The sequence below is a fragment of the Pan troglodytes genome, chromosome 13 (assembly GCF_028858775.2).
Source record: "Pan troglodytes isolate AG18354 chromosome 13, NHGRI_mPanTro3-v2.0_pri, whole genome shotgun sequence".
Taxonomy (NCBI): Eukaryota; Metazoa; Chordata; class Mammalia; order Primates; family Hominidae; genus Pan; species Pan troglodytes.
The window spans coordinates 108,625,405-108,862,005 of NC_072411.2; the positions used below are offsets into that span (position 1 = coordinate 108,625,405).

The following is a 236,601-nucleotide window of genomic DNA, read 5'->3' on the forward strand; positions in this document are numbered from 1 at the left end:
ATTTTGGTACTTGCTGGACAGAGAGTGTCTATGTGACCAGTCACAATAAAACCCCCTTGAGCACTGAATTTCTAATAAGCTTCCTGGTAGGTAACATTTCACATGTGTTATCAGAGCTCATTGCTGGGGAAATTAACACATCCTGTATGATTCTACTGGGGAGAACTCTTGGGAGCTTGCCTGGTTTTCTCTGGATTTTGCCCATTGTGCCTTTTCCCTTTGCTAATTTTCCTTTTTATTCTTTGGCTTTAATAAATCATAGCGACGACTGTGGCCATCTGCTGAGTCCTTGAGTCCTCCTAGCAAATCATCAAACCTGGAGTGATCCTGAGGAACCCAACACACCCACATTGAAAAATATTCTACTAAGTGATTGTCCTATAATCTTTAAAGAATATTGAGGTTATGAAAAATAGTCATAACAGCTGTGAACAATGTTGAGATCTTGAACTGCATTCTTTTCTGCAAAGGATGTTTCTGGGACAGTTGGCCAAACTTGAATGGCATCTCTAGATGATGGGTCCATGAAAGTTCTTTATGCCAACCTTGCAAGTTTTTGGTAAGTTTAGAACTGTTTCAAAATAAAATATATATATTTTTTCTTTTCTGTTGTCAAGACAGGGTCTCATTCTTTCACCCAGGCTGGAGTGTAGTGGCAAGATCTCAGCTCACTGCAGCCTCAACCTCCCTGGTTCAAGCAATCCTTCCACCTCAGCCTCCTGAATAAGTAGCTAGGACTACAGGTGTACACCACCATGCCAGGCTTTTTTTTTTTTTTTTTTTTGTAGAGACAAGGTGCTGTGTGGCCCAGACCAGTCTTGTACTCCTGAACTCAAGCGATCCACCCACCTCGGCCTCCCAAAGTGCTGGGATTACAGGCATGAGCCATCACGCCCGGCCCTAAAGTATGTATTTTTTCAAAACTCTGGAAGCATTTTTTATTGGCTGCATAATATTCTACTGCACAATTATCTATCATAGTTTCTTCAGCCTAGTGGTTTTCAACCCTGGCTACACATGAAAGCCACTCAGAGACTTTTTATACATATATGCCTATGTCTCAGTCCTAGAGATTTTGATTCAGTTGTTCTGATATGAAGATTAGGAATCATTATTGTAAAAATATAGCAAACCAAGTGATTTTAATGTGGAACCAGAAATGAAAATCAGTAGGCTAAGAAAAACTGTAATAGTAACCAATCCCTTAATGTTGATTATTTAGGTTGTTTCTAGCCATAGTATGTCAATAAAAATATTTGTGCATAAAGCTTTTCCCTTATTTTGTATTATGTTCTTAGTATTAACCCCAGAGATCAAAGGGTATGAATATTTTTAAGGCCGCTCTTGGTATTTTTCCAAATCAATTTTAAAAGCAAATTATCTGGTGTCTGTTCTACTGTATGTAGATAGAACATTCTCCATTTTAAATGTCTTTGTTAGTATAATAGAAAAAAGGTGCTATATTATTCTAATTTGTATTTTTAAACTTTCTCTAGAGGGTTAAGCATTTCCAAATTTTGTTGTGCATCAGCGTTTCCTCTCTGGGAAATAATTGTTATATTCTTTTATGTATTAGGAAGGTAGTCTTTCTCAGATAGTTTTATGTAAGTGCTTTATCATATATAAGTGCAATATTTCCCCAGTTTGTGGTTTGACTTTTAATTTTTGTCATTTTACTCTTTAAGAGAAAGAATATTTTCTTGGGAATGAGAAAATATGCTGCAGTAGCAAGAAGAGCTGGCAAATTCAAGGCTTATTCTATATCTGGAAGGAGTTCCTAAGACAGAGGAGGAAAAAATACTGCAAGCTGTGGCCAAGAAGTTCTGTGTTTTGTATTCCTAAGGTGTTTTGAGGGTTGAGGAATATGTATCAAACCCAATAGGGTTTATTTTATTCTTATTCATAGGACTATGTGCCCTATTTTAAGTACCACCTTAGAGAGAACAACACATGCTAGAGTTATTTTTCTCCTTGGTCATAGAATGTTTGGAAAATCAGATACTAAATTAGTTGTAACACGGCCCTGAAAATAAAAACTTGCTAAAAAAAATGAGTTCGCACAAAAAGTGTAGTGTGGGTTGGCAAAAACAGATAGAAATAAACAGATCATTCTGTCTATTATGGAGAAGATATTCTGGGCTAATCCCACTCACAATCACTGCAGTATTCAGTGTAATAGGGCAAGAAGTCTTATCACAAGATGTTATTTCAGAAAATGCTATAAAAAACTTATATCCCAAGAAGATAAGTGAATTGCACATAGACCTGAGAAATCTAGGCTAGTCTGAAAAAATCCATTCACCCCCTTCAGGGTTAATGGAAGGCTTCTGCCACGTGGGGGAGCTCAAATCTCACTTCCCTCAGCTATTACTCCACCCACAAAGTAGTTGATTACTAATATTGGATTGGTCAAGTCCAGGAACACGGTTTAGGTCACTATGCTTGGGTCTGGAACTTTCTCTTTGCTAAAGGAAAGGTTAAATATGGTTCCTGGTTGCAAAATTTCTTTTGTAGCTCATTTTGTAGTTTTTTTTCCCCCCTTGATTGGCGTTTTAGGAAAACTGATTTCCTATTCAACTGGGTGATGAAAGAGCTTGAGGGCTTTACTGAGACCTTTGTGCCCTGCTGCCCCCTGGAAGGTCTTGGGGGCAATGGATGGTTTCTAAGAAGAAGAAAAACTTTTCCTTATTTCCTTGCTTTAATTGCAATTTGATTGGAATTGCCTTTTCTTTCCATTATAGACAAACAATAAGGATGACTGCGGGCCAGGTAACATCCTCTGGGTAACGAGACAGAACTGATTGTAGTAGGTTAGGAATTAATTTCAAGGGCAAAGGAAGGCTTGTCTCAAAACAGACAAAACTTCACTGTAGACAATTTTGGACTGGTGGTGCTGGCATTGATGGACAGGAGGAACAACCCCAGGGATTTGTTTACCTTCTTATCTCCCTTTGTTCCACCTGGGCTGAGATGAATCCTGATAATGGCAGGGATTTTTGAGCACTAAAATTATTCAATAAATCAGAGTTATGAAATTCATCACTAGACAAATGAAGATCCGTAAAAGCCATTTTCTTTCTTTCTTCTCTTTCTTCCTTTCTTTTTGTTCATTCATGCCTCTTTTCCTTTTGGAGGTGGTTGCATTTAAGATTTATCAATAATTGCTTTTCCTATTTAAAATTGATTTTTAACTATATAAATGATTTCCAAATACCTTCTCCTTCCAAAAAACTGGGAGCCTACAGCTAAAGCTGCCATTAAATCATCTTTGAGCACTATCCAACGACCCTGATGCCATATCCCAGGCATTACAATAGAGTAGTAAGGAAGGGCTGGAGCCAGATTGCTTAGGCTCAAATTAAACTAATTAACTGGCTGTGCAATTTTAGGCAAGTTACCTAACCTGACTATGCCTGACTTTTCTTATCTGGAGGATGGATATTAATGCCTACCTCATAGGGTGATTTTAAGGATTAAATGTAATAATATTTGTAAAGCACTTAAACACCATATGGCACGTAGAAGCACTTAATAAATGTTAGCTATTTTTCTTCTACTTACTACTTGTGATATGTATTTCTTCCCATAGATCATGCAATGAGCTATGATCGCACCACTGCAGTCCAGCCTGGGCAACAGAATGAGCTGCTGTCCCCCCACCAAAAAAAAAAAAAAAAGAGAGAGAGTGATATGGTTTGGCTGTGTCCCCACCCAAATCTCATCTTGAATTCCCACGTATTGTGGGAGGGACTGGGTGGGAGGTAAGTGAATCATGGGGGCAGGTCTTTCCCATGCTGTTCTCGTGATAGTGAATAAGTCTCATGAGATCTGATGGTTTTATAAGGGAGAGTTTCCCTGCACAAGCTCTGTCTCCCTTTGCCTGCTGCCATCTATGTAAGATGTAACTTGCTCTTCCTTGCCTTCTGTCATGATTGTAAGGCCTCCCTAGCCATGTGGAAATGTAAGTTCATTAAACCTCCCTTTTCTGTATAAATTACCCAGTCTTGTGTATGTCTTTATCAGCAACATGAGAAGAGACTAATACAGTAAATTGGTACCAGGAGTGGGGCTGTACCCTGCAAAGCCACAGGGGCGGAGCTGCCTAAGACCATGAGAACCCACCTCTTGCATCAGTCTGACCTGGATGTGAGACATGGAGTCAAAGGAGATCATCTTGCAGGTTTAAGATTTGAGGCCAAGCACGGTGGGTCACGCCTGTAATCCCAGCACTTTGGGAGGTCTAGGTGGGTGGATAATCGGAGGTCAGGAGTTCGAAACCAGCCTGGCCAACATGGTGAAACCCCGTCTCAACTAAAAATACAGAATTATCCAGGTGTGGTGGCACACACCTGTAATCCCAGCTTTTGGAAGGCGGAGACAGGAGAATTGCTTGGACCCAGGGGGCAGAGGCTGCAGTGAGCTGAAACCATGCCACTGCACTCCAGCCTGGGCAAGACAGAGTGACACTCTGTCTCAAAACAAAACAAAACAAAAAAAAGATTTGACTGCCCTGCTGGGTTTTGGACTTGCATGGGGCCTGTAGCCCCTTTGTTTTGGCCAATTTCTCCCATTTGGAATGGCTTCATTTACCCAATGCCTATACCCCATTGTATGTAGGAAGTAACTAACTTGCTTTTGATTTTACAGGCTCTTAGATGGAAGATACTTGCTTTGTCTCAGATGAGACTTTGGACTATGGACTTCTGAGTTAATGCTGAAATGAGTTAAGAGTTTGGAAGGCATGATTGGTTTTGAAATGATTTTATAAGGGAGAGTTTCCCTGCACAAGCTCTCTCTCTCTTTGCCTGCTGCCATCCATGTAAGATGTGACTCACTCCTCCTCAACTTCCATCATGATTGTGAGGCCTCCCCAGCCACGTGGAACTGTGAGTCCATTAAGCCTCTTTTTCTGTATAAATTACCCAGTCTCGGGTATGTTTTTATCAGCAGTGTGAGAGCAGACTAATACAGAGAGAGTGAGAGAGATAGGGAATCCTTAGGGGGAAATGGATATGGAACAACAGGAGTAAAGCATTAGATTGTGTTGCTGTAGAAAAAGAGGTCAAGAGGTAACTGGTATTTTTAGTTTTCAGAATATCATTTTAGTATCATCAGTATGTGTGTGTTTGACATAATGGTGTCATATGCATTTTATTCTACAGCTTGCCTTTTTCAATTAGCAGTGATGTTTGAGATTTATCCATGTTGATACAAATAGATCTAGTATATTCCTTTTAACTGTTATTGCTACTAATACTTGTCTGTTACAAACAGTGCTGCCTGGAACCTTTGAATAAGTGTCTGCAAAGTGAATATGTGCCAGAGTTTCTCTCAAATAGAAATCTATATGTGGAACTGCTGGGTTGTAGGCTATGTGCAAATTACTTCAACCAATTTATATTCCCACAGCAGTATCTGAGAGTACCCAGTTCCTGAAAACCTTGTAAAAATTCTTAAATAAAATTAAACCTTTGTGCCAATCTAAGGGAGAGAAACAGTATGTCATTGTTTTACTTTGCATTTCCCTGGTTTCTAGTGAGATTGAGCATCTTTTCATGTTTATTGGCCATTTGCATTTTCTCTTTCGTGAATCATCTGTTTATAATCTCTATTCAGATTTCTATTACATTGTCTGATTTTTTCTTATTAATCTATGAGATGATCTTTTGTTAAGTATGCTGCATATACTTTCTCCTAATCAGCTTTGCTTAGCTTTCAGCTTTTTTCGTGGAGTCTTTGGTCATACAGGCCTAAATGTTAGTGCAATCAAGTTGATCGGCTTAGTTTCTCATTTTGGGGGGCTTGTTTTTCATTTTGCTTTTTGATTCTTGTTTAAGAAATCCTCTTTACCACATATTTGTAAGAATATTCATTTATATTGATCTAAATATATCGCTTTCTATACACACACACATACATATTTTAAGTAGACCCTTTCTATACACGAATTTGTCATCTTGGAAAATATAAAGGCCTCTGGTGCCAGAACACTCTGGCTATAGATATTATGTTTGCTCAGAGGCAGAAGAAAAACTATAGATGAAGAAGAAAGATTCAAAATTTGATAGAGGATCAGAAAAGTATTGCTTGGGCTTTGGAAGTGGTGAATCTGAAACATGAAGGGAAACAGGACTAGCTTTAAGAATAGTCTTTTTGTCTTGAGGTTAAGTGGAAAGAGAATATACTGGGAAGGATGACATCGATTAGACAAATGGTATAAGCTTACATGTTGTAGAGAAGGAATGAGATTACATTAGGAATAGATGAAGTTTGGGAAAATATGTGAATCTACCTGAAAGAGATAGGGAATCTTAAATCAACTGGGAGTGGTGGTGTGTGCCTGTAGTCCTAGCTACTCAGGTGGCTAAGCAGGGAGGATTGCTTGACCCCAGGAGTTAGAGGCTGCAATGAGCCGTGACTGCTCCAGTCTGGGTGACAGAGCGAGAACGTGTGAGAGAGAAAGAGAGATAGGGCATCCTTGGGGGAGGGGGGGGAAAGATATGGAACAACAGGAGTAAAGAGGTTGTGCTGCTGCAGAAAAAGAGGTCAAGATACCTAATGCTAAATGACGAGTTAATGGGTGCAGCACACCAACATGGCACATGTATACATATGTAACAAACCTGCACGTTGTGCACATGTACCCTAAAACTTAAAGTATAATAATAATAAAATAACAAATAAATAAATAAATAAATAAATAAATAAATAAATGAGGTCAGGAAAGCAGTATTTCTGTTGGTCTGAACAGAAGCTAGAAAACACATAGAAGAAGACATGTTGTTTTTTCCTGCACCACTAAAGACTTGAGAAACATCACCAACAATAACTCCACTTCAGAAATGTGTTGATGGGAGGATTCTCCAGCTGACATAAGCGTGGAGGCAGAGGGAAAATCTAACCTAGGGAGGAGGACTATTAGGATGAAACATTTCCAAAGTATAAAACAGTAGCATCTTCAGCATAAACGACATCATCAGACTTAAAACAAACCAACAAACCATCCACCCAGCCAACCATGGTATCTGGTGGGAGTTAGAGAAATAGAGAGAAGCAGGAAATTGGGTCTAGGGGAAATATAAGGCCAAGAACATAGGGTGTTTGGAGATGCCTCTTGTAAATAGGCAGAGCACTGTTGCAAGAAGGCACAACCTGCTCTCTTGGGGCTCCAGCTCAGTTTATATGTTGTGCTGCATTTGGGCACCAAGAATATGAGGATAAATATAAAAGCAAATGAAGAAGTTTTTAAAATGCAGAATGAACACAAATAGGAAGAAAAGAACCTAAGAAATTCCTGGGGATTGGTGAGAGCCTCAGTGCAAATTTCTGAATTGTGCAAGAAGAAGCACCAGTGTATATGGGAGTGATAGACTTTTCAATGAAACTTGGAATTTAGTATCACAATTAATCTCCTGATCACGTTCCTTCTAACTGGGTTTAAGGTCATGAGAGTTGACAAGCAGGGACCCTGGACAACTGCATGGATTGATTGACATCCTGGCAATTCCGTTTTGTCTCCTTCCTCCTCTTGTTTGAAAGTCTGTGTATTAGAATCTTACAGTGAATATGCGTTTGGGCATCATTCATTCCTCAGCTGACATACCTGCTACCTTTGATTAGATTATTTTTATGTCTTTGAAAGCGGGGCCATCCTTAAGCAAAACTGTGATGTTCTTCAATTTCTGATCTCTGATCTACAGATTTGTCTATAGCTGCACCCTTCTTTGTCTTCTTTCCATACTTCCCCATCAAGTGGTGTTGTGTGTATATCTTTAAAATTTTCTTCTCTGCTCCAAACTTAATAGACATAGCTGTGGAAAAAACCCCAAAGCTCAACATTTTCATGGGCCAGAAATGGAAACACTCAGTGGTAAGCTGGACTGCAGTATAGGCCTGCTGGGCTGTAGGTCCAGAAATAGGCAGAGTGAGGAGGGTGACTCCTGCAGGGCAATGAAAACCAAAGTGGCCCACATGTGGTGGGGCACCAGAGCCAGCATCACTGTGTAAAACCAAAGGCTAGGTGGGCCTGCCTGACCATGAAAGGAGGTTGAAACCACTCTGATCACTTCTTGAAGCTGTGGCTTTATAAAGCTGAATCTCTGTAGGGAACGGGAGGAAATAGAGCAAGTCAAGCAGCAGGATCTATTTGGCTCAGTAACTAGATCTACAATAGTCCCATCACTCTGGGCTAGGAGCACCATACTTCCAAACAAGACCTGGTTCTGAATTTGCATGCTAAAGTTCTCCCTGGGGGCTGAGTGGAGGCAACTGCAAAACTTATACACAGGGAGAGGTGACCAGAGATCAAGTAAACAACCCAAACAAAACTACAACACAAACAGCTCCACCCAAGATGAGTCTACCAACCCAAATATAAATAGTTTCCATTAGGAAAACTACCACTAAAAAAGACAGTAACAAAATCGTCAATCAGGAGAAGAATCCGCTCCTAATGAAATACAAAATAATGTAAAACTATCAAGTGATTTAAAAATTATGTTTTCAGGTCTTTAAGGGGATAAAGAAGAACAAGAAGTGATTATTTGGACCTAGCAACAAAAGTTATATGTCAATGAATAATACTAAAAAAATTTACTGGGGAAATGGAAAAAACTGAAATCTCTCAAGCCCTTTTTGTATACTTAGATTTGACTGGCTAATTCTCATTCATTCAGTCAATCAATTCTACTTGAGATGTGTAATGTGCCGAGTGCTGTTCTAGGTGTTTGGCATACATCAGTGAAAAACACAAAGAATCTCATGGCTCTTGAGCTTATATTCTAGCGAGGGCACATAGTGAACAAAAATAAATAATTAAATCATCTAGTGTTTCTAAAAGTGATGGTGCTGTTGGGGAAAAAAAGAAAAGAAACAGGGTAAGAGAAGTGGGGAGCTCTGGAGTGGGCGGGTTGCAAATAGAAGTCTTATTTTATTCATTTAAACAGGCCATTTAAATGAATAAAAACTCTTATTTTATGCATTTAAACACACACTGGAACCTGTCAGGAGGGTGGGGAGGGAGAGTATCAGGAAAAAGAGCTAATGCATGCTGGGCTTAATATCTAGGTGATAGGTTGATAGGTGCAGCAAATCACCATGACACACGTTTACCCATGTAACAAATCTGCACATCCTACACATGTACCCCTGAACTTAAAATTAAAAAAAAAAACAGATTCTAAAGAACCTATATCTGATAAAATGTTAAGCCTAATTTAAGTTACTATATATAAAAGGAAAACATTTCATTTAAAAATGAATTCCATATTTCATTCATCATGTAGGCTGTATTTAGCCTGAATTAGTGTCGTTTTCATGTTTTTCTGCTTTTCAGTTGAGAGGAAGTTCATTGAAATCGTTTTTGCTTTCAGAAGAATATGTGTGTGGCTCACTAATATACACTTGTGTTTTCCTTAGCTCGGTAGATTCATAGCAAGGCGGGACTTGCCAGGCGAGCCATAGTGCTTGGAGCTGAAGGGAACCAATCACCACAAGACAGTGTCCTAAGAAATGGCCATCAAAGCTGGAAGTCCACCCGAGCCAGCAATCTGAGGAGACAGGGTAGGGAGCGAAGGTCCACATGGAAGCCCCAGGATGGGCAAAAAACATCAAGAAATTTGGAAATAGAGAATGGAAATGTCAACGAAGAGTTCAGCTCTTCGTTGTGACCAGTGGTCTGTGACACAGCCCCCAGGAGATCCTGAGAACATGTGCCCAAGGTGGTCAGGCTACAGCTTGGTTTTTCACATTTTAGGGAGATATAAGACATCGATCAACATATGTAAGACGTACATTGGTTCAGTCCCAAAAGGCAGGATAACTCAAAGCAGGGGCTTCCAGGTCATAGGTAGATTAAAAGATTTTCTGATTGGCAATTGGTTGGAAGAGTTATATTATTGTCTGAAGACTTAGAATCAATGGAAGGCAATGTCTGGGTTAAGATAAAGCGTTGTGGAGACCAGGGTTCCCATTATGCAGATAGCATCAATAGAAGGGAATACATTGTAAATGTTTCTTATCAGACTTAAAGAGTCTGTTCTGTCAGTCTTAAGGTCTCTGTGTTGATGTTAATGCTGGTCAGCTATGCCTGAATTCCAAAAGAGAGGAGAGTATAATGAGGCATGTCTGACCCGCACTTCCCATTATAGCCTGAACTGGTTTTTTAGGTTACCTTTGGAATGACCTTAGCTGAGAGGAGGGGTCCATTTAGATGGTTTGGGGGCTTAGAATTTTATTTTAGATTTACAGAAGCCAGAAAGTGGGAGAGAGCCATCTGTGGCTGCTATTTAGAGGGTCCTGTGGCCTGGGGTTTTGGTAGGGAAAAAAAGAGCTTTGCCCTGGCATGGACATGTATATTTCCTTCTTGTTTTTTTAAAAAAATACATAATAGTCTTTCTGATGCAACTTGAAAGCAAGAATTTTTTAAAAAATCTGCAAAATGATTGTTCTAAGCATGGTCAGAAAAAGATGAATTCTACAAGGATGGTGGATGCTTCAATTCTCTTGAGGCTGCTGCTTCTCCTGCTAGATCTTGATCAATAATGTTACCTGATGGGCAAAGGTAGGGCCAGTGGAATATACACATACTTCTAGATATGATTTGAGGAGCAGGCACTTGAATGGCATCTCTGTCCCCAAATTGCATCTCTGTCACTTTCCATCTTGCCTGAAATTCCAATTCACGTAGATTAAGATGTTTTCTTTAGAATATCCACATTAAAATGCAATTGTGTCACATAAGAATTCATCTACAAATTAATTTGGCAAACAAAGAACAGAATCTGGAGATCAAGACATTGAACAAGAAAAAAATGGGGAAAGAGAGTGGAAAAAAGAGACAAAAGTAAAACCAGAGAGAGCAGCCCAGAAGATGTCCCCTCCTGGGGAATTGTGATGAAGACTTTCAGAACGCCAGGAGGATGTAGAAAATTATCCAAAGGGGGCATATAGGGAAATTTTACTAATAATTTGCTTTATTTCTGGACCAAGCATTTATAGATAGCTTGTTTTAAAATTTGGCATCAATTTATAAACATTATTTTATTTTGTAATTTCTAGGGATTAAAATTATCTACTATGGAAATAAAGATAGAGTAGACCTTAGAGATCCAGCAAGGACTATTGTATATAACTTTACAACCTGCAAGAGAAGGTGCCAAGATCTTTGTTAGCGTAACTTTAATTCCAGCTGGTCATAGAATGTTCCATGGCTTGGAAGTATTTCTGGGACAGATTCGGCATTCAAATAAAAGGAAATTTACAGATCAGATAATCACTAGGGGATATAGATGTTGGGAGGTTGGGAGTGATCAGGGAATGGGGATGATCAGTTTTTTTCTGAGATTTTAGACTGAAGTGCCCAGTAGCCAGTTTGGAAGCCCTCAGCCTCAGGTAGAACCATGAGTCAGCAAAACATATAAATAGTAGACCAGTTAGGAATCAGATGATGGCCATTTCCTAAGGAATGATAGATGCTTTAGTGTACTTTCAGATAACGCATTCTTCGGAGTTCACAAAGTGGTGAAATGTCAACTTAAGAAATTGTTTAAGTAAATATCCATAAGTACTTGAAAATCATTAACTTTTTTTTTTTTTTTTTTTTTTTAGACAAGGTCTCCCTCTGTTGCCCAGGCTAGAGTGCAGTGGTGCAATCATGGCTCACTGCAACCTCTGCTTCCCAGGCTCAAGAGATCCTCCTGCCTCAGCTTCCTGAGTAGCTGGGACTACAGGCGTGTGCCACCACACCTGGCTAATTTTTGTATTTTTTGTAGCAATGGAGTCTCACTATGTTGCTCAGGCTGATATAGAACGCTTGGGCTCAAGCAATCCACCCACCTTGGCCTCCCAAAGTGCTGGGATTACAGATGTGAGCCATCATGCCTGGCCACATTTTTTTAATGTAAAAATTACTACTCTTTTTTTTTTGTTTTTAAATGGCATGTTTCTTTGACTTGGTCTGCTTATTGTCCGTTACCCTGATTAAAGGTGGCTATGCAGGTGGAACTGGGAACTGGGTACCCAGAGTTGGCAGCTCATGGATACCTCAGCATTTATCCTCTTCCTTTTGTCTTTGTCAGGAGGAAAAGACTTTTCCTCTACCCTTTTATGTTCAATAACAGGAGGCCTGTAAATTAAACCGACAAAAGACAGACAAACAAGAGGAAAAGGCTTGTTATTCATAGGCATATAGAACTAACAAAAGAAGTAGCTAGCCTGATAAATAATTTTAATAAGTTTATATACCTACCCCTTTAGGAAAAAGGGAGGTGGTAGAAAAGACTTCTACGGGAAGAACAAATAGATTTCTTTAGGAAAGAAAAATGGGTTTTAGGAGAACAAGTAGGAGATAAGAAAGTTTATGATCACGTTTGTTTATGCAGGAACTCTCAGTCTTTTTGTCTTCTTCATGGCCATGAAACTCCTCCAGAGAGGAGATTTATGGTACATGTACTCTCAGTTTTCTTCTTGGGAGTAGACTTGCTCTAAAGAAGGAGTATATGGAAGCCTCTTTTCCCACAAGTTGCTGCTTTTAGTCATGTGAGGGAATCTCCTAGAAGTCTTCTTTCCATGTCTGTTAAATCTCAAATATCTTCAGCTTAAAATAATTTTCATACCAACTGTAGGGTTCCAAGTGGGTCCCCATATCCCTTTTATATCTTAGACTAATCCATAGCCACATTGACATTCCTCCGTGTCTTAAAATTTTTTAAATGTCTTTATGTCAGAAAACTTTCAGTTTTAATCATAGAAAACCCAACTCAAATATATTTTAAGTATGAAGGAGAATTTCTTGATTCACCTACCTGGAAAGTTCAAGAGTAGATGTTACCAAGCTCTCTTTCTTCAGCTATCAGCTTTGCTTTCTTCTATATTGGCTTTTTTCTCAGGCAAACTCCCTCTTATGGTGGGAAGGTGGGAAGGAAGCCCCTCTCCCAGTTGCTCTAGCAAATGTGTAGAATTAGCTCAGTGAGCTTAAGTGAATAATAGACCCATCAATGGACCAATTACTGTGGCCAGTGTGGTTCCAACTAGCTAAGCCCAGGTTATATGCCCACCCCTGGACCATGCTGTGGGCTCAACTTTTCTGAAGCTCACATATTGAAAGTAGGTGAAAGACGAGTTCTGAAAAAAGTTCACTTACCAGAAGAAGGTAAAATGGATTTTAGTGGCCAACACCAAGAGATGCTCTTTATCTTTTTTTTTTTTTTTTAGTGTTTGGTGTATAGTTAAATAGTGTCCTTAGGATTTATGTAAAGTTAGTATTTATTGGATGTTGGAGATGCAATATGATTCAGGCTGTGCGAGGATATAGACCTGTCTGGGAGTTTCTCCACAGCTAATGGGTAGGTACAAGAGTCTCCCAAAAGAAAACAATGGATAAGACTCCACAAGATGAACAAAACTGAACTGAAGGAAAATAAGTTCCATACGTCTAATACACAGCATGGTGACTAGGTGACTCCAGTTAAAAATACTGTTATTTTATACTTGAAGTTTGTTTAGGAGTAGATCTTAATTAAATGTTCTCACTACAAACAAAAAATATATGTGAAGTGATGAGCATGTTAATTAGCCTGATTGTGGTAGTCATTTCACAATTAGACACATATCAAAACATCGCGTGTACTGTAAATATATGTATACATATAATTTTTATTTGTTATACTTCAGTGTAACTGGAAAAAAAAGATGTGTTCCCTGAACACCTACCCCCCCATCCAAAAAAAAAAAAAAAACCCAAACTGAATTGAAGGAAATTATATTTGCAGTTTCTCCTGACAATAGTCTTCCTAATTATTATTGGGTGTGGTTTGAATGATGACAGTGTTACTGGAAAGGGGTGCGGATAGACCCCAGTAGAGGGTTCTTGGATTTCACGCAAGAAAGAATTCAGGGCAAGTTGATAGAGTAAAGTAAAAGCAAGTTTATTGGGAAAGCAAAGAAAGCAAAGGAATAAAAGAATAGCTACTCCATAGACAGAGCAGCCCCGAGAGCTGCTGGTTGCCCTTTCTTTTTTTTTTTTTTGAGACGGAGTCTCACTCTGTCGCCCAGGCTGGAGTGCAGCGGCTCGATCTCGGCTCACTGCAAACTCTGCCTCTCGGGTTCACCCCATTCTTCTGCCTCAGCTTCCCAAGTAGCTGGGACTACAGGCACGTGCCACCAGGACCGGCTAATTTTTTTTTTTTTTTTTTTTTTTTAGTAGAGACGGGGTTTCACCGTGTTAGTCAGGATGGTCTCAATCTCCTGACCTTGTGATCCACCCACCTCGGCCTCCCAGAATGCTGGGATTATAGGCGTGAGCCGCTGCGCCCGGCCCTGGTTGCCCATTTTTATGGTTATTTCTTGATGATATGCTAAACATGGTCCTAAATTGGGCCTCTAACCCAATCTCATCATTTACCCGGGTACCCCACCACTTACCCCAAATCGGCCAATCAGTGCTGCAGTCTATTTCCTTTGGGTGGGGGTGGGGGGTGGGGGTTGGGGGTTTCCTTCAGTATCATCCCTAACATGGTTCGCCATAAAGACGTTACCAGACCCCACCCCACTTATCCAAAGTGAGCCTTTGGGTCGGGGATTTCCGCACTATAGTCCCTTCAGTGGTTCACCAGAAAGAGGTTACTGGACCCCCCCCACTCACCCAAGTTAGCCTTTCGGTCGGGGGTTTCCTTAATATTGTTGCTTCATGTCCATACCGACCCATGGGGTCCGGCAACATCTTTCTGGCGACCAGGAAGCGACAATACTAAGGAAAACCCCGACCCAAAGGCTAACTTGGGTGAGTGGTGGGGTCTGGTAACAATAGGAGGGAGAAACTGAACTGGGCAGGAATTGTGAAAAGTACTGTGCCACGGAGAGGGACATACTAGGTTGCTGCAAAAGTAATTGCGGTTTTTTTTTCCCCCATTCAAACTAATGGCAAAAACCGCAACTACTTTTGCACCAATCTAATACTTCATATAACCTTTATCAAAGTTGAGTCCTGGAGCTTGGTATCATGAAATCAATAAAGTTTCCTGAGTATCCATTAGTCAGACTAGGCTCCGACTTCCTCATGTTATCCTAGTAACCTCAGGGTGTTTATTAAGGAAGGTATCAGGAGAAGTAACATAATTAACAGGACCTTTCTATACTGTGTAAACTGGTTCTCAGTAAGTGTGTGTGCTTTGTCTTGATCTGTCACTTTCTTAAGGAGATGGTATTATTCCCCTTAGCTTTCTGCACATGGAAGGTGATTGATGAGACAAATGGATTCCTATAATAGTAAAAAGACTCATTATCACACCTCTCTCCCATCACCGATTGACTATATTTCTGGACATCCCCCAGTTTGGTTGAGTTATAGCCAATGTCAATTGGGATGACTCATATTTTACTCTTAGTATTTACCAGTGACTTTTCCACCTGACATACTGCAATCATAGTTTGACTTAAACACAAAGGGCCATTCCAAATAACAGATGAATCCATAATGCATATTTGACTCCAGTTCAGGTCATTATAACTTTTTCATTTCTTTCTTTCTTTTTCTTATTATTATACTTTAAGTTCTAGGGTACATGTGCACAACGTGCAGGTTTGTTACATATGTATACATGTGCCATGTTGGTTTGCTGCACCCATTAACTCGTCATTTAGCATTAGGTATCTTGACCTCTTTTTCTGCAGCAGCACAACCTCTTTACTCCTGTAAATATGTGAGCTTCAGAAAAGTTGAGCCCACAGCATGGTCCAGGGGTGGGCGTATAACCTGGGCTTAGCTAGTTGGAACCACACTGGCCACAGTAATTGGTCCATTGATGGGTCTATTATTCACTTAAGCTCACGAGCTAATTCGACACATTTGCTAGAGCAACTGGGAGAGGGGCTTCCTTCCCACCTTCCCACCATAAGAGGGAGTTTGCCTGAGAAAAAAGCCAATATAGAAGAAAGCAAAGCTGATAGCTGAAGAAAGAGAGCTTGGTAACATCTACTCTTGAACTTTCCAGGTAGGTGAATCAAGAAATTCTCCTTCATACTTAAAATATATTTGAGTTGGGTTTTCTATGATTAAAACTGAAAGTTTTCTGACATAAAGACATTTAAAAAATTTTAAGACACGGAGGAATGTCAATGTGGCTATGGATTAGTCTAAGATATAAAAGGGATATGGGGACCCACTTGGAACCCTACAGTTGGTATGAAAATTATTTTAAGCTGAAGATATTTGAGATTTAACAGACATGGAAAGAAGACTTCTAGGAGCTTCCCTCACATGACTAAAGCTCTTTTTTAGTTCCATATGAACTCTAAAGTAGTTTAAAGTAGTTTTTTCCAATTCTGTGAAGAAAGTCTTTGGTAGCTTGATGGGGTGGCATTGAATCTATAAATTACCTTGGGCAGTATGGCCATTTTCATGATATTGATTCTTCCTATCCGTGAGCATGGAATGTTCTTCCATTTGTTTGTGTCCTCTTTTATTTCATTGAGCAGTAGTTTGTAGTTCTCCTTGAAGAAGTCCTTCACATCCCTTGTAAGTTGGATTCCTAGGTATTTTATTCTCTTTGAAGTAATTGTGAATGGGAGTTCACTCATGATTTGGCTCTCTGTCTGTCTGTTATTGGTGTATAAGAATGCTTGTGATTTTTGCACATTGATTTTGTATCCTGAGACTTTGCTGAAGTTGCTTATCAGCTTAAGGAGATTTTGGGCTGAGACGATGGGGTTTTCTAAATATACAATCATGTCATCTGCAAACAGGAACAATTTGACTTCCTCTTTTCCTAATTCAATACCCTTTATTTATTTCTCTTGCCTGATTGCCCTGGCCAGAACTTCCAACTCTATGTTGAATAGGAGTGGTGAGAGAGGGCATCCTTGTCTTGTGCTGGTTTTCAAAGGGAATGCTTCCAGTTTTTGCCCATTCAGTATGATATTGGCTGTGGGTTTGTCATAAATAGCTCTTATTATTTTGAGATACGTTCCATCAATACCTAGTTTATTGAGAGTTTTTAGCATGAAAGGCTGTTGAATTTTGTTGAAGACTTTTTCTGCATCTATTGAGATAAACATGTGGTTTCTGTCATTGGTTCTGTTTATGTGAAGGATTAACATTTATTGATTTGTGTATGTTGAACCAGACTTGCATCCCAGGGATGAAGCCGACTTGATCATGGTAGATAAGCTTTCTGATGTGCTGCTGAATTCGGTTTGCCAGTATTTTATTGAGGATTTTTGCATTGATCTTCATCAGGGATATTGGTCTAAAATTCTCTTTTTTTGTTGTGTCTCTTCCAGACTTTGGTATCAGGATGATGCTGGCCTCATAAAATGAGTTAGGGAAGATTCCCTCTTTTTCTTTTCATTGGAATAGTTTCAGAAGGAATGGTACCAGCTTCTCTTTGTACCTCTGGTAGAATTAGGCTGTGAATCTGTCTGGTCTTGGACTTTTTTTGGTTGGCGGGCTATTAATTATTGGCTCAATTTCAGAGCCTGTTATTGGTCTATTCAGAAATTCCACTTCTTCCTGCTTTAGTCTTGGGAGAGTGTATGTGTCCAGGAATTCATCCATTTCTTCTAGATTTTCTAGTTTATTTGCATAGAGGTGTTTTTAGTATTCTCTGATGGTAGTTTGTATTTCCGTGGGATTGGTGGTGATATCCCCTTTATAATTTTTTATCATGTCTATTTGATTCTTCCCTCTTTTCTTCTTCATTAGTCTTGCTAGCAGTCTATCAGTTCTGTTGATCTTTGCAAAAAACCAGCTCCTGGATTCATTGATTTTTTGAAGGTTTTTTTGTGTCTCTATCTCCTTCAGTTCTGCTCTGATCTTAGTTATTTCTTGCCTTCTGCTGGCTTTTGAATTTGTTTGCTCTTGCTTCTCTGGTTCTTTTAATTGTGGTGCTAGGGTATTGATTTTAGATCTTTCCTGCTTTCTCTTGTGGGCATTTAGTGCTATAAATTTCCCTCTACACACTGCTTTAAATGTGTCCCAGAGATTCTGGTACGTTGTGTCTTTTTTCTCATTGATTTCAAAGAACATCTTTATTTCTGCCTTCATTTCGGTATTTACCCAGTAGTCATTCAGGAGCAGGTTATTCAGTTTCCATGTAGTTGAGCTGTTTTGAGTGAGTTTCTTAATCCTGAGTTCGAATTTGATTGCACTGTGGTCTGAGAGATAGTTTGTTGTGATTTCTATTCTTTTCCATTTGCTGAGGAGTGCTTTACTTCCAACTATGTGGTCAATTTTGGAATAAGTGCGATGTGGTGCTGAGAAGAATGTATATTCTGTTGATTTGGGGTGAAGAGTTCTGTAGATGTCTATTAGGTCCACTTGGTGCAGAGCTGAGTTCAAGTCCTGGGTATCCTTGTTAACCTTCTGTCTCATTGATCTGTCCAATATTGACAGTGGGGTGTTAAAGTCTCCCATTATTATTGTGTGGGAGTCTAAGTCTCTTTGTAGGTCTCCAGGGACTTGCTTTATGAATCTGGGTGCTCCTGTATTGGGTGCATATGTATTTAGGATAGTTAACTCTTCTTGTTGAATTGATCCCTTTACCATTATGTAACGGCCTTCTTTGTCTCTTTTGATTTTTGTTGGTTTAAAGTCTGTTTCATCAGAGACTAAGATTGCTACCCCTGCTTTTTTTTGTTCTCCATTTGCTTGGTAGATCTTCCTCTATCCCTTTATTTTCAGCCTATGTGTGTCTTTGAGCATGAGATGTGTCTGCTGAATACAGCACACTGATGGGTCTTGACTCTTTATCCAATTTGCCAGTCTGTGTCTTTTAATTGGAACATTTAGCCCATTTATTTTTAAGGTAAATATTGTTATGTGTGAATTTGATCCTGTCATTATGATGTTAGCTTGTTATTTTGCCCATTAATTGATGCGGTTTCTTCCTAGTGTCGATGGTCTTTACAATTTGGCATGTTTTTGCAGTGGCTGGTACAGTTTTTCCTTTCCATGTTTAGTGCTTCCTTCAGGAGCTCTTGTAAGACAGGCCTGGTGGTGACAAAATCTCTCAGCATTTGCTTGTCTTTAAGGGATTTTATTTCTCCTTCACTTATGAAGCTTAGTTTGGCTGGATATGAAATTCTGGGTTAAAAATTCTTTTCTTTAAGAATGTTGAATATTGACCCCACTCTCTTCTGGCTTGTAGAGTTTCTGCCAAGAGATCCACTGTTAGTCTGATGGGCTTCCCTTTGTGGGTAACCTGACCTTTCTCTCTGGCTTCCCTTAACATTTTTTCCTTCATTTCAACCTTGGTGAATCTGACAATTATGTGTCTTGGGGTTGTTCTTCTTGGGGAGCATCTTTTTGGTGTTCTATGTATTTCCTGAATTTGAATGTTGGCCTTCCTTGCTAGGTTGGGAAAGTTCTCCTGGATAATATCCTGAAGAGTGTTTTCCAACTTGGTTTCATTCTCGTCACTTTCAGGTACATCAATCAAACGTAGATTTGGTCTTTTTACATAGTCGTATATTTCTTGGAGGCTTTGTTCATTTCTTTTTACTCTTTTTTCTCTAAACTTCTTGCTTTATTTCATTAATTTCATCTTCAATCACTGATACCCTTTCTTCCACTTGATTGAATCAGGTATTGAAGCTTGGGCATGTGTCATGTAGTTCTTGTGCCATGGTTTTCAGCTCTATCAGCTCATTTAAAGTCTTCTCTACACTGTTTATTCTAGTTAGCCAATTGTCTAATCTTTTTCAAGGTTTTTAGCTTCCTTGCGATGGGTTCAAACATCCTCCTTTAGCTTGGAGAAGTTTGTCATTACCAACCTTCTGAAGCCTACTTCTGTCAACTTGTCAAAGTCATTCTCCATCCAGCTTTGTTCCGTTGCTGGCGAGGAGCTGCGATCCTTTGAAGGAGAAGAGGTGCTCTGGTTTTTAGAATTTTCAGCTTTTCTGTTCTGGTTTCTCCCATCTTTGTGGTTTTATCTACCTTTGGTCTTTGATGTTGGTGACCTACAGATGGGGTTTTGGTGTGGATGTCCTTTTTGTTGATGTTGATGCTATCCCTTTCTGTTTGTTATTTTTCCTTCTAACAGTCAGGTCCCTTGGCTGCAGGTCTGTTGGAATTTGCTGGAGATTCATTTCAGACCCTGTGTGCCTGGGTATCACCAGTGGAGGCTGTAGAACAGCAAATATTGCAGAACAGCAAATATTGCTGCCTGATCCTTCCTCTGGAAGCTTTGTCACAGAGGGGCACACGGCAGTATGAGGTGTCAGTCAGCCCCTACTGGAAGGTGTCTCCCAGTTAGGCTACATGGGGGTCAGGGACCCACTTGAGGGGGCAGTCTGTCTGTTCTCAGAGCTCAAACACCATGCTGGGAGAACCACTGCTCTCTTCAGAGCTGTCAGACAGGGATGTTTAAGTCTGCAGATGTTTCTCTGCCTTTTGTTCAGCTATGCCTTGCCCCCAGAGATGGAGCCTATAGAGGCAGCAAGCCTTGCTGTGCTGCAGTGTGCTCTGCCCAGTTCGAGCTTCCCAGCCACTTTGTTTACCTACTCAAGCCTCAGCAATGGCAGACGCCCCTCCCCCTGCTGGGCTGCTGCCTCGCAGGCCGATCTCAGACTGCTGTACTAGCAGTGAGCAAGGCTTTGTGGGCATGGGACCCACTGAACCAGGGGCAGGATATAATCTCCTGGTGTGCCGTTTTCTAAGATGGTTGGAAAAGTGCAGTATTTGAGTGGGAGTGTCCCATTTTTCCAGGTACAATTTGTCACGACTTCCCTTGGCTAGGAAAGGGAAATCCCCTGATCCTTCATGCTTCCTGGGTGAGGTGACACCCCGCCCTGCTTCGGCTCGCCCTCTGTGGGCTGCGCCCACTGTCCAACCAGAACCAATGAGATGAACCAGGTACCTCAGTTGGAAATGCAGAAATCACCCGTCTTCTGCATTGATCACACTGGGAGCTGCAGACTGAAGCTGTTCCTATTCGGCCATCTTGAAACAGCTCTCTCTTTTTTTTTGAAACAGAGTCTCACTCTGTTGCCCAGGCTGGAGTGCAGTGGCATCATCTTGGCTCACTGCAATCTCTGCTTCCTGGGTTCAAGCAATTCTCCTGCCTCAGCCTACCAAGTAGCTGGGATTACAGGCCTGCACCACAATGCCTGGCTATTTTTTTTTTGTATTTTTTAGTAGAGATGTGGTTTTGCCATGTTTGCCAGGCTGGTCTCAAACTCCTGACCTCAAGTGATCTGCCCACCTCGGCCTCCCAAAGTGCTGGGACTACAGGTGTGAGCCACCACACCAAGCCACTTTTTTATTTATTTCTGATTGCCATAATATTTCTAAGCCAATACTGATTGAGACCTACTCTGTACCAGGCATGGTCCTGGGAACTACAGATAGAAAGATGATTAAGAATAAGGTATTTGCTCTCTGTGATAAGTTCAATAAAGGATTCACATATGTAACCCAAATGTCCCCAACAAGCTTCTGGCTCCTGGATGAGATGACTTCAACTGTTTTTCCCTATATGTGAGTCAATTAATAGCATCGCTCACCTTACCTTCTCACCTTACCTCAATCTTTCTTCTCTCTGTGAATCTACAAAAATGGGAGTTTGTTTCTCATGTAGTTTATGTCAACATCCTATGTCTGCCAGCCTTCTGTTTTGGCAGCTTCCCTCATTGTCCCTCATTAATTATTAATAACGATTTGTCCACATTGTCCACCACATTGATGGTGCCTAACCTCTCTATTGGTGTACTTGGAGTGTGTACCCAGGGGAACTAACCTGTTTCCCACCTTTGGTGTTCACTCCTTTCTCTGGCTTGTTGGTTACATTTTTTTTTGCTCCACTCTTCGGTAGGGATTGGGACAAGGGATGAGAGTGAGGTGGAAGAGAAAAAAGATATCTTTCTGGCAGAATTGCTTAGGTTCATAATGATAAGGTTTTTTTTTATAACTTTTTTTTCTGATAATCTTGCTTTTGCTTTTTAGCCCCATAGTATATAGGGAACCAGGTGGTTGGATGAGGGTGGCTTGAGTTGAGCCTCATTTGAACTCAGAACAAATGTTTCCATCTATTAAACACTTATCCTCAGGCCTGGCTCACTGTGGCAGACTCCTCTCTGGAGTCTGGCTTATGGTGGCCCTCTTCCCAAGCCCACTGGACATGCCTATATATTTCTGAAACTTGGTTGTACATAGGTTCAAACTCATTGCCATGGAGTCCTCGGGAGTCATGCAAATAAGTATGTTTTGATCATCTTTGCTGTTAACAAGTATCTCTAAAACCTAGTGGCTTAAAATAACCATCGTTTTATTATCTCTCATAGTTTCATGGGTTGACTCAGGTGGGCAGTTCTGCTCGTTTCACTTGGAATTTCTCATATGGTTGCCGTCAGTTGGTGACTGTGGTTAGAGTCATCTGGACTTTACTGCGATCAATGTGCCTGTTCATTCTCTAAGTAGACTCAAGACCTCTTCTGTTCTTTTTTTTTCTTTTTTAATTATACTCAAAGTTTTAGGGTACATGTGCACAACATGCAGGTTAGTTACATATATATACATGTGCCATGTTGGTGTGCTGCACCCAGTAACTCGTCATTTAACATTAGGTATATCTCCAAATGCTATCCCTCCCCCCTCCCCCAACCCCACAGCAGGCCCCATTGTGATGTCCCGCTTCCTGTGTCCATGTGTTCTCATTGTTCAATTCCCATCTATGAGTGAGAACATGTGGTGTTTGGTTTTTTGTCCTTGTGATAGCTTGCTGAGAATGATAGTTTCCAGCTTCATCCATGTCCCTACAAAGACATGAACTCATCATTTTTTATGGCTGCATAGTATTCCATAGTGTATATGTGCCACATTTTCTTAATCCAGTCTATCATTGGTGGACATTTGAGTTGGAAGACCTCTTCTGTTCTTATGGCCACTCCATGTGGCCTCTGTCATGGGACTTTTTACCTGGCAGCTTAGGGTTTCCCAAAGCCAGCATTCCAAGATGGAGGAAAAAAAATCAGTCCATCCTTTTAAAGGCTAGGCTTAGAAATAGTGTAGCATCACTTTTGCTGAATTCTACTGGTTAACTCAAGTCACAGGCCAGCCCAGATTCAATGTGGGAGGGTTTTATGCAAGGATATGAATACTGAGTGTCATGGTACAATGGATGGCCATCCTTAGAGACTAGCCACCACAGTCCACCCTCTGTTTCTCAATAATGTATGTCCTTCCTTCATGCAAAATACATTTTTCTCCCTTCCAAGGCCATTGAAGTCTACTCATACCACGGCATCAGGTTTGGGCTTTAAATCCAGGATCATGTCATCTGAATCATATCTAGGCGAGCTTAAGGTTTCTTGGGTTCAGCTATCATCAACCTGAAGACTGATGAAGTAAAAAGACAAATAATCCGCTTCCCACCCAAAACACAAATACAATGGCTAGGCAGTGATGAAAAACTGAAATAGAAATCCCATTCGTGAAAGGGAAAACAGGAAGCATAGAGCAGTTACTGGTTCATAGCAATTCTGAAATCAAGTTGAGAAAATTTTGCCAATTCTTTGACCAAAATTCATTTCTACTCTCTAGAGTGGTCCTCTGTGGCTCTTGGTTCCACCATTTAGGCTTTTGTTTTCACCCTCTGAGTCATCTTTCCTTTTGCATAAGAAATGGCCTATATTTACAGCTGAGTAGCTTCCTCAGCTTTCTTTCTATCAATATAAACTTATGGCCCAGCGACTTCTTTTCATTTTTTTTAAAGACATTTATTCAGCATCACGATCAGACTATTACATTTAGCAATCAATAGCATGGGTGCAAAAAAAAAATCTACATTTCAAAATCCTTTGTTGGAATGCTTTACACTTTCCACAGAACAGAAACTAAAATAACCTGTTATACAGTTAGTCACAAATACAGTCCTCGAGCTTTTTGCCCATACACATGAGTACTTGTCTAAAACATGTCTTCTTTGTAGCAGCTAGGCCATGCCACCACTGTGTTTGGCTGGGTTCACAAATATGTTGTAACTTGTAGCTTCCCTGTCACTTCTCTGGCTCTCCTATCCTGCTAAGCTTCTGCCACTGCCATAGCTACTGCTGCTACTGGAACAGCCATAGCCACCTTGGTTTCATGGTTTGGCTAAGTATTGGTCTCCACCACCATAGGGTCCAGAGGTTCTGCCTCCAATCCTCCCTTCATGGGTCCAAAATTTGAAGACTGTTGTAATTGCCAAAGTCATTGTAGCTTCCACCACTTCCAAAATTGCTTCCATCATTACCAAATCCATTATAGCCATCCCCACTGCCACCATATCCACCACCACCATGGCTGCCACCAAAGCCACCATGACCACTGAAGTTTCCTCCATGACCAAAGTTGTCATTCCCACCAAAACCACCTCCACGACCACGACCAAAGTTTCCAGAACAACTTCGACCTCTTTGGCTGGACGAAGCATTAGCCATCTCTTGCTTTCACAGGGCTTTCCTAACTTCACAGTTGTGGCCATTCACAGTGTGGTATTTCTGAATGACAATCTTATCCACAGAGTCATGGTTGTCAAAGATTACAAAGGCAAAGCCCCTTTTCTTGCCACTGACTCTGTCAGTCATGATTTCAGTCACTTCAGTTTTTCTACACTGCTCAAAATAATCTCTTAGGTGATGTTCTTCAGTGTCTTCTTTAATGCCACCAACAAATATCTTTTTCACAGTTAAGTGGGCACCTGGTCTTTGAGAATCTTCTCTTGAGACAGCTCTCTTTGGTTCCACGACTCTTCCATCCACCTTGTGTGGCCTGGCATTCACGGCTGCATCCCCCTCCTCCACAGTGGCATATATGACAAAACCAAAGCCCGTGGAGCACTTGGTGTTTGGATCTCTCATCACCACACAGTCTGTGAGTGTTCCCCCATTGCTCAAAATGGCTCTTCAGGCTCTCATCGGTTGTTTCAAAGCTCAACCCTCCAATGAAGAGTTTCCTCAGCTGTTCGGGCTCTTTAGGAGACTCTGACTTAGACATGACAGCAGGAAGAAGAGAGACTTCAACGATGCTTCTTTGGCGGCGTCCACGGGCAGAAAGGAGCAAGCTGATGAACATATCTCAGACTTCTTTTCATTTTAAACTATGTTTGCATCTTTTAGTCCAAGCTGATGGTACAGTTCTCTTGAACTGTGCCAGTGTCCTATCAACCTTACAGGGTCACTCGATTAGACAGAAGCCACATACACAATTGTTTCTGAGACAGACCCCCTCTACCTTGGCCTGTGAATCAGGGTGCTGTGGGACAATGTCTTAATATTCTTAGAAGCTCTATTGTCTGGGTGAGAGTGTCTATAAGACATACCATTTAAGGTTCTTAGAAGTCTTTCTGTGTAGATAAAAGGGTCTATGAGGAATATCCTCAACACTTCCTAAGGTCTCAACAAATTGGCTACCTCACTGATGCAAAATTACTCCTGGGATCATGTTTTGCCAGAAGAGTCCTGGATTTGATCTTTGCTGTGAGGTCATCTCTTCCAGGATCTTTTGCTGCCTGGAGGAGCTAGAAAAGAGAAAGTTTTATTTTTGAATCCAGAAAGTCCTAAATTCTGTATATTTTCTCCTAATTTTGGTTAAAAACTGAAGAATTACTTTTTTAGTTCATTTTTCTCCTCCTGTATGTTAACACAGGCAGCCAAAAGAAGCCAGTTGGTGCTTTTGATACAGTCATATGTGTGGGGAATTGGTTCCAGGAACACTGCAGATACCAGAATGCGAGGATGCTCAAGTCCCTTATATAAAATGGTAGAGTATTTGCATATAAACTATGCACATCCTTCCGTATACTTTAAAACATCTCTAGATTACTTATAATATCAGATACAATGTAAATGCTATGTAAATAGTGGTACTACATTTTAAAAATGGGTGTTATTTTTATTGCTGTACTATTATTATTTATTTGAGTATTTTCCACCCATGGTTGGTTGAGCCAATGGATGAGGAACCTGTGGAGGCAGAACCCATGGATACAGAGAAGCTGACCGCATTCTGACTGAAAATCTCCTAGCCAGAGCTATCTGTTTACGACATATTCTTCCTGTCTTCCATGCTACAGGGGATAGTTTTGCTAATTGGTCTGCACATAATTCAGGTCACGTTTTCTCCAGTTTCCAATAGCAATTTCTTCGGTGTCCTTCGAGCCTTCACTATTCACCTCCTTAAGGAGCTTTCCAGCTTCTGCCTGCCACTGAATTCCAAAGCCCATGCCATATGTTTTAGGGTTTTGTTATGGCAACACCCTACTTCTATGAATCAAGTTCTGTTTTGGTCGTGTATTGCTTAAACTTAAAACTTATGAGTACTTAAACAATAACCAGTTTATTAGCTCTCATTGTTCTGTGGTTGACTGAGCACAGCCATGAAGTTCTACTGGTTTAACTGGGATCTTTCTTGTGGCTGCAGTAAGATGTTGGCTGTGGTGGGGGTCAACTGGTGGTTGCAACTGGGATCCTGAGACAGCTAGGTCTCTTTCCTTCTCCATATGGCCTCTCTGTGTGGTCTTTCTAGTCATGTAGCTGTACTTCCTTCCTTCTTTTTTGAGACAGAATCTCACTCTGTCACCCAGGCCTAGGCTGGAGTACAATGGCATGATCTCAGCTCACTGCAACTTCCACCTCCCAGGTTCAAGCGATTCTTCTGCCTCAGCCTCCCGAGTAGCTGGGATTGCAGGCATGTGCCACCACGCCTGGCTAAGTTTTGTATTTTTAGTAGAGACATAGTTTCACCATGTTCGCCAGGCTGGTCTCGAACCCCTGACCTCAAGTGATCCACCCGCCTTAGCCTCCCAGAGTGCTGGGATTGCAGGCATGAGCCACTGCGCCCACCCTAATTACATGGCTGTACTTCTTACACTGTGGCTCTGGATTCCACAAATGGAATGTTCCAAGAGGGAGGAAGAAGCAGCAGCCAGTCCTTTTAAAGGCTGAAATTGGTGCCGTGCCACTTTGACCACTTTCGATTGGAAATCTTAAGTCGGTGTAGGAGAGAACCACACGAGGGCATGGATACCACGAGGCGTGAAATTTGGTGTCCATCTTAGGAGACTAGTTACCACATAGTGTATGTGGCTAGATATTTGCAATTTGAAGTCAGCAGGAATGGAGAAGTATTCCTTAATTATGGACACAATTGTATTAGAGGATCTGCTGTGGTTCAGCTAGGAACATACCTACATACATGCAGGTATGTTTATGAACATGTGTGTGTGTAGACAGATATTAAAAATTTTGAAAATGCATGCAGTCATTGCCTAAGAACAGACAATTCACAAAACATACTTTGCTATGTGAGTTAATAAGGAGGAAAATGGGAAAGACAAGAAATATTAGCCTGGAAGTGAAGGAATTCCTCATCTAAACCAAGGATTGCTACAGTATGGTAGTGTGACCTTGGACAAGTTCCAGCCTCTCTGGCTCTTAGTTTTCTTATCTTAAGAACCCTTTCCTGTTTAAAATTCTTGGACACTAATCACATGTTTTGCTCTTTCTCATATTTCAAGACTGAGTTGAAATGCTACCTCTTCTGTGATGTCTTCCTCCAAATCTAAATCTAATCACATCCTATGCAGAGTGATGTGATGTTCTCAGATTGATGGCCACCAAGTTAGCAAAAACTTTTTAAATGTTTCACCACATCTAGAGAACAAGGGATTTGTGAAATCAAACAGTAATTTGAATTATTTATCTGTGGGCTGAAAACACAAATTTGTCATTTTTTAAGTTTCTGCTTTTCATCATGGATATAACATAGGTGAAGTTCTCTATGTGGATGGCTGTTTCAACAGTTGTTTAAATAGATGTAATTATGGTCGTAAGGTAGACTAACTACTAAAACAAACAACCCCAACATTTCAGTGGCTTAACGTAATAAAAGTTTAGTTTTTGCTCATGTAATAGTTCAATATGAGCATTTGTGGACAAGCAGTTCCTGGGCAGCTCTCCTCTGTTATTTCCTCACAGTTTTTCTTTCCTTTTCTTTTTAATGTCATTGAGGACTTCTCCATTCAACTGGCAGGTGAAGCCAGAGAGACTGGATTGCACATGGAGGTTGTTCTGGTCCAGGTCCAGAAGTGATGTCTCTCTCCTGCCTGCATCCATTGGCCAGAACACAGCCGCGTGACTGACTGCTCATAGCTTCAGGGGAGGCTGGGAAATGTAGTTTACCTGTGCGCCCAGGAAAGAGAGCAATTAGATATTGGTGAGCAGCTAGCATCCTCTGCTACAATGTCCTTTCTTCCGTTCTTCATATTTTACTCCACAGCCCTTTGACATTTATTTATCTGTGTACACATTCTATTTTTCACTTTAATATTAGAGAATTTAGAAAATATAGAAAGGTAAAGAGAAGAAACCAATAATTGCCCATAATAACTCAGTGGTTATTTGGTTATTTTTGGAATATTAATATGTATATATATATATATATTTTGTTTATATATATATATTTAGAATGGTTGAAATTATAACTTTGTATCACTTTGTAATCTTTTTTTAATCACTTAATAGTGCAAGAGAAGTACTTTCCTATGTCAACAAAACTCTCCATAATTGATGCCTAAAAAGCTTTATAAAATTCCATCTCATGATAATTTACTGTGTGAGTAGAAAGAATAGAGAGAAATGTTTGGACAGGTTTCAAAAGACCTAGTGTATCAGTGAATTCCTGTGTTAATGGTAAAGCAGCTCAGTGTTATAGCCTCAGGGTGGGATGAGGGGAAGGAGACTTCTTGCTAAATACTTTCTCTGATATATTGCATGCTCCATTAGAATAAATATCTTAGTTTCAAATTGATAATTCATTATCAGCTAAAATGCTTCTTGAGATTAATTTCTTCTTTTCACTGTCAGCACATTAAAACACAAAGTGATTGGCAGATTATATTCCAAAAACTGGAAGAGATTAATTTTGCCATTTGAATTATTTTGCATTTTGATAGCCTTCTTGGTTTTTTTTCTGTTTCTTTTCACCCCTAAGTAGTCAGAATTGTCATAAACATGGAGCTGCTTATTTTCTAGCCCACTAGAAGTAGTGTTGGACAGTAACAGGGCTTCCTGATGCTCACACTATCAGATTTATGAAGCGGAAGAAAGATATTCCAGTAACGGGGCAAATTCACTTCCAGGGAGGAAATGCCAAGCAACCTTATTGCTAGTTAATGTCAACATGGATCAGTAGAAAGAAATTCTCCCTGATTATATGCTAAAGGCTGTGTCCTTTTTTGGTAAACTCTCCACATCTGTCATTTCTTGACAAATGAATCTTAGTAAAAACATGTTGAAGATGAAAAAGATAATAAGGAGACATTGTATTTTTATTGTCTTTATGTCTGTTAAACATTGTTTCTTGTTTCCAGAGATGCTTTAAATGTAAAAATTGACATAGCTGTGAGTTGTTGGAATAGAAAGAAAAGTTAGAGTGCAGAAAATGTCAAAGTTTAACCGTTGTTCTCAAGTCTAACAGTGACTGCAGACTAGATTATGAAAATCGAGTTGAATGGGGTCTTTTTCAAGCTACAATGAGACTGTTTTAATCTCACTGACGTTTTTGCCAGAGCTCTTTCTCAAATAATAATTAGGTCCTCCTCCAACTTAGCTTTCCTTAATCTTCTACTTTGAAAATTCTACCAAAATAAGCCTGAGTTAAATTTTGAACTAAAAATCACGAAATTTTATTGCTGTTATCATCATAAGATCAATATATTTTCATTGTTTGAAATTGAAAAATGCAGAAAAGTAGAAAGGAGAATGAGAATTGCTCAATCTTATTACCCAAAAACAACCACAGTTATTATTTTGGAGTTTTCCTTTCTAAATATATATTTTACAAAGGTTAAATGTTGTAGTCATATTATATATACAATTATGCATCTTAATTTGCTTACTGTTATAAGAATTTACCATCTCATTACAGATCCCATAAATATGATTTTACTAAATATTTTATGATTATAAAACTAAGGCAGTATTACTGTAGAAAATTTAGAAAATATAGAAAGGTAGGCCGGGCATGGTGGCTCACGCCTGTAATCCCAGCACTTTGGGAGGCTGAGGTGGGTGGATTACCTGAGGTCAGGAGTTCGAGACCAGCCTGGCCAACATGGTGAAACCCCGTCTCTACTAAAAATACAAAAAAATTAGCTGGGTGTGGTGGCAGGTGCCTGTAATGCCAGCTACTTGGGAGGCTGAGGAAGGAGAATCGCTTGAACCTCAGAGATGGAGGTTGCAGTGAGCTGAGGTCATGCCATTGCACTCCAGCCTGGGAGACAAGGGCAAAACTCTGTCTCAAAAAAAAAAAAAAAAAAAAAAAAAGGAAAGTAAGAAAATAAAAGAAAGGTAAAGAGAAGAAACCAAGAAACCAATAATTGTCGATAACCCTATCACTCAGTGATTATTTGGTTATTTTTGGAATATCGATATGTATATATATATTTTTAAATGGTTGAAATTAAAATGTATATACCACTTTGTATTCTATTTTCAATCACCTAATAGTACAAGAGAAGTACTTTCCTATGTCACCAAAACTCTTCATAAATGATGCCAAAAAACTTCATAAAATTCCATCACATGATAATTTGCCTAATGCCCTATTGTTGTGCAAAATAATGCTGTAATAAATATCTTTAGGTATAAATTTTTATTTTCATTTTTGAATTTTTCCTCTGGAAAAATTCTTAAAAGTCCCAGAGTATGAAAACATTAAGGTTTATGATTCACATTTCCAGAATAGTGGCACCTGTTTGTGTTCCTACCAGCAATGAATGTGTGCCTGTCTGACACTGTCGCCTGCATTTTATTATTTAAAAAAAAATCCATGCAAATGACAGATGAGTATTAACATCAAGTTTCTCTGATCAAGCTGATTCTGAATAGTCAGGACAGTATTCTGAGGACTTCGGCTATTTGAATCTTGCACCTTCCATTCCCTGGGGTTAGAAGGAGCCTGTGTGTTCATGTCTATCTTTCTTTTTTCTTTTGAGACAGAATCTCGCTCTGTCGCCCAGGCTGGAGTGTAGCAATGCGATCTTGGCTCAATCCAACCTCCGCTTCCCGGATTCAAGCAATCCTCCTGCCTCAGCCTCTCGAGTAGCTGGGATTACAGGCGTCCCCCCCACCATGCCTGGCTTGTTTTTTGTGTTTTTAGTAGAGACGAAGTTTCACCATGTTGGCCAGGCTGGTCTCGAACTCCTTGACCTCAGGTGATCCACCCACCTCAGCCTCCCAAAGTGCTGGGATTACAGGCATGAGCCACCGCGCCAGCCCATGTCTATCTTTCAATAAAGATTTTTGAGTGCTAGAACCCTCTGCTAGATTCTAGGGAAATAAAGACAAATAAGCTATGGTCACTGGACTTAAGGCAGAGTTTTTGAGCTGATGTGCATAGGCACATGGTTGTGTTAAGATACTGAGCTTCTTGGCCTTTAGAGCACCTAGATGAGGCCTGAGGTGACTAGAACCACTGGGCTGGTCACTTCTGTCAGACAGTGAGTGGACTTTGTTGTTGAATCTGATGTGACCAAGGTAGGAAACACTGCCTCCCGATCATCTGGATGTTCTTCTAGGTCTTTGTCTTTCTCAGAACCACAGATTCTTGGGCAAGAACAAACATTTTGTGAGTCAACTAGTCTTTCTTCATTGCCCTCCAACACACACACACACACACACACACACACACACACACACACACACCCCATGCTGCTGATGGTGGGGAGGGCAGAATCACATTCTCTATGACCTACAATATAACCTGGTAAAATACAATATTCCTTACTATGGGCTTAATTAAGCTCTTTGAAAGGCTGCAGGACCACCTGGGGCAAGATTAAAGGCACTACTTTTATTTATTTATTTATTATTATACTTTAAGTTCTAGGGTACATGTGCATAACGTGCAGGTTTGTTACATATGTATACATGTGCCATGTTGGTGTGCTGCACTCATTAACTCGTCATTTACATTAGATATATCTCCTAATGCTATCCCTCCCCCGTCCCCCCACCCCACAACAGGCCCCGGTGTGTGATGTTCCCCATCCTGTGTCCAAGTGTTCTCATTGTTCGATTCCCACCTGTGAGTGAGAACATGTGGTGTTTGGTTTTCTGTCCTTGCAATAGTTTGCTGAGAATGATGGTTTCCAGCTTCATCCATGTCCCTACAAAGGACATGAACTCATCCTTTTTTATGGCTGCATAGTATTCCGTGGTGTATATGTGCCACATTTTCTTAATGCAGTCTATCATTGATGGACATTTGGGTTGGTTCCAAGTCTTTGCTATTGTGAATAGTGCTGCAATAAACATACATGTGCACGTGTCTTTATAGCAGCATGATTTATAATCTTTTGGGTATATACCCAGTAATGGGATGGCTGGGTCAAATGGTATTTCTAGTTCTGGATCCTTGAGGAATCACCACACTGTCGTCCACAATGTTTGAACTAGTTTACAGTCCCACCAACAGTGTAAAAGTGTTCCTATTTCTCCACATCCTCTCCAGCACCTGTTGTTTCCTGACTTTTTAATGATCACCATTCTAACTGGTGTGAGATGGTATCTCATTGTGGTTTTGATTTGCATTTCTCTGACGGCCAGTGATGATGAGCATTGTTTCATGGGTCGGTTGGCTGCATAAGTGTCTTCCTTTGAGAAGTGTCTGTTCATATCTTTCACCCACTCTTTGATGGGGTTGTTTGATTTTTTTCTTGTGAATTTGTTTAAGTTCTTTGCAGATTCTGGGTATTAGCCCTTTGTCAGATGGGTAGATTGCAAAAAATTTTCTCCCATTCTGTAGGTTGCCTGTTCACTCTGATGGTAGTTTCTTTTGCTGTAAAGGCACTACCTTTTAGTTGTAATGATTTATGAGATTTCAGACTCTCCCTAGCTGGGAAGGAACATGGTGAATTGCATTATTCAGAGGGCACAATAAATAACCCCTGAGTTCTCTAACTAGGTTCTGTACAAGTTAAAAGACAGGTGGAGGCCAAAATATCACTCTTACTGATGGAGGACTTCTGTTCTCTGTGGGTATCTCAATCCCAGTAGGAGAAAGGAAATTCCAAGGTAGGAGAAAAGAAAGCTTATGTAAGCATGCCCAGTTTATTATTCTCAAATTTACTCATCAGCTAAATCACTTCTGTATACCAGAGATGGAAACAGTACAGGGACAGAGAAAAGCAGGAGTAGACTGCAGTAGACTTCCAACTCCTTGGAAAGAAACATCAGGAATGGAAGAATCATTTCCTGCCAACAATATGTTAGAGCAGAAGGTACAAACTGGGAGATTTAAATAGGTAACCGTGGGCCAGACCACAGACACACTAAAAATGAAAGGCAGTAGAGACTCACTGTAGATACTTGAGAAGGGGCAAGATGAAGACAATTTAAAGAAAAGCATAAAACAGTAATAGATAAATTCAAAAAGATAGTTTAGAGAGCAAAAAGAGACTGGGTGTATTAGCAAAGGTAAGAGTAAAAGTAAAGGCTTAGACAGTGTTTTTGGAGAACATTTCAAGAACAAAAAGGAAATACATACAAAGAATAGGGTTATTCTGTGTTGATCCATAGGACAGAATTATATAATCTAAAGTGGAAGTTGTGCCAATATGAGCTTTGGTTCACTGCAGGGAGAGCTTAGGATTAGAGCTGCTGAAATTTATATCGGGCTATTAGACAGGTTTTTCATAGAGCAGAAGTCACTACGATGAGCCAGATCTGGTCCATTTTCATGCTTTCTTTGACTTCAGGCAGTGTTTCAAAACAGTAGAATGAGTAAACACTTAAACATTTTAAAGTTACTCAAAATCTAGATTTCAAGGTTCTCTTGAAAAATGGGAAAATCTAGCAGCATTGGGCCCATTTGCCTGAAGATAACAATTGAATAGAGCTGTGTAAGGGTGGCCTGATGTAGAAAGGCACGTGTTTTCTTGTTTGCCACAGTCTTCGCCATTCCTTATTGCCTGGTACCTTTACTTTTTAAATTACCTGCCTAGTCCCTATAGGAATGCGACTTTTCAACCCTTGTTTTACAGGGAGTCCCCTCCACTGGGAGGGAGGATGAATTCAGTGACTCTTGACTCAGAGCTTCTGTAACTCTGTAACTTTTGGCCATTTTATCTAACTTTATCTCATCTTAAATATGACCATGTTTCTTTAGTGATATGCTGTTTTTATTATATACATTTTATTCTAGTAATATTTCTTCTCGCTTGGGAACAACCATGTGAGGTTTTTTATCAGGCGATAAATGCAAAAATGGCCAACAGAAGCTGCAGACAGGCCTGATCCCAGGCCAAATGGAACATGGCCAAATTTGTTGGAGGCATTGTTTTTCTCCGACTCAGCACTCCCCTCACTGGGAAGGAAGGGTCCTTTGAGTACTTAGGAGTCTTGTTATTCCAGCTTGTTCTCATTAGTCACTACTTAACATGACCTCACAGCACCCTCCATGGCTCTTGGTTGGCGTATTGAACTGCTTGGCATGGCTTAATTGATGAGAAGTTATCCCAAAGCCACTGCAGATGAGTATATTCCCCATAGTCAGCCAAGGAAATCCAATCCACAAGAGAGAAGGTAAGTCATATGATTCTAGAGAATCTAGGAAGAGATGTAGAGGATGGTGAGGAGACAGGAGCAATGGAGGGGGGCGCGGAGGGCCACGGGGGATGCTGGTAGGGAAGGGGAGGGACTGGTAGGGGTGGGACAGAACAAAGTGTGAGTGCGTTGCAGAGTGGGTGCAGGATGAACTTTGTCAACTAGGAATTCTGATCACTGTTGTCACCTTTATATAAAGTTTGTACTAGACTGGAGGTGGGTTACTTTTGTGTTTGCCTCATCTTGTTGATTGAGCATGGCTTGTATCTCATTTCTTTATAGTGATTGACAGCCACTAAAGCGTAAGAACATTTGCTATTATGTTATAGTGACAAGGGGCCTTAGATGCTCCTTTATGCCATAAAGAATATGTATGTTAATAATGATAAAACCAGTACAATATAACCTAGATATATGCAGTGCTTTACTTCACGGGGTGAAAATTAGGCTTACAAATGTTGCTGCATCTCTGGGAAATGTTCCAGAATAAGATATGCATCCTTGGGTATCACCAAATTTCAGCCTACGATCTGCCCCAAGGTTTGTATTACAATAAAGCATGGTTTTCTTCTATGACATAAACATCATCAAAGATTACAGACATATGCCACACCTATTTCCATTTAATAATTTATAGCAACTAGCAAACAACATTTAACTAAATGTAAATTCTCAAATATAATAATTGATCATTTTGCAGTATGTTGCATTTTACCAAGTGCTTCCACGTAAACCACTTTTTGAACTCCTCATAAGACTGATCCTGGACCCTTCGGTCCTGGGTTGCCTGGTCCTGCCACTGCACTTCACTGCCTTTCTGCTGCTCTCAGCAGTTCTCAATTTTTGCTAAAATGCATTTCTTGTAAATTCTTTAATAAAACAAATCATCATAAAATGGATTATGAATTCCCACAAGAACAATGTTATAACTGAGGGTTGCTTTCTTGACTTAGAACATGAAATCTCATAACAAATAACAAAGATTTACTGCCAGTATTTCTTTTTAAAAGATAATAAAATTAAGTTCCATAAAGAGGAAAGGAATATATATACATGTTGATTATGCAATGGCTCAAATACGTTGTAAAGTTTATATAAAACCCAGAAAAACTCTAGCTCTACTGTATCATATATATGATTCATTTAAAGTGAATATGTTTGCCAAAATACGTTCTGTCAAATATGCAAGATAGACCTACATATCTTAATATAACAGTGATTTAATTCAACGATGATAAAGTTTCAGGTTTTATATCATAACTAACCTTTAAGAAACTACCACTTGTGTAGTTTTAGTTTATGTTAAAGATGAATATCTACAATTATCTGAAAAGTTTACTTTTTTTCATATACTTCAACCAAAATAACAAGTTAAATGCATGAGCAGATATGAAAATCCACCAGTCTTGTAATGATACACTCAAGAAAGCAACTTGCAAAAATATAAAATATAAAAGAATCCACTCTTTTCACCACCCTTTTTCTTTTGGAAAATAGTTATTTTCATGAACATGTATTATTTATATTATTATATAATGATTATTAATATTCTAAATCAATACTTTAAAAACTATTAAAATATAACCATCAATAAAATATGTAGTAATCATTTTCTTGTCATTTTAGACTTCAAAATACCTTTGGGGTATGGTTTTTATGATCTGAATTTTTTAAAAGTTGGGCAAAACAGAAGGTTGATGCCTCTGTGGTCGGTTTTCTCTGGGAAGCAAATTTTGAGACAGAGTTTCACATACAAGATGCTTTCTAGGGAATGGCCTTGGGAAGGAGGGAGGCAGGGGGAGAAGCTAGCTGATCTAAGAGCTATTTGGCACACCCCACAGGGAGCTCTGGGGTGAGAATGGCCCATCAGAGTTGTGTTGCACTGGGGCAACATTAGGGTCGCCAGAGAAAATGCTGCACGTTTGAATTTCATATTCAAATTTTGAATAAGATTTACTTATAGTAAAAGTCATTTATTGTTTATGTGAAATTCAAATTTAAATGGGCATCCTGTAATTTTATTGCTAAATCTAGTAAGCCTACTCAATATGGCCAGGTCTTTATATCCTCACCTCAACCGGTTATTGGCTGTGGCTCATCCTAGAAATGGTATGACCCTGGGACATCATTGCTCTTCACTACTGAAATAGCCTCTACAAAGGCTGAGAGCTGAGGGCTGTCTGCTGACAACACTCCCCGCAGCTGTGTTAATGAGCCTTCCTTGAGGGGCACCTGAGCAGCTCAACTTCATGTCCATCACACCATCCTGGTGCTGTTGTTTTTAATAAGTTTCTCTAGCAACCAGAAATATTAAAAAATCATTTAATTGACCTTATTACTATAATTAAAGTAGAGACTATTCTTTTTCAAAACTAGTCTCTGTAATATTCAAATACTAGATAGATAAATAAATACATAAAACAGCCATTGTCCAATCCTTGCATTGTTGTGTCTTTCAGGGACTGTTTATTGGTAAGGACTAGAAGGATCACACATTTGAGTTTGTCTAAGATATTTTTAGTTTATGCATGACTGCAAAAGCGTCATGGTTAGGTAAATAATTTATCTGTTCTTCTTAGCCAGAACCTTCTTAGTGCCTCTCACTGCAGTAGATGTTATCCTCGACTTTTGTAGAATGGGAAACAGAGCAGCTGAGCTTTATATCCCGTTTTATCCAGTTAAAAAACCAGTCCCATTGCACTCCAGCCTGGGCAACCAGAGTGAAACTCCGTCTCAAAAAAAACCCCAAAAAACAAAAAAAACAGTCCCCAGTAAGGACCTTGATTGCCCTCACTGAGCCGATCAGTTGTGGCTGGAAGATGAAGTGCCGCTGTGAGTGGTCCAGCTTGTATCAGGCTCCTGACCCTAAATGAATGTATCAGGCTCCTGACCTGTGATGGGTGGGTTGGGGGAGGACCTGGGGAACAAGGTTATGAGGGATAGACATGGCCGTGGGGACTTACTTTCTTATTTTTATTTTTTACTTGGTGAAAATAATGTTTATTATTTACATTATCTTATATCACCAGACATCTAGACTTTTTTTTCAGCTATGCTTAGAAAACTGTGCCAAATAGATTAAATTACCACCCATTAGAGCTAAAGATAAGGAAAAAATTAAAGTGGCATGTTCACAAATAATGTCTAAGTCTGTTATGGGAAGATCATATTTAATTAAATGAAACAATACATGTAAAGCTATTTGCAGTAATAGGAAAACAGTAAGTGTTCAATATGTCAGCTAATAATCACTATATTTAAAGAACTTCTGAGCTGATAATTTTGCGAATTCACCTGAGTACATCTATGACTTTTCCATTCAGTATTTAAGGAGAAAAACCTGGGCCTAATTCTGATATCTGAACAGGGAGGGTTCCCCAACAGAGGTCCACTACAAATTAATAAAGTACTATGTGCAGTATTGCTTGTTATTTGCTCACAATATCGCTCTCAAATTTCAGATGCTACCCCTTCGTTAAAATAGTTCAGGATTTGGATGGTTATGTTCACCTTATCTACACTGCTCATGATTTTAAAGCCTTAGAAAATGTTCTCTCTCATTCTTTATCTTGCCAGATGGTACAATTCTTATCTTTTTAGATTTTCATCTGGCAGCAGCTTGGTCATTTAAAATGATTTTTCCTGGATTGTATCCAATTCCTTTATATGGCTTGTACATCAGAGTTTGGTGTAATTTTGATATTTTCTATTTTGTTACCAATGTTGTGATGTTGGCATTTTTTAGATGAAGTTGTTTTATCCCATTCAAGGAATAGTCAATATTAACTCCACAGTCTGTTTCCCATATTGGAGATGAGTGTGTGTGTGTGTGAGTGTGTTAGTGCCAGTTGTAATTTGGATAATAATCTATGTGTGCACTGATGTTTCTAGGTGGGAAGAATGGCTATTTAGATATGCAAATAGTTTAGACTACTTTTTCCAAAACTTACTTGTTGTTATTAAAATTCCTTTATCAGCTTTTCCTTATGTCCTAAAGCCTCAGAAACTCTGTTTATAGTTTATCCCAGTTCACCCAAACATTTGAATACCTGGAAGAACTTAATGGTTTTTTTGCATGACTGGGCATTTTAACGTGCAATCTTTCAGGTAATTTATCAAAATAGCAAATAAAAAGTCTTAGATCTAGAGAATCCTAGAGTTTATCTTTTCCTTCTGGAGAAGTGACTGCTAGTCTCTTTCATTTGATTCCTGCCTTTAAGCCATGTCCATATCCATGTCATGAATAGTCAAATCCCATGACAATCCAACAGAAATAATACAGCTAGTTCAGCACTGGCCTACGCACTGCAATGCACTAAATAACGTTAGGTGTACAAAAGCATGTTGTGTGGTTTAAGGAGCCATAAAATGTTAGCTGTTTTTTTTCTTAGGACAATAGCAGAATAAAAGTATTTAATTACTTCTGTTCAGGGCTTAAGCTTTTACAATTATGTCTTTAGAAATCTAAACATCTTAATATGGCAAAAGCTGATGTTATCTGATATGGGGAGGTGGTTAATAAATGTTGCTATTATAATTGATCCTATTAAATTTAATGGGTAGCTATGTTGGTTAACTTAAAATTTAGAAAAAAATAAATTATCTGGTAAGTGGAGATCTTGGCCTTCTCTTATAGAGAGGTATTCCAATGTAAGAAACAAATTAGGTTTTGTTTTGGAATTATACGAAGAATTGTATAGAATGGCTGCATTCAAAAATCTTTAATGTGAAGTTAGGAACATAATTCAGAATAGTTCTGTGTGGGGATGAATGTGTCAATGGTTTTTTTTTGTTTGTTTGTTTTTTGACGGAGTCTCACTCTGTTGCCCAGGCTGGAGTGCAATGGTGCAATCTCGGCTCACTGCAGCCTCCGCCTCCTGCATTCAAGTGATTCTCCTGCCTCAGCCTCCTGAGTAGCTGGGATTACAGGCACACACCAACATGCCTGGCTAATTTTTGTATTTTTAGTAGAGAGGAGGTCTCACCATTTTGGCCAAGCTGGTCTCAAATTCCTGACCTCAAATAATCCACTCATCTCAGCCTCCCGAAGTGCTGGGATTACAGGCATGAGCCACCGCGCCTGGCTGTGTCAGTGGTTTTAAACAGACAAAAATAAAGTGTAAAGTTGGTTTATAGCCAAGAACCATGATTTCAAATGTTATATTTCCTTTGAAGACACTGTTTCAGGTGGTTTGCTTTGGGGCTGTAGTCAAATAGATTAGACAACATCAGTGTGTGTGTGTGTGTGTTTTAACTCTAATTTTAAACGAAATTGATCACTAGTGAAATGTGGAATTGGTAGAAGATTGAATTCTGCAGTTTTTTTAATGTGATTTTTATTATTACACTTGATAGATTGATAGTATTTGTGAGTCATTATGGTATGGTTGGGAGTTTATTCTTTGGAGTCAGGCATACACAGATTTCTGACCCAGCCCTGCTTTTTAGACTTTAGACAAGTTATTTACCTTCTCCAAGCCTCAGTTCTCTCATGAGTAAAATTGAGAGTAACAATAGTAGCTCCTTCATAAAGTTGTAAAGGGAGTAAGTGACATTATCCAGCTAAAACAGTTAACAAAGCATCTGACACACAGTAGATGCTACACACATGATTCCTTCTCTTTCTCTGCCTTCTTCTTGTTATTATTTTATTTTTATTATTTCCTGCATTCTTTTATGTTTCTCACCAAATTTGGTACTACCTAAAATGGAATTTAAGAAGCTGCAGTTGTTGAGTTTGTAAGACATAATAAGGGTAATATGAGAAACTCATCTGATAAGAAAATTGTTCCTTGGAAATCACCTTGAGATCTTTTGTATTTGAGATACAAAAGACAGGAGAAGTAGGAGAAAGACAGGTGTTTTATTTGGGTGGATTACCTCCAAACATGTGGGACTTTCCTTGCATACTGGGCTTTCTTCATGCTGCAGAATGAGACTATTTTATCCTTTCAAGCTGTGGAACTGGGCTTACAGGAATCGGTGATGTAGGGACCCAGACCTCACAGCTGTATCCTTCTTCTCTTTACAAAGCAGTGTCACGTGGAAGACTGGAAATGGATTACATGGCAGGCTGACTGGGATTTTTCTAAGCCAAAACACTTTTTTAAACAAACCTTGTACTAAACACTATGGAAAGTACTGGAAAGCCAGAAAAAGGCTTGAATGTTAGTCCCAGCTCTGCACAGACTGTTGTGTGACCTTGGGAAACGAGCTGAAATTCTGTGCCGTTGTTTCCATAATTGCACAACAATGAGTTTGGACTCCTAGATGATCTCAGAGATAACTTCTGGCTCAAATATTTTCTAATTCTATATTTTTTTAGGTCCTCCAGCAATTATATTAAACTTGTTTTCTATCTTTCTTTATCCAAGGTTAACTTGTGATAAAAGCAGAAATAGGAAAGAAAACCTTGGGAACAGCACAGGATTCCAATTCAGGGTTTGAATTCCAGTTCTGATGCTGAGGAGCTACGTAACCTCAAGGAAATCTTGTTACCCAGTGTGTCTTAACTGTGGTTGCACATTTTATTAATCTGGGAGGATTTTAAAAAACACTGATGTTGAGCCCTAGTCTTGAAAATCCCAAACACTCAGGAATTGGTAGAGTATCAGAGCTCTCTATGTGCAAAATAAATTCAAAATGAAATATCACCTCACATCGTTATGATGGCTACTATCAAAAAGACAAGAGATAAATGTTGGTGAGGGTGTGGAGAAAGGGAACTCTTGTACACCATCGGTGAGAATGTATTAAGTTAGTGCAAAAGTAATTGTGGTTTTTGCCATTATGTTTAATGGCACCATTACTTTTTTTTTTGAGACAGAGTCTCGCTCTGTCACCCAGGCTGGAGTGCAGTGGTGTGATCTCGTTTCACTGCAAGCTCTGCCTCCCGGGTTCATGCCATTCTCCTGCCTCAGCCTCCCGAGTAGCTGGGACTACAGGCGCCCACCACCACGCCTGCTAATTTTTTGTATTTTTAGTAGAGACGGAGTTTCACCATGTTAGCCAGGATGGTCTCTATCTCCTGACCTTGTGATCCGCCTGCCTCGGCCTTCCAAGGTGCTGGGATTATAGGCGTGAGCCACCGCGCCTGGCCGGCACCATTACTTTTAATGGCACTTCTGCACCAACCAAATAGATTAGTGCAGCCATTGTGGAATACAGCATGGAAGTTCTTAAAGAAATTAAAAAGAGAACAACCAGCCGGGCGCGGTGGCTCACACCTGTAATCCCAGCACTTTGGGAGGCTGAGACTGGCGGATCACCTGAGGTCGGGAGTTCAAGACCAACCTGACCAACATGGAGAAACCCTGTCTCTACTAAAAATACAAAATTATCCAGGAGTGGTGGCACATGCCGGTAATCCCAGCTATTCGGGAGGCTGAGGCAGGAGAATCACTTGAACCTGGGAGGCAGAGGTTGTAGTGAGCCAAGATCGTGCCATTGCACTCCAGCCTGGGCAACAAGAGTGAATCTCCATCTCAAAAAAAAAAAAAAAAAAAAGAGAAAAAAAGAGAACAATCATATGACCCAGCAGTACCTCTTCTGGTTATATACCCAAACAAAGTGAAATCACCACCTTGTAGTAATATCTGCACTCTCCCGTGATCATTGCAGCATTATTCACAATAGCTGAGATATAGAAACAACTGAGGTGTCTGTCAGTGGATGATTGGATAAAGAAATTATAATTGTGTATGTATGTAATTTTTTTCTTTCTTAATTGCTGCATAATAGATGCATGTAGTTTCAGGGAACATGGGATCATTTAATACATTCATATAATTTGCAAAGATCAAATCAGTTATACAACGAAATTTTAATCAGTGTCAAAAAGCAACGCCATCCTGCCATTTGTGACAACAGGGATGAATCTGAAGGTCATTATGCCAAATAAAATAAGTCAGACACAGAAAGAAAAATACTGTGTGATCTCGCTGATATGTGGGATCTAAAAAATAAAGGTCGAATATATAGAAACAGAGGCTAGAATTGTGGCTACCAAGGGTGGAGGGCAGCAGAGGGCAGGATGGGAGGGAGACTTAGGGGAGATGTAGTCAAAAGGTACAGAGTTGCAGTTGTGTAGGATGACTAAGTCTAGAGAGCTAATGTACAGCATGAGGACTACAGCTATTCATATTGTATTGTATACTAAAAATGGGTAGCTATGTGAGTGACAAATATGTCAATCTGCTTGACTGTAGTAATCATTTTACTATGTATATCAAAGCATCACATTGTACACCTACAATGTATAAAAGTTTTTTTTAAAAAGCTCTCTAGGTGATTTGAATGTGCAGGGATCGAGGATCCCTGCAAAGAGCTGTGAATCTTAGCACTCTTACCTCTAAGGTGGAGCTCCTAAAAACAATAACAGTAACTGCCCTGTGTCACAATGTTGAGGATCACGTAAAATAATATAGACAAAAGCACTTTGCAGTGTGTAAGTGCACAGTAATAATTAAAGCAGGCATTGTTAAAGGACTTAGCCATTGCTATTATGCAAGTGGAAGGGATTACATTAGCATATTAATTCTGTTTGCTGGGGTTCTAACCTTTTCATATGAAATTCAGCTGCTATAGTTTAGCCACCACTCCCACCCCCAGTAGGACGTGGTAATTTACTTCTGTAGAAACTCCTAGTGCTGCTCTGTGACCCAGTGAGGACTTAATGATTACGTGTTGACTCAGCGATTATTCTTAATAAACACAATTCTTCCAAGTTTTGCAGAGCACATATTATCACCACGAATCACCATGACATGCTCATGTATCCCTTTGTGCCCAGCTTGTAAACACACAAAACTGTTAGATAAACAAGCCTAATGTTTTAGAGTGGGGGAAAATCAACTGTTTTCAAATTTATCTTATACTATCTGAATTCCTAATTAAACTCCTTTTAACATAATTTCCTTTAAGAACTCAATTTTAGGTTTCTTCTGTGGTTACCTTTCTTCGGATATTTTCATGCTCGACATTGTAACACATTTTTGTCTGTTCCGCTACTCCCCTAGAAATGTCCGTTGCCATTGCTCTTTTGGTATTGAATACTTTTTCTTTTCCCAGTCGTGTTGAAATTAGTCACACAGTGACTTTTGAAATTGTCCCACTTTGTCCTGGTCTTCAGAATGAGCAGTGGTGTAATTAACACAGACCTGCAGACTTGCAGACTTATTTTCATGAACTTGAAGGTTGCCTGTGACATGGGGTGTGGCTCTGTGTCAGGAGTGTGTATTCCCTGCCGCATGGCCACTCTACAGGATTGAGTTTGAGGAACACAGGCAGATCCCAGATGGTGACAGGCTCTGGGAAGGACTAGAGTGCATGTATTACTCCATTCTCTGACCACTCATGGCTGTAGCATCCATTCAGCATCCTCTACTCACAAGAAAGTATAGCTTGGAAAAACAAAAGAAATGTCTAGAATCTTTTTGACATCTGTATTTTTTTTTTTTTTTTTTTGGTGAATGATTTCTGACTTTTCTCCCATTATCATCATCTGAGAATTGGCTTCAAAAGGAGAAATACTTCTTTCCTAAGGAATCCCTTCAAATGATGAACATCTTTTGAGAATTTAGTGACTACTGACTGATTAAACAACTATCTAAATTACAATGGAGAGCAATCTTTTCTAGAATTAGAGCCCTCTATATTGTGGCACACGCTTCCTTCCCTTTTTCTGCTTATATGCACAGGACATAATACAGTTGATGAAAAAAATTTAACCTTACATATATATATTTAAGGTATATATATATATAGTATATATTATAAGGTATATATATTTAAGGTAAATATATATATATATATATATATATATATATATATGTAGAGAGAGAGAGAGAGATTTTAAAATGGCTAGCTGACAAACCAGGTCCTGTAGGCTGCATGGTTTTCACATTCTTAGAGGTTTGTAAAGAAAAAAAAATGCAGCAGAGACCATATGGCCCACAAAGCCCAAAATGTTTATTATCTGGCCTTGTACAGAAAATGTTTGCTGACTCCTGAACCACGTGGCATGTACCAATAATGAAGCACACTCACTTTTTACTTTCATGAAGAAATGCATTGTCTTTTCTCCTTTGAAGTATCCACTTCCGCTGGTAAAATCAGTCTTCACAGCTATTCTAAAAGGAGGCTGAGAAACCTTCTCTAGCTGGCTCTGTTACACAGGCTGTCCCAGCGAGCTCCTGGGTATAAGCTGCTCTTGAGCCAGAGCTGCTGTTTGAGGCTTGTTCATGCTCTTGCTTTCACTCCCTAGATCTCTCTTAGTATCAGCACCATCCACTAATTTGCTGCACACCTTCTTTGACCTTGACTTTTTGGGCAAATGCTTATTCCATTCCAATTGCTCTTGTAAGTCTGCTTTGCTACCTTCCCCTGCTTTTTTACTTATTTTACCCTCTGGACCTCTCTTCTGTCATCCCCTTCTTCTACTTTCTCCCCTAGCATCTCAGCCCTCTTGAGGCCAAGGCCTGCCACATCTAATATTTCTATTTCTGTCCTTTGTTTGCTCCTGTCCAGACCCAGTCTTCTCACTGGTTGCAAAGTGGGTCCAGTTCTACCACTGGAAACAGATTTTGGCAAATAGAGACCTTCTTATCTCCTCCCTCACCAGACCAATGGACCATTTTTGTGAACAGTAAGACAACCCTTCCTGGGTATTGCTCACATGCACCCCTCATGGTGCTTACCTAGGGTCCATATTGCCTGGTATAATTTCCTTCCCATGGACCTTCTGGCCACCTGCCTTCACCTACGACTGCAGCATTTCTCCATGTCTGCCACTGTGACTAGATCACTCCAGTGATCCTCTGATGGCCTTAGGATCCAACACACATTTGTAACCAGGGCCATTATAGCACTCAAGCTTCTGGTATATTTCTTTATTCCAGTCCATCTTGCTGAATCCCTCTGTTTCCTACCTGTGAGTGCCCCTCTATGAATGCTGATTTGATTCCAGGTACTATACTAGGCTGTGGAGTCAGAGATGACCAAGATACAGCCTTGCTCTCAGTATTTTTTGATGGAAGAATGATGATATGCACATACACAAATACAGAGCAAAGCAGTAGGTGGCAAGTGATTAAGCAAGTCACTAAATCTTATGAAAGCACAGAGGGGAATATTTAGAAGTAAACTCTATAAAAATAAAAATTCTGAACTACCTAATAAGAATATTACTAACTCTACCAAGTTGACCAATTAAATTATTTAATCAGTTAATATTTGATTCTGTTTTTAACCTTCCCTTAAATATATGGCTTAAAAACTAAACTTCCAGTAAATTTTTTCTAAGTAATGTACTCTTTCTCTGACTCATTATTTCATTTATTGATATCTTATTTTGACTCTAGCAATGTCTGTAACCATTAAAGTTCTGTAAATAAATGCAGTCTTTTGACTATAGTACATAAGACAACATCCCTCTTTGTAAATACCCCAACCCCTTATTAGAAACTATATTGAGGCCGGGTGTGGTGGATCACGCCTGTAATCCCAGCACTTTGGGAAGCTGAGGTGGGTGGATCACCTGAGGTCAGGAGTTTGAGAACAGCCTGGCCAACATGGTGAAACCCCGTCTCTACTAAAACTACAAAAATTAGCCGGGTGTAGTGGCACGTGCCTGTAATCCCAGCTAATCCCAGCTACTTGGGAGGCTGAGGCAGGAGAATCGCTTGAACCTGGGAGGCAGAGGTTGCAGTGAGCTGAGATCACACTACTGCATTCCAGCCTGGGTGACACAGCAAGACACCATCTCAAAAAAAAAAAAAAAAAGAAACTATATTGAATCCTCATTCCATACCCCAAGTGCATGAAATGATGTGTTGTAACTGGTGGGTGGGTTTGGTCAGTCCAGGTTGGCTGGTAGGTTTATTTATCAGAACAGACTTTAAGAGGTTGTCACTGAATTGCAAGAGATGCCTTTCAAGTAACTTGCATCTGGGTGCTTTGCACCTTTCATTTCCCTCTCCCTTCTCATTGCTTGTACATCTCCTTTCTGGCTTGCTTTCTCTCAGGCCCCTTTTCAGGATGCATATTGTGTCAAATATAAATTTGGAAAACCTAGCCAGAGAATACTTGACTTGAGGGAGACAACCCTAAGAACATTGACCTGCAGTGGGCACTCCGGTGGGGCTAGAGTGTTCACTAGCCTGCCCCAAGTGTGACTTCTGCTTGTGTGTATCACCCATTTCTTTATTCATTTAGTACATATTTTCCAAGCGATTTCTCTGTGCCTCAGACACTGTGTGAGGTCCTAGGGACACAATGGTGTGCAGAAGGGAAAACTGTTGTTGCCCTCACATGGGGGAGGTAGCAACAATTACAAATTTGCAGGAATAAATATGTGATAATAATATCCTAGCTCAACATAGAAAGGAAGTTATCTCAATATTTACCTAACAGTTTTGTAATGTGTGTGTGTGCGCGCGTATATGTCTTCTTCTTTTCTCTTTGTTAAGTGTGAGTGGAGAAGATGATGGCTAACACTGAGTTCTGTCATGGCCATGGCACTTTTATACCCACATTCTTTCTTTTAATCATGGAATTCTCCACCCCAGCCCTCACCCCGTGGATGTCGGAGTAAGACAACATTGTTATCACTCAGATTGTCATTGGGAGGGTGAATAAATGAATGCTTGCATTATGAGAGTTTGGGGGCAGAAATATGCCACAGACTCTTATCTGAAGCCATCAGATTTAGTGGCTGCGAACCCACCGAAGTCAGGGATTTACATTTTTTACAGCAACGAGAGAAAACTTCCCCTTTCCTCTGCAGAAGTCAGGACTGGATCTCAAAAATAGAAATGTGTCCTCCTAAATGTGTGCCCATCCCCGTGGTTGACAAACAACGGATTTCCCAAGATAGCTGCCACACACTTCGTTTCTAATCTCTGTATTGCTTCCCCGCCAGAATGTCGAAGTCCTTCCCGAATATGCCCAGTCATACTTTCTGAACTTTTGAGCAAACACCGTCCGGCTTCTTGTGCTTTCCTCAAAGACCCCAGGCACCGGCAGGGAGGACACGGGCCGGGGCGGAGCGCCCCTGCGCGGGGGATTCCTGCCACTCCGCGCCAGCCTGCGGCGCAAACGCTCTTCTCAGCCGCAGTCCCACCCGCTGCTGGCAATCTGAATGAGGAGCCGCGCTATTTTTACCTCCCCGGCTGCAATCCTTTATATTTACATGCAGGAAGCAAATAAATAAGGGATTAAGAAGGAAATGCGTGGCCTTAGTTTATCCAGAGCAGGAAGGGGTTGGAATAGGAGAGGGTATGTGAAGTCTGGGGTGGTGGAAAAGGGAGGTGGACTTCGGCTGGTTGTTTTCTCCCGATCATCCCTGTCTCTGGCCTGGAAACCCCCGTACTCTCTTTCTTCTGGCTTATCCGTGACTGCCGGCTCCCCCTCCACCGCCCCCATCTTTTGAGGTACCACCCGTCACCTCCGATGCTGCTTGGGCTGCTGCATCACTCTGCTGCTTTACCCCCTTCCCCGCCCCCCAACAAAGCATGCGCAGTGCGTTCCGGGCCAGGCAACAGCAGCAGCACAGCATCCAGCAACAGCATCAGCACCCGAAGCCCCGCTCGGGCGCGCTCTCGGGGGGCGGGGCGCACGCCCGCTCCGCGCGTCCCCGCGCCGCTCGCTCCCGCGCGCCGCCTCAGCATCCTCAGGCCCGGCGGCAGCCCCAGCAGTCGCTGAAGCGGCCGCGCCCGCCGAGGGAGGGAGTAGCCGCTGGGGAGGCTCCAAGTTGGCGGAGCGGCGAGGACCCCTGGACTCCTCTGCGTCCCGCCCCGGGAGTGGCTGCGAGGCTAGGCGAGCCGGGAAAGGGGGCGCCGCCCAGCCCCGAGCCCCGCGCCCCGTGCCCCGAGCCCGGAGCCCCCTGCCCGCCGCGGCACCATGCGCGCCGAGCCGGCGTGACCGGCTCCGCCCGCGGCCGCCCCGCAGCTAGCCCGGCGCTCTCGCCGGCCACACGGAGCGGCGCCCGGGAGCTATGAGCCATGAAGCCGCCCGGCAGCAGCTCCCGGCAGCCGCCCCTGGCGGGCTGCAGCCTTGCCGGCGCTTCCTGCGGCCCCCAACGCGGCCCCGCCGGCTCGGTGCCTGCCAGCGCCCCGGCCCGCACGCCGCCCTGCCGCCTGCTTCTCGTCCTTCTCCTGCTGCCTCCGCTCGCCGCCTCGTCCCGGCCCCGCGCCTGGGGGGCTGCTGCGCCCAGCGGTGGGTATGGCCCCGTGCCCTTTGCGTTGGCTTTCCCGCGGGGCCCTGCAGAGGAAAGCGAAGGGCGCGCGGGTCCGTGTGCTCCGGGCTTGTCCCCGGCTCGGCCTTTCCTTCCCTCCCTGCCTGTCTTTCCACCCTTCTCGTTCCCAAACCCCCATTCATCCCAGTTCACTTTTGGAAGTCCGTTTCTGTTGCATTCGCGAAAAACCCATTCCAATTCTTGTTGGTTCCACTGGGAGGTGTTTAGTGGATCCTGGGTCCCTCAGCGATCTCTGTGCAACTTGCGGAGGGGAAACCAGTGGATGGGAAATACAGCGAGGGAGCAAGTTGCTACTTTCGTGGTACCTTAATGTGAATGCGGGGAGGATGTAGTGATAATAGTGGCAATGGGCTGTTTCCTCAAATTTCGTATCCGGCGCATTCAGTGCGGTTGGAATTAAGGTGGGGGAGGCACACTTCGGGGACCAAAGAATTAAGGTGCTGAAGACATACTTCATGCACGACCTTTGGTTCTGATTTCTCAAAGTGCTTGTCATTATAATGAACAATTAATATAATACCATCTTCTATATATTGATGATTGGAAGTCACCGAAAGCAGAAAGCTGGCTTTGTCAGGAAAATAAAAAGAAATTGGGAAGCTGCCAGCATCTGTATCCTTACATGGCAAAGTATGTTTGCTCATCTTAAAGTTAAAAGAGAAGGGAATTGTCCATTTTGTTAAAAGAGTCGATTAATATTCGGTATCCATAAATTCAGTACTCAAGTTATCTTAGGAGCGTTCTTAGCTCTTGGATGGGATGCCACTAGGCAGAGTAGAGTTGTGCTTCTGTGGACTCAGAGAAGGGGTGGAGATCGGGGGCAGGACCCCTGAACATGTTCATTTAATGACTCTTCTTCCCTCAAGTTCATTCTACAACCCCCCCCAACACTTAGAAGTATAGATTTGAGTCTGACTAGAAATGTATATGTAAGACATAAATCAAAATAAATAGTGCACAGTTGTATAAGCCTTATTGGCTATTTATTAACTTCTCCAGGCCATTTTATTGTTGAAATAACTTGCTTTACTCTAGCTCTACTTCTTAGCTGCTTATAAATAGAAAACTTTGTGTTTGCAATTAAAGGAAAAATGCATTTTAGTGCTTATGTATTTATGGGGTAAATATGTGTGTGTTTGTGTATGTTTGTATTTTCTGCTCCCCCACCCCCCTACCTCCACCAGCTCCGCATTGGAATGAAACTGCAGAAAAAAATTTGGGAGTCCTGGCAGATGAAGACAATACATTGCAACAGAATAGCAGCAGTAATATCAGTTACAGCAATGCAATGCAGAAAGAAATCACACTGCCTTCAAGACTCATATATTACATCAACCAAGACTCGGAAAGCCCTTATCACGTTCTTGACACAAAGGCAAGACACCAGCAAAAACATAATAAGGTAGGCAGGAGGCTGGCTATGCAAAAGTAACTATCATGAAGAGTTTTCCTTTGATTTGATTTTCTGCCAGAATCTGAGTTCACAAATTTTACTGCAGCATTTTATTAAGAAAGCAATTAATATTATGATAGGGGAGAAACTGGAAGGAATTAACTTGGGATCTACTGGGATAAGACTGTTGTTTCTCTTCTCTGACTAAACTGGAACTAGAATTTTCTGATACCTGAAATGATATCCATGTATCTTTCAGGTACATTGGGCACTGAACAGTAGTTAAGTGAATGTGTTTATGATTCTAACTTGTTTCTGTGAGGCTTTATGTAAGGGTGCAGTATTCTGCCTTGATATAAAACTGCCTCCCATGATATAAAAACTGCTTTCAATCTGCACATGCAAGATTGCTTCAAGAAGCTATTTGGCTGCAGTGTCTCCATCAGTCTTTCCACTTAGAAATTGAGTGTTTAAACAGTCTCTTTGTTTCTTTAATTGATCAGTAGGAGGAAAAAAAATTTTTCTGTTGTATTTTCAATAGGTAAACAATTTGACATTTAAAAAGATTATGGTGACTAGACACAAATTATTTGCATAATATGAAGACCAATTTTGATTGGCATAATTCTTCAGTACCTACTCTGCATTGATTATGAGCAGTTGCTTTACTTTCAGGTTAGTTCAGAAAGTGGAACTGATATTTACCAAGGTATCAGTAGAAGACAAATGTTTAATATCCAAAGAGTTTAAGGGATCTTTTTCCCTGTGTACTATTCTTTACTTGAATTAATATTATTTTGAACCCCGAGCAGATTTACACAATGGATTATTGGTTCTTCTGTCGTTTATCGGGAGCAGAAAATAGAGTCTGTATGTTAAATGTTTCATTTTGACCTGTACTTGTTCAGGTGAGAACAACAGTTAGCAATTAACTGTCTAAACATCTAGAATTTAAGAAAGTATCTGCAGTTTACATCATTGTTTTTATTAGTTTTCTAAAATATAGGTGAGTGGTAACAGTATTTATCCCCATTTTACAAATGGGGAGCTAGAAATTTAAGGCTTTTGGGTGATTTTCCTATGTTGTAAAGCAGCTAATATAAAATTCAGGTGACCTGAATGTTTAATTTTTACTATTTTTTACAAGTTAGGTCTCTGAGAAAGTGCTTCCTTCACCTTGAATATTACTGGAGAGGTGAACTTTCTTTCACATTATTTTGAAGTGGCTGCTACCCACCGTGAGATAAATGTGTCTCTGTTCTCAGCCAGCCCTTTTCTCCATAAGCTCCTATATAACTTAATGGGGTGACTAATAGGTCATGTCTAACTCATTTGTCTTATTGATAGGAGAAATGGGTGTTGTCTTTAAAGAAGAGAAATCCAAGGCCCTTTTGATAAAATGCATTGAGGCTTTTATAGCTTTCCTTATGAATGAGACCTTTTAGAGTTAAGTGGTTAGTTCTCAAACTCCAGCACCTTTGCTTAGGATGCTGGAGGAAGGAAAAACAGCTGCCTCAAAGCCTGTTTCAAAGAATGCTCAAGCCCTCCTCAGCAGAGACTTGAAATTTCAGTGGCACTTTTTAATAACTCAGATGTTTGAGGCTATGACTAATGCTTGCCTTATAGTTTAACCTTATGTGGCTGTTTTCTTTGGTGGGACGTGGTTTGACTGTAATATACCTGACTTCCGTGATAATAAGGTTTGTTAAACCTGTACCCACCGCTTACCTAGAGGAATAGACTTCTCACTGTGGATCACCTGCTTGCCCTTGGAATGATTCTGTTTCATCCTCCCCCCACCCTCAATTGTAGTTGGGTTTCTTTTATACTGTACTTTGAAAAGAATGTTTCTACAGAAATCGTGTTTGAAAGCATTTTTCTTATTAGTTTAACTCTATAAACATTTGTTGCACCTTTCTCATATGCAAGCGGTATGCTAAGTATTCAAAGATAAGAGATAAAGGTTAAAAGGATGAAAAGACATGATCTATCCTCCAGGAGGCAGGAAAATGAGATAAGCAAGATTCTAAAAGTGCTCCCGTACAGGTATAGACAGTGTTGTTGTTTGGTGGGTGCCTTGAAATTACCCTTTGTGTTCTGTGATCTCCCTTTTACTTCTGTTTTTAAGCATCTCTTGAAGTAGTTGATAAAAAGTGTTCCATCTGCTTTCTGCTGTATCTTAGGATGACTTGCTTAATAACAGTGATGAGAGACACTTGCCAGTTCTGCTGCTTTAGAAATGTTTCAGTAAGAAAGTATAGAATTTCATTTCTGCTTTTATGTAAAGAAGTTTTTAATATCTGTGTTATGTACCTTTTTTTCCCTCCCCTGATTTCATTGCACTGAAGCACATTTTAATGAAAGCCTTAGAAATGCTGAATCACTGTGCCTTTCTCATGGATCCCTAGACTAGGGGTAGAGGTGGAAATGGAAATTCCCAAATATAGGTTGCAAGGCCAAGCTCCACATTTATGTCTGAAGAAATTTCATAAATGTTCAATGTTGATCAATCTTTATTACTTTATAGCTGTGAAAGTTAACATGTTTATTAACTCTTCCAGAATTGGTGAGTGTAAAAGCAGATTGTGCAAACCACCTCTTTGCATGCTAATGTTTCTGAATGCCTTAATGTTTCTTTGTCAAACAGTGTTGAAAAATCTTTTTTATCTGCATAGAGTGATGTATAACCAGTTGTCCAAACTGTGCCATTTTTTAAAGTAGAAGTGGGCACTCCTAATAATTATGCCAGGATAGTAGGCATAAACCAAGGTAGTCCAGAGCAGGCAGGGAGTTTTGACACCTTGGATCCAAATGCTGTATTCCTTGATTTTTGGTGCTTACTCAAATTCAAGATTCTTTAAAGACAATTTTATTTTCTGATGATTTATTATAAATTCTTTCTTGCTAGCTAGGAAGTCAGATTCCTGCCGTGTAGCAGTATTAGGGTCTGAAATGGAAAAATTTAATTTTGCTTTGTGATATTGTGAAATGTATTTGGTAATTATCCTGTTTCCTGGTACACAGCTTCGAAGACCCTTGGAATCTCCAGAGTGATGAGTGTCTTTCATATGCCAATGAGATGATGGGTGGCTGGGGGTCCCTAAATAGCTTCACGATGGGAGCTGGTCACCAGAAAGACCAGCACATTATTAGAGGTTTGGGATTTGCACCCCACAACCCCAAAGAGAGAGGCAGAAGGTTGAGTTGATCACCAATAGCCAGTGATTTAATCAGTCATGCCTATGTAAGGAAGCATCCATAAACACCCAAAAGACTGGGTTCTGGAAACTTTTGGATAGCTGAACATGTGGAACTTCCTGGAGGGTGGAGTTCCTGGGGAGGGCATTGAAGATCCTCGCCCTATGTGTCTCTTCCATCTGGCTCTTCATCTGTATTCTTTGTAATATCTGTTATGTAAATGGTAAGTGTAAGTAAAGTATTTCCTGAGTTCTGTGAACCGCTCTAGCAAATTAATTAAAGGGAATTGTGGCTACCCTAGTTTATAGCTGATCTGTCAGGAGCACAGCCCTCCATCTGGGGCTTGAGATTGGCATCTGAAGTGGGCATCTGTAGGCTTGTGGGACTAGGCCTTCAACTGGTGGATCTGACGCTGTCTCCAGGCTAAGAGTGTCAGAATTGAATTGGAGGACACCGAAGTGGTATGTGATGGAGAATCTGCAGAATTACTTGGTGTGTGGGGAAAACCCTCCCATACATCAGATGTCAGAAGTGTTGGGTTAAGTGTTGTGTGAGACTAGAGAAGGAAAAAACATTGCTTTTTTCTTATATCTCTTACTTTGTTATCAAGATCGATCTTTTTCACTTGTAGAGACTTTTATGGGCATAAATGGAATTGTATGATTACTAAATATAAGCATTTTATTAACCATTAATGCAATATATTAATAAAATGGACCATACATTTTAAAAGCAGGAGAAACACTTTAGATTCATTCATTCATTCTGAGATAATCCTATGTGGTCTGTTCCTAGGAGAGTTAAGGAAGCTTTTCCTGAAACTTTAGTCAAAAACTACTTGTCCTGCTGGGCGTGGTGGCTCATGCCTGTAATCCCAGCGCTCTGGGAGGCTGAGGCGGTTGGATCACCTGAGGTCAGGAGTTTGAGACCAGCCTGGTCAATATGATGAAACCCCATCTCTACTAAAAAAATACAAACATTAGCCAGGCGCAGTGGTACGCACCTGTAATCCCAGCTACTTGGGAGACTGAGGCATGAGAATTGCTTGATCCCGGGAGGTGGAGGTTGCGGTGAGCGTCACTGCAGTCCACCCTGGGCCACAGACTGAGACTCTGTCTCAAAAAACAAACAAACAAAAAAACCCCCTAAAAAGCTACTTGTCCTATATCATGCTCCCTTAGGATTCTCGTCTCTTCTGGTTGGGAAGGGATTGTGGAGATGCACGATGCATAGCACCGGACCTTGGGGAAAGCTGACTTTAGTTGACCTGTGTGGCTCAGTCTTTTGCTTTCTCTACTACCTACCACCCCAGGTTGAAGAGAGAAGAGAGAGAAGTTTAAGTGAATTTAGATCTTGGTGATTATTTTTGTTTCCTTCTCTATTTTAGGATAGGACTGGTTCCACATTTCTTGACTTTCCAGAAACCAGTTGTTCCATTGTTTTTGGTATGGGACAACAGAAAGAGGAACATAGGATGAAGACTCCCACCTGTCTCTGCCATGAGATGTTAGCACACGTTTTTACAATTCTGGAACATATATTTTTATGACCTTTATTATAAGGAATTAATTTTAAAAATCAATAGAAAGTTTTATACTGTGGAACATGGGGAAAAGATTTCCCTTCTGGAAGTTTCTTTAGCAAGCCTAGACTTTATCTAAAGAGCTGCCTTTATCTAAACAGCCTTCCCAAGTTTTCCACGTCTTCCTAAGCAGTCATTACAAAATTGTAATATATAGAATTCAGGCTTGTAATGATTTTACTTGTAATGCTTGGCATGTAGTAGGCCTTCTGTGGAATGAATTGATGATTGAACACTTATATGTTAGAGTATAGGGGTTCCCATGGAATTCATGTGATAATCAAACTAAAATTCAAAAGGACCCTCAAAATACTCAAGTATTTTTGGCACTGTGCTCCTCACTGCTACTGAGGAGAGATAATTTTGGTCTTGAGTTTTTAGCACTGCATAAGTCACACTAACTATATGCTTACACTACCTAAAGTAGCAAAAATACCTGTATCAACAATTTTTAGATAATGTCTCTCACTGCTACCCATCATTAATGTGATTGTGATAATCAAGAGCTGGTAGTTTTTGTTATTTTTATGGTGGAGCAAGATGTGTTTTTCTACTCAAATAGTTTCCAGTAAATCAGATTTACACATAGTAGGTGTTCAGTTTTGTTTGATTCAGCAGACATTTATTGAATACTTCTTTTGAATCAGGCGCTGTGCTAGACTCTGGGGAAAACGAAGAAGACTAACACTTTGTCCCTACCTTTGCTCACTGGTGGAGTGTCAGAATCAAGGTAGCCGCTGATGTGTGGTTTATGTTAGTGCAGTTACTAGTGGAAGGAACAGAAGGCTGTAGGCATCCAAAGGAGAGAATAACCGTTGCCTAGGGAAGTCAAAGAAAACCTCATAGAGGAAGAAGCAATTGAGCTGGCCCTAAAGAGCAATTAGGAGTTAAGTTTGTGCAGAAGGTGGAGAAAGGAAGAGCCACAGAATCGGCAGAGGAGAGGCTCCAGGTGCAAAGGCCTGACTTGCTTGGGTAGTAGCAGGTTATTTGGGTGGTGAGTGCAAGAAGGGGAAACTCAAGTGTAGGAAACTTCAAAGACAGAGTCTCACTCTGTTGCCCAGGCTGTAGTGCAATGGCACGACCTTGGCTCACTGCAGTCTCTGCCTCTCGGGTTCAAGCAGTTCTCCCACTTCAGCCTCCCATGTAGCTAGGACTACAGGTGTGTGCCACCACACCCAGGTAATTTTTGCGTTTCAAGTAGAGATGGGGTTTCACCATGTTGGCCAGGTTGGTCTTGAACTCCTGACCTCAGGTGATCCGCCCACTTTGGCCTCCCAAAGTTCTGGGATTACAGGCATAAACCACTGTGCCTGGCCTAGTGTAACATTTGTAATCAATTTTTAAATATCCTACTTAGTTCCTCTAAGCACCCAGTGACATAGGCATTTATAGACATAGCAGTTGAGATTTATAGTTAGTATCTTCAGTAAGGACAAATAGCTAGTAAATGGCAGAGAGAGCCAGGATTTGAATCCAGGTCTTCCCTTTGCAGAGCTCATGCTGAAGAGAGGTAGGGTGTATTGGGAGTGGCAGGAAGTGAAGGTGGAAGGTTGTGAAGACTGTGAAGACACAAGGGGGTCTGGATTTATTCTATATCAAATTGTAAGTCCTAGGAAGTCAAGAGATGAGCGCATATTGATTGAGCATAGATGAGTGCCAATTATGTGGCTCCCCAGCGAGCTTTACTTCTAGTAGGAAGAGACAGACCATAAACATGTCCAGAGCAGCAATGACAACCACATGAAGATTTTAGGTATTGACACGTGCTTGCAGAAGATAAAAAGGCATAATATGGTAGAGAGTGGTGGGTGTGATGATTTCTCTTGAAGAATCAGAAGATTGGGCTTACGGCCCTGGATGGGAGTAATTCACCTAGGGAGTAACCCACCTACAGGTAAGACGTGGCTCCTCTTTAGATAGGATGACACATGCTGTTTACTGCAGTGCCCTCATTCTTTGTTGCTAACACTAACCCTTCTGCATTTCTGGTCCCTTTGGGCATTTGAGTTTGGATCCTTGTCTTTGATTATTCTCTTCCATAAAGTCTAGACCATTTTTGGACATTTCATCCTGGTTTGGTCTAACTGCTAACTGCTTTCCAGCAGCCTACAGCTGAGCTGTGCTGTTGAAAGTCTTGCTTCAGCATGTGTCCCTAAATAATGCTTTCTGCTCACGGGTTGACTCATTCCTGCTAACTATGTAACTATTAGTGTCATTCTGTCTTCACTTATTCTCAGGCTTTGTTAGCAGGGTGGACCACTGTCCTTCTCTTTACAGTTGGTGAAAAAATAACCCAGGAGGCCAGGTGCAGTGGCTCACACCTGTCATCCAGGCATTTTGGGAGGCTGAGGTGGGAGGATCACTTAAGGCTAGGAGTTTGAGAGCAACTCAGGCAACCTAGCCAGAACCTGTGTCTACAATAAGTTAAAAAAATTAAAAAGAAAAAATAACCCAGGAGCATTTGCCCAATGGTGATGCCCTGTGTGAAGGTAAATCATGCAGGAAGAGAGCTCTCCTTCCTGCCTTCCTCATCCTTCTCAGCCATGCCCCTCAGTTTTCCCAGCTATCTAAGAGTGAACCTTGGGAGTCATCTTTGACTCCTCTCTCTCCTGCCTATAAATAGTCGCTGATTAAGTCTTGACGTGTCTCCCATGACTCCATCCCTCCCCCCTTCTCTGCATTGTGTTCTTGTCATCGCCTCTGGTCTCTCTCTCTGTCAATCCATCAGTCCCACTGCTGACAGATTAATCTTTATGGAACACTTATTTCATCATGTGACTCCCTTTATCCACATTCAACAAGCATAATTTCAGCTAGATGAATTTTCCTCTTGGAGCCAGGGAGAGGATGTAAAAGTCTCTTGAGAAGAACTGCTGCTTTCCTTCTTACACCACACATTTGCTGTTCCCTTCTCCTTTCAGCATTTTTCCAGGCCTGTTTACCCAAAGGTCAGTCCATAGCAGGTTATAATTTTGGATGATTCTATTCATTTCTGTCCAAACCCTCGGGCTAGTTATAGAAAACCCCTGTGACCAGTGGCAAGAACCGAATCTATCAGGAATGTGTTCTTAGACTTTCAAGTCCAAATTCTGTTAAATTCCTGCTTCAGAACATCATGTCATCTCCATCTTTAAGATCTGAATAATTAATTGCTTGTAGAATATCAGTTTTCTAAATGAAAATATTTTATTCCTTTCAAGAATGTATACAATTATAAGGCTTTATTCATACAAAGTATTCAGTTCACAATTGACATGGGCACCCTTTAACCTTATGAAAGACTCATTCATTCATATAATTCATTCATTCAGAATCTACTGAGTGAATTTTCAATTTTACAAGGGAGTCTTTGTATTTAGAATTTGTATAAATTCAGTATGATTTTAATTAAATTTAATGGTAGAAATGCTATTATAAAAAGGCTAGATCCAGTTATGTTTTACTCAGAATAATGAGAAATTAAAAACAATCATGTTAATTCATGGCCAATTTGAATAAAACTTTTGCTTTCTATAAAGTGACATGAGAGGTTCATTCTCCATCACAGGGCACCCCAGCCTGGGACAGATGTGAACCTGTGAATTAGCACAATGTTTCAAATAAAGTTTTGTTATATGGGTGTCCTGTATGGCTAAAGAATATAGAGAGGCTAATTTCCTCATCTGGAACATTACACATTGATAAATTCAAGCCATGTGTATTGTGAAAGATGTTTGTTACCAAGATCTACCTTAAGATCTAAGTGTTCTCTAAGCCTTTTATTTAGAAATGAAAAGGATGGAAATTCAAACAAGTCTTCTCTGCTGATAGGCACTAATTACAGAGTAGTTAAGTTCAAACAAACCAGTGAACCAAAGTGTAAATAGGACCTTTGTATTTGTCCATTCTCACACTGCTATAAAGAACTACCTGAGACTGGGTAATTTATGAAGAAAAGAGGTTTAATTAACACATAGTTCCACAGGTCGTACTGGAAGCATGGCTAGGAGGTCTCAGGAAACTTAAAGTCTTGGTGGAAGGTGAAGGGGAAGCAAGCAAGTCTTACCATGGCATAGCAGGAAAGAGAGAGAGAGAGAAGTGCCATACACTTTTAAACCATCAGCCCTCGTGAGAACTCACTGTCATGAGAACAGCATGGGGCAGTCTGTCCCCATGATCCAGTCACCTCCCACCAGGTCCCTACCCCAACACTAAGGATTACAATTCAACATGAGATTTGGGTGGGGACACAGAACCAAACCATAACATTCCACCCTAGCCCATCCCAAATCTCCTGTTCTTCTCACATTTCAAAACCAATCATACCTTCCAACAGTTCCCCCAAAGTCTTAACTCATTCCAGTGTTAACTCAAAAGTTCAAGTCCAGAGTCTCATCTGAGACAAGGCAAGTCCCTTCTACCTATGAGTCTGTAAAATAAAAAACAAGTTAGTTACTTCCAAGATACAGTGAGGGTAGAGGCAGTGGGTAAATGCTCCCATTCCAAAAGGGATACATTGGCCAAAATAAAGGGGCTACAGGCTCCATGCAAGTCCGAAACCTAGCAGGACAGTCACTAAATCTTAAAGCTCTGAAATAATTGCCTTTCTCACATCAGGGCACACTGATGCAGGGGATGGGCTGCCACAGCCTTGGGCATCTCTGCCTTTATAGCTCTACAGGGTACAGCCTCTGTGGCTGCTGTCATGGGCTGGCATTGAGTGCCCATGGCCTTTCTAGGTGCATGGTGCAAGCTGTTGATGGATCTACCATTCTGAGGTCTAGAGGGCAGTAACTCTCTTCTCACAGCTCCAATAGGCAGTGCCCCAGTGGGGACTATGTATGGAAGCTCCAACCAAACATTTCCCCTCTGCACTGCCCTCATAGAGGTTCTCCATGGGGGCTCTGCCCCTGCAGCAGATTTCTGCCTGGATAGCCAGGTGTTTCGTACATCCTCTGAAATCTAGGCAGAAGTTCTCAAGCCTTGACTTTTACCTTCTGCATACATGTGGGCCCAATACCACGTGGAAGCCATCAAGGCTTGAGGCTTGGACCCACTGAAATAAGAGCTTGAGCTGTATCTTGGCTCTTTCTAGCCATGGCTGGAGCTGGAGTAGATGGATGCAGGGTACCATGTCCTGAGGCTGCACAGAGCAGTGGGGCCCAGGTCTGGCCCAAGAAACCATTTTTCCCTTCTAGGCCTCTGGACCTATGATGGGAGGGGCTGCCATGAAGGTCTCTGAAATGCCTTGGAGGCATTTTCATTCACCTCCTCTTAGGCAAGCTTCTGCAGCAGGCTTGAATTTCTCCTGAGAAAATGGGTTTGTGTTTTCTGCCACATGGTCAGGCTGCAAATTTTCCAAACGTTTATGCTCTGCTTCTCTTTTAAATATAAGTTCCAGTTTCAGACCATCTCTTCATTCACGCATATGGGCACATACTTTTAGAAGCAGCCAGGTCACATCTTGAATGCTTTGCTGCTTTGAAATTTCTTCCACAAGATACCCTAAATCATCTCTCAATTTCAGTGTTCCACAGATCTCTGGAGCAGGGCACAATGCCTCCAGACTCTTTGCTAAAGCATAGCAAGAGTGATCTTTACTCCAGTTCCCAATAAGTTCCTCATTTCCATTTCAGATCACCTCAGCCTGGACTTTGCTGTCCATATCACTATCAGCATTTTGGTTAAAATCATTCGACAGGTCTGTATGAAGTTCCAGACTTTCCCACATTTTCCTGTCTTCTTCTGAGCCCTCCAAACTGTTGCAACCTCTGCCTGTTACCCAGTTCCAAAGGCGCTTCCACATTTTCCGGTTTCTTTATAACAATGTTCCACTCCTGGTACCAATTTTCTGTATTAGTTCGTTCTCACACTGCTATAAAGAACTACCTGAGACTAGGTAATTTATGAAGAAAAGAAGTTTAATTGACTCACAGTTCCATAAGCTATACAGGAAGCATGACTGGGAGGTCTTAGGAAACTTATCATGGCAGAAGGCAAAGGGGAAGCATGCACACCTTACCATGGTGGAGCAGGAGAGAGAGAGCAAGCAAGGGGGGAAGTGCCACACACTTAAACCATCAGCTCTCATGAGAACTCACTCTCATGAGAACTCACTCACTCTCATGAGAACAGCATGAGGGAAATCCACCCCCGAGATCCAATCACCTCCCACCAGGACCCTCCTCTAAAACTGGGGATTACAATTCAACATGAGATTTGTGTAGGGACATAGAGCCAAATCATATCAACCCTGGACTGGTGACTATGAGAGCAGGATGGGGGAAATCCGTCCCCATGATCCAGTCACTTCCCACCAGGTCCCTCCCTCAACACTGGAGATTACAATTCAACATGATATTTGCATGCAGGCACAGAGCCAATCATGTAAACCTTGGACCAGTGACTATGTTGCTCTTGAGCTTTGATCTGTAATTATATAGCTGGGCACACTCACTTTTGCTTATCTGCATGACAGTGAGGGAGTCATCCTGCCACATTAAAAAAAAAATCTTAGATGGTAGTGAGAACAAGGTAGTCACGTATTCCTGGACCACTTCTTTTTGCCCTCAGTGGGGCTAAAGATTAAATTTAGAAGTAGTCAAATCCAAGCACAGCTAGAGACATCATAAAGAACATTCCAGAGCCATGGAGATAGAGGTTTTTGAGTATCTGTTGAATTCCAGTGCCTGTTTTAGAACCTCCTTTCCCTTAGTGTGGTTATTTAATAATTTACTGCATCAAGTTGTAGTCTGGATCACTTAATCGGGTGCTTTGTGCTGTCTTTTAATTGTAAGCAGGCCTGCTAATACCATATACTATAATAGCTGTATTGCAGATGGGCTCCATTAACAATGTGAATCAATCAATGCTTAAGAGAGTCCTCTCTTCCCATGTTTATCCTTGCTTTTTATGTTTTCAGGTAAGTAGAATGCATGAAATCAACTTTAGCTCAACTCTCCAATGCATTGGTAATAAATATAATATATTGCCTTTCTATGGAACCTGAATGGTTTTATTGAGGCACTTTCATATCTATAATCTCACATGGTCCTTGCAGCATAACTGCCAAGATGATTATTATTTCTGTGTTCTGGATGAGGAAATGCAACCAGAGAATGAGTCAAAAGCCCAAACAAGTCAGGTCAGTTTGCTGGAGGTCTTAAGAATTATTAGCGTGACCAAAACCACCAGGACTGTGGTTTATAGACTTCCAGTCTCTTGTTTCTTTTTTCACACATCTGTGGGTTGAATAGGGAAGTTTCTGTCCTTTGTAGACACCTTTCTTCTTGATGATAAAGACCTGTGAACTAACTGCAGCTGAACTATATGCATGTGTACACACCTCACTTGGCCTTCCTCTATGACCAACTGGTTTTCTCATCTTTTTTTTTTTCCTTCCCTAAATGAGTACTCCAGATAAATAACCTTGTTTAAACTACTAGCATTTTTAGAATATTTTGCTTATCTGCTTACCTTTCCTTCTTTAATTTTCATTTTCCTCTAGCAGTTTTTCCTTCTTTCTTGTATATGGAACAAAGTGGTTATGTTTGGTGTTTCCAAATAATATGTCAGACATTCGTACCATTCTAGAAGTAGATTTTCTTTTTGTTTTGAAAAATATTTTCTAATACAGAAGTATGCTGCTTGAAGAAGTAGGTCTTCAAAATAAACTGAATTTAATTAGAACTGGTTAATATACCCTTTATTTTTTACTAATTAAGGAAATGATATACACCCAATTTAAACTTTTTGTCAGCATGTGAAATGCAGTATAGCCAGTGTTTCTACACTGACATCATATTTTGGTGCAAAGCAAGGAAATTGGCATTTTAACAATCCAATGTAGCCATTTATTTGCAGGATAAATATGATTGTGCTGCTAGGCTGTATAGAATGTCAGAAATTCCTTTGACTTCTCTCTTCTGGAGGAAGAATGGTTGGAGGTCAAGTTTCTGGAGGTCTGACAGATCAGCTGTTACCAACTATCTGGAACTGGACAAGTTACTTAGCCCCTCTAAGCCCCAGCTTCCTTATCAATCACATGGACATAATAATAGTGCCCATCCCAGAGACTGTGGCTGGCCTACATGGCATCCCCCATGTAAAGTGGTTTGCACAGTGACTGGCATACAGGAGGTACATGGGAAATGTTACCGATTAATGACTGACCAGAGGCTTAGGGAATCCAAGTTGTGAACTGCTCTTTCATGAATAACGTATTTCTTTCATTAAAAAAGAAAGGAGATTTAAGGGTAATTGTGAGACAGTTGTGGCGAGGGGTGATTCTCAGGGTCTTTCTGGTTGTATGGCTGCAGATGAGCTTGATTGGTCTACCTCAGACATAAGTGAACACCTAAGAAGGAGAGACTACATTGGGATGCACATGATGTCTCAGAGGCTGCAAGCCCTGGACCACATTGAGGCAGTTGTACGGTAGGGGTGTAAAGAAGTTTTCCATAAACCTTTGCCTATAATCAGGGCACTCTAAGTCAGGCTTGGATATTAGGCATTTTAGTGGGTTGTCAAGGTGAACCATTTGCTTCTTGGAGCTAATTGTCAGGATGGGTATGGTATGGCCCCAAATACTCATACTATAAATAGCACACGTTCAGATGATAATTTCCCCAAGATGTATTCCAATTAGACATCCACCCACCTCTCCTCTCTTTTCCCCAACTCACCAAATGAAACCAAACCTAAGAAATACTTTCATCTGCCTTTGGTAGTTTTCTGGCTTTGGAATGAAATGGAACAATTATAAAACCATGACAAATAGAATAGGACATAGACCTCCCAACCCAGAAGAAATTTAACAGGGTAGAAATATCAGACATAAATTCTGTTTTTATTTGGACACTAGGACAATTGAATATGTTATGACAAGGAGATAAGATTTTGGTTTTTGCGTCTTAACAGTCTTAACCAAGAAGAGTTAATACACTGATTCCCCTCTTCTTATAAATTATGGCTAAAATTATGAGAGTTAGTAAACTTGGTAATTACTGTGGACAGCCCTGTGTAATGTAATGGAGTTTCATCTCTGCAGAACATTTAGACTGTAGTTAGAAGCATTTATCACCGTTGGGCTGCGTAAGTACTGTCACTTGTTCCCTTCAGAACCAGTGTGATACTGAGATGATGCCGTCTTATTACTTTTGGCTTTGCAGTGGTTTGTTAAACAGTTTTTGGAAATGGTTAATTATTATTCTTTACCCTTCTGATTAACTATAACTATATCCTTATTTATTCTTTTATTTGGGATGTTAATCCTTTTAAGACCTACTAATGCATTTTAGGATTATTACCCAAATAGTATATTTATGAATTATCTTGTCTGCCATCAGATCTTAAATTTGTTTTTCCATTTAGTTTTTCAGAGTTCTTGGACTTCCCTTATATTTTCACACCGTAATGTGTTAAACATTTATTAACTTATTTGTATGAAGCACTTGTTTGTGATGTAATCGTTTGAGAATCTTTGTTCTTTCACAGAAAGCATAATCTCTTCCTTGATACACAGACCTACATATCCAACTATTTAACCTATATCTCCACTTGGATGTCTTATAGGCACCTCAAGCTTAACATACCCAAAATGGAACTCTTGATTGTACTATCATCTACCCTAGCCCGTCCCTCCCAGATCCTTCCCATCTGGTTAAATGGAACATCACCTTCCAGTTGCTTAGGCCAAAAACCTTTTGCCTTCTCTTCCTCTCAAGCATCATGCCAAGCCATGAAGTTTTGTGTTCCCTTAAAAAACTATCCAGAGATCCAGCCACTTCTTCTTTGCTGCCAACCTGGTCTAACCCACTATCTCTCACATGCACCATTAGAGTATCTTCTTCTCTTCTCCCTGATTTTGTCCCTCTCCTATCACTCTGGTTCTCCTCTGTTTCACACATATCAGGCAGAATGATCCTTTTTAAATTCTGATTGGATTATTTCACTCTTGGCTCAACCTCCAGGGATTTCCCATCTACTCAGAATGACTTTTTTTTTTCCCCACCTCCAATCATAATGTGGTCACTGAAGAAAATTAGGCTACTGTTAGTTGTTATAGTTGGTTGGCAGGAAGTGCTCTTTATGTTTGTGTATTTAAACACATGCCCTAGCAAAACTAATGAGATATAAAAAGTTGTGCGCTTATAATTCTATTTTTAATTTTTGGAGGAACCTCCATAGCATTTTCCATGATGGTTGCACCATTTTATAATCTCACTGATGGTGCACAAGGGTTCCAGTTCTCCACATCCTTACCAGCACTGGTTATTTTCTGTTATTTATTTTTTAAAAAATATTAGCCACTCTAATGAGTATGAAGTGGTATCTTTGTGGTTTGGTTGCCTTTCCCTAATGATTAGTGATGTTGAACATCTTTTCATGTGTTTATTGGCCATTTTTACATTTTATTTGGAGAAGTGTCTTTCAATTCTTCGCTCATTTTCTAATCTAGTTGTTTGTGTTTTTTTTGGTTGTTGCTGCTGAGTTGTAGGAGTTCTTTATGTACTCTGGATATCAATCCCTTACCAGATACATGATTTACAAATATTTTCTCCCGTTCTATGGGTTGGCTTTTCATTCTGTGGATAGAGTCCTTTGATGCACAAAAGTTTTAAATTTTGATGCAGTCCGATTTATCTGTTATTTATTTTGTTGCCTGTGCATTTGGTGTTATAGTCAAGAAATCATTGCCAAATCCTATGTTATGAAGGTTTTCCCCTCTGTTTCCTGCTGAATTTAGTCATTTTAGCTCTTATGTTTAGGACTTTGGTCCATTTTGAGTTAATTTTTAAATGGTGTAGGTTAGGGACCAACTTTATTTTAATTTTTTGCATGTGGATGTCTAGTTTTCCCAACACCATTTGTTGAAAAGACCATCCTTTCCCTTGTGAATGTTTTCCCATTTGTTTGTGTCTTCTTTAATTTCTTTCATTCTTTTTCTTCTTCTTTTTTTTTTTTTTTTTTTTTTTTTTTGAGATGGAGTCTCCCTCTGTTGCCCAGGCTGGAGTGCAGTGGAGTGATCTCAGCTCACTGCAGCATCGCCTCCTCGGTTTAAGTGATTCTCCTGCCTCAACCTCCTGAGTAGCTGGGATGACAGGCCCCCACCACCACACCTGGCTAATTTTTGTATTTTTAGAAGAGATGGGGTTTCACCATGTTGGTCAGGCTGGTCTTGAACTCCTGACCTCAAGTGACCCACCTGCCTCGGCCTCCCAAAGTGCGTGATTACAGGCGTGACCCATCGCGTCTGGCTTGAGGTTTTTTCCTTCTGTTTTTGCATATTTTATCTCATAAGTTTCTTTAAAAGGGAGACCAGACTATGAGTAGAATAATTGACTGGCTGTGCAATAGATAGCCAGTTTTGGGTAAGACACTTATATCTAGATTTAAATTTCCTAATTTTAAAAATAAGGAGGTTGAATTAGATTTGGGAATCTCAAACTTTAGTGTGAGTTGGAACCACTTGGGGAAGTTGTTGAAAAGATTTTGAGTTTGTAGGTCTGTATGGGGTCTGGTGGTTTGCATTTTTATAAGTCTCAGGTGATTTTGATCTGGATGCGTTTGTTCTCTAGAATCCCTTATGGCTCTAAAATTCTTTGAAATATCCTCCAGTAAAAGGCATTTGGGTATTTATTAGAGGACATGAAATGAGGGTATGGGCCATTGAATTAGGGATTGTTTGTTATTCCAAATCATGGTTGCATTTGTGGACAAGCTGCCTCCTGAGATTTGGGCATGTTAGATGGAGAGTAGGAATTATGAAGTGAGGACATTTATTGCTTGAAAATGAAAAGAGTAGCTGCCTTCAGGAGTGGCTGGTGTGAGATGATTCAGGGACAAAAGAGCTTTTGCAAAATAGAAGCAGAGGAGAGGGGCTAAGGAACAGTGGTCAGCAGAGAGGCTGTTGGGGGGATCACACTACCTCGATTTATCACTAGGAAGTCCAGAAAGTCCTGATTTACCGCCAGGAAGTCCAGAAACAGACAGTCTCTGGTCTGGGAATTCTAAACAGGAGTGCTGGGAGCCTAGAGCAAAGGAATGTTACTGGAGGTGAAAAACTGATGACCAATTTGCATACACATGCACACTTACACCTGTAAAATTAGTATAAATATGTCATATAAAATTGGTGGTTACTCTGGTATATTTACTTACATGGTCTAAGAATTCAGAGTTCATAAAAATATAATATGAAAACTGAAAATTTCTCTCCCAGCACGCCCCAAAGGCTGTTACATTTCTGTTTTTAGTTCTCACAACGTTAAATAATTTATCTCTACCCTATTTTTAGATCCTTCAACCTAAGTACTATCTTTTGTCTGCCTGCTCTGAAAGGCAAAGACTGTATCACACTATGGTGTTCTTCCCCTTTTCGCCCTACCACTTCGATTTTTCTTCCTTACTTATTTTGAATTTGCTGTGGTCATTTTACATTTGAAAAGGACTTGGAGCAGCGGGACTTAGGGTTAGAATTCTGTGTTCAGTTGTTGTCTTCTGCCCCTGGGGAGAAAAGTAAACTTGGAGACTCAGCAAGAACAGCTGGAACCCAAGTACCCCCATTTAAGGATTTTCCGGGAGCTCCTGCTTGGCATACAAAGCCTCAGAAGGTTGATGGTGAGGGATGGAGAGACATTTTGTGAAGGAAAAATTGCATATTTCCTGCTCTGTAATTTTTTTTTTTAAAGTTAAGAAGGGGCCAGAGGAGGAAGAGTCTATACAGATTTTGTTGTGGTTTCATCAGGAAGCCACTGATGGGTTTTAAACAAGGAAATAACATTACCTGATTTATATTTTAATAAGATCATTATGGCAGCTCTCTGGAAGACAGACTGGATGGGGCAAGAGTGGCTGCAAGGATACCAGTTGGGAGGGGTTTACATTTGTCCAGGCAGTGATGGTGTGGACTGCACTGGGTGATGAGCAGAGGAATTGCAGGGATGCAAGTAGATTTGGGATACATTTTGGATTATTGTAGGCTAGAAGAGGAGAGGAGTTATAGTAGACAGATTCCCCTAAAGATGTCCACATCCTAATCTCCAACACCTGTGAATATGTTCTCTTACATGGCAGAAGACACTTTGTAGATATGACTAAATTGAGGCTACTGAGATGGGAGTATATCCTGGATTATCTGGGTGGGCCCAGTGTAATCACAAGGGCCCTGATACAGTCAGAGAGAAGGAGATGTAATGTTGGAAACAGAGGTTTGAGTGATGCGAGGAGGGGCCCACAAGCCAAGGAATACAGACAGCCTTTAGAAGGTGGAAAAGATTAGGAAACAGGCTCTTCCCTAGAACCTCCAGATGGAGCCAGCCCTGCCAACACCTTAACTTTAAACTTTAGACTTTGATTTTGGACTTTGACCTCCAGAAGTGTAAGATGATAATTTATGTTGTTTTAAGCCCTGACATCCAGGGAAATTTGTTAGGGTAGCAGCAGGAAATAATCCAGCAGTCAAAAATGACTACTATTCTTTGTCCTGGGGAATAGTGCTGCTATGTCCCAATGTGGGGCCGAAAAGGAAGGTTTAGGAGGCTGACAGGAAACTGAGCCTGTTCAGCTCAGGAGGACTGTTGGTCATCTGTGTGCATATGTTAATAACCTCGTTGTCCCCGGGATCAGGGGCAGGTCAGGATGAGATGGAAATGTGGGAGCCTTCACCAGGTAAGTGGTATGTAGAGACCTCGGGGTTTCACCCATGGAGAGACTATATTACGTGAATTGTGGAAAAACAGCTTAGTAATTTCTTTCAGAGGCTACATAGAGACCTATTCCCTCTCATTCCTTGCTGTCTAAATTATAGTTGTTTTCTTTTGAGTCATCAAATGACATTTCAAAAGACAATATGAAGCTGCCACTTTGGGAGAAAGAAAGCAATATTAAGCAGCTTTTTTGAAGATCAAATTTCTGGACTCTGTAGATAGTTGCAATATTTCTTCTGTTATTATTTTTTGAAGGATACGTATGAGCTCATTTGACAGATTTAAACCTGTAGTTTAATTTGGGGGGAAGGCTTGTATGGCTATATATTTTTAAAAATCTAGTTCTTTTCGGTTGGATTATATTTAACTGTTGAAAGAACGAAACTTCCCATTTTTGTTTGCATCAGTTACTTCTTGCTGTTTTGTTTCAAGGGCCTTGGTGACAGCTGAAAATAAGCTTTGAAAATAAAGTTGAATTTTGACTGGGCATGGTGGCTGACGCCTGTCATCCCAGCACTTTGGGAGGGCGAGACGGGTGGATCACCTGAGGTCAGGAGTTTGAGACCAGCCTGGCCAACATGGCAAAACCCCGTCTCTATTAAAAATACAAAAATTAGCCAGGCGTGGTGGCACGTGCCTGTAGTCTCAGCTACTTGGGAGGCTGAGGCAGGATAATCACTTGAACCCAGGAGGCGGAGGTTGCAGTGAGCCGAGAACGCACCACTGCTCTCCAGCCTGGGTGACAGGGTGAGACTGTCTCAAAAAATAATAATAATAATAATAATAATAATAAAAAGAAACAAAAGTTGAGTTTTGTGTTGAGGCAACACATCTAGAGGAAGCTATACATACATCTTCTGTACATAGAGAGTAGGGGTTCTCAACCAGTTTGCTCCCTGCTGCCAACACTCCCCCATAGGACATTTGGCAGTGTCTGGAGATATTTTTGGTTGTCAGAACTGGGCGGGGGAGGCTACTGGAATCTAGTGGGTGGAGGCTAGTGATGCTGCCAAATGTACCACAGGGCACAGGACAGTCCCCTAAAATCAAAGAAGTATCTAGCCTAACATGTCAATAGTGCTGAGGTAGAGAAACCCTGCAGTAGAACTTGTAAACTTATCAGTTAGGAATATGGCAACTGTTATCTTTCTGTCACTCAGCACTGTTTCCTACATTGCATCTAGTTGCTCAGTGAACCAGCCAGCTTAGTTTTTTTCTGCCCTAAGTACTACAACATTTTCTTTCTTTTTCTTAGAGATGGGTTTTTGCTCTTTTACTCAGGCTGGAGTGCAGTGGTGTGATCATTGCTCGCCGTAGCCTCGAACTTTTGGGCTTAAGCAATCCTCAGCCTCTTGCGTAGCTAGGACTATAGGCTCACACCACCATGCCTGGCTATTTTTTCCTACTGTTTGTACAGAAAAGGTCTTACTGCGTTGACCAGCCTGGCCTCAAACTCCTTGCCTTAATTCATCCTCTGGCCTCAGCCTCCCAAAGAATTGAGATTACAGGTGTGAGCCACTGCATCTGGCCTACGTTCTTGCAGATTCTATAATTTTTATTTTGTGGGAAATTGGCTAATTTAGTATTCACTGGAATAGGAAGCAGAAAAAAAAGAGTTTGCTTGAAGTCTTCATTTAAATGGATTATAAAATTTTCTTTTTGCCAAGATAAAAGTGTTAAATTTATTATAGTCCTCTCCTTTTGGAAAAAATTAATGTACTGTAAGTAGCTTTTATTTTGAGCTCTTAATCAAGTATTAATAGCATTATGTTTTCTCTAATTATGGCTAATTGAATATTGCCCAGATATAGTTATTTGCTTATTTCAGGTAATTAAAAACATCATCTGAAATAACCGTAATTGAAATCATATAAAATTGTAAAAATTGCTCTGTTTGTTTTTTATTCTTTGGCACTATTACAATATTTTGAAGCACTGTGAATTTTTTTAAAAATTCAAGAAAAGTCTTCTTGCTGTCATTTGGTGACTTAAGTAGCAGCCCGGAGAACAGATGTAGGAATGAAGTGATTTATATAATGCTTCAGAATCTTTTTGTTCCTGAATTTCACAATATAAACTTTAATTATGAAATTGGTAAGAGATTTTGAGAAACCTACATTATTTAGTAGGATGTGGGATATATCTTAATTTCTGTGACTTAAAATGAGGTCTCTAAGATGGGAGATATAGTTAGTAAATAAAAATAAATAAGTTTATGCCTTCAAAATTCCTAAAATGAGATATTGTATATGACAATGTATATGATGATGTATGCCTAAAAGTAGTGACATGTTTGAAATATTAGAAGCAGTAGAGATATCATGACTTCCAGAACATGGAAATGAACTTTCGGAAAATCAAAGATAAACATTATGTTGTTTCTTAGGAATGTTTAATATATATACATTCATGCATGTGATCCATGTGGTTTGTTAGAGAGCTGTGTCTTCATTTGCTGATCATTCTTTTGAAATTTTAACATGTATGTACAAGACATAAGAAAGTGATGCTCTTGGACTTGAATTCTTTTTGGGAAGTTTATAGTGCATAATATCTCGGTTTTCAAAGTGACACTGTCCTAATTAAAAATGTTGATTTTAAAACCCGATTAGTATGTTGCTTTACAATTGACTTCTATAATTTTTTCTCTGTTATCTTAGGTTTCTCATTTAAACTCTAGCTCTATCAGACAGTAAGTTATCCACAGAATTATATACCCTCCTTTATTCATTTACTAGAATTTTTTTATCCCTAATATGCCCTTATTTATTTACTCATTCATATGTCTCTCATTTACTCACTTGTCCATTACTACGAAATTTATTCACTCAGTAAACATTAAAGGATATATCTTTAATTAGTGTATTAGTCTGTTCTCAAATTGCTATAAAGAAATACCTGAGACTGGGTAATGTGTAAAGAAGAGGTTTAATTGGCTTATGGCTCTCCACACTTTTAAACAGCTAAATCTCCTGACAACTCACTACTGCTATGCCAGCTCCAAGGGGGATGGCTCTGCAGGCTATACAGGAGGCATGGCAGCATCTGCTTCTGGGGAGGCCTCAGGAAACTTTTACTCATGGTGGAAGGCAAAGTGGGAGCAAGGTGTCTTACATGGCAGGAGTAGGACCGAGATGGGGGGAAAGTGTGACACACTCTTAAACAACCAGCTCTCATGAGAACTCACTGTTGTAACAACAACTCCAGTGGGAATATTGTTAAACCATGGAAAACCGCTTCCGTGATCAAATCACCTCCCAACAGTCCACACCTCCAACACTGGGTATTACAAATGAACATGAGATTTGGGTGGGGACACAGATCCAAATCATAAAATTCCACCCTGGCCCCTCCCAAATCTCGTGTCCTTTTCACATTGCAAAATCCAATCATGCCTTCTGAACAGTCCCCCAGAATCTTAACTCATTCCAGCATTAACTCAGAAGTCCAAAGTCTTTTCTGAGATAACGCTAATCCCTTCTGCCTATGCACCTATAAAATCAAAACCAAGATAGTTACTTCCAAATTACAATAGAGGTACAGGCATTTGGTAAATACTCCCATTCCAAAAGGGAGAAATCAGCGAAAAGAAAGGGGCTTATAGGCCCCATGCAAGTCTGAAACCCACCTGAGCAGTCATTAAACCTTAAAGTTACAAAATAATCTCCTTTGACTGCATGTCTCCCATCCAGGGCACACTGTTGTGAGGTGTGGCTCCCAAGGCCTTGGCAGCCCTGCCCCTGTGGCTTTGCAGAGTTCAGCCCCCAAGGCTGCTCTTAAGGGCTGGCATTGAGTGCCTGTGGCTTTTACAGGCACAGGGTGCAAGCTGCTGGTGGATGTACCATTTTGAGGTCTTCAGGATGGTGACCCCTTCTCACAGCTCAACTAGGCAGTACCCCAGTGGGGACTCCGTGTGGGGGCTCAACCTGACATTTCCCCTCTGCACTTCCCTAGTAGAGGTTCTCCATGAGGGCTCCGCCCCTGAAGCAGGCTTCTGCTTGCACATCCAGGCTTTTCCATATATCCCCTTGAAGTCCAGGCAGAGGTTCCCAAGCCTCAACTCTTATACTCTGTGCACCGGCAGGCTTAATGCTACATGGAAGCTGCCAAGTTTCATGGCTTGCACCCTCTGAAGCAGCAGCCTGAGCTGTACCTGGCCTCTTTTAACCATGACTGGCCGGAGCTAGAGTGCCTGGGAAGCAGGGAGCAGTGTCCTGAGGCAGACTGCAGGGCCCTGGGCTTGGCCAGTGAAACAATTCAATTCTTCCCTCCTAGGCCTCTGGGCCTGTGATGGTCTGCTGTGAGAGTCTCTAAAATGCCTTGAAGGCTTTTTTCCCATTTTCTTGGCTATCAGCACTTGACTCCTTTTTCCTTATGCAAATTTCTGCAATCCCCTTGAATTTTTCTCCTGAAAATGGGCTTTTCGTTTTTCACCACATGGCCAGGCTGCAAATTTTCCAAACTTTTATGTTCTGCCTCCCTTTTAAACATAAGTTCTAGTTTCAGTTCATTTCTTGACTCATGCATATGAGCATAAGTTGTTTGAAGCAGCCACATCTTGAACACCACTGCTTAGAAATTTCTTCTACTAGATATCCTAAATCATCTCTCTCAAGTTCAAAGTTCCATGGATCCCCAAGGCAGGGGCACAGTCCAGCCAAAGTATAATAAAAGTGACCTTTGCTATAGTTCCCAATAAGTTCCTCTTCTCCATCTGAGACCTCATCAGGCTGGCCATCTCTGTTCATGTCACTATGAGCACTTTGGTCATAACCATTCAACTAGTCTCTAGGTAAAGTTCCAAATGTTCCCCCATCTTCTGTCTTCTTCTGAGCCCTCCAAACTCTTCCAGCCTCTGCCTGTTACCCAGTTCCATGGCTGCTTCCACATTTTCAGGTATCTTTATAGCAATACCTCACTCTTGGTACCAATTTTCTGTATTAGTCCATTCTCACATTGCAATAAAAAAATACCTGAGACTGTTAATTGATAAAGAAAAGAGGTTTAATTGGCTCATGGTTCTGTAGGCTGTACAGGAACCATGACAGCATCTGCTTCTGGGGAAGCCTCAGGGAGCTTTTACCCGTGGTGGAAAGCAAAGTGGGAGCAGTCATTCACATGGCCAGAACAGGAGGAAGAGAGATGGGACGAGGTGCCACACACTTTTAAACAACCAAATCTCATGACAACTCACTACTGCGATGACAGCTCCAAGGGGGATGGTGTTAAAACCATGAGAAACCGTCCTCTTGATCAAATCCTCATGATCACCTCCTACTAGACCCCACCTCCAACATTGGGGATTACAATTGAACATGAGATTTGGGTGGGGTACAGGTCCAAACCATACCATAGTTTGAAGGATTTATTCTTTATATCTAACTGCTTATTCACAACTCCACTTGGGTATGTAATGTGCATATCAAACTTAGATTCAGGGTCCTGAATTCCTACCACCACCTCCTTCTCCTGCAATTTTCCCCCATCTTAATAAATTGCTTGCTCCTTTTGGTTACTCAGGCCAGACATTTTAGAGTTTTCTTGTCTCCTCTATTTCATTATAATCCATGTCTACTCTGTAAGTGAGTCCTATTGACTTTGCCTTCACTGTCTTCCCAGAATCTGACCAAGTCTCATCAACTCCACTGTTATTTCCCAAGTCAAACCCCTATCACCTCCTACCTGGATTATTTTGCAAAAGTCTCTTAAGGCTACTCTGCTTCTCCCTTGCCCTCTAACCACTTTAGTGCATAGTCTGCACAATAGCTTCCAGTGAATTTTAAAAAATGGAAACCTGATCATATCATTCCTCACTCAAAATTCTCAGCAAATTACTATTTCATTCAGAATAAAAGGCAGAGTTCATACAGTGGCCCACAAGGTGCTACACAATTGACCCCTCATTGTTTCTGTGACTATTGCCTGCACAACTCCTCTAGTCTCCCTCTGCTTGACCCACACTGGCCTTTTAATTGCTATTCTTTGAATAGACCAAGTGTGCCCCTGCCTCGGGGCTTCTACAACTAGCTGTTCCCTCTGTCTGGGATTCTCTTTCCTTAGGTATTTACATGACTTGCACCTTCACCTAGTCTTTGCTCAAATATCAGCTTTTCAAAGACTCCTTCTTTGACCATCCTATTTAAAACTGTCACCTCTTTCTTCTAAAAACTCCCTAACTTATTTTGACTCTTGTCTACTTTAATCTTTTTACCTATATCACTCATCACTATCTAACTTACTTTATATTGTTGGTTGTATTAGCCATCCCCCACAAAACACACACCCTAAAATGTAAACCCTGGAAGGCCAGGGCTTCTGCTTGAAATGTGGTAGACACACATGATTATTTGCTTAATGAGTAAATGATTTCATTTATGATGTAGAAGCCAACAAGGTAATATATAATCTGAGGAAATAGATATATGCCTCAGATACATAATAGATATATTCTATTTTTATTTCTATATGTCTTCAAGGCTCCATGTAATTTCTAGGTTCACATTTAGAAAAAAAAATGGAGTTTTAATAGGCCTAAAACATTACATGGACGTGGTGAGACCTATCATTTGCGTATGAAAATAGGAGATTCTGCATAGTGGTCAGTATTCTAAATGTTAGTTTTAAAAATTGTGCAAATACAGGTTGAGTGGTTGATCGTTTCCAGAGCTCTGTGGAAGTTCGATATTAGAGAACATGAGGTCACATATCAATATTAGCTTTTCTACATCTAGCTTGGGTAAAGTATGTGTAGTACACATGTTTGTTTTGAGTAAAATTGTGAAACAGGACAGTTGTGGGCCTCTATGTCGAGGAACAGGCCTTAATCATGTTACTTAGGAAGTCTACTGGCACCTGCATTTTTGTAAAATGGAGAAATCCATTTTTGGCATGACTCCCAATGTGAAAGTTACTCTTTTCATCCAGAGGGGTAGAATACAACCCATCCATAGTCGTAGATAAGGTCAGAATTCAGTGCAAAGGACAGAGCCAGACATGGCTGAGGACCAGAGAACACTGAACTTTTCCTAATCTGTAGCTGTAGTTCTCTGTAGATAAAAGGGATCTCTGCCCCAGTAATGTGCAACTTGCTGAGGGTAGTCAAGGAAAGCAAAGACCACTTAGGAATATCATTGTCAAACAACTGTATATTTAACATGAACTTTGAGCAGTCTCATAAGCAGAGCCTGAAAAATTCTGCAAATGGAAATATCAGCTCTGGTATAGAGATCCCAACACAAATCACTGGGTAGAAACAGTATGAAACCTACCAACAAGGATCAGTGAATCGAGGTATTTCAAGAGAAGAGAGCTCTGGCCTGGACAGGTCTGCTCAGCCTTCTTTGATTACATGTTTTCAGTAATTTATTAGTGAGGGAGAATTGGAGGTTAATATTTGAATCTACTCTATATCATTTATGGTTTGCTAGGTAGAACAATGCTAAAATGAACTGTATAATTACTGTACCATAATTTTCATTTTGTATTTCAGAATGTCTCATTCTTAACGAATCCTTGTGTAGTCATCATAAAGACTCAAGTTAAAGAACCTTCTATTGCCTTGGATTGATACTTGCATTGACATGAGTCCACTGGATTGTTATAGTCAAAATTCCAAGGACCAGAGTAGGCAGACTAGGGAAGTAGGACTCCTTAAGGAGGGTTGCCTCACATGAGGCATTTTTTTTCTTTTAGAATAGTATTCACATTATATAAGCAAATTTAAAAAACTGCCATGTAATGAGTCACAGACACTAAGCATGGTGCTTGGTGTCTTGCTTTCCAAAACTTATATTTTATTTCTATTCTTTTATTTAAATTATTTAGTGGGTGTTCAATAATTCTGGCTAGAAAGACAAAATATGTTCTTGCTTTATGACACAAGTGTTAGCAGAGAGAGAAGTGTTCCTTGGAGTTGTGCAGTTTGGTGATGTAGGAATTGACGAGGAAAAAGAACAAGGTGAATCACACCTCAGCTACTAGATTAATGCACCACATTAAATGTTACTATTCAGGAAGGCAGCCGAAAGAAACCGCTTCCATGGTAACTGTTGTCATAGTTGTATTTTTACTCATCTTTCAAAAAATATATGAAAGTGAAATAATACTGCTGTAGTGATACTTGTGCTGCTTTACCCATTTTAAATAGCAAGTGCTCCAAAGGCTTGTAATTCAGTCTTTCTCCTTAGTTGGCATTGCCAGTTTAATATCCAGCAAACATTAATCACTAACGGTAAATGTATAGAAGACGTTTCATATACATGTCCAAGGATGCTTTGTCAGTGAAAGTGTATTGTTACAGAGTCCTCCAGGGTTGCTAAATAATCACTAGGGAAAATCTTAGTTTGACCTCCCCCACACCCACCATAAGATTAAATGTAGCTTCTCTTCTTTGGCTGGCCATGAAGAATTTTAAAAAGAAATATTTAGTGTGGCTAATGTGATTGACTGGAATATGTATTTGGATTATCAGTGCCTACTTCCTCTTTCTCTTCAGCGTCCATCTTTTGCATATTTAAGAGTACTTCGGCTGGGCAAAGTGGCTAATGCCTGTAATCCCAGTACCTTGGGAGGCCGAGGTGGGTGGATCACTTGAGGTCAGGAGTTCAAGACTAGCCTGGCCAATACGGTGAAACCCTGTCTTTACTAAAAAAAAAACAAAAATTAGCTGGGTGTATTGGCGCACACCTGTAGTCCCAGCTACTTGGGAGGCTGAGGCACGAGAATTGCTTGAACCCAGGAGGCGGAGGTTGTGGTGCTGAGATCATGTCACTGTGCTCCAGCCTGGATGACAAAGCGAGACTCCATCTCAGGGGGAAAAAAAAAAAAAAAGAGTACCTCAAACTGAGGTACATAAGAAAAGAGAGGAAGATGAATTTGGAATCTCTTTAAAATTGATTTATTTAGAAAAGAGCTCTTGTATAAGATTTGGTCAGAAGTTAAAATTGACAAATCCATAAATCCAAGCTTTCCTTTTTTCTGTACCATCAGATCGCATAATCGAATATTGGCTAGATTTCTTTTAGAGTAGAAGTTCCATCTTTTTCGGCTAGGTTGGCACAGAGAACAAAGTCACACAGTGATCTGCTTCCTTTAAGTAGGAGATGTTCATCGTGGGTTGTGAGAAGAGTGTGCTTTGTTGATGCTTTGGTCTTGTTTCTGTAATAGCCTTCAAAGGGTATGACTTAAGCTTCCTAATTTAAGGCCAAAAGATAGATTGATTAACATTTTCGGGCATGTATGTTTTCGGGCATTTTTCAGGCATGTATGTTTTCCCCCTACTTGTCATTCTTGTGAAATGCTTTATTTTATGATAAACTGTCATGTTTAACTCACACCACAATCCACATTGCAGTATAACACTCCAGAATGGAAGGCATCCTGTGTTTTACTTTAAAAGCATGTTTCTTAAGCATTTATTTGTTAGCAAATACTTATTAACACTTTATAATTTCATTCTATTAAATAAATCCTAGAAGAGCTGTCTGAATTCTTTCTTTAAATGCAGAGAAAGTCTTCCTCATAAGCCATTCTCAGCTCTCTCCAGCCCCCAGCAGACTCACTCCACAAATTCAAATGCACTTGTTGCCCTCACTCCAAATTTGGTAATTAATCATGCTTATATTGTATGTGGTATCTTTACAAATAATATTTATGCCAGGTGTAGTGGCTCACACCTGTAATCTCAGCATTTTGGGTGGCTAAGATGGGAGGATTGCTTGAGGAGGCCAGGAGTTCAAGACCAGCTGGGGCAACACAGTGAGACCCATCTCTAAAATAATAATAATAATAATAACAACAACAACAATAACAATTCTTATTTAATTGACATATTATATTTTTCACTCTTTGCAGTTACTCATTTGATTTCCTTAACCATATTATGATCTTTTTGATCTAAGTGTTAATTCTCGGCCAGGCATGGTAGCTCACACCTATAATCCCAGCACTTTTTGGGAGATCAAGGGGGGTGAATTGTTGAGCCTAGGAGTTTGTGACCAGCCTGGACAGCATGGTGCGACCCCATCTCTATGAAAAAATAAATAAAAATATTAGCTGAGAGCAGTGGCATGTACCTGTGGTCCCAGCTATTTGGGAGGCTGAGGTGGGAGGATTGCTTCAGCTAGGAGGTCAAGGCTGCAGTGAGTTGTGATTGCACCACTCCACACCAACTTGGGCAACAGAGTGAGACCCTGTCTCAAAACAAACAAACAAACAAACAAACAAAAAAACCAGAAAAACAAAACTAACTCTCCTATACTAATCTGCTCTAGTATCTTACATAAGGTAGGTATTTAATACAAATTGTTGCTGGTTAGCCCATAATACTATCAATTGGAACATGGTAGAAGAAAACATGATAATATTTTTCTCCTTCAAACTACCTGTTTAAATGCATCATGGCAAGAATGTTCAGCAAATTACCCTAATTTGCAGAACTGCCTTCATGTAGCATTTGCAGCTGTTTCACTTCTGAGGAAAATGATTCATATTATTTTGAAGACATGACAACTTGAACAAGGTCAAAGCATAATACATAATGGTAATTAGCAATAAAAATACAAAATTTGCAAATTTTGCTGAGTATAAATGCACATTGGAATTTGCTAGATGGTGGCTAACTATCCTGGGAGGGAACTTTAGGGTGGGGTTGATTGATACCCTTCCAAAATGTTACTGTATTCTTTTTTCTCTTTTTCCTACTTTACTGTCTCCTTCCTAAATGACTGAGCGTTTTCACTGTGGCTGAGCTACATTGGTCACATTATTATTATTGCTATTTTCTTTGAGACTGGGTCTCATTCTGTCACCCAGACTGAAGTGCAGTGGCATGATCTTGGCTAACTGCAGCCTCAAACACCTGGGCTCAGGTGATTCTCCTGCCCCAGCCTCCTGAGTAGCTGGGACTAGAGGCATGCATCACCATGCCTGGCTAATTTTTGTATTTTTCATAGAGGCAGGGTTTCACCATGTTGCCCAGCCTGGTCTTGAACTCCTGGCTTCAAGCGATCCTCCTGCCTTAGCCTCTCAAAGTGTTGGGATTACAGGCATGAGCCACTGCACCTGGCCGTCAGTTGCATTATTGTATTATTTAATCCTCGCACACATCATGTTGTTAAGCTATTATTATTTGTATTTTACTGACCGGAAAACATTGAGGCTTGCAGATGTAAGGACTTCTGGCATAAGTATGCCACTTTTTTGTCATTTAACTAAAACTAACACCTCGTGTTTCTTCCTTTGATCTATGACCTTGGACAATAACATTAGTTAATCTCTCTCTGCCCTTTAAAAAAGTTTCTTTTCTATAAAAGGGTAATAAAAATGTCTGCTGTACCAATTGCATGGGGTGCTGTGTTCTAGATAGACATGACAGTACTTTGAGATGATTAAAATGTAAGAAATGTGAGGCATTATTATTTTTATCATAACACAAACCTGTGCAGTCACCAATGTATCAATTTAGAATGAGGGATTAGAACAAAATTACAATTAAAAATGGTCTGCTGATATTTTATTTTGGACTTCAAAACTTTTAAGATATATTTACATATTTGGATTTTTGCATTATACAGAAAAAGATCCACAAGCTGGACTTCTATGTTTCTCCAGCTACAGGATAGGTCCAAACTAGTCCTCTTGAGAAAAACCTCTGTGATTGAAAAGAAGTGACTTCTTTTCCTCAAACTTATTTCAATTTAAAGTTGACATTTTATTCTCATTGATATTTAATTATCTGGGATGCTGGATTCTGTGCCTACTGTTTTCGTATGAAAAGAAAAACATACCAAACAGCCATGCTGATGAAAGTCTTCCTGGTGAAGTGGACTCTTGTTCTCAGCAGCTCAACCCATGATGACAAAGGCAGGGTCCCTCTAGCATCAAATTAGCGAATTTTCCTCCTCCCATCTTGTTAGTTGGTGAATTTTCAAATCTGCCTTCTCTGAAACATTATAAAATGTCCTGAATCTCAAAAAAAGGTGATGTTTTATATTCTATGACCTTTCTCCACCATATTTGAAGATAATGGAGTAGAAACTCTTGAAGGGTCTATTGAAAAACTGTAAAGGTAAGGAAAAGAACCGTATGCAACAAGATAAAGGAAATAAAATACTTCCTGAAAAGGTTATGGTTACACACACACACTCACACACCTGTCACATGTATACAGTGTAGATGCTATATTCAGTGTTTTAACAGACATAGAATAAACATTGTTTTTTCTGTGTTAGAATAAACAGAGAAGACAGGCATCTGCTTACTGCCTTTTGCTGTCTCTAATGCCCTCTTTCCTGAAGCCGAGACCTGTAGCCCTCTTCTTTACGAAGTTGAATGTGAATCATTCCACTGGTGTTTGCTTAGGCCTGCTTGATACCCTAAAGGGCTTCTTACCTCTGTTTGTAAAACATTTTCTTGTCTATTGATATTCCACTTTGGGCATGTTTCGTTCATTACTTAAATGAATATCTCCCTAAATAAACTGAGTATATCTTAAGATCAGGAAACCACTTCCAAATTCTGTTATGTTTCTCACACCACCTATAGTTTAGAGCAGGGGTCCCCAACTTCCAGGTCACATTAATATCAGGCTGTGGCCAGTTAGGAACTGGGCCACACAGCAGGAGGTGAATGGTGGGTGAGTGAGCATTACTGCCTGAGTTCCACCTCCTGTCAGATCAGCAGTGGCATTAGATTCTCATAGGAGCATGATCCCTATTGTGAACTGCACGTGCGATGGATCTAGGTTGCATACTCCTTATGAGAATCTAATGCCTGATGATCTGAAGTGGAACAGTTTCATCCTGAAACCATCCCCCACTCCACCGCATCCGTGGAAAAATTATCTTCTGTGAAACTGGACCCTGGTGCCATAAAGGTTGGGGACCACTGGTTTAGAGCATACTAAGGTGAAATATATGTCTCAGAAGATGTGATGATCCATAGTGTAGGCACTCAGTTACCCAAGTTGCTCAATTTCTACTAAATTTTACAATTTAGTAGAAATTCAGCCTTATGATATTTTTTGAATTCTGGGAAAATGTTATTTCCCATTTTCAGTTCTAGTTATGGGTACGCTCTACAGAACTCACAAATTCTTGCCAAGCAGTGAAGAATACTGTTTGAACACCTATTATGTGTGAAACATAGTTGCATGAAAACATGTATATCCTGCAAATGGCTGCCTTTTATTTTTATGATTAGATATAGAGTTATTTTTCTTCTTGTTTTTATGTCTATATTAGCTATTCTAGAATATAAGTCCCAAGAAAACATAATAGTATCTATTGAGCCTATTTAATGTACCCTACACAGAGTTGAGCATGTATGATTGCTTAATGTCATAACATTGCTTGATGGTGAGGTGAGAAACAAGTCTTAGCCGAAGAACCCAATAGCTTTCTTAAAGTTATTTAATATACCATTAGATGCCATCCACTAGAAAGAAAAAATAAAAACAAAAGCACATTGCTAAGACGTGTAAACTGTTCTCCAGTGAAGGAGGTTTGTGTATATAATTGAGTTTAATTGTTTTTCTTTTCAGAGCTCCTGTAATTTCCCTCTGCCAGATTCTGAGTTAAAAGAAAAATACTAAAGTGGTTAGGCAGCAGCTGTTCTCAGTCCTTCAGGGTGGTAATTCTGAGCCCAGGGACATGCTCATTCTTGTTGTGAAATGATGTTCTTTGGCTATAAAACCCTGCATTCTTCCCCAGTGCTATTATAGTGAGTGTCCTTATAAAAGCAAGGCTGTTTAACAGATATCCCGAAAGAGAAAATAACTGATTATGACCTAATATGTGGTTCATGAACTCTTCTCTGAAGCATTCCTAGGATCTGATTTTGTATTACTGAACACATTTCTAAACCTCACTGTATAGTTCCTTTGTAAAAGAAGAACAATACTATAGGTAGTCTTTGTATTTTTAATGGATTTCAGTGATGCTGGTCAGTTCATTATCTCTAAAATCTGTTAAATCAACCAAAAATGATATGGCTGTATATTGTAAGACTTTGTACTCATCCCAGCCATTCTTCTAACTTTTCTACCATTTGGAAGAAGCAAGCCAATATTCTGTTAAAAAAAATATATATATATATATAAAACAACAATGTGGTTTATAAAATAATGACTCACTTTACATGATTTGAAAACATTTAAAATGGGCATATATAAAAACTGTATAATATTTTGTTAAAGAAAAAGTGACAAATTGAAATGGACTGCATAGCATCCAGAAGTTAAACACTATTTTAATTGTGTCTAAGACAGGGCAGAAATAAAATGATAGGGAAAAGTAGCACTTGTCAGGTATTTATTTTGGTATAGAGAAGAATCTGTACTGTCTAAGCACTTGCAGAATGTATAGCAATGGAAAGAGAAACAGAATGTAAGCAAAATAACATACATCGATATATTTAAATGACTTAAAATGGATATAAATGTATTAGATGAAACTAATTCCATTTGATACATTGACAAAGAAGATGAATATGGTGAGGAAATCTTAAATCATTTTATAGAAAATGTGCTTCCTCTTAGAATTAAAATATTAAAACATTCTTACTGATAAAGGTAATAAAATCAGATTCTTTTTTTTCCTATGGATAAACAGATATCTTGTTGCTGGCATGATAAATTGCTTCAGTTCTGGAGAGTAATCTGTTAAGATGTTTGAATCGATGATGATGATGATGATGATGATGATGGCGTGTGCCAGAAATGGTGCTGAGTGAGTTTGAGGGAGTGGCCATTTAGGAGAAGGCTCATTGTCTTGGCCACATGTTCTTGTTTGCGATCATAAATGTCACTGATCATGTTACGTGAAGCCTGCCAGTCTCCATCCCACCTTTTCAGATTCATTGTTTGACATTTCATCTGAAAACCATTTTCCTACAGGCCATATTCATTTTTTAAAAAATTTAAAAAGCTTATTTTTCTCACATTCATTTTGACTCGATTTTTATAAATGTTTTCCTCCATGCCTTGAGTGTCTTTTCTTTCTCTGACACGTGGATTCTTATTCATCTTTTGAGTTGTTGTTCAAATAGCACCTTGTCAGTGGATCCTTTCTGCACCTCTCTTTGCCTGGATGGGGTTCAGCCATGGTCCCTGTGGCCCATTAGACAAGCTGAGGCTGACAGTTCTACCTGCCCCTCTGGAGACCATCACTTTTTTGAGGGCGGAAGCTGTGTCCCAGCTATCTTTATATGCAAAGCAGGACTTAATATGTTTGTGTGGAATGATTGAATGCAAAAGCAAAAGGAAAACCCAGTATGATTTACTAGCTCTTTGATTAAATTCTATTAAACTGAAGCTAGTCACATTGACTTGGTATAAACCTATTTTAGCAATTATCAAATTGTGTAACTCCTACAATTCTGTAAAATGAAGGTACTACATTTACCACCAGATTACCTTATTTTGCAACAGAGTGTTGTCAGTGTTTGTACTTGTCGCATCACTTATTTGCTATAAAATAAGCCTTTTACTGAGTCTCTGTCAAGTTCTTCTTAGTGTTTATAAAGATGTTCAAGGAGGTATATTTATCAGCTCTTTTAGACCAGGGTGCCACTAATGAACTCATCTCTACTGTATAATATTCTTAAGAGAAACTATACTTAAGGATTTATCTTATTCTTAGGAAGTAAATTTTACATACTTAAAGCTTTTTTGATCTAGAGCTGAAAAATCTCTCCTTGTACAAATTATTCATCAATATAAATATCTTTATGCAAAAATTAATGCTTCAAGGTACAGAATGAATTTGAAGACTAGTGGATATTTGTATTGAATAGAGTTCTGTTGTGGATAACAGAGACCACACTTGACAGAAGTTTCTCTCTCTCTCTCTCTTTCTCTCTCTCTCTCACTCAGAGTTGTATGGATACAGGAAGCCCACAAGTATGGTGACCCTGTTCTAGAAGGTTGTTTGGAATTTGACTTGGTGTCCTATGGCATTAAGGATTTAGGAGCCTTGTTTCTCATTGTTCTGTATTTAAAATTTAATATTTGTTAATTTCCTTTTTACATTTTATGGATTATTATTGAGTGACTATCTGATTTGGCAGTGTGCCTGACTGAAAGTATAAGTCATGGTTTATTTATAGTGTTTTATGGGTTTGGTATGGCAAAAAGATCTTGACAATGAATATTTGGTGAATTACTTGGAAGGTCAGATATGCTGGGGAAGAGTCATTAATCTAGACCTGTTTGCAAGACCCCTGTGATATATGTTGTGGAGCTTACCACCCAGGGGAGGGATGGGAAAGGGAGAGACAGGGAAGCACAAATAAAGTGCTTCCAAAGCCCTGAGCGTGAAGACTGTGTGAAGAAAGACTTCGTGAAAAGCATTGCAGGTGGGACGCCTTTGAAGGATGGGGAGAGTTTCAATCATCATAAATACAGGGAAGGCAAAGAGGAGCATGGGGTAGTATTGGGGGGAAGGTGGGAATAGAAAGTACTGGGAGGGAGATGCCTGGTGTGTTCATGCTGGTGTCCAGTTACCATGCATGAAGCACTTCACAGATGATTTGCAGCACCCACTGTGCCTTAGGAATGCAATTCTGGAGGAAGGACGTTAGTGAGTCAAGGAAGTACAGTGTAGGTGTTTCATTTAGCCTTGTTCTTTTTTTTTTTTCCTGATAGTGTGACAAAGGAGAGTTTTATGTTAGCTAATACTTTGACAAAACTTTATTGATTTGTTAATTTGCAATATTCAAGAAGCTTCTGTGAGCCCTAATAATCTTTAACATCTAGTAAATAGGATTCATGTTTAGATGGAATTATCTTTGTAGTTTGAATTAAGACAAAATAATGACAATATTTATAAACATATGACTCTTAAAGGGGGACATAAGCTCTCAGTATTCACAAAAGGCCAGGTTCTAAGTGCTTTCTGAAGTTACAAGGTTGTACTCTCCCATTTTACTGTCATATTCTGCTGATACATCATTTAGAGAACGTTCCAAGAAAGTTCTAATTCCTGCTGAAGAGCAGAGCACTGACATGATTTTTCACTTAGGTGTGCAGAAAGAGTTGTTTAGCTTTATGCACAAAACGGGCTGAAATCAAGCTTTAATTAGTCAGACTTTTGCATAATTCATCACGGTCACTTTGTAAGTCCAGCAGAATATGCTGTTGGTTTTTATCTTGGTGGGTTCATTTTCAAGGATGCGTTGTCTTATTAGCTCTTTGCTACCCAAATATTTAGATTTTCCTAGCAAAACCATGATATTGTATCTAGTCTCCTAAAGAAATGAATTGCTATATGATGATACATAAGGAAATGAACTGATACATAAAAGTTATTCGTCTTAAATATCATTCTTGATAATAATCTGTCTTAAAGACAGGAAAGTAAGTTAAGGTTCTTCTGTCTTTTTGAATCCATAGGCTGTCCATCTGGCCCAGGCAAGCTTCCAGATTGAAGCCTTTGGCTCCAAATTCATTCTTGACCTCATACTGAACAAGTGAGTACTTAGACATAATCTTCTTAAGAAGCAGGTGCAATAAAGCTTTGTTTTTATAATATCGGTTTAGTCAAAATAATGTCTGTTGTTTAACAACTATTTTCTAGCAGATTATTATAGAGCATGTAAAGTATAAAATTCTGAATGAATTATATTTTTTTTTCCAAAATAAAAGATATTTAACATGTTAAGCATCTCAAACACAGCACTTACATATTATAATTTTAAATGGAATAAATATTTGAAGTAATCCAGTTAATTAAATGTTAATTATAATCATCACTATATATAAGAAGCATGATAAATTTACTGATTCAAGTATAATTTGACTACAGTCTAGAAATTTCTTCCATTTACTCTTTATAATGCAATTCGCATGACTTCTGTGGGAAGAACAGAGTAAGTGATGACTTGCAAATACCTATTTTGAGAAGATTCTTTGCTTTATAATTTGCTCTAATATGGTTTCTTAGAAATTTTGGTCCTGATGAAAATTTACCCGATTGTCTCTGAGCATGTGTTTGTTGATATTTAAATGCTGTTTCCTAAGTTGGAATCAGTTGTACAGATGTCTTTGTACAAAGTGTGAACAAGAGCTGTTGACTTAACTAAGGCTCTTCAGCCTCAAATAGATCTAGCACTGAGCCTTTCTTTGGTGAAAGAGATTTTCTATATGGTTTTCTTGAGTTACAGAAATTATAGTCAGTATTTTAAGCTTTTGTCAGTATTTTGATCAGGACTGCATCTTTGCAAGAAAAATACCTGTTAATGCTATCAAACACTATAATGTAAGTGACCACAACCAATATTTGAGAAATTGCAAAGGATCATAAAGAACAACTATTAAATTTTTTGTATGCCAAATTCTGTGAGCTCTGCAGAAAAAAATGCAAAGTCAGCTTGGGTGTTCCTTACCAAGTGTTATTGCAGCTTTAAGTCAGAATGAATCAGCAGAACTCAGAATTGCCTATGTAAAGGTATTGCAGGTTTTCCTCTTTGGTTGAGTTCTGTTTTACCATGCTGTGTCAGCAGTTTGTCTGCCTAAGGGACTTGTCTTGCCAAATCTTACACTATGTTGAGTGGCAAGATAGAGCTAATTTTAGTGTAAGTCCTCAATTCCTTTAACTCTTACTGTGGTGGAGACCATCATTTCAAACTGTAGCCAGATGATCACAACCAACCCTGCTGTGTGTTTGGAGCAATAAAATATCTCAGCCATAGCAGAGCCTCCCAGTCAATTAGTACATGGCAGAGAAAGGGTCATATGGGATGGCCAGGGTACTTAGAGGTCTGGAAATGTGCCAGAAGTTATCAGTAACATTTAGCATGCAAAGGAATCAGGTTGAGCACCTATTATGAGCAGTCCCTGACTTGAGGAATTTAGAGTCTACTTGGGGGAAGGTTGATAGACAAGTACGTAATTTTAGAAGAGTATGAAATATGCTGGAGGTTAAAATGGAATGTTATGGTAGCACCAAGGAGCGGCAGCTCTCAGGCTGGAGGAGTGTGAAAAGGCGTCTTGGGAAAGGTGATGCTTGAGCTAAATCTTGAAGTGTGTTCTAGGCATGTGAGATAGTATGTCTGAAGAGGCAAGGCCACGTTGCAGTGTGGCATGTTAGAGGAGCATGAGCCTTTTGTTGACCTTCCTCATAAATGACAAGGTTGAGACGAGGAAGGTGAGTTGGGAGAGGTAAGCCTAGGGACAGCTCAGCTCATGGAAGTTCTGGTATTTCACGTGTCAGTGCTGGGCCATTATCCCCTAGACTGAAAAATCAAGTCAGGGGAATAAACAGAGGTCCTGTTCTCAGGAAGTGCTAAGAGGCATGGAGAGGGAATACTTTCAATAAATCTGCAGTTGATAAAAATTATTAGGATTGCTCCATGTGGATAACAAGGCAGAGAGGTTAGTTAAAGCCAACAGAGGTACTTCGATTGGTTGGTTGGTTTGAGGGTGATGTCTAGCTAAAATGGGCAGTACCAGGGAACAAACAGGTTAAATGGTGAAGGGAAGAGAATGTGGCATCAGAAGAGACATGATAGATTTGAGGGACTTTGGGACATACATGTGGCCATGTCTAGGAGGTAGCTGGATATAACCTCAGGGGAGAGATGGGAGCTAGAGATAGTAGACTTGGTAGGTATTTTTATATAAATGTTAATGACCAACATGGCTGTGAATGAGGTTACCCAGGGAGGGTAGGTAGAGTAAGGAGACAGAAGCTGAGAAGACAGGTAAGAGGAGGGGAGAAGAGGAGGAACCCATGAAGGAAATTGAGAAGGAGTGATTGGAGAAATAGGACAATCAGGAGAATGATTAAACAGAGTTTCAAAATGGGAAGGTGTGATTTACAGTGTCATCTGCAGTAGAGTCATCTACTGGCACATGCTGTAGAATAATCTAATGAGGTAAGAGGCAAAATTTGCCCTTTGGATTTGCCATTTGAGCAGTCACCGGTGGTTGGAAAGCAGCAGTTTCAATGAAACTCTGGGGTGGGGGAAATGAGACGGGACAGAAACCGGGTTACAATAGGCTGGGAGTGAATGAGAGGAGATGATGTGGAGGCAGCAAATATCCATTGAGGAGGTTTGGATGAGAAGAAAAGAGAGCAGAAGACATTGGGATCAAGGCAGGGCTTTTTAATGATGACAGAGCAAGTTGACAGAGCAAGTTAACAGAGCAAGTTTGGTGGACTGAGAGATGGAGCTGATAAGAGTGGGAGGTTGAAGATGCAGAAAGGAGAGAGGAGATAATCTATAGGGCAAGAGCTGGGTAGAGACTGAAGGGAATGAGATCAAAGCCCAAGGGCAGAACTTAGTTTTGAACCAGTAAAGACAGGTTGTCCTGCACTGGTGTGAAGCTGTAGGGTGTGTGCAGGTGGAGATTGACTTGCAGGTGAGGGGATGGAGTTGAAGAAACACATTTCTGAAGTTATCTACTGTAGGGGTTGGGATGGAGAGGGAGATTGGGTTGGGGCTTGAGGAAAATGACAAAATTGTTGGGAAGAATGAGTGAGGAAGCCCATCAAGGTCAAATGCAAGAATTTTTGAGCAACCTTCATTAGAAATCATGTGCTATGTGTTAGTCTTTGTGTATTTCTTTCTGGTGGTGTTTTTTATATTTTATTTGTATTATTTTTAAAAATTGGAGTGCTTTGTCACTGCAGAGTGTGAATGAAGGAGGCAGACTGTAGTGTGGACCCAGGGCTCAGTCTCTGTGGTAGCACAGAAGAAGAACAGTGTAGGCAAAGCTCTTTGAATACTCATGAATAACTTGCGTAGTTAAGTATCAGGATCCAGTCTGGGTTAGAAGGGAGATGAGGTCAAGAGGAGGCTATGAACTGGGGACAAATGGAGGTCTCTGAAGGGAAAACTAACTGCAGTGAGAGAGAGGCCATGAGAGCTGCACTCATGTGCTATCTCCCCTGATATGGTTTGGCTGTGTCCCTACCCAAATCTTATTTTGAATTGTAGCTTTCATAATCCCCATGTGTCATGGGAGGGCCCCAGTGGGAGGTAACTGAATCACGGGGGCGGGTTTTTCCCCTGCTGTTCTTGTGGTAATGAATAAGTCTCACGAGATCTGATGGTTTTATAAAGGTCAGTTACCCTGCACATGCTCTCTTGCCTGCCGCCATGTAAGACATGCCTTTGCTCCTCCTTCACCTTCTGCCATAATTATAAGGCATCCCCAGCCATATGGAACTATGAGTCCATTAAAGCTTTTTTTCTTTATAAATCACCTAGTCTCAGGTATGTCTTTATGAGCAGCATGAGAATGGACTAATGTAATACATCCCTCATGCTGTCCTGAGCTTTCTGAGTGCAACCTGAGTGTGCAAGCCTGGCATGATGAACTGGAAATGAGGGAACTGTGTTAGAACATGAGATGTGTTGCTGGGGGTGGGCTCTAGTTTAGATGACTTCTGTCTGGGATTAACCAAAAAGTTTGATATGTGTTAGAATAAAGGTAGAGAGTCAGTAGAATGTTTAAGTCAGTAATAGAGGACCCAAAAGAGCTTCTGAGGAAAAAGGGACCTCATTTCCACTATAGGATGATCATTGCTACATTACAGGCAGAGGTGTTAAGTTATCAAAGGAGGGAAAGGTGTCTGGTAAGTATGTGGGCTCAGGGTGTGGAGGAATGAGCACATAAAGGTGTTACCATAAGTTAATCCAGGTGGTGACCATAGAATCTGCAGAGTTGGTGACCTCACCAGGCCCAGAAGCCCAGCTTGTGAGGACTAACCTGACAGGAGTTCCTGAGAGGAGAGCCTGGTTTGCATCTGGCTTGTGGAGGCATCTCATGGCAGTGCTGTGTGTTTTATTCATTTGTTCAGCAAATGTTGAGTGAGCATCTGCTATGTGCCTCTGGCTGTTATCAGTGCTGATGTTGCTGAGAATAAGATAGACAAGACTTGTGCCTTCCCTTTTAGAGCTTCATTCCAGAGGAGGAGGCAAACAGTGGGCCACCACATAAAGACATATGGGATGGAGAGGGACTGGAGGTGGGGTGTCCAGCATGATTTAGATGGTCAGAAGAAGCAAGAAGGCCTATCTGAGGAGGGAACCTGAGCTGAGCCCTGGTTGTCAAAGAGGAGCCACAACACGTTGCTGGAAGGCTGAGGGTTCTGCACAGCTGGGACAGCAAGACAGCCAGAGCTAAGGAGGATGTGGGATGTTCAAGAAGGGCAGAGGCCATTATGCAGTGCAGGGCAGGGGATAGTGGGAGAATGAGGAGACGAGATCAGAGAGGAAGCAGCTGTGCAGTCAGGCGATGAAGGACTGTGGTCCATGGTGAGGAGTGTGGGTTGGAAGCCATTGGATGGCAGTAAGCATGGAAGAGACATGGTCAGATTTCTATTTTATTTAGCCCCAAAGGTCCTAGTTATGGCCTTAGAGGTCCTTTAATTACACTCCTTTCAGGGTGCTCCTCTTTTAAAATTTTGTTTAGTGTTTCCTCTAAAATAGCCGTTATTCCAGGTTACAGAAGATTTTGAAAAGATCACTAGGGTAACGTTTCTTGTCTTTCCTTTTTTTTTTTAGTGTCAAACAAGCATTTTAGATATTTTTTATTTTGATTTTTATTATCCACTTTATTGAGGTATGATTGATGTTAGAGCAACAATTCTTAATGTTTATCAGTCCTTGGAAGTCTCAGAAGGTCTGAGGATTGATTGTCTCTTCTCTGTGTGTGATCAGAATTATGCCAAAGCCTATATTACCCATAATTATATTTGCTGGTGTTTTCAGCAAGTGTTTACTGAGAATAACCGTGATTAGAGTGGCACAATGGTTGAAAGCATGGGTAACTCTTTGATCTTGGGCAAGCTTCTTAACTTCTTCCTTTCCTTCATTTTTCCTCTTTCTCCTTTTCCTCCTCCTCCTCCTTCTCTTCTACCACCTCCACCACGACCACCATCACCTATCATAAAACTCACTTTTCTAAAGTTTACCATTCAGTGTTTTAAAATTATATTCACAAAATTTTGCAGTTATCACCACAATCTAATTCTAGAACATTTTCATCACCCCCAAGAAACCCTGTACCCATTAGCAGTCACTCTCCATTCCCTTCTGCCTTAGGCCCCTGGTGACCGCTAATCTACCTTCTGTCTCCATGCATTCGCGTTCTGGACATTTCATACAATATGCAGCCTTTTGTGACTGACCTCTTTTACTTAGCATAATGTTTTGAGGTTCATCCATGTTGTAGCTGAGTAATATACCATTATTTGGATATATTCTAAGCTTATTAAGCTTTAGTTTCCTTCCGAAGCTGTAGGTTGTTGCAAGGATTAGATGAGATAACATGTGGTGCTTGCACGTGTTTGTTGACAATGAATTATTATTACCTCCGTGAGGCAGTCACTGCGCTGAGATGTTGGGGGATTCTACATTGAGGAGAAGAGGCATTGATCTCATGGAACTTATGATCTGGTGAGAGCAGCTCAGGTCATAAGAAATGCTGCTTGTCTTCCCTTGGGCTTCAGTCAGTCTTTTTCTGACTTTATTAAGTGAGAAGGGAGGGGTTTGCTATGTAATCTTTTCTCTCTTCAAAGTAGGCTGAAGAAAAAAAAATGGAGACAATTTGGCAGGCCCTGGGTTGATAGGTGCTCAAGGTAGTGAGCACTGGGAATTCAGATAACATACTTCCATTGAGTTGAAAGCATGCTCGCAAGACACTTGGTACTTGTCCAGTTTTCCCAGAGCTGCTCACCAGACATCCATTAAAGAACATGACGCGACTTGCAGGCTATTGCATGTATGTGGGTATTTAAGTTTCCAGGCCATCTGACTGGTCCGAGGTGAACACCCAGGTCCTCAGCATGCTGTCCTGTTTATTGTGAAGTGAAATCCCTGTGCTTCTTTTAGCCCCTGCCTGATACAGAGAGGAAATAATTCTTAGGATGCATCAAGGGTAATGCCTTCTTTGTTAAAAAGGAAGCATTATGTTCCTTCTTAATAGAACGCTACTCCAGCGAGAGAGTGTGGGGATGTGACATGTCTTTGTACATTCATCTTGAATGATGCCCAGGGAGAACTCTGGGTGAAATCAGTGTAAGACATCCACATTGGGTGGCTGACTCCCAAAACTGAGGAGTAGACCCAAAACTTGGAGAGTAAGGTAGTTTTGGATTTAGGAAAAAAATCTTTATTCTGATTTTCTGGGAATCAGAGGTGTTTGATTTAAGATGAATATCTAGAAAATGCTGATTTAAAGAAATACATGCATGCAGTAATTTGCTCGTTAAAAGCAGTTCACGCTGTGTTTTGGAAAGAAGCAGACAGCTACACTGATATAGTTTCAGTTAGCTTAAATACAGAGCCCAGCCTTCTTGCTGACTGACATGGTTCATTCATTCTTCATTCAGTCAACAAACATTTATTGAGCTTCTCGTTTGCGTAAGACACTGTGCTGAGCAACACGGGGGAATTCAGAGCTGTATGAAAGAATTTCTCGTCTTCAAGAGCCTGTGGTAGAGAAATGAGATTACAGTGTATACGAATAGTGTTAAAACATGATAGAAAGTGACTTGAGAGATCTTGGTGATGAGGGAAGGTTTTCTGGGGAAGGTGGGATTCCATGGGACTCCTACAGGCGGCTGCCTTGGTTTTGGGTCCCCTGGTAGCAGACCCTGAGACAAGGAGGAAGGAGCTAGGAAAGGGTGAGTTCTCAAGCTGTTTACTCCTCTGGGCAGCTGGGATTCTCACTGAGAGCTCTGGGAGTCTGTGGACTCGTGCCAGAGAGTTATCCCACCTAGAGGCAGGGAGCTAGAGTTTTGTCCACTAACTGCCAGGCTGTTGTTGGCTGAAGTCTGTTTCTTGGGGCAGTAACGCTTTACTACCTCCTCCTGGGTAGAGTACAAAGCCCTCAGGCCCAGGGTCTCAGGCAGTTCCAGTCAGCTGCCTTCAGTGTGTGGAAGTGAATGCCAAGGGCATAGTGGCAGGGCCCAGTGGAGCCCATAGCAGGTGCTTTAGACTTTGAAAGGTGTGGGAAGGAGAAAGACGCAGACTCCACAGGAAGTGGCAGGCAGAGGTGTGGAAGCCCAAAAGCACCAAACTCCTGGGGTGAGTCAGGACTGGTGAGGCCCCCTCTCTTAAAGAACCTGAATTACCAAGCTGCAAACAGAAGGCAAACTGCCTGGTGGGAGTCCCTGGATCCTAAGGGGGATATTCAGCTTTATTTGGCTAAATGTTTTTTTCAGCTCTGCGGATTTGGAGATTGAACTTAAATATGGTTGTAAGAAGGAACATGTGGAGAAGAAACAGGCCACCTGCCTCATTTTTCTCTTGTGGTCGAGTAAGACCAGGACAGGAGTCAGGAGCTGTGGCTGGGGACAGCTTGAGGCACCTTGACCTATACCAGCCTGAGCTGTGGTGTTGCTGTCTTACGTCTTGGTTTCTAAATTTTTGTGATTCCTGAATCCAGATTGGCAGGCCTTTTGTGTCATTGCTGGCCTTTTTCTCTCCAACTAGCAGCCCATCATGCTCACTGCTGACATTTCTCTTACACGTCTGAGAGAGGGAATCAGGGAAGGCACTGGCCTTAGGAATTTGGAGTCAAGACTTCCAATTTCACCTCTGCTTCAGAGAGCTGGTCACACACTCTGGGCCTTAGTCCGAAGGAATTAGAGGAGACTATGTGAACATTGCTTTCCATTTCAGGAGTCTCAGGGTTTATGATGCTGCTAACTCGAAGGTTAAATGCTTTACTTCCCAGTTTCAAGAGATCTGCAGAAGGAAGGCTTTCTATTATGGTGATAGACACTGTGCCAAGCCCTATGTGTACCCATAGTCTCCTATTTAAGTTCCTTTGATAACCCTGTGAGGAAGATGTGATTATCCCCATTTTACTGCTGAGTAACATGCGGGCTGGCGAGATTCAGTCACATGCAGGGACTCCAGCATGGGCTGTCTGCTTGGAGTCTCCTTCACCATGGCTGCTGTGGTCACAGCACTGGACTACCAATTTGCAAGTGAGCTGAACCTAATTCTGATGATTGCATGTCTGTTCACATTAAGTGAGAAAAAGAGTGGAATTATTTTGGTCAATTTGTAACCATATGAGGAAAGCACAGAAGGTCCCAAATAGGATTGAAAATAATGCTGTTTGTTGAGTAGAACCATCTGTTATGCTCTGTGTGTCTCCCCCTCCGCATTCGTACGTTGAAGTTCTAACCCCTAGTACCTAAGAATGTAACTATATTTGGAATGAAGTCTTTAAAAAGGTAATTAAGTTAAAATGAAATCTTTTGGGTGGCCCTTAATTTAATATTACTATTGTCATGAAAAGAGAAAGTTTGGACACAGACACTAGTGTGTTGGAAGAAAGACCATGTGAAGACACAGTGAGATGGACGGCGGCTGTCTGCAAGCCAAGGAGAGAGCCCTGTGAATAAAACCAGCCCTGCTGACACCTTGATCTTGGACTTCTAGCCTTCCGAACTGTGAGGAAATACATTTCTGTTGGTTAAACTACCAGTCTGTGGTACTTTGTGGCATCCTTAGCAAACTAATACACCGTTCTAATTCACTTATTGCTTACCTATTGCAGTGAGACATTCAGCATTAAGTGCTGCTTGTTAATGGGTAAAACTGTTTGTCCCTTATACTATGATTTTCAAGTGCTGTTTTGAGAGATTGTGGTTTCTTTTGCATTTAGGTACTTTAGGATGATTGGAACTGTTTTGGTAGTTTTGAAAAAGTGTGTGATGATAAAGAATCTTAAGAGGCAGGTATCCCCAAAGTTGCTGTAAATATTGATTGCCACTGTGCTGTGTACAATATGATGTAGTCAAATATTGCATTTTATATGTCCTAGAGGCCTGATAGTATTCTAAGCTTTCTAGTGCTGGTAGGAATGAGTTGCTATGGATTTTTCTCTCCTGAAGCCACCCTTTCCTGTCTACTTCTAAACATTTTAATTCTAGAGTGCCAGGTAGCTCTTTTTGTTGCCATATTTTCTCTGATCAGGGTGATCAGACATTTCTGGTCTGAGTCAACCCATATTGAATGCCTTGGGTATTATCATTTGCTTTTGATGACTCATCTTTATGCTGGTAGATCAGGTCCAGAAAATCTTGAAAACATATACAATAAAAGAAATATTGTCTAAATTTTAGTAGATTCTGGTTCTATTTACTTAGGGTGTCTATGCAACCTACTTTCAAAATGGTTTGAGAATGACTTGCACAATTAAACATAACAAGATTATTAAAAATAAAATCACAACCAAACCATTGATACTTATATACTGATTCTTGATTTTCATAGATGAACAAAATCCAGCATAACTCTTGGGTGGTGAAATTCAATGGATGTTTGCCCTCTGCCTGCTCCTACCCCTGCTTGCCTATTAACAATAATTATTGTGGGTGACTGGGACCCAGGGAGATTAAGCACCAGGCTAGAGAAATGAGGAGGGCCACAGGAGCCAGATTTAGATTTTCTAGGTTCTGGGAGATGAGAAAACTGGGATTGCCCAGAAAAGAGGACCCTGTGGCTACAGTCTTTAGCAGGAGAATAAAAAGTATGGCAACTAAGAATTTGTAGCAAAATCAAAAGAATTTAATTGTTGATGGGATCATATTACACTGTTTATCTTACCTAGGATATAAAAGACATCTCTAGTGAGTCAGGAGACTATTTCTTGACTGGTGGATAAAAGGAGACCCTTTGCGGGTATCCACCCCAATGCAGAATGTGGGCAAATAAAATCTGAACTTGACTCATTTTTTCAGAGCACTTCTTGGTCTTTTGAAGACAAAGACAAATAATGTATAAAAATTCCAGCAGAAGTTAATTGTGACAAAAAATTGAAAAGCACAGAGAATTAGATGTGACCAAGCATCTGAGATAAGTTTATTACAGTAGTTACTGAAATGAGATCTTACTTTTCTGACAGTTACGTGAGAAAGGTAAGATAGTGGGTTGTGTAATTTTCATTATCTGATAAAAGAATTTTATCTCTCTAGAGATATAAATGTTTCCTTGTCAAAGAGGAATTATCCCTTGACGCCTGATGTAGTAGGGCATTCAACAGCATAATGGTTAATGTGTGCAACCATTATGTTTCTTAAATGGGTTTCTCATATTGACCCTCTGTGTTAGCCAAGTGCATAAAGTTCTTTCTAACCTGAGTTGATGGATAGATTTCCATTGACAGAAGCCGTTCATGAATGATTCCGAGCACTTTTATTTCACAAATGTTTATTGAGTGCCTGCTAAGTGCCAGGCACTGTCAAAGTTTGCCTGGAGAAGTCCTTCCCTCATGAAGCTTATAGAACAATGGAGGAGGAAAGACAAATCTGTAGGCATTTAATGACAATCTGAGAAGTACTGTGATGGGGAAAGTACAGGATGTTTTTATCCCACATAGGAGGGGTACCTAACCCAGATTAGAGGTAGAAATGGATAGCGAGGTAAATGTTTATGGAGCTAAATGTCTCAACTCAGGCCTAAAGCATGTTTAAGAGGTGGTCAGAAAAGGCTTGAAGGGGGAGAGAGTGTGGAGGCCTGAAGGTAAGCAAGAAACTTGGGACATGGAGTGAGAGAAAATGGAGGCTTTGAGAGGTGAGCAGAACCACACAGCTAGTAAGTAACAGCCAAGAACAGACCTAGGAATGCCCATTGTCAAAGCCTTGGAGAGTTGAGACATTATCTAATTCATTTGTGCTGCTACAACAAAATGCCATGGACTGGGCAATATTTATATATTGTTTATACAATAGAAATTTACTTCTGATGGTTCTGGAGGCTGGGAAATCCAAGACCAAGCCTTGATATCTGGTGAGGGATCTCTGCTTGCAAGATTGTGCCTTGTTGCTGTGTCCTCACATGGCAGAAGAGCCATATGGAAGGGCCAGGCAATTCTCCAAAGCCTTTATTGTAAGGGCATTAATCTCATTGATCATCTCATTAATCTCATTAATCTCATTGATAAAGGCAGAGCTCTCATGGCCTAATCACCCTGAAAAGACCCCACCTCTTCATAGGTGGGGTTTAAATTTCCACATGAATTTTGGAGGGACCTATACATTCAAACCATAGCAGACGTTTTCAGTGATAAAGAAGTCTGACTAAAAATGTGTTTGAAAAGCTCTACCAAGGTGAACCTTACAGAAATAAAAAACTTTATATCATTTGTGTCTTAACCTTGCTTTATTTTGAATACTACTATTCATTGCATAAATCTAGTCCCAAACAATAACTTATTAAATTTTCCTCTTGGTTCTCCATAGATTTATATAAAGTAAGGGCTTGACATCACATGAACTGGCTCATTGAGACTCTTGATGGTCATCTGTTGCCAGTGAGAATTGTGTTATTTTAGAACCATTTTTTTGATGATTCATACACTAGAATCTCATCATCTAGAGTCATTTCTCCTAATCTTTTAAAATTAATTATAAATTAGAATCCCCAAATAAGAATCCTAACTATGGTTTATTATGGGCTGTTTATAAAAGTACTCTCTTTAACAAGTTCGTTCTAATTCTTCATCCATGATGATATCCATGAGCCTTAATATAATATTTAGATTGTGTTTAAAAACAAAATAGTCTATACTGGCTTTTTATTTATTTATTTTTTTGAGACGGAGTTTTGCTCTTGTCACCCAGGCTGGAGTGCAGTGGTGCGATCTCGGCTCACTGCAACCTCCACCTCCCAGGTTCAAGCAATTCTCCTACCTCAGCCTCCCAGGTAGCTGGGATTACAGGCATCCGCCACCACGCCCAGCTAATTTTTGTATTTTTAGTAGAGACAGGGTTTTGCCATGTTGTCCAGGCTGGTCTCGAACTCCCGACCTCAGGTGATCCACCTGCCTTGGCCTCCCAAGTGCTGGGATTACAGGCGTGAGCCACCACACCTAGCCTATATTGGCTTTTTAAATGAAACAATTTCTACAAAAAGTTTCACGTCCTTTAATATAATTACAAATATATTTTTCCATTTTACAGGAATATCTTTCAAATAAGAAGGTGGAAATCTCTAATACATTGTAGAGAGCACATTTCATTTCTTCCTCCTTTCTTTTTTGCCCAAGTGAGTTCACACATCCAATAAATCAGACTAAACTACATGTGACCAGAAGGATCTCACAGCATAAGAATAGACTATATCTCTTGTAAATCTCCAGGATTTCTTGTTTTTCTTAAATGTCCCCCTCTCATCTTTATTGAAGATAATGGACAGATAAAAATTATGCATATTTAAGGTATACAAGGTGATGTTTTAATTTTTGTATACATTGTGAAATGATCACCACGCTCAAGCTAATTAACATATCCATCACCTCAGATGGTTATCTTTTTTCTGTTTTTGTGCTGAGAATATGTAAGATCTCCTTTTGCAAATTTCAATTATACAATACAGTATAATTAATTATAGTCACCATACTGCACATTACATCCACTGAACTTACTGATTCTGCAAAATGGAAACTGAAACCCTTTGACCAACCAAGGGATTCTTAGAAACTTACTAGTGTCTGAGGCTCTTCCTTATTACTGTTCATATTTATTCATTAAGGACTGAGCTAATACTTGACCCTAAAAAAAGTTTGCCCTTTAAAGCTGTTCAGTGGTAAAGGGTTTCTTTATATGATTGTTAGCATTTGCCCTCCCTGTGCACTATGCTAGCTCATAGGGAAACAAGAATAAGATGCAGTTCATTTAAGGAGCCCACAGTTTAGGGTGGGATCAGGGAAAGCTACACAGAGGAGGAGATGGTTGAGCTGTTTTGAAGGATGACTAATTTGAGGGTGAGTAGTTCAGTACTTTTGGGTGTGGTGAGGGACAATAACTTTTTGAGCATCCATTTATTTTAGCTGGCCATTCAGTGGTTGATATCAAATGCTTACTGGATAAATGGAAGTGATGGATTGTTGATACAACTTAGCTATTTTGCATCTTTTTTCCCACTAGTATCTCAACCTGACACAGCTTTAACAGCCAGAAGTTTTATAAGCTGCAAAAATGAGTACTACTGATATTTTAGCTGAGGTTAAAAATGTACATGTGAAAACCATGGCATGAGAACTATGTGATGAATGCACAAGCCTCAGTAACCAGTGCTATCAACTGGAAGAAAGGGTATCAGCGATGGAAGACAAAATGAATGAAATGAAGTGTGAAGAGAAGTTTAGATAAAAAAGAATAAAAAGAAACGAACAAAGCCTCCAAGAAATATGGGACAATGTGAAAAGACCAAATCTACGTCTAATTGGTGTACCTGAAAGTGACGGGGAGAATGGAACCAAGTTGGAAAACACTCTGCAGGATATTATCCAGGAGAACTTCCCCAATCTAGCAAGGCAGGCCAACATTCAAATTCAGGAAATATAGAGAACGCCACAAAGATACTCCTCAAGAAGAGCAACTCCAAGACACATAATTGTCAGATTTCATCAAAGTTGAAATGAAGGAAAAAATGTTAAGGGCAGCCAGAGAGAAAGGTCAGGTTACCCACAAAGGGAAGCCCATCAGACTAACAGCTGATCTCTCGGCAGAAACTCTACAAGCCAGAAGAGAGTGGGGGCCAATATTCAACATTCTTAAAGAAAAGAATTTTCAACCCAGAATTTCATATCCAGCCAAACTAAGCTTCATAAGTGAAGGAGAAATAAAATATTCTTTACAGACAAGCAAATGCTGAGATATTTCGTCACCACCAGGCCTGCCCTAAAAGAGCTCCTGAAGGAAGCACTAAACATGGAAAGGAACAACCGGTACCAGCCACTGCAAAACCATGCCAAATTGTAAAGACCATCAAGGCTAGGAAGAAACTGCATCAACTAACAAGCAAAATAACCAGCTAACATCATAATGACAGGATCAAATTCACACATAACAATACTAACCTTAAATGTAAATGAGCTAAATGCTCCAATTAAAAGGCACAGACTGGCAAATTGGGTAAAGAGTCAAGACCCATCAGTGTGCTATATTCAGGAAACCCATCTCACGTGCAGAGACACACATAGGCTCAAAATAAAGGGATGGAGGAAGATCTACCAAGCAAATGGAAAACAAAAAAAGTCAGGGGTTGCAATCCTAGTCTCGGATTAAACAGACTTTAAACCAACAAAGATCAAAAGAGACAAAGAAGGCCATTATGTAATGGTAAAGGGATCAATTCAACAAGAAGAACTAACTATCCTAAATATATATGCACCCAATACAGGAGCACCCAGATTCATAAAGCAAGTCCTTAGTGACCTACAAAGAGACTTAGACTCTCACACAATAATAATGGGAGACTTAAACACCCCACTGTCAATATTAGACAGATCAACGAGATAGAAAGTTAACAAGGATATCCAGGAATTGAACTCAGCTCTGCACCAAGCGGACCTAATAGACATCTACAGAACTCTCCACCCCAAATCAAAAGAATATATTCTTTTCAGCACCACACCACACCTATTCCAAAATTGACCACATAGTTGGAAGTAAAACACTCCTCAGCAAATGTAAAAGAACAAAAATTATAACAAACTGTCTCTCAGACCACAGTGCAATCAAACTAGAACTCAGGATTAAGAAACTCACTCAAAACCACTCAACTACATGGAAACTGAACAACCTGCTCCTAAATAACTACTGGGTACATAACGAAATGAAGGCAGAAATAAAGATGTTCTTTGAAACCAACGAGAACAAAGACACAAAATACCAGAATCTCTGGGACACATTCAAAGCAGTGTGTAGAGGGAAATTTATAGCACTAAATGCCCACAAGAGAAAGCAGGAAAGATCTAAAATTGACACCCTAACATCACAATCGAAAGAACTAGAGAAGCAAGAGCAAACACACTCAAAAGCTAGCAGAAGGCAAGAAATAACTAAGATCAGAGCACAACTGAAGGAAATAGAGACACAAAAAACCCTTCAAAAAATCAATAATCCAGGAGCTGGTTTTTTTAAAAGATCAACAAAATTGATAGACTGCTAGGAAGACTAATAAAGAAGAAAAGAGAGAAGAATCAAATAGACACAATAAAAAATGACAAAGGGGATATCACCACCGATCCCACAGAAATACAAACTACCATCAGAGAATACTATAAACACCTCTATGCAAATAAACTAGAAAATCTAGAAGAAATGGATAAATTCCTCGACACATACACTCTCCCAAGACTAAACCAGGAAGAAGTTGAATCTCTGAATAGACCAATAACGGGCTCTGAAATTGAGGCAATAATTAATAGCTTACCAACCAAAAAAAGTCCAGGACCAGATGGATTCATAGCCAAATTCTACCAGAGGTATAAGGAGGAGCCGGTACCATTCCTTCTGAAACTATTCCAATCAATAGAAAAAGAGGGAATCCTCCCTAACTCATTTTATGAGGCCAGCATCATCCTGATACCAAAGCCTGGCAGAGACACAACGAAAAAAGAGAATTTTAGACCAATATCCTTGATGAACATTGATGCAAAAATCCTCAGTAAAATACTGGCAAACCGAATCCAGCAACACATCAAAAAGCTTATCCACCATGATCAAGTGGGCTTCATCCATGGGATGCAAGGCTGGTTCAACATACGAAAATCAATAAACGTAATCCAGCATATAAAGAGAACCAAAGACAAAAACCACATGATTATCTCAATAGATGCAGAAAAGGCCTTTGACAAAATTCAACAACCTTCATGCTAAAAATTCTCAATAAATTAGGTATTGATGGGACGTATCTCAAAATAATAAGAGCTATCTATGACAAACCCACAGCCAATATCATACTGAATGGACAAAAACTGGAAGCATTTCCTTTGAAAACTGGCACAAGACAGGGATGCCCTCTCTCACCACTCCTATTCAACATAGTGTGGGAAGTTCTGACCAGGGCAGTCAGGCAGGAGAAGGGAATAAAGGGCATTCAATTAGGAATAGAGGAAGTCAAATTGTCCCTGTTTGCAGATGACATGATTGTGTATCTAGAAAACCCCATCATCTCAGCCCAAAATCTCCTTAAGCTGATAAGCAACTTCAGCAAAGTCTCAAGATACAAAATCAATGTGCAAAAATCACAAGCATTCTTATACACCAATAACAGACAAACAGAGAGCCAAATCATGAGTGAACTCCCATTCACAATTGCTTCAAAGAGAATAAAATACCTAGGAATCCAACTTACAAGGGATGTGAAGGAGCTCTTCAAGAACTACAATCCACTGCTCAATGAAATAAAAGGGGATACAAACAAATGGAAGAACACTCCATGCTCATGGGTAGGAAGAATCAATATCGTGAAAATGGCCATACTGCCCAAGATAATTTATAGATTCAATGCCATCCCCATCAAGCTACCAATGACTTTCTTCACAGAATTGGAAAAAACTACTTTAAAGTTTATATGGAACCAAAAAAGAGCCCGCATTGCCAAGTCAATCCTAAGCCAAAAGAACAAAGCTGGAGGCATCGAGCTACCTGACTTCAAACTATACTACAAGGCTACAGTAACCGAAACAGCATGGTACTGCTACCAAAACAGAGATATAGACCAATGGAACAGAACAGAGCCCTCAGAAATAATGCCGCATATCTACAACTATCTGATCTTTGACAAACCTGACAGAAGAAATGGGGAAAGGATTCCCTATTTAATAAATGGTGCTGGGAAGACTGGCTAGCCATATGTAGAAAGCTGAAACTGGATCCCTTCCTTACACCTTATACAAAAATTAATTCAAGATGGATTAAAGACTTACATGTTAGACCTAAAACCATAAAAACCCTACAAGAAAACCTAGGCAATACCATTCAGGACAGAGGCATGGGCAAGGACTTCATGACTAAAACACCAAAAGCAATGGCAACAAAAGCCAAAATTGACAAATGGGATCTAATTAAACTAAAGAGCTTTTGCACAGCAAAAGAAACTACCATCAGAGTGAACAGGCAACCTACAGAATGGGAGAAAATTTTTGCAACCTACTCATCTGACAAAGGGCTAATATCCAGAATCTACAATGAACTCAAAGAAATTTACAAGAAAAAAACAACCCCATCAAAAAGTGGGTGAAGGATATGAACAGACATTTCTCAAAAGAAGACATTTATGCAGCCAAAAAACATGAAAAAATGCTCATCATCACTGGCCATCAGAGAAATGCAAATCAAAACCGCAATGAGATACCATCTCACACCAGTTAGAATGGCGATCATTAAAAAGTCAGGAAACAACAGGTGCTGGAGAGGATGTGGAGAACTAGGAACACTTTTACACTGTTGGTGGGACTGTAAACTAGTTCAACCATTGTGGAAGTCAGTGTGGTGATTCCTCAGGGATCTAGAACTAGAAATACCATTTGACCCAGCCATCCCATTACTGGGTATATACCCAAAGGATTGTAAATCATGCTGCTATAAAGACACATGCACACGTATGTTTATTGCGGCACTATTCACAATAGCAAAGACTTGGAACCAACCCAAATGTCCAACAATGATAGACTGGATTAAGAAAATGTGGCACGTATACACCATGGAATACTATGCAGCCATAAAAAATGATGAGTTCATGTCCTTTGTAGGGACATGGATGAAGCTGGAAACCATCATTCTCAGCAAACTATCGCAAGGACAAAAACCCAAACACTGCATGTTCTCACTCATAGGTGGGAATTGAACAATGAGAACACATGGACACAGGAAGGGGAACATCACACACCAGGGACTGTTGTGGGGTAGGGGGAGAGGGGATAGCATTAGGATAGCATTCTAATGCTAAATGACGAGTTAATGGGTGCAGCACACCAACATGGCACATGTATACATATGTAACAAACCTGCACGTTGTGCACATGTACCCTAAAACTTAAAGTATAATAATAATAAGAAAATAAATAAAATAAAAAAAATTTACATGTGATCTTACTCCTTTGAGAGGTTTAGTTAACTCTGTTGCTGTGAAATCACTAATGTTCTCATGTCTGAATGTAAACATCTAGTGACAACAGTGCTTTTAGAAGTAAATAATATGTCTATTTTCATGCAGCTTTGAATTCCTGGGTTCTTTGTATACGTTTGATTCAGTGAACTATGAAAAAATGAGCAAACCTTAAGACACCGTGAGGTATTTTCAATAAAAGCAGTTTGAGACAAAGTTTTCAGGTTGGCGGATTAAAGGAATCAAACTGTTCTTCACCCAGCACCGTGAACAACACCCGTACTACATTTTTCTTGTTTTGAGTTTATCTCTCCTGAAGATATGCTGTTTGGAAGTATTTTTTTATTATTAAAATATTGCATGACTTGTTTGAAAATTTATTTTTGCTGGTTATTTTTTATGCAGAAAATTCTTTCTTCCTATAAGGCCCAGAATATAAGGCTAGCTTAATGCCTTGTTGTGTTGATCAGATACTAATATCAGTGTAGATGATCTCGTACTCATTGTTGCGTTAGATCTATTGTCATGGTAGCCACGCCATATAGGAAGCAAAATAAAACTAGTGTTTTTGTCTCTTTCTTTGAAGGCAACTTCCTGGTAAGTAATGATTAAATTATATGACTCTCAAAGTACAAAAATAACACAATTCCTTAGATATTACTCCACATGTGTGTAGCACCAACATGCAGGTAGTTAGCCATGATAATGGATATTATGTTCATGAAAAATCGGTGCTCAAAAGTAGCTTTTAGAAGGGAAACAAAACCTAGTATATTAGTAAGATTTATCTCTATCTCAGCGGTGAATGATACAGGGTCTGTAATCAAAATGTTTTTCTTAGTATAATTTGACTACTAGCTCTATAGGTAATACCTTTCACAGAGAAGCATGGATGCCCATCTCCTCTCCTTTGTGCACAATCCTGAGGGTTAGTCTTGTCCTTCCTCTGCCCTTGGCATCAAGGGACCTCCAGGAACCTGAGAGTGTGTATCTTTGAGCTGTATCTACTGCCATCTGCTTCCACCTGTGTGAGGGATCCCTGGTTAGCTGGGAGATACTTTCCTGCCAGCATTTTTATCCACTGTTGATGAATCACCCTCTCTCATCTGCCACCTCTGGTAGGGCTTTGAGTGTCACAACCTCATGCTTTTAATTATTTATTTTTTTAGTAGAAGATACAGTTTTCTTACTGTTGAAGAAAGCATAGTTCAACCTCTTTTTTGAAAGTTGGGTTTCAGTGTTTTCCTGTTTAAAGTCAATATATTAAAGAAGGCTAAGAGGTGAGCCACTCACTTTTTTTTTTTTTTGACTTAGTTGTGTGTAGTGTTTGAATTGCAGGGATTTATACAGGCTACTGAATTGAAAAGAGCTTTGATTGTGATACCTCAGTGAAAACGATTACATGTATGTTTGTGTATTTGTTTCCTGTTTCCAAGAACAACTTGTAGCTTTTTAAAAATGAGCTTCCTTTTTATCATGACATGGTGAGGTTAGATAAATCTTTAAATGTCCTGCAATCTAACTCCCTAGCTGATTTTCGAATCTCTTCTTATCCCCATTGAGAGCTCTTCTGGTGTATTCCTGAACACTTCCAGACTTAGGTAGCTGATTCTTAAACTATGCTGATTGCTATCAAGTACTTTTTTTTTCATGTCATTCTGTAACGTTTTATCCCCTGGTTTCAGTTTTTGCACTTAAAGCAACTCACTCATGGAGACGGAGCATTAGGCTACTTCATTCAGTTATCAGCACCTCCTGGAAATTGGTTCCTGACATTGCTATTGTCCCAAAGATAATAGCCAAAGTTCTGTTCGTATGTGTTTACCTAGAATATAAAATAAGAATACAGATCATTTGCCAAGAAAAGAGTGGAAAATTATAAAAAGAACTTTTCTAAGGCATGAAAAATACTATATTTTAAGCACATAAGAAGCTATTTATAGTTTCTTCCTGCCAGTGTCCAGTACTATGAAACAGCAGGAGATTTTTATAGTCTGAAAAGGGATATTTTGAGTCTATAAGAACTTTTTGCAAGGTGATAGCAATCTCAGGTTGAATTCTGCCAGATTTTGCTGTCTCAATATGATTTACAAATGAATTGAAGTTAATACTGTCTGTTAAGAGAGAAGTTAATACCTACCCATTATTAAATATAAAACCAATGTGTTAAATATAATTTAGTTTTATTTCTAAAATTTCATTGAAATATAATGTTTTAGCATTCTGGTTAGAATTGAAATGCAGTAACAAATATGTTTTTAGTATTTTCTTTACAGAAAATATTAGTTTATTCTAAAAATTAAATTTGATGCCAAAAATTAATTTGTATCTGGTTGCATTGGGAAGAATAATGTCAAAAATGCACTAACTTCCTTTGCCTTGATTTGGGGAATGATGGTGGTGTATAAAAAATGATTTAGAAACCATCAGTATGCAATACCACAATTTTGTGATTATTGTTATCTTTTGTTATTCTTAACACATCTATCTTCCAAATGCGATTGAAAACAGGGCATGCTGTTTAAACTGGCTCTTTGGCCATAGTCTTTGTTCAAAACAGGTCACCTTTTGATGATTTTACCTAAAAACATTTTATAAATAACTGTAGTTATTTTCTCCTGTGTTACCTATGAGCCAGCAGAAACTTTTCTTCTGTGTTTATGGATTTAAAAGAGTTTTTTGTTTGTTTTTTTGTTTTGTAATTATGACATGCAGCTTATTGCTTCTTTCATATGTAATACAAATGTTGGCCAAAAATTGGTATTTTTCCATCGACTTTGAAGAACTGTAGAAAAGAAGTCAAACACTTGTAAATCGTATGTTTTGGTGATTCTAAGTGATACTCCTTGGGTTTCCAATGAACTTCAGGTACAGAGGGCTGTTGTTACTTGTCTTTCACATTTATGCCATGTTAGATCATTGATCTGAGCAAAGCCCCAGTATTGTTTAATGTTTTCATTATCTTTATCTATCTCCAGTCCCCATCTTATTTTCCCTGCCCATATCCTAATGAGGCAACCAACCCGATGTGTTTTACATGATCTTTTTATTATAGGTGTTCTTAAAAATTACAGTTTGTGGGCATGTAATTTTATTTAATAAAAATAGTGTTATGCTATAGATCTCTACTCAATACAATGTTTAAAGGTCTGTCTGTAAACCTGTGTACATTTTTATATCTAACCGTGGTAGAGTACCCTATATTGTGTCTCTAACTGCTTCATCCCCCAGGGGGAGATATGTAGATTCCCCGTGGCTCTCCACAACCACAAGCCATATTATAATGTATATGTATAAATCAGGATGGATAGAGCCCATTTATACATATACATATACATTGGCTGTATAGGCCAATGGGCTTTATCCATCCTGATTTATACATGTACATTATAATATGGCTTGTGGTTGTGTTGCTGGTTTATTGGGCCAGTGTGTACTTAATTTGATGAAGTACTTCAGGATCGTCCTCCAGAAGGGCTGCACTGATCTCCTCTTGAGCAAAGCTGATGTTCACTAGAGTGTTCAAATCTCATATTTGTTTTTGGGATGAACTAAATGACTTTTTTTCCCTAGGCATAGTTACTCTCTGTATGTTGGGAAGCTAATTGCTTATTTTTACTGATTAATGATTTCAGAAATGTAAGATTAAACCTTATGAAGTGAAGCAGCATCTCCTTTAGTATAAATTAGTTCCTTTGGGACTGCGTTAATTTGGTCAGGCCACTGTGATCCTTAGATGAATGGAGTTTTGCTCTTCTCCTGCACTGTGTTGTCCAATGTTGTCATGGTGGTAATTTGAAAAGTTAGCATAATTAAAAAGGAGGAGCATATTTACAGGATTAGATTCATGTTTATTTAAAGCTAAGTGTCATACCATGTACCCAAAGAGACCTTAGTACATGTGGAATAAGAGTACAGGTTTGAATGGATGATTTCTTACAGTAGACAAGAAGGTACTTGTCTGAAAGTTAAAGGAGAGGAGATAATGAAGTGAGAAAAGGATGAGGGAAAAAGAAATACATTGCTTATCAGCTCCTAAAACTAGGCCTGACACAAGGTAGAGGGTCAGTCAATGTTTGTATAATGAGTGAATTAATAGTGTGGTATGGTAGATGTTTTAGATTTATAGCTAAATATTTTGACTTACATTCTGATTCTGCCACTGGGGGGAAATCGTGAGACCACTCTGAGCCTCAGTTTATGAAACTGAAAACTGAGATTGATGGAAGGGCTAATTGAGGTGCAGTATGTGAAGGGACTGGCATGTATAATAGGCATTTAACGGGTGTTTCATTCCTTTGGCAAAGTATACTTTCTATTACATGACCAGTAATAATCAGTTTCTTCTGCAAATATTCTGTCATAAGTCAATTCTGATTTTGGCCTTTTTAATGGCTGCTGTAAGGATTTGTGAACAGTCTGTTATTTCCTATTTTGCTATTCATGGAAGCATTAAGTAAGGTTTTACTTAAAAACCACCCAGCGTTATCATGGCTTCACTAACACAGTAGTCTGTGCTGCAACTACGTAAATTTTGACCTAATTTTTTCCCCATCACCTAAAACCTATAAAGGACTATTTTGAAAGGTCTTATATTGTAAAGCCTCATTTATACAGGCTTCTGGGAATGGAGTTTTACACATTAAGTAGGTTTTCCAGGTAACTCAAATTTATTCCTTGATATAACTTTTATATATCCTTGGTATATCTTTGATATATTCCTTGATATATTCATGATCTATTTCTTGATATAATCTTTATATATCTTTAATACAACTTTTAAAAAAGGTGCCATTTAAAAATCCTCTATAATATGTTAAATACATTTTTTCTTGGATAGAATGTATTAGATGTAATTTTACTTTTTTTAATATGCAAAATTATTGGTTTGCCTGTTTAATCAGCAATATGATAGGCTTTGTGACTGTTTTCTTGTTATATAGGTTATCATATTTGCCCTGAGTGAACCTGTTGTATCAGCCCAGCTCTTAACTAATTTGTTCCTTTTTAATGTGTTAGAGCCAGAATAAGAAATAACCAAAATTAGTAGCATTTTATGTAAGTCATGGGTTAGTAACCTTGAATAAAGACTTGAGGTCTTCTCTGGCCAAGTGTAAGAAATGCCCTGCCTTGAAAATAGTGCTTTTGAAGACTCAACTTTGTATCCTAGATGCTGGCCATGTTCCAGGTACTTAAGAGTATCGTGAATCTGAAATCTGGAAAACAAAGGGCTTTATTTCAGTTTTTAGCAAAATAACTTTAGAAATGTAGCTATTAATTTGACACATACTTTGTAGAGTTACAAAGTTTGTACCAAATTCCACCATCTACAGATGAAGACCCAGAAATTTAGTAGTGGACACTTTTGTCCAGGGTCCCCTTGGGATGTGTTGAGCCCTAGAACCCAGGACTCTGGACTTTCAGCCCATAGCTCTTGTCATTCTCCTTTACTAATAGGGACAGTATTGCCTATAGGGCTCTTATATGTGTAAGCTGTAGATTATGTATGTGGAATTATTAAATGTACCGTCTGTACCTAAATATTTCAGAATATTTAAATAGTAAAGATTAAGTAAAAAGAAGAATAAGTATGTCAAAACATTAATGAAGATTCTGGGACTGAGAATATGTTTTGAGGTCTTCAGTACCAGATTTGATTGCTATAAGACTTCCTCTCCTGACTTTGGTAAGAGCCAAGTGGCCTATAGGGGAAGAAGGGGCTATCAAACCTACTAGCTATAGAATTTGCCAGGAGGTATGTATTTGCAAACTAAAGCTTCTAAAATGGTAGTTTAGATTTGGTTTTCACCTCCAGAATTGTCAGCAAAAGGATAAAAATTTTAGCTCAAAGTTAACAGGGCCTGGAATCCAGGCAAAATAACACTAATAATCAACTTAATCACTAATAATCTACACATTTCCAGTGTGTGTTATAGTGTCCAAAGTGCCTTATATGAACTAACTCATTTTGTTCTCACAGCAACCGGGGAGATAGTTACTATTTGTATTAGTTTGTTCTCACATGGCTATAAAGAAATTCCTGAAACTGGGTAAGGGTTTATGGAGAAAAGAGGTTTAACTGGCTCTTGGTGCTGCAGGCTCTACAGGAAGCATGGCTGGGGAGGCCTCAGGAAACTTACAGTCATAGCGGAAGGTGAGGGGAAGCAGGCAACGTCTTACATGACCAGAGTAGGAGGAAGAGAGAGAAGGGGGAGGTTCCACACACTTTTAAACAACCAGATCTTGTGATAACTCGCTCACTGTCACGAAAACAGCACTAAAGAGTGAATCCTCCCTCATGATCCAATCACTTTCCACAAGGCCCTACCTTCAACATTGGGGATTACATGAGATTTGGGCAGGGACACAGACTCAAACCATATTACTATTATTATCCCCGTTTGCAGATGATGAAACTGAGGCATGGAGGAGTTAGATCTTGAATGTTAAGTTGTACATCTGGTTGATTTGATCTGCATTCTGGCTCTGGATCTCCACCGGCTGTCTAAAGAGGCACCCCCATCTAGCTGCAAGTGCAAAGGATATCCAGATTTTCACCGGGCTTTCTCCTTTTCCTTAGAGAGAGAATGTGGGATTTTTGTGGGTGACACAGATTTACATTGGTTTTTGGGAAGGTCCAGCCTTTTTTAGTTGTGTGTTGACACTTTATAGAATGGATCATCACATTAAGAAGGGTTAGATTTAAAGTCTAGAGTTCTCAGACAAGACAAAATAATTTATTTCCTGTTAAATTAACATATGCCTCATAGAGGCTACCAGATTTCATGAAATTTCTTACCAAGTCTCTAGACAAGCCTTTTGTTTTTGCCTCACCACAACAATTTCTGCAAACAAAAGGTGGTATCTTTCTACACGGTTATTCTTTGTCATATTTAAGCAACTTTTGCAGAGGAAAAGGCTTATGGGTGGGGATTCATTACCACATGCTGACCCTGGACCCTATAGGATGGTAGGAAAATAAAGTAGAAGCAAAGCAGAATAGGGATGCAAAAAGTAGTAACTTCAGCTGAAAAGTGAAATGTAGTGGGCTAAGCCTTTGCTCTCAAGGTTCAACAAGTGGCTGATGTTTCGCTAGGCAGAAGAAAACTTCAGTTTAGGAGTCTTTCTCCAGGCCTTGTCCACCTACTCACACTACAGGCTGTCATGGACCTTAACGTTCCTAGGTTCCCACTGTTTGGTTTTTACTGTTTCAAGCATTTCGTCAGTTACAGCTTGAAATCTATATTTCCATATTGAGGTAAACAGATACCTTCATTTGGATTTTACCTTTTAGATTGCAGATCTAGTCTGTTTATTTTTATGGATATTTGCTCTCTGAAGGGTAAAGCCCGTCATGCTTAATCATCATTTGCATTTTTTTCTTAACTTCTCTGCTGTTCACAAAACAATCTAATTCTTTAAGCAGATGTGTAGTCATGCCCCTTGGTTTTATCTAAGTAAAATGAGAAAAATCTTGTTTTCCAATCAATCATACTTGCATTTTGACATGAAACAGCAGGTATTTGTCAAAATTAATTGTTAGATAAACCTGTATAAGTGAAAAAGAGTGGATGGCTGAAATCATTTTTAAAAATGGAAAAAGGTGCTCAGAGCATCTGAAAAATGTTGGATTGGATTGTACCTTACCTTGCAATAAAAGGAGATTCACATCTATTTAAGGACTCTTGCTTTTCAACATTCACACAGTGAGATATAAATGCAGGGCTATTTTTTTTAACTATAAGAAAGTATATTTAAAATTTGACCATTGATAAAACCATGACATCCCATATGATAAGTTGCAGTCAGATGCTTGCATGGTAGGTGATATGGTTTGGATCTGTGGCCCCACCGAATGTCATGTCGAATTGTAATCCCCAGTGGTGGAGGTGGGGCCTGGTGGGAGGTGATTGGAGCATGGGGGCAGACTTCTCATGCATGGGTTAGCACTGTATCCCCCTGGGTACTGTCCTCACAATAGTGAGTTGAGTTCTAATGAAATCTGGTTGCTTATAAGTATGCAGCACTGCCCCCCTTGCATCCTCTTCCTCCTGCTCTGGCCATGTGAAATGCCGGCCTCCCACCTTCACCTTCCACTGTGATTGTAAGTTTTTTGAGGCCTTCCCAGAAGCTGAGCAGATGCCACCATGCTTCCTGTATAGCCTACAGAACTGTGAACCAATTAAACCACTTTTCTTTATAAATTACTCAGGCTCAGGTATTTCTTTATAGCAATGCGAGAAAGTACTAATACAGTAGGATTTATTGTATGGCTTTTTCCTGGGTGCTTCATTAAAAAATGTACTTTTCTTAATGAGATTTTGTCTGAATGTCCACTGTTGTGTATTTTTAAGCCATAGTCTAATACTTTTGTTTGGTCTCACTGATATAAAAATGCAAACTTGCCTTTTAAGTTTATAGGTGTCTTTAAGCTTTCCCGGGTCTTTTATTTCCTGATAGACTTTATTTTAGCCCATAAATTTATAGGCTGGTATTCAATGGTGATTATAGAGCACAGATCTGCAGACCAATGATCCTGTGCAGCCTGCTTGGGCTTCCCTCATTTCTAGGTCTGTCTCTCAGTGGAGGTAAGGGTTTAATGAAATGAAGAAGAGACAAAGAGTTTTTCTCCTTTATAAATAAATTGCCTAGTTCACTTTTTTTTTTTTTTTGAGACGTAGTCTCGCTCCGTTGCCCAGGCTGGAGTGCAGTGGCGCAATCTCGGCTCACTGCAAGCCCCACCTCCCAGGTTCACGCCATTCTCCTGCCTCAGCCTCCCGAGTAGCTGGGACTACAGGCGCCCACCACCACGCCCAGCTAATTTTTTGTATTTTTAGTAGAGACGGGGTTTCACCGTGTTAGCCAGGATGGTCTTGATCTCCTGACCTCGTGATCCGCCCACCTTGGCCTCCCAAAGTGCTGGGATTACAGGCGTGAGCCACTGTGTCCGGCCGCCTAGTTCACTTTTTATCACTTTACTAACAGGTCTTAGAAAAGGCTAGGCTGGGCGTGGTGGCTCTCACCTGTAATCCCAGAACTTTGGGAGGCAGAGGCGAGTGGATCACCTGAGGTCAGGAGTTTGAGACCAGCCTGGCCAACATGGGGAAACCTCATCTCTACTAACAATACAAAAATTAGCCGGGCGTGGTGGCTCACACCTGTAGTCGTAGCTACCCAGGAGGCTGAGGCAGGAGAATCGCTTGAACCTGGGAAGCAGAGGCTGCAGTGAGCCAAGATCATACCACCGCACTCCAGCCTGGACTGAGACTGAGACTCTGTCTCCAAAAAAAAAAAAAAAAGAAAAAGAAGAAAGAAAAGGAAGGGGCTTAGTAAAGCCCCCTGCTTTTCAAATATCACCTAATGAAGCTATACATAGCATGCATTGAGGTACCTACTAAGTTCCAGGTGCTGAAATAGGCATTTTGTATTTGAGTAGTAAAGACCTTGTCTTATTTCTGAGAAGTCATCAACAACATAAGACTTGTAACAAACGCACCTTAGTAACTCTATGAATAATTTTCTCAATTTTTCTCTCTGAGATCGCTGGCAAAGTTTTGTCCAAAACCAAGGATTCATTAAAATGGCAGCTTGTCATGATGAAGCAATGAATATCCCAAGTTACTTGTTCATCCTCAATAGTGAAGTTAGAGACCTGTTGTCACCAAACCATCATATAAAAAGAAGATAGCAATAGATGTTTATATTAGTTTCTTTTTCATTGTCAGAAGTCTTTGTACTTTTGAGACATAGAAGAATAGCTGTTAAATCAAAAGCAGTTTTTTTGTAAAGAGATGTTTTTGGAAAAGTGACTGTTCATTATAAAATGTCAAGTCGATACAAAAAGAATACAAAGAAAAAGTGAAAAACAGATTCATATTCAGAAGTAACCATTATTAATATTGTTAAACTTAATTCGGAGAACTCTGTATGTATACTGATAGAAGGCTTGATAGTGTACACATATGAGATTATTCTATAATGATATTTTAAATATAAATGATTAAATTTAACAAAATTTGAATACAATATTAAATTTATTTTTCAGGGGGAGATTATTTGTATTTTCTTTTTTCTTTTTTTTCTTTTGGAGATGGAGTCTCGCTCTGTCACCCAGGCTGGAGTGCAGTGGCTTGATCTTGGCTCACTGCAACCTCTGCCTCCTGAGTTCTAGCGATTCTCCTGCCTCAGCCTCTCGAGTAGCTGCGACTACAGGCATGCGCCATCACGCCCAGCTAATTTTTGTATTTTTAGTGGAGATGGGATTTCACCATGTTGGTTAGGCACGTCTCAAACTCCTGACCTCAGGTGATCCGCCGGCCTTGGCCTCCCAAAGTGCTGGGATTACAGGTGTGAGCCACTGCGCCCAGCCTGTATTTTCTTTACCTCTGTATTTTTGACATTGTAATGAACTTGTATTATTTTCATAGTTAAAATTATATAACAAAAAATAAACTATGGTAATAAGTTTTATGTAATGAAGACAAGTATCAGTAGTGGCTGTGTGACACGAGTGATTCCTTCTCTCCTCCTGAGCCCGTGGCTTTGACATTAACTAATAGTTGTAGGAGTCTTTCCTTTGGATCCCAGACTTGAGCTCAGAATCTTTATCAACATAGTTTTGTAGATTGTCAGACCCAATTGACTGCAGTTAGTCTTGAATTGAGACTCATTTCCTAGACTTGGTCTCTTTAGTTCCTTCCTAGTTTTTGCTTTCTAATTATGCATCATAGTTATGAAGTGCATATACTGTGCATGAAATCACATTAGGAGGAATTATACATGGAGGAACTCATGGTCTGTGATTCTAATTATGAGCACCTTCTTTTGGGGCTTAATAAATATTAAATTTAAAAGAAAAACAAATGAAATGGAAGGAATTGGTGAAGATCAGACAAATACTGTATTTCTTTATAACAAAACATATTACTTGCTAAAAAAATCCTACTAAAGTTGTGAAGAACTTTGTATGGAGTCGTTTAAAAAGAAATGCCTCAGATTGTATATTTAAGAAGAGAAGAAATTTATATACTAAGACTTCTTTCACTTCATTCTCACCTGTTATACTATTCTTTTTACATTGCCAAGATTTATTAAATTTGTGTTTTGTTTAGTAACCACAATAAATACCAATTACTTAAAATAACTGGGCCCATCATGGGTCTTTTTAGCATGGTTTCTCCATACTTCCTGGATTATTTGTGTTTGGCTTGACTGGAATTAATTAAAAAGCAGATTGTCTGAGAAAGACTTTTGAGTGTTGTATTTCATGAGTTCTTCAACAGTTGGGAAATGTTTGAAGAATAACTTGGCTGGACATGTAATTTTGAATCATACTTTCCCTGGGACTTTATAGAAATGGCTCAGCTTAAGCTGGAGATTTGCTCAGTGAGTGTGAGGCCACCTAGTTTTTCCTTTTAGAGAGCTCGCTTTTTCAGCCTTAGATGGTCATATGATTTTTCTTTATCAGTAACTTCCAGGTGTACTAACACTATTTATGTTCATTGTTTTACCAGTTTTTCCAGGAACATGGTATAGTTTTTTGAGCTGCAAATTCAAGTCTTTCTTTGATTTTAGGAAAGTTCTGTTCTGTTATATTTTTACCTATTTTTTTCTCTTCCATGTGTTTTATTTAGGAGTACCTACCAACAAGATGTATCTTTTATCTTTTTTGTCTATCATCTCTATACCATTTTATCATTGATTCCTGACTGTATTTTCATTGTTTTTCCTTTTTCTAATTTGGGTTGCACCCTTGTACTATTTATTTTTTATTTCATTTTTTTCTCTCCTGAGCTGTGCCAGCTGCCTTTTCATGTTCTTTTATGATGTCTCTTTGAAGTCCTTTTACAAAAGAGGTTCTTTCTATAATTTCTTTGAGATCAGAGTATTTGAACATTTCCTCTGTTTTCTTATGATGCATATCCTTCATCTCCCCCGCGGTTTGCTACTTTCCTTCTTTCTTTTCTTCCTGGTTATCTGTGTTCTCTTCTTTCTCATTATGATTCTTCCATGCATGGGGACAGCTATTTGCTGAAGCAGAGTGTGGGGAGGAGAGCCAGTGGGGACAGGGAGGGAAGAGTGAGCCAGGGTTCCACAGCTTGTTTGGAGTTTGTTGTTTTGATCACTCTTCACCAGTCTGTTGTTCTCTGCCTTGGAGGGGTGCCTCCCTCCCTAGGGGCATAATCAGGTCAGTGGAGCTCATAGCAGAACCTCCTTGGAGCTCTGTGTGGCAAGCAGGCGTTTGAACTTTCACATTTCTTCACTTCACCCCTAGAAGGTCCCCTGACCTGTTGAAATTCTGGGGATGCATGTGTTGGCTTAGACTTCTCAGTATTTAGCTTTGTAGTTTTTAGCAGCTTGAAATTGGACTAATTTCTTTCTATAGGGAATGTGTAGTAATTTTTTATTCCTCTTTTTTTATTCCTTTGTTGCTATTTATGAGGAACTTATCTGTGCAAGGAATCCAAATAAGGAAAAATTAATGATAGTCTAAGACAGAAAATGAGAGGGAAGGAAACATTTTCATTCCCTGGAAGTATTTTGATTGTTACATATTTCCCTAGGTATGTTACAGTGTCAGTGGCCTTGGATGACAAAGTAACGAATGAGGTTCTGTTAACTAGGAACGTTCACTGAGTTATTCAACACTAGGTGGAGATGACTGGGATTTGGAATATTTAGAAGGTAATTTCAATGACATATGTGGTGAAATGTAGGTAACTGTAAGAAATGGTGTAATGCTTAGAATTCACATAAAAGAGATAAAGAGAACTGATAGCCACATGCTTATTTCATGAGATTATGGGTTTAAAAATTAGAATTACTTTCAATTTTCTAAACAGGCTGCTTAATAGCCTCTTAAAGGACGAACAAATTCAAATTCTTCTCTAGTTAAGAACTGTAAGAATGATCAGGCATGAGACACAGAAAAAAGGAAAAAAGCCTCATTATGCTATTACTTCACTCATCATTTCTGATTTTAAATTGCAGTTTAGTGTGGGTATTTAAATTGCTAGCTATTTCAAAAATGTCCTCTGGTTTTAGATACTATAATCAGCTGAAAAGGCTATTGAGTGCCGTTACATGGCCTCAAGATCTAAAAACTTTTGTATAAAAATAGAACAATTTATAATACTGATCTGACCCTCTGAGCATGCATGTGAAGACATTCCTAGAATAACCCTTTTTAGAATTATTGGATGTTCTAAATAGTCTAACAATGTAATGTATTGTCTTTGATGAAAAAATAGAAACTCTGAAAAAGACTTTCTTTTTGAGCAAAAAGCATCTGGAAGTGCCTTGAACTATATAAAATGAGTGCACAGATATACCTAGTTTTATGTTCTTCACTTAATTGTGCTTTGCAGATATTGTGCTTCTAACAAGTTGAAGGTTTTTGGGAGCCGTGCATTGAGCAAGTCTATTGGCACCATTTTTCCAACAGCGCATGCTCACTTCTCTGTCTGTGTCATATTTTGGTAATTCTCGCAGTATTTCAGACTTTTTCATTATTATTTAAATTATTATGATCTGTGATCAGTGATGTTTGATGTTACTATTATGGTTGTTTTTGGGGTACCACAGACTGTACCCATAGAATCCAGTGAACTTTATGGATAAATGTGTATGTCCTGGCTTCTCCACTGACTGGCCATTCCCCTTCTCTCTCCCTCCCTGGCCTCCTTATTCCATGAAACACAACAATTTTGAAATTAGGTCAATTAACAACCTTATACTGGCCTCTGTGTGTTTAAGTGAAAGGAAGAGTCACATGTCTCTCACTTGAAATTAAAAGGTAGGAATTACTAAGCATAGTTTCAAGGCATGTTGAAAGCTGAGACAGGTTGAAACCGAGGCCTCTTGAGTCAGTTAGCAAAGTTGTGAATGCAAAGGAAAAGTTTCTGAAGCAAATTAAATGTGCTATTCCAGTGAACACAGGAATGATAAGAAAGTGAAACAGCCTTGTTGCTGATATGGAGAAAGTTTTAATGTTCTGGATAGAAGATCAAACCAGCCAAAACATTCCATTCAGTGAAAGTTGAATCCAGAGCATATCTCCCCTCAATTTTATGAAGACAGAGAGAGATGAAAAAGCTGCAGAAGAAAAGTTTGAAGCTAGCAGAATTTGGTTCATGAGATTTAAGGAAAGAAGCTGTTTCCATAACATAAAAGTGCAAGGTAAAGCAGCAAGTGCTAATGTAGAAGCTGAAGCAAGTTATCCAGAACATCTAGCTAAGATAATTAATAAAAGTGGCTACACTAAACAACAGATTTTCAATGTAGATGAAACAGCCTTCCTATTGGAAGAAGACTCCATCTAGGACTTTCCTAACTAGAGAGGAGAACTCAAAACCTGGCTTCGACGCTGCAAAGAACAGGCTGACTCTTGTTTGGTGATAATGCAGCTTGTGACTTTAATTGAAGCCAGTGCTCATTTAGCATTCTGAAAATCCTAGAGCCCTTAAGAATTATGCGAAATCTGTTGTGCCTGTGCTCCATAAATGGAACAACAAAGCCTGGGTGACAGCACATCTGTTTACAATATGGTTTACTGAATATTTTAAGCACACTGTTGAGACCTATGGCACAGGACAAAAAAAGATTCCTTTTTAAAATATTACTGCTCATTGACAATGCACCTGGCCACCAAAGAGTGCTGATGGAGATGTACGAGGTTAATGTTGTTTTTATGCCTGATAACACAACATCCATTCTGAAGCCCATGAATCAAGGAGTAATTTCAACTTTCAAGTCTTATTATTTCAGAAATACATTTTGTATTACATTTTGTAAAGTGATAGTTGCCATAGATCGTGATTACTCTATTGGGTCTGGGCAAAATAAGTAGAAAACCTTCTGGAAAGGATTAACCATTCTGGATTCCATTAAGAACATTCCTAATTAATGGAAGGAGGTGAAAATATAAACATTTACAGGAGTTTGGAGTAAGTTGATTTCAACCCTCATGGATGACTTTGAGGGGTTCAAGAGTTCAGTGGAGGAAGTCACTGCAGATGTGGTAGAAATAGTAAGAGAGGAACAACTAGAAGTGGAGCCCGAAGATGTGACTGAACTGCTGCAATCTCATGATAAGACTTGAATGGATGAAGAGTTACTTAAGTGGTTTCATGAGATGGAATCTACTGCTGGTGAAGTTGCTGTGAACATTGTTGAAATGACAGCAAAGGATTTAGAATATTACATAAACTTGGTTGGGCAGAGTTTGAGAGGATTGACTCCAATTTTGAAAGAAGTTCTGCTGCAGGTAAAATGCTGTCACGCAGCATCACATGCTACAGAGAAATCTTTCATGAAGAGTCAATCAATGAGACAAGCTTCATTGTTGTCTTATTTCAATAAATTGGCACAGCCACTCTAGCCTTCAGCAACCACTGATCACTCAGTTCAGCAGCCATCAACATCAAGACAAGACCCTCTACCAGCAAAATGATTACAACTTGCCGAAGGGCTCAGGTGATCATTAGCGTTTTTTAGCAATAAAGTATTTTTAGATATAATGCTATTACATGCATAATAGACTAGAGTACAGTATAGTGTAAACCTACCTTTTATGTACACTGGGGAACCAAAAAATTGTGTAACTTGCTTTATTGTGATACTTGCTTTATTGTGGTAGTCTGGAACAGATCCTGCAGTATCCCCAAGGTATGCCTGTATCTCAGTATAGTCGTGATCATAGGTCTTGCTTTTCTTTAGATTCACTGTTGGTGTTATCATCCATGAATTTCACCTTCCTGTGTACAAACATCTCTTATTACAGTAGGAGAATATGGGAGTCAGAAAAGGAAGACATTTATTGTCATTATGAACTCAGAAATATGTTTTCTAGTGATCATTGAAACAACTGAGATTGATATTTTCCAGCCACGGCAGTTTTGGTGATTGAAAGCAAGATCTGTTTTTTAAAAATCAAATATAAGTTTGCACATTCTTCCAGGGAAGGGCACGGGATAATTTCCCTTGCCATTTTATTTTGAAACCAGCTTTGTTGTGGTGGCACGCTCCATGAGATTTGCTCCATGAGATTTGCTCCATGTTGCACCATACACAGTCTTTGCTCCTGTGTCCTTCCATAGAAAAAAACAGTGTGGGGAAGGATTTGGTTTGTCTTACCCTTTAATCTTCTGCTCCTACAGCTCTCTGGTCTGATAGTTCACTATTTTGGTAATAAAGTCAGATATAGTTCAAATCCTGTCTGGTCTATTATTTCGTGAAATTTTTGAACTTTTCCATGCTTTGGCATCCTCCAAGAACTTTTTCCTTTCTAAGTTTTACTGTTTTAATATAAATGGACTCCTATGTGAACACTTTTAGACTGGAGTCTAAAAGTGGCCTAATAGGCTTGCTATTTTTAGAGAAGGAGAAAGTTGCCTTTTGTTCTCTCTGTGCTTTTCACCTCCCACATGTTCTTTAGAGTTTTTTTTCCTGTTCTGGTCTTAGTAGTGACAGCTTTCTAATTCCAGAGGCTTTTTCCTGGGTCTGTTTCTGGCTCATTTTGTCTCATACTCAAAATTTTTAATGTCAGAATTGGGCTGGGCTCTTCTCTTTCTATTATCTGTAAACATTTTGGGTTTCTTTTCCTCTAATTTATGAAAATTATGAAATGTACACATAAAGGAGTGGAAAATATATTCACGCAGTTTAAAGAAGAGTAATAAAATGGACATTCGTATATACCCACCATCCAGGTTGAGAAATAGAACATTGCTTGTGTCTCAGAAGCTCTCTGTGTTCCTCTCAGTCACGTTCCCCCACCCCAACTCCTACCCAAGGTAACCTCTCATCCTGAAGCTTACATGGAAGATTTGGACATTTTTATTAAAAAAAAAAAAAAGAAAGAAAAAACCAAGTAGTGATAAAAAATAGTAACAATAGAATTTTCAGGAAAAAAATAAAGATAATGTAAATGCGTTTTTTTCCTAACATTCCACAAAAGAATAATTTGTTTAGGATTGAGGAGAGAATTAATGCTTGTCTTAGTCTGCTCAGGCTGCTATAGCAAAATTTCATCAACTGGGAAGCTTAAACAACATTTATTTCTCACAGTTTTGGAGGCTAGGAAGTCTAAGATCAAGGCACCTCAAGATTTAGTGGCTGGCAAAGACCCTCTTCCTGGCTTATAGACAAGCCACCTTCTTGCTGTGTCTTCATATGGTAGAGAGAGAGAGAGGGAGAGACAAAGTTCTTTGGTCTCTTCTTAAAAAAGAGTACTAATTTCATCATGAGGACTTCACCCCTTTGCCCTCATCTAAACCTAATTACCTCCTAAAAGCCCCATCTCCTAGTACCATCACACTGGGGGTTAAGGGCCTCAATATATGAATTTTGGGAGGGCACAGACGTTCACTCTTGAAGGATTTCAGCTATTCGTGCTGTGTCACTGAAATTAGAACTAGTGTAAAAAGAAAAGTTCACGTACATATAATGCAAATATTCAGTGAGCTGGCACCCAACCTACCCTTGTTTGATAAGGAATAATTGGAAATTTTCTATTTTGGCCTAGCAGTTTGAGGGCAGACAACTTCTTCTGACCTCATTTCCTCCTGATCATTGTGGACATACACCAGCAGCATTTCCTTGTCTTACAATAGTAAGCTTGCTAAAATAATAATAAATAAATAAATAAAAATAAAATAATAGTAAGCTTGCTAAAATAAAAAAACACGCTCGTACACACAACACATACACCTAAACACACGTATGCACTTTCTTTGTAAAGCTCTGTTTGAAATAAACTAAAGAGGACTGTTCCTGAAGTAATCTTGCAGTCATGTCTGCTCTCATCCTTTGTTCTTTCAGCCTCACATTCCCAGTCTTCATGGGCTGACTGCCTGGGATTGACTTTTGCCTTCACAGATACTTATCTACAAAAGATAGAGACAGAAAGTAGCCCGAGTCTCAAAGTTTTCTTGCTGCCACTGCCGTGTGCTACCTCAGACCCCTCATTGCTTACCTGGGGGCTAAGCCCTGCCTCTAGGACCCTCAGGTTCCTGTGGATTCCTGTCTTGAGTATGGTGTGCCGTCTTGTTTTTTTCTGAGCTGCTTGACTTGTTGACTCTTCATCAACAAACGTTAGAATGCCTACTCCGTGTAGGCAGCTATACCAAGAACTGTGGATGCAATGTGGTGCCTGTCCTTTTTATGGGTTGGTTATTTTGGAGAGTCTTGTTTGTTTTTCTAGTGTCCACAGGCTGGTATGATCTCTAGCCTTTATAGGCATTTCTCTTGACCCAGAATTTTGACTCTGCTAGACCACAAGCTTCTGGATTTTTCCTGGAGTGGCCACTTCATTTTTCTACCCCTGTCATGAGTTACCAACCTTGGTGTGGCTTTCCTGGATGTGAATCAGTTCATTTAGGACTTTTCTCATATATTATCTAGTCCTAACCATTCTGGTTCCTGGAACTGATACTGATAGTAAATTCGCCATAATGGACCATATACAGTTAATGCTAGCATTTCTACCAGGGTTCTAAAAATGTCTGGTTTTAAGATTAAATTAAAAATAGTCCCTCTAAAAGACCTAAATAGAATAGTTTCTCTCTTTTTCTGTGTCAGTCTCTTTGGGATTTGGCTGCTTCTGGAATCTTACAAAGGTTTTGCTTTTGATCCAAACACTGCAAGGCACTTTGTGAATGTGAGTAAGATGGTCTACATGGGCTGAAAATTTAAGACCATTTAATGAAAGTTGTCTGGCTGCAGGAAAAATGCTCATTTTTACAAATTGTCTTAAAGTTCTGATTTATAGATCTGTTCTGCATTTTTCTACTACCACTGGATTTTATTACTGGCACATTATATTTAATTAGGATAGAAGGAATGTGTGTGCTCATAATTATTTAAAATGATCTCAAGACATATATTTAGAGAATCGAGTGTAAATACTTAATAATAGTTAAAAGATAAAAATTCAGTTTTAGTATTATGCAAAATGTCTAGACTCTATAATTAGCCTGGAGTAGATTAAATTATGCACCTCTAATCACTATTTTATACATGTCTTTCAAAGTGATATCAATTGTCATCAAATTTGCTTATTATAAGATTTTGCTGGATGAGTACTTATATTTTCAGTATATTTGTTTTTTAGTGTCTTTGTGATTAAAAACATGTTAGCATGACTCTCAGGTTTTTTAAATTTGTTTTAATTACAATTAAGTGATGGTTTTCTAATTGTGTTGTCTGATTTTCAGCAGACCACTTAAATAGTTTGGTGTTAATACAACTGTGGCTTTAGCAGATCTTGATCATTAGCTCTCAGATTAATTTCTATGTAAAGGAATTTTGTTATCAATCTAATCTGTAGAAAGAGTGTATCACTTTACATCTTGGTAATTGGGGTACAGTCTTTTAGTTGAGGTACATAGAAATATGTAGAATTAGAAGAAAATTTCAGCAGCTCTTTACAGCATATAGGCAATACAAATAGAACTGTTCTTTCAGCACCTTCTGAAAAAGATGGGCCTGAAGTCATCCCAGTATGCAATAGCTGATTATTTGACAAAGCATGTATCAAATAGATGAAAATATCAAATAGATGTGTGTGTTAATAGTCCTCAACTTACAGTTTAGCCTAGGTGTATATTTAGGGTAGGAGATGATGACAATCATACTCATATTCACTCTTTTAGACTTAGAAGTTTTCTTAGAGACCCTATAATTCAACATTCTTGGTTTTTGTAAGGGAGAAGACTAGTTGGACAATGTTAGTTACTTCTCTGAGATCTCAGAGATGGTCAGCTCCTGGGTGCCTGTTTAGTTCAGGCATTCCCCTGTGACAGGATATGACAGCACAGTGAAAAAGGGCCGGTTACCACGCTCATAAACAACACTGAATCTGAAAGTCCACACCAGTTGGAAGAATTATCCTTTCCAAAGAAGCTACAAATGACTGATAGTTTTTCCAATATATTCTGTAATTTTCAGAGGTATCTTAGCTTGTTATTATTTTAAAATGGTACATAATTTAGAAGAATGAAAATTCTGTTTGTTAGAGAAATTAGTTGTGATTTAGGTAAACAAAGCACAATCATGACTTTTTTTTAAACAATCGAAGTCCCAATGAACAATTTTTGTGATGCCATGAAATGTGCTCAGAAGGTGGGCTTATTTGAAGGTCATTTTTCTAAATGATAACTTAAAAAAATAGTTGCCACTTTGTATGATAGTAGTTTTGTACCCACATGAAGAAAGCATTAAAAATTCTCTGTTCTCTTTCTCTTCTTGGTAGGTTGTGTTCTTATCTACCATACTGGTTTGAGATTACTGTAGAAGTATGTTTCTAATTGCTACATTGTGACAATTACTTAAACATATCTACTATTTAAGAAGAACCAGCCTGGCAAGGTGGCTATTGCTTCTATTACCGGCACTTTGGGAAGCCAAGAAGGGAGGATTGCTTGAGCCCAGGAGTTGGAGACCAGCCTGGGGAAGATAGTGAGACTCCATCTCTACAAAAAAATAAAAAAGATAAGCCACTCATGGTGGCACATGCCTGTGGTTCCCAGCTACTTGGGAGGCCAAGGTGGGAGAATTGCTTGAAGCTGGGAGGTTGAGGCTGCTGTGGGTCGTGATATTTCTACCACCTTTTAGCCTGGGTAACAGAGCAAGAGCCTGCCTCAAAAAAATAAACAATAAAAAGGAGCAAGATTATCATCTCTAAACATTCCTGTGTTATATGTATGAAGGGTACCATGATTGCACAGAATATTGTTTTCTGTATAGTACAGAGAAATCAAGGGTGACAACTTCAAATGCCTTTTACTTTACAGGGTTGTGCAGACGTGCCCTCAGTCTGTCTCTTGGGGATTTGCTCTACAGAGGCCCCTGTCTCAGTTCAGCCAGTAGATATATTCCAGGCTCAGGTTGTGGTGGTGCAGGAGAAATCAAGAGTTGGGCTTCTCCTAGGTAGGACAAAAAGAGAGGAAGAGAGCACACAAAAGACAATAGTAGTAGTTCTACAAAAATCTTACTCTTCCTTTATTAAAACAGTGTAAAATTACAAAGTACACATTAGCATTTGCATAATAAATTTTAGGACAAACATCTATAATTTACAGTGAAAGAATTTAAAGAAATGGCAACATTTAGTTAAAAACCTTTATCTTTGTTAATCATTTCTTTAATTCTCTTCTTCTTATTTTTTTCTCTCACTCAGTATCTTCGGCCGTTAATTGAATGAGTGGAGGACAGTTAAAGCCACAGGTTTTCATATGTGGAGAGGCTGCTCCTTAATGTCTTTGCTGGTCTCTTGCCGTTCTCTCCTGCTGCTAACATTAATTACTTTGCTGATGGCTCTAATTGACCCAGTAAAAGAATCTTATCTGTGTTCAGCCCTTCCCAGGTCCTGAAGTCTTTGCAGCTTCTGCTTGCTTTCAGCCTTTATAAATAGCCTTCCAAGTTCTGAGTTCTGGTTCTAGAGTTCCCTTTCCTTTGAAAGTCCTACCCCTTGCTTAAGCCTGTGGATCACTGTTTCTAAACCCACCTTTTCAACACTATTGCCCCGTATCACTGATGCCCCAGCTCAACTGGACTTTTAGCTTTTCCCTGAATAGGCCTCTTTGCCTTTTCCTGTTTCATGGATTTGTACACAGTGGTCCCTGTCTATAGGATCTTCTCTTTCCTGCCCATATTTCCCTGTCCGAATTGTATCGTAGAGACTGCCTAAGCCCTGCTTCTTCACTAAAGGGTTCCCTGATCATATTAATTGAAATTAATTTTCTCCTTGAGGGCTGCTTGATGCTTTGTTTGTTATTTATGGTAGTAGGCTAACTGCTGCCTTGGCTTATTTTAGCAATGAGATTATAATCACCTTGACGGTGAGAGGCATTTTGTTTCTCTTTTTGTCTTTACCTACTCCCACCAGCCGATATTCAGGGAACATCTGTCTCATTGAGTTTAGGGGATGTAGGGAAAGCCTGGTCAGCTGCTGCTCCCTGCATGGTAGGTGGTGGTATTGTGAATGTCTGTGGTTCCTGGTGTTTCCTGGACTCGAAATTAGTCCTTAATTAAATAATTCCTTTATTAAAGGAACTATGCTTCTTTTCCTTTAAAAATATAGCTTGTATTGTGGTTTCGTCTTAAAATGGCAGTATACATTCATTGTAAAAATTTTGGGTAATACAGTTAAGCAAAAGAAAGAAAATAAAAACTGTTGAAAGTTCTGCAGGAAACAGTAGCTCACTGCTACATTTGGTATACACCTTTTCAGACATTTTTCTATATGTGAATGTATGTATATAAACATACTTCTAAAAAGTTGCCAAGCATAGTATTCTTTTATTTTTCTTTTCACTGAATGATGTTGTGAACATCTTTCTAAGTGTGAAAGCCTTGAAAGCTGCTCTCACCTACATCATGCATGTATTGTTTTTTGTCTAGTCATTTCCTCAGGAAACCCTTATGAGTGGAACTTGTGGATTATAGGGTGAACATGCTTTCAGGGCTTTTGATACCTATTGCCAAATTGCCCTCTGCATGCCAGTTTTCCTACATCCTTGCCAGCAGTGGCTACTGTCATTCATTTTTATTTTCTAAAGTGATGGGGGAAAACGATCTCTTTCATTATTTTAATTCACAGGTATTTTATTGCTAGTGCAGCTGTAGGTTGGTATATGATTGATCACCATGAATATTTCTTGTTTTCTTTTTTTCATGAGTTGCATGTTGTATACATAATTCTTCATGTTTATTTAAATCCAAGTTTATTCATAGGTTATATATATGTATGTAAATATATATGTATGTATATTCATATACATATATCTCTGTGTACATTATACATATATAAATAAATTCAACTATATTTGTACACATATAAAATTTGTTGTTGTTAGTAGAAACTTTTCCCCCTAGATTATTTTTAGATGTTTTTTGTTGGTTGTACATCTAGAAATGTGTTTTGTTTTTGCATATTTATCTTGTAACCAGTCACCTTACTTAACTGTTATTATTTCTGATAGTTTTTCTGTTGGTTTCTTTTTTATTCTTTTGGCTATTTTATATATACCTAGGAAGAATAGAACACCATATAAACAGATGTGCAGTTTTTCTGTATAGAATGAAAAATGAAAAAAGTAAAGAAAGAAAAAAGTAAAAAAATGAAAAGAGTTCTTTTCCTAGAATGTGGCAAAAACTGGACTTGGAAGAGAGTAGTTTCTTCTGTACAAGGTTACCAGAAGGCAAAGCTGATCATGGATCCTCTTCTGTTCTCTGCAATTTCTCTATGTGTGATGCTTGCTTTATAGTTATGTTAATAAATATTGGACGTATCAGAAAAGAAGCTGGATTAGCAATAGTCACCAACTATATTCATTATTAGCTTTGAAATTTGTTCATCATAGCATTTCAGTGATGTGTAACTATGTGCAGAAGATAGGCCTTTTTTATTTGGATCCAGTTTTCCTTGTGTTTAATTTTTTTTTTTTTTGGTTTTATGACATACGGGGGTAAAACTAGATTGTGAAAGTAACCATGATTCTGTCATAAAGGAATCTCAAAATTACTGGAAACTTGGAGAGACACTGGTAGCCACAACTAGAAATGTGTTATCCACTTCATATGGTCGAGCTTTAAGTTAAGGGGAAGAAATGAAACATCTTTCATTTTTTATTTAAAGATTTTTCTTCTGATACCACCCTCCTCAGAAGGGAACTCTCACTGGCTTTTAGGCTGATCAAGCCAGCTGAGTGAGGGTTCTCAGCTTTTATATCACCTCAAGTCTCCTAACTCTTCGTTTCTCCACTCTACAATTAGCTTGCAGGCCTGCCTATGTTTCTTGTCCTCATTATACTAGGGTTTTCTAAACTTTATTATGGCTAATGGGACCATTACCTGAGATGCAGGAGTACCTACACATTTACATTTCCACTGCAATCTCTCATATGGTTTAGGAGATCATTAAATTTCTCTTGTTACCCCCAAAGAAAAACCTCTATAACCTATTCATGCTAGGAACATTCTCTGCCTGCAGTTCTGTTCCTATGAAATGTGCCCACACTTACCAGCCCTTGCCGGGCATGCCATCTTTGTCTGACTTAACACAAAGCCTCTATGCAACCTATAATTATTTTCACCCACTTAATATATCATTGCTACATGCTTAAATCCCAGCCTCTCCATGTCCTCGATCTTTTAACGTAGCTTAAAATTCTTACTGTATTGTTTACACTCAAAGGAGTGTTTATTTTTTAGCTGAAACAACTTTTGGTATGAAAACTATTTTAGGTGGTATGAGTCTAATTTTTTTTTAAAACTTTAGAAAAGTAATGGTTGAAAAATTGTTATACTTTTAAAGTCTTCTGTTACAAAAAGAAAAGAAATATAAGAGCAAGCATAATTGTAGGATACAAGCTTATGTTTATATGAATGTATTGAGTTTAAATTTTGTGTCTGCATTACCACTTACAGTAATTATCTAGTGAATTTAAAATATGTGTATAAAAGGACAAAACAGAGAAGCTTCTAATGGAAAGAGGGAGCGGGCACGATGCTTCACTGTGGCTTCATGGAGCCTTGGCCATAACAATGTCACTACGCTCGAGGCTCCATGAAGTTGAGAGTCTCCACAATGACAGCATTGGTTGTCATTAAATGAATGAAATGTGTACCTGGAAGGAAGGGGTGGTGGGAGACTTCTTGGATGAATGTCAGCGCTCATTTAGGTGTGATTAGGGCTCCCAGTACTGAGAACTTAAGTACTTTCAAGCAGCAGATAATCAGATGACTGACTTTGCATGAGAAATATGGGCATTTGTGGTACTCCTTTTCTAGATATCATTTAATTTTTCTACTGTTTGTTTAACTTCTGTTCCAGTCCCAATTTGAACACATATGGAAGTAACTTACATGTTTTACTACTGAGAATTGAATTAGGGTATTTGTGCTACTGTTTACTTAGGAACAAAGATGTATGGCAAGGTGCATGGCTAGTCACCACCTGACAAGTTCAGTGTCTTGCAGTGAATGTGATCTCATAGCTTCCTGACTTCCACAACTTACACTGCTGACTCCTCTTGCCCAGATCCACCTACTGATGTTATGCACTGAGAGAGCCTAAGGCACCTACTCAAGGCTTTCCTAAAACAGTGGCTGTATTAGTCCATTTTCACTCTGCTAATAAAGACATTCCCAAGACTGGGTAATTTATAAAGAAAAAGAGGTTTAATGGACTCACAGTTCCACCTGGCTGGGGAGGCCCCACAATCATGGTGGAAGGCGAAAGGTATGTCTTACATGGTGGCAGACAAGAGAGAATGCGAGTCAAGTGAAAGGGGTTTCCCCTTATAAAACATCAGATCTCATGAGACTTACTCACTACCATGAGAACAGTATCAGGGAAACTGCCTCCCATGAATCAGTGATCTCCCACTGGGTCCCTCCCACAACACGTGGGAATTATGGGAGCTACAATTCAAGATGAGATTTGGGTGAGGACACAGCCAAACTGTATCAGTGGCCATGTGAAGTATGATGACAGAACCCAAAAGCAACTGGAGGAGAAGACATACTCACAGACTGTTTGCTTACTAGAATCTCAGCTTTTGAGTATTTTCCACCTTGTAGACCAACCTGACCTTCCATGTAGAATTCGATGTGTATACCTTAAATTTGGCCTTTAGGTAGGGTGACCATATGCCCCAGTTTTCCCAGGATAGCCCTTCCTGGTTTATGTATGTCTGTTGTCCTGGCACAATTATTAATATGCCTCTTTTCATTTCCAGAAATGCCCTAGTTTGGATGATAAATTATATGGCCATCCAGTTGTTAGGCCTTGGTGCTTGCTACTATTCATCTAGACTTTTTTTTACCTAGTTCTGCTGGTGAAGAAATGCTGTGTGGGCCTCTAGGTTCCTTCAGACAAGCTTGTTCTCAGCAACTCACTCAATTTCCTAGTTAGAAATAAACTGAGTGCTTAATACAAAATTTCAGAGAATACAGATTTTAAAACTAGAAAGGACTTCCAGAGACTGATAGTTCAACCACTTTTTACAATGAAGTAAATGATTTTAAGTCATGTAGAAAAAATGATTTCCTTTATGGTCCAATGTATATCTTTTCTAGTAGCCTTCCTCATAGCCCAAGGCCCAGTTGGCCACGTCGTCTTGTTCTGAACAATTGTTTTCTTTGATCAGCCTGCCCTTAAACTTTTCTGACCAGAATTACTCCAAAGAGAAGCATATTTTTGTTTGTTTGTTTGTTTTGTTTTATTCTGAGACAGAGTCTTGCTCTGTCGCTCAGGCTGGAATGCAGTGGCGTGATCTCGGCTCACTGCAACCTCTGCCTCACAGGTTCAAGCAATTCTCCTGCCTCAGCCTCCTGAGTAGCTGGAATTACAGACGCTCACCACCACACCTGGCTAATTTTTGTATTTTTAGTACAGATGGGGTTTCAGCATGTTGGCCAGGCTGGTCTCAAACTCCTGACCCTGTGATCCGCCTGCCTCAGTCTCCCAAAATGCTGAGATTATAGGCATGAGCCACCGCATCTGGCTGGTTCTTTGTTTAAAGTAAGGGGTTCAAGTTATTTTCCAAAAAAACTGGAATCTACTCTTCTTGGTTAATAGCTTTCCTAGATACTAGGGAATCTTGGTACCTAACTTTTCCAATTATTAGAATCCTTGGCTTCTCCATATGGAACTTCCTTGTAATGGAAGATATAAACTTTTGGGAGTTTTGACCACATGGCTGTTTATGTGTCTACTTACATTAGAAACATGAATCTCATATTCAAGGATTCCAACAAATACACACACACACACACACACACACACACACACACACACACGTCTATACACATACATATAAAACTTTCCTGAGGTAAATCTCTTTTTGTGAATTTCCAATTCCTAAATATAATAGCAGCTCTGCTTGTATAGTTGCTGATGATTGTGAAATTCTTTGAACATAGATTTCTAAAAGATATTTGTGATAAATCCTGAAATTAGGACAGTTTAGACAATGTTTCAGTGACAAACATGAAATCTGAGACTTCAGCACTGTAAAATGTTATCTCTTCCCCACACTGCGATATAGTGCAAGTTGTGTAGCTCTTTTAGACAGTTCTTCTCCAAATCATGATGAAAGGGTCTAGGCTGCATTCATATTTCTGTTATGCCATCTGGAGCATGTGGCTTCCAGGGTTGCCTTGGAAGAGAGGGCTTAGATAATCCTGCAGGGATTTTAGTGGTCACACTAGAGGGACAGACATCACTTCCTTCATCTCTCATTAGCCATGATCCATTGTCTTGGCCCTAACCTAACTGCAGCAGAACCTGCAAAATGTGGTCTTATCAGGATGCCAGGAAGGGGAAAATGAAATAGCATTTGGTGGACACACAGCATTATTTCTGCCACAGTTCCCTTCATTGACCTGATTCTTGGCTCATTTGTCATGTTTCAATAGTTTTATATTCTCCTGCTCTTACATGTTCTTCATATTTTGAGTAAAATCATATTTAGTCTCATTCTAGAGTTCCTAGAGTTTTCACCACTTTAGTGGTGCAGATTCACCATGAAGGTGCAGAGTGAGTGGGTTCAAGAGTTTCCTTGTTCTAGTTCTTCCACTTTCTTTCACTGGCTTGAACTTCCATCCTACGTTTATTCATTTACTTATAAAGGTCACTCCTCTTTCAACAGATAACCTGCATGAGAAGCATGGAAGTAGCCAGAGAATACAGCTTTTCTGTAGCTTCAGTGATTGAAAAAAGATGTTTATTTTAGAATTTAGGATGTTCAGAGTTTGCCCACAAGTTGTTAGCATCTTCAGAACCAAACATCCAATTGGCTGATCAACAAAGTAAAATGCCAGTTTATGTTTGGGTCCGCAATTGCTAAATAGATGAGTATTAGCATTTCAGAACATTGTGTTTCCAACAGGAAATTGTATTAGGACTACAGAAAGCAGAGGTGGAGGAAAGGACAACTCATCTTCAGGCATGTGGAGACATAGATTACCGGTTCCTTCCTGGCTGGGTGGGGCTGGAGACACCACTGCACAATCAACTATTCCCTTCTCCCTTTTTAGTGTTTCTTGTCCATCATTAAAAATTACATTTCAATATTATTTCAAGACTTTTATAATTAATTAGGTTACATTTCAGTTGATGTAATTCACTCTCAAGGAGATTACAAAATAATATTTTTGAGTGAGGTGCTCAATCTTGCACATTTGTGCTGATTTTGCTTAGTTTCAATTTGAAAGTTGCATTTTTCACCCTGTTTCCAAGCCCCTATAGCAGGTGTTGGTAGATGTTTGCTCACTCAGCAGATATTGATTAAGGGCCTACTATGCATTAGGCATTATGCCAGGTGCTAGGGGTACTGTGATGAGTGGAAGAATTAGTTTCAAGGGAGGCTGGCTGTGGTCAGACAGAAGGAAAGAATGGAGTAAATGGGGATGTGTGCTATTTATAGGAAGTAGAAGAGTGGACTGGCATGGTGAGGAGGGGCATATGGTGGTGTATTTCTCTCAGTATTTGCCATAGACCTCCTGAAAAGTAGCTGTTTTTCTTCTTTAAGATTCTAAAATGCCAGAGAGACTAGAAACAGGTATGTTCATGAGAAGAAGAGACCCTTAAAAGAGGGAAATAGGATAATTAAAGTGACCTTTATCAGATTTGGGAATTCATGGTTAGAATGCCCTTGTAATTACAGGCAAAATTAAGATAACGTTGTTCCCAACTCTTAGACATGCTCCAATGATTGTGTGGTTGAAAATGTTGAAAATAGTAAATTACCTGTGGAGAGACACAGTTGGAATGTAGTTAGGGAGACCTCTCTGCCTCCTGGTGTTGCAGAAGCTTTCCGCAGAAGAATGATACCATCACCAGCTTCATCTATGTATATCATAGTGCTGGTAGCTAACTTAATTAACTAGCAGTGAAATAAGTTTCTGCACCCTGTGAGATATTCCCCATGTATACAGAGTTCAGTAATTGCCATTACTTTTACTATCTGAGATTTTTAAAAAGGAATGAGTAGACATACCACAATTTAGTTTCAAGTGTAGAATTATCCTTCAGTACACATTTGGTTTGTGATTTTAATGGGAAACATGTCTAAAGTTTAAGCATTGGCTTCCTTTCTGTGTTGGAAAGGTTGTCCTTCAGCACACACAGGACATACGCAGAACATACCCAGGAGGCCCCCAGTTACTCTGTTGACTGGTGCTCAACACCCCTTTCCAGCCCTCTTCACTGGATTATTTTTAGAATGCATCAGATGCAGCTCTCAAAATGATGCAAAATCATTGAGTCCTCCCATTTTTCAGCTAAAGAAGTAGTGTCACAGTTTCCTAACAAGAAAACCTACTATGAGGCAAAATTATAGAAAATCAGAATAGCAGAATAGGGCACGAGCTGAGGAATCTTCTGCTTTAGCCCTTCATTTTTGCATAAGAAGAAATAAAGACCCAAGTTTAGAGCATACAGCTGGCTTAGAGTGGGACCTACTCTTGTCCTTCAGTTCCCATTAGGATTAAATGAGTTAATACCATTATAGTCCTTATAACAGTACCTGTGCCATAGTAAGTGGTCAGCAAATGCGAGTTATCACTTGTCATTATTCCTAGTGATAGAGCCCAAACAGGAACCTAGATGCCCTAATAATCCAGTGCTCTTCAGGAGGCACATATTTTGTATTTCCACATTGTATAGGGAGAAATATGTTTTAAGAAGTTGAGTTAAAATAAAAATAGTGACTGCCACAATGCCAATTAATGTGTACCTAATCAGCATACTCAGTACTCTGTACTGAATAAGTACTAGGCTAAGAAATGCAGTACTTAGCCTAGTACTGCATAGTCTGAGTTAAGTACTGCATATTCATGGTTTCCTTTAATCCTCACAATGTTCTATGAGATTCACATTCTTGACCATCTCCATTTGACATACAAGTTGGGGAACTTGCCTATTTAAAAAATAGGTTTTAAACACTATTTGACTTCAATGACTTTCTTAACCTTTGTTATTTATTTATTTTAAATTTCTTTTTCTTTCTTTTGAGACAGGGTCTCACTCTGTCACCCAGGCTAGAGTGCAGTGGTGCAATCGTAGCTCACTGCAGCCTCGATCTTCTGGGCTCGAGCAATCCTTCCACCTCAGGCTCCCTAGTAGTTGGGACCACAGGTGCATGCCACGACACCTGGCTAATGTTTTAAATATTTTGGAAATGGGGGTCTTGCTATGTTGCCAGGCTGGTTCTCAAACTCCTGGCCCCAAACAATTCTTTGCCTTGGCCTTCCAAAGCTGAGATTACAAGTGTGAGCCACTGTGCCTGACCCCTTACCCTTTCTTTTATCCCAGGAATTGGCAAACTATTGCACACAAGCAATCTCTGGCCATTCTTAACTTGTACAGTCTGCAAGTTAAGAATGTTTATATGTGTGTGTGTGTATATATATACTTTTTTTTTTTGAGATGGAGTCTCACTCTGTCTCTCAGGATGGAGTGCAGTGGCATGATCTCGGCTCACTGCAACCTCCGCCTCCTGAGTTCAGGCGATTCTTCTGCCTCAGCCTCCTGTGTAGCTGCGATTACAGGTGCGCGCCACCACGCGTGGCTAATTTTTGTATTTTTGTAGAGATGGGGTTTCACCATATTAGCCAGGATGGTCTCGATCTCTTGACCTCGTGATCCACCCGCCTCAGCCTCCCAGAGTGCTGGGATTACAGGCATGAGTCACCATGCCTGGCCTTGTTTTATGTATTTTTTAATGGTTGAAAAAAATCAAAAGAAGGATAATATTCCATAACACATAAAAATTATGTGAAATTCCAATTTCAGTGTCCATACAGTTTTATTGGAATACAGCCATGCTCATTTGTTTACATACTGCCCGTGGCTGCTTTTGCAATATAATGGCTGAGCTGAGTAGTTATAGTGGAGCCCGCATGGCCCACAAAACCTAAAATATCTACTCCCTGGCCTTTATAGAAAACCCTTGCTGACCTTTGCTTTATACTCTTCCTTGGTGATTACATTTTATGACATTCCAACTGTTTAGGGCATAATTGTGGAATTTTTATAGGATCTGTCTCCTCAAGTTACTTGCCTTTTGGTTTGTTCTGTATTAATTAACATATCAATCAGATCCTGAATAATGTGAATAAAAAGAGTTCACCGTCCGGGAGGCGGAGCTTGCAGTGAGCCCAGATCGCGCCACTGCACTCCAGCCTGGGCGACAGGGCGAGACTCAGTCTCAAAAAGAAAAAAAAAAAAAAAGAGTTCACCGTTAGATTGTCTGTGTCTTGTCTTTTTTTTTTTTTTCCCCCGCAGATTGGGGAGTAATTTATTCCTGGATACTGTGTGAAACTCGATGATAACCTGTTTTTGTTTCTGTACTAACCATGGACTGAAGCTATTTCTGGTTTGCATGCCCCTCACGTTCATTTATTGAGCCGATTGTTTTTAAACCTCCAAGTGTCTTAGATGCAGAAATCACTCTATTTTCTTTCCTTTGTAGTGGTTTGTTGTCTTCTGATTATGTGGAGATTCACTACGAAAATGGGAAACCACAGTACTCTAAGGTACGGTTACCGGCGTCGGCAAGTTCTCTAGTATAAATGTGCTTATCATAGAGTTGATCAGTGCACACTGCGTTGTTTTGACGTCTGTCTCAGTAAAATCACCTGTGCTCTTTTACAATGATACTATTTTTAGTGAGCAGAAATTTATTAAAATATACAAATGTTTGAGGTAACGTTAGGTATTCAGGACAAAAAATGTTTATTGTTTTGATTATACATGCAGTACCTTTTGTGATAGTATAAAGAGCTATACAGTTCCATATCAGCACCTGAAAGTAGTTAGTAAAGAAGGATGAGGCTCATGGCCATCGAATCTGGATTAGAAGACTGGATGGGCTGTTAGAACGATTCTTTAGTGCAAATGACTTTGCTGCCCAAGAAGGGCAGAGGACAGGTGGGGGAAGTGAGATTTAGGTAGTACTTTTTCTCTAACCTTCATAACAATTCTATGAGGTGGATGTTATTATTCCTGCTGTACTATGGAAGAAATTAAGGCAGAGAGAGGGCAAATAAGCCTGCTTAAGGCCACGGGACATTGAATATGAGGGTACTTGGGTATCTGATTCCTTCATTTGGAGATGAACTTTCTTGTCTTCAGGGAGGATTAATAAAGAGCAAGTGGATTTGGATTAAAGCAAGAGAGAGAGAGAGATGATTTGTATGTAAGAAACAGTGACCTCCGTCAGTCAGGGTGAAGATCCCCAGAATGGCTACAGAAAGAAACTCTGACTTCTAGGGAATCAACAAGTGCCACTGAACCTGAGCAGTGTCCCAGTTACTGGGGGCACCAGAAAGGAAACAAAGTGGGGAAACCTCACTGGATTTGTTGTTTGTTTTTTTCCTAGATTGCTAACACATGTCAGCATAAAAGTAGCACCTTTCCCGTATGTGGACTTGTGCCATATAGGTAACTGGGATTTTCAATCTGATGGCTTCTCAGCAAATGTTTATAGGTGTCCTTCATTATAAATACTGCTCAGGAGGCCCTGGCATGTCTCAGGATTTATAACATTTCAATTTGTAATTGGATGTGTTTTCCAGCCTTTGAGTTTTGTGCCACAGATTAAGAACTTTCATGTATCATTCTTATTAGTTGTCAGTTCTTGCCTTAGGTTGCATTTGGGGGTTGTTGAGTCTCCCTAAAAGTTAGTGCTGTGGAAAGTGAGCAGAAAAGCTAAATCAAGCGCGGGAACAAGCTTCCTGGCATTTGTACAAACTGAAGCTTCTGTCAGCTGTGCCAGGGCCCTGAGCACTGCAGATGCTGAATCATGAGCCTGGAGTAGACAAGATTGCAGGGAACTTTATAGACTCAGCAAATGAGCCACATTTGCAGGACACAGAAACCTGATCCAGACTTCTCACTAAGGCACTTAGTTACTTTTTTTTTTTTTTTTTTTTAAAGAAACAAAATAGCTAATTGGCCTCCAGAGGTCATTTGAGGTCCCAAAAGGAGACCTTATCATTAATAAGACACTCCAAATCTGATATCAGTTGTAACTAAAACTTAAAAGGTATTTCAGCTCTAGCAAAAGAAATTGTGTTCACTGCAGTTTGTTTTTGTGTTCACTGCTTTTCTCTCTTTCATGACCCATTTTCTTCAAACAGCTCATATACCCAAACTTACGTGCTTCATAGATAATGAACTAACAGTCTGTTTTTTATGTGTCTGTATTTATGTACATCAGAAAAACCCAAGATGATATGGTGCACACTATTTTATATCAAGATTTTTTAAATGTAGCAAAATTTTAAATATTTTAGCATATATTAAGTAATCTTCTAAACCTTTAATTTTTAAAAATTTCATAATATTATTTCTAATTCATTTGTTATAATATGTTTAAAAATGCCTTGGTGATAGACATTTTGACTCTTTCCAATCTTTCACTATCCGAATAACTTCAAGGGAAGGCCTTCCAGATACATTTTGAATACATCCCTTATAATTGCTTCAGAATTAATTCTGAGAAAGGAATTTTCTGGGTCAAAGAGTTGGTACAATTTTTTAACACTCTTCATATATATTAACAATTTTTATTTCTGAAAGTTTGTATAAATTCATATTCCCACCATTACATATATATATATTTTTAAAGCATTTGTAAATAAACTTCATGAAGATTGTCTTTTATGCTGCTTCAGAAAATCTTTGTACAGAGTACCAGAAAAGGAAATTAATATGTAAGAATGGCTAGGTTAAACTTACTTTCACATAATGCAGCCTTTTTTCCCCTAAAGATCTCAAATTGTTTTTTTTATTTTTATTTTTTTGAGACGGAGTTTTGCTCTTACTGCCCAGAGCTAGAGTGCAGTGGTGCAATCTCGGCTCACTGCAACCTCCACCTTCTGGTTTCAAGCAATTCTCCTGCCTCAGTCTCCCAAGACGCTGAGATTACAGGCACCTGCCACCATGCCCAAATAATTTTTTTTGTATTTTTAGTAGAGACGGGGCTTCACCATGTTGGTCAGGCTGGTCTCGAACTGCTGACCTTGTGATCCACCCGCCTCAGCCTCCCGAAGTGCTGGGATTATAGGCGTGAGCCACCGCGCCCGGCTCAAAGATCTCAAGTTGTTTAGAGAAAAGTACATGCACACATTGTACACACACATGTAGACACACAATATTTTCCACGTAACTAAAGAACAGTCTATTTGGCTATGAAGTTAAATGTGAATGTGGATATTGACAGCATCCCAGGAATTAGTTGCAACCATACTTTGCAAAGAGGGTTGTCTAGGTTTTCCCATTTCACCACTAACAAGCCCCTCTCTCATTCTTACTTCTCACTAAGAAAAGATTAATGTCTTGGCTTTTACTTTTATTGCATGGACGTGGGTTAAAAGTGCTTCTTTCCATGTGAAGCAAATATAGGAGCTGGAGAGGTCAAAAAGAAGCGTGTAATATGAATGCTAGGTATCAGTCCAAGAATAAGGAAGAACTTTTGTTCTGCACTTGATGGAGCAATAGCTTTTGTTTAAGTTCCTACCAGTGCTTTGCACATAATATATAATAAAACTATTTTGTTGATTTTTTTACAACTTTAAAAAGTAATTTATTTACTTTTCTTATTTAAACAAATTTATTGGGATATAACTTATGTATCATAAAGCATATAATTGTTTTTAGTATATCTACAGAATTGTGCATCCATCAACATAATCTAATTTTAGAATATTTTCATCACTGCATAAAGAAACCACACCACCTGTTAACAGTTGCTCCCCAGTCTCTCTTTTACCAACCATAGGTAACCACTAATCTATTAAGACTTTCTATCTCAATAGATTTGCCTATTCCGGACATAAATGAAATAATATAATAGGTGGGCCTTTGTGACTAGTTTCCTTTTTCGTCCCTAGTTTTAATGAGATATAATTGAAAAATAGAAATTACATATATTTAAGGTATGTAACTTAAATTGTATATATAGGAATTGTATGTATTATTCAAAACATCAGGTTGATATGTTGGTACATTGTGAAATGGTCACCACACTCAAGCTAATGAACACACCCATCACCTCACCTAGTTATCTTTTTTTTTTTTGTAGTGAGAGCATTTAAGATCCACCCTCTTAGCATGTTTCAAGTACTATATATTTGTTGACCAACTTTGCTGATGAGCCTATTTAAATAAGTTAATTTTTAGCATTTCAGTTCTTATAAAATAATAAGCATCAACATAACACTATGAAAGTACTTTTCAAAATTAACATATTTCTATTAAGTCCTTTTTGGTGAGCTGCTAATACATATTTGTAAGTGCTTACTAATACTTTGATTTCTCTTCTGCTTACGTCAGCAGTCATGATGAATAAATAGATGAAGTGCCTCCATCCCAACTTCCCTCTACCTTATTACTATCATTATTAGGTGGGGAAGGCTTCTTTTCCTAGGTCTATTTCCTCACCCTGGCGTCTTCCTATTCCGTTGCTCATTCTTGCTCAGGGAAGGAAGAGCGGCTTGGCTGCTGGGAAAGTATGTCTGTGCAGCCAGTTCCTCCCTCCCTTTTTTTTTCTTTTTTTTGTAGGATCTACCTTCCTACAAGAAGAGTACATTCTCTCCACCTTTCTCTTCTCTGAATTGTACTGTGGCCACCCACATGTGTGTATGTGGCTGGGGTTAGGTTGTCCCACATTGTCTCTGCCTGGGTGGGTAAGGCTAGCTAACTCCTGGGTGCAGCATTAGCAGGCCTATTAGATTCTTAACTAATCCTCTCCTCCAGTATAGCTCTACAATAAATGAAGGTGACATTTTGATGTTTCAATTCTATGTCACTCTGTCATTTAGTTTTAAACCTGGGTGGGCACCAATTCATACCCATGAGGATGGCTATAATGAAAATGATGGACAATAACAAGTGCTGTCGAGATTGTGGAGAGATTGGAACCCTCATACATAGCTTGTGGGAATGTAAAATGTTGTGTGGCTGCTTGGCAGAACAGTTTGGCAGTTCCTCAAAAAGTTCAACAAAGAGTTACCATATCACCCAGCAGTTCTACTCCTAGGCATATACTCAAGTGAATTAAATACATATGTCCACAAAGAAACTTGTACATAAATGTTCATAACATTATTCATAGTAGCCAAAAGGTGGAAACACCCTAAATGTCCTTCAATTGATGAAGGAATAAGGGAAATATGGCATATCCATATAGTGGAATTACTATTCAGTCATAAAAGAAATGAAGCACTGATACATACTACACCAAAAGATAAATCTTGTAAACATTATGCTAAGTAAAATAAGCCATACACGAAGGGGCACATATGATACGATTCTGTTTATTTGACATGTCCAGAATAGGCAAATTCATAGGAACTGAAAGTAGGTTCATGATTGCCAGGGCCTGGTGGAGTGGAGGGGAGGAGAAATGGAAACTGATTGCTAATGGTTACAGGACTTTTTTCTGAGGTGATGAGACTATTCTGGAACTACATAGTGGGGATAGTTATACAACTCTGTGAATATGCGAAGAAAAACACTGAATTTTATACTTAAAAAGGTAAACTTTATGATTTCTGAATTATATCTAAATAACAACAACAATAAAAAACCCAGGTGGGGAATAAGAGTTTATTTACCCACCCTCTTCATCAAACAAGAATCCTTTAGGATTGGTCTTGTCACATATGCTCATGAATAAGCCATTCCTGTTCATTCATTAAACAAATATGGTTTTACTGTATAGCATAATGTCCTTTAGGTCTACCCATATTTGGCAAATGCCAGGATCTCCTTTTTTAAGGCCGAATGCCATTCCATTGCGTGTGTGTTTGTGTGTGTGTGTGTGTTGAAATAAGCCAGACACAGAAAGAAAAATATTCTGTGACCTCACTTATGTGTAGAATCTAAAAAAGTCGAATATGTATTTATGTTGGTGCAAAAGCAATTGCGGTGTTCGCCATTGAAAGTAATGTCAAAAACCACAAATACTTTTGCACCAACCTAATAGAACAGTGGTTACCAGGGGCAGGAGGTGGAGGGGTGGGAGTGGGGTGGTGGGTTGGAGAGATGTAGGTCAGATGGTACAAAGTTGCAGTTATATAGGCTCTAAGTCTAAAGATGGAATGGATAGCATGAGGGCTATGGTCAGTCATATTGTATGATGGGAATTTGCTAAGAGAGTAGATTTTAGGTGGTCACGCCACACGCTTAAACAAAACGTAACTGTGAGGTAGAAATAAGACATGTTAATTTGATTGACTATAGTAATAATTTCACTATGTATATCAAAATATCATGTTGTATATTTTAGATATACACAACTTTTTTTTTTTGAGACAGTGTCTCACTCTGTTGTTCAGGCTGGAGTGCAGTGGTGCAATCTTAGCTCACTGCAACCTCTGTTTCCTGGGTTCAAGAGATTCTCCTGTCTCAGCCTCCCGAGTAGCTGGGATTACAGGCACGTGCCACCACGCTTGGCTAATTTTCGTATTTTTAGTAGAGACGGGGTGTCACCGTGTTGGCCAGGCTGGTCTCGAACTCCTGACCTCAAGTGATCCACCCACCTCAGCCTCCCAAAGTGCTGGGATTACAGGCATGAGCCACTGTGCCTGGCCTGATATATACAACTTTTAAAAAACAAAAAAGCAGAAAAAATATTGATTTACCTTGTACTGTGACCTTTTTGAGGTCATAGTTCCTGTTCTAGGTACTAGATATGTATCAGTGAACCAAACAGATAAAGATCCCTGCCCTTGTGGGTCCTGTGTTCTCTTCTCACCTTTATTCTTTTCTTTATCAGTATAACCACATCACCCTTTTAGAATGTTCTTTGTGCTTTCCTTATCAAATCATCATCACAGCTCAGCCCAAGCTCGCTTCTAAGAGTGAAGGGTTTTTGGCAGCAGGAGAGCATGGATTGTGATCAGGTGGAGTAGGTCTCTGTGCGCGTGGCTCCTGGCTGGGAGGTAGGGTTGATGCAGAGTGGAGGAGATTGGAGGAGTGCGTGTTCTGAAGACCCTGTCCAGTGTATGAGTAAGGGAGGGTGGGCCCTGCAGAAGTCAGTCAGAGTCTGGCCGAGGTGCTGTATTGGAGTCAGGGTATTTTCAGACACACGGGTCTGCCTGTCTTCCCTTTTCTGAGTGTTTCCCCCACTTCTTTCTGCTTCCTTTCCTTTATTTTTCTCATTCCCTCTTCTTTTAGTAATATTTTAATGAAGTTTTCAGACTATTTTTTAAATCTATTTTCTCTTCTTTTTTACTGCCTCTCAGCTTGCCATAATTGGGTTTAAAAATTCGTGTTTGTATTGTTTCTAACCAGAGATAACTTAAAGTTTGTATTTCCACTCCTATACTAAAAATGACTCTTTTACTTGTGTGTACACTAGAATTTTTTCCCTAGTCTTTGAATTAATAGCCAGTTTTTTAAAAAGTTTCTTACCACTGCATAAATAATAATTTAAGCAATAACAAGGAAAACAGAACTATCCACACTAAATCACTTAAATTAGATCCAGGATTATCAGTTATTTGAATTTTGAGTATAAAGTTGAAATTATTATTAATCATTCAAAATATTGACCTTCCTGGCAACATTCGGAGTACATTATAGAATATGAAAGGAGCACGGGGTTAAAAAATGCCCCAAGAAATCAAGATAGCAGATGACACTAGTCCTCACAAAGCTATTTTAAGTTTGAATAGTATAATTTATGTGAACTATTAAAAATTTACGTAGCATTGGTACAGCCAAACTGTTCTAATACTTTATTAAACTACTGCAAGAACATTTTCCCCATTAAATTTAATGAAGGTAAATAATTAAACAAATTATTTAATAATTTGTGTGTTGGGGGTCTCAAGTTCCCCAAGTCTCCAAAATTATTGTTTTTTATTTCCTTATTCTGCAGTACTCAAAATCAGGTATACATGTCCCATTATAGATATCTTTTTCTATTTCTCATTTGTTATCAGCTCACTGATTTTTAAAATAGTTTAGCATATCCTAGTAGTTGATAAGCTTGAAGAATTTAAAGATATGTATATAGAATAATCATTTGAGTATAGTGTCAGTAGTTTTTATTATTATATTCAGAACCTAGATATCATAATATGCACATTTTCTAGTTAAGGACTGTGTAGTTTCTTTTCAAATGTTTATTCAGACCTGCAGGAATAGATTGAAAATATCAGTGTATGGTCACTATCAATGTCCAGGTTTTTGGGAGTTTCATAAGCAGTAAAGAACTGGCTGATGGAACTTTACCATGCAGATGGAATAATTAAACAGACACAAAGGTGGGGTGCTTTTAAAAACCAAATTAAAACTATTGGTTCTATTTCCACTAAAATGAGTAGAATCAAACAGTTCCTGTTATTATTACTATTATTATTATTATCATTATTATTTTTATAGAGGCAGGGTCTTTCTACATTGCCCAGGCTGGTCTCAAACTCCTCCTGGGCTTAAGCAATCCTCCCTCCTTGGCCTCCCAAAGTGCTAGGATTACAGGCATGAGCCATGATGCCTGTCCAGTTCCTGTTATTAGATTAGTAATACCAGAGAACTGGATATTTTTTTCCCCTACAAGTTGTTATCACTAGAGTCACAAAGTTATTATCCCCAGCCATTTCTGATTAGGAAGTATTTTAAAAGATGGACATGGCTTCAATGTGTCAGTATATGAAGAGGAAGCCTGGTAGGTTCCAGTGGGATTCTGAGCTTGGAAACCTTGGGGAGCAGAGTTATTATTTGAGCATGATATGGCTTGTGGAGTGTTCAGCTATGTGCAAGTAGCAGGCTGAGAAAGGTAGGGAGCATACTAGGATTTTTAATTTCCTGTGACTAGCCAATAACTTCCACTTATCAGATGCTCCATTTCTGTTGAATTTAATTAACTGACAGTTTTGGATCCGAAAATGCTGATGTCTGTATGGGTGCACAGAGACTTGTGTCATGGGCTGAATCGAGCCCTTTTTGGTTGTCCCTGCTGCCATTTGCCAAGTCACAGGTCTGTGACCCACTCCTAGGTGGTCAGGGCCAGCCCTCTTTAATTGTCTGAGGTCTTCCTAACTGGAGAAAGAAACATGGACTTGAGAACCTGAAGATGTGGGAATCAGTTTGTCTTTTTGTTATTTTTAGAAGAGCCTTTTGCACTTTGTTTCTGTCCCCATATGGGTACATGGAGACAGCAGTCACTGTGAGGTAATGGTTGTTGAAGATGGCCAGATCCCTGGGTGGAAGGCACCCCTGGAGCTGACTGTCCAAAGTCATGATTGCCAGTGCCCTTTAGAAGTGGGCTTCCTGTACTGGCCCACTTCTGTTATGCTTGGCACCCAAGATGGATTGCTCTTTCTCTCTCAGGATTTATTTTATATGAGATAACTCAAGATCTTACTTTGCAGTGGTCTGAAGTGTTACCAAATAATATTTTTCCATAGTACTCTTTAAAAACTTGGTATTAATTTAGTAATAAAAAAATCAGAAAATCCTCTAATACTGCTAGTACTAATACTAAATTGGAAGCTACCAAATTGTTTATAATGCTTAATATAACTACACAATTTAGCTATTAAAACTTTCTTATGATGATAAACATCAGAGATTGGATGTTGCCTGAAGTCTCATTTAAGTTTAAAAAAATACAGTGATTCAAGGCCAGGCACGATGGTGCATGCCTGTAATCCCAGCTACTCAGGAGGCTGAAGCACAAGAATTGCTTGAACCTGGGAGGTAGAGGTTGCAGTGAGCTGAGATCATGCCACTGCACTCCAGCCTGGGCGACAGAGTGAGACTGTCTTTAAAAAAGAAAAGAAAAGAAAAGCAGCCCTTCACTGTACACACACACACACACACACACACACACACACACACACACACACACAGTTGTCCTTGAACTGCACGGGTCCACTTATATGTAGACTTTTTTCAACCAAACACAGTATTTGTGGGATGCAAAACCTGTGCATATAGAGGGCTGACTTTCCATATATGTGGTTTCCACAGGGCCGACTGTGAGACTTGAGTATGTGCAGATTTGGGAAATATGTAGGAGTTCTAGAACCAATCCCTGACTGTATAAATATATATTTATCTCTGTTTTCTCCCGATAACCCACCTAAATAACAGTTAGGGGATAAAAAAGGATATGAACCCACCAATACAAAGACAGGAGAAGAGAAAACAAGCAGGTGAGATGTAGCCATAAAATTTCAGGAGATGGAAAGTGGATGAGGGGTGACTCTTAGCTTTGAGCTTTTCATGCTCTGCTAAGTTCGTATGGGGGGAAACCAAGAAGAAACAAGTCAACTTATGTCACTTATCCCAGAAAGGCAGAAATAAAAGCATCTGAAAAAAGAAAAATTGGTTGAAAGTAGATGTAGAGCGGTTAAGTCCCCAATTCACTGCCTGCCCTGTGGAGCCAGATAAGCAGATAGGAAGTCGGGGACTTCCCTAGTCTGGTAGGAGCTCATGTATGGAAAAAAATGGATAGGAGAGAATTCTCAGCTATATTTTATAAACAATAAAAATTATTATTTTTATTATTATAAAATTCTTTTATAAATATTATTTATAAATATTATTTTTATAAATAATAAAAATTTATTATTATTTATTTTAAAAAGCTGCCCAGAACTGAAGTGCATAGTTTTCTTGATTAAAAGATGTCACAGCAGGAGGCTGAGGCAGGAGAATCTCTTGAACCCGGGAGGCGGAGGTTGTAGTGAGCTGAGATCACGCCATTGCACTCCAGCCTGGGCAACAGGGTAAGACCCCGTCTCCAGGAAAAAAATAAAAATAAAAGTGTCACAGAGTACCCAGTACAACAAAGGAGCAAAAATTCTAAAAATAAATAAATAAATAAAAATGGAGCAAGAAAGAAAATACAATAATTATAGTGGCAGAGCTGTGAACAATATTTGTGTACACATAAACAATGAATATAGATTTAACTAAAACTGGTGATATGAATTAGAATGTACTGGGGGTGAGAGAGGTTTTTGAGATCCTATATTAGGTAGATAATTTCTAAAATGGAATTAGTCAGAACATAAAAGTATAAACATTCAAAAATATATAGCCAAACACCAGAAGAAACAGCTTAAAACATTAAAAATGGTTGCCTTGGAGGTGGAGGGGAAAGAGGGACAAAGGAAACTGCTGTGTTTTTTTAAAAATAAAACTTGTAGTTATTATTTGACTTTGAAAACTACATTCATATATTGCTTCTAAAATGTTTTTAAAGTTAATTTTTAAAGGTAAGAAAACAAATAAGATATTGTATAATTTTCCATCAAAAATGATTATAAACAAACTTTTGGAGTCTCTCTTCAGTCAAGTGGAAGTCCCTATTCTATAACAACATCTGAAAAGTACCTGTACTCCTACAATACATACTTAAGAAATGTATGTTTTATTAATTACCTTGGTGTCATTGTTTTTTAAAGCCTTTTCTCCTTCATTCAATTTAACACACACATGCTTGTTATAAAAAAGTTGAAAAATTGCCTAGTCTTATTTGCAACTTTATATAGGAGGAGTTTCTAGGGTTATTAATACAGTGCACATATATGCCCATCCTTGCATTTCTTTTTGCTTTATGGAAGCACCCAAAGAATTAATCATAATGCATAAAATACAACCAATCAATGAAACCTGCTTTCCAGGGTGGAGAGCACTGTTACTACCATGGAAGCATCAGAGGCGTCAAAGACTCCAAGGTGGCTCTGTCAACCTGCAATGGACTTCAGTAAGTGAGAATCTCATTGGCATTTTATTCATTGACCCTTTCCAGTTTCCCTTTTATGGATATATATATTTTAGTGACTCTTCCGTGCCAGTGCTGTGTTAGGGACTGCATATGGAGTGGTGCACAAGGAGGGCAATGTCCCTGTCCTCTTGAACACTTAGTGTTTGCAGGAGATTCAGAGATTAACCAAATGATTACATAGATGAATGTTTAATCACCATTGTGTTAAGAGCTGTAAAGGGGAAGGACAGATGCTTGTGGAGTGGCAAAACCTAGTCCAGGAAGGTTTCCCAGCGGCATATTCCAGAGGACATATCAGTTAGACCTACAGCTAGACTTGAGAGTCGGTAGGCCTTAGATCTAAGAAACTTAGACCTAACAGTAAGTTGGAGTTTGGAGTTAGCCAGGCAAGGGTGGGGTGACAAAGAGAGGGGTTCGCACATTGACCTAGGGGTGGGCTCTAACAAAACCATGTGTTGGCACCTTTTAGACCTGGACACAGTAGCACCTCATATAAAGACTTAGTTTCGGCCATGTGATGACAAAGAATCTTGAAACTTTTTGCCCTTTTATAAAAAACCTTATGTCCCTGAAAATTAAATGTAATTTGTATGACATAGAGTCATACTGCTTGATGGCAGTTCAGAATTTATAAGCATAAAGATACCACTGTTTGCTTCTTCAGAACCAGATGGTTTTAGATTATTCTCATATATAAAGAATCTGTTTTCTTACAGATGATATTGAATTTGCATAATTAGAAATTTGTATAGTTGTACATGGTTCTGGAATAATTACTTTAGAGACTGCCACTGAGTGAATAGTCCTATCCCAGAGTAATTTTCTAATCTGTCTGTTGAATTTCAAACATCAGTTTTATCAGGTATAATTCGCATGCATTTGATGTATACTTTTATAATTTTTATAGCCTCCATGCTGCCTAATAGAGTGCTGGGGCCACACTGGGACTCCATGCAGATATATGAATTAAATTTGTGACAGTGTAAAGGGATTTGTTCAGTTATACTCTTTATTTTGAAGACACGATAATGAAGCTCACTTGCTATTTCTTGCCATTTCCTGTGTTTGTTTATTCCCTCCTTTGTGTGGTTTCTTTTGTGCTAGTGGCATGTTTGAAGATGATACCTTCGTGTATATGATAGAGCCACTAGAGCTGGTTCATGATGAGGTGAGTCTATGCCATCAGTTGCCTGATGGCATTCTACTCCTCCAGCAACTTTGTCTTTGAGAAGAAAAGAGAAAAGAGTGTAGATTTCAAAGTGCCTTTGTACATGTTAACTTATTTCAAACTTAGAGTAGTACCCTGAGTTTTGAAGTTTTAAGTTGCACATGCCAGGCCCACGTACCCGTAAAGGATAGTAAAAGACATCAAACATAGGTTTTCTGAAGCAAATCCTAGTCCTTCCCAGTCTATGAAAAGAGCAGAGAGGATATTTTGTTTTGTATTAGCCAGCCTCCTTACTTTAAACTAGCTTTCATAGAAGTCATTATACGAAAAAGATACTTGCACACACACATTTATAGCAGCACAATTTGCAATTGCAGAAATATGGAACCAGCCTAAATGTCCATCAATCAGCAAGTAGATAAATAAAATGTGATACACACACACACACACATGCACACGCACCATGGAATACTACTCAGCCATAAAAAGGAATGAAATAATGGCATTCACAGCAACCTGGATGGAATTGGAGACCATTACTATAAGTGAAGTAACTCAGGAGTGGAAAACCAAACATTGTATGTTCTCATTCATATGTGGAAGCTAAGCTATGAGGACGCAAAGGCATAAGAATGATACATTGGACTTTGGAGGCTCGGGAAAGTGGAAGGTGGTGAGTGATAAAACACATTGGGTACAGTGTACACTACTTGGGTGATGGGTGCACCTAAATCTCAGAAATCACCACTAAAGAACTTATTCATGTAACCCAACACCACCTGTTCCCCAAAAACCTATTGAAATTAGAAAAAAAAAGGCTTTCATTCTTACTGTCATCTTTAGACAATTGTGTGACTATAAGAATGTACTTGACTTTTATGAACCTGAAAATCTTTAGTGGGGAAATCTGTGGGCTGAACTATGATTATATTATAGAATACTTAGTTTTCTTTACAGATAGGGAAGAAAATAATATTTAGAGTCATGCACAAACCAGTGATTTAGACAAGAAATCACATGCTCTAATAGTGTTGCTTGCTAATAGAATGCAATCAAATTTAAAATTTGACATATATTCAGTAAATATTGTATTGAGGGCTTACTACAAGCTGGGTATTATTTTAGGTTCTGGGGATACTTTGGTGACAAAATAGACAGAGATTGAGCCAAATGGGGCTTATAGTCTACAGAGGCAGATAGGGATACACAGAATGAATAAGTAATTACCTGTGGTATGTTAGATAGTGATACATGGTAAGGAGAAAAAGTGAAGCCAGGAGAGTGGAGAGTTAAATTTTTTTTTTTTTTTTTTTGAGATAGTCTCGCTCTTTCGCCCAGGCTGGAGTGCAGTGGCACTATCTCGGCTCACTGCAAGCTCCGCCTGCTGGGTTCACGCCATTCTCCTGCCTCAGCCTCCCAAGTAGCTGGGACTACAGGTGCCCGCCACCGCACCCAGCTAATTTTTTGTATTTTTAGTAGAGACGGGATTTCACCCTGTTAGCCAGGATGGAGTTAAATTTTTTATACATACACAGTTTCGGGAAGTCCACCAAGAGAAGACAAGTGGTGAATGAAGCACTTAAGGAAATTAGAGAGCTGGAAGAACATTCTAGAAGATGAGCAAATACAAAGGCCTTGAGGCAGGAGTGTGCCTAGGGTGTTCGAGGAGCTTTGAGGAACCTGACAGGGTTGGAGAGGAGTGAACAAGGGGGAGAATGGGAGGAGATTAAGGCACTGAGAGGTAACAGTACAGAAGTCAGATCAGTGAAAAGAACTGTAGCGGGAAAATAATATTTTGTGAGTGATAGAGTTAGATTATTGCAGTTATTTGATGGGGAACAGAAAACATTTTTTATCTTTAGGGATTTCAAATTTAGATAAAATTGGGCTGGGCGTGGTAGCTCACGCCTATAATCCTAGCACTTTGGGAGGCTGAGGTGGGCAGATCACGAGGTCAGGAGTTTGAGACCAGCCCAGCCAATATGGTGAAACCCTGTCTCCACTAAAAATACAAAAATTAGCTGGGCGTGGTGACGGGAGCCTGTAATCCCAGCTAGTGGGGAGGCTGAGGCAGAAGAATCGCTTGAACCTGGGAGGCAGAGGTTACAGCGAGCCAAGATTGCACCTTTGCACTCCAGCCTGGGCGACAGAGCGAGACTCCATCTCAATAAATAAATAAATTAATTAATTAATTTTGAAACAGCTAACAGTTAGATAGGCTACTGATAATAAAAGCTGAACAGACAAACTTTTGTTGTCTTGGTTATGGCGATGTATGTATGAATATGGGGTAAATTTCAAAGTTGATGCAGAAAAGTTTTAAAGGGTTGGTGTTTGAATAAACCTCTGTCATTTTCAACTAGTAACTATAAAAATTATCAGGTAATGAAGACAGCCCACTTAGATAAAGACATTTTGATTAAGTAAAATGTTATTTATCTCACTCCAGTAAGGAAAGATCATCTGTGTACAGCAAAATTATTCGACTCATTCAGCAAAAACTCTGACTTTGATTTCTGGCTTTGATTAATGGCCCTGGTACCCTAACAAAATCCACAAAGAACAAAACACAGATTCCCAAATAATAACTATTTAAGCCTTAGAGTTTTTTAAATGTATAAAATGAGATAATTTTTTAATGCATTCATAGTAGGGCAATTTTGTAGATTTGATGAATTAATAAATGTAGGTGACAATGTCTATTAAACTGTCATAAGGATTTATAAATATAAACTATTGTTATAATGTTTAAAGCATTGGTTTTGCATTGTTTACTTGTGATCATATTATTCAGGGCCTGATTGTTACATGCAAATTGCCTTCTCTTTGCCTTCCTTCCTGTTGCCTACCTTTTGGTTATGTAATGATTTGTCCTCATCCACACTATGGGTAGAGGAAAGGAATAGTGCTTTAAACTTTAGTCGATTTTTACTGTAATTAATTTTAGATATTTTGATGTTTGTTGTTAGATATTATTGATTTTAGTATGCTTTGCGATAAGTCAAGTAATATGCATGGGATATTTCTAATGAGAATTCATGTTATCTCTCAAGTAATAAATGAATAGCAAAACTGTTATAAGTTTTATGTAACCTATTAAGAAGTTTCTTTTTTATAACTTTTTCTGATTATAAAACTAATATAGGAAATTTGGAAAAGCAAAACAAATACTTAAATAGTAATTTTCCATTATCCTGTCCCCCAGAGATAACTTCTTGTCATGTTTCAGAATATGTTCTTCCAGTTTTCAATGACATAGTCCCATATATTTTTAAAAATAGATTGGATCATTATTTTATAAGATAATTTTAAGACAATGATGTATCTCCCTGAGCCTCAATATCTTCATTTGTAAAATAGGGATAAACCATGCACTATATGGCGTCTTTGTCAGGACTAAATTAAATAATGTGTACATTAACAGTACCTGATACATACTATGCACTCAGTAATGGAAGCTAATAGGAATAAGAATAATGGTAATAGACATTCCTAAAAGCATAATTTCTAGGGCAAAAAATGTAAATGTTTTCACGTTTGTTGATATACCTTACTAAATTTCTCTCTCACACTATGCCACCAATTTCCTCTCGCCAGCAAGGTGTGAGAGTGCTTTTGGCCTTACAATGGTAATTAACTATGGATATCGTAATTTTTAAAACTTCATCAGTTTTATGGCAAAAGTTGGTGCTTCATTAAAAAAATGCATGTTGAAGGAATATGAAAGCATTCGGCATGTTTTTACATGTTTATTGACTTTTTGTGTTTCTTGTGAATTTCCCATTTATAGCTTTAAAGAAAGCTAAGATTTAAGAGTAACCAGTAACACTATGTTTTTATCTAAACTGGGGCAATTAGATGATACTCTTTTATTTAAAATTAAGATTTCAATAAGACATATACTTTTCACTTTTGATAGCTAAAAAACTGACATGTAAATATTCCCATTTTAGGAAGGACATTAGAGAAAGTTCCAACACTGTTTCATAGAGGCTTGTTCACATCTTGCTTTCTAAATTGCCTACAATTGTTTTGTTTCAGAAAAGCACAGGTCGACCACATATAATCCAGAAAACCTTGGCAGGACAGTATTCTAAGCAAATGAAGAATCTCAGTAAGTTTTAACTAAAAATAGCGATTATATTTTATGTAGTATGAGCTTTTACCTGGTGGAGCTCAGTAGATATGCAGGCTTGTTGGAAGTGGAATTGGTCTGATATCTGGGGTGAACATCGTGGATCAGCACTGGAATGAGTGGTGGCTCTCGTGTAAAGAGGCATGGAGAGTCATTTCCAATGCAAAGACTAAAACATGAAGACTTTGAGTAAAGCTGCCTTGGGAACCAGAAAGTGTGGCCAAATTTAGTACAGTGATTTACAGTGAGGTTCATCCTGAAATTTTCCTGGCAGTTTGCTGCTCTTGAGCCAGCTTGGATTGCCTCCCTCTCATGCTCTGCTCCAGACACATCTTAAGTGTGCTAATGTTGGAAGAAGCTTCTTTTTGATTGTTGGGGCATGTGATTTTATTTCTGTATATTACTGCTAAAAGTCTTTAATAATTTATGCAAAAGCTAATGCCATACATTATTTTGAATGCTAAAATGAATTAGACATAGTAGAACTCTGTCAAATTTTCAGATATTGTCAAGTGGTTGTATATCAAATATGCATCTTCTAATGAATCTTGAACATTATGTTTTCTTGATGTTTGGGACAAAATTACATTTGAACTATCTTTGTGGTCATGAGAGTGTGAAATATATAACGATCAGTGTGCTTTTTTTTCACCTTAGTTTGACATATATTATCAGTGCCACTGTTTCTTCATGTAATATTTTAAAACATACTCCCATTGAAATAAGCATAAAATTTTGATACTAATTTTTCCTTTCTGCAGCTATGGAAAGAGGTGACCAGTGGCCCTTTCTCTCTGAATTACAGTGGTTGAAAAGAAGGAAGAGAGCAGTGAATGTGAGTGTGGCATTGAGCCTTGGGTGGGCCTATTTTACTCAATGAAGTCATGTGCCTATCACCCCACATTATCTAAGTGTACCTAAAACAGTTCAGATTTTGGGGACTGTTGTTTAAAAATGAAAACAATAAACAAAAAACCCTATGATTTGAGCCTTAACACACTGCTTTTTATTGATCTCTTTCTGTTAGTGATTCAAACTGATTACGGTAGTCTCTGAACCCTAACGTCATCTAAAGAACGTGTTGTTTTAGCTCTGTTTTCTACGTGTTTTCTGATGATAATTGCAGTGCATTTTATTTTCTATTTAAAGTACAGCAGACTTTTCTTTCTATATGGCTTATATAGCGTCATATAAAACATTTCTGTTAATAAAAAATCTAGAGAGAGGAGTTAGGTTTTGAAATGTTGGCTAATCATACTTATTTATATTACTTTCAGATTAAAAACTCTGTTACACCAAACTTTAAAGCTGTATGTGTTTTTCAGAACACAATGAATTTATTTGACTATTAGCAATATAACAGTTTCTAAATAAAAATCATATAATTGTATAATCAACTACTGTTATATACTTCACATGTATTGATAAACGTATAGGGGCTTTGTAATTGAAATTATGTTTCTGGTCTTTTCATAATAGGATAGAAAGCTGTAATGATGGGGACTGTTTAGTAATTACATGGTGAATGCTATGTAACTGAGAATTAATTCCACAGCTTATACATTACATGGTAATTTACTAGATAACTTAATGAGTAACTATAGTAGAAATTGCACATTTTAGATAATGTTTTGCTGAGTGTATTTTTTTGTGAAAAAAATAGACCACCAGCCATCAAAAACTTAGTTCCAGTTTAAATTTTCCTCCCTTTTATGAAACTCTTATGATAATTATGGATACATTTATTATATATTATATAAATTATTATTAGATCTCTTTTAGCTCATTCATAAAGATGTGGTTGGTAATAATACGTTTTACAATGGCTACTGTTCTTTCCCTACAGTCCACCTCATCAAATATAAAGTGATCAATGACTATGTACATAAAGAAAAAAGAGCCACTGTTATAATTTTCCAACTATGAAAAAGAAATAAAAGTCCAAATGAAGGCTAAAATACTTACTCTTAAAGGATTATCTAGTTAATTTAGAAGACTTTAGACTGTAATAATTGCCAATATTTGTTCCTTTGAGAAATTGAGCGGTTAAGAATTAGCGTATTATTTTTAGAATTTCACTCGAGTGAGTTAATGTTTCTATTTAACTACATTGATATCTGTATCAGATATATCTGGAAGTAATTATAACTTATGCTATTCTTATTAAATGAGTTTTACATAGATTTTCATTGACGTTTTAAGTAAATATGAATATTTTATCACATTTTAATGTGAAATTGAGATTTATTTATTTTAACATAATTATGCTATAATTTTTCTCTAGAATATTTTTACATATAAAAACCATATACAACAACATGGACTGTTTTCTATGTTGATAAGTAAGTACCTTAATAATAATAAAATACAGTTATTTTCTAAATACTTGAATATGTACCCATATTTTATGATCACTTTTTAAAATTTGCCTGACCAACTTTCTTCTAAGGTGTTTATAAAGTAGGCAGCAGAGAGTTGTTCTGAAATTCAAAGTCTTATCTACAACTTAACAGTGAGCACTAGAGAGATTTTATGTCAATCACCATTCTGACCATATATTTTTATTTTCCGTAGCCATCACGTGGTATATTTGAAGAAATGAAATATTTGGAACTTATGATTGTTAATGATCACAAAACGGTAAGAATATAGAGTCAGTGGGTTTTAGAACAGATAGCTTACTTAAGAAAGAATACATTTTACTTTATAATCATTATTTTTTACTTACTAACCCCAAGATATTCAGACATATTAAGTGACTTGATTTATCTGTTGGTGTTTGGAGACTCTGAGTTTTATAGAATTTTCACAACTCTAAACTTTCCTTACATTTAATAATTATAATTAATAGATTTAGCTATCTGGCATCTTTTGTCTTCATTTAAAATTCTTATTCTCTACTTTTCTTCATCTATGTATTTGGTCACTGCTTTCTAATTTTATTCCATGCTTTTGTCCTGCTAATATGTTATTTTTTCTTGCTAGTTAATTATGCTTATGGTAGATACAATTGTAGGAGGCAAACATATAAAATAAAGGTTTATCTAAAGTGAATATCTTTGATGACTTATCGTCTTTAAATATTGGAAAGATGAATAATCTCGTGTTAACTTCTGTGGCAGTAAAATGTGATTGAATATGTCATTTCAGTAACACTTAAAAGATATATGAAAAACATTCATTGTTCCTCATTTTCCCCTCTTGAAGATACAATAGAAACTCCGTTAACTATACTTAACCATTTCCTTTATAAAATTACTTGCCTGAAGCCCAGAAGAGTCTTGGTCAGTAGGCTATATACTAGTACACCCAATACTAGTGGTGTGCTGGTAAATTTTAATACCTAGCTCTCTTGATTTATAATGTTTGCTGATATCTGTGGTGTAAATATTGCCACCATAGCTGATTTCAAGCTATCAAAGTGAGATCACTGATGCGGAGTTAGGAGAGGATGTATCTAGCTGGCTCTCGGGATCTGATGGGAGCTGGCTCCAGCAACCACTGCCACACTCCCCAGACTGTTTAGGCCAATTGTAATCTCTGTTGTAGTTATGTGATTGAACTTTAAAAGTTGTAAACTCTAAGGCAAAGAGTACTTGTTTTATCAAAACAAAGTTGCACTTCTGAAAAGACTTTATATAGATGAGAATCTTTTAAAAAATGCATAGAAATCAGGTATTGGTGACAAACTTATGAAAGATTGGAACAAAAATTGAAATTGCTTTGGAATTATCTTTAAGTCTTTGTTTTACTTTAAGGAAACCAAAATTAGATTAGTACATGATATGATAAGGTTGTGCTTCATGCTAAAATGATGTGAAATTCTAATTACCTGGCCCTACTCAGAGAATGCCTTGAAACTAGAAATTTAAAAAAATAGTGACTTAATTTATATTTAAACTTTTAAGTTTCTACTTTAATGGATGTTTTCCATTAACTATCAGTTTAATTGTGTTGAATATCAATAGAATACCTCTTACTTTTGTATGCACATTTATTTTCTGTTCCAGTTGCCTTTAAATATATTGCTTGAGATGTTAGTAAGAAGCAAAATTTATCAGAACACATATAATTTAAGAGAGGTCCTTTTTGGTGGAAAGGAAAGCCAGATGTGTAGGCAGTCATTTTAGACAGTAAAGGCTAAAATAGGAGTTTCTGAAGGACTTTAATTTGCTTGAAACCCCAAGATAGTTTTTTTATCTGAATTATTTTTGTTTATTGGAACATTGAGATTTTTTTTCCCAGCTGATTCTCAATCTTAAGCATTGTGGCATGTTGTGAAATTATGGCTTTTGAAGCCTAAGCTTTTTTCAACATCCATTATATAAATACTTTTAGAGTAGTGCAAATAATAATTAAGATATATTCAATGTCTTTGAATGCACAAAGTGCATTCTCAAATAGCTGTTAATCTATAGAATCTGTTCTCAAACCTTTACTTGCAATTCCAAATCTCTTGTTCTACCATAATATATCAGGAAAGTACATGAAGCTATCAATCAAAAGAGCAAATCTCAGTAACTGTGCAAAATAGGAAACAGTTACTACTAAGTGTTAATTACAATTAAATAGTTATAGTTTTTTGGTAATTGTTAAAACAACATATTTTTTGAATTTATTTTTTAACCCTTCTCAATGGTAAACATTTAAATAACCTTATTCTTATGAATAATAAAATAGCATACTTCTTAAAATATTATTTTATATGTAGAAAATTTCTACACACCATGTCACATGTTCTGTGATAAAGTTCCTTATTTAGGCTATCAAATCTTTTAAGGGTAAATTTTAATAATTCATTTTATTATTGTTGTTAGTATTATTATTATTATTGTTATTATTTTGAGATAGGTTCTCACTCTGTCACCCAGGCTGGAGTACAGTGATCCAATCTCATCTCGGCGCAACCTGCGCCTCCGCAGCTCAAGTGATCCTCCCATTTCAGCCTCCCGAGTAGCTGGGACTATAGGTGCATATGACCATGCCTGGCTATTTTTTGTATTTTTGTTTTTGTAGAAACTGGGTTTCGCCATATTGCCTAGGCTGGTGTTGAGCTCCTGGACTCAAGTGATCTGTCTGCTTCAACCTCCGAAAGTGCTGGAATTGCTGGCGTGAACCACCATGCCTGGCCTATTATTACTATTATTAAAATGGGTGAGAAGTAGGTATGATATGGTCATCAGTTTTTGAAACAAGGAAAAAGAATTGTAATTTGTACTGATAAATTTAGAGGGAATCAATGTTTAAAAAGGAAAAAAAGGCCATGTGTGGTGGCTCACGCCTATAATCGCAGCACTTTGGGAGTCCAAGGCGTGTGGATCACTTGAGGTAAGGAGTTCGAGACCAGCCTGGCCAACATGGTGAAACCCCATTTCTACTAAAATATAAATATATATATATATACACACACACACACACACACACACACACACATATACATATACATATACAAAAAAAATTTAAAAATTAGCCAGAGGTGGTGACATTTACCTGTAATCTCAGCTACTCGGGAGGCTGAGACAGGAGAATTGATTGAACCCGGGAGGTGGAGGTTGCACTGAGCCAAGATTGCACCACTGCACTCCAGCCTGGGCGACAGAGTGAGACTCCGTCTCAAAAAAGAGGAAAGCTTTTATTTTTGAGTGGTAATAATGCCTAAAATAGAAATTGCCTAAGATTTCTACTATTTAAAGAAATAGTACTTCTTGGCTAATAGAACTAAATATATTCCTTTTGCTTTAAGACAGAGTTACATTCTAATCCATAATAGTCCCAAATACGTATGTCATTTTATAAGAATTTTTTTTTGAGAGCTGAAAAAAATTTTTTGAGGTATGCTTTCTATGAGATGAAGGTTGTTTTTAAATTTGATTGCCACTTCAGTAGTATATCAGAACTTACTGGATCAAAGTACTTAAATTCACATGTTGAAAGTCAAACTGAACTAGAATAATTAATACATTTATTTCTGAATATGTGGGGATTTGCTGCTGGGCTTTAGGATAATCATCTCACTGAGAGTACTCATCTTACAGTCTTTATACTATACGATCCAGAATAGTTATTTTGATAATTCTCACCTTCGGGTTGAAAAACCAGATTCTAATCTTATTTTTTTTCAAAAGACAGTTTTCTTAAGGATTGCATGTGTTCAGGAAGGAAAAGCAACCAGTTTAAATAAAGATTGTTTTAAACTGATCAGAAATGTGAAAGTAAGTTTTGTTATAAATGGTGATTGCATATTTTTCTTTATATGCAAAATTAGTTCTAATTCATGCAGGAAATAGAAACATTCTGCCTACATTTGCATTCAAGCTTATCCCTTTAATTCAGAGTGATTTAACGTTGGCTGCCTGAAAAAAATGCAGATATCTTATTTTGAATAGGTATCACATTATCAGTGGCTTTCCATTAGAAAAGAAAAATCCCTCAATTTGGTAAAAAGTATCTTAGTACCTGGCTGGTGGAACCTCATTTGCAAGCCAATTATAGCCTTGATAAGAGTCTGCAAACATGTCTTTGAGCTGCTTAAGTTAAAAATAAATATTAAAAATCTTATTCTAATAGAAAATTGGTTGAGATTTTTTAAAGTGCATAAAGTGCATGAAAAGCAAATGTTTTGCGTACGTTTTTTGCTACATACTTAACTATGCGTCAATAAATGTAAATATGTGAGGATAATTTAAATATTTTTCAATTTAAACCTCACTTGGTTTTCCTTACTTAAAAACCACTACATTTTATATACACCTAACAAATTTTGAGTTTTCATTAATAATCATGATTTGTTAGGAATATACATAAACTATTTATAGGAATTGTTAACTGAACCAGCTTACCTCCTCCCTCAACCTAGAGACTAGAAGGATTTAAATTCTAGCTGTGTGATCTTGAGTAAGTTATTTGGGGATAATAAAACCCACCTCATAGAGTTGTGAGGAGCAAATATTTGTTTCAGGAGAAACACTTACAGTTTCTACTAAACCCTAGGTGTCCAATTAAATGGCACTTCAAGTTAACAAATCTAGTGGTCATTGTTCTGTCCTTGTCTTACTCTCTCAGCAATATTGGACACAGTTGATTACCCTCTTTTTTTGAAAATTTTATTTCATCTCTTGGCTTCTATGACATGGTAGCTCTCTCACCTCACTGGCTATTTCTTCCTAGTCTTTAAAATCTGACCTCTGGAATTATGTGAGTGCCGCAGGGCTTGGTTCAGGGCTCTTTTCTCTTTGTATACTCTCTACCTAAGTAACAACTTCCAGCCTCAAGTCTTTAAGTGGGATCATGACTTTAAGCTCGTTATTCCCTACTTTTAGCTCTAGCCCCTTAAGTTCTGTGCTCATATACAGAACTGCCTATTTGATATCTCTACTTTAGTGTCGATTTGAATAGAACTTCTGAATCAGAACTCTTAGTTCCCTAGTCCTAAACTTCTCTTCTTCTAGTCTCTCTTATTATTTTAAGTGGCACCACAATCCCCCATCCATTCAAGTTCAAAACCTAGGAGTTACCTTTTAATTCTTCTCTTTCCTCACCTTCCACATCCTATACATCATCCAGTCGTGGGAGCTCTACCCTCGTAGTGGTACTTGAATTCACTTCTCTCTACAGTTGTTTAGCCTCCATTATCTCTTACCTGGACTATTGCAGTAGCTTCCCAACAGGTATCTCTGTTTCCATTCTTGGCACTCTCTAATTTACATAACAATGACAGGCAAAATAATTTTTCTAAAAAGAAAATCAGAGGATTGAAAATTACAAATATGAAATAAATTTAAAACATTACATTTTGATAGACTTTTAAAGTACCTCATTTTATTAATTTTTAAAACTTGAAATGTTTTAAAACTTGTCATGTTTTCCATGATCATTATGCTATAAAAAGAAATCTCAATAAAATAACAAATTAATACTCAGAAGCAAACTAAAATTCATCTTAATAGGTGTGTAACACCACTGCATTAGAAGAATAGATATCAGCTAATGTTTTCTCTTTCAATCCACAATTCAGTGGAACTAGAACATTTTCATCATCCCAGAGGAACTTAATGTTAATATTTTTCCTTTTACTCTTAAGTATATCTTGGAAAGTTTTCAGCTTGTGGAATTTGCTAGGCAACTTAAAATGCTGAGCTATCTATAGAAACTTCTTTATGCCAAGTTTACAAAATGTGTTATAATGCCTGAATAATTTCAGATTAATAGGATGTTTTATGACCCAGTTATATGCACACATTACAGTTTACTTTAAAAGAACACAAATACAGACAGTTTGGGTCAGATTATGATGTACAGTAGTGGCAATAACATGAACAGTAATAGTAATATTATACCAACAGTTATGTATTCATGAATACTATAATAATAGCAGAATATTAATTTATTTAGCATTTATTATGGGTAATCAGTGTTTTTGTTGTTATAAAAAATAAACATTAGATATGTAAACATTGAGATATGTATTCTTTGTTTAAAAAACATAGTCACAGAGATAGAATGAAATGAAGGGAATCTGACAAAAGTTATATATAGGGTGCGAATGGGCAAAGGACAAAAGAATTTTCTAATGTAGAAATATTTTGAATCTTTATGAAAGATGCATTATTTTCATAATTATAATTGAAGGTAAATTTCAAAGACTTGTGCAAATCTGAGTCTGTGGTTTTAAGTAGGTTTTGTTTTCCTTAGTGTTGTAGAAATAATAACCTCATGGACCAGTAGAGGGCATGATTTTCCTATGGTAGACTTCAGTTTTCAAATGTCCTCTTGAAGACATTAAGCAAAGCGTACTACTCCTTGCTAAAAACGTAGCCCTCCAGATGTCATTGTAGAATTACTCTATTAATTTACTTTTCTATATTTCTTAAATAAACATAAACAATCATAAACTCTCAGCACACTTCATTTTTACTTTTTGTCTTCTCTTTGTTTTGACTTTGAGCAGTCAAAAGCAAACGGCTTCATTTGGAGGAGGCATTCCTCTGAAAGGATACACTAAATGCCTGGCAAATGCTGTCCATATCATGGACAGTATCTAAAGCACTGACAAAGACATTTTCTTGATCTGTGCGTGGCCTTGAATTTAAAGTGAGACAAGTGGGTTAAGCCTTTTGTATAAGCTACAAAATGTCATTTCAATGAAAACAAAAGGATTGAATTTGTAGACATTAAGACTAAATTTAAAACTTACTTTTTAGGTATAAAGCTTCTCATATCGATTTCTATAGGTCCTTACTATTATTCAGAACATCGTAGGTTTTTTTGTTTTTTTTTGAAAAAAATTTTGTAAAGACAGGATCTCACTGTGTTGCTTAGGCTGATCTCAAATCCCTGGCCTCAAGCAGTCCTCCAGCCTCCACCTGCCAAAGTGTTGGGATTACAGTTGTGAGCCATGCTGCCCAGCTAACATCATGTTTTAGATAGTCAGAGTTTTGCCACCTAACAGAGAAGTAACACCACCAAATCCAGTATACCACAAACTAAATTATATATTTTTAAATCCATATTTCTACTATTACTGAGATATTTCTGCTTTTACAGCATTTTGAAATTTATTATTCACTTATGATTTGGCAGTGACTGGTATGTATTTCCCCCCTAGTATAAGAAGCATCGCTCTTCTCATGCACATACCAACAACTTTGCAAAGTCCGTGGTCAACCTTGTGGATTCTGTAAGTATCCTGGTTTTCTTGAATTTGTGTGCCAAGATGGAATGGTTTATCTCTATTTGCTTACTTGTACTTTAGGTATTTCTTGAACAAATTTAAAAATACAATCCTGAAGCTCATCTGGCTAAGGAATTATAGGATGGTCCGCTTCACAGAGTAGTGCTCTGAGAGTTTCAGATGACTGAGTTATTCCCGGAATCCCAAAGATACATTAGTGTTGCTTCTGAGTTGCGTCTATACATTATTGCCCCCAGTCTGTGGAGGACAAAAACAGTGGAGAAATAGCTACCAAAATCTATTTGCTATTATACTGGCAAATGAGACTTTTTAAAGAAACAACTGGGCTTTTCTTAAATATATGGTGGTAACAGAGAAGAAAAAATGGATTGAAGCAGAGTATGTTTGGAGAATATAGGTAATACCAAAAAAAATTTTTTTAAGGACACAAATATATTTTTTTAGTGCTCCCATTAGTGTGATATTTCATACTTAATTTCTAGATGATGGAAATAAGTGCAGTCCCCAAATAAAACTAATTTGGAAGAATAAAATATGTATCTCCTTACAAAGACTTCTAACTGTACAAATCTTCAATATTGATATGTTTTCCTCACTTATTTTGTGAATTACAGAAAAGCTTAAGATTTTCTGCCTTTTTCCTGCCTTAGGTTAGAACTCTATAGATATGAACATTATATATTATGTTCCAATGAATAATTCAGTTGACTAGTCAGAAATTAAATATAGAATATTACTCCATATGTTGTAATGTAAAGTGCTATTTTGCTTAGCTAAATATATTTTTATCTGATATTTTATTGTGTGTTCCCTCTTAAATGGGAAAAAAACCCCACCATTTTTTATAAGTTGCCAAATATCTAAATGATACTTATTTACTCCAAAGAGCTGCCTTCTTTTCTGCCTTTTAAGCAGTCCACAAACCTCCAATCATGTAAATACTCATAACATATGTATGTTATGTACCTGGTGGGCACAGCTGCACAAAACTATAACATGAGTGGATGTGCGTCGAGTATCTCATATAGAGTTAGGATTGCATCTCAGTGCCAATTTACACCTGGTTTATTAATTTTCTTTAATTTCAGCTCTTGTCTATCTTCTCAGAGGAAAACCACAAGTGAATGTGGAAAAGAGAATCTTAACCACATCTTTTCCTCTGCAAAAGCTGTTTACTTGGTAGCATCTCTGAATTAGTCATTTCAACATAATTGAATAGAGTTACATCATGCAAAGTGTAATTTTTATTTTGGGTTACCACATAAGGTTCTGAAGCTGACCACTAATTTTTAAAAGACATTACATTTAACTTGTTTTTGTTGTAAAGTCATTATATAATAGCTTCAATTTGATTTAGGCATAATGGTGTTCCCCTTCTTCAGTGTGTTCAAAGATCATCCATTGGTTTTTGTTTGTTTGTTTGTTTGTTTGTTTGTTTTTCTTTGAGACAGAGTCTTGCTCTGTCGCCCAGGCTGGAGTGTAGTGGCACGATCTCAGCTCACTGCAAGCTCCGCCTCCCAGGTTCACGCCATTCTCCTGCCTCAGCCTCCCGAGTAGCTGGGACTACAGGCGCCCACCATCACACTTGGCTAATTTTTTGTATTTTTAGTAGAGACGGGGTTTCACCGTGTTAGCCAGGATGGTCTTGACCTCCTGACCCCGTGAAACACCCGCCTCGGCCTCCCAAAGTGCTGGGATTACAGGCGTGAGCTACCGCGCCTGGCCCATTGTTTTCTTAATTAGTTTGAAAACAGGGCAAAATGACAGCATTCATTGAAGTTGCTTAATTGTGTGAATTGTTTAGCTACTGGGCCAAAAGTAGAGAGAGAGCAGAAACGGAACAATTTAAATATTGTGGGTGATGCCACCCAGTGGTGAGGATGAGATGAGTGATAGGGATCTGCTGTTTTTTAGCCTCAGATCCTTGAGTCTCTCTCTCTCCCAGTGTTATTTTACTTTTCATATAATATGACCTCCAAGGGTAAGCCAGCTATATTGTTTGGTGCTTATCTGGAGATTTAGTGATTCATTCCAATCCAGCAGGAATAAATTGTTGCACTGCAGTTACTCAGAACTGGTATATCAGGCTCCAACCTGTTACCTGCTATGAGATTTGAAAGGGTGATTTTACTGAACGATGTTTTAAATTTATGCCCTGGCTTTAGAATCCTTACTGTCTCTCCCTAGGACAGTGAATGTATTGCTCTGGGATCGAAATAACCCTATAGGAGAGTTGAAACCAAATTGTGTGATTGTTCTTTCTTTATTTTTGCTCTTGGAAAAAAGAAAGGAAAAGAAGATTCTCTATAATGGGCTAATTATGACCCCATGTTCTCTCACCTCCCCCTTCCTGTCCTTCCACTGACTCTGACTCACTGATCGTGCATGTTTGACCCAGTGTTTTCCTCCTGCACCTGTCCTGTTGTATACCCTCAGATTTACAAGGAGCAGCTCAACACCAGGGTTGTCCTGGTGGCTGTAGAGACCTGGACTGAGAAGGATCAGATTGACATCACCACCAACCCTGTGCAGATGCTCCATGAGTTCTCAAAATACCGGCAGCGCATTAAGCAGCATGCTGATGCTGTGCACCTCATCTCGTACGTACTCATTTCAGCCTTTAGTGTAGTCTTTGGTCTGACATTTATCCTTATCCCTTTTTTGGTTCAGTTAAGTTAAATATCAGAAAATAGTGACTTGAACAAGATTGCTGTGGGGTCCTTTGTCTGTTAGATAAGAAGCATGGAGTTAGGATATCCCATGCTGGGATGCTGATGGTTCTGCAGTCACAATATCTACCTTTAGAGCCCTTAACTTCCATCCTCAAGATCAACTCACAATCTAGGATGCCTGCTGGCCCTCCAGCCTTCATTACTGGCAGCGGGCATGACATGTGGGGAGAAGGGCAAAAGGGTACTCCTTCCAGCCGAGCTGACTGCTGTAAAGCAGGTTTCCTGAAAGCTTGCACATGTCTGTTTCATGAACAAATCATTTGCTAGGTGTTAGTCACATGGGCCACACCTAGCTACAAGAGAGGCTAGCAAATGTAGTCCTTTTAGATGAACCATTCAGTTGAGTTTCTACTACTAAGGAAAAAGGGTTCTATACTTTCTTTTTAATATAATAAGCTATTCTCTTCCCCAGTCATGGCAAAGCTATTTTCAGATAGTCCTCTAAGGTTCTGTCCTGGAATCAAACCAACCAAACCACTCCTTCTTTTCCTCCCACCGTTACCGTTGACTTCCTGTTTTTTCAGTCTTTAATCAGCAATTTTTAATAATCAGCAATATTAATTCTTTTTAATCACTGCTAGATATTTCTCTACTAGAAAAAAGTCAAGAGCTGTGTCTGTTTATCTTGGTGTTTTCAATTCCTGTGCTAGTACAGGATGCTTAGTAGGTACTTGGTGCTTGCTCAATTGAAATTATGTAACATAACAAATTTAAAGGTAATTATGTCATAAATTTTAAGGTAGTTGAAATACAGTTTTTGATTTCTTGGAGGAGGATGGTTTGGGGGTGTTCCATGTAGGAGGGTAGACATATTTTGGGAGAGTATGAAATGATGGTCCACCACGTTGGTTTTCTGATAGCACTGCTTTTTCTTAAGGCGGGTGACATTTCACTATAAGAGAAGCAGTCTGAGTTACTTTGGAGGTGTCTGTTCTCGCACAAGAGGAGTTGGTGTGAATGAGGTAAATTTTACCAATTAGAGTTTCATCTTTGCATCTGTTCTCTTTTTTCCCTATGGCCCAGTTTACATCCTTTCTCGTGCTTGTTTAGAATGATGACATGGCAAATGTAGCATGAGTGGCTTATATTACTAATAAATAGAACCCAACGTGGTCCTTTTGGTTCATAGTGACATATTTTGGTGTCATAATGACAATTTTTCGTATATATCAGGCAAATGCAGCTGAAGATTGGCCTGGAGACTTTTAGGCCTCTATAGATAAGATGTTAAGCTTTTATAAGCTTATTAATCCTTCCCTGACTTTTTTTTGTTATAATGCTCCTCTGTCTATGTTAAATTTAACTCATTAAAATCAAAGGATTTCTGATATCAGTACTGTATGTTTTTTTCTCCCTATGTATATATTTTCATTTTCATGCCTTCTACCTACCTATCTGTAGAATGAACTCAAACACCTATTTCCTTAATCTCATTGTTCAGATTTTAATACTTTCAGTTTTATAAAGGAAATTCTTAATTGGTAACAGCACCCAAAAAGCATAACCAATTATATCTAAACTCTTGTCAATACTGAAATATATTATACCAGGTTATGTCAATAGCCTACAATTAGCCTGGAATAATATTGGAGTATATTATACCAGGTTATCCCAGTTGCCCATTTAGTGGGTACCTCTCTTGACATATTTTAGTAAGTTAAATTTATTCTTAGTTTGGTATAAGTTGAATTGGAGCACAGCCTTTTGTGACTTGTATTTTATGTTTCAATGTGAGAGCTTCAAATTCTGAGAGATATCACATAGTAAGAGGGGCTTTCTGCTTCTTGGGCCCAGTTGTAAAGAGGAGGTGAGAAGTAGCATATGCCATCTTAAGATACTGACAGGCTCTACTTAGGGAACTGAGAAGATTTGTGGTAACAATTAAGAAATAATAACTAGCTTTGTGCACTCTCTCAAATGTCTCCCACACACTTTCAACTCTGAAAAACAGTATGGTCTTCCAATGGCAGTGGCACAAGTATTATCGCAGAGCCTGGCTCAAAACCTTGGAATCCAATGGGAACCTTCTAGCAGAAAGCCAAGTATGTACACTGACCTTCTTACTCATTTTCATGTGCCATTCTGTCTGTATAATGCATGTCCAGTCAATAAATAAATATTTTTCATTCCAGTCATTATAGTTTAATTGTAGTATATCTCCTTCCTCTAAAATATTTAGAAAATAAGCAACTTAAGGTAATTTTTAATCTGTTTAGGTTGTAAAAATTTCCCTTTCAAAATCCATAAAATCATACCCAGTTTCTCCGGGAATGAGTCAGCTCTTTCTCACACTGCAGAACGTGGGGATGGGGGCAGGGAATACTCTCACACTCAGGGTTCTAGCAGCTGAGCAGACGTACAAGGTGCTAGATTAAGCTCCATCACAAGCTTAGTGAGATCACAGTTGGATTGGGAAATAGCTTAGATCTAGAGTCAAAGAGAGCTCATCTTTAAACTCTAATGAAATTTACCCACCTAGTCTCATCAGAGAAGTTGGAGAAAAAGGCTTTGCAAGGGAAGACCCTGCCCCAGGGCCTTTTAAGCATGGGAACAGGTGGTAGAGGATAGGATTCTCCTCTAGTGGCCGAGGCAGGTCCAAAAAGGAGAACCAATAGGGCCACACATCCCATCGGTAAAAAACATAGCCAGTGACTGTTAGGCGTCATTTTTTCGTTAGTCAGATGAGAGGTAGATAGAAAGACAGGGCTAATTTTCTAGTGGGCAAAGGGTCTAGGGCTCACAGTAATCTGAAGGGTCCATGAAAAATGTTAATTTCTTTTAAAATCAGAATAAAATTCAACCCAGATTGTGTTTATCTTTATACAAACCCAGTGGTAAAATATAATTTTTAATACATTTTTATGGCAGTGGGCAACGACCTAATGCAATCCGGTGGAAAGAGAGACCAAAGTGTTCACTCATATTATTCACTTAACTAGAAATTAGGTGAAAGTGCCTTCCTATTTTTTGAAAATATGAGACACTGGGAGTAAAGGTCTCACTTACCACCCCAACCTCCCTAGAGAAGAAAAGGAAAAATCTACCTTAATATCCTTCTATATTTTATATTCTTTTTTTCATTAATGCATAATATTGTGGAAAATTGAAACAAATTATATTTACACAGGCTTCTCAATTCCCTTTATGGGTACATTAAGATAGTCATCACAAGTGTCTGGTGGCATTTCACAAACCTCCGCAAACTTCCATTGATTATCTTGCTCAGAGTGTTTGCTCTCCCAGGAAACACCTAGTACACATTAAAGGAAGTGTTTAGAGTTTCACCATCTGGCATAAACACCTTAAAACCAGAAAGGTGTATGACCAGGTTTATGCACTTGTTTAGAAATCTTGAATCTGGGAGGAGGCCAGTGCTAGAGTCAGCTGAGAGGTGTTACTGAGTTGCATGATGGAATAGGGTGAGAAGTAGACTTCATTACTAATGCTTGCCATCGTTCCCTCCTTCCTAAAATTCTTTTTTTTTTTTTTTGAGAATGAGTCTCACTCTGTCTCCCAGGCTGGAGTGCAGTGGCACGATCTCGGCTCACTGCAACCTCCACCTCCTGGGTTCATGCCATTCTCCTGCCTCAGCCTCCCGAGTAGCCAGGACTACAGGTGCCCACCACCACACCCGGCTAATTTTTTTGTATTTTTAGTAGAGATGGGGTTTCACTGTGTTAGCCAGTATGGTCTCGATCTCCTGACCTCATGATCTGCCCACCTCGGCCTCCCATAGTGCTGGGATTACAGGTGTGAGCCACTGCGCCCGGCCTAAAATTCTTTATTTCTTTGTGACTTGTTTGTTTAGGTAGCTATTTCATTGGTTCTAAACTTTGAGTTTAAAAAATCCATTTGGAAGTCTATCTTTGCATATACCTCTCTCTATATATATAGGTATATATAGAGAGATGTATACCTCTCTCTCTATATATACGTTGATATATATTGCTCTCTCTATCGATATATCGATAGAGAGAGAGGTATAGAAAAGAGAAACAGGAAAAAATTAATGAAGAGAAGAGCCCATCACAATATCAATATGTCAGTTTCTGGTATCGAAGTTAAGTTATAATTGTTTTTAAGTGATTATGTACACTTCTGTTTTAGATTGCTCTCTTTCACTAAACCTTTTAGCATAGTGTTCATTCAAGTCTCTTGTTCATCCTCACTTCAACTCTAACAAATTGAATTCTCTTCTCTAACTTCGAGCATTCTCTGTTAGAAAACTTCAGTGATGATCTGTTGTGTTTGTGCAACAGAGCTTTAAAATTCACAGCACATAGGTACACCGTCTAGTGTGAACCCCACAACCACTCTGGGAGATAGACAAAAAGGTGTTATTCCCATTTAGAGGTAGAAACACTGAGACCCAGGAAATGCTAAGTTACTTGCCTATGGGACTCTCATATGACAGATCTTGGACTAGAACTCAGGCTGTCTGATTTGTAGACCAGGGTAACTTTTCACTAAACATTAGAACTAGGAACCAAATTGAGTTGTCAGAGTTACAAAAATAATGAAGAGAGGCACAGTTTTGCTTCTTGCCAGCTGTTTTCTTAGGAATTAACCTATAATTCTGGAAAGGATAAGGAACTATTGATTTAAAAGAAATTTTGTTCTGTAAGACTTCACATTCCGTGTCTATTTGACTGACATGGAATTGGTAATAAAGAATTATTGTAGGAGTTGTAATACCAAATAAATATGTGACTTTCTTTGTTTCCTTTTTCTTCTGTTGCTTTTATTGTTTTATTGGACCAGAATGTGACTGCACAGAATCCTGGGGTGGCTGCATCATGGAGGAAACAGGGTAAATTTTCATTATGCGTGCATTTGATATATGCCTTTTGCTAAAATTGCTGTGTAGAGTTAGAAACAAGGTCTCTCGGGTATTGGTCTTTTAGGCTAAGCACAATATAAAATGAATAATTAATTGTCTGATATTTTTAAACTGAAAGATCCAATTTACTTTGTATTTTAATTTTTTATTTAAGGTTGGTGATAAAAGTAAAATGTATTACCTTCTACTTCTTATTAACCCTTAAAGGAAGCACATGATTAAAGGCTTCTAAGTTTAGTGGAGGCATTAATTTTTTAGTACACTTAGATTAAAAGTTGGTTATCTACCTGAAGCAGTCAGTGAAAATCAATTTAGTCATCAATTTACATTTTAAGGAACTCGTAAATATATATGTTTACGGTAATAAAAATTAAACTTTACTGTTTATAAATCAATAAAGCTTTTTTAAAATTAAGACAGACTTATTGTATCTAAATCAGGTAGTCTTCTAGTGATAGACATTTGAACATCCCCTAACTTTTCTTTTGTGAATACTTTGGGAACTAGAGCAGCTTCCCCAGAGCTGCTGTTGCTTCAGTGAACCAAGGCCTGGAAATATTGCCCTCTTTCACAGGGACCCCTGCCTCATGGGAGCCACTGCCCCCAGACCCCCTAAGCCATAACCCACTCCTAGTAGAGGGGAGAGGTTTCCTCACCCATGTGCCTCTTTTGCTTTCTTTGCCATGCCAGACACCTGCTCAACACACCAACCATTTCTGGTCCTACCTCCGTCCCTCTGGTTGCCAGAGGCCCTGACCTACTTGGACAGAGCTCCTTTGTTTTCTTCCACCAGCCCTCCTAGGAGTCCAACTCCTGGGGAGGAGTGTGGGCATGAAGGTTTGCACAGTAGGCCATTATCCCTGCTACTTTAGAACGCATTTCTAGAAATAGAGTTTAAAACGTGAAACCCTTAGCTTCCACGGTTCCCTATTACTCCATAGCTTAGTAATTTATGGCTTAACCAGGCTTTTTGAGGACTACTATAAGAAGATAACACCTATAATATTGGTTCTATAGGGAGATGTCTTCTGTCTTCTAAATTAATCTCTGAAGTTTTTACAATGACTCTTCATAATATATATAACATATAATATCTTTAATATATTTTATATAATAAAATATATAAAATGTTTTAAATGAGATAAAATGTTTTAAAGTTAACATGTATTTTCTCAAGAATACATTTCTATATAGTTTTTCTAAGAGGTTCCTATCAACAGTGGCAGGTTTCACCTACTTCTGTAAACTACCTTCATACATCAGAATGCATAAAATTATTGAATTACTTCCTAGAATAAGTGGCCTGTCACTCGCAAGTCAAGCACTGTTACAATCACGCACTGTATTCCTGAGGAATAGGTGTGCGTGTGTGTGATTCAGTTTAACTAACCATGTGTATAATGTTCCCCTGTGTTCTGACATAGAGATATTATATTTGATTAAGAAATTCACAGAAAGGCTCATTTTCTATTCCTGATTAATAATGAATATCACCAAATAGTATTTGAAATTGAGAATAAAGAGCCATTATTCATGGAAGCGTACCCCAATTCTGTTGTCACTGTGCATATACATACTAAAAACATATGTGCATATACATATATGATCTAACACACCTCTTTAGGGTTTCCTTGTTTACCTGAATGCATTGTTGGCCTGCATGATATAGTCTTTAATATACTGGCCCTCACAACTCTCTCCTCCAATGTAAAATCTAGTACATTCATGAGCTCCTTTTATTCAGAAAACAGAGGCCAAAAAAAAAAAATGCTTGACTTTAATGAGATATAGCAAATAAAAATTAACAAACTTTAAAATACAGCCTATTTGAAGAGGTTTTGTAATGAGCTTTTTAAAAAACATTTCAAGCCTGGTCACAAAAGGGCTTGACTGCTGAGGAGGTTGTAATGTAGCCCCCAAATCTTTGATTTTCTTTGAAATTCCATCTCTGCAAACTCCACCACATGTACTTAAGTGGCAATTTGAACATAAGTCCCTTGTCAAAATTTGTGTAGATTCATTTGGATTCAAAGTGAACATTTTGTTCTAATTTAGGGGTTTTAATTTTCTTCTCTGATGATTGCTTTTGGTAAATTATTTACATAGTTGATTCTTTGTTTCCTCAGGGTGTCCCATTCTCGAAAATTTTCAAAGTGCAGCATTTTGGAGTATAGAGACTTTTTACAGAGAGGAGGTGGAGCCTGCCTTTTCAACAGGCCAACAAAGGTTAGTAACTTAGAAAGCATACTAAGAAAGTATATTATTTCTCCAGTGTTTTACAGTGCAACAGTGCTGGATATCAGACGCCTGTCTTGGAAAGCAGGTTTCTTGTCAATCAGATTAATATTTAGTTTTAAAAGTCCTTATCATGTTAAAGATTGAGTCCTGTTTAAATGAATGACAAAACCATAGATTCAGCATTCTCAGTCTCCGGTGTTTCAGTGCTAGCTAGAACTCCCAAATCCTCCCTTCCAAAGAGCAAACAATCCTTCAATTAAAATATCTTTGAGATTTTCATGTTAAGATTTTTACCCTGCTGCTAAGAGATGGTGGGTTAAATTAAGATAAAATATTATTTTAACTAATTTCTCTGATAAAAATTCCATTTCTCCTTGACATTCTTTCTAGGGACAAGTATTAGTCCATTTTCACACTGCTATAAAGATACTACCTCAGACTGGGTAATTTATAGACAAAAGAGTTTTAATTGACTCACATTTCCACATGGCTAGGGAGGCCTCAGGAAACTTATAATCATGGTAGAAGGTAAAGGGGAAGCAGGCATCTTCTTCACAAGGTGGCAGGAGAGAGAGAAAGAGTGCGAGGAAGTGCCACAGTTTAAAACTATCAGCTCTAGTGAGACTCACTCACTATCATGAAGACTGTATGGGGAAACCGCCCCCATGATTCAGTCACCTTCCACCAGGTAGGTCCCTCCCTCAACAGTGGAGATTAGAACTCAAGATGAGATTTGGGTGGGGACACAGAGCCAAACCATGCAGGGCCTGACTAATTTCTTGACTTTTTTTTTTTTTTTTTGAGTGGTTTGTCCTCTTGGGACATTAGTTCCTTATGAATATCAGCGAGCCAAAAAATCACCCAAGGTATTTATGGATACCATAAATACACATACGTGTTTATAATGCATTGTCTCTTTACCTGGAGAGGGCCACATTGTCAATTGGCATCTCATCAAACTTTGTGTATATAGTGTCACAATCCCTTATTCGTGTATTCTTAATTCAGAAAACTGAAAATTTTCAGAAGTGTTTTTTATGTTTGTGAAAAACACATTTGACAGTAAAACTTGTCCTAAACTGAAAATATTTATACCTCATAAGGTAAATATTCATAAGTCTTGTTGCAGAAATATTAACTGATTATAGGGTGTGTCCCAGGCCCCTCAGGACTATTATATAGAATATGGTAAATGCATCGTACTTCTCTCAACTTCAGCAAAGCTGGAAGTCTCAAACTCACCAGCTTCAAAGCTTTTGCATAAATTGGGGCTGTAGACCTGCAGTAGCATGTTTGGAAATGAAGTTGCTCAGCAGGCAAAAGATAGGATCAATGCTAATTAGCAGATGGTATGGAAATTCTAACATGGCAAATTTCGTATTTCTTTTTAAAATACTACTTCATGAGTCAAATATAGCTCTTTGCTATGCAAAATGTTTAATACTTTGCAAACTGAGAGAGCAGCGAAATAATGTTAACCTTTTTTTTTAAATCAGTAACTAATGTGGTAACTAACAGGATAATTTATTCCTAAACCCATAATTAAGTGACACTACGTAGTCAGGAGATGGTGGCTTGATGCCTGACATCTGTGTAGAATCTTAGTATGGCTGTGGAAAAAAGAAATAGGACTTTCAAAGTGACCTTGCGTCGTGAAAGTCAGTTGCCTGCCTTTCATAACGTTGATTTCAATGCAACAGAAATCCAAAAGCTTCAAAGTGTTCAAAATGGGTGAAATAAGTAATAATGAACTAATGTGAGCTGCTGGCATTTTTGAATTGTAATGTACATGGCTAATTTTACCCACCTTGTAGCTTAGGAGCTAATTATAAGCATCATGCCTGAGGAAACAACTCTCACTTGTTTGGAAAGGTTAAGGTTTCTAGCATATGCATAAAGATCCATCAATGGATTTCTGAAATTGTCTATGAGTTAGGAGAAAATTATTCTAATAACTTGGAAATGAAATAAAAATAACTATAAATCTATTTTTTAAAAAGTTAGTAAATATGGAATTATGTCTTTTTAAACTACGTAGTACAATGGTTAATAAACAACTATGGATGCCAGTGGAATAGTTTATATGTATGTATCAAAGAAGTGACTTTTTCCCCCAAGCGTTTTGAATGTATGTATATGCATGTGTTGTGTGTGTATTATTTTTACATTATATGTGTGCATATTTTCTGTGCTTTAGGAATCTTCCCCACTGCCATGTTTTCCACACGGTTGGAGATAGTGACCCGTCTCAGGATGGAGGCAGAGTCCTAAGAAGGAAAGAAGGGGGAGCCTGGTATAAAGTGCAGGCCATGTTCTAGTCAGCCCTTCCCTTTTCCAGTTTCTCCTGCCTCCTGATCAAAATAACACAGAGATGTGCAATGCTGATTTTGCTCATAGGACTTTTCCACAGGGGGAGTCCCACCCAAGTAGCCTGGAAACTTTTGCTTTTCGTAATAGTTTTGCCTTCCTGGAAGTGGAAGGAGGATCAGTTCTTTCTCAGGTGAATTTATTGGAAGGCAGCGCTTCCTTGAGGTGTGTTCAGCTGCTGGGGATGGAGTCAGTTTCTCCCTCTCATATTTAGGGCTCAGAGCATTTGGGTTGGAGTGTGCTGCTCCAGCCTTCATTTAAGGTGTAGTGATTATGCCCAGAGAAATCCTGCCCCCCTCCCCACTGCCCCTGGAATGGGAAGCAGGCATGTTTCTCATAAACAGTCAACTACCTTTACAGTTGCTCTATAATATAGTTTATCTGGCAAGCAAGTTCATGGCACCAGTAGACTAGATTATTCTGGAAATTATACTCTTCTATTGCCCTAGGAATGACTGAGAGATTTCTATATATCCATACATGTGTCTTATGCTTGCAGACACTTGAGATTTCTTTTCAGTGAGAATGATGGTCTTGGATTTCTAGCAACATTTTTCCCCCTAAGTTTACTTGCATTTACTTGATTGTACATATCACATTTGGCTATGACTGAAGCATATTTATCTTTTTGACAGTTTTTATGGCTTCTCAGCTGTCTTGAGACAAGTTAGCAAATTAGATATCTGTGAGTCTTATTAGCAATGCATTTTAGCTCCATTAGCAAATATGAAAAGTGATCTATTCCTCTTGACAGCTTGTCTCCATGAAAAGTAACTCTAATGCTAGAGTTCATCTGTGGAGCCCACAGCCAGAGAATCCCCCAAGAGATATTGCCCCATTTCAGATATATTTTTAAGTACTATTAATAAGTGAACAGTATTTCCCATACAGTCATCATTTATAAGATGCCACAACAACGGATCAAAGAAGAATATCACATGATAGCTGATTATACGGCCATTGTATGTGGCCCAGTTGATGTGCTGATTTTCTGTGATAAATTGAAACATTTTTCCCTTCTGTCCCTAATCTCTTTAGCTATTTGAGCCCACGGAATGTGGAAATGGATACGTGGAAGCTGGGGAGGAGTGTGATTGTGGTTTTCATGTGGTAGGTATAAGAAACCTTCTATACTTACAGCACAGATCTTACTTGGTGCAAACAGGTATAGCATTTGTGAGAGGCCAGCACATTGATTGTGGTCTTACTGCCTTTCTTTCTCATCTCTCTGATTAGTGCTTAATTCAACTCAGACCTGTTGGAATCAGTCACGTCCTTATGGCCTTGTCTGAGCAAACCTAATAGATTCTTCTAATTAAATTCCCTACCTCTTAAAAATTTATAGCTCATATTCATCTCAGATAAGTTTTACCAAATCATAAAACATTCTTTCCGTGTTGTATATTATTTTTATCTTTATAAAATAGATTGGGTATTAGAATGTAGTGGAGCTAATTGGAGGAGAATTGCCTGCTAAAAATTAAGCTTTCTCGGCCGGGCGCGGTGGCTGACGCCTGTAATCCCAGCACTTTGGGAGGCCGAGGTGGGCAGATCACGAGGTCAGGAGATAGAGACCATCCTGGCTAACACGGTGAAACCCCGTCTTTACTAAAAATACAAAAAATTAGCCAGGCGCGGTGGCGGGCGCCTGTAGTCCCAGCTACTCGGGAGGCTGAGGCAGGAGAATGGCATGAACCCGGGAGGCGGAGGTTGCAGTGAGCCAAGATAGTGCCACTGCAGTCCGGCCTGGGCGAAAGAGCAAGACTCCGTCTCAAAAAAACAAAAAGGAAAAAAAAAATTAAGCTTTCTATTTGCTATTGAAGTCCTTTCATAGAAGATCTTACTTTGGTGAGAAGTATGGCAGGAAGGAATCTATCCTTGTTTAAAGTAATTAATTCTTTCCCAGAATATTTGCTTACTGTTGTATAAATGTTCTCATTTGGAATATGCATGCCACGTGTGGAGAGAATATGAATGACCAGCAGGTAAGGCTCTTCGCTTACTCACGTGAAGTGTTTTCTCTAGGAATGCTATGGATTATGCTGTAAGAAATGTTCCCTCTCCAACGGGGCTCACTGCAGCGACGGGCCCTGCTGTAACAATACCTCATGTCTTGTGAGTTTTCTGACAGTTTCATCTTTCTTTTAATTGACAGATTAGCCAGATATCTCAGTATGTACACTGAGCATTTGTGTAGTTTGTCACAAATTTCTTGGGTACAGTGTACATATTAGCCTGGCAGTTTTCTAGGATCGATAAATCTCAAATTCTGTGGGCCGCAACATTTATCTCTACTATTATTCACTACCAACCATCTTATCCTCCAATGCCTCATTAGGAAAATATACCTAAACTGCTTCCAAAAGAGTTGCCCTACTAACATAGATGAAATCCAAATTAAATTATTGAATAGAGGGGAGACAATTTCTGTGGTCTTTTTAATAATATGACCTACTTATAACATTTTTCTTCAAAACTTACCCTAATTTATTTTAGACCTGAACATAAAAGCTAGTGCTCATATTTTCCCATTGGGCTTTTAAAATCCCCTGTAAAGGCAAGAAAGTGAGATAGGAAAGTAACATATGAATGCACACTCATATGTGTATATACATGGTTTGTGTGTGTGTGTGGACATACACAGTCTTCCATCTACAGAGACCACCAGTTATTTTTGAAAACTCATTTTAATCTTCCCTTTTCTCATATATATAACCTCTAATATTTCTTATAACCATAGAATTACATAATTTTATGATTTTGTTTCAATATTAGGGGGTATTATGCATTATGGTATTTAGAAGTTTCTAGCTTATTTCTCCTTGCTTCATGTCCCCAACCAGATTATAAATTGCTTGAGGGCAATGGGCTCTTTCCTTCACCTTTTACCCACACCCTCATCAAATAAAATGCTTTGTATACAAAAGGCATTCCCTGGCATTACTAAAGGTAATTCGTATGAATTTATTAAAATTTGATTGTCTGTGTTTAGCAAAAGAAAGTTTAATATCTATGCTAATAGGTAATTCAATGAAGGTTGGGTATATATGTGAATTCTTCAGAGAGATCTTAAATGTTTATATTATAGTGTTTTGCTATTTTGTCTTAAGCCAAACCAGAATTTCTTCTTTAGGTGATTTCCGTCACATTGTTTTCTGAAAATAGTACTCTGAAACAGTGGGTTTTGAAATCTGAACATTTAAAGCTTTGGTTGATGATTCATCTTTAGTGTAGAGGGTAGCATCTGGGTCTTGTTTCTATTCTGCAATAGGATATTCTGTCTTGCTAATTCTTAAAAAGAGTTTGGTGTTAGTTATGCGAGAGTATAGGCATTGTTGGTGAGTCTAAGAATGTTATAATAACTCTGAAATATTACGTAATGCTAACTCTTAATATTGAATTTTGATTTGCAGTTTCAGCCACGAGGGTATGAATGCCGGGATGCTGTGAACGAGTGTGATATTACTGAATATTGTACTGGAGACTCTGGTCAGGTATGGCGCACTGAGTTTTTGGTAATACATTTTACTTGTAAGTACAGGTTGAGTATTCCTTACCACAGTGCTTGGGGCCAGAAGTGTTTCAGATTTAAGATTTTTTGGATTTTGGAATATTTGCATATTCATAATGAGATATCTTGGGGATGGGACTCAAGTCTGACCATGAAAGTCATGGATGTTTCATATACACTTTATACACATCGCCTGAAGGTAATTTTATGTAATATTTTAAGTAATTTTGTGCATTAAACAAAGTTTCTGTACATTGAACCATTGAACCCTCAGAAAGCAAAGATATCACTATCTCAGCCACCCATGTGGACAATCAGTGGTTGTTTGGCATCACCATCATTCCTGACTCTGAATCTGTATGCTACCAATAGGCAATTACTTTCTTGTACTTATTCACACCTAATTACTTAAGGGTAAAAAAAAAAAATTGGACATGCATTAAGACATTGAAAAAATAATGTGTTCACCAAGCAGCACAGTAACATCACCCAGATAACTGTATCAGCTGTTGAAAAACAGCAACAATGAAAATGGCAGGCTTTCAGTCACCACTTATGATGCCGTGTTTTAAACCTTTGAAAAGGTTACTGTAGGATGTATTTTACTTTTTTTTTTTTTTTAAGAAACATCAGAAGCAGTGGAGGGATCAGGAAGTGGGTCCTCTACGGATAAGGGGGCATTCTGCTGGATGGCTTTTTAAAATGTTTCCTCCAGAGTCATCTGCCTCATTAACAGAGTTTTTGCTTAGAAGTCTCTCTTTGATTTTATTAGGTTGGTGCAAAAGTAATTGCGGTTTTTGCCATTGCTTTTGATGGCAAAATCAATAATTACTTTTGCACCAACCAAATATAAACTGGCATGATTTCTTGTTATGAATGCACACTGGCTCTCGTTCTTCACAAAGCCCATCACACACTTTCACCATATGTCCATAGGCACTTCTGCAGTGTTAACAACGTCATCTTCATCATCATGTCAACGCTCAAAAAGTTTCAGATTTTGGAGCATTTCTGATCTTAGATTTTTGGATTAGGGAAGCTCCCTCAACCTGGCTCAACCTGTACATATTTTAAAGCTTTCAGTATAGATTGCACATGTGAATATGCTTTGTTTTATGTTTTATTTTGCTTGGTTTTCTGGTTATTTCTAGCTCTTTACCATACCTTTATTTTAGGAAAGTTTGGTGTGGGTTTCTTTTTTTTTTTTTTTGGCAGGAGGGGCCTAAATCTTTTTTTCTTCCTAATTTCTCCTTCATAATTAGTTATCTTTATATGATTTATACCCAACTAATTGAGTTTTCTTTTCTGGTCCTTATATCTTAAACAGTACACTCACATTGATGAAGCACTAATGTGCTGTTTTCAAACATTTTAAAGCCACAAAACTATTTATTAGACAAAATTTGGATGGATGCCCAATGTAGAAAATAAGGAATAAGCAGCACTACTCTGGTTAAAGTGGGATTGGGAGCAGAAGTCCACCTTTCTTAATTCTCCATTGCCGTGTCTGTCCCACAGATGTAGCCCTGGCTTCATGGCCTATGTGGTTTGGCATGATCTTCTTCCCATTAAGATTATTGCCACATAATTAATATTGCCCTCTAAAATTCCTTCTTTACCTAATGTTTATGTTTTTAATTTACCTATTATTTTATGTGTTTAATTTATACATACTATGTCTTTATTTGTCATTCAAATGAGTATTTGTTGAGGGCCTACTGTGTTAAGCACTGCTGTAAATGCTGGGACATGGCCTTGCTCTTGTGGAACCTACATTCTGCTGGGTATAGAAAGGCAAGTAAATAAAAAATCAGACGGTGGTAAGTACAAAGCATAAAATAAGGCAAAGTGGAAAGAGTATAGGGTAGGATGTGATAGATAGGGTGATCAAATATTTCTTCCTGGAGGACATGGCATGGAAGCAGAGACACAAATAAGAAGGAGCTTGTCAGTAAATAGTGAGTACAGAAGCTTAACTTCTCCATGAAATGGAATGAAAGCAAGGATAGCTGGAGAATAGTAGAAACAAAAAGGAAGTCAAGAATCAGGGCAGGTAGGGACATGTAGGCCATGGAAAGAATTTTAGATTTCATTCTACCTTCATTTTAATTCTGACATTATTTTAAAAGCATTTCCCCATACTGTTACACAGTTTTTATAGTTAATTCTTTTCACAATTGTATGAGAGTCTGTCATGTGGGTTTATCAGTTGATTTATACCCAATATGGGTATTTAGATTTTGGCAGTTTATTATTGGTAGTATAGAAGTGAACATCTTTGTGCATTTTTAAAAGAGTGTTTCTTGTTCAGGGTTAGCTCCTCAGGACAAGCTCCTAAAAGTGGGGTTACCTGTTGCTAGGCATTGTGCTTTCCAAGAGGCTCCCAATAGAGTACACTGGGCAGTCAAAATATCACTTTTATTATTGAAAATGGCCAAGTTGAAGGCTGTAGCTTAATGTGAGGGCTAAAAGTTATCTTTAAGATCCCAGTTCAGGCTATAGCAACAGGTTACTGACAAAATTGGGTCCAGAAGGACAATGTATGGCACGGGGGAGCAATGGAAAATGCATGGTTTATGTGGGTAGGCTTGCTTCTAAAAGAATGGCAGAACTGTGGCGGAATGCCTAGTTCTTCTTCCCAAGCTTATCATTGGTCAGTCACTCCACCTCCCAATGATGGAAGTGAGTAAGGAGTAGGGGAGCTGGGGTTACACTGAGTTCCTTAACCAGAAGAAAAAATGAGGAGAGAGAAAGAAGGGTTCCTAAGTAACATTTTTGTAAAGGTGTTGATATATATTATTTGAAATTCAATTCAGATGGACCCTCTTAAAGAAATGGTACAGTGAAATATGTTCAGGCCGTGTTTTCATGATTTTTATGCATATCTGTTTCTTACATTTCAATATATAAATAGGTTTTTTTGCAATTTTCTGTAATATAATGACAAAGTATGAGAATTGTAGGTTCTGTGTTTAATGACGTGTATTGACAATACTGATACACTGTTTCAGAGTTACATTTTTAGCTTTGTAGAATACTACTATTTTTATGTTTACCATATATGGTTTTAGTTCTGTGTATTCAGCCCTTTTAGAGGTATAGTTTTTTCATTTCAATCTTTAACTCTTTAAGTGCCATAGAATTTACTAGAAATAAGATTTTTATGATGAGAACTCTTTGTTTAACCTAATATTCTATTGTCTAAGTAAAACATTTTTTCTTTTTATAGCATGTATCTAAGCTGAAAATTATACTGTTAAATTAATTTCTCAGTAGCATATTAGAATAGAATATTTTTGCTAATATTTTTCTAGCATGATCAGGATGAACCTAAAATAGAAGTAGAGGGAGTTAAAACCCCCCAAAATTCTTCTTTTTCTCCTTAAGAAATAATGAGCTTTGAATTTAATTAATACTACTAATAATTAAGAAAATGGAATCTCTACAACTCTGAGAATCAGTATTTACAGGCAACATTATGACTTTATCTCTTTTACATCATAATGTGTTTTTCTTAATTTTTATATTAGCATTTACTGATGCCTCAGAGCTACTTATTAAACTTACAGTTTATAATAGAATAAACAATACTTACGTAATTAAGAGAAATCCTTGACAAACAATACTGGTGGATGTAATACAGATATTTGAAAGATAGGAGAAATAGGAGAAATGTTTTTTGTTAGTGCTATGAAATATGTCATCTAAGTGGGTAGTATAACATAATTTAAAATAAACACTTCTAAATGCTATTGCACTATTGAAGCCTGCCTGCCTCAAGTGAACCATCCTGTATAGCATAATGTACAAGGAAGGTTCTGGAATGACATTTAGAGACTGAATCCAATGCTCCGCTCATAAGCAGAATAAAGTGCACAGATTTATGGTTTTCCTGTTTTAAATGTCCCCAGAGAACATAGTACATTCCCTAATTTCCCTCGTTAAACATTCCCGTGATAAGCAACTGTCTTTTATTAGCCTAAACTAAAACCAAATAGATTAGAAATCTCACATGTGGCTATGCCAATTTAGAATAAGGGCATTTTTTTTCTTTTATTATTATACTTTAAGTTTTAGGGTACATGTGCACATTGTGCAGGTTAGTTACATATGTATACATGTGCCATGCTGGTGCGCTGCACCCACTAACTCGTCATCTAGCATTAGGTATATCTCCCAATGCTATCCCTCCCCCCTCCCCCCACCCCACAACAGTCCCCAGAGTCTGATGTTCCCCTTCCTGTGTCCATGTGATCTCATTGTTCAGTTCCCACCTATGAGTGAGAATATGCAGTGTTTGGTTTTTCGTTCTTGCGATAGTTTACTGAGAATGATGATTTCCAATTTCATCCATGTCCCTACAAAGGACATGAACTCATCATTTTTTATGGCTGCATAGTATTCCATGGTGTATATGTGCCACATTTTCTTAATCCAGTCTATCATTGTTGGACATTTGGGTTGGTTCCAAGTCTTTGCTATTGTGAATAGTGCCGCGATAAACATACGTGTGCATGTGTCTTTATAGCAGCATGATTTATAGTCCTTTGGGTATATACCCAGTAATGGGATGGCTTGGTCAAATGGTATTTCTAGTTCTAGATCCCTGAGGAATCTCCACACTGACTTCCACAATGGTTGAACTAGTTTACAGTCCCACCAACAGTGTAAAAGTGTTTCTATTTCTCCACATCCTCTCCAGCATCTGTTGTTTCCTGACTTTTTAATGATTGCCATTCTAACTGGTGTGAGATGATATCTCATTGTGGTTTTGATTTGCATTTCTCTGATGGCCAGTGATGATGAGCATTTTTTCATGTGTTTTTTGGCTGCACAAGGTTTTTTTCTAACTGAAACATCACAAAAGTAAAATCTGATAAATTAATTTTAGATCCTGATGTGCTTTTTCTAATAGCAATATTGCTTTTGCATTGCTGTTGACTGTGGTTGTGTTAGTTTTATTTATTTTTTAACATTACAAATCTATTTATTTATTTTTCCATAAGTTTTTGGGGTACAGGTGGTATTTGGTTACATGAGTAGGTTCTTTAGTGGTGATTTGTGAGATTTTGGTGCATCCATCACCCGAGCAGTATACACTGCACCATATTTGTAGTCTTTTATCCCTCACCCCCCTCCCCAATTCCCCCCAAGTCCCCAAAGTCCATTGTATCATTATCATGTCTTTGCGTCACTACTTAGCTACCACATATCAGTGAGAACATATGATGCTTGGTTTTCCATTCCTGAGTGACATCACTTAGAATAATAGTCTCCACTCTCATCCAGGTCACTGCAAATGCTGTAAATCCATTCCTTTTTATGACTATGTAGCATTCCATCATATATATATATGTATGTATATACATACACACACACTACAGTTTCTTTATCCACTCATTGATTGATGGGCATTTGGGTTGGTTGATGGTCATTTGGGGTGGTTCCATGATTTTGCAGTTGTGAATTGTGCTACTATAAACATCTGTGCGCAAGTATCTTTTTTGAATAATGACGTCTTTTCCTCGGGGTAGATACCCAGTAGTGGGATTCCTGGATCAAATAGATCTATTTTTAGCTGTTTAAGGAATCTCCACACTGTTTTCCATAGTGGTGGTACTAGTTTACATTCCCACCAGCAGTGTAGAAGTGTTCCCTGTTCACTGCATCCACACCAGTGTCTACTGTTTTTTTTATTTTTTTATTATGGCCATTCTTGCAGGAGTAAGGTGGTATTGCATTGTGATTTTGATTTGCATCTCCCTGATCATTAGTGATGTTGAGCATCTTTTCATATGTTTGTTGGCCATTTGTATATCTTCTTTTGAGAATTGTCTATCCTTAGCCCACTTTTTGATGGGATTTTTTTTTCTTACTGATTTGTTTGAGTTCATTGTAGATTCTGGATATTATTTCTTTGTTAGATGCATAGATTATGAAGATTTTCTCCCATTCTTTGGGTTGTCTCTTTACTCTGCTGACTTTTCCTTTTGCCATGCAAAAGTTCTTTAGTTTAATTAGGTCCCAACTATTTATCTTTGTTTTTATTGCATTTCCTTTTGGGTTCTTGGTCATGAAATCTTTGCCTATAAGCCAATGTCTAGAAGGATTTTTCAATGTTTTCTTCTAGAATTTTTATAGTTTCAGGTCTTAGGTTTAAGTCCTTAATCCATCTTGAGTTGATTTTTCTTTAAGGTGAGAGATGAAGATCCAGTTTCATTCTCCTACATGTGGCTAGCCATTTATCCCAGCACCATTTATTGAAAAGGGTGTCCTTTTCCCCACTTTATGTTTTGTTTGCTTTATCAAAGATCAGTTGGCTGTAAGTATTTGGATTTATTTCTGGGTTCTATATGCCATTGGTCTATATGCCTATTTTTATACCAGTGCCATGCTGTTTTGGTGACTATGGCCTTACAGTATAGTTTGAAATCAGGTAATGCAACGCCTCCAGATTTGTTCTTTTGCTTAGTCTTGCTTTGGCTATGTGGGCTCTTTTTTGGTTCCATATTAGTTTTAGAATTGTTTTTGCTAATTCTGTGAAGAATGATGGTGGTATTCTGATGGGGATTGTGTTGAATTTGTAGATTGCTTTTGGCAGTATGCTTGTCTTCAAATATTGATTCTACCCATCTGTGAGCATGGGATGTATTTCCATTTGTTTGTGTCATCCATGATTTCTTTCAGCAGTGTTTTAGTATAGAGGTTTTTTGACCCTTTGTTAGGTATATTCCTAAGTATTTTTTTTTTTTTTTGCAGCTCTTGTAAAAGGGGTTGAGTTCTTGATTTGATTCTCTGATCGCTGTTGGTGTATAGAAGAGCTACTGATTTGTTTACATTAATCTTGTATCTGGAAACTTTGCTGAATTCTTTTATCAGTTCTAGGAGCTTTCTAGAGGAGTCCTTAGGGTTTTCAAGGTAAACAATCATATCATCAGCAAACAGTGACAGTCTGACTTCCTCTTTACCGACTTGGATGCCCTTTCTTTCTTTCTCTTGTCTGATTGCTCTGGCTAGGACTTTCAGTACTATGTTGAAGAAGAGTGGTGAGAGTGGGCATCCTTGTCTTGTTCCAGTTCTCAGAGGGAATGCTTTCAACTTTTCCCCATTCAGTATTATGCTGGCTGTGGGTTTGTCATAGATGGCTTTTATTACATTGAGGTATGTCCCTTGTATGCCGATTTTGCTGAGAGTTTTAATCATAAAGGGATGCTGGATTTTGTCAAATGCTTTTTCTGCACCTATTGAGATGATCATGTGATTTTTGTTTTTAATTCTGTTTATGTGGTGTATTGCATTTATTAGCTTGTGTATGTTAAACCATTCCTGCATCCCTGGTACGAAACCCACTTGATCATGGTGGATTATCTTTTTGATATGTTGTTGGATTCAGTTAGCTAGTATTTTGCTAAGGATTTTAGCATCTGTGTTCATCAAGGATATCGGTGTGTAGTTTTCTTTTTTGGTGATGTCCTTTCCTGGTTTTGGTATTAGGTTGATGCTGGCTTCATAGAATGAATTAGGGAGGATTCCTTCTTTCTCTATCTTGTGGAATAGTGTCAAAAGGATTGGTACCAATTCTTTGAATGTATGGTAGAATTCTGCTGTAAATCCATCTGGTCCTAGACCTTTTTTGGCTGGTAATTTTTAAATTATCATTTCAATCTCACTGCTTGTTATTGGTCTATTCAGGGTATCTAATTCTTTCTGATTTAAGCTAGGAGGGTTTTATTTTTCCAGGAATTTATCCATCCCTTCTAGATTTTCTAGTGTATGTGTGTAAAGGTGTTCATAGTAGCTTGAATGATCTTTTGATTTCAGTGGTGTCAGTTGTAATATCTCCTGTTTCATTTCTTAGTGAGGTTTTTTTGAATTTTCTCTCTTCTTTTCTTGGTTAATCTTGCTAATGGCCTATCAATTTTATTTATCTTTTCAAAGAACCAGCTTTTTGTTTCATTTATCTTATGTATTTTGTTGTTGTTGTTGTTGTTATTTCAATTTCATTTAGTTCTGCACTGATCTCGGCTGTTTTCTTTCTTCTGCTGGGTTTAGGTTTGGTTTGTTCTTGTTTGTCTAGTTCTTTGAGGTATGACCTCAGATTGTCTGTCTGTGCTCTTTCAGACCTTTTGATGTAGGCATTTAGGGCTATGAACTTTCCTTTGCTATATCCCAGAGGTTTTGATAGGTTGTGGCATCATTGTCATTCAGTTCAAAGAATGTTTTAATTTCCATCTTGGTTTTGTTTTTGACCCAATGCTCATTCAGCAGGTTATTTAATTTCCACATATTTGCATGGTTTTGAAGGTTCCTTTTGGAGTCAATTTCCAGTTTTATTCCACTGTGATCTGAGAGAGTGCTTGATGTAATTTCAGTTTTCTTAAATTTATTGAGGCTTGTTTTATGGCCTATCATATGGTCTATCTTGGAGAAAGTTCCATGCACTGTTGAATAGAACGTGTATTCTGCAGTTGTTGGATGAAATGTTCTGTATATATCTGTTAAGTCCATTTGTTCCAAGGTATGGTGTAAATCCATTGTTTCTTTGTTGACTTTCTGTCTTGATGACCTGTCTAGTGCTGTCAGTGGAGTATTGAAGTCCCCCACTATTATTGTGTTGCTGTCTATGTCCTTTCTCTTCCTTCCTTCCTTCCTTTCTTTTTTTTTGAGATGGAGTTTCGCTCTTGTTGCCCAGGCTGGAGTGCAGTGGTGCGATCTCGGCTCACTGCAACCTCTGCCTCCCAGGTTCAAGTGATTCTCCTGCCTCAGCCTCCCAAGTAGCTGGGATTACAGGCAGGTGCCACCATGCCTGGCTAATTTTTGTATTTTTAGTAGAGACAGAGTTTCACTATGTTGGTCAGGCTGGTCTCGAATTCCTGACCCCAGGTGATCCGCACGCCTTGGCCTCCCAAAGTGCTGGGATTACAGGTGTGAGCCACCACGCCTGGCCAACATTTCTTAGGTCATTAGTAATTGTTTGGTAAATGTGGGAGCTCCAGTGTTAGGTGCATATATGTTTAGGATTGTGATATTTTCCTGTTGGACAAGGCCTTTTACCATTATATACTGTCCCTCTTTGTCTCTTAGCCACTGTTGCTTTAAAGTTTGTTTTGTCTGATATAAGAATAGCTACTCCTGCTTGCTTTTGGTGTGCATTTGCTTGGAATGCCTTTTCCACCCCTTTACTTTAAGTTTATGTGAGTGTTTATGTGTCAGGTGAGTCTCCTGAAGGCAGCAGATGGTTGGTGAGTTCTTATCCATTCTGTGCTTCTGTATCTTTTAAGTGGAACATTTAGGCCATTACATTCAATGTTAGTGTTGAAATGTGAGGTACCATTGCTTTCATCATGCTCTTTGTTGCCTGTGTGCTTTGGTTTTGTTTTTTTGTTTTTGCTTTCTAACTTGTATTTTTGTTTTATAGATCCTGTGTGATTTATGCTTTAAAGAGGTTCTGTTTTGATGTGTTTCCAGGATTTGTTTCAAGATTTAGAGCTCCTTTTAGCAGTTCTCATAGTGGTGGCTTGGTAGTGGAAAATTCTCTCAGCATTTGTTTGTCTGAAAACGATTGTATCTTTCTTTCATATATGATGCTTACTTTTGCTGAATACAAAATTCTTGGCTAATAACTGTTTTGTTTGAGGAGGCTGAAGATAGGTCCCCAATCCCTTTTAGCTTGTAGAGTTTCTGCTGAGAAATCTGCTGTTAATATGATAGGTTTTCCTTTATAGTTTACCTGGTGCTTCTGTCTCACAGCTCTTAAGATTCTTTCCTTTGTCTTAACTCTGGATAACCTGATGACAATGTGCCTAGGTGATCTTTTTGCAATGAATTTCTCAGGTGTTCTTTGTGCTTCCTGTATTTGCATGTCTAGGTCTCTCACAAGGCCAGGGAAGTTTGCCTCGATTATTCCCTCGAATATGTTTTCCAAGCTTTTAGAATTCTCTTCCTCCGGCCAGGCACAGTGGCTCATGCTTGTAATCCCAGCACTTTGGGAGGCCAAGGCGGGCGGATCACGAGGTCAGGAGATCGAGACCATCCTGGCTGACGCGGTGAAACCCCGTCTCTACTAAAAATACAAAAAATTAGCCGGGCGTGGTAACGAGCGCCTATAGTCCCAGCTACTCAGGAGGCTGAGGCAGGAGAACGGCGTGAACCTGGGAGGCGGAGGTTGCAGTGAGCCGAGATAGTGCCACTGCACTCTGGCCTGGGCAAAAGAGCGAGACTCCGTCTCAAAAAAAAAAAAAAAGAATTCTCTTCTTCCTCGGGTACACCAATTATTCTTTGGTTTGATTGTTTAACATATCAAACCTTCTTGGAGGTTTTGTTCATATTTTCTTATTCTTTTTTCTTTTTCTTTGTTGGATGGGGTTAATTCGAAGACTTTGTCTTTGAACTCTTAATTTCTTTCTTCTACTTGTTCATTTCTATTGCTGAGACTTTCCAGAGCATTTCACATTTCTAAAAATGTGTCCAAAGTTTCCTGAATTTTTGATTGTTTTTTCTTTAAGTTACTATTTCCATGAATATTTCTCCCTTCTTCCATCATTTTTTGGATTTCCTTGCTTTTGGCTTTGCCTTTCTCTGGTCTCTCCCTGATTAGCTTAATAACTAACCTCCTGAAATTCTTTTTCAGGTAAATCAGGAATTTCTTCTTGGTTTGGATCCCTTGCTGGTGAACTAGTGTGTTTTTTTTGGGGGGTGTTGAAGAGCCTTGTTTTGTCATATTACCAGAGTTGGTTTTTTTGGTTCCTTCTCATTTGGGTAGGCTCTGTCAGAGGGAAGGTCTAGGGGTGAAGGCTGTTGTTCAGATTCTTTTGTCCCACGGGTGTTCCCTTGATGTAGTACTCTCCCCCTTTTCCTGTGGTATGGCTTCCTGTGAGCTGAACCACAGTGATTGTTGTCTCCCTTCTGTGTCTAGCCATCCAGTGAGTCTACCCGGCTCCAGGCTGGTACTGGGGGTTGTCTGCACAGAGTTCTGTGATGTGAACTGTCTGCGAGTCTCTCAGCTGTGGATACCAGTGCCTGTTCTGATGGAGGTGGCAGAGGGTGTAATGGACTCCATGAGGGTCCTTAGCTTTGGTGGTCTAATGATCTATTTTTGTGCTGGTTGGCCTCCTGCCACAAGGTCGTGCTTTCCAGAAAGCATCAGCTGTAGTAGTGTGGAGAGGGACCAGCAGTGGGCAGGGCCCTAGAACTCCCAAGATGGTATGCCCTTTGTCTTCCACTATAATCAGCTCTTCAGTTTGTGTGGGAGCTGGGTGAGGCCTGTGACTCCTGGCTTCCCCCACTTTCCTGACAACCTGCACGACTCAGCAGAGGCAGCCATAATCCTCCTAGGTAGAGACCTGGGAGTCTCACCCCCATCCCCCACAGCAACCACAGCAAGACCCGCCCAAGGAGAGTCTGAGCTCAGACACGCCTAGTCCTGTCCTTACCCGATGGTCCCAGCTTCAAGAAAAAAGGGCTTTAGTTCTTCCCCGGCCTGTGAAGTCTGCACACCCGATTGGTGCCCTCCCCCAAGTTATGGCCAGGAGGCTTCTCGCCCAGTTCAAATTGTTAAAAAGTTCCGCTAGAGAATTCCTTCTCCCTGTGGAGTTTTACCCCCTGCTCCTCTGGCCACCTTCCCGTTGGATCCCTATGGTGCTAGGCAGGAATGGGCTGCTTGGGGACCCAGTGAACTCTCAGGGCCTTTTTGTTGCTCCCTCTACCCCTGTATTTGGCTTGGCTCTCTAGCTTGACTCAGTTCCAGGTAAAGTCGGAAACTTTTCCTGCAAACAGACCTTCAGCTTCTCCAGCAGGGGTGTGTGTTCCCACTTCCACAATTGGGGCACTCACAGTATTTGGGTGTCTCCTGGGTCCTGCAGGAGCAGTCTGCTTCCTTCAGAGGGTCTGTAGGTCCTCTTGGGATTGCTGGTTTGTTCTTGCAGTCCATCTGGAGCTAAAATTCACAGTGCAGGCCTCCGCATGCTGCTCTGTCCGGAGCTGCAATCTAGTCCTGCCTCCTGTCCGCCATGATCCCGATCACTGGTTGCATTAGGTTAAGAGTGAGTGAATAATTAATGATAGTTGATTAATGAGATAATGATTGCATTTTGAGTGGCTCTGGATGGATTAAAGAAACCACAGGGATTTCTGCTCTTGTGTAGTTGTGTATTTCTGCTTTTTACTGCTGATCCCTTGAATACTCACCAGATTGAAAAGCTGTGGCGAATGAAACATTTATGAGAGTATGTTATTCTTTAGAAAGGTGTAGAACCAAAGCATTTGCCTTGGAATGTTTGTTAGGAAATTACTGCTTCTTAGGAATGCTAAATTAGTTCTGTTATCTTTCTGTGGTGAGCTTGATAAATGGCTCAATATGTGCAGCATAGAATAACATAGTCGTATCTGGTTATTGAGTCATTCATTTATTTTCTCTGTGAGCTCACAGTACTTGCACACCTGCCACATGCCTGGTGTTGTTGTAGGTACTAGGGCAGCAGTAAGGAACAAAACATAGAATCCTGCTTGCATGGAGCTCACATTATGATGGGGCAATAATGAACAAACAAGTAAGTAAAACTTATGAATTGTCAGTTGGTGATAAGTGCTTTGGAGAAGAAAAAAAAAACAAAGAAAAAAACTTGTAGACTTCTCTAAAAATAAATAAATAAATAAAAAGCCCTTAAAGCCCTTATCCTAAATTGGCACAGCCCCAGAGAGTGCCAGCATTGGAGGGGCTGCAGCTTTGAAGAGCATAGGTTCTATAAAGGCCTCTTTGGGATGATGATATTTGAGCAAAGCTCTAACAAAGGTGAGGGAATGAGCCATGCAGAAATCCGGAGCGACAACGGGAAAGCAAAGGCAAAGGCTGTGGGTGGCAGCATGACTGGCGTGTCCACGTGGAGTCACATCAGCCATGGGTGAACAGAAAATGATGTCACAGAGATGACGGGGTGAGAAAGTATAGGAGCAGATCATGTTGAGCTTGGAAGGTCATTGAGTAAGCTGGGAAACAGAAGATCGATGTGATTTGGTATTTACCTTTTTAAAGAGATCACTCTGATAGCAAGGTAAACTCTAAGGTGACTAGGATAGAAGCAAGGGACTCAGGTGGGAGGCTATTACAGTAATCCAGGTGAGAGGTGGTGGTGGCTTGGACAGGGTGTGAGCAGTGGAGGTGGAGAAAAGGGGTCAGATTGGAATTATATTTTGAAGATAGAACTAGCAGGATTTATGGACAGACTAGATGGAGGAAGAGTGAGAGAGGAGGGGAATAGAAGATGACTATGGCCTTTGGCTTGAACAATTGGAAGGATGGAACATCATTTACTGAGAAGGTGAAGACTGAGGGAGGACCTCAGTGCACGCTGCTGTTTCTTATTTATTTGCCATGCCTGCATATTTTTTTCTTTTTGTATTTGTTTTAAACTCTGTAGCAGGGCCTTTGACTTGATCTTTTTCCATTCTCTTAAATGTAGTCAATAAAATGTACAGAGAGTAACTTTGGGGGGAAATGAAGTATTTCTTTAAAAAATGATTTGATAAATAGACCTATAAAAAGAAATAACCATCACATCACAGACTGTTCTAGTAACATGTCTGCAGTTTGAAGAGGTCAGAACTATTAATATAATGGAGATATAGCACTTACTTTGTGTTGAAAGGCAGAGTATTTCTTCTGTTTCACTAAAGTAGCCTATAGGTAAAATGTCATGATGTCAAATGCAGATTTGACATTTTCAGAGAGCTGAGCAACTTCTTGTAAATTAGTTTCTTGAATGTGTCCGTTCTGTGTACCAAGCTGATTCATTTCCTTCATTGTCCATTTTAATCTCTTCTACTTTTAACTCTGTAGGCAAGTGAATGTGACTTGTTATTCTGGTCCATCTCACCTAAACAGAGGAAACATATAAAATGCATGCACTGTGTGGCCCTTACTTACTTATTTTACCAATAATAGGATAAATAATTTGAATTAATAACGTATTTAAGGAGTTGCATGTGTTTTTCTCAATGTTTCTAGTTACATATATCCACCATGCTTGCATTATATATAGTATGTACATTATCTGAAGGTACCTAGCATGCTGAATATTAACTAAAAAGATAATATTTTGCAGTGCCCACCAAATCTTCATAAGCAAGACGGATATGCATGCAATCAAAATCAGGTATGCTGGGCTATAAATTTTAAGTGTAATTTAAAAAGGATTCATTGGAAAGTTTTTTTTCCTTTTTTGATAAATATTAATATAACTTTGAAGGGAATTTTACTCAAGTAAATTATTATAGTGGGATTCTAATTTAGAGTTGCTTCATGTTATGCCAAATATTAAATATATTTACCTCTGGTGACAAATTGTCCAGATTAAGAGGAAAAAAAAAAAGAATGTAATGGCTGAAGAACTGGGAGTCTCATTTATTGAGTTGTGACCATCTTTCAGTAATTTCAGCCTGCCTGGTGTGTGAAAGAAAATATGACAATCTGTCATGAGTTTTTTTTCCCCTGAAGCCATATTATAACCTACAGGTGAGTATCATGATGTCAAATGCAGATTTGATGTTTCCTAACCATCCATACACAAAAGAAGCTAAAAATCATTTTGGTGTCTCTCACAGAAATGTACCAATTTTTGTTTGCTGTAAAATTTCAAATTGTAGATGTTTAGTTTACATTTAGAGAGCTGTACAATGAGTTCTGTTTAGAGTTTTAAATTTTTAACTGTTATTCTTGAGATGTTTGTGATCCTTACTGGTCACTATAAAAATATTAGGGTATGAAATGAAAAAACTTTATCCAAGTGAACCAGAAGGAGACATTGTAGTAAAAACGTTGGGGAAGACAAACTGACTCTGTGTGCCTCACATGTGTGCTCCTGTCCCCAGGGCCGCTGCTACAATGGCGAGTGCAAGACCAGAGACAACCAGTGTCAGTACATCTGGGGAACAAGTAGGTCGCATCTCCTTGCTTGGCGGTTACACATACCATTTTCTCTTAATAGTGTTCTTCTCTGCCAGTCTTGCTGAGAGAGATGCACAGCTTGGAGTGATGTTTTAAAAAAATCTAGAAAGGATGAGAATAAAGAGAACTGTGAATCTTAGTCACAAAAACTATAGAAAACAACTGCTTAAGTTGGGTACTTGTCAGAACTGAGCAGTGCCATTTAGTGGCTGTGGCTCTCAGAGAAGGGGTGTTGCATTCATTTGCAAAGATTGGGTTGAGTACAGTGTGATTATCCAGCCACTTGTGTGATTTATTTTGTACCTTGGTTTTAACATTTGACCCCCTTTTTTTCCATTAACACACACACAAGTTAGCTTTCTGGTTTTTACCGCAGGAAAATACCAGACTTATTTTTTAAGTTTTGTCATTTACTGTCTTACTTCAAAGTGAAGAGATGCATGTACTTCCTGAGATGCAGATAGGTACATGGCTGTGATTCTTAGTACATTCCGTAAAAGTTCATGTGCATATCCTCTTCCTGACATTTACAGTGCCTCTCCAATAATATCAGTTCATGAGGGCCAGACGGGGGGAAGAATGAGAAATGCGTCTGCCTTTCTAGCCAAGGCTGGGTTCACCCCAAAGGAAAAGAAAGCACACAGAATGAGAACAGGGCTCTGGCATGAGTGATTTTAGAGTTTGGCAAATATCGTTTATTTGACTGATTTACATTCAGTGCTTTAGTTTTGACAGAGAAAAGATAATAGACATATTTGTATTTTGAAAGGTTTAATTATCAAAACTCAGGTGCCAACATACAATCTCAATAGGCTACGACTTTATAATTATCTCCTAATATTGATATAAAACAAGATTAAGAATGTTAGTTTCCTGTGTGTCAGTCACTTCACCAATTCCTGCTGATAATCATTCGCACCTTCCATCCTCAAACTCACCAACAAGGATTGGAGAGAAATTTGTTTCTCAGGCTAAAAACAGTGTTGTTTTGGAGCTTTTTTGTATTAGCTTGCAAGAGCCAATTGTTAAATTTTCAGGAATTTTGCAAGCCCATGGATATTACATTGAGTGTGAAATCAGCCATGGAGAATTTATACCATGGAAACTTGCAAATGCTACAAATCAGGATGTTCTTTTTCCTTGTTCTGGAGAATCGGGTGTGAAACACTTACTGGCACACTACTGGTTATGGATAACAAAGAAAATGAAAATTAATTTTCTTCTCTTGCCTATCTCCAAAAGAGGCTGCAGGGTCTGACAAGTTCTGCTATGAAAAGCTGAATACAGAAGGCACTGAGAAGGGAAACTGCGGGAAGGATGGAGACCGGTGGATTCAGTGCAGCAAACAGTGAGTGGTCAGCTCTAAGGGCATAATCACTGGACTTGGAAGCCCTTCTTATGCAAGTGCAAAATGAGCACAAAATAAATGCTAATGATTTTTTTCCAAGTGTTCACCATTCCAAAATTTAAAGTATTTATTTTCAATAGGTATTATTATATCTAGAGGCAAATGGCTATAGATTAAACTGTTACTATGCTACAGATTCATGCCATTTCCACAAAATTCAGAAAATTTCTCAGGTGCCACATTTTACTTCATTTTTGTTCTGACGAGATACTTTGCCAGAGCATTACAAATTAATACTAGCTTTTAATTTTCTACTTTTACTAGAATATATGGCCTATGAGTGTAGTAGTATACATGTAGTTTAAATGCAAACTATATAGACCGTATATATTTTTGCGACCAATGTGAAATCTTACTGTTTTTTATCATTTCACAAGTGTAGTAACATTTGATTTAATCAGATATCTAATATCTACACCAGAGATTTTTTTTCCCTTCCAAAAAGCATCTAGTTAGTACATATTAAAGCCATCTTTACTCAGGAAATGAGATGCTTTCAGAGCACATTGATATTTCTTTCTCCCTTTCTTTTTTTTTTCGAGACTGAGTCTCGCTTTATCACCCAGGCTGGAGTACAGTGGCATGATCTCAGCTCACTGCGACCTCCACCTCCTGGGTTCAAATGATTCTCGTGCCTCAACCTCCTGAGTAGCTGGGATTACAGGCATCTGCCACCATGCCCGGCTACTTTTTGTATTTTTAGTAGAGATAGGGTTTCACCATGTTGGCCAGGCTGGTCTTGAACTCCTGGCCTCAAGTGATCCGCCCTCCTCAGCCTCTCAAAGTGCTGGGATTATGGGCGTGAGTCACCACATCCAGCCTGATATTTATTTGATTAGTTGAGGAAAGTTAGAATTCTCATTAATTAGGTTATTAAGGTTAATTGAATTACTGTGGAACAATGGAATCATTAAGGAATAGCCCAAACCTCTTTCCTTTTCCTTCTAAAGCAATGAAAATTCTCCTAATTTTGAAGCAGAGCAAGAATTTAAGGGAAGCTTTATTCTCAGTTAATGATCTCTGCTATATTTTACAAAACTTTGCATTTCCATTTAGTCTTTGATGATGGATGAGGCCACAGTAGGCAACAAATCTTTGACTATAATTTTTAAAAAATTAAACCAAAATAATAGAGAACAGAGCTTCTTATCTGATGTCTCATAAGTGAAGCACAGATGTTCCAAGGTGTTGATCCTCAGTCCTTGAGGTGTCAGGGGATAGGAGCAAGGGGAGCCTGAAGTAGTCAAAATCCATGGGATTGGACATCTTGAATTTGATTAGCTTTATTCATTCACTCCATGTCCTAGAGAATCTGATTATCTCTCTGTGTCTCATGACCTCAAAAAGTTTGAGAGGCATTGGATTAGATTATTGTAAAGGATAGCTTTTGAGTATCTGGTAATAGAATACCCAATCCCCAATAAGTTAAGGGAAATTAATGTGTTTGAAACTTGAAAAAATCATGAAATATATGACCAGACACGATGGCTTATGCCTGTAATCCCAGCACTTAGGGAGGCTGAGGCGAGTGGATCGCTTGAGTCCAGGAGTTCAAGACCAGTCTGGACAACATAGTGAGTCCTCATCTCTATTTTTTTTTTAAATTGTGAAATGTATAAACATAAAAATAAATAACAAGTAAATATACATTTTACCAAATAATTATGAAGTGAACTCCCATGTCACTCCTACATGGGTCAAGAAATGAAACATTGCAGCATCCCAGAAATAGTGCAGATACCTTCATCCTGACTTTTGTGGCAGTCACTTTCTTGCTTTTCTTTAGAGTTTTACTGCCTGTTTTCATCCCTAATGCTTCATGTATTATTTTGTATTTTGCTTCTCAAGTCCAGAATTTTAAGAGTTTTCTGTGGTGTGTATAGCTGTCTGTTGTTCATTTTTATTATTTATTTGTTTCACTTTTATAAATGCACAAATGAATTAATATACTATACTTTAGTTCTCCATTCTGTGTTGATGAACATTTAGATTGTTTTCATTTTTTGGCTGTTAGGAACCATGCTGCTATGAATATTCTTGTATATGTAACCTAGTGCACATTTGTACCTCTTTCTGTAAGGCCTGTACATAAGTAGAAAATTTGCTAAGTCATAGGGGATCTTATCATTGTTACCAAATAATGTCAGACTGTTTTCTAAAATGGCTGAACTAGTAAATTCTACCATCAGTATTATGTATATAAGAATTTTATTGTACCATATTTCACCAACACTTGGTATTATCAGACTTTTTGCTTTTATCTGTTCTGGTGGGTGTGACCTGCTATATTAGCATGGTTTTAATTTGCATTTCCCCAGATTACAAGTGGAATTTAGCACATTTTTGTACATTTGTTGGACATGGATTTCCTTTTTTTGTGATGTGCCACTTCAATTCTTTGCCCATTTTTTGGGAGTCATTGTTTATTTAACAGATAGACTGGAGGTAGAGGTCCTCATGGTGCATGAATTTAACAAGGTCACCAAAGACCCAGATAATTTCTGCCCCTCCATCCTGTAACCCTTAGCATGTTGACTTTTTGTCCTTATGCTTTGTGAACTCATGATTGTAAAGTGGATACAAAAGCTACACATTCAAAGGTAGGAAGTAGGGATAGGAGCAAAAGGTCTTCTCCCTGTCAGTCTCTAACCTTTTATCCAGAAAACAAAATCCTCCCAGCCACTCCCTAGCCAGCTTCTCCTCACATCTTCACAACCCAGGGGCCACTTTTAACTCTAGGAAGACGAGAAGGGGGAATGGATAGGAAAGTGGGCGTCGAGAATGGGAGTACCAAGAATAGATGAGACAGCAGTCATGATCCACCTTTCAGGGCTGGGCACTTTGCTGTTCCAAACAAAACTGATCCTCTTAGCAAAGAAGGAGGAGGTTATCACCTACCAATGATATATGATCAAATGTTTTTGTTTAGAAAGAAAGATAATATTTTAAAAATTTGAATCAATGTGGACCGAATCGTTTTGATTTTTTGAGCTTGATTCCTCCTGTCTGGTCTGTTTGTTTTCTTTACACATGTTCAGTGATGTGTTCTGTGGATTCTTACTCTGTACCAATCTTACTCGAGCTCCACGTATTGGTCAACTTCAGGGTGAGATCATTCCAACTTCCTTCTACCATCAAGGCCGGGTGATTGACTGCAGGTAACATATTAAATATTAGAAGACCTAATAAGCCATGAGAATTACAAATTTCACAAAATGAAATTTCAAAAAAATCAGAAATCAAAGATTTTTCTAGTTTTTACAAGAGGAAAGTTAATTTAGATTTTATTATCACCTTTCATATTGACAATCACTTAAAAAGAAACAAAGTTGTATATTGACTTGCAGCTTACATTTGCTCAAAATTATACTAGTTAGTAGTAATATGGCCTTCTTTGTCATCATAATTTTAAGAGTAGAATTATGGTGTTCATTCTAACCCATTATTAAAGTTTTAAGCATTAGAGTATGCCACTATTTTGAACACTGTGTGTGTATTTATTTTGTGACTGAAAAGAAAAACAATTTAAGCTATAGTTTATGAAGTGTATGTCTGGTTTGGAAGATGGCTTAACAAGTACCTAATCACATATAGAAAATATTTATTAAAATAGTATGTATACCTATAAGCAAACATTTGATATCCAGTTGTCTGTGAGTACAAGGCATGTAGATATGAGGCTTATTTTTGTTTAGCCAGGGAGTCATATTATATTCCAAATAGGTATTGTTCCCTTCAAAGTAGTTATAATTCGAAGATACTGTTCTCTTACTCAATGGTATTGTTGTTGCTCAAAACACTTTTGGCCTTCCCCCTGCAGAATTGCCTTCAGCGTCTGCAAACTTTTAGTATCCTTAGAGTACCATATCTTCACCTTAAGTGAGGTAATATAAGATTTGGGATTATCCAAAAGTAATTTTAGTAAATTCATTGGGTACTAAATTGGCTAATGCTGTCTTGGTCAAATGGTTACTTTTTTTTTTTCTTGCTTTTAAATGGCTCTGAAGACAATTCTAACAGGGTCTTAGTAAGATCCCTCCTGGAATAAATTTGTAGTCTCTAAAGCTAGTTACTTTGACGTATACAAGCTTTATTTGAATGTGTGTTTTCATGCCTTTAGATAAAATAGCCTTGTTAAATTATATTGTTGTATATACTAAACTAGCATATTTGTTAAATATTCAGCAAGATATTCTATTAGTGACTATAGCATTATCATTCAAATTCAAATTATACCTAACTTTGAAATTTTAGAAGTAAGCACTAAAACACATGAAATAATCTTATGAAACCACTGTCATATATGTGGTCTGTCATTGACTGAAATTTTTTACACAATGGTAAGTACTTGCCTATCTAAACGTATCTAAACATAGAAAAGTCATACTGCCCCTTTTCTATGTTTAGATACGTTTAGATAGGCAAGTACTTACCATTGTGTTATAATTGCCCACAGTATGCAGTACAGTAATATGCTATACAGAAGTGTAGCCCAGGAGCAATAGACTAGACCATCTAGCAGTGTAGGTGTATAGTAGGCTATACCATCCAAGTTTGTGTAAGCTCATTCTATGACATTTGCACAAAGACAAAATTGACTAATGACACAATTCTTAGAATGTTATCCCCATCATTAAGCTAGGCATGTCTGTAAATATCAATAGAAAATAACTGATTTGTTTATGTTTTTCAATTATGGATAATCAGATCTTCTGAAGTAAGAATAATACTTTTCAAAATATTTTTCATTTGCTGTTTTTGTTCATCATCTGCTTTTTTCTACCATGCTACATCTGAAAGCCTTGGAGAGCTAATGATATATTTGCTTCTTTTGTTCTCATATAGATACTTCTCTCCTTTAGTCTTAATGTTGGGTCTTGAAAACACGTGAAGATTTAGAATATACTTTGTGCAAATGACATTTTTCTTGTTGATGTGTACTGTAATAATGATAATGAAGAGTGTTTCTTTTTCATGCTCTTTTATTAAGGAAAGGTAGGGAAAGGGGAAGAAGAAGAGGAGTAAGAAAATGCTAGGAGAAATCCACATCCACTGACAGCCTCATCGGTTTTGTGAAGAGCAAGCCTCATTCATGTTGATGTTCTAAGTGTGGTGCAAATAGTTATATGGATATCTTTCTTGTTTTAGTGGTGCTCATGTAGTTTTAGATGATGATACGGATGTGGGCTATGTAGAAGATGGAACGCCATGTGGCCCGTCTATGATGTGTTTAGATCGGAAGTGCCTACAAATTCAAGCCCTAAATATGAGCAGCTGTCCACTCGATTCCAAGGGTAAAGTCTGTTCGGGCCATGGGGTAAGTAGGTATCAATGTGACAGCTGGAACCTTCATGGTCTGGCATGGTCACAGTGACTGGACTTTAATTTCAGCCATTCTCCTAGCCAACATGGTGAAACACCATCTCTACTAAAAATGCAAAAAATAGCTGGGCGTGGTGGTGGGCACCTGTAGTCCCAGCTACTCAGGAGGCTTTGGCAGAAGAATCGCTTGAACCCAGGAGGCAGAGGTTGCAGTGAGCCGAGATCGAGCCACTGCACTCCAGCCTGGCGACAGAGCGAGACTCCATCTCAACAACAACAACAACAAAAAAGGCCAAATTCAGCCTTGTTAATCACAATCATGGTATTAGAATATTTCAGATTAAAAAGCTTCCTTGTTTGATTTTATCATCTCTGAATGTATTTCTCAGGGAGATAAGGGTTTAAACACTCCTGTCTCTAGTTTGCTCATCGTTATTTATTTCCTCTAGATTACAGTTCCATTCCAGCATGCTGGTGGGTCCCTGGAGAAACAGGGAGGAGACAGAGATCACTCTGGGGTCCTCAGCTTGGCTGACTGAGAAAAGAGGGTTACCAAGGACTAGGGGTGTGGGGGTGTGGTGGGGGGGAATCCTTGTTGGGCAGGGAAAGTGCCACCAAGTGAGTTTGGTGTTGGACGTGGTAACGGTGAGGTCATACAAGGCACTGGTGATTTATGTCTCCTGGCCTTTTATCTCCAGCAGTGCTTTTGAGCCCACTGTCTATTAATTTATTGAAGTAAGTGTATATGTTTTTAAAGTGTGTTCCTAGAAAAAGCTACTTCTGAACAAAGTAGAAAAAAGTATCTTATCAGACATTTGTATACTTAAGTAATATCATGATTCAGTTTAAGAATAACATGAATAATTCAATTTAAGAATAATAATAAATAATAAGATAAATAATTGAAGAATTTCTTCCTTTTACTCTTTTTCTTTAATTAATGGGAAAAAATGTTACACAGTTTGATCTATGCATTATTACCTTGTGTCTAGTGATCAAGACCATGGGAAACTTGAAAAAGAAATTCCAAATAGCTTTTAAAGCTTCCTCCCTGCCCCTGTGTCTCTTTTACATTTATCACTATTATTCTACAAAATACAGTGAAAATGCCATATCTGTTCCTTTTTCTTCACAGGTGTGTAGTAATGAAGCCACCTGCATTTGTGATTTCACCTGGGCAGGGACAGATTGCAGTATCCGGGATCCAGTTAGGAACCTTCACCCCCCCAAGGATGAAGGACCCAAGGGTTTGTGTGATTTTGGTTTCAATTCATGGAATACTGAATTCGTTGACACTGTTCCAATGCACCAGTATAACATTCTGATTGACTTAAGAGGAGACACATAAGAATATCTGTTTTTGCCTTTAAAGTATATAATTTATGTTACTGCCAAATTAAGGATTCTGATATATCATATTTTTAAAATGTGTTTGAATTACTTCTTAGTCTAGAACTGAGATTGGGAAGAAGTAAATATACACATTTTCTTTAATACAGTATTCTTTTTCTCTTTAAACCTTATTCTCTTTCTGTAGTCACAAATTATTTTGCAGTTTGTCTAAGCTATGCCATTTTTCTAATAGATCAAATCTTTTTGGCTGACATGAGGCTCTGGTTACTTTTCAATGTTGGAATCTCTCCAGAAGGAAGTTGTCACCTTACAAGCTCTTTTTGAACATTCTTTTGACTAGGAAGGAGTTGGAATTCTTCATAGAACTTTCATTCTTCAAAGAAAATGTGAGAGATCTGGACCCTTGTTTTAATCAGTCATTAAGAGGAGAGAAATTAGAATTTTGGGATTAGAAAGAGACTCGGGGGCCACCTAGGACCACTCTCTATTTTCGCAGATGAGAAGGCCCAGACCCTGAGGTCAGGTCACTTACTGTAGTCACCCAGGTAGTGAGAGACAAGGCCGGGATCAGGACCTAAGTCCTAAGTGCCTGATCTCAGACTCTTGTTCTCTTCCCATCCATTATATCATCTTTTTTTTTTTTTTTTTTTTTTTTTTTTTGAGACAGGATCTTGCTCTGTCACCCAGGTAAGAGTGTAGTGGCACAATCATGGCTCACTGAAGCCTCAAACTGCAAGGCCCAAGAATCCTGCCACCATGCCTGGCTAATTTTTTATTTTTTGTAGAGACAAGATGTCACTATGTTGTCCAGGCTGGTCTTGAACTCCTGGCCTCAAGTGATCCTCCCGCCTTGGCCTCTCAAAGTTCTGGGATTATAGGTGTGAACCACTGCGCCCGCCCCTCTTACATCATCTTTTTTTTTTTTTTTTTTTTTTTTGAGACAGAGTCTGACTCTGTCGACCAGGCTGGAGTGCAGCGGTGTGATCTTGGCTCATCGTAACCTCTGCTGCCTGGGTTCAAGAGATTCTCCTGCCTCAGCCTCCTGAGTAGCTGGGATTACAGGCACCTGCCACTGCGCCTGGCTAATTTTTGTATTTTTAGTGGAGATGGGGTTTCACCATCTTGGCCAGGCTGGTCTTGAACTCATGACCTCATAATCCACCCACCTTGGCTGGGATTACAGGTGTGAGCTACCGCGCCCGGCCTCTTACATCATCTTATAATGTAGTCTGTGTTATCAGGAGTATGGTAATCATTTTTCATTATTCTCCCAATTCTCAACCCCTCATACAATTTTCAAAGATCTAGAAAACCCATCAGTCACAAACAGGCCTACTACAGCATCTGTTACATTGTACCTAAGAAACCAAGGAAATACTAGAACCAGTTTTTATATACAGGGATGACATTGTACATCAGCTTCTTTATCATGGTACTGCTAACAGTTTTTTTGTAACTGCCGTGCTTTTCTCTGACAGGTAGGAAAATGCATATAGGATTAGTACCGTTTAGATCAGCTTAGTTTTGGATGAAAGTTTATTGAAACTCTCTGAACTTCAGTATAGTTTATATGGGAAAAGATGATTTCAGATGCAGATGAAGCTCTGTAGTCCTCAATTCCTGAAGAGATTTAGGCTGATTCAGGCGCATGTGAATTGTTCAGTAATAGTGGGTGTGTTAAAACACATTTTATGCATTTGCTTAATATGCCCATGATATTAAAATTCTGTAAGAATCATAATCACACCCTCACAGTCTATTTCTGTTCTCCTTCTTCTGTTTCTAAAAGGGAACGTATTCCACTTTTACACTTAGTCTTTTGTTACTTTAAAACTAGAACAAAAAATTCTTGGATCCACCTTCTGAAGTTAGATTTAGAGAAGATTTAAGCTCTAACAAGAGAAGCCAAGGTTCATTCTTTCCAAATTTTCTCTCCACAGTGTGTCTGTGATTTTTTTTTTTTTAAGATCTAGATGCTATTTCCTCAAGTGATGTATAAAGATGCCTCAACGGATGAGCAGAGCTAAATTTACTTAGACTCTGCCTTTTTTTCTTTAAGTAGAGTAGGGGGTTATTAATTGTCTGGTTCTATAATATCTATTCCCTGTTCCTTCACCCACCCATGCCTAAAAATCTTTGGAGGCATTAAGTAAAGAAAGTCACATTCTAGAGAAAGAGTACTCACAGCTGCCTTTTGTTTTGTTTTGCTTTACTCTCTCCATTTAATGTGGTAGTATCCCACACTACCTTTAAAAAAAAATAACTTTTTTGATCCTTCAAGTAATACATACTTATTGTAGAAAAATTTGAAAATACGGAAAATATTAAAACTCAGAGGTGCTCAAGATAAGCCTTATTGGGCCTGGCTCAGTGGTTCGCGCCTGTAATCCCAAGACTTTGGGAGGCCTAGGGCAGGTGGATCATCTGAGGTCAGGAGTTCGAGACCAGCCTGGCCAACATAGTGAAACCCCATCTCTACTAAAAATACAAAAATTAGCCAGACACGATGGCACATGCCTATAATCCCAGCTACTTGGGAGGCTGAGGCACGAGAATTGCTTGAACCCAGGAGACAGAGGTTGCAGTGAGCCAAGATCGTGCCACTGTACTCTAGCCTGGGTGATAGAGTGAGACACTGAGCCCCCTACTCATCCCCCAAAAAAGAGGCCAGGCACGGTGGCTTACACCTGTTATCCCAGCACTTTGGGAGGCCCAGGCAGGCGGATCACCTGGGGTCAGGAGTTTGAGACCAGCCTGGCCAACATGGTGAAACCCCATCTCTACTAAAAATACAAAAATTAGCCGGGCATGGTGGTGCGTGCCTGTAGTACCAGATACTGGGGAGGCTGAGGTAGGAGAATCGCTTGAACCCGGGAGGTGGAGGTTACAGTGAGCCGAGATCGTGCCATTGTATTCCAGCCTGGGTAACAGAGCGAGATTCCATCTCAAAAAAAAAAAAAAAAAAAGAGATAAGCATTCTGGTATGCTTCTTTCCTGTTGCATTTTTCTTTTTTCATTTTTAATGAAGACAATGGAGTCATTGCAAAGTTATCTATTGGTTCTAAAATTATTAAAAACCTTATGAATCTCTAATAATTTTGATTAAATTGAAAATGTCATTAAATGAAATAAATGACCTAGTTATTTTTATAAATATTTACATTTCCAGAAAATTCAAGCAATTTTAGTACAAGTAAATAATAGCTTTTATCTGTAATAGCTATCTATATCTTTTTAACCTCTATTTAAAAAATCTATTAATATACTGGTAAAACAGAAACTAAAAAATTTTAAAACTTTGTTGTAGATTTTATTATTTTGTTTTTGATTGTCAGGTTAAAAGAAGATTCCAAGTGAGAAATTATGTGCTTTTCTTTTTATTCAGTTAGCAAATATTTATTGACTGTCTACTATTTAAAAGATAGCGTATGCTTGGCACACAGACACTCCATAAATATTACACTCTTCTCTTTTGAAATATGCAAAGGAAATGAGATGGTGCATGCTAGTGCCACTTTTCAGTTTATCCATATTCATTTGTTTTGTTGCCTTGCCGAAGAGTAATAGGTAATGGACTCAAGTTATTAAAACAATCAGTGTTTTACTGACTGTAGGCTCAGCAGTGTGTGAGACACTAAGATTTTTCTCAAAAAATGCATGTTGTGGCCGGGCACGGTGGCTCACGCCTGTAATCCCAGCACTTTGGGAGGCCAAGGCGGGCGGATCACAAGGTCAGGAGATCGAGACCATCCTGGCTAACACAGTGAAGCCTCGTCTCTACTAAAAATACAAAAAAATTAGTTGGGCGTGGTGGCAGGCACCTGTAGTCCCAGCTACTCGGGAGGCTGAGGCAGGAGAATGGCGTGAACCCGGGAGGCAGAGCTTGCAGTGAGCTGAGATCGCGACACTGCACTCCAACCTGGGCAACAGAGTGAGACACTGTCTCAGGAAAAAAAACCAAAAACTGCATGTTGTATCATTTTTCTCACGATCCAACTGGTTTGGTTGGCACCTGCCTGATTGAGCACAGTGTTTGGGCCCTCCCCAAATGCTTGCCATTTATAATGGGCACCACCCACAGTGGCCAATCATATGCATAGATGAAGGTTTTCTGTATAGGTGCAGTAAGAGTATTAAAAATACTTAGTTTTATTTAATTTCAATGTGCTTCCATTATATAGAGAAAAAAATTCAAGAAACATAATGAAAATATGGCCTTCTTAAAAATCATGAACATGGGCATAAAAGATAAATTGTACCCAACTGCCCTTTGGATTAAGACCAAATTAGTAAAAATGAAGGCGAATTCTATGACTCCGTCTTCACTGATTTGAGAATGTCAGAAATGAACTGATGTATTTTGTGTATTTCTTTTATTTTAACTATAAGTTCCTGGAAGAATAGGAAATTCAACCTCTCCTGTGTGAGGACTGAAAGCATACCTGAAAGCATTGCCACTGTAGTCACCCTGTACTTACTACAGTTGTCCACTATGGACCCATAATTTAAGGCATGCTAGATTATTCACGCCAACTTCTCAAACCAAACTATTGAAAGACAAGAAATAAGATCTCAAAGCACAAACCATGTGAGCAAGGATTTTTTAAAAAAGATTTTTGTCACATTATTTATTTTTTCTACATTGTTCATTTCACATGCAAAAACCCTTTCTTAAGTTTATTTTTAATTTTTTATATTTTTTAAGCCTAGTCCTTTTCTCAACTTGTTTCCACTGAAATCATTATAGAAAATTATTTTGCTTTGTTCTACAAGGACAGAATGTATTTTAACTCTGTTTAAAAGACCTAGAATTCTCTCCTGTTACAGGGAGACCCACATCAAGCACCCCAATTATTGTCTGTATGTAGACACATTCTCAAGGTGCTTACTATAGAATACAGTGGAACTTTTCTCATTTGATAGTTTACATCACCATTGTAAGAAGGAAGAGAAACTGGGACATAGGTAATGTTTTCAGTGATATGTATGGGCAGATATTCCTGGGAAGCTTTGGTCAGACCTTTTCATCACAACCACACTCATCAAATCAGAAATGAAAAGGGCCTTAGAAAGAATTCAGTCTAGACCCCTTGTTTCACAAATGAAGAAACTAAGTTAGTTTTCAGGGTTAACAAAGAGTGAGAGGCAGAGCCAATAATATAACATAATCACCTTATCTTGAGCCAAATGCTTTTTTCTGTTATTCCATACTCCTGTTTTGAAGTCGAATAGTGAGGCTAGGCACAGTGGCTCACTCCTGTGATCCCAACACTTTAGGAAGCTGAGGTGGGCAAATTGCCTGAGCCCAGGAGTTCCAGACCAGCCTGAGCAACACGGAAAAACCCCGTCTATATAAAAAAATAAAAAAATTAGCCAGTTGTGGTGGCATGTGCCCATAGTCCCAGCTACTTGGGAGGCTGAAGTGGGAGGATCACCTAATCCCATGAGGCAGAGGTTGCAGTGAGCCAAGATCACACCACTGCACTCCAGCCTGAGCAAGAGAGTAAGACCCTTCTCAAAAAAAAAATAAAAAAAAAAAGCTGAATATTAAGTTATTCTGCTAGTTCTCATAGCACAATAGTAAATAGAAAGCGAAACAATAACCAGGTAGTAATCAAGCTTATTAGCTGATCCATTATTGTCAATGGTGCTTTTTATGGAATTAGATAAGAAAGGAAGTATTATATTATTATCATTTAGTATTTTTAAAATAATAGTTTTGAAGTCTTATTTTCTGAGGTATTAACCTTGAGGAGTATTTAGTGTTTACATTTACCTTTTGCAATATATCCTTTTGGTGACTGTCTTCGTCAGTGCACAAATCTTTGATTTTATAGTTTAGATGATTAGATATGAGAAGTTATCCTTATCATATATGATTATGCTCATGTATAATTATGTGCTACCTGGATATTTTTCTCAAATAACAATGGCCTTATCAATAACCCAAGGATATATCAAGTTTAAAAATTTTTTAATAACTGTGAATTTATTTTGTTTCAGTTCAGAAAACCCTATTTTCATTGACAGCATAAACTGAAATATATTCTTACATGAAATCATTTATTTTGCATCCTTTTAGACATTTGTCCATGTATCTAAAAATGAACTTGTTTTTTTCTTTTATGGAAAACAGGAGATCTGATTGTATGTATAATGTATTGAAATATGGAGCTACATACCAATATTATACACTAGTATATAAAGAGTTTATTTAGTATTTACTTTTCTTGTCTTGAATTGTAGTGGAATAATAAATCCCTGAAGAAAGCACTTTGGTCCATGGAATACAAATGATGACTTTGATGTCTCCTGCCTGTGAAGTATCAAAAGATACAGGATTTTAACCCCCTTTGGAATCACTTGGGGGAAATAATGCATCTTCTTATTTGGGAAACTCTCTAAAAATAAGGAAAAAAACCCACTCAATTTCAAAACAGCACATTTTCAAAATGTCTGAAGCATGACATGTCTATAAAGGAATTCTACATATAAAATAGAAAATCTTAAGAAAAGGAGAAAATTTATAGTTTTTGATATTTTATACTTACCAAAAATTCTGTCTTTTAGCACAAGTAAACCTAGATAGCAGGGACCAAGACTGAAAATAATAATAAACCAACAAGTAATGGAAATAAGCAAGTAAACAAAAATGAAAACATTCTGCTAGGTAATAAACAGATTCCACAAACACATTATACTGAAAAGTAAGTGTATCAAAGAGTTAGGGAGCAAAGTTAAGTTCCTAATAAAAGGATTGTGTTGTCAGCTAGAAGCTTTAAGAGTTCCATCTCCAGGTTTGGTAGGATGAGAAGGAAAATAAGATATATCATCGTGTGTCCAGCGTAGTTCCTTGAACAAAAAAAAAGGTATTTAGTAGGTAATGAATGAATTAATGAATAAATTACAGAATAGATAAATTAGTGTAGAAGTAGAATTTTTTTCAATGAGATGATAAATTCTTTGTAGCTATGAAAAGCAGCTGCAACCTTTGTTTTCAAATATGTCCCCTATAAAAATCCACCCACCCGTGAGCTACTCAGTTAATTAATGTCAAGGTGATGCACAAGTTCCTACTTGCCAAAACAAAGTTCAGCACTCTCTAAAGGAAGAGAACAAAAGCAAAGCAGAATCGACAAAAAGAAAATCTTCACATCTTTAAGAGACAACCATGTTCAGTACAATGACAAAGAATCAAATGGCACTTTACATGTATTTGCAGGATACTGTGTCACTCAAAGTAATGGGAGGGAGAGAGAACAGGGAGGGTAGGGATGCTTTTGAAAAAGCTTTTTTTCCCGCTTTTAACTTGCTTTAGCGTTAAGAGTACTTACCAGCTAATAATGTGGAGGAAATTATTCTTTCTCATTGGAGATTACAGAATATATCTATTCATCTTGAATACCCACTTGAAGCCTCTGTAGAAATGTCTCGTCCTCTGGTTGCATTTCTAAAACCTACATGATTTTGTCTTGTTTCTGCAGTGAGAAATTACATCCATAGCAAAGACAATTTAATTGTCTTTTAGAAATTGTTAATTTCTAAAAAATTAACACTCGTTTAGTATCACAATTTATGGGAGAGGGTTTTTTCTATTATTTAGCATAGGTGGCTTATATAAAAATTGCAGAAGTCATAGGACTGTCATGTATTGCAGCTCTGAGAACCAATGCCTGAAACTTAAGCCAAAAAAAAAAAAAAGTTATGACCAGGCACGGCGGCCTCATGCCTGTAATCCCAGCACTTTGGGAGGCCGAGGCAGGCAGACCACGAGGTCAGGAGTTCGAGACCAGCCTGGCCAATATGGTGAAACCCTGTCTCTAACTAAAAATACAAAAATTAGCCGGGCGTGGTGGTGCGCACCTGTAGTCCCAGCTACTTGGGAGGCTGAGGCAGAAGAATTGCTTGAACCCGGGAGGCAGAGGTTGCAGTGAGCTGAGATCATGCCACTGCACTCCAGCCTGGGCGACAGAGCGAGACTCCATCTCAAAAAAAAGAAAAAAGAAAAAAAAGTTATCAAATAATGTATATCAGTTAATTTAGTATTCTGAAAGCAAGGGTTTTCTAAGGTCTTTTTAAAAATGAGGCTTCATATTTTGAATACCTTTCAGTCCCAGTGTTTGCCTCCATAACTTGAAAATCGGAGTAGTTCAGGTGGTTTTGAGTTCTAATGTATTGTCATAGTGGGGAAACATTGCTGCCACCTTCTGTGTTGGTCTTCTTCCCTTAGCCTTCAACACTCTCGGGGGACTTTTCTGTTCTCTGTTGTGTCCCCATCTTTTTGTTTGTTTGTTTTTTAAGAAACCAGGTTGTGCTTAGTCAATGATAAAACTAGAATTTCTCCCTCACATTATTATCTTGTGATAAGATAAAGCAGTATACAGTTAATTAACAGGGTTAGAAATCCAAGATTCTTTCTCTTCCTCTGGGAAAATATTTAGCTAAAAATGTCAGTGAGCCCAATTGTAAGCCTTAAAAAATGGTGGCTTTGAGTCGTGGATCTTTGTTTCGTTTCACTGTCTCAGAGCACACAATACATGTGAAGGGCAGCCTTGTTGAAGCTAATCTCTGTTTTCATGGGAAAGGTAATTTGAAGCCAGTCCTTTTGATTCCTATAGAAATATGAAATAAAGTGTATGTATGTCCACACACTTGTGTGCACACAGGCACAGACACACAACTGCAAACAATGTGTCTTCCTACTTTAACACCAAACTTCATTTTGCCTTTGTAGAGGGAACCTTGGGGACCTCCACTCATTCCAGCCCCATTTTCCAGGATTGGAAAGCTGTACACAGAAGCAGTGACATAAAGTTATTCAGATTCTCACTCTGATAGTCATCTACCACTTGGTGGTCTGAAGCAATTAATACGGTTTCCCAGAGACCCTAACTTTCTATAAGTTTATCCACTTGAGACTACTAATAAACAAAAAACAAAATGTCTAAATACTATGACAGAAATCCAAATATTGCAGACTTATCTGAAATACGCTTTTCAATAACTTCCCAGGTAAACATGTATTTACTTTTAAAGTTATTCTGTCTTGAATTTCTAAGGATCTTCGCAAAACTGAATGATATATTCTGAATTTTGAAAAGATGTAGCTTCTTAGGCATATTTTACAGTTTGAGAATTTTATAAACAATTACTAATGGTTCATTACTTTTGTAATTAAAATACAGATTTGCTGTTATGCAATTTAAATTACTTTTTAATTTTACCTCACATCTGGTAGGAACTATAACAAATTGAATTATTTATGTATTTATAAGTATGTTTAAGATAATTATGTTTTTTAAAAGTAGGGTGTGCAGAATTTGAAGGTAAATTCACAGTTATCCTCAAATATCTTCAATGTGTATGTAGATCTTAATTTCAAATCTTACAGCAAAAAAATTCAATATTTAGCCAACTTTGAAAGCATGTCCTGAATAGATTATTTTGTATTTTAGTGAAATTAGTATGTAATTTCCTTTGTTAAAAAATCTCCATTTTCCCTCCACACAGTGAATATGGCCACAAGCAGGCTAATAGGGGCCGTGGCCGGCACCATTCTGGCCCTGGGGGTGATTTTTGGAGGCACAGGGTGGGGAATAGAGTAAGCATCCTTGCCAGTTTCAGAGTGTTTCTGTGTGGTGCCTGATGTGTGAGGCGATGCCTGTACCTGACTCCATGTCTCGTCCTGTTGACTGTGTTTCCTGTGGTAGTGCACCTTGTGGTGTGATTTGGATGTTGCTTGTGTCCTGTGGTTTTCTTGTGTCATGTAGAACCTTCTCCTGTCTGGAACAATGTGGGGCATAACATAACACTGGGTGTGCTTCTGATATCTTCATAATTAAGGCAATAGTCCCAACACTTCCATTGCTCCTCCACTTTGTAGAAGTAATTTTAAAATACAGACTTTTTTTAAAACCATTTATTGGCAAAAATGCTTTTATATGTGTGTTTTCTTAGGATTCTTGTAATAAAGTTAATCTGTGCCAGTCAAATAAATTTACATATATAACTAGCAATTAGCAACAGTTATAGGACCTTTTAAAGGTAATAAAAATGATAGCTACTAATGTTTTCTTCATTTATTTAGAATGATACAGGAGGCTGCAGCTTAATTTTTTAGAAAGAAGATATTTAGCATACTGCCTTCCTATTTTTCCTATAAAATAGGTTAATAATTCAAAATTGAAGTCTACATAAATATTTGGAAGCAAGGAGCATTAAGAATGAAAAAATATTTAATCCAAACCTGTATAACCGTAAGTGAACAGCTGCAAATCACCTGGTGGATTCGTCTTAAAAGTAGCCAGGGTGTAAATAAATATATTGTGTGCCACTTGCCCATTAAGCTGTCACAGAAATACAGTTCTCCTGATGCTTTGATTTAGGGTGCTCTGTACTTGATCCACATCCTCAGAATAGCTGTCAGTTCTCCAGGGCACATTGCTTCCTGAGATTGCTAATCTGTAGATTAAAATATTATCATGATTTTTTTTCTTCTCTCTCTAATTAGAAAAAGAATATTTAAGAATGGCAGACATAACCCTTTACACAGTCTTTTCTGTCTACTGTGGTGGTGGTAACACTTCAAAGTGGCCCAGGAATGAATTACTAGTATCTTCAGGAATCACTAGATATCTTTGACTCACCCATCCCAAATCATGGGCTTATTGTGAATATCAGATATGTTTTTCTATAGTCCCATTGGTTAGAACAAATGGGTGCTCCTCTTACACACTGGAATTGGGAGACCCGGGGACCAAAATAGCATTAAGAGGGAAGCAGGTTCATAGTTCACACCTTGTGTTGAAGATGACATGAGCCTTCTTTCTCCTGGATTCAAGGACTTTGACCAGACTTAGATCTTCCAACTCACATCTCATCTCTATGGACTGTGAAGCTGGTTAGCACAGGGGAAGCTAGAAATACTAGAAAAGAGATTTTGTTTCTCCTTGTGTATTAGAAAACAAAGACCATAACAGGGATAAAAATATTTAGAGACAAAAACTTTGTCCTGTTTTAATTTCCCCTTGGATCTGTTGACTGGATTATATACAGAAGAAACATTCCTTTTTCGGGGCCAGCTCCATGCATGCATTTATGTGAAATTCCTCCTTGACAAATGGCAGTTTTCTGAAAATCATCCCAAATGCATTTTTTAACATTATACATTGGCTGTAACTTTGGTGTCCTTAAATGTACTAATTGAAAGGATGAATTTTAATAATCCTTCCTTGAAGTCTTAGAGATAGGTAAAATCAAAGAGGCCTTTCTTGTAAAACATAGTCCTTGTTATCAGCATTTGTTTTCATCAATCATTTCCAGTTTTGTTCGTTTGTGACTATTTCTAATTGTGACAGGTAAGTCTGTGTAAGTGTATGTATATTTTTTCTAAAGATAGATTTGTTATTATTCCTGGTTTATGAGCACTAGTTTTCTCTTAGCTTACTGATTTTTTTCCCCATCAAATTCCAAGTTTTAGCATAATTGCTCAAGAAATATAGTTTTTTAAAAAATAATGTAGTACAATATAGATTGTCTCAACATTTCTTAGTTTAATTGATAGAGTAATGTTCATTCAGTCACTAAGAATTCCATGGGCAGTTTTTTTTTTAATTTCTACTCCTTAGTTTATATGTCAGGAATCATTTTTCATGAATTATGTGTTGATTCTAATCCTAGCCTATGTTTTCTGAAGCGGACGAAGTGCAAATCATATCCAAAGCATAGAGTATGTACATGGTTATATATTTTTTTAATATTTGTTTTGAAATTTGATTCTCTGTTGAATTGTGGGGAGGAAATACATGTAAGTAGAATAAAGTTTCTCTAAAACAGAAGTTAGCAAACTTCTGTAAAAGGCCAGATGGTAAATAGTTTTAGCTTTCAGCCTACAGGGTTGTCTGTAACAACTTCTCAACAATGCTGTCTTAGCATGAAAGCAGCCATAAACAATATGTAAATGAATGTGCGTGGCTGTGTTCCGATAAAACTTTTTTGCAAAAGCAGACAGTGGGGCTAGATTTGGTCTGTGGGCTCCAGTTTCCTGACCCTTGACTTATAGGATATGTTTTAGGGTCAGACAAATCTGTGTTCACATCTTGCCTCTATCACTCACAAACTTCTAGAAGCCTGTTTCCTCATCCATTAAACAAGGATAGTCATAGTTCCCACCTCATACGATTTTTGTAAAGATCAAAAGAGATACTATATGTCAAGTGTTCAGTACTGTGTCCAGCACATAGTAAGTGCACAATACGGTAGCTGTTTAAACTATTTTTATGGCTCTCATTATTATTATTATTATTATTATTATTGGTGTATCTCTAAAGGCAACTGAGATTCGTTCTCTAGACGGTCAGTGGTTAGTCTTAAGAGCATGTCACAAGCCCAGGAGCCTAAAGAGACCTGCACCCCGAGACTGTATTGCAGCTGTCCTCTACCTGCCCACCAAGCCCTGGATGGTCTCCGAATAAAAACACATTATGCATGCAATTTGTGTGCTGCCAAAAGTGGCATCCATTTATGTACACAGTTGAGGGCACTGATGTGAGCAGAAAAGAGAATTTTTTACACAGAAATGAATGTTTACACAAAACTCAAGGATTTTAGGGAAACTAGCAACATTGGCTTTGTGATTCCTGGAGCAGGGATAGATAGGACTGAAAGTATTTTGTTGTTAGGGGACACTGTACCTGCATGTTAGCATCCTGAAGGATGGGATATGTAAAGTAATTATTATACTAGGTTTAACGTTGCTTAGATTTTAAAATGCTAAGCTTAAGGAGAGGAGTGAGCGAGTGGACAGGAGTTAACTAGGATATGGATTAGCTCTTATCCTTAGCAATTGATAGAAATGCCACCTTGTCTTTTCTTTCTTACTGTCCTTTGGCTCTCTGCTTTTTTATATCTCTAAGCCTGAAAGTTCTGTTAGTAACAATGGGAACTTTAAAGCTATTCTCAGTTGAATCTAAGGAATCTTTTTACCATTTCCCCAAAATTACGCAAATGAGATGTATGCTTCCTTATATCTTGCCTTTGGAACCCCATTTTGGTCTTTACCACTGTAAGGATAGTGAAGAAGTGTATCTTTGAGAGCAAGGCTTCAAAAGTCAGATCTGTATTGACTTCCTTCTGACTGCTAAATTTTAACTGTTTCCAAGTGGGGAATTAAAAAGTTAGCATTCAGACCACTTTTAGGTGCTTTTTGGAAGGGCATTGTAGCAGAATGTGTTTCCTTTCCTCCATGCCCCCATTTGTGAGTCAGATGGAGCTTGTCTGAATGCGATGGTGTTCTCTCTGTGCTTTTACTTATTTGATACATGATACTGGGAGAGGGGAAGAGAAGAAGGATGTGTAAAGACAACAAGTGGGGCCTATTTGCTTCAAATTCTGTGAAAGGTGAATTTAATGGAACTTAATTGTCAATGGTGCAGAAACTTTAGATTTAAAGGCATATAAATCCAAGCAACGCTCACCGTAGCATCTAAAATGCAATTAAGCTAAGTAAATAAAGGCAATTTAAATGTTTAGCCGTCTTTTACACAGGATATTTACTTCCTGAAACTGCTTAACTGCCTTTCCCTTGTGGTAACGAAAGTGGTTGGTTCATATGACTCTTCCCATGATCCTTTGTCACAGGTCCTAGTGCCACCAATCTCATAATAGGCTCCATCGCTGGTGCCATCCTGGTAGCAGCTATTGTCCTTGGGGGCACAGGCTGGGGATTTAAGTAAGCAACGCCGCATGTCTTCTTCTCAGTGGCTCTGGCACTTCTCTTTTCTGCTTACATAACCAAGTTTTGAGTTCCTGCTACAAGAGCTTAGGTTCTGTCAGTCAAACTGCAAAAAATAAGTCTTTTTATTCAGAAATGGGTTAGAAATGAAGAAACACGGACCCTCAACTGTCATTTTCAGGCAAGTGGAAATGTAGAAGGAATTCATATACACTGATTTTTAAGGAGAACAACGAAGTTCTTTGGTAGAAGACAGTCCAGCTTGTAAGAGCAGGCACTCTGAGATACATTCATTTCTACACAGGAAATCGAGGAAACCATGTAGTTGGAAATAAGTGGATGTAAATTGCTTGTATCTGTTTAAAACTTGTTTGTAGTCCACTGATATTTTGAAATTTTCACAACCTAAGTAATTATGCAATCATTACTTTTATTTTTCATATGTAACATAGTATATGTAGCTTTGTGATTTGAAAAGCTTTATAGTTTAATGAAAACAGATTTTAAAAGTATTTGTATAATCCTCAACCAACTGAATTGGTTTTAAATCAGAATTTGAAAAATGTGGCTTTGTGACACTTAGTATTTTCTAATCAAGGACTAAATATTGACCTGACAGGTAGGCCTGGTGTGTTTTCATAGTGACCTTTTAGTTTGGATTGCACACTGCTTACTGAACTAAGATTGTTTAAATAGACACACTGGGTATTCACAAATAAACTTCAATTGTGATCAAAATTTTTAAACCTGATTTATCCAGGCTGGATATTTCTACACTCCAGAATCATTGGATAATTGCTTTTTATACCTTTTCATGCTATAGTGGGTTGATGATTATGATTTGTAGGTAAGCCCTCCTGTGCCTCCTGTGATAAATTAAGTTTCAGCCAGATTCACAGAAACAAATTTAAGTGGGAAATAAGACCATTACCCAAATTCAAAACCCACTTTGCCTGCATCTGGTTACTCAAAAGAGGAAGCTTTTGCCCTGAACTATCTGAATAATTGCCTTAATTATAAACTTTATATGTTTTATATTTGGGATTTTGAATTCAATATGTTTCAGCCAGTTAAAGTGTTATTTTTAGAAGCTGATTAAAGAAACCAAAGATGATTTAAATACATTCAACATTTTCTGCTAATTTGTTATCATATTAAGATTTATTGAGTAAGTCTACAGTTTTTGAGTGCCTTTAACTTGAAATAGTATTATAAAATTATACGTCTTTTCTCTCGGTATATTTATAGAGTTGAACTTGTTTAGTAAAGTAGTCTTGGCATCAGTGTGTTTTCAAAAACACACTCATAAAATGGACAACTCATATTTAAATTTATTGTTTTGGTATTAATAAAATATTGCCCACATAGTGAGTCACGCATGTGGCATCTAGTAAGAAATATGTTTTCGTTTGGGCGGACCTAATTCAAGCAAAACTTTTCTTAGTGTTCCACTGCTACGAAAAAGTCATTGAACATTATAGTACTGCCATACTCTTATTATTTTATAATGCTTCCTTGAACCTTTTCATTAGTATGCCTCAAGAAAAATAAATCTGGATCATGCCCAGGCTTATGCCTCATTTGGCGTTAAGAAATCCCGGTTTCAAAGGCCTGGAAAACAGTCTATTACACGTCTTTGCCGTCTAGCCATATGCAATGCCAAATTTATCATTGCAGTGTTTGGAGAGAAGAGCACACTATTCTGTAGCAGGACCTCAAAACAGTGGCCTGGCCTAGCTCACAGCTTGAATTGCATGTTTCTTTGGGGAAAAATGGAAAAGCCTTTATCACTGTGTATATAAGTGGATTAGGCCCTGTAAAGATTCTTTATATCTGAGAGAGAGAGAGATCTCGTTATCACAAGAACAGAAAACAAAAGGTGGGGGATCAGCACTTAGTGAGATGAGAAACAGCCTTTGCTGACTGCTGCCTGGTTGTTGCTGTGTAGGGACCTGTACTGCTGAGCTGAGTCAAAGCCCCTTCCTGTGCCCTGTAACTCTGATAATCACTTTCAGGGAGAACTGTGTAGAAAGACACACAATAGGGTGAAGTATTTCATGCCCCGAAGCAAAGAAAACGATGAAGACTAAGAATAATTCCAGAACATGTAACTTTAGGAGTTTAGATTTGGAGAATGTGCTACTCCTGGGTGACTGTTGGTTGCTACCTGAGGATCTTAATTTGCTTTAGATTTTAGTAGTAACTGTGTGGTTTGTGTTCAGCTTTAAATAACACTTCTACCTTGTAATAAAAGGCTTTTGGTGCTGAATGATAATGTTTAGATTTTCCCACCACTTGGACAGTTCTGGAGATTACTAGTCTGGAGATAATTCGTAAGTATAATTATTTGCTATTTGAACTGAAAGCCTTTGGGTTTGAGTTCAATGTAAACGTTTAAAAAGAGATTCCTTTAGAATCAGAAGTTGAAAATAGTTTGTACAAAAGATTGTTCTAAATTCTGCTACTGGGAATCCCTCCTGATACCAGGTTTTTGTTTCTAGAAGAAAAGTTGGTAAGGTAACCTGAACAATTTGAGGGCATGTCAACTTTTTGATTAAAGGAAAATACAGTAACTACTCAGGGAAAATACTATATTTTCCTAATGTCACATTTCTTTAGGTGTACTAGTGAGTAGTTTAGATGTAGAAGTATCATACTATACGTGACCTGCCCAAGTATAAATGAGAAATACAGCTATGCTCTAAGCCCTGACCTTGTCTGCCATTCTTTAAAGTTCTTTCCTTAAACTATTATTTCCTCTGAAATAGGTGGTAAAAAGCATGAAAATGTGTGCATGTGTGTGAATGTGTGCACATTTGTGTGTGTGAAGTGATAATAAAGATGTATCAAGATTATTATAATCTGAAAATAATACTGATTTAAATTACATACTTCCTTTTAGTAGATTAGTTGAGTCAGACCGCTTTGGTTAATGCAAGCAAGACTTCCACAAGCAAGGTTGTGGATTTCCTGAAGAATTTTTAAATGTTTTATTTGGTAGATTTTTAAAAAATATTCTCACATATTGTGTAATGTTATGGGTAGTAACTTTGCTTAATTTCTTTTTCTTTTTTTTTGAGACAGAGTTTTGCTTTTATTGCCCAGGCTGGAGTGCAGTGGCATGATCTCAGTTCACCGCAACCTCCGCCTCCCAGGTTCAGGCGATTCTCCTGCCTCAGCCTCCTGAGCAGCTGGGATTACAGGCATGCGCCACCACGCCCAGCTAATTTTGTATTTTTAGCAGAGATGGGGTTTCTCCATGTTGGCCAGGCAGGTCTGGAACTCCCAACCTCAGGTGATCCGCCAGACTCGGCCTCCCAAAGTGTTGGGATTACAGGCATGAGCCACTGTGCCCAGCCAACTTTGCTTAATTTCATACTCCAGAAGTATGAGGTTACTAAGGGTATGATTAGTCGTAGAGTCCCAGGTATTGAGGGTCTTAGGAATTTCTCTATGAAATCCTGTGAAAAACGAACATAGGCATGTGGCACACCAATTTGCTCTGCTTCTATATCTGCATTTATTTTCATTCACCCCATGCTCCTGTTCTTCCCCATCACCCACACACAAGAATAAAGTTATGAGCTGTGGTGCAGAGGATTGCAAACCTCTGTCCTAGTTGACTCATGGAGACTCATGACACCTACCCAACATTAAATGATGATACTGCTTGATTCGACTGTTAGAGCTGTTGCTTTTACTGGACATTAGAAAAAGCAGGACCATTTTAGTAGCATCTTCCCTAAAGCTTAGGAAAGGTGAAAAGTATATGAAAAGAGAATTTCATATGTCCATTTAAAAGTGAACAGGATTGTCTTCAGCACCTTAGGCATTGCTATTTATCTGATATTCCCTAAATTTGAATGTAGGGTTTTACATGCACATTAGTAGGTGATGGTGGTAGGAAAAGAGAAATTCTAGGTGATGGTAGGAAAAGAAATGAAGGTAATAATGACATGGTTTGTTGAAAATTGAAATCAAAAGGACTACAGGATGAACACTGAGCTTTTCCAGTGATACTGTAACACCTCAGTCTGTAGAACCTCATCACCACGTCTTACTCTCCTGCTACTTGCCCTGTCCATGGGATTCAGTGGCAAAGTGGATTTCATCAGTGGCCATACTGGCCTGGCATAGCTACTCCTTACATTAAAAGTGTTAATTTAATATTAATAAGTCTGTGTAATTATCATACGTGATTCCTTCTCTCTGAGAAGTTATTTGTGTTAAAAGCTCTTCTGAGCCTGACTCTGGATTTAAGAGATTCTGTCTGGCCTACGTTCCATTTTATTGGACATGTTAAAAGACTGTTTATGTACTCACACAAAATGAAAAAGAGCTATATCTAGACTATTACCAGCAAAGTTAAGAGTTATCTGAAGCTGGGCATGGTGGCTCATGCCTGTAATCCCAGCACTTTGGTAGGCTGAGGTGGACAGATCGCCTGAGGACAGGAGTTCGAGACCAGACTGGCCAACATGGTGAAACCCTGTCTCTACTAAAAATACAAAAATTAACCGGGCATGGTGGTGCACGCCTGTAATCCCAGCTACTCGGGAGGCAGAGACAGAATCCCTTGAACCCGGGAGACGGAGGTTGCAGTGAGCCGAGACTGCGCCATTGCACTCCAGCCTGGGCAACAAGAACAAAACTCTGTCTCAAAAAAAAAGAGTTATCTGAATGTCAAGTCAGATAAAATTTGAAAGGAACTTAATATTGCTAATTGTATTTTCTCAAAAGAGTAAACACCATTTTTTGTGGGGGCCTTTTGATTTTTATTGAATTAGGAAATTGAATTAAATTTGGCTAGTCTTTCCACGAGGAGGATAACCAGACTGCTGTTTTTTTGAATTCCATGACTGTATCCCAGTTCAAAATGAGAAGCCTGATTCCCTTAATGCCTGGGACTCCTGGGTTAGGCACTTTCTCTTTCATGGTACCAGGCTGGCCAGGAAGATCGGTGCATTTCCCTGCCCCAGCACCCCAGGGAAGTGAGCTCAGTGTATGGTGGCCTAGGAGGGGTTGGGCTAGGGACACTTCGTCAGGGGGTGACTCAGCATAGAATGATAAGAATGTGCTAACCATGGATAAATATATGCCCTTGAAAGAAGAACTAAAGGCTTTACGGCTCTGAGATGGTTATTGTTACGGAAAGAGTCTTGCTTTAATTTTGTGTAGATGTTATGTGTATAATGTATATTGTAGACAAAAGTCCAGATTATTTCAGAAGTAGTAAAAATGGATGAAAGCTGTGAAAATGTAAGCTTTATGGATTATGCTAGTGTTTTATAATGATCCAGAAATACCTTACAGGTTATGAGAAAGTTAATTACCTTCAGAATCCTAGTGAGCGGAGGGTATTCAGAGGAAACCGTTATGAAGAAAGACAGCAAGGACCTGCCCTCAGTAGTTGTACTTTCACATTAAAATTGAACTGAAAGAATATTTTTTTCATAGAGAAAATTCAGACCGTTCTCAACATACAGTGGCCGTGATGGTTTTACAATTTATGTGTGAGGCACCTTCACAGTCCGCTTGCCACAGGAGTGTTCATCTCTGTCCTCATCGCAGTGTCGCCTCCCTTGTAGAGGAGCTCACTTTCCCCCTGCTGGGACATCAGTGGAAGAGCTAAGGTCCTGGAATGCCCCATTGGTGTTCAGAGTCCATTTTCATCCAGAAAGATACAGTTCTACAGGATGGCTCAGCCTCTCTGTCTGACCTGGGAACCCAGTGATCCTGTAGAGCAATATTTCTGCAAAAAGGTGCAACCTAAGCTTCAAAAACCAGCTTTTAAAAAGAGCACAAGCTTTTGGACACCAGCGGTTGTCTGTGTGCCAGGCTGAAATGGAATTTCCTATCTCCATTTAAAAGTGGACTGCATTGCTGTTATGACCTTGGACATGGCTACTTATCGGTCATTCCCGAATTCGAATAAAGGAATTTAGATGTGGGCAATATAGTCATTTACATGCACAGTGCTAGCTTGGTTTGCCCTTTCCTCTACATTTGGATTTACTGAGGAAATTTAGTTTAACATTTATCTTGAGTTCTAGCAATACATAGCTCACAAGATTGGGGCCTCTTGTCCTTCAGGGTCATTTCACAAGGTCAGGCAGTCTCTGTTTTTCCTCCCTGACTCACAGAGTATGGCTCCTTAAACCTCTACCTTCCAGGGATATGAACATAGGTGGCAGATGGAAACCCTGTGCTCTGCAGCAAACTAACTTGGTGGAGGATGCATTATGGGATACTTGCCTTTTGGTTTCACATTGGTTTCTTGGGCAGCATCAGCAGTGCCCGCTTTCAAGAATGTTGACTTAAAAGAGGGCTGGGTGGGAATGATGAAGAAAAGTAAACAGCATTGTTGCAGATAGTGTTGGCTGCAATGGTTACCTGCTAGGCCAATGAGTCACACACTTAGGTCACTCATGAAGACGTTTTAATGTAAACTTTAAAAAGAAAAGACAAGTTTTCTTTAAAGACTTTTATGTTGGTATTTCAAAAGAGAAGCATCAAAGTGACCATCTTGGGAAAAATAAGAACTTTGCAGGATGCCTTTATACCTATTTTGAGCTTTGGTATTGTTTTTATTTTGAATTACTTGTGGGGGAGGAGGAATATATCGCAATGGCTTTGATACTTAGGGCCTGTAAGGGTATCCAGCTGGCCCTGAGTCGGTGGGCAGGGGAGTGAGGGCTTTGGGGACTCCTCAGTCTCCAGTTTTGCATGATGCCTCGGTGGCAGTAGCGTTGCACCCGCCCAGTATGCAGACTAAATGCATGAGCCCCTTGCTTGATGCCCCACATAAAGCCAGACCATGGGGAGGTTGCAACCAACTTTTACTGTTGCCTTGTAGTGTCTTGCTGGTTCTTTCTTTTCTCTTTAAACATAGGAGCCACTTTTTAGGAGACTGGACACTGTGAGCAAAGCATTTTAACTTGCGGATTTTCAACTAAGCTAAATTCTGCATTTGCTTAACTAACCTGAACCTGTGTCCACTCTCCTTTGAGTGTACTGTCTTACTATGCACTCTGTTTTTCAACTTTCTAGATATAAAAAATGCTTGTTCTATAGTGGAGTAAGAGCTCACACACCCAAGGCAGCAAGATAACTGAATAGAGCGAGGCTCTTTTGCCACCTTGGTAAAGGCCAGTTCACTGCTATAGAACTGCTATAAGCCTGAAGGGAAGTAGCTATGAGACTTTCCATTTTTCTTAGTTCTCCCAATAGGCTCCTTCATGGAAGAGGCCTTCCTGTAATAATTTTCACCTAATGAATTAGCAGTGTGATTATTTCTCAAATAAGAGACAAATTGGGCCGCAGAGTCTTCCTGTGATTTAAAATAAACAACCCAAAGTTTCGTTTGGTCTTCACCAAAGGACATACTCTAGGGGGTATGTTGTGAAGACATTCAAAAACATTAGCTGTTCTGTCTTTCAATTTCAAGTTATTTTGGAGACTGCCTCCATGTGAGTTAATTACTTTGCTCTGGAACTAGCATTATTGTCATTATCATCACCATTCTGTCATCATCATCTGATTAATATTGTGGATTTTCCCCCTCTGCTTGCATCTTCTTTTGACTCACTCTGGAAGAAATGTCAAGAAGAGAAGGTTCGATCCTACTCAGCAAGGCCCCATCTGAATCAGCTGCGCTGGATGGACACCGCCTTGCACTGTTGGATTCTGGGTATGACATACTCGCAGCAGTGTTACTGGAACTATTAAGTTTGTAAACAAAACCTTTGGGTGGTAATGACTACGGAGCTAAAGTTGGGGTGACAAGGATGGGGTAAAAGAAAACTGTCTCTTTTGGAAATAATGTCAAAGAACACCATTCACCACCTGTCAGTAAACGGGGGAGGGGGCAAAAGACCATGCTATAAAAAGAACTGTTCCAGAATCTTTTTTTTCCCTAATGGACGAAGGAACAACACACACACAAAAATTAAATGCAATAAAGGAATCATTAAAAAAAATAGTAAATGATTTTTTTTCCCTCAGCCTGCTGGCACTTAATATCTTCTAAATGATTTGGCATGATTTTTTTTTCTTTACTACCGATGACAAACTCCAGTGGCATGAAGATCTAATTTTCAAAAGGGTAAAAACTGCATGGCATATATACAACAAGCTAGCAAGCCAATTCTCAGCAAAACCTGCAACAGAATTCCTAAGGTGAAGATGACAGATGAACACAAAGAAGCTGCCTGGGCCTCTTCACTTAAACATGTCCCCACACCCCATCCTCTCGGAGCCCCACTTCTTACCCCCCACCTCCCACCCTCTATAATCCCCACTCCCCATTGGAGACCAGGCCAGGGCAGAACTCCACGGACCTTGCTCTTGTTGATTCACTTTCCCCATTGTGTTTTCTCCTGGACTGAGCATCCTTTGGAAATGGGAGCTGGAATTTGAACAATGATGCTATTGTATAGTTCTTTTATAAATGTAAATATGGAAATAAGAGATTTTGACACATCATTTTCACTTGTCTGTATTGAGATATTTTCCTTGTAAAGGTTCTCTGTAAACTTGAGTTGATTTTTTGCTCCCCGTCTTTTTTGTTTCTTGTCTCTCTTTCTCTGTCTCTGTCCTTCTCTCTTGTAACGTGTTATACAATGACTCTTGGGCTTGCTTAAAAAGACAGATATAGCCACAGATGCAGGGAGTTTGGGCACAAAACACGTGCAGTTTAAAGTTGGTGTGCGTTAAACCAAAAATAAAAGGGGGGACATAAACAACAAAATAACCCATATCAAAGACACAAAATTATGTAAATGGAAATATATGTACTAAGTTTCGAAAATTTTTTGATGTCATTATAAACCTATGTAAATAATGTAAGAAAGTAGACACCCTTTCAGATTAATCACAAAAGTGCCAAGCTCATGATTTTGGTTTTCGGTTTTGACAATTTTCTTTCCCTGTCTTTAATGTGAAAGGAGGATAAACTTAAAGCCTTAAATAAAAAAAATTTTTTTAATGTTAAAAGCTTGGAAAAAATTAAGCTTTCCATTTTATTTGTATTTGTTAGTGTCAATATTTCATCCATGCTCATTTTCCTGCCTCAAAATATATATGGTAGAACCCTATTGGAAAAGTGGTAATAGGAATAGAAGGAGCAGTTACCTTTGTATCCGCATTGTTAAAATAGGCTTTTATGCTGTGCTGTGCTTTCAAGAAACCTTGTTTGACCTCTGGCATTTTACTGATCAGTGGACCGTTGCACTGGATTATAATGGGATTCTACTATATACAAATCCACATTGTTCTTCTCCCTCCGGCCAGATTTGCAGATGTAATCTGGGCTTTCCAAGTCCCTCTGAGTTTCCTTCACTTTTACTGATTTTTTTCTTCTAAATATGGTCAAGATAGCTTCTGTCACGTGTTAAGTAAATAAGCTGAAGAAATTTGGTCCCGGCTTTGTTTTAATGTACAAACCTGTACGTGATCACTTCAGTGAGCATCCATCTATAGATGGGCTTTAGTAAAGACTGTCCCAAAGAGCCCCTACTTCTCTAATGCCCCCCCTTTTTTTTTAGGAAAAGAACATGCAGTTTTACTCATCACTTCTTCATGACACCAAATCCATTGCTAGGTTTAGCTCCTGGTCCCTTTTCAGCAAGATTCATGTTATCCGTCTTACAACTTTGATTTTGGAAAGTATTATGTCCTAAAAATGCACTGCTTAACACAGTGGGGATTTTTTCCCCCGAGGTGTCTTTAACTGGGGAAGTACCACAAACATAGAGCAGAGACTTTAATTTCTATATTCTACAATAGACCATCACCAAACATCTTATCATGTTGTTGCTTTCTGAGTAATAGGTGCTACGCAGGTAGGCGGGCTTTCTCTAGGACTAGCTGTACGTTTATTTTGTAATAACAGGGCTATCTACAAGGCCTCTCAGCCTTACTCCTGGCTTCATAGGACACAGGTAGCATCCCTCTAGTCATTGGCAATGGCTCTTTCAGCTCGGAGAAAGCTTGGAGGAAACTCAGAATACTTGGTATCTTTTCCTGTTGCTGCATTGCTTAGTGTTTCCTTGTTGCTGGGTCCTACTCTCTAGTAGATACTAAACTGCTGTGAAGTACACCATACACATTTCACTAAGATTCCAGAGTCACCATGGTGACGTAACAGAAACAAAATCATGGTGGTTACAAAACAAATTAAATCTCTATTGTTAACTTTTAAGCATTTCACAAACAACATTGTAAATGTGCGATGTTATGTTTTAAATCAGACCACAGTGGTCCCCAAATATTATGTACATATGGCAAATGTCAGTGTAACTTTTTGTTACACTGGCAATTTCATAGGTAATCGAACCTATGCTCCAATGTTAAATTATTTGTGTATATGTAAAATACACAAGCTTTAAGCTATGTGTGTATGAATATGAAAGTTAATGCAACCATATCAATTGTAAAAATGGATTATAATTATTTTTGATGGTATTAGGTTATGTAGTTTCAAACTCTTTGCTGTATTTTGTTTTGCACCTGCCATTCATTTGCTAATTTTTGTGGCGTGGAGATTCTTTTTTATTAATTTGAGCTCACAGCACAAGTGTATCACTGTTTAATGTTACCCAACAAGAGTTAGTGTTAAGTGATGATCAAGTTCCCATTTCACCTGCTCTACTTTTGCTGCATTAATTAATGACACCCGGATGAGGAGACGTGCGCTAACTTCATTGCTCATCTGGGATAGTGCATGAGCCCATTGAATTAGAGCTGCTCCTACTAGATAACTGAGCAGTACACATAAGTGCATGTTATGAAACATGAATCACATAGAGCAGTGGAGTTTTACCAAGTGGTGTGTGTGGTTTTTGTTTTTTACTATGCAAAGATGGGAAATGCACAAACTTTTCAAAGACTAGTGTCTGAAGAACTTTACAAACAATACTTGAACCCTTTCTTTAAAGTTATCCCATCATGTTTTATAGTCATTGTTGCTTCCATTGTTAGTTTCCATTTTTAAGTGCTTTGTAATTTTTTAAGTGCACTACCTGAAATTTTGTTTGAAATTAATAAATTCATTCATATCTTGTTGGCTGCCTATGAATGGAGATTCAGTAGTCATTGTATGCATCTTTAAGTCAAATGTGTATTAAAACTTTCGTTAACGTAGAATGTTGTAGCTTTATGCTTTAATCATTTCTTTTAAACCCCCTTTTCTGTTTCCTCTTGTAGTGCTGATTAAATGGCCATGTGCCTGATATCATCAGAGTTTTAGCATGGATCCAAAGGCTTACTGAAAATTTAAGCAGTCAATGGCACAAAATAAAATCTCTGATTAATGATAAATATATGCCTGATTAGGATTCAGTTTTATTGGATTCATTGGAATTTTTTGCTTCTTATAAATCAGAAAAAACCCTACCTTAGGATCGCTTAGAGATTTTTTTTTTTTAGTGTCTCCCTTCTGAGTTTTAAGAGTGGATGGCTAGTAATAACATCCACACTTTGGACCTGGTACCAAATTTGTAATCAAGCAACAAAGAAAGTAGAAGGAAATCTGGTTATATAAATTGTATTATAAAAAACATTCTAAGGAAGGCATTTCTTCACAGCTCCCATGGAATTGGTCACCAAATTATATCCCTTCTTCATGAATGTCTTCAATATGTCTCCTCTCCATCCCATTGCTGTGCCTTGGTTTGGCCTTAACAGACACATGTATCTCACATATATCGACTGCACTGACACACAGTTGCTAATCTGACCACATTGATGAAAGCATTGCAGGGCTTTTCATTTCCTGTAAGTTAAGGCTCAAACTTAATAACACAACGTAAACTCCTGCCCACCTCTCATGATCTCAAACCTGTTTCTTTTTGTAGCCTCATTGACTCATCCTCTTGTAGTCACCTTAAAGGTCCCCTAGAGGAACCTCTTGTACTCAAGGCCCAACAATCTTATTTAAATGTTACGTCCATTACCCATCATTCATTCGTTTCCATGTCATTTCATGTAATGAATATAGAAACACTTTAAAATAGCATGAATATTATACTTAAAATTAGAAAGCTTATTAGAGTATTTGAGTGTTGTTTATATTTGACTTTAAATGAATGATTTGTTTTTGCTTGTGTTTTCCTTTAAGTCATTCTGTTCTTGAGGATGACGTTGAAATGAGTTCTACTCCATGCTTCCTTGGTAACTGGTTGAGAAAGGTGACCCAGAAACTCCCTAGATAATAGAGCAGCAAACCTAGAGTTAAAATTTGATGTGAATAAGTAGATAATCCATATGCTTATGCTGGAATTCCCAAGTAACTTTTAAAATGTAAAATAGGTGCCCTTTAGTTTAATGTGCAAAGGTTAGGGAGTTCCACTCACTCATTTATTCATTCAGCATATTTATTATGTCTCTATGCTATGCCAGGAACTCCTAGGAACTGAAGGAACAAAAGTAAATTCTTGGCTTAAAGTTGCTCACAATTTAGCAGGAAGAGACATGTTTAAAAAAAAAATTTCTAGACCCAAGGTGATGAGTAAACAAAGCTACTCTTGTGCTGGGAGTAAAAAGAAGAGCACTGATGGGCAGGTGGGCGAGGGATGCAGAAGCCTTTCCAAAAGAAGTAAGTTTTGAACTATATTGAAACATGACAAGAATTCACCAGTCTAACAAAATGGGAAACGTATTCAAGGCACAGGAAGCAACAAGTGCAAGACCCAGGAGGAGGCACCCAGACCCTTGGGTAAGTAGAGCTAAATGTCCCATCCATTCAGCCTCAGTTTCCTCCCTCCTCCGTTCTCTTCTTTCTTTCTTTCCTACCTTTCTACAACCTCTTGATCTGTAAGAATCCTACAGTAGTCAGGCTCCAAGGACACATGATGAGTTCAATCTTGTGAGCAAGATGCAACATGCAATGCTATGTGGCAAGTGCCATAATAAACATAAATATAAGTTGCTTCAGAAGAAGAGAAGAGCAAGGCTTTGTCTCTGATCCTGGAGTCAAGGAGAGTTTCACAGAAAAGGTGGCAGTTGAGCAAGAGGCTGTGCCTGTGCAATTGGGCCTAATACTGTGATCCCTTATTGTGAGATTTAACCAGGGCTTGCTCGTTTTGGTGGTGGGACTAGGGGAATCCATTCATAAATGCTTTGCAAGCACAACAACCCGTAATGCTCAGAATTGTCCTCACCAGATCTCTGAGTATCTTTTGTTTGTGTGAAGATTATGATCTCTGTTAAAACCTCATATTTTTAGACAGTTTTCCACCGATGTGCTCATGATGGATCAGTCTTAAGTGTTTGAGACTGTCAGTAATGACAAAGAGGGCTTCTTGACCTGGCCTGTGAACCTCTAATATTTTCTTAGCATAAAAATTCCTAGCTAATCTCAGTCTGGAGTGAGGGGGTGGGTAAGAAGAACAATAAAAGCTTTTAAAGCATCATTTAATATATCCTTCCACTAATTAGGGGTCAACATCATTTTCTAAGTATAGTTGAGCTTCTGGTGAAACAAAATTAGCATTTGTCTATCTGCTAAGCTTTGGAGAGAAGGTTATCATTCCTCAGTCTCTTCAGAAGCCCATCCACAGCTCTGACTCCTTGACTAGAACAAGTTTTTGGCCATGTATATGACTTCTGGAGAGAAATGAAATGCCTTGATTCTTCACATGAAAACAGATTTCCTGCTGATGCTCCTTTAGCAGTTGATTGCATGTGCACACACACGTGTCCTGGTGTGATAAAGACTGTACTTGTGGCCCCATGGAGTCCACCCTTAGGAGAACATTTATCTGACTGTGATGATTATTGAAAGCCAAATTCGCCAAGTAAAGCAATTGGTCCTACAAAAACAAGGCAAAACAAAACAAAATCTCTCTGAATGATCAAGAGTATATGAAGAGTTCTTCAGATCTCTTTGGAGCTTTAAATAGCTTCCAGTCTTCAGGAGGTAAATGAGGTTGCAGCAGAGGTTCTTGCTTCTTTAGGCCTATAACTCAGGGTAAGGACAGAAAAAGGTAACTTGGATTATAAATGACATCAGGGAGGCCTCTGTTTTCCAGCAACAGACACAGCCTTGTAGAGCCATTGTAACTCCTATAGAGATAGCAAATGGATTGTATGCAATAGCTTTAAACTGCTTTTCCTATATAGGTGAAATGGCTACAAATCAAAGGTCACAAATGCTAAAGTCTACAGGAGCCAGTCAGTTACCAAAATGAGCTGAACAGGGCAATGGAGGAGACAAGGGCTGAGGGAGGCTGAACTGAGTTGGAGACCATACACCTTGTCCTGAAGGGAGCAGCCTCTACTCAGCTCCAGACAATTGTCACTATGAGGAAAAGTGGCCCAGTCATTGCCCATTCCATTTATTTTTCTAGAGAAGCCAGAAATCCAGGCTTTTATATGAAATTTCCTTTTAAAAAATTGTAAAACTCATTCATATTTTTTAAACACTGTGGATCAAGATGGTGAAAACAGAACCTGACTTCACATAGGATTGGGTCTACTGGCACCTAGCGGGGTAGCTTCTACATAAGATAATAGCACATTTTTATGTCTGCCCTCTGAAATCAGCTGATAGCTCCAGTGAGTATGCAGACATGGCCTTGCTTCCAGTCAGGGTTACAGGGTGCCATGTGAAGGCTCAGGCAGACGTTCTTATGAATTGCCACTTACAGTGTTGACTTAACTATTGTTTTATGTGGATAGGAGGCAGTCACTGAAAGCCACAGAGTATCAAAGAGAGCCTGCCTAAAGATACTTCGTGACGGTGGTGCTTTGTGTAATAACTAAGCTTACTCAGATATGCTCATTTATGGGAGATGAACTAAACCTATATTGGCAAATTGAGGCTCATTCCTCAAATTGAGGAGCATTCCTACATTGCTCATTGAGGCTTTGTCTCGATGTTCACTAAGGCAGTGTAGTGGCTGCCTGGATCCTGAGCCAGTGATTAGAGAAAATGCTGTGGTTGATTTTGGTTGCCTGCTACCTGGCAACCAGAAGTACCTGACTAGGTCCGCATAAATCTTAAAACAGTGTTCCTTTCTGTCTTCGATTCTCAAGGATAATTGGAGATAGGGATGAATTAGTTGATCTAGCTAATCCAGAGGCCCCACGTAATATACTGGATCCAGGGAAATAAAGGATTCCTGAGCAAAGAAATACAGAAGCTGAAAAATCCAGCAGGAAGGAAAAACTGTTTATTTTTTTTAATTGTTGTTTTCTGATAATTATGAAATCCTACATGTTTATTGGAGAAAATGTGAGAAAAAGAAAAATTTAAAGAAGAAAATTGAAATCAATATCATCACCACTTTATAATCTCCATTAATAATTTGTAAATTTCTTGAACTCATCATTTTCTTGGTTTTTCCCATGAACACAAAAGCAGCCTACAAAGTAGGCAGCCAGTGGTTCTTGCAGAGGATTTGTGTTGTCTCCCCTGCTCGTGTGTGTGTGTGTGTGCACGCGCACGCCATGTGCCATGTTCTGGTGGCTTCAAAAGAGGGTGGGACAGTATGTTTAGGGCAAAGAAGTACTTTCTAGCCTCTTGGTTTTTGGCTTAACCTGTTTATACTACTAGGAAGACTGCTTTTGCCCACCAAAGCCCAGTCAAATTCCTATGCATCCCCAAGTGTCACTTGAAATATGTACTACCTCCTTCGTGAAGCCTTTCCTGATCTTTTTAAAGCTTTCTAGAGAGCTTTAAAAAGCTCTCTACAGAGAACATGGGAGCTCCAGTTAGTGGTAGAGCTGGGATGAAATCCCAGGTATTTTAGGCTCCAGAGCCCATCCTCTAATTACATCACTTTATTGCCCTTTTTTATTCCCATTTTATTTATTTATTTATTTATTTATTTATTTATTTATTTATTTATTGAGACAGGGTCTCACTCTGGCACCCAGGCTTCAGTGCAGTGGCATGATCATAGCTCACTGCAGCCTCAAACTCCTGGGCTCAAGGGATCCCGCCACCTCAGCTTCCCGAGTAGCTGGGACTACAGAGCACACCACCGTGTTATAGCCAATTGTAGTTGAAAAAATTCACAATTGGAGAGGTTTAGCACCTTTTTTGAAATCACCATTCTAGTAAGTGCCAGGGTCATAATCATGCCACCGGCAGTCCGAGTTTGAATCCTTTTCTGGACCCAAGAGAACATGGAAAATAGCACTTATGACACCAAAACATGAGCAGTGGGGGAGGAGCAGTAGATCCTCAGAGAGAATCTCTTGCTGCCTACTTTTATGAGCTGATTCTGCTGGGAGTGCTGCTGGAACCATTATTTATTGTCACCACCAGGAGATCTGTTTTGGAAAGCCTTAACTCTCTAAATGTAAATTCTAGCCTTTTGTTAGAACAAGAGAGAGTGGGTGTGTGTGCACAAGACCCAAGGGAAGGCTGAAAATTCATTCGTAGGCCACTCCACCTGAGAGGGAATATGTTAAGCAGTTTGAAATGTCTCTAGGAGTCATTGTGAGAAGAAACGGGATTTTTCTGTTACCTCTGATGAGTGAAACAGTTTTCTGTTACAAAACTGATGAGTGAAAAGTCACAGGAATGCCACTTCGAATCTCATATTAAAAAGAACTTCATTCAGTCAACAAGTAGTAAAGATATCCACCAAGTAAAAGACTCTTTGCTGCACATGGTGGGTCAGAAAATGTTATGCCCAGATATCCTACCAGATATTACAGCTTGGTAAAAGGGCTAAGGAATAGGGAAAGAATTTCATTTATGATGAAAGTGTCACCCTTGGTAAGGAAAATACAAATAAATAATTATGAAAAATCAACAGAGGAACCACCTCGGCATCCCCACTCTAGGGGTGTAGGGAGGAGAGCAAAGAAATTCTATGGAGGAGGTAGCATTTGAACAACTGGTAAACCACAGGTATACGGAAATGGAGAGAAAAATGTTGAGAGAAATGGAGAAGAAACACTTGAGCTAGGTAGGATACGCAAATTCAGCTGATGTAACAATGACCAAAATACCAGAGGCTTAAAGAAGATTGAAGATTTCCTCCCCATGATGAGCAGTCCAGAGCTGGCAGGGAGGCCCTACACACCTGCTGGCTTCTTGCTGTGCAATCCTTTGCACCAGCCTTCACCTCATGGAACGAATGAGCTGTTCCAGCTCCCATCACCCTGTCTGCCTTCCAGGAATCAGGAGGGAAAGGAGGAGACACAGGAGGCCTACCAGTTCCTCTGGATACCAATCTGGCAGTTGAGAATATCGCTTTTTATCACATGGAGTGCTTAAAACTTAGTAACATAAGCACATCTAGTGCAGAGAGGCTAGAAAATGTAACGGGGAGGAAGGAGTATTCCTAAAGAAAAAAGTTTAGAAAGGGGCATTGAGAGACAGATAGCAGCCTGCCACTGAGCTTAAAGAAAAGTGCCAATGTGAGATTGTGGGAGTGGATGGGGGTAAATGGATAGGTGCCATGATGGGCTTATTCCTCAGGCCCACTTTCAGGGAATAAAGGGGTTATATGGTGTTTCCTTCTCTATCCACTGGGAGTATCAGGGAAAGATGGGCATCTGCAGTTGGCCCTTTTGGGGAATGCCTCTGTTTAAGAAAACTGCCTTCCTCAAAGTAGACTGCGCCCAATGACTATCAACATGAGAGTTTCAAGGCCAAGCCCTCTTACCCCAACTCAGGACATCTGTGAAAAGACATCCTAGCTCCAAAAGCTCTTCCTTTGCCAACACATTTCCTGTATGGAAATTCATCTCCCTTCGCCCAATCCTGCCTCCTTCCTTCTTTTCCACAGCTGTAGAAAAGCACTCCAAATCAACACTGTGCCTGCTAATCTCTGCCCCAGAGACTGCTTCCTGGGAAACTCCATCTGGCACAATCACCAGTTTGTTTTTATCACCACATAGTGTATAAAGGGGGAGGGAAGGAAGTGAGGAGTGAGCTACTGTAACTTTGAGTAAGATTGTAGAGATCCTGAACAGTAGTGTGGAACTGGTTCTGCAGGCAGTTGTGAGCAGGCTTCTGAGGATCAGAGTAATGGAAGCTATCTGGCAGTCATATGTAAGATGGACTGTGGGTAAGAGAGGCAAGAGGTGCTAAAACAGTTAGGATGCCAAGGCCATACCACAGGTCCAAGATAATGAACACCTGACACAGGGCTCCAGCAATGCAAAATGAAGAAGGGAAAGATCACACGAGTAGAATCGACAGAACTGTGCGTTGATGTTGGGAAGCAAGAGGCAGGGAAGAGTAAAAAATAAAGTCCAGGTTTGATATCTGGTGATTGGGCTGATGGTGACTTTATGGAAGAGATCCTGGTTTAGGGAGCAAAGATGTATTCCATTTTGATCTGTTGGAGTTGAAGGGCTAAAGGGAATCTAGGTGAAGATGTCCAGCAGGCTATTGAAAGGAGAGCATGGAACTCATCAGAGAGGCTAGCACAGAAATATTTACTTGAGAACCATGTAAGATTCAAAAGTTTAAGTCATAATTTAAGCCATAATCATTTATGCTATAAAATAATTGAAACCAGAAAAACTTGAGGCAATTTCCAGGGGAAGTAGCATAGAAAGGGAAAGCAAGGGAGAGGTGAAGAGAGGAGACTAAAGAGACTGAGAAAAAATATAGAATAAATGACCTGAGAGACCATTATTTCCATGAGATGGGCACTGTGTGCTAAAAGATTACTGAGAGCAGAACTGAGTTTTGTTAGTTCCAAGAACAGAATTGATGAAGAAAGTATGAATCAGCTCTTCTCATTGTAGCCATGATTCCAGTTGATGGGGACTCAATAATGGATAACACACAACCCAACTACCAAAGACCTGGGAACGTTAATAGGATACCTAAAACACTTTTGAGGGAAACTAGGAAGTCCACACTTAAAGAAGTGTTTGATAATATCTCTGTGTTGCAAAAGAATGATTTTAAAAAGGAAACATTTACTTCCATTACTACAACCACAGTTGTACTTTCTTGAGGCTGAAGCTGAAATTGCAAGATTTTTGGTCTTCCAGGAACAAGAGATAAGAATTACACTCCTGTACTTATTAGAAACCAATTTTGATTTATCTGCAGAGTAGCTGTTTATCAATAACTTCCTAACAGCTTTCCACAGAAAAACCTTATTCCTGGGCCACTATGACAAAAGAGCAGAAGGTCATCACAGGTAGAACACAAAGAAAGTTGTGATTGTTCTCAAGTCTCCAAATTATATGCTCGGTGTCATACAAAAAAGAGGTGAGATGCTTAAGACATTTCATCAAGCATTTAGTATTTTGAGAAGTGTGAGCTGAGCATACGAAATGAAAGGAGGCAATCCAAGTAGGAAGGAATGGGTACAGGTAACCAAAATGGCTCTAGTTGTTATTCACCAAGTTCTCAGAAAGTTGTATAACTTCTCCTTTCTTGGCAATGTATTGCCTGGAGCCACATTTAATTTGTTGCGGTTAGAAATAAATAAATCTTTCTTTATTAAAGTTAAAAAATATGAGGCCTTGTATTCACATATTTATATAAGACCAAATAATCCGATGAAAGGAGGAAAATGTAGTCAACTCAGTCAATTTTTGCTTTGTTCTCAGCATATATACCTAGTGGGTAGCTGCCGATATGGAATAAAAAGCTTTTTGCTTTTTCAGATGAATGAATTACAGATGAACATCTTTGAAGGAAGTCCTTTGACTACATGTATACAATTTCAAGTTATGCAGAAAGGCAAACAACTGATATATCCACAAGTCACATATCACTTATATTAGTGGACTATTACAAATACTTTGTAACGTAGGTAATCTCTGCAATATTTTGATAGTTAGCTAAGTAGCTTTACAACTCGTTTGGTTACCAAGTCTTGCATGTATTTACTTTTATGTTAGTGAAAGATAAAGATAAATTTTGAATTGCTTGTACAAAAAATGATCAATATCTAAAACAGAACTCCTTACAAAAAATGTGAGCGACAGCTAAAAATAATGGTGAAATCTTGCTTTTGAAAACAAGCGATATTTTCCACCATGGAAAAATTAAGTCCTGGAAGCATCCCGAAAGAATAATCCCATCCCCTCATAATGCTCTTCCTGCCTCCAGATATGGGGGCCTGTGGATGCTTTCATGCCTACTATTCACTGTGAGAAAGGTTGTTCTATAGAATGTGTTGTGAGGCTGACCTTTGTCCTAGGAACAATTTTAGAGAAAGGGAGAAGAAGTGTGGTATCTGGAAAGCTGCCGGGGACTGTGGGTCTCTACAGAGTGTGCTTAAACTACAGTGATTTAGAAATGGCAGGGAGGGGTCACACCTCAGTCAGTAAATATGACTTTTCAAAAATGACCAGAGAAAGGGGGCTTGGATCTATTAGCAGATGAGCATGGCTTTAACTCTGTTTGCTGTTTTAATTTCCTCCCCTATTCTAGACTTTTACATCTGAAATGTTTATAATTAGAAAAGATAAGCGTTCAACAGTCTTCACAACCAGCACCAACAAGCCATCACAAACACTGCTGGGTTTTATGAAATGCCTAAAGCAAATGCTTCTAGTGTGGGTTATTGCATGGTACCCTTCTGGTCCTGAAAGGGATCGATGCAATGATTGTGTAATAGATCTCCTGAACAGTTCCATCACTTGTACTTGTTACCCAGTGAGGGAGAAGTGCTGACTAAAGTCAGGAAACTTGTTCCAAAATGTTCTTTTTCTACTGGGGAAGATAAGCTATGCTGTATATCAAGGGCAGATGTCGTGTTTGAGAGCAAAGGTGGTCAATTTTCTGAGAGTAACTCTAGATCAGGTCTATGAGTTGAAAAAAATTACAAACTCATATATCAGCGGAAGATATATAGGAAATTATAAACTTCTCACTAAAACTTAATCAGCAGTTGATGTCACAACTCTGTTAGAGTCTAGAAGTTTTCTGCATGATTATTATCATTATTATTATTATTATTTGAAACAGAGTCTCGCCTAGGCTGGAGTGCAGTGGCACAGTCTGGGCTCACTGCAGCCTCTGCCTCCCAGGTTCAAGCGGTTCTCCTGCCTCAGCCTCCTGAGTAGCTGGGATTACAGGTGCCCACCATCATGCGTGGCTAAGTTTTGTATTCTTAGAAGAGTTGGGGTTTCACCATGTTGACCAGGCTGGTCTTGAACCCTTGACCTCAAATGATCCACCCACCTTAGTCTTCCAAAATACTGGGATTACAGGTATGAGCCATCGTGCCTGGCTCTGCATGATTATTAAATCAGAGTGACATATGGATGGCTACTTCAAGATGTGCATTAGGTATGAAATTTAGTCTCAGTATAGGATACACAGATAGGATAGAGATTATTTGTATGAGTATTTGAATATATAGTGTAACATATCTTTGAATATGTAACTTGTCTTTAAAAATCTGTGCTTATGTATATACACATACATTTAATTTATCTTAGGATATAACCCTCAGACATGTGAGAAGCATGGCCCTGTTGAAAGAAATGGACTCTTTTTCAGTAGCTGCTAGTTACTGCAGGAGAGTGGGGGGCACCAGTCATCCTGAAGGTTTTTAAGGAAGGGGAGAGTACTAAACAGGAGCCTGATTGCAGAGTGACTGAATGGTGAAGAGGTTTAAGCTCTCCACATACACTTTGGTTAGGTTTCAGTGGTTTCAGATGTGCATGCCTAATGACACTTGAATTTGAATAATACAAAATTCAGTTTGGATGATCCATTTTATAAACATAAGGCGTTGTGATTTTGTTCAAATGAGCATTGATACAATTTCAAAGCCAGCATGGATTGAAGGTCTTCAAAAGTTAGGAGGACTGAAGTTGTTTGTGATCTTAACGCAATGTTTTTCTCCTTGATCTCTATCATAATACATGCTTTTATTGTCTTTGTTTCACTTGTGCTGTTTTA

General features: G+C 38.7%; 1 protein-coding gene and 1 pseudogene across 3 annotated transcripts; one reads left to right on the forward strand and one right to left on the reverse strand.

Annotated features, from left to right (window-relative positions):
* Positions 1 to 24,005: 24,005 nt before the first annotated feature.
* Positions 24,006 to 24,984, reverse strand: LOC470623 (heterogeneous nuclear ribonucleoprotein A1-like; annotated as a pseudogene).
* A 23,259-nt stretch (positions 24,985 to 48,243) lies between these two features.
* Positions 48,244 to 225,834, forward strand: ADAM23 (ADAM metallopeptidase domain 23). 3 transcript variants are annotated; one of them, XM_009444104.5, is made up of 26 exons: positions 48,244 to 48,792; positions 50,017 to 50,234; positions 86,083 to 86,159; positions 136,040 to 136,103; positions 147,216 to 147,298; positions 148,424 to 148,487; positions 152,529 to 152,601; positions 153,384 to 153,457; positions 155,197 to 155,262; positions 162,227 to 162,298; positions 164,750 to 164,913; positions 165,923 to 166,007; positions 166,997 to 167,087; positions 169,807 to 169,855; positions 172,012 to 172,111; positions 175,529 to 175,600; positions 176,516 to 176,605; positions 177,904 to 177,984; positions 192,101 to 192,151; positions 192,867 to 192,930; positions 194,185 to 194,290; positions 197,389 to 197,508; positions 199,499 to 199,667; positions 200,808 to 200,919; positions 210,536 to 210,626; positions 222,354 to 225,834. In XM_009444104.5, the coding sequence occupies exons 1-26, from the start codon at positions 48,579 to 48,581 to the stop codon at positions 222,400 to 222,402; spliced, it is 2,499 nt and encodes an 832-aa protein (XP_009442379.1). In that variant the 5' UTR covers positions 48,244 to 48,578; the 3' UTR covers positions 222,403 to 225,834. The 3 variants fall into 3 exon arrangements, with proteins under 3 accessions (XP_009442379.1, XP_516049.3, XP_009442380.1); XM_516049.8 differs by lacking the exon at positions 210,536 to 210,626 and adding an exon at positions 214,664 to 214,754; XM_009444105.5 differs by lacking the exon at positions 210,536 to 210,626 and having other exon boundaries at positions 48,271 to 48,792.
* Positions 225,835 to 236,601: the final 10,767 nt, after the last annotated feature.

Bases quoted from the DNA above. Each gene is read 5' to 3' on its own strand.
- ADAM23 (XM_009444104.5), top strand. From the start codon at position 48,579: ATGAAGCCGCCCGGCAGCAGCTCCCGGCAGCCGCCCCTGGCGGGCTGC. The intron at 175,601-176,515 runs GTAGGTATAAGA...TGTTTTCTCTAG, and splicing joins GTGATTGTGGTTTTCATGTG to GAATGCTATGGATTATGCTG. The intron at 199,668-200,807 runs GTAAGTAGGTAT...TTTTCTTCACAG, and splicing joins AAGTCTGTTCGGGCCATGGG to GTGTGTAGTAATGAAGCCAC.